This window comes from Oncorhynchus tshawytscha, linkage group LG18 (genome assembly GCF_018296145.1).
Source record: "Oncorhynchus tshawytscha isolate Ot180627B linkage group LG18, Otsh_v2.0, whole genome shotgun sequence".
NCBI classification, from domain to species: domain Eukaryota; kingdom Metazoa; phylum Chordata; class Actinopteri; order Salmoniformes; family Salmonidae; genus Oncorhynchus; species Oncorhynchus tshawytscha.
In genome coordinates, this window is record NC_056446.1 from 28,094,761 (window position 1) to 28,342,260 (window position 247,500).

The following is a 247,500-nucleotide window of genomic DNA, read 5'->3' on the forward strand; positions in this document are numbered from 1 at the left end:
TTTCATCCCTCTCTCTTCTCTCCCCAGTCCTCCAGTGGGACAGAGTCTTCATCCCTCTCTCCTTCTCTTCCCAGTCCTCCAGTGGGATAGATTTTTCATCCCTCTCTCTCTTCTCTTCCCAGTCCTCCAGTGGGATAGAGTTTTCATCCCTCTCTCTTCTCTTCCCAGTCCTCCAGTGGGATAGAGTTTTCATCCCTCTCTCCTTCTCTTCCCAGTCCTCCAGTGGGATAGAGTTTTCATCCCTCTCTCCTTCTCTCCCCAGTCCTCCAGTGGGATAGATTTTTCATCCCTATCTCTTCTCTCCCCAGTCCTCCAGTGGGATAGAGTTTTCATCCCTCTCTCTTCTCTTCCCAGTCCTCCAGTGGGATAGAGTTTTCATCCCTCTCTCCTTCTCTTCCCAGTCCTCCAGTGGGATAGAGTTTTCATCCCTCTCTCCTTCTCTTCCCAGTCCTCCAGTGGGATAGAGTTTTCATCCCTCTCTCCTTCTCTCCCCAGTCCTCCAGTGGGATAGAGTTTTCATCCCTCTCTCTTTCTCCCCAGTCCCCCAGTGGGATAGAGTTTTCATCCCTCTCTTCTCCCCAGTCCTCCAGTGGGATAGAGTTTTCATCCCTCTCTCTTCTCCCCAGTCCTCCAGTGGGATAGTTTTCATCCCTCTCTCTTCTCCCCAGTCCTCCAGTGGGATAGAGTTTTCATCCCTCTCTCCTTCTCTCCCCAGTCCTCCAGTGGGATAGATTTTTCATCCCTATCTCTTCTCTCCCCAGTCCTCCAGTGGGATAGTTTTCATCCCTCTCTCTTTCTCCCCAGTCCTCCAGTGGGATAGAGTTTTCATCCCTCTCTCTTCTCTCCCCAGTCCTCCAGTGGGATAGTTTTCATTTTCATCCCCAGTCCCCTCTTCTTCTCTTCTCCCCAGTCCTCCAGTGGGATAGAGTTCTCATCCCTCTCTCCTTCTCTCCCCAGTCCTCCAGTGGGATAGAGTTTTCAGCCCTCTCTCCTTCTCTCCCCAGTCCTCCAGTGGGTTAGAGTTTTCATCCCTCTCTCATCTCCCCAGTCCTCCAGTGGGATAGAGTTTTCATCCCTCTCTCTTCTCCCCAGTCCTCCAGTGGGATAGAGTTTTCATCCTTCTCTCCCCAGTGTTCCAGTGGGATAGAGTTTTCATCCCTCTCTCTTCTCCCCATTCCTCCAGTGGGATAGAGTTTTCATCACTCTCTCTTCTCCCCAGTCCTCCAGTGGGATAGAGTTTTCATCCCTCTCTCTTCTCCCCAGTCCTCCAGTGGGACAGTTTTCATCCCTCTCTCCTTCTCTCCCCAGTCCTCCAATGGGATAGAGTCTTCATCCCTCTCTCATTCTCTCCTCAGTCATCCAGTGGGATAGAGTCTTCATCCTTCTCTCCTTCTCTCTCCAGTCCTCCAGTGGGATAGAGGTTTCATCCTTCTCTCCTTCTCTCCCCAGTCCTCCAGTGGGATAGAGTTTTCATCCCTCTCTCTTCTCCCCAGTCCTCCAGTGGGATAGAGTTTTCATCCCTCTCTCTTCTCCCCAGTCCTCCAGTGGGATAGTTTTCATCCCTCTCTCTTCTCTTCCCGGTCCTCCAATGGGATAGAGTTCTCATCCCTCTCTCCTTCTCTCCCCAGTCCTCCAGTGGGATAGAGTTTTCATCCTCCTCTCCCCAGTCCTCCAGTGGGATAGAGTTTTCATCCCTCTCTCTTCTCCCCAGTCCTCCAGTGGGATAGAGTTTTCATCCCTCTCTCTTCTCCCCAGTCCTCCAGTGGGATAGAGTTTTCATCCCTCTCTCTTCTCCCCATTCCTCCAGTGGGATAGAGTTTTCATCACTCTCTCTTCTCTCCAGTCCTCCAGTGGGATAGAGTTTTCATCCCTCTCTCTTCTCCACAGTCCTCCAGTGGGATAGAGTCTTCATCCCTCTCTCCTTCTCTCCTCAGTTCACCAGTGGGATAGAGTTTTCATCCCTCTCTCCTTCTCTCCCCAGTTCTCCAGTGGGATATAGTTTTCATCCCTCTGTCTTCTCCCCAGTCCTCCAATGGGATAGAGTCTTCATCCCTCTCTCTTCTCTCCTCAGTCCTCCAGTGGGATAGAGTCTTCATCCTTCTCTCCTTCTCTCTCCAGTCCTCCAGTGGGATAGAGGTTTCATCCTTCTCTCCTTCTCTCCCCAGTCCTCCAGTGGGATAGAGTTTTCATCCCTCTCTCTTCTCCCCAGTCCCCCAGTGGGATAGAGTTTTCATCCCTCTCTCTTCTCCCCAGTCCTCCAGTGGGATAGAGTTTTCATCCCTCTCTCTTCTCCCCAGTCCTCCAGTGGGATAGAGTTTTCATCCCTCTGTCTTCTCCCCAGTCCTCCAGTGGGATAGAGTTTTCATCCCTCTCTCTTCTCTTCCCAGTCCTCCAGTGGGATAGATTTTTCATCCCTATCTCTTCTCTCCCCAGTCCTCCAGTGGGATAGAGTTTTCATCCCTCTCTCTTCTCTCCCCAGTCCTCCAGTGGGACAGAGTCCTCATCCCTCTCTCCTTCTCTTCCCAGTCCTCCAGTGGGATAGAGTTTTCATCCCTCTGTCTTCTCCCCAGTCCTCCAGTGGGATAGAGTTTTCATCCCTCTCTCTTCTCTTCCCAGACCTCCAGTGGGATAGAGTTTTCATCCCTCTCTCTTCTCTTCCCAGTCCTCCAGTGGGATAGAGTTTTCATCCCTCTCTCTTCTCTCCCCAGTCCTCCAGTGGGATAGAGTTTTCATCCCTCTGTACTCTCCCCAGTCCTCCAGTGGGATAGATTTTTCATCCCTATCTCTTCTCTCCCCAGTCCTCCAGTGGGATAGAGTTTTCATCCCTCTCTCTTCTCTCCCCAGTCCTCCAGTGGGACAGAGTCTTCATCCCTCTGTCCTTCTCTTCCCAGTCCTCCGGTGGAATAGAGTTTTCATCCCTCTCTCTTCTCTCCAGTCCTCCAGTGGGATATAGTTCTCATCCCTCTCTCCTTCTCTCCCTAGTCCTCCAGTGGGTTAGAGTTTTCATCCCTCTCGCTTCTCCCCAGTTCTCCAGTGGGATAGAGTTTTCATCCTTCTCTCCCCAGTCCCCCAGTGGGATAGAGTCTTCATCCCTCTCTCTTCTCTCCAGTCCTCCAGTGGGATAGAGTCTTCATCCCTCTCTCCTTTTCTCTCCAGTCCTCCAGTGGGATAGAGTCTTCATCCTTCTCTCCTTCTCTCTCCAGTCCTCCAGTGGGATAGAGTTTTCATCCTTCTCTCCTTCTCTCTCCAGTCCTCCAGTGGGATAGAGTTTTCATCCCTCTGTCTTCTCCCCAGTCCTCCAGTGGGATAGAGTTTTCATCATCTCTCTCTCTCTCCCCAGTCCTCCAGTGGGATAGAGTTTTCATCCCTCTCTCTTCTCCCCAGTCCTCCAGTGGGATAGAGTTTTCATCCCTCTGTCTTCTCCCCAGTCCTCCAGTGGGATAGAGTTTTCATCCTCTCTCTCTTCTCTTCCCAGTCCTCCAGTGGGATAGAGTTTTCATCCCTATCTCTTCTCTCCCCAGTCCTCCAGTGGGATAGAGTTTTCATCCCTCTCTCTCTCTCCCCAGTCCTCCAGTGGGACAGAGTTTTCATCCCTCTCTCCTTCTCTTCCCAGTCCTCCAGTGGGATAGAGTTTTCATCCCTCTGTCTTCTCCCCAGTCCTCCAGTGGGATAGAGTTTTCATCCCTCTCTCTTCTCTTCCCAGTCCTCCAGTGGGATAGAGTTTTCATCCCTCTCTTCTCTCTCCCCAGTCCTCCAGTGGGATAGAGTTTTCATCCCTCTCTCCTTCTCTTCCCAGTCCTCCAGTGGGGGATAGAGTTTTCATCCCTCTTCATCCTCATCCCTCTCTCTTCTCCCCAGTCCTCCAGTGGGATAGAGTTTTCATCCCTCTCTTCTCTCTCCAGTCCTCCAGTGGGATAGAGTTTTCATCCTTCTCTCCTTCTCTCTCCAGTCCTCCAGTGGGATAGAGTTTTCATCCCTCTGTCTTCTCCCCAGTCCTCCAGTGGGATAGAGTTTTCATCCCTCTGTCTTCTCCCCAGTCCTCCAGTGGGACAGAGTTTTCATCCCTCTCTCTTCTCCCCAGTCCCCCAGTGGGATAGAGTTTTCATCCCTCTCTCTTCTCCCCAGTCCTCCAGTGGGATAGAGTTTTCATCCCTCTCTCTTCTCCCCAGTCCTCCAGTGGGATAGAGTTTTCATCCCTCTGTCTTCTCCCCAGTCCTCCAGTGGGATAGAGTTTTCATCCCTCTCTCTTCTCTTCCCAGTCCTCCAGTGGGATAGAGTTCTCATCCCTCTCTCCTTCTCTCCCCAGTCCTCCAGTGGGATAGTTTTCATCCCTCTCTCTTCTCTTCCCGGTCCTCCAGTGGGATAGAGTTCTCATCCCTCTCTCCTTCTCTCCCCAGTCCTCCAGTGGGATAGAGTTTTCATCCCTATCTCTTCTCTCCCCAGTACTCCAGTGGGATAGAGTCTTCATCCCTCTCTCTTCTCTTCCCAGTCCTCCAGTGGGATATAGTTTTCATCCCTCTCTCCTTCTCTCCCCAGTTCTCCAGTGGGATAGAGTTTTCATCCCTCTGTCTTCTCCCCAGTCCTCCAGTGGGACACAGTTTTCATCCCTCTCTCTTCTCCCCAGTCCCCCAGTGGGATAGAGTTTTCATCCCTCTCTCTTCTCCCCAGTCCTCCAGTGGGATAGAGTTTTCATCCCTCTCTCTTCTCTCCAGTCCTCCAGTGGGATAGAGTTTTCATCCCTCTCTCTTCTCCCCAGTCCTCCAGTGGGATAGAGTCTTCATCCATCTCTCTTCTCCCCAGTTCTCCAGTGGGATAGAGTCTTCATCCCTCTCTCATTCTCTCCCCAGTCCTCCAGTGGGACAGTTTTCATCCCTCTCTCCTTCTCTCCCCAGTCCTCCAGTGGGATAGAGTCTTCATCCCTCTCTCATTCTCTCCTCAGTCCTCCAGAGGGATAGAGTTTTCATCCCTCTCTCTTCTCTCCCCAGTCCTCCAGTGGGATAGAGTCTTCATCCTTCTCTCCTTCTCTCTCCAGTCCTCCAGTGGGATAGAGTTTTCATCCCTCTCTCTTCTCTCCCCAGTCCTCCAGTGGGATAGAGTTTTCATCCCTCTGTATTCTCCCCAGTCCTCCAGTGGGACAGAGTTTTCATCCCTCTCTCTTCTCCCCAGTCCTCCAGTGGGATAGAGTTTTCATCCCTCTGTCTTCTCCCCAGTCCTCCAGTGGGATAGAGTTTTCATCCTCTCTCTTCTCTCCAGTCCTCCAGTGGGATAGAGTTTTCATCCCTCTCTCTTCTCCCCAGCCCTCCAGTGGGATAGAGTTTTCATCCATCTCTCTTCTCCCCAGTCCTCCAGTGGGATAGAGTCTTCATCCCTCTCTCATTCTCTCCCCAGTCCTCCAGTGGGACAGTTTTCATCCCTCTCTCCTTCTCTCCCCAGTCCTCCCGTGGGATAGAGTCTTCATCCCTCTCTCATTCTCTCCCCAGTCCTCCAGTGGGATAGAGTTTTCATCCCTCTGTCTTCTCCCCAGTCCTCCAGTGGGACACAGTTTTCATCCCTCTCTCTTCTCCCCAGTCCCCCAGTGGGATAGAGTTTTCATCCCTCTCTCTTCTCCCCAGTCCTCCAGTGGGATAGAGTTTTCATCCCTCTCTCTTCTCTCCAGTCCTCCAGTGGGATAGAGTCTTCATCCTTCTCTCCTTCTCTCTCCAGTCCTCCAGTGGGATAGAGTTTTCATCCCTCTCTCTTCTCTCCCCAGTCCTCCAGTGGGATAGAGTTTTCATCCCTCTGTCTTCTCCCCAGTCCTCCAGTGGGACAGAGTTTTCATCCCTCTCTCTTCTCCCCAGTCCTCCAGTGGGATAGAGTTTTCATCCCTCTGTCTTCTCCCCAGTCCTCCAGTGGGATAGAGTTTTCATCCCTCTCTCTTCTCCCCAGTCCTCCAGTGGGATAGAGTTTTCATCCCTCTCTCTTCTCCCCAGTCCTCCAGGGATAGAGTTTTCATCCCTCTCTCTTCTCCCCAGTCCTCCAGTGGGATAGAGTCTTCATCCATCTCTTCTCCCCAGTCCTCCAGTGGGATAGAGTTTTCATCCTCTCTCTTCTCCCCAGTCCTCCAGTGGGATAGAGTTTTCATCCCTCTCTCTTCTCTCCCCAGTCCTCCAGTGGGATAGAGTCTTCATCCCTCTCTCTTCTCTCCAGTCCTCCAGTGGGATATAGTTTTCATCCCTGTCTCTTCTCCCCAGTCCTCCAGTGGGATAGAGTTTTCATCCCTCTCTCTTCTCCCCAGTCCTCCAGTGAGATAGAGTCTTCATCCCTCTCTTCTCCCCAGTCCTCCAGTGGGATAGAGTTTTCATCCCTCTCTCTTCTCTCCAGTCCTCCAGTGGGATATAGTTTTCATCCCTGTCTCTTCTCCCCAGTCCTCCAGTGGGATAGAGTTTTCATCCCTCTCTCTTCTCCCCAGTCCTCCAGTGAGATAGAGTCTTCATCCCTCTTTCTCCCCAGTCCTCCAGTGGGATAGAGTTTTCATCCCTCTCTCTTCTCCCCAGTCTTCCAGTGGGATAGAGTTTCCATCCCCGTCTCTTCTCCCCAGTCCTCCAGTGGGATAGTCTTCATCCCTCTGTCTTCTCCCCAGTCCTCCAGTGGGATAGTCTTCATCCCTCTCTCTTCTCCCCAGTCCTCCAGTGGGATAGTCTTCATCCCTCTGTCTTCTCCCCAGTCCTCCAGTGGGATATAGTGTTCATCCCTCTCTCTTCTCCCCAGTCCTCCAGTGGGATAGAGTCTTCATCCCTCTCTCTTCTCCCCAGTCCTCCAGTGGGATAGAGTTTTCAACCCTCTCTCTTCTCCCCAGTTCTTTAATCGCCTCTTCACTCGGAATCACATTTAAATATCTCTTCTATTTCATCCCATAACTACTGTATCTTCCTCTCTAGCCTATAATGATCTAAAGTGCAGTCTGAGGCTAGCTTGCCCTGCCTGCCTGTCTCTTTTTACCAAACAGTTTACCCACATTTTGCAGAAAAATGTATTGAATGTACAGACAGCATAACTTTTTCACCACCACCGGCAATCAGAGTCTACCCACCTTTTTTTGAATCACTTCATAACAAGTCGATTCACACCTCTGGGCTTCTCTTTCAGTTTTATGACGGTTTCAATGCCAGCCTTGTTCCTAGGAAGGACAAAGGTACCCTCTAAGCCTCAGCCTTCAACACTAAAGTGCCCTCCAAGCTCATCAGTAAGCTCAGGGGCCTGGGTCTGAACCCCGCCCTGTCCAACTGGGTCCTAGACTAATTGTGGGCAACAACACCTCCACCATGCTGTTCCTCAAGACACGGACCCCACAGGGGTGTGTGCTCAGCCCCCTCCTGTACTCCTTGTTCACACATGACTGCATGGCTATGCATGTCTCCAACTCAACCATTAAGTTTGCTGACAACACAACACATGCCCCAATCCACATCGCCATGCCCCCATCCACATCACCATGCCCCCATCCACATAGCCATGCCCCCATCCACATCGCCACGCCCCCATCCACATCGCCATGCCCCCATCCACATCGCCACGCCCCCATCCACATAGCCATGCCCCCATCCACATCGCCACGCCCCCATCCACATAGCCATGCCCCCATCCACATCGTCATGCCCCCATCCACATCGCGAGGCCGCAGTGGAGTGGGTCAAAAGCTTAAAGTTCCTCGGGGTGCACATCACACAGGGTGGCTGAAGAAATTCAGCCTGGCCCCTAAGAACCTCACAGACTTCTACCATCGACAGCATTCTGTCGGGCTGTGTCACATTCTGGTATGGCAACTGCACTGCCTGCAACCGCAGGGCTCTCCAAAGGGTGGTGCGGTCAGCCCAACGCATCATCGGGGGCACACTACCTGCCCTCCAGGACATCTACAGCATCCGGTGTCACAGGAAGGCCGAGAAGATCATCAAAGACCTCAGACACCCAAGCCACGGCCTGTTCACCCCGGTACCATCTAGAAGGTGGCGACAGTACAGGTGCATCAAAGCTAGGACCAAGAGACAGCGTCTATCTCCTGGCCATCAGACTGTTAAACAGTCACCACTTGCCAGCCTCTGCCCAGTAACCTGCCCCTTAGAGACTGCTGCCCTATGTACAGTATATATACTGTATATATTATGTGCGTATTGATATTGTATTGCTAAATATTACGGCACTATTGGAGCTAGAAACTGTGATAACATCTGCAATCTGTTTACGGATTTGATTTGATTTCTGATCTACTTCGATGTGGCCCAAGTTAAGGAAAAAATGCATGTTTGGATTTGAATAGACCCACTCTCAAGAATATCTCCTTGGATTGGAGTGGGGCTGAGGTTCATTAATATTGGATCACTTCACTAAATCACTTCACTTCACTTTGATTGTGTATAAAAGGTATATTACCAGCAACTCTCAGTTAATTCCTGACAGACAGCCATAGCCCTGACCATTAGCCCACAGGTCATTTGGTGACATATTAATCGTAGGATTGTAATCCTACAACAATCTGACCTTTATTGACAAACTCCCCTTTGTTTTTGTGCCTGACTGTGAGATCTCTGTGAGATCATAGACTTATTTAAATCAGCTTGTCCTCCATCTCCTGTAATGCTGAAAAGCAGATGTAGCTCTTAGATCCTTAGACTCTTAGATTGTGACGTGGTTCATCTTTGCTGCTCTCCTTTAATTACGGCCCTCCCCTGGGACGCAGCCGGGTAGTTAAACAGAGAAATCAGCATTAAAGCAATTATTGGATCAGAATGAATACAATCCTGTCATCTGTAATCAGTAGGGGCGGATATGCCTGGGAGAAAAACAGACTCTCTCTGACTCTCTGTCTGTCCGTCAGAAGGCAGGGAGCTCAGAGGAACACGGGAGCCTACATTCAGGATTAACGATTCACATCTCTTTCATTCCTTTGTTACTAATTGAGGTAGAGAAAATTGAACAAAACAAAACGTTGAACAAGAAAAGTACCTTGATCCATAATATAGGTTACCCAGTTAGCCCCACAACAACCATTGGCCCACCTGTTGACCAGTAACATCTACCCTGCTGGTCTATATCAGTCATCACTAGTCACTGACACCATATTCAGTTCTCCTCTTCAGTTACAGAGTACCAGGAGTAACCAGGACATGTTCAGTATATCATTATGTAGGCCCACTCTGTTGGTTCTGTAGACGCCTACTGCAGCTCTCCCTATAGCTGCAGAGTGAGCTGGACCAGGAGTTCTCTTTGATGCTGTAGTTCTGTTGACACTGGTTGTATCTGGTTCTGTAGTACACCCATACTCGGTCCTCTCCTCTCCATATAGTAGCTACCCATAGACCAGTGGAGGCTGTTGAGGGGAGGACGGCTCATAATAATGGCTGGAATGGGGCAAATGGAATGACATGGAAACCATGTGCTTGATGTATTTGATACCATTACACTCATTCCGCTCCAGTCATTACCACGAGCCTGTTCTCCCCAATTAAGGTGCCACCAACCTCCTGTGCTATAGACCCATACCCTCTCCTCTCCATATAGCTACCTATAGACCCATACTCTGATCTCTCCTCTCCATATAGCTACCTATAGACCCATACTCTGATATCTCCTCTCCATATAGCTACCTATAGACCCATAGTATCTCTCCTCTCCATATAGATACCTATAGACCCATAGGATCTCTCCTCTCTACATAGCTACCGATAGACCCATACCCTCTCCTCTCCATATAACTACCTATAGACCCATACTCTGATCTCTCCTCTCCATATAGCTACCTATAGACCCATACCCTCTCCTCTCCATATAGCTACCTATAGACCCATACTCTGATCTCTCCTCTCTACATAGCTACCTATAGACCCATACTCTGATCTCTCCTCTCTACATAGCTACCTATAGACCCATACCCTCTCCTCTCCATATAGCTACATATAGACCCATACTCTGACCTCTCCTCTCTACATAGCTACCTATAGACCCATACTCTGATCTCTCCTCTCTACATAGCTACCTATAGACCCATACTCTGATCTCTCCTCTCTACATAGCTACCTATAGACCTATACTCTGATCTCTCCTCTCTACATAGCTACCTATAGACCCATACTATCTCTTCTCTACATAGCTACCTATAGACCCATACTCTGATCTCTCCTCTCTACATAGCTACCTATAGACCCATACTCTGATCTCTCCTCTCTACATAGCTACCTATAGACCCATACTCTGATCTCTCCTCTCTACATAGCTACCTATAGACCCATACTCTGATCTCTCCTCTCTACATAGCTACCTATAGACCCATACTCTGATCTCTCCTCTCTACATAGCTACCTATAGACCCATACTCTGATCTCTCCTCTCTACATAGCTACCTATAGACCCATACTCTGATCTCTCCTCTCTACATAGCTACCTATAGACCCATACTCTGATCTCTCCTCTCTACATAGCTACCTATAGACCCATACTATCTCTTCTCTACATAGCTACCTATAGACCCATACTCTGATCTCTCCTCTCCATATAGCTACAGAGTGAGCTGGACCAGGAGTACCAGGACAAGTTCAGACGGTTGCCTCTAGAGATCCAGGAGTTCGTCCATTACAGCAGCAAGGCCAAGCTTAGCGACGACAGTCCCCATGGCAACCTGTCTGTCTCCTCGACGACCGAGAGGCTCAACCACAAGTCACAGTCGGAGGACGATACAGAAGACTCGTCGGAAAGAGTGTTTGACACGCCCCTTTAGGACAAATCTGAAATGCCACCCTATTCCCTACTATTCCCTAGTGTAGTGCACTATAGGCTGCCATTTCAGACACATCCAGAGTGTGATATTAGAGTAGTGCACTATAGGCTGCCATTTCAGACACATCCAGAGTGTGATATTAGAGTAGTGCACTATAGGCTGCCATTTCAGACACATCCAGAGTGTGATATTAGAGTAGTGCACTATAGGCTGCCATTTCAGACACATCCAGAGTGTGATATTAGAGTAGTGCACTATAGGCTACCATTTCAGACACATCCAGAGTGTGATATTAGAGTAGTGCACTATAGGCTACCATTTCAGACACATCCAGAGTGTGATATTGTAGTGCTGCTACCATTTCAGACACACCAGTGTGATATTAGAGTAGTGCACTATAGGACCATTTCAGACACATCCAGAGTGTGATCTAGAGAGTGCACTATAGGCTACCATTTCAGACACATCCAGAGTGTGATATTAGAGTAGTGCACTATAGGCTACCATTTCAGACACATCCAGAGTGTGATATTAGAGTAGTGCACTATAGGCTACCATTTCAGACACATCCAGAGTGTGATATTAGAGTAGTGCACTATAGGCTACCATTTCAGACACATCCAGAGTGTGATATTAGAGTAGTGCACTATAGGCTACCATTTCAGACACATCCAGAGTGTGATATTAGAGTAGTGCACTATAGGCTGCCATTTCAGACACATCCAGAGTGTGATATTAGAGTAGTGCACTATAGGCTGCCATTTCAGACACATCCAGAGTGTGATATTAGAGTAGTGCACTATAGGCTACCATTTCAGACACATCCAGAGTGTGATATTAGAGTAGTGCACTATAGGCTGCCATTTCAGACACATCCAGAGTGTGATATTAGTGTAGTGCACTATAGGCTGCCATTTCAGACACATCCAGAGTGTGATATTAGAGTAGTGCACTATAGGCTGCCATTTCAGACACATCCAGAGTGTGATATTAGAGTAGTGCACTATCGGCTGCCATTTCAGACACATCCAGAGTGTGATATTAGTGTGATATTAGTGCACTATAGGCTGCCATTTCAGACACATCCAGAGTGTGATATTAGAGTAGTGGACTATAGGCTACCATTTCAGACACATCCAGAGTGTGATATTAGAGTAGTGCACTATAGGCTACCATTTCAGACACATCCAGAGTGTGATATTAGAGTAGTGGACTATAGGCTACCATTTCAGACACATCCAGAGTGTGATATTAGAGTAGTGCACTATAGGCTACCATTTCAGACACATCCAGAGTGTGATATTAGAGTAGTGCACTATAGGCTACCATTTCAGACACATCCAGAGTGTGATATTAGAGTAGTGCACTATAGGCTACCATTTCAGACACATTCAGAGTGTGATATTAGAGTAGTGCACTATAGGCTACCATTTCAGACACATCCAGAGTGTGATATTAGAGTAGTGCACTATAGGCTACCATTTCAGACACATCCAGAGTGTGATATTAGAGTAGTGCACTATAGGCTACCATTTCAGACACATCCAGAGTGTGATATTAGAGTAGTGCACTATAGGCTGCCATTTCAGACACATCCAGAGTGTGATATTAGAGTAGTGCACTATAGGCTATCATTTCAGACACATTCAGAGTGTGATATTAGAGTAGTGCACTATAGGCTACCATTTCAGACACATCCAGAGTGTGATATTAGAGTAGTGCACTATAGGCTACCATTTCAGACACATTCAGAGTGTGATATTAGAGTAGTGCACTATAGGCTACCATTTCAGACACATCCAGAGTGTGATATTAGAGTAGTGCACTATAGGCTACCATTTCAGACACATCCAGAGTGTGATATTAGAGTAGTGCACTATAGGCTACCATTTCAGACACATTCAGAGTGTGATATTAGAGTAGTGCACTATAGGCTACCATTTCAGACACATCCAGAGTGTGATATTAGAGTAGTGCACTATAGGCTACCATTTCAGACACATTCAGAGTGTGATATTAGAGTAGTGCACTATAGGCTACCATTTCAGACACATCCAGAGTGTGATATTAGAGTAGTGCACTATAGGCTACCATTTCAGACACATTCAGAGTGTGATATTAGAGTAGTGCACTATAGGCTACCATTTCAGACACATTCAGAGTGTGATATTAGAGTAGTGCACTATAGGCTACCATTTCAGACACATTCAGAGTGTGATATTAGAGTAGTGCACTATAGGCTACCATTTCAGACACATCCAGAGTGTGATATTAGAGTAGTGCACTATAGGCTACCATTTCAGACACATCCAGAGTGTGATATTAGAGTAGTGCACTATAGGCTACCATTTCAGACACATCCAGAGTGTGATATTAGAGTAGTGGACTATATGCTGCCATTTCAGACACATCCAGAGTGTGATATTAGAGTAGTGCACTATAGGCTACCATTTCAGACACATCCAGAGTGTGATATTAGAGTAGTGCACTATAGGCTACCATTTCAGACACATCCAGAGTGTGATATTAGAGTAGTGCACTATAGGCTACCATTTCAGACACATCCAGAGTGTGATATTAGAGTAGTGCACTATAGGCTGCCATTTCAGACACATCCAGAGTGTGATATTAGAGTAGTGCACTATAGGCTACCATTTCAGACACATCCAGAGTCTTTGAGACACCCGTTTAGAGACTAAACCCCTCCCTTTCCTCTGAATTGGACAGTTCTGGTTGGTCGTTCTGGCTCAAGGTGGAAATTGCCACTCTAAGCACAGATCTAGGAACAGATAACCCTGCGCTCAATCCTAACTTTAACCAGTAGGGGTTCAATCTGACCCTGGACCAGTAGTAGGGAGTACCTACTCTGTAGTTCTATTCAAATATGTAAATACTTGTTTTGTATTTGTGTTTTGTTGTTTTCCCCTGAAGCGGTGTGGATCTTTCAGTACAGGATATGGGTATTTTTGACTAGGCACTAACTATGCGCAGAAACAAAGTTACTTACTTGAACTATTGCACAGATAGAATACTATCTTTTTTTATGTTTTTAGTGTGTTCCTACTTTTTAAACAAGAAAAAGTATTAAGTGTTAGATTAGGTTCTCACAATGTTGACCAAGTGCAGGTCGGTCAATGGTGCCAATGTTTTGATTTCACTGTGCACTTAGATGGTAATTAATAGTATCATTATGACATTGGCACTGCAATGTGAAGTGTTTGCACTTCACATTGTCCCAAGTAAAGTAAAGGCATGGTAAATTGAACTTCTTGTCCAAACACTGTGGACACAATCTTTATTTAAAATGAAGAATCCCTCCTCGTATATTTTGCACTGAAGGCTTTCTACAGAACTAACTCTTCTATTCTCTTCTAACCCCCAAGCACTGAAGGCTTTCTGGTTTTATTTGGTCCTTTCAGAAGTAAGCCTACTCTATACTGTTTTTATCATGTTCTGACCTGGCCAAGATGTACTTCTTTTCTAGATTTCTTTTTTCATTTAAAAAAATATTTTTGACACCTTAGGTTATATATTGTTAAATTGTTTTTGGTTAATCCTGCCAGGGAGAGGTGGAGGGTGGAGAGGGGTGAGGGGTGGAAGGAGAGTGATGAGGATAAAGGGATGGAAGAAAGAGTAAATCTTGTTCTTTACCAATTGTACATGTTAGCAGAAAATACATAATATAAATGTAAAATTAACTCAAACTGAAACTGCAAAAAATGTTACTATGATGAGATTACATTGTTTGTACAGTACAAGTGATCAACTACAGGTGTTGATATGAGATGAAAAGCAACATGACTATATCACTGCCCCTTACCAATGACTGAAATTGTAAAACACACACACACACACACACACACACACACACACACACACACACACACACACTCACACACACACACACACACACACACACACACACTCACACACTCACACACACACACACACACACACACACACACACACACACACACACACACACACACACACACACACACACACACACACACACACACACACACACACACACACACACACACACACACACACACACACACACACACACACACACACACACACACACACACACACACACACACACACACACACACACACACACACACACACACACACACACACACACTTGACCCATTAACAGAAGACACTAAAATGATGTCCCAGCCCTTTCACCTGTTGGAGTGGTTACTACATTACATTTAGACCCTAGACAGTTTTTGATCACACGTCTACAGGCATACATGTCCCAACTGTTTATTCAATGGTTTTACTCCTTCTTTGGCAAGTAATTACTGCCTACGACAGCTACCACAGATAAAGTTTGCAACGTGGGAGTGGTAGATTTTAATTTCTAAATCAAACCATTGAAGGTCATTTCATGTCTGTGTAAAATATTGAGATCACCACCCTTTACGGGATCTTGAACACTATTGGTCCATACCTCTTTTGATATGTGATGTCATACTTAACTAAACTGTCAATCAAAGACCCATATGATGTTTTTTAATTTCCAATCTGTACAGTACCATACATACACCACATGTATCATGTCTGATATTGGAAAACTTATTTCAATTGATTAAAGGTCCAATGCAGCCGTTTTTATCTCAATATCAAATCAATTCTGGGTAACAATTGAATAGGTAACTGTAATTGTTTTAATAAAAATTGTCAACAAGAAACAAAAATGTATTATTAGCTAATTAGCTAAGTAATTTCTCAAGCAAGAATTTTGCTAGGACCTTCTGGGAGTGGTCTGAGTGGGGAGGGGAAAACTGACTAGCTGTTATTGGCAGAGAGTTGTGGAACTCTTTCTTGTTGGTCTATTAACTAATTTAACACCTGGTGATGTCACCAGGCAGACCAAAACTCCATCCCACTAAAAACGGCTCTTTAGTGCTGAGCGATTAACCAAGATTTTATTTTTGGTTATTAAACCACTGATTGACCAACATGGGTTCAATTGCTTGATTTGTATTTAGTAAATTATTTTATGAACCCAACGTGTCGTTTCTCTAGAGAGAAACCTGAGAAATCAAGTCAAGAGCTATGTGGGACGCAGCGAGAGGTTTCACTCTCACCAAAATCTGTCCAAGATAAACCCAATGCGTTTCGATGGGATTATTTTGGATTTGTATAAATAAAGGTTCATATTTTTATTTTTATTTTTAAAAACTTGTTGCCTGCCTTCCCGCCTTTGGGACAACGACTCCCATTGTTTGGGCATAGTCATGAGCATCTGGTCATTGTATACAGATCTCTGAACGGATACACTTTTACGCCTGCTATGTTAGGTTAGATACACACAGAACGCATAAGACAGCATGAGAGAGGAATGTGCATAACATAACAACGAGAGGGTCAGGGACAGTTTGTGAAAGTATAGCTTATCTACTTTTAAGAACTAATAAAATGATGTTGTCAGACAGCTCTGCAGCATACTATACTTAGGCAGGCTAGCTAAATAGGATGACTACAGACAGTACAGTATGGGGAGCACATAACGTTAGATGGCCTGTCTGGCTGACTGCTACTGCCTGAACTGAGATGATTACTTTAGGGAATTAAAAATAATAAAGTAATTCAATAAAAAACTAAGTAATATACACAACTGAATATTTTATTATGTCATAGTAATTTCCTATTATTCTGATGTTTGATGTGGATCTGACAGAGACAATGGAATATGTTCAATGCTTTGGCAATTGAATGTTCACTATTTTTGGTTTTAGAATTTCCATTAAAAAACTCTGAAGTCATTATTTCATAATACATTTCATGTTAAAAAAAGTAATGGAAACTGAAATCAAAAACCGTGATTATTTTTTTATAATGGAAACCGAACCAACCTCAAAAAGCACTAATCACTCAGCACTACAGCTGTTTCACTAAAAGGGCATTATCATAATTTTCACAATTTCACAGTATTATTCCAACCTCATAGTGTGGAAATATAAATGAAAGACAGAAAGATGTCGTTTTTGACTGCACTGGGCCTTGAATCATTTTAAAGTGAAGAATCACATTATAAAGTGTCAACAAGTACAACTTGGTTTCTATAAAGAAGATTGTTATTGATGTGGGAGTCCTGTGCCTTTTGAATTGGTTTGCCTTGTTTTGTTGTTGAATGTGTGAAATGCATCATTGTGTAAATTGCCATTTTATTATACAAAGCTGTCTGTTATTGAATAGACTGTGTGCACTTTTAGTACGGTAACACTACTGAGTAAAAAAACACTCGTGATAATGAACAGTATTTTGAGAAGTATCTCCTAAAAAAGACAACAATGCTAGACATGTATTTTTATTTTGTTGTGAACCACTTTAACAGTTTCTGTTCATCAACTTGTGTTTGCATTTTGTTGTAAATGTATGTATGTATGATGTAAAGGCAAAACATTGAAACGAAGATGACGGGGATGATGATGGTGGTGATGATGATGGTGGTGTTGATGATGGTGATGTGATGATGATGGTGATGATCGTAGTAGAGTAGTGTAAAGGTAATCTGCTTGTAATTAATAAATGTGGCTATAATTGTACATTGCTAAAGTGAGCACTTTTCTTTGTGTTGATTCGTAGTTGCTATGATAGATGTTATTTCCTCCAATGCAGTTTCACTTCCTCCACTGTCCCTGTCCCCTTACTGTGCTCAAATCAGTGGTCCTCTGATTGCAAACACAAGTGACTACCTGCTTGACAACGTGCAAACCAGTTGCGCCTCTGAAAATAATCTGATTCAAGTGGCGCTATTGGTGACATTTCAAGCTGTGGGGTGAGTTTACCCGGTATGATCTGCCTCTGTTACACAGAGTTATTCACATCCAGCCCGCAGTCCTGGATTATGGTGGGGGATGGGATGTATTTTTTAATGGTTTCTATGCAATACTGTGATGATGAGGACTCGTGTGCCTCTTCACATTTGATAAAATGATCACGTGTTCACGACAAAGACCTTACTCTTCATTTACAGAGGGGTGTTGATTCATGGTAATCCTCATATTCAATACATCAAGTTTACAGAAAAAAGACAGGGACAACAGTAAACCTACTTCACTCAATACACTGATGCATAGCCGTTCATTTATTTGCAAATGTTTTGTCAAAACCTTTTTGCCCGCGTTGGCACTGCAGACAGATATAACAGTCCACTAATACAGGACTATTAAAGGCCCAGTGCACTACTTATGTGAAGATTTTATTTTTTTATTGTTGATTTTCAGGGGGACCTGCAGCACCCTCAGCAACCCCTACTTTCCGCAGCTATGCACTGACGGGTTTCATTCACTGTTTTCTGCGGTTCTTCATTCACAGTAAGGCACAAAAAAACAGGATGAGGAAAGAGGTACAGAAAACAGGGACAGAAGAGAGGTGTGAATGGAACTAGGTAGTGTCACGTTCTGACCTTAGTTCTTTTCTTATGTCTTTGTTTTAGTATGGTCAGGGCGTGAGTTGGGTGGGTTGTCTATGTTCTTATTTCTATGATTTGGGATTTCTGTATTTGGCCTGGTATGGTTCTCAGTTAGAGGCAGCTGTCAATCGTTGTCCCTGATTGAGAACCATACTTAGGTAGCCTGGCTTCACTTCTGAGTTGTGGGTACTTATTTTCTGTTTAGTGTTTTTGTCTTTCACCTTACGGGACTGTTCGTTTGTTATTTATTGTTTTGTTCAGTGTTCTAGTACGTCCTTAAAGCTATGAACACTTACCACGCTGCGCATTGGTCCACCTCTCTTTCTCCCAACGACGAACGTTACAGGTAGGGAAGATGGAACAGTTGAAAGAGAATCATTCAAAGAAAAATCCACTCTAATCATTCTACCAGAGAAGCCTATTGCACAAATATTGATCAAAGCACAACCACATGTCCCCATCCACTTAGGCGGTGGGAGTACCCGTATAGGTGTGTGTGTGTGCGCGTGTCGCATGTGTGTGTGTAACGTGGATGTGTGTGTGTGTGACATAGATGTATGCCCCGTGCATGCTGGTGTGTGAGAGAGGCAGCGGGATTTCTATGGCCTACTTCCGATTATCATCTCCTAGGTAACAGTAACCCCTTTACATCCGAATAACAGGAACACATTAATTAACCCACGTCAATGAATCAACACATTATTAAAAACCTTTTAGACCAGGGATCCTAGTGAGCCGCAGATAGACATTGTACACAAACAATAGAATCAATTGAAATTACCATTGAACACCTATTGCTGACGGAACCTTTCATATTGATTACTCAGGTTCACACACCTGGTTTCCCAGGTAGAAATGAGTCATTGATTCACAGGAAAAAGGAAGACCGTTGTACACGGTGACTCTCCAGGACCAGAGCTGCCTACCTCTACCTTACACACCGAGGCGTATGGGAAAATTAGCTGCAAACATGTTGTTGTGAACCCTATTATGTCATCATGTACTATTAGTGTTTGTGTGTGCACGAAAAGGCAGACCATGAACTTCCAAGAATTTGACTAGCGTGGTCTGTAATGAGGTTAAATATAGGGTAGTCTATCAGTGCAAAACAGCAACAACACTTGTGATCACATTACTTTGGCACACTGCACTGTAATTACACTGACTGTCAAATTAAAATCAAATCAAATCACATGTGCCGAATACAACAGGTGTTGTACACCTTACAGTGAAATGCTTGTTTACAAGCCCTTAACCTAAAATGCTTTAAGGAGTTAAGAAAAAAATAGATAAGTAAAACAGAAAATAAAAGTAACAAATAATTCAACAGCAGCAGTAAAATAACAATAGCGAGGCTGTATACAGGGGGTACTGTTACAGAGTCAATGTGCTGGGGCACTGGTTAGTCGAAGTAATTGAGGTAATATGTACATATAGGTAAAGTTAAAGTGACTATGCATAGATAATAAAAAGAGAGTAGCAGCAGCGTAAAATAGGGGTCTGGGTAGCCCTTTGATTAGCTGTTCAGGAGTCTTATGGCTTGGGGGTAGAAGCTGTTGAGAAGCCTTTTGGACCTAGACTTGGCGCTCCGGTACCGCTTGCCTTGCAGTAGCAGAGAGAACAGTCTATGACTAGGGTGGCTGGAGTCTTTGACTAGGGCCTTCCTCTGACACCACCTGGTATAGAGGTTCTGGATGGCAGGAAGCTTGGCCCCAGTGATGTACTGGGCCATACGCACTACCCTATGTAGCACCTTGCGGTCAGAGGCCGAGCAGTGGCCACATCAGGCAGTGATGCAACCGTTCAGGATGCTCTCGATGGTGCAGCTGTAGTACCTTTTGAGGATCTGAGGACCCATGCCAAATATTTTCAGTCTCCTGAGGGGGAATAGGCTTTGTCGTGCCCTCTTCACAACTGTCTTAGTGTGTTTGGACCATGTTAGTTTGTTGGACACAAAGGAACTTGAAGCTATCAACCAGCTCCACTACAGCCCCGTCGATGAGAATGGGGGCGTGCTCGGTCCTGGCACGCCCTGGCCTTAGTTATCTTTGTTTTCTTTATTATTTTGGTTATGTCAGGGTGTGACATGGGGGATTTATGTGTTTTGTCTGGTCTAGGGGTTTTGTATGTTTATGGGGCTGTTTCCTTTCTAGGTAGTTTTATGTCTATGGTTGCCTGGATTGGTTCTCAATTAGAGGCAGCTGTCTATCATTGTCTCTGATTGGGAACCATATTTAGGCAGCCATATTCTGTGGGTACTTTGTGGTTGGTTGTCTTCTGTCTTTGTGTCTATGCACCAGATAGGACTGTTTTTTTTCTTCACATTTGTTGTTTTGTATTTTATAGTGTTCACGTTTATTGTCCTTATTAAACAAGTTGAACACTAACCACGCTGCATTTTCGTCCTCTTCTCCTTCAACGGAAGAAAACCGTTACAGGTCCTCCTTTTAGTAGTCCATAATAATTTCCTTTTTCTTGATCACGTTAAGGAGAGGTTGTTGTCCTGGCACCACACGGTTCTTAATTGACTTGCCAGTTGTATGTTATTCATGTTGTCGTTCAGCCATGACTCGGTGAAACATAAGATATTACAGTTTTTAATGTCCCGTTGGTAGAATATACGTGCTCGTAGCTTGTCTATTTTATTATCCAATGATTGTACGTTGGCTAATAGGACCGATGGTAAAGGCAGATTACCGACTCGTTGTCGGATCCTTACAAGGCACCCTGGTCTTCGTCCCCAATATCTACCTCTCTTTCTCCTGTGAATGATGGGGATGAGGGCCTTGTCAAGGGTCTGAAGTAAATCCTTCCCATCTGACTCGTTAAAGAAAAAGTATTCCTCCAGTACAGGGTGAGTAATCGCTGTCTTGATATCTAGAAGCTCTTTTCGGTCATAAGACACGGTGGCAGAAACATTATGTACCAAGTAAGTTAAAAATAACGCAAAACAACACACACAATAGCGCAATTGGTTAGGAGATCGTAAAATGGCAGCCATCTCCTCCGGCGCCATTATGTATCATGACTACATCCAAGCATTGTGATTTAATTTCAGAGGTAGACCATGCAAGTAATTTCCCACAGGTGTACAGACACCGCACACACACATACAAACACACGCACACACAGAGCGAAGCCTCAGAACATTTCAAAGTCCAGGAAGACACCTAAGGTCGTTTCTACACTTGACACTTAAATGTAACTTCTGCTATCAGAATACTAAGATCGCATTGAAAAGACAGGTCCTAGAAGTACAAAAGTCACTTCGTGGTCTGATTGTGTTCCGATCTGGCTGACCATTTCAGGAGCTTGTCAGGGATACATGTTTGCGGTTTTCCCAACAAAATGGTGTAGCCGGAGGACAGTTAGCTTCCGTCCTATGGAAGTGCGCCACCCTATGGGACTCCAAATCATGGCCGGTTGTGATACAGCCTGGATTCAAACCAGGGCGTCTGTTGTGACTCCTCAAGCACTGAGATGCAGTGCCTTAGACTGCTGCATTGTCCACCCAATCAAAGGATTGGATAATGAATCTAGTACTGAAAGCATAAGCCCTATTTAGCTAGCACTGCAGTGCATAAAATGTGGTGAGTAGTTGACTCAAAGCGAGAGAAAGACAATAGTGGAACAGTTTTCAACTAATTAATTTCTTAAAGAATGAAGGAGAAGCAAGAGAGATGATTTTGTCATTTTTTCACTTTCAATTTCACTTACTTAGCTAGCAAATGCAGTTGGCTAGTTTAGGTACTTAAACACCAGGCTCAAACAGAGGGATGCTATGTTAGCTAGTTGGTTATGACTATCCAACACAACACTGGAATTCTTCCAAGTCAAGGTATGCTTTTGGTTTCATTAATTTATTGCCACTGGGGCCCAGCGGTGTAACTGCTTACTGACTATACACTGTAATGTTACTGCATGATTGCAGCGGGTTTACTCATGCATTAGTTCTATTAGCTATGTTGACTAGATCATTACTTTAGCTAATATGGGGACAACAATGTGTGTTGCGGTTATGACATGGTTTGGCTTGGATTTTTTTTTGTTGCCTGGTCACTTACAGCTGATGTGTTGTTTGTTGAAGTCCACAAATGAAGGGAAATGGTGAGAGGAGGCGAGTGCATAGAGGCTAGAATGGATACAACGTGGCTGCTATGAAAGTAAACTGCATTTATGTGTGATCAGGGGTGTATCCATTCTGTCGATACTAGAAACTCTCATTTGCAACTGTTGGACTAATGATTACACCCTATATCAGCTAGATGCAGGCAACAGTGTGCAAGGCAGTATTGAATGTTGCACTGTCTGTCACCTAAAAAATTTCACTCGACCTGTGTGCGCCTACATTGTAAACTTCCATTCATAGGCTTCGCTAAATTGTAGCAAACTCATGATGGGTATAGGGAAAATATGAGTATCATGTACAGTAGTAGCCTAAACCTTTTGATGTTACAGTGAACTGGGTGAATGGAATATGAATGTGAGTCATACAATATGCTGTAATAGAAATAAGGCCATGCTCACGAGAAAAAAAATGGTCCTCCTGTCACGCCCTGGTCTTAGTATTTTGTGTTTTCTTTATTTATTTGGTCAGGCCAGGGTGTGACATGGGTTTATTTTGTGGTGTGTTTGTGTTTTGGGTTTTTTCGTAGGTTTTGGGATTGTGGCTTAGTGGGGTGTTCTAGCAAAGTCTATGGTTGCCTGAGGCGGTTCTCAATCAGAGGCAGGTGATTCTCGTTGTCTCTGATTGGGAACCATATTTAGGCAGCCATATTCTTTGAGTGTTTCGTGGGTGATTGTTCCTGTCTCAGTGTTTTGTATTCACCAGATAGGCTGTATAGGTTTTCACGGTCCGTTTATTGTTTTGTATTGTTAGTGTTTATTCTTCATTAAACATGTATCAAATTAACCACGCTGCATTTTGGTCCGACTCTCTTTCGACGGAAGAAAACCGTAACAGAATCACCCACCACAACAGGACCAAGCAGCGTGGTGACAGGCAGTGGCAGCAGGAGCTATGAAGTTTAGAGTATACGACTTGGGAGGAAATAGACAGGTGGGCGGTCGACCCAGAGAGAGTGCCGGAGCCCGCCTGGGATTCACTGGAGCAGTGCGAAAAGGGCTATAGGGGAATGGAGTCGAAGAGACAAGCATGGCGGCGCAGAAGGAAGCCCGAGAGTCAGCCCCAAAAATTTCTTGGGGGGCTCAGGGAGAGTGCGGCAGAGTCAGGGTTCAAACCTGAGCCAACTCCCCTGTTTATCGTGAGGAGCAGCGATCACAGGACTTCTGGACGTGGGAGGAGATATTGGACGGAAAAGGACCCTGGACACAGCCTGGAGAATATCGCCGCCCCAAAGAAGAACTGGAGGCGGCGAAAGCGGAAAGGCGCTGGTATGAAGAGGCAGCACGGCGACGCGGATGGAAGCCCGAGAGTCAGCCCCAAAAATGTATTGGGGGGGGGGGGCTCAGGGAGAGTGTGGCAGAGTCAGGGTTCAGACCTGAGCCAACTCCCCTTGTTTATCGTGAGGAGCCAAGGAGGAGACCAGAACCAGAGCCGGTGTTGGAGGTGAGTGAAGCAGAGACTGTGAAGGAGTTAATGGGGAAAGTGGAGGAGAGAGTTATGAGGGAGTTGCTAGGTTGGTGCTTTAGATACGGTATTCGCCCAACGGAGCGTGTCGGGATTTGATGGCACCTGGGTCAGCGCTCCATACTCGTCCTGAGGTGCGTGTTAGTCGGCTGGTGAAGAGTGTGCCAGCCTCACGCACTAGGCCTCCTGTGTACCTACCTAGCCTTGCACGTCCTGTGCCAGTCCTGCTCTCAGGCTCTCCAGTACACCTTCACGGTCCGGTCCATCCTGTGCCACCTTCACACACCAGTCCTCCGGTGGCAGCTCCCCGCACCAGGCTTCCTGTGCGTGTCCTTGGCCCAGTACCACCTGTGCCAGCACCACGCACCAGGCCTTCAGTGCGCCTCGCCTGTTCAGCGCTGCCAGAGCCTTTCTCCTCTCCAGCGCTGTCGGAGTCTCCCGCCTGTTTAGCGCTGCCAGAGCCTTCCTTCTCTCCAGCGCTGCCGGAGTCTCCTGCCTGTTCAGCGCAGCCAGAGCTGCTAATCTGCATGGAGAAGCCAGAGCTGCCAGTCTGCATGGAGCAGCCAGAGCTTCCAGTCTGCATGGAGCAGCCAGAGCTTCCAGTCTGCATGGAGCAACCAGAGCTGCCAGTCTGCATGGAGCTGCCAGTCTGCATGGAGCAGCCAGAGCTGCCAGTCTGCATGGAGCAGCCAGAGCTGCCAGTCTGCATGGAGCAGCCAGAGCTGCTAGTCTGCATGGAGCAGCCAGAGCTGCCAGTCTGCATGGAGCAGCCAGAGCTGCCAGTCTGCATGGAGCAGCCAGAGCTGCCAGTCTGCATGGAGCAGCCAGAGCTGCCAGTCTGCATGGAGCAGCCAGAGCTGCCAGTCTGCATGGAGCAGCCAGAGCTGCCAGTCTGCATGGAGCAGCCAGAGCTGCCTGTCTGCATGGAGCAGCTAGAGCCGCCATTCAGCCAGGATCTTCCAGATCCGCCAGTCAGCCAGGATCCGCCAGTCAGCCAGGATCTTCCAGATCCGCCATTCAGCCAGGATCCACCATTCAGCCAGGATCCGCCAGTCAGCCATGATCTTCCAGATCCGCCAGTCAGCCAGGATCCACCAGTCAGCCAGGATCTTCCAGATCCGCCAGTCAGCCAGGATCCGCCAGTCAGCCAGGATCTTCCAGATCCGCCAGTCAGCCAGGATCCGCCAGAGCTTACTACCTGCCTGAGTTTCCTCTCAGTACTGGGCTTCCTCTCGGTACTAGGCATCCTCTCAGTGCTGAGCTTCCCCTCAGTGCTGAGCTTCCCCTCAGTGCCGAGCTTCCCCTCAGTGCCGAGCTTCCCCTCAGTCCCGAGCTTCCCCTCAGTCCCGAGCTTCCCCTCAGTCCCGAGCTTCCCCTCAGTCCCGAGCTTCCCCTCAGTCCCGAGCTTCCCCTCAGTCCCGAGCTACCCCTCAGTCCCGAGCTTCCCCTCAGTCCCGAGCTTCCCCTCAGTCCCGAGCTTCTACCTCAGTCCCGAGCTGCCCCTCAGTCCTGTGGGGTCCTTGGTGAGGGTTATTAGGCCAAGGTCGGTGGCGAGGGTCGCCAATCAAAGGACGCGTTACAGGGGGACTAAGACTTGGTTGGAGTGGGGTCCAAATCCCGAGCCGGAGCCGCCACCGTGGACAGACGCCCACCCGGACCTTCCCCTATGGGTTTTAGTGTGCGGCCGGGAGTCCGCACCTTGGGGGGGGGGGGTTCTGTCACCCCTGGTCTTAGTATTTTGTGTTTTCTTTATTTATTTGGTCAGGCCAGGGTGTGACATGGGTTTATTTTGTGGTGTGTTTGTGTATTGGGGTTTTAGTAGGTATTGGGATTGTAGCTTAGTGGGGTGTTCTAGCAAAGTCTATGGTTGCCTGAGGCGGTTCTCAATCAGAGGCAGGTGATTCTCGTTGTCTCTGATTGGGAACCATATTTAGGCAGCCATATTCTTTGAGTGTTTCGTGGGTGATTGTTCCTGTCTCAGTGTTTTGTATTCACCAGATAGGCTGTATAGGTTTTCACGTTCCGTTTATTGTTTTGTATTGTTAGTGTTTATTCTTCATTAAACATGTATCGAATTAACCACGCTGCATTTTGGTCCGACTCTCTTTCGACGGAAGAAAACCGTAACACCTCCCTCATCTTAAACAGCACTGACCGCCACTGATATTTCACTGTGACCTGCTGCTGACTGTCAGGCAGTGAGGCAGGCTGTTGCTGAGCGAGTTGTGGGGATGGCCGTGTGTGTGTGTGTGTGTGTGTGTGTGTTGAGAGAGCACTACAGCTATAGGCTGAGTCATGTGAGCGAGAGGAGAGAGAGCAGCACGCGCGCATGTTGTGACAACTTTTTACCAATTGTAGTTAGGTTTTTCCATAAAACATATTAATACGCTACAACTGATGCACATCAAGAAATAATGGAGACAAAGTACTGGAAAACTGCTTTGGGCGAAATAGATCACATTACATGAATTCGCTTGGAGGTGGTTTAAACTGCATTCTAATGTAATCCTGAAGCTGGAAAACCAATTGAATAAACAGCCTATAACTTGTGTTTATTGTTGTTGTAGTCTTGTGTTATTAAGCAGTTATTAATGGACATGTTTAGTTCATTAAATTGGAAATGATCATAGCTCTATCGCAATTGCTGATCAGTTGTTAGAATGCATTAGATTGACGGTAACAGTAGTCAGATTAGGATACAGGTAAAAACAAATATGTTTAACACTAGCTGTTGTTGACAAGCATATTCAGTTATTTAGTTAATATTTATATTTAATTCAATGATTGAAATTATTATCCCATCCTGAGTAGCCTATTCCAACAGGTTATTGGGAAACACAAGCACTTCTTACCTCAATTACCTCACTATTCATGTTGGATAAATTAGTCTCTTAATTTGAACTAAGCAATTCTCTGCCTCTAACCCTATTACGGGGGCTGAGTCGCTGGCTTACTGGTGCTCTTCCATCCCGTCCCTAGGAGGGGTATGTCACTTGAGTGCGTTGAGTCACTGACGTGATCTTCCTGTCCGGGCTTGGCGCCCCGCTCGGGTTCGTGCCGTGGGGGAGATCTTTGTGGGCTATACTCAGCCTTGTCTCAGGGTAGTAGGTTGATGGTTTGAAGATATCCCTCTAGTGGTGTGGGGGCTGTGCTTTAGCAAAGTGGGTGGGGCTATATCCTCCCTGGTTGGCCCTGTCCCGGGGGTATTGTCGGACGGTGCCACAGTGTCTCCCGACCCCTCCTGTCTCAGCCTCCAATATTTATGCTGCTGTGTCAGGGGGCTAGGGTCAATCTGTTATGTCTGGAGTATTTCTCCTGTCTCATCTGGTGTCCTGTGTGAATTTAAGTATGCTCCCTCTAATTCTCTCCCTCTCCCTCCCTTCCCGGAGGACCTGAGCCTTGGGACCATGCCTCAGGACTACCTGGCCGGATGACTCCTTGTTGTCCCCAGTCCGCCAGGTCGTGCTTCTGCTCCAGTTTCAACTGTTCTGCCTGCGGCAATGAAAACCTGACCTGTTCACCCGACGTGCTGTTTTCAACACTCTCTCTCTCAACCGCACCTGCTGTCTCTAACTCTGAATGCTCGGCTATGAAAAGCCAACTGACATTTACTCCTCTGGTGCTGACCTGTTGCACCCTCAACAACCACTGTGATTATTATTATTATTTGACCTTGCTGGTCATCTATGAACGTTTGAGCATCTTGGCCATGCACCGGTTGTAATCTCTAGGTTTCTTCCTAGGGTCCTGTATTTCTAGGGAGTTTTTCTTAGCCACCGTGCTTCTACATCTGCATTGCTTGCTGTTTGGGGTTTTAGGCTGGGTTTCTGTACAGCACTTTGTGACATCGGCTGATGTAGATGATGTAAATAAATGTGATTGATTGATTTTGGGTGGGTTTTGAGTGGTCTTTGGGCCAGAAATGTTAACTTGTCCTGGCAACCCTGCTGGCTAGCTACAGAAGTTAGTTGGCTAGTTAGTTACAGTAGTTAGCTACTGGCATCAGTTGTTGTTTTGTTATTATCATATTTTACCTATTCCATTGCTTGCAGAATGCATATTGGCATTTGAATATAGTGCAGGAAAAGGGAATCCGGACACACTCTGGACACGGTAGACATATTTAAATGTAGGTGTAGACACATGACATGTTCGGTATCCCATAATCAGCACTCTATGATCAGAATACTAAAGCTGCATGAACTGTCAAGTCCAGACACGCCCTAATTAACTCTCTGCTGCGCTGGGCTGGAGGCGGAAGAGGCAGGCCATGGTTTTTAATATGATTCCAATCGTTATGTAAACAGTGACGCCTCTCCGCTCCCTCCACACACACACACAGAGAGTCCAAACTCCCAGGAATACCGACGGCCATCTGTCCATCTGCTGCAGGGACAAGAGGTGTCAGATAACTGTTTTTATATGAAACACACCAGGGCAGAGGACTGGACAGAATTTCTGGGAGAAGAAGGTGTGTGTGTGTGTGTACAGAAGAAGGTGTGTGTGTGTACACAGTATGTGTGCTTGCGTGCATGCATGTATAAGGTTAAGAGAGATTGTTGTGTATAATGACATGGAGCATTTCCTGCTGTCGCCAGTAAGGTCTGTGGAATGACAATTATAGTGTGCATGTGTGTTATAAGAACATCACACTCGAGGCCCATTACCACTGGACACTGGAATCAGTCACGTGACTAGACAGTTTCCTGGCACTTCGTCAATGTGTCAGCCATTTGAAGACCACTCTTATCTTTGTGTTGTTATACCACTCTAAGACATTACATAGAGGTTTGATTTAATGGAAGTGTACAGTAGTAACCCTGCTGTGGTTTACTAGAGCCTGTGTCTAGTGGGTCAGTCCTACTGTCACAGTCAGTTGTCCTGAGTGTGGCATCCAGATCACCCTGGGTAAGGTTAAGGTGATGGGATACAATTCAAATTACTACGTTTAGAGATTCATAAAATGATGAGGTCTGTGTTAATAAATTGAAGAGAATGAGGAAGTCTATGGATGTTCATTTTTCAGGTATAAAAGAGAGACACACACACACACACACACACACACACACACACACATAGGACAACAAAGCAATTATCAGTCGTCCTTGTGCTGTGTGGAATGCAGTTGCTGCCAAGGGCCAAACAATGTTTTGTTTTGCAATAACAAACGCACAAACCGGTAGCAGAAATTACACCACAGTAAGCTACTATCCATGCAGTTGTCACTGGTTCGGCTAACACATTCTCACAGCTATCTAGTCACGCTGCCCAAGCATTGAATTGACCCAATCACTCTGCACCTTAAAGGGATTCTCCGGTACTTTTGTGTACTTTTTAGCCAGTAGTTCTGAAAGTAGCGGCCTTGACCCAAAAGTGGTTCCCAAAAATTGTGTACAACATCACATATGTGCAGATATGTGCACCATGCCATTTCTATCGCTCTGCTGTGTAGGATTATTGCTATCTGCCATTCCAATGGCGAAGGGCTAATCTCATTAGCTGGAACTAGAATTGCTAGGGGGCTGGCCCACGTGGGGGGAAATGGTGCAGCACAGCTTCCAGAAGACAGACATAAAATGAATTCAACAATTAATACATTTCAGCTCACTTTCTAGAAACAAAGATAATGACTGTGCAAACTGTTCAAATTACCATATCCTTATTTTTCTATGGATTCATTCACACATAGACATCATCCTGACCAACTGGCCCTCCAAATACACCTCCGCTGTCTTCAACCAGGATCTCAGCGATCACTGCCTCATTGCCTGTATCCGCTACGGAGCCGCAGTCAAACGACCACCCCTCATCACTGTCAAACGCTCCCTAAAACACTTCTGCGAGCAGGCCTTTCTAATCGACCTGGCCCTGGTATCCTGGAAGGATATTGACCTTATCCCGTCAGTTGAGGATGCCTGGTCATTCTTTAAAAGTAACTTCCTCACCATTTTAGATGAGCATGCTCCGTTCAAAAAATGCAGAACTAAGAACAGATACAGTCCTTGGTTCACTCCAGACCTGACTGCCTTCGACCAGCACAAAAACATCCTGTGGCGGACTGCAATAGCATCGAATAGTCCCTGCGATATGCAACTGTTCAGGGAAGTCGGGAAGTCAGGAACCAATACACGCAGTCAGTCAGGAAAGCAAAGGCCAGCTTCTTCAGGCAGAAATTTGCATCCTGTAGCTCCAACTCCAAAACGTTTTGGGACACTGTAAAGTCCATGGAGAACAAGAGCACCTCCTCCCAGCTGCCCACTGCACTGAGGCTAGGTAACACGGTCACCACCGATAAATCCATGATTATCGAAAACTTCAACAAGCATTTCTCAACGGCTGGCCATGCCTTCCTCCTGGCTACTCCAACCTCGGCCAACAGCTCCGCCCCCCCGCAGCTACTCACCCAAGCCTCTCCAGCTTCTCCTTTACCCAAATCCAAATAGCAGATGTTCTGGAAGAGCTGCAAAACCTTGACCCGTACAAATCAGCTGGGCTTGACAATCTGGACCCTCTATTTCTGAAACTATCCGCCGCCATTGTCGCAACCCCTATTACCAGCCTGTTTAACTTCTCTTTCATATCGTCTGAGATCCCCAAGGATTGGAAAGCTGCCTCAGTCATCCCCCTCTTCAAAGGGGGAGACACCTTGGACCCAAACTGTTACAGACCTATATCCATCCTGGCCTGCCTTTCTAATGTCTTCGAAAGCCAAGTCAACAAACAGGTCACTGACCATCTCGAATCCCACTGTACCTTCTCCTCTGTGCAATCTGGTTTCCGAGCCGGTCAGGGGTGCACCTCAGCCACGCTCAAGGTACTAAACGATATCATAACCGCCATCGATAAAAGACAGTACTGTGCAGCCGTTTTCATCGACCTGGCCAAGGCTTTCGACTCTGTCAATCACCATATTCTTATCGGCAGACTCAGTAGCCTCGGTTTTTCTAATGACTACCTTGCCTGGTTCACCAACTACTTTGCAGATAGAGTTCAGTGTGTTAAATCGGAGTGCATGTTGTCCGGTCCTCTGGCAGTCTCTATGGGGGTGCCACAGGGTTCAATTCTCGGGCCGACTCTTTTCTCTGTATATATCAATGATGTTGCTCTTGCTGCGGGCGATTCCCTGATCCACCTCTACGCAGACGACACCATCCTGTATACTTCTGGCCCTTCCTTGGACACTGTGCTATCTAACCTCCAAACGAGCTTCAATGCCATACAACACTCCTTCGGTGGCCTCCAACTGCTCTTAAACGCTAGTAAAACCAAATGCATGCTTTTCAACTGTTCGCTGCCTGCACCCGCACGCCCGACTAGCATCACCACCCTGGATGGTTCCGACCTAGAATATGTGGACATCTATAAGTACCTAGGTGTCTGGCTAGACTGTAAACTCTCCTTCCAGACTCATATCAAATCTCCAATCTAAAATCAAATCTAGAGTCGGCTTTCTATTCCGCAACAAAGCCTCCTTCACTCACGCCGCCAAACTTACCCTAGTAAAACTGACTATCTTACCGATCCTCGACTTTGGCGATGTCATCTACAAAATAGCTTCCAATACTCTACTCAGCAAACTGGATGCAGTTTATCACAGTGCCATCCGTATTGTTACTAAAGCACCTTATACCACCCACCACTGCGACCTGTATGCTCTAGTCGGCTGGCCTTCGCTACATATTCGTCGCCAGACCCACTGGCTCCAGGTCATCTACAAGCCATGCTAGGTAAAGCTTCGCCTTATCTTAGTTCACTGGTCACGATGGCAACACCCACCCGTAGCACACGCTCCAGCAGGTGTATCTCACTGATCATCCCTAAAGCCAACACCTCATTTGGCCGCCTTTCGTTCCAGTTCTCTGCTGCCTGTGACTGGAACGAATTGCAAAAATCGCTGAAGTTGGAGACTTTTATCTCCCTCACCAACTTTAAACATCTGCTATCTGAGCAGCTAACCGATCGCTGCAGCTGTTCATAGTCTATCGGTAAATAGCCCACCCAATTTACCTACCTCATCCCCATACTGTTTATATTTATTTACTTTTCTGCTCTTTTGCACACCAGTATCTCTACCTGTACATGACCATCTGATCATTTATCACTCCAGTGTTAATCTGCAAAATGGTAATTATTCGCCTACCTCCTCATGCCTTTTGCACAAAATGTATATAGACTCTTTTTTTCTTATTTTTTTTCTACTGTGTTGTTGACTTGTTTATTGTTTACTCCATGTGTAACTCTGTGTTGTCTGCTCACACTGCTATGCTTTATCTTGGCCAGGTCACAGTTGTAAATGAGAACTTGTTCTCAACTAGCCTACCTGCTTAAATAAAGGTCAAATAAAAAAATAAAATAAATAAAAAACATTTTGTGGCAATAATAAGTATACATAATTGACATGTAAAACCTGAAGAGTGGGGCAGTCCTGCTCATTCTGTAGACGTGTTATTTCATGCAAAACAGAGTAAATGGCTGTTCAATACAGATTTACGCTGGCAATTAAACAAGCATATTGAAGGGGTAGGCTCATGGCTATATCATAATCTACATAATCTACATCACTTTTGGCTCTCAGAGTATAGGCTAACCATACTGAATGTTCATTTTTCACAGACATTTTTCACAGAAACAGTAATAACAATGGTCAGTGGTCTTTTTTGTATTTTGTTAAAAAGGTGGAGGGCCTCCTTTTTGCTTTCCTTTTGTAAGTGTTTTTCTCATTGAATAGTTTTGCAACATACAGCCTCAGGGTACAGTTATGAAGAGACGCACCTGCTATTCTTCTCGTCTTGACTTTTTATATAATGTGTCTGATATAGGGTCACAATATAGGGTGAATTCTGAATAAGTGGGACACTTTTTGAATTTCTGTCTTCTGTAACCTCTTTCAACATTATCCAACATATTAGCCCAACACATGGTACATTTCTGAAATCCTCAAGATGTTTCCTATTCACACAAAAAAAAAGCAAATGTTGATATAATATTTACAGGAGGCTTGACACACCCATTTGTGTCAAAACCATATTTTCAGTTCACGTTTGGTAGACTGGGACAGCAGGCTAGATAAACTGGACACCATTATTATAGTCCTAATTGTACTCCAATGACAATTCAATGATATTTTGTGTGATTAAGAAACATCTGAGGATTACAGAAATGGTTCATGTGTTGGGCTAATATGTTGGATAGATGTTCTTAACTGACTTGCCTAGTTAAATAAAGGTAAAATAAAAAAAATATGTTGGATAGATGTCTGAAGAGGTTACAGAAGACAGAAATGGATCATGTGTTGGGCTAATATGTTGGATAGATGTCTGAAGAGGTTACAGAAGACAGAAATGGATCATGTGTTGGGCTAATATGTTGGATAGATGTCTGAAGAGGTTACAGAAGACAGAAATGGATCATGTGTTGGGCTAATATGTTGGATAGATGTCTGAAGAGGTTACAGAAGACAGAAATGGATCATGTGTTGGATAGATGTCTGAAGAGGTTACAGAAGACAGAAATGGATCATGTGTTGGGCTAATATGTTGGATAGATGTCTGAAGAGGTTACAGAAGACAGAATGGATCATGTGTTGGGCTAATATGGATCATGTGTTGAAGGGCAGAAGACAGAAAATATGTTGGATAGATGTCTGAAGAGGTTACAGAAGACAGAAATGGATCATGTGTTGGGCTAATATGTTGGATAGATGTCTGAAGAGGTTACAGAAGACAGAAATGGATCATGTGTTGGATAGATGTCTGAAGAGGTTACAGAAGACAGAAATGGATCATGTGTTGGGCTAATATGTTGGATAGATGTCTGAAGAGGTTACAGAAGACAGAAATGGATCATGTGTTGGATAGATGTCTGAAGAGGTTACAGAAGACAGAAATGGATCATGTGTTGGGCTAATATGTTGGATAGATGTCTGAAGAGGTTACAGAAGACAGAAATGGGCTAATATGTTGGATAGATGTCTGAAGAGGTTACAGAAGACAGAAATGGATCATGTGTTGGATAGATGTCTGAAGAGGTTACAGAAGACAGAAATGGATCATGTGTTGGGCTAATATGTTGGATAGATGTCTGAAGAGGTTACAGAAGACAGAAATGGGCTAATATGTTGGATAGATGTCTGAAGAGGTTACAGAAGACAGAAATGGATCATGTGTTGGATAGATGTCTGAAGAGGTTACAGAAGACAGAAATGGATCATGTGTTGGGCTAATATGTTGGATAGATGTCTGAAGAGGTTACAGAAGACAGAAATGGGCTAATATGTTGGATAGATGTCTGAAGAGGTTACAGAAGACAGAAATGCAAAAATTCTGAATTGACTTAAATAAGAAAAAAGGAAGAGGATATAGTACTTCAATAACCAGATCCCTGCCTAACCTAAGTACAGGGGTCCCTAATGTAAACGGGACCTCTTTCATCCATTGGAATAGCCTTTAAGACTGTTCTGTCCTACTATAGCTAGCTATGGTTGGTAATTGCAGGACAACAACCAAACATGACTGAATGAAAAAATGTAAACATACTGTAATATTGGCAACTTTTAATGTAATTTGATGCACCAGTACCTAGTATGCACATTCACATCACAATGTGGCACTGTGCATTATTTATGACAGTTTTATAACCTTAACATCAAAACAGAAAACAAATCTGTCGCTGATTTTATCGTGTGCTTCCTGTTTGAAGCTTGCTCTGCCACCCTCTATGATGTCACACCAATTAGTTTATATGCTTTTGATCATGTTGTTTCTCTGCAGGGGCTTAGAAACAGTAGTTTAGATGTTCTCTTGTCAGACCAAGAAATAAACATGTCAGGATTAAGCTGTTTTATTGTCACATACGCCAAATAAGTTCAGTGAAATGTGTTGTTTTACAGGGTCAGCCACAGTAGTACTGCACTCCTGGAGCAAATTAGGGTTAAATTACTTGCTCAAGGGCACATTGACAGATGTTCACATAGTCGGCTCTGGTATTTGAACCAGCTACTTTTGGTTACTGGCCCAATCCTCTAAACGCTAGACTACCTGCCACCCGAAACTTACAGTTTGGGGTTTTAGGCTGGATTTCTGTATAAGCACTTTGTGACATCTGCTGATGTAAAACGGGCTTTATAAATACATTTGATTTGATCATTTGACTTGATCTAAGGTCTCAAGGAGAGGATCATTTAAGAGAGGGCTCTACTTAGGCTACTCAAGTATCAACATTTATACCAACATGACAAGGCCTCTCAAAAAAAAGCATTGCATTTGTGGGCTACTGTTATTGGGATGAGCACACACACACACACACACACACACACACACACACACACACACACACACACACACACACACACACACACACACACACACGCCGAATTGTAGTGTAACATAATATTCCTTTACAACCTGTCATTTGTCTGAGCCGCACACACACACATGCACGCACGTACACTAGTCGCATGCACGCGCACACACAAATCCCGAGAGTGGTTCCTTATAGGAAAGCATATGGCCATTCTCCACTGGATGGCGAGTGGTACAAGAGGAGCGGGCTCTTGGAAGGGAAGGATAAAGACAAGAGGGGAAGAGAGAGATATAGTTTGAGTGGAACAGAGAGAGGGCGGGAGATACAGCACAGCAGCTGTAAAAAGGAGAGAAAATCCCGGCGCAGCCTCTGCAAGCATCATTTCTCACATCGGATTTTATCTGTTCTCGTCGCAACCAATTTACGTAAGGGCATTTTCATATTTCTGTCATTTTGGCTGCAAGTGGGACTTTTGCAATGTTTTGCTAAGCACCACTTTTGTATGATTCGTTGATCTGGGTGTCTGGTAATTTACAGTATTGGAGAGATAAAAACGTTCCCTTGTTTTCATATTGGTGGTTGAAACCCGTGCGAATATTCCACTTCCAGAGTGGTCGTTCTGGTAATTAGATTGCAGAAACAGCGGCAAATCTTGTGGGTTATTTTCGAAACGGCCGTTCTTGGTTTGATGTAAAATAACATTATAGCTCGTGTACAAGCATGCACAACACGTGCATGGATGTCCTATCCATCCATTGCTTTCGTTTTTGTGAATTGGAACGTTAGCAGAAACGGTATATAGGCTAATCAAAGGTATGTATCCCCATTCATCTGTGGTGTATTGTTAGTCAGCTGGTTTGCAGCGTCAAAAACTTGACAAATGGAGGGGAATATCGGTATTTTCTTCTCCAAGATAGAGGCTTGCTAGCTGCTAGCTAACAGGACAGACAATAGCAGGGATACCCAGCTTGCTTGCCCATAAAAGTAGTCAGACTGGCATGCTTGCATGAGAGATGCACCACCTGCTAGGCTAGCTTTTACGCAAACCACTCTAAATGATTTGGGTTTAAACATATGGCAGCTACTAGCTAAGTTAGATAACAAACATACGAGTTATTGAACAATAGTTTGCTCAATTTATACACTATTCTGTAGAGCTATAGATCACAATTCATGCTAACGATGTCTGCTTGTCAGACAACTAGCTTGCTGACGTTAGCCAGTATTCTGATGTTTGGGGCTGTGTGTATGTGCAGTGTGCACTCATTTGCCATCCATGTTCCGCTTCTTCCATCACAACATAAAGTAAGAGAATCAAGAAATAACAATCAGCCAATGGCTACTCTTGCCGAGCTATACTGATTTCTGTTAGTATCAGACAGCTTTTTGAGATGCATTAACGTTAGTAGTGCATTTTCTGTTTTGATATTGAGAAAGGCATTTGTCCAAAGTATTTTTTTGTAAATAAATAGCAGTCGACATGTATGTTGATGGTAAGGGATAACAAGTGTACACAGGATACCTTGTTTTGGTTCAGTGGTGTTGTAGACGCACACCTGTGCGCGGAACTGACACCTGTTCCCGTGCACGCACGGAGCCAATGTCCTGTGTGTGAAGCGTGCGGTCATTGACAGGCAGCCGGACGTGTGTTTGAAGTGGTATTTAGCCGATTCTGATTATGGGGGGAGAGGGGGGATAGAGACACGTATGCCACGACTCGTTCGATATGCAATGAAGTGGCTGCTGTCTTAGATTCGACCAAGATATTCACCCTGGAAGCAAATGGCCGAATTGACCTTAAATGGAAAATGCAGTATGTTGCTGTTTGTCACTAGAACGAATTAAACACGTCAAAAAATGTCAGATTGATGAGAACGAAAAAACATTCCATCTGCTTATGTGTTGCATGCTTTTCATCAGACACATAGGATCTCAGGAGTCTATAATGACTAAAGAAAACACTTGTTTACTACAATTAAAACAGTACTGTATAACAGTAGGGGTATAGTAATAGCGACTTAAAACAATGTCTATAGATTTCTAACTCTAATGAAGTGTCTGTCTGTGTCCATTGACCGTTCTGCAGCTTCTGTCACTGCATGTCTGCTGTGTGTAGAAAGAGAGCCCTATCCAGGTTTATAGTATTGACACAGTGGCATAAGCACTTCGATTGCGATTAGAGAGACAAACATTGCCCTACCTACCTCCTTCGCACAAAAACCATTAGTGACCTTGGGACTATAAAGGTCTATGACATTTGGTAAAAAAGGAGTTATTCACATAGAGTTGCTCTTTAGTAAACCTTTATATGTGAGATATGTCAGATAATAAAACAAGTTTATTTACTCTGGAGAAAAAAAAATACAAATCTGAAAGTTGTATTTGCCATAACACCTTTTGGCTTGGTGCTATAAGGTTCATTCTGGAATACAATCTCATTGCTGGGTTGTCAATCAAAAATAATTGTTTGTAAGGTGATATATTTATTGAGTCATGAAAGAGGGAGACATTACAAAACGGTTCTGAGATTTGGGACTTGAAAAATACTCATTATCTCAAAACTATACACTGAGTGCTCTTTCCATGACATAGACTGACTAGGTCAATCCAGGTGAAAGTTATGATCCCTTATTGATGTCACTTGTTAAATCCATTTCAATCAGTGTAGATGAAGGGGCTGAGACAGGTTAAATAAGGATCTTTACACCTTGAGACAGTTGAGACATGGATTATGTATGTGTGCCATTCAGAAGGTGAATGGGCAAGACAAAAGATTGAAGTGCCTTTGAACGGGGTATGATAGTAGGTGCCAGGCGCACCGGTTTGATTGTGTCAAGAACTGCACAGTTTCCTGTGTGTATCAAGAATGGTCCACCACCCAAAGGACATCCAGCCAACTTGACACAACTGTGGGATGCATTGGAGTCAGCATGACCCATCATCCCTATGGAAAGCTTTCGACACCTTGTAGAGGCCATGCCCCAACGAATTGAGGCTGCTCTGAGGGCATAAGGTGGTGCAACTCAATATTAGGATGTTCCTAATATTTTTCACACCTAGTGTTCATTTTGCGGATAGAACCTTATAGTTCCAAGTCCTTGATTATTGACATAATAGGTTCCGGTCCTCATTTGTAATTACTTGAATAATTTTTTCCACCCATTTTTAGAAGAATGGCCATAACATAAGTTCTTTATGGTAAGAACAAATGAACACAGGTTTCTTAGAGCATGTTTAACGCCCTTAGGAGAGGCATTGCTGCTTTTGTCGTCTTCTATATCAGTACGAAAACCTGCATGGAAGGGGCATTTCTCTAAAATTACATAACTTACCACATGTTATTGGTAAATAGCAAGTAATTTACTGACTTTGGGTGTCAGAGACCAGAAAAATATATCAGTTTACTCATCCAGAGCTAAGCTTTAGCAACGTGGTTAGTTTTCCATGGGATAATATAGTGTATTTGTCATTTTAGGGAACTATCGCTTTAACATATGTGTTAAATCAAATGTGTAAATGTGTTTAACAAATGTGATGACATGATTAGAAATAAGGAAGGATATTCTCTTTATTTAATCATTACAAATCTGTACTTTTCTATTGACATTGAAATCATTTTAACATTGGGTGTCAGACAGGACCTTATGGTTGAACCCACATTGACATTTCAGAGCCATAAGGTTCTATCTGCGACTGCAACCCCCTCTGAACTTTAGGCTCCTTTAAGGTGAGGACTACAAAACAGGTCGGATACCTGAGATGTGAAACCTTTAATGCTCAATATCTCAGAACATTGCTTTGCTCAGATATAACCCTATAGGTCTCAAATGACCTTACCTGCATAGTTTAGAAGCCACCATAGCCTAAAGCTGATTCTGATGAAGAGAGTTGGGCTAAGAAGCTTAACGGCTGTGTTTTTTCGGGTCAGAGGGTATGGTTATTGTTATGAGGGGAAAGCTTATACTGATTCAGGGCGTTTGTTCGTTGGCCAAGGCTCAGATTATGCTGCTTGTGTAAAACCTGTCTGCGCCATATTGTACAAGTTGTTTGGAAAGGTGATATATTTGGCTGCTATTACACAATGCAGTGATTTTGTGATGAATATTGACTGTGTTGTGTTAATGGGATGGCTGATGCTTCATTGTGAATCAGGTCCCTGAAAAGGGAGACCGGTTTAGGCAGCTAAAAAGTGCTTGTTTTAATCTCAAATCTCCAAGGAGGAAATGGTATTTGTCTGACAGCAGCTGGCTGACAGTAGCTTGCTGCTGGTGCCTGGCTCAGAAATAAATAAATAAATGCTGAACCAAGGCAAGTGATGTGAAAAAAAGCAGAATAGATTTATTCCAGAATCCTAGACACAAAATAAACCAAATGCAATGCCGTGATAAAGTATAATGTTTAGGTGAGCTGTAAAACAGGAAATAGAGATTCTGGTGGACCTAAAAGCAGTCTCCGGCAGTTCCTTAGCTGATCACGTCTGAAATGACATTTAGCCAGACAGGCAAAACAAACAGATAGGATAGCTATGAGTCACACCGTTTACCCTGCTGCCTTCAAAACTAGAAGGATACTTCTGTGTGGCTCTGCATCTAGTGGTAGAGGACTCGTGTACGCACACACACACACACACACACACACACACACACACACACACACACACACACACACACACACACACACACACACGTATTGCATACTTTTCTTCAATATTGATTTGTTGCATATTTGTTAATCAGTAAATCAGTGATGTTGTTAAGGGTTCAAACATAGACGTTGGCTGGTCTTCAGACCTGCTGCAGGATGCTGTTTAGAGGAGGGAGTCCCCTAGCTCTGCTGTACTGGTCTGGCTGTGGAGATGTCAATCAGAAAACACACACATGATTGTTGTGTTTGGAGAAGCTGGCAGTGGTATCATGGTCATGACTGTGTCAGTGGTGGTTGTGTTTGTCTGTGTTTGGGTCTTCCCACGTGGGATTTTGACATTGACGAGGTAACCAACATCGTATGGAAGCAAATTCCTGGGGTAAAACAAGTGGGACTGGAAACAGCGACCTTGTATCTATCGGTCCAACACCTACCGTGATCATCCAGTGGAGTTGCAACGGGACAGACCCAGTCTGCTCTAGATCAGTCATCTGACTCCATATTTCCATCCTTTGTTTTGACTGAGGTATCATGTTTTCCTCCTGTCCTCTCTTCCTCTTCTCACACAACAGCTATGCTGCTTTGATCCATCTATCAGGGAGATGGACATATAAGGTCTGGGAAAGACAGGGTAGCCTAGTGCGCGCACACACACACACACATTTCTTGTTAACAAACTATAGTTTTGGCAAATCGGTTAGGACATCTACTTTGTACATGACACAAGTCATTTTTCCAACAATCCTTTACAGACAGATTATTTCAATTATTTCACTGCATCACAATTCCAGTGGGTCAGAAGTTTACATACACTAAGTTGACTGTGCCTTTAAACAGCTTGGAAAATTCCATAAAATGACGTCATTGCTTTAGAAGTTTCTGACATCATTTGAGTCAATTGGAGGTATACCTGTGGATGTATTTCAAGGCCTACCTTCAAACTCAGTGCCTCTTTTCTTTTGGGAAAATCAAAAGAAATCAGCCAAGACCTCAGAAAAAAAATTGTAGGCCTCCACAAGTCTGGTTCATCTTTGGGAGCAATTTCCAAACGCCTGAAGGTACCACGTTCATCTGTACAAACAATAGTACGCAAGTATAAACACCATGGGACCATGCAGCTGTCATACCGCTCAGGAAGGAGACACGTCTCCTAGAGATGAACCACTTTGGTGCAAAAAGTGCAAATCAATCCCAGAACAACCGTAAAGGACCGTGTGAAGATGCTGGAGGAAACAGGTGCAAAAGTATCTACGTCCACAGTAAAACGAAACCTATATCGACATAACCTGAAAGGCCGCTCAGCAAGGAAGAAGCCACTGCTCCAAAACCGCCATAAAAAGCCAGACTAGGGTTTGCAACTGCACATGGGGACAAAGATCGTACTTTTGGAGAAATGTCCTCTGGTCTGATGAAACAAAAATAGAACTGATTGGCCATAATGACCATCGTTATGTTTTGGAGGAAAAAGGGGTTGGCTTGCAAGCCGAAGAACACCATCCCAACCGTGAAGCACGGGGGTTGTAGCATCATGTTGTGGGGGTGCTTTGCTGCAGGAGGGACTGGTGCACTTCACAAAATAGATGGCATCATGGGGGAGGAAAATTATGTGGATATATTGAAGCAACATCTCAAGACATCAGTCAGGAAGTTAAAGCTTGGTCACAAATGGGTCTTCCAAATGTACAATGACCCCAAGCATACTTCCAAAGTTGTGGCAAAATGGCTTAATGACAACAAAGTCAAGGTATTGGAGTGGCCATCACAAAGCCCTGACCTCAATCCCATAGAAACGTTGTGGGCAGAACTGAAAATGCATGTGCAAGCAAGGAGGCCTACAAACCTGAGTCAGTTACACCAGCTCTGTCAGGAGGAATGGGCCAAAGTTCACCTAATTTATTGTGGAAGGCTACCCGAAACGTTAGACCCAAGTTAAACAATTGAAAGGCAATGCTACCAAATACTAATTGAGTGTATGTAAACTTCTGACCCACTGGGAATGTGATGAAAGAAATAAAAGCTGAAATAAAGCATTCTCTCTACTATTATTCTGACATTTCACATTCTTAAAATAAAGTGGTGATCCTAACTGACCTAAAACTGAATTTTTACTAGGATTAAATGTAAGGAATTGTGAAAAACTGAGTTTAAATGTATTTGGCTAAGGTGTATGTAAACTTCCGACTTCAACTGTATGTACATGCACATACACACACACACACACACACACTGAAAATTTGTTGAAAATAACAGACAGATCTGATTATCTATGACGAATAGTTCCATTGTTTGTTTAGACACATTATGATTCATAGCTTTCCGCTTTATTGTTATAGCTAACCAAAACAGGACTCTCTTCCCAAGCCTCCATTGTGGATATTATAATTTACTATGGTGTTTCCCTTGGCAGGGGAGAGGGGCCGCAGAGGTGTGTGTGTCTGTCTGTCTGTCTGTCTGTCTGCAGTCCATCTGTGAGGTTCATGTCCATAGGTTTAATGAGTTTCTTGATTTAAGGGGAGGCTCCTAATGTCCAGAGCTTTTGCCTCTGACTTGTTCTTAAAGGCCCAGTCCAGTCAAATACTAGATTTGCTTGTGTTTTATATACATTTCCACACCAGGAGGTTGGAATAATACTGTGAAAATATGACAATTATGATCATTTCCTTTTAGTGTAACAGCTGTTTTGAAAAGACCACCCGAAACCAGGCGTTAAATTAGTTGATTGACCAATAAGAAAGAGAGTTCCAAACATCTCTGCCGATAACAGCTAGTTTTCAGTTTTCCCCTCCACACTCAGACCACTCCCAAACAGTCCTAGCTAAATTATTGCTTGAGAAATTAATCTTTGTTAAGATTTTTTTTTAATTATTTGATATTGAGATAACAACGGCTGCATTGGGCCTTTAAATGTTCCCTCCTCTGTCCTCACAGGCCAAGATATGAGTTTCACCCACTGAAGTTACTTCATGTTGAACTGGTAAGTTGGAGAGTTATATTAGACTTAATACCTATTGGTGTTAACAGTGAAACCGATTGAAACCGGTTGTTGTGTATACTCTTAGTCTTTTCGGGGGTCTTTGTAGAACTTCCTCGGCTATTGCATATGAAACGAAACACACATCATGTTAAATCAAATCAAATCAAATCAAATCAAATTTTATTTGTCACATACACATGGTTAGCAGATGTTAATGCGAGTGTAGCGAAATGCTTGTGCTTCTAGTTCCGACAATGCAGTAATAACGAGCAAGTAATCTAACTAACAATTCCAAAAAAAACTACTGTCATACACAGTGTAAGGGGATAAAGAATATGTACATAAGGATATATGAATGAGTGATGGTACAGAGCAGCATAGGCAAGATACAGTAGATGATATCGAGTACAGTATATACATATGAGATAAGTATGTAAACCAAGTGGCATAGTTAAAGTGGCTAGTGATACATGTATTACATAAGGATGCAGTCGATGATATAGAGTACAGTATCAACGTATGCATATGAGATGAACAATGTAGGGTAAGTAACATTATATAAGGTAGCATTGTTTAAAGTGGCTAGTGATATATTTACATCATTTCCCATCGATTCCCATGATTAAAGTGGCTGGAGTAGAGTCAGTGTCATTGACAGTGTGTTGGCAGTAGCCACTCAATGTTAGTGGTGGCTGTTTAACAGTCTGATGGCCTTGAGATAGAAGCTGTTTTTCAGTCTCTCGGTCCCAGCTTTGATGCACCTGTACTGACCTCGCCTTCTGGATGGCAGCGGGGTGAACAGGCAGTGGCTCGGGTGGTTGATGTCCTTGATGATCTTTATGGCCTTCCTGTAGCATCGGGTGGTGTAGGTGTCCTGGAGGGCAGGTAGTTTGCCCCGGTGATGCGTTGTGCAGACCTCACTACCCTCTGGAGAGCCTTACGGTTGAGGGCGGTGCAGTTGCCATACCAGGCGGTGATACAGCCCGCCAGGATGCTCTCGATTGTGCATCTGTAGAAGTTTGTGAGTGCTTTTGGTGACAAGCCGAATTTCTTCAGCCTCCTGAGGTTGAAGAGGCGCTGCTGCGCCTTCCTCACGATGCTGTCTGTGTGAGTGGACCAATTCAGTTTGTCTGTGATGTGTATGCCGAGGAACTTAAAACTTGCTACCCTCTCCACTACTGTTCCATCGATGTGGATGGGGGTGTTCCCTCTGCTGTTTCCTGAAGTCCACAATCATCTCCTTAGTTTTGTTGACGTTGAGTGTGAGGTTATTTTCCTGACACCACACTCCGAGGGCCCTCACCTCCTCCCTGTAGGCCGTCTCGTCGTTGTTGGTAATCAAGCCTACCACTGTTGTGTCGTCCGCAAACTTGATGATTGAGTTGGAGGCGTGCATGGCCACGCAGTCGTGGGTGAACAGGGAGTACAGGAGAGGGCTCAGAACGCACCCTTGTGGGGCCCCAGTGTTGAGGATCAGCGGGGAGGAGATGTTGTTGCCTACCCTCACCACCTGGGGGCGGCCCGTCAGGAAGTCCAGTACCCAGTTGCACAGGGTGGGGTCGAGACCCAGGGTCTCGAGCTTGATGACGAGCTTGGAGGGTACTATGGTGTTGAATGCCGAGCTGTAGTCGATGAACAGCATTCTCACATAGGTATTCCTCTTGTCCAGATGGGTTAGGGCAGTGTGCAGTGTGGTTGAGATTGCATCGTCTGTGGACCTATTTGGGCGGTAAGCAAATTGGAGTGGGTCAAGGGTGTCAGGTAGGGTGGAGGTGATATGGTCCTTGACTAGTCTCTCAAAGCACTTCATGATGACGGATGTGAGTGCTACGGGCGGTAGTCGTTTAGCTCAGTTACCTTAGCTTTCTTGGGAACAGGAACAATGGTGGCCCTCTTGAAGCATGTGGGAACAGCAGACTGGTATAGGGATTGATTGAATATGTCCGTGAACACACCGGCCAGCTGGTCTGCGCATGCTCTGAGGGCGCGGCTGGGGATGCCGTCTGGGCCTGCAGCCTTGCGAGGGTTAACACGTTTAAATGTCTTACTCACTTCGGCTGCAGTGAAGGAGAGACCGCATGTTTCCGTTGCAGGCCGTGTCAGTGGCACTGTATTGTCCTCAAAGCGGGCAAAAAAGTTATTTAGTCTGCCTGGGAGCAAGACATCCTGGTCCGTGACTGGGCTGGGTTTCTTCCTGTAGTCCGTGATTGACTGTAGACCCTGCCACATACCTCTTGTGTCTGAGCCGTTGAATTGAGATTCTACTTTGTCTCTGTACTGGCGCTTAGCTTGTTTGATAGCCTTGCGGAGGGAATAGCTGCACTGTTTGTATTCAGCCATGTTACCAGACACCTTGCCCTGATTAAAAGCAGTGGTTCGTGCCTTCAGTTTCACACGAATGCTGTCATCAATCCACGGTTTCTGGTTAGGGAATGTTTTAATCGTTGCTATGGGAACGACATCTTCAACGCACGTTCTAATGAACTCGCACACCGTATCAGCGTATTCGTCAATGTTGTTGTCTGACGCAATACGAAACATCTCCCAGTCCACGTGATGGAAGCAGTCTTGGAGTGTGGAGTCAGCTTGGTCGGACCAGCGTTGGACAGACCTCAGCGTGGGAGCTTCTTGTTTTAGTTTCTGTCTGTAGGCAGGGATCAACAAAATGGAGTCGTGGTCAGCTTTTCCGAAAGGGGGCGGGGCAGGGCCTTATATGCGTCGCGGAAGTTAGAGTAACAATGATCCAGGGTCTTTCCACCCCTGGTTGCGCAATCGATATGCTGATAAAATTTAGGGAGTCTTGTTTTCAGATTAGCCTTGTTAAAATCCCCAGCTACAATGAATGCAGCCTCCGGATAAATCGTTTCCAGTTTGCAGAGAGTTAAATAAAGTTCGTTCAGAGCCATCGATGTGTCTGCTTGGGGGGATATATACGGCTGTGATTATAATCGAAGAGAATTCTCTTGGTAGATAATGCGGTCTACATTTGATTGTGAGGAATTCTAAATCAGGTGAACAGAAGGATTTGAGTTCCTGTATGTTTCTTTCATCACACCATGTCACGTTGGCCATAAGACATACGCCCCCGCCCCTCTTCTTACCAGAAAGATGTTTGTTTCTGTCGGCGCGATGCGTGGAGAAACCAGCTGGCTGCACCGCCCGGATTGCGTCTCTCCAGTTAGCCATGTTTCCGTGAAGCAGAGAACGTTACAGTCTCTGATGTCCCTCTGGAATGCTACCCTTGCTCGGATTTCATCAACCTTGTTGTCAAGAGACTGGACATTGGCAAGAAGAATGCTAGGGAGTGGTGCACGATGTGCCCGTCTCCGGAGTCTGACCAGAAGACCGCTTCGTTTCCCTCTTTTTCTGAGTCGTTTTTTTTTTTTGGTCGCTGCATGTGATCCACTCGGTTACACTGGTTGTAAGGCAGAACACAGGATCCGCGTCGCGAAAAACATATTCTTGGTCGTACTGATGGTGAGTTGACGCTGATCTTATATTCAGTAGTTCTTGTCGGCTGTATGTAAAGAAACCTAAGATGACCTGGGGTACTAGTGTAAGAAATAACACGTAAAAAAACAAAAAACTGCATAGTTTCCTAGGAACGCGAAGCGAGGCGGCCATCTCTGTCGGCGCGCCGTTTCTCTGAAGTGGAAATCATTTTTGGGGTTTCACTATCTATGCCTATTTTAAACTGAGTGGAAACAGGTACTGTTGTGTGTAAATCATTCACCATTTTTCTTCTTTATTTCAAGCCTATTTTAAACTGAGTGGACAATCATTTGTTCACTATCTATGCCTATTTTAAACTGAGTGGACAATCATTCACCATCCAAGCGTATTTTAAACTGAGTGGACAATCATTTGTTCACTATCTATGCCTATTTTAAACTGAGTGGACAATCATTCACCATCCAAGCCTATTTTAAACTGAGTGGACAATCATTTGTTCACTATCTATGCCTATTTTAAACTGAGTGGACAATCATTTGTTCACTATCTATGCCTATTTTAAACTGTGAGTGGACAGTCATTCACCATCCAAGCCTATTTTAAACTGTGGGTGGACAGTCTATCTAAGCTCAGTGCCATCTTCTCAAATCAAAATCAAACATTTGTCACAAGAGCAGACTCAGATGAGGAGACGGGGATGAAGTAACCAAGGTATTTATTGACACACGAGACGTGGGACTGGAGACAGGAACCAGAGTCAGAGCGGGCAGAACTGTACCTGAGAGAAAAACAGAGTCAGGCAAGGAAAACAGGCACAACAATGAGCCGAGGGGGTGGAGGAGCTGCTGCAGGAGGAGACAGGGGACTGGAGCAGACCGGTTTAATCAGGGATACATGGAAGGTAGGATGGATCCTGAGAGAGGCTGGGAGTTTCAGGCGCACGGCAGAGGGGTTAATGACCCGGTCAATTTCAAAGGGACCAATGAATCGGGGGCAAAGTTTCTTCGATGCTACCTTCAATGGCAGGTCCTTCGATGAGAGCCATACCTTTTGACCCTGGGTGTAGACTAGAGCAGAAGCCCGGCGACAGTTGGCTTGAGACTGGGTCCTGTCGGAAGCACGAAGAAGGGCAGCCTGGGCCTTACTCCAGGTACGGTGACAACGCCGCAGATGATCCTAGACTAGGGTTGAGTTATTGTAGGTTTTGGGGAAGCTCCGTATCTTATCTCTCTTCTGTGGTGCTCAGGGTGATTGTCATTTCTCTGGTTGTGGTCTGATGTGCTCAGCAGAGGGGTTGAGCAAGATTATTTACTTATGACTATGGTGTCTCATGTACACAAGTTCATTCGCTTTCCATCAGAGGACCTGTTAGAATCATGTACTAAAGAACAGCTGTTGAAGATCGCTGAACACTACAAGGTTAAACGATTGAAATGATTGAAATTCTGTTTCGTTGGAAGTGACTATGAATCGTTGGAAGTGACTATGAATCGTTGGAAGTGACTATGAATCGTTGGAAGTGACTATGAATCGTTGGAAGTGACTATGAATCGTTGGAAGTGACTATGAAACGTTGGGAGTTGTAAAAATTAAGAAGGACCCTGATGTTCTTTTCGTTGGAGTTTGTAGCTGTTGGTCTTTTGTGCCATGTTCCTGAATGTTTTTGACCACTGTTTGGGGTTGACTGAATGACGTGACCACTGTTTGGGGTTGCCATGTTCTCTTTCCTGTCTGTTCCCTCCTGGTCTTGTGTTCTTCTTTCCTCTTAAATATTGCTTCCTATGTGCAAAGGTTGCTGAGGTCTGGGGAGGAGGTTGGTTGGTGCAGGTGGAGGTGTGAACACATAACACCTCATCAATTTGGGACGCAGAGGCCTGTGTCAATTTGGGACGCAGAGGCCTGTGTCAATTTGGGACACAGAGGCCTGTGTCAATTTGGGACGCAGAGGCCTGTGTCAATTTGGGACGCAGAGGCCTGTGTCAATTTGGGATGCAGAGGCCTGTGTCAATTTGGGATGCAGAGGCCTGTGTCAATTTGGGATGCAGAGGCCTGTGTCAATTTGGGACGCAGAGGCCTGTGTCAATTTGGGACGCAGAGGCCTGTGTCAATTTGGGACGCAGGGGTTGGTATGTTGTTCGGGGTCCTTGTTGGTCCCCGGTTTTATGGGGGGGAATGTGACGACCCTCCCACTCTGTCTGCCGTATTATGTCTTTGTTCTTGTTTCCTTATTAGGATGCCGGTGGGCGGAGTTGAGAGGGTCGTCAGCTTCATGGGAAACACCTGGGCCAGGTGTCTCCCAGGATAAATAGACCTCTTCCACATTCATGGAGGAGACTCTCCATGCAGACACCTTTGTAGATTGTGTTGTGGTTCTTGGTGGCCTTTTGGTTGTTTGCTTTGGCACCTTTCAACACACTGCATTATCACATTCATGCATGCAAAACACTCACTTATACTACTGATTACTGATTACACACACCATTGTATATTTTCCTTAGTTGCTTTAGTTAATAAATATATATTTTGTTACTCCTTATCTCCACGTTGTCTCCCTTTGTTACGGGCTTTGAGCCGGTTCGTGACAGGGGGTTGGTAAGGTAACCCAGAGTACACTCGAAGGGTGACATACCTGACGAGGCGTTGATGAGGGTGTTGTGGGCATCTTCAACCCAGGGTAACTGAGCGCTCCAGGAGGAAGGGTTAGCAGAAGTCACGCAACGTAGGGCAGTCTCCATCTCTTGGTTGGCCCGTTTGGTCTGGGGGTGATATCCAGAAGAAAGACTGACATTGATACCAAGAGCTGAGCAGAAGGATCTCTGAACCTGGAAACTGGGGTCCTCTGTTGAAAACGATGTCAGATGTCAACATGCTTTGTAAACAACAGGTGAAATGTATATTTATAGGCCCTTCCCTACAATGTAGAGAGAAAGAAAATAGAGAAATAATATAAAAGTAAATCACGTAATAATAAAAGTACTAATAAATACACAATGAGTAATGATAACTTGGCTTGTGCAGGGGTACGAGGTAATTGTGGTAGATATGTACATTCACTATATATACAAAAGTATGACACCCCTTCAAATGAGTGGATTTTGTTATTTCAGCCACACCCGTTGCTGACAGGTGTATAAAATCGAGCACACAACCATGCAATCTCCATAGACAAACATTGGTAGTAGAATGGCCTTACTGAAGAGCTTGGTGACTTTCAACGTGGCACCGTCATAGGATGCCACCTTTACCAACAAGACAGTTTGTCAAATGTATGCCCTGTTAGAGCTACCCCGTTCAACTATAAATGCTGTTATTGTGAAGTGGAAATGTCTAGATGCATTAACAGCTCAGCTGCGGAGTGGTAGGCCACACAAGTTCACAGAACTGGACCACCGAGTGCTGAAGTGCGTAGCACATAAAAATGGTCTGTCCTCAGTTGCAACACTCACTACCGAGTTCCAAACTGCCTTTGGAAGCAGCGTCAGCACAATAACTGTTTGTCGGGAGCTTCATGAAATGCGCAATGCCAAGTGTCGGCAGGATGTGGTGTAGAGCTCGCCATCATTGGAAACACGTTCTCTGGAGTGATGAATCACGCTTTACCATCTGTCAGTCCGACGCACCAATCTGGGTTTGGTAGATGCCAGGAGAACACTACCTGCCTGAATGCATAGTGCCAACTGTAAAGGTTGGTGGAGGAGGAATAATGGTCTGGAGCTGTTTTTCATGGTTCAGGCCCCTTAGTTCCAGTGAAGGGAAATCTTAATGCTACAGCATACAATGACATTCTAGATGATTCTGTGCTTCCAACTTTGTGACAACAGTTTGGGGAAGGCACTTTTCCTGTTTCAACATGACAATGCTACTGTGCACAAAGCGAGGTCCATACATAAATGGTTTGTCGAGTTCGGTGTGGAAGAACTTGACAGACCTGCACAGAACCCTGACCTCAACCCCATCGAACACCTTTGGGATGAATTGGAATGCCGACTGCGAGTCAGGCCTAATCACCAAACATCAGTGGCCGACCTCACTAATGCTCTTGTGGCTGAATGGAAGCAAGTCCCCGCAGCAATGTTCCAACATCTAGTGGAAACCCTTCCCAGAAGAGTGGAGGCTGTTATGGCAGCAAAGGAGGGACAAACTCCATATCAATGCCCATGATTTTGGAATGAGAAGTTTGACGAGCAGGGGTCCACATACTTTTGGTCATACTATTTAATTAACTATTTTGCAGTCTAATGGCTTGGGGGTAGAAGCTGTTCAGGATCCTGTGGTTCCAGAACTGGTGCATTGGTACTGCTTACCGTGCGGTAGCAGAAAGAACAACAGTCTATGACTTGGTTTGCTAGAGTCTTTGACCATTTTTAGGGCCTTCCTCTGACACTGCCTGGTATAGAGGTCCTGGATCTGTAGCGCCTTTCTGTCAGATGCCAAGCAGTTGGCATACCAAGTGGTGATACAGCCAGTCAAGATGCTCTCAATGGTGCAGCTGTAGAACTTTTTGACGATCGGAGTGCCCATGCAAAACCTTTTCAGCCTCCTGAAGAGGGAAAGGCGTTGTCATGCCCTCTTCATGACTGTGTTGGTGTGTGCAGACCAGGATATATCCTTAGTGATGTGGATACCGAGGAACTTAAAGCTCTAGACCCACTCCACTACAGCCCTGTCGATATGAATGGGGGCATGTTCAGTCCACCATCAGCTCCTTTGTCTTGCTGAAGTTGAGGGAGAGGTTGTTGTCCTAGCACCATACTGCCAGGCCTCTGATCTCCTCCCTATAGGCTGTCTCATTGTCGTTGATGATCATCCCTACCACTGTTGTATCATTGGCAAACTTAATGATGGTGTTGGAGTCGTGAGTGGCCACGCAGTCGTGGGTGAACAGGGAGTATAGGAGGGGACTAAGCACACACCCCCGAGGAGCCCCCTGTTGAGGGTCAGTGTGGTGGATGTGTTGTTGCCTACCCTCAACACCTCCCTCTGCAACTGGATCCTAAACTTCCAGACTGGCTGCCCCCAGGTGGTGAGGGTAAGCAACAACACATCTGCCAGGCTGTCCCTCACCACCTGGGGGCGGCCCATCAGGAGGTTCAGGATCCAGTTGCAGTCCCAGAATCCTTAGCTTAATGATGGGCTTGGAGGGCATTTTGGTGTTGAATGCTGAGCTATATTCAATGAACAGCATTTTCACATAGGTGTTCCTCTTGTCTAGGTGGGAAAGGGCAGTGTGGAATGCAATAGAGATTGTGTTATCTGTGGATCCGTTGGAGCGGTATGTGAATTGCAGTGGGTCCAGGGTGTCTGGGATGATGGTGTTGATGTGAGCCATGACCAGCCTTTCAAAGCATTTCATGGCTACAGCTGTGAGTGCTGTGGGGTGATAGTCATTTAGACAGGTTACCATGGTGTTCTTGGACACAGTTACTATGGTGGTCTGCTTGAAACTTGTAATCCATTATAGTTTGCAAGCCTTGCCACATCCAACGATCATCAGAGCCGATGTATTAGGATTCGATCTTAGTCCTGTATTGATGCTTTTCTTGTTTGATCAGTCGGGCATAGTGTTTTTTCTACGCATCTGGTTTGGTGCCCGCTCGTTGAAAGCGTCAGCTCTGGCTTTTAGCTCAGTGCGGATGTTGTCTGTAATCCATAGCTTCTGTTTGGGATATGTACGTACAACCACTGTAGGGAAGACGTCGTCAATGCACTTATTAATGAAGCCTGACCACTTCTGTATTTAGCGTGTCACTGGTACTTCCTGTTTGAGTTTTTGCTTGTAAAGCAGCAATCAGGAGGATAGAGTAATGGTCAGATTTTCCAAATGGAGGGCGAGGGAGAGCTTTGTATGCGTTTCTGTGTGTGGAGTAAAGGTGATCTGCAGTTTTTTTGCCTCTAGTTGCACAAGTGACATGCTGGTAGAAATGAGGTAAAATGGATTTCAGATTCCCTGCGTTAAAATCACCGGCCACTAGTAGCGCCTCATCTGGATGAGAATTTTCTTTGTTGCTTATGGCCCTATACAGCTCATTGAGTGCAGTTCCAGTTCCAGCACCGGTTTGTGGTGGTAAATAGACAGAAACATAGTATGATCTACAGCTTATAATGAGGTATTCTAACTCAGGCGAGCAGAACCTCGAGATTTACTTAATACACCTCACCCCTCTTGAGCAACGCTGCCGTTCTGTTCGTCTGATGCAGAAAAAGAGAAAAAACAGCTAGATGTATATTATCCATGTCCTCCTTCAGCCACGACTCGAAGAGACATAGGATTTTAAAGTTCTTCAGGTCCCGTTGATAGGATAGTCTTGAACAGAGCTCGCCTAGTTTGTTCTCCAGTGATTGTACACTCGCCAATAGAACGGAAGGTAGAGGCAGTTTATGTACTCGCCGACGTAGTTTTGTCTGGGTGCCATACTAAGGAAATGCCCTCTATAACAGCATTGTCAGCAGTTAAATGCAACAACAAAACATTAATAAAAAGCTTCTTCTATTCATGTGGTTTTTGAACTCTATCATTTGTTTACAATCTTGATAGCTGTACTTTTAGTTTATTGGCCATTAGCCAATCAGCATTCTCAAATAACATGAATGCATCCAACTGGTATTTCTGACTTTACAACTGGTAAACTCCCACCTCCAACACGTTTACAATCGCAGCATTAAGAGAGAACTTGAGAGACCCAACATAACAATCCTGTCACAACATGCCAGGAACATTGTGAATGCTAAACATTGTGAATGGCATTTCATTTTCCTGCTGAACCCGAAACCGAACCAAACTGTGACCCCAAAACCGCAATATGTACCAAACCATGGTTTCAGTGAATCGTTACACCCCTAACATGTTCGCTACCGTTCAAAAGTTTGGGGTCACTTAGAAATGTTCTTGTTTTTGAAAGAAAAGCACATTTTTTGTCCATTTAAAATAACATCAAATTGATCAGAAATACAGTGTAGTCATTGTTAATGTTGTAAATGACTATTGTAGCTGGAAACGGCTGATTTTTAATGGAATATCTACTTAGGTGTACAGAGGCCCATTATCAACAACCATCACTCCAGTGTTCCAATGGAACATTGTGTTAGCTAATCTAAGTTTATCATTTTAAAAAGGCATCTGAGCTCAATTTCGAGTCTCATAGCAAAGGGTTTGAATACTTATGTAAATTAGGTATTTATTACCACAAATATTTTTAAATGTACTCCTAAATTTCTTTGTGTGCGCCTACGTTTTTCAACTTAGGTGAACACGTACTCCTTGTAAAAAAAAGTCACCATAGAGCCCTGTGTGTGTGTGTGTGTGTGTGTGTGTGTGTGTGTGTGTGTGTGTGTGTGTGACATAGAGAAAGAAAGATAGAGATGTCCCTCCAACAGATGTCTGGTGTTAACTCACATCAATATTGCTTCTTTTAATAAAATATTTGGCCAAATTATCTAGTCGCCTCAGCATCAGATGACATCCCCATAGCTGTGAAATTACCTCAGGTTGGAAGACACACACACAAACACACGTACACACACATTTGACTATCCTTGTGAGGACCAAACAATTTATTCCCATTCAAAATCTTATTTCTAAACCTAACCCCAACCCTTAACCTAACCCAAAACTTAACACCAAACCCTAACTCCTAAACCTAACACCTAATCCTGATTCTAACCCTAACCCTAAATTTAAGCCTAAAATAGCCTATTTCCTTATGGGGATCTGCAAAATTTCCCCACTTGTGCAAATGTTCCTTGTTTTACTGTCCTTATGAGAACATCTGGTCCCCACAAGGATAGTTAAACCAAACACACACACACACCTCTCCACTCACATTGGCTCTCCACCCGTGCCCCAATCCACTGTGGGAATCTGTACATGTGAAGGCAATTTGCAATTTCCAATTACTGTGGGAACCTTTGCTCCAGAACACAGAACATATCCTTTTCTCGTCTCTGTCCTCTTCAGGATAGCTATTATTACCCTCAATGAAATGACACTGACTCACTGAGAATGATGTTAAACATCACACAGTTTACTGTTACATAGCAACACACACACACACACACACACACACACACACAGCTCCTTACTGTACCAGGATTATGTCCCATTCTTAATAGGCCTAAATACTCAGACTGCTGCTAATATAGAGATTGTGTATCTCAGAAAGAGTTGAAAAGGGAACGAGGGCGAGTGAGGAAGATGTCTGTTAAAGTAAAGAAGCATTGTGGAAGTGGAAAGTCCGGGGAGAAGATAGTGGAGATGAATGGAGATAAGTAGAGGGAGGAAAATAGAGGAGAGGAGGGTTAAAACAACATTTCACTCTTAGTCTGAATGCTGCTCAAACACGACTGGCTGCCTCGAACAAGGCTTTTGTTTTCCGAAAATAACTTCTGGACATCAGGACTGCGATTACTCACCACGGACTGGCAGAATCCTTTTTTCCTTTAACGAATCCGACGAGCCCAGACAGACAGACAGAAACTATTTACAGTACCAGACAAAAGTTTAGACGCACTTACTCATTCCAGGGTTTTTCTTAATTTTTTTGCTATTTTCTACATTGTAGAATAATTGTGAAGTCATCACAACTATGAAATTATATTTATGGAATCATGAAAAAGTGTTTAACAAATCTAAATAGATTTTATATTTGAGATTCTTCAAAGTAGCCACCCTTTGCCTTGATGACAGCTTTGCACACTCTTGGCATTCTCTCAACCAGCTTCACCTGGAATGCTTTTCCAACTATCTTGAAGGAGTTCCCACATATGCTGAGCACTTGTTGGCTGCTTTTCCTTCACTCTGCGGTCCAACTCATCCCAAACCATCTCAATGGGGTTGAGGCCGGGTGATTGTGGAGGCCAGGTCATCCGATGCAGCACTCCATCACTCTCCTTCTTGGTCAAATTGGGCTAAAACAGCCTCGAGGTGTGTTTTGGGTCCTTGTCCTGTTGAAAAACAAATGCTAGTCCCACTAAGCCCAAACCAGATGGGATGGTGTATCGCTGCAGAATGCTGTGGTAGCCATGCTGGATAAGTGTGCCTTGAATTCTAAATAAATCACAGACAGTGTCACCAGGAAATCACACCCACACCGTCACACCTCCTCCTCCATTCTTCACTGTGGGAACCACACATGCAAAGATCATCCGTTCACCTACTCTGCATCTCACAAAGACACGGCGGTTGGAACCAAAATCTCTCATTTGGGCTCATCAGACCAAAGGACAGATTTCCACCGGTCTCATGTCCATTGCTCATGTTTCTTGGCCCAAGCAAGTCTCTTCTTCATATTGTTGTCTGTTACTTGAAGTCTGTGAAGCATTTATTTGGCTGCAATTTCCGAGGCTGGTAACGCTAATGAACTTATCCTCCGCAGCAGAGGTAACTTTGGGTCTTCCTTTCATGTGGTGGTCGTCATGAGAGCCTGAATGCGCTTGATGGTTTTTGCGATTACACTTGAAGAAACTTTAAAAGTTCTTGAAATGTTCCACACTGACTGACCTTCATGTCTTAAGTAATGACTTTCGTTCTCTTTGCTTATTTGAACTGTTCTTGCCATAATTGGGAATTGGTCTTTTACCAAATAGGGTTATCTTCTGTATACCACCCCTATCTTGTCACAACCCAACTGATTGGCTCAAATACATTAAGAAGGAAAGAAATTCCACAAGATACACCTGTTAATTGAAATGCATTCCAGGGGACTGCCTCATGAAGCTGGTTGATTTGTTTAACACTTTTTTGGTTACTACATGACTCCATATGTGTTTTCATAGCTTTTATGTCTTCCCCGTTATTCTACAATGTAGAAAATAGTTGGAATGAGAGGGTGTGTCCAAACATTCGATTGTTACTGTATATATATATATATATATATATATATATTACTTTTGACTGGTACTGTGTGTGTGTGTGATATATATATATATATATATACACACACACACACACACACTTAGGTTGGAGTCATTAACTCCATTGCTAACCTTTATTGCGCATTTTAAAACACTTCCTTCTTTCCCATTTTTGACAATCATCTACAGTTGAAGTCAGAAGTTTACATACACTTAGGTTGGAGTCATTAAAACTCATTTTTCAACCACTCCACAAATTTCATGTTAACAAACTACAGTTTTGGCAATTCGGTTAGGACATCTACTTTGTGCGTGACACAAGTAATTTTTCCAATAATTGTTTACAGACAGATTATTTCACTTATAATTCACTGTCCTAGCCAGGCTCCAGATCTCAACCCCATAGAAAATCTTTGGAGGGAGTTGAAAGTCCGTGTTTCCCAGCAACAGCCCCAAAACATCACTGCTCTAGAGGAGATCTGCATGGAGGAATGGGCCAAAATACCAGCAACAGTGTGTGAAAACCTCGTGAAGACTTACAGAAAACGTTTGACCTCTGTCATTGCCAACAAAGGGTATATAACAAAGTATTGAGATACATTTTTGTTATTGACCAAATACTTATTTTCCACCATAATTTGCAAATAAATTCATTAAAACTCCTACAATGTGATTTTCTTTTTTTTTCTCATTTTGTCTGTCATAGTTGAAGTGTACCTATGATAAATTACAGTCCTCTCTCATCTTTTTAAGTGGGAGAACTTGCACAATTGGTGGCGGACTAAATACTTTTTTGCCCCACTGTAGGCCTACCTTCAAACTCAAGCCTTTTTGCTTGACATCGTGGGAAAATCAAAAGAAACATTTCACATTCTTAAAATAAAATGGTGATCCTAACTGACCTAAGACAGAGCATTTTTACAAGGATTAAATGTCAGGAATTTTGAAACACTGAGTTTAAATGTATTTGGCTGAGGTGTATGTATGTATATATATACTGTATATGAAAAAACTAAATGTTCTATTAGCCTGTGGACTATCGATGCAGAAACAAACAGAACATGTAAACATACAAAAACTCAGTTGCTTGTTGTGACCCTGAGTCTACTGAGTTAGTATATTGGTGGAACTGAACCAAAGCCAGGCATATGTCAATGGCTTCCTGTGCTTATTTACTTGCTACTACTTCATTTAGGCCTGCTTTAACATGGATGCATGACATTCATATCATAACAAATGATAACATTAATATGCAAAGTTTACAAACATGCCATAAAACAATTTTTATTGACACGTATTCTATATATACAAAAGTATGTGGACACCCCTTGAAATTAGTGGCTATTTCTGCCACACCCATTGTTGACAGGTGTATAAAATCGAGCACACAGCCATGTAATCTCCATAGACAAACATTGGCAGTAGAATAGCCTTACTGATGAGCTCAGTGACTTTCAATGTGGCACAGTCAACGGATGCCACCTTTCCAACAAGTCAGTTCATCAAATTTCTGCCCTGCTAGAGTAAACTGTAAATGCTGTCATCGTGAAATGGAACCATCTGGGAGCAACAACGGCTCAACCGTGAAGTGGTAGGCCACACAAGCTCACAGAACGGGACCACCGAGTGCTGAAGCGCATAAAAATCATCTGTCCTAGGTTGCAACACATACTAGCATGTTCTAAACTGCCTCTGGAAGCAACGTCAGCACAATAACTGTTCGTCGGGTGCTTCATGAAATGGGTTTCCATAGCCGAGCAGCTGCACACAAGCCTAAGATCACCATGCGTAATGCCAAGCGTCAGCTGGGGTGTTGTAAAGCTCACCACCATTGGACTCCGGAGCAGTGGAAACACGTTCTCTGGAGTGACGAATCATGCTTCACCATCTGGCAGTCCAACGGATGCCAGGAGAACACTACCTGCCCCAATGCATGGTGACAACTGTAGAGTTCGATGGAGGAGGAATAATGGTCTAGGACAGTTTTTCATGGTTCGGGCTGTGGCAATAGTTTGGGGAAGGATCCTTTCCTGATTCAGCATGACAATGCCCCTGTGCACAAAGTGAGGTCCATACAAAAACGCTTTGTCGAGATCGATGTGGAAGAACTTGATTGGTCTGCTCAGATCTTTGACCTCAACCCCTTCAAACACCTTTGGGATGAATTGGAATGCCGACTGCGAGGCAGGCCTAATCGGCCAACATCAGTGCCCGTCCTCACTAATGCTCCTGAATGGAAGTCCCCACAGCAATGTTCCAACATCTAGTGGAAAGCCTTCCCAGAGGAGTGGAGGCTGTTATAGCAGCAAAGGGGGACCAACTCCATATGAATGCCCATAATTTTAGAATGAGATGTTTGATGAACATGTGTCCACATACTTTTGGCCATAGTGTATTTGACAAGGATAGTAGTGTGTTTTTTGTTCAGACTAGCAGAATAACGAGGCTGAGGAATATTAGCCCCAGTGTCAGCTACAGGATGGTCTGCTGCTGCCTCATTGGACTCTCTCCTGAGCCCACACACACACACACACACACACACACACACACACACACACACACACACACACACACACACACACACAGAGCAGAGATGCAGACACACACACACACACAGCAGAGATGCAGACACACATTACACACAGCAGTGTTTTCACACCGGGAGGGACACACACATACTGTATACTGACTGACACACACATGCTGTATACTGACTGACACACACATGCTGTATACTGAGTGACACACATACTGTATACTGAGTGACACATATATACTGTATACTGAGTGACACGTATACTGAGTGACACACATACTGTATACTGAGTGACACACATACTGTATACTGAGTGACACACATACTGTATACTGAGTGACACATATATACTGTATACTGAGTGACACGTATACTGAGTGACACACATACTGTATACTGAGTGACACACATACTGTATACTGAGTGACACACATACTGTATACTGAGTGACACACATACTGTATACTGAGTGACACATATATACTGTATACTGAGTGACACGTATACTGAGTGACACACATACTGTATACTGAGTGACACACATACTGTATACTGAGTGACACACGTATACTGTATACTGAGTGACACACATACTGTATACTGAGTGACACACATACTGTATACTGAGTGACACATGTATACTGAGTGACACACACATACTGTATACTGAGTGACACGTATACTGAGTGACACACATACTGTATACTGAGTGACACACATACTGTATACTGAGTGACACACGTATACTGTATACTGAGTGACACACATACTGTATACTGAGTGACACACATACTGTATACTGAGTGACACACGTATACTGTATACTGAGTGACACATGTATACTGAGTGACACACACATACTGTATACTGAGTGACACACTGGCAGCAGAGCAGTGTAATTAGAGGAAGAGGAGGAGGTTGTTTACTAAAGCAGAGGTTACCATGGACCCCTTCCTACAACACACACACACACACACACACACACACACACACACAAACATTCACCCACACACCAATTTACACGATGCATTCCCCAGCATTGGATCCACCCCCATGCAAATTAGCCAGAAAATGACCAAAACACAGCTTTTAAAAATCTCTGTCTCTGTGTTTATGTCTGTGTGCCTGTGTGCGTGACCGTGGTTACTAGTGGTGGTAGGTAGAAACAAGGTGGGTGGAGAGATGACGGAATGGAGTTATGTAAATGCTGAGCAATCAACACTTATAGCGTACTCCTTACCAATATTCTATTCTCAAAATACAATGAAGAGCATGCTGTGCACCAGGAGTGTTGGATAAAGTGTTACAAAACAGGTCCTTGTGATAGTAACCCCAGACCAGACCTAACTCCCTCCCTGCACACTAATGGTGCTACTAATTAGACTGTAGAGGGGCACTGTGTGTGTGTATGTATGTGTGTGTGTGTGTGTGTGTGTTATTAGACAGAGAGCCCCTGACCTCATTAACAGGCAGCCTTCCACCAGTTATTTAACCTTTATTCAACTAGGCAAGTCAGATAAGAACAAATTCTTATTTACAATGACGGCCTACCAGGGAACAGTGCCTTGTTCAGGGGCAGAACGACAGATTTTTACCTTGTCAGCTCAGGGATTCAATCCAGCAACCTTTCGGTTACTAGTCCAACACTCTAACCACTAGGCTACCTGCCGCCACATCTGCTCTATTCCTTTTATACTGGAGAACATCTCTCTAACAATCTATTCTCTATCGTTCTTTCTCTCTCTCTCTCTCTGCCTCTCTCTCTGCCTCTTCCTCTCTCTCTCTAAATCTCTCTCTGCCTCTCTCTCTGCCTCTCTCGTTCTCTCTCTCTCTGAATCTCTCTCTGCCTCTCTACCTCTCTCGTTCTCCCTCTGCCTCTCTCTGCCTCTCTCAATTCAATTCAAGGAGCTTTATTGGCATGGGAAACATATGGTAACATTGCCAAAGCAAGTGAAGTAGATAATATACAAAAGGGAAATAAACAATAAAAATGAACAATAAACATTGCACTCACACTCTCTCTGCCTCTCTCTGCCTCTATCTCTGCCTTTCCTCTCTCTCTTTGCCTTTCTCTCTGCTTCTCTCTCTCTGCCTCTATCTGCTTCTCTCTCTCTGCCTCTCTCTGCTTCTCTCTCTCCTCTCTCTCTGCCTCTCTCTGCTTCTCTCTCTCCTCTCTCTCTGCTTCTCTCTCTCTGCTTCTCTCTGCTTCTCTCTCTCTGCCTCTCTCTGCTTCTCTCTCTCTGCTTCTCTCTCTCCTCTCTCTCTGCTTCTCTCTCTCTGCTTCTCTCTCTCTGCCTCTCTCTGCTTCTCTCTCTCTGCCTCTATCTGCTTCTCTCTCTCCTCTCTCTCTGCCTCTCTCTGCTTCTCTCTCTCCTCTCTCTCTATTCTCTGTCTTCATCTGCATTCTCTATGACTTGTTAAGCAGACTATTGTAAATGTGTGTAGTGCTCTCCACAGAGAGGGTTGTGGCGCTGTGTGCAGGTCTATCTATTTCATTATGACTAGAATGGAGCTATAATGAATTGTTCTTACCCTGTCTGAGGAGTCTTACTGCACTCATAGTGATGGCCTGAACATTAGAAAGTCGTGCTGCGATGCCCTGCCACTATCAGAGGCCTAGATTGTGGGCTAAGAATGTACTGTATAATGTACCACTACATACTGTTCAGTTCACATAGCCTAATGTAGACCCTGCAGACACACACGTACAAACACACACATACGCACACACATACTTAAATATGCACATACACACACACACGCACATACACACAAACGCACATACACATACTCACATACTCACATATGCACATACACACACATACACATACTCACATACTCACATATACACACAAACGCACATACACATACTCACATACTCACATATGCACATACACACACATACACATACTCACATACTCACATATGCACATACACACACATACACACAAACGCACATACACATACTCACATACTCACATATGCACATACACACACATACACATACTCACATACTCACATATGCACATACACACACATACACACAAACGCACATACACATACTCACATACTCACATATGCACATACACACACATACACATACTCACATACTCACATATGCACATACACACACATACACACATACGCACACACATACTTAAATATGCACATACACACACACACGCACATACACACAAACGCACATACACATACTCACATACTCACATATGCACATACTCACATACACGCACATACACACAAACGCACATACACATACTCACATACTCACATATGCACATACTCACATACACGCACATACACACAAACGCACATACTCACATACTCACATATGCACATACACGCACATACACATACTCACATACACGCACATACACACAAACGCACATTCACATACTCACATATGCACATACACAAACACACACACACATACACGCATATACACGCACACACACACAGCACATACACACATACACCATTCACAGCTCCTAAGCACTTCTACATACTATGTATCAGTATGACATCTAGACGAGGTGTGTGTGTGTGTGTGTGTGTGTGTGTGTGTGTGTGTGTGTGTGTGCAAGCAAAACATTTTAGCGGCCCCCATCGTGACAACGAAAAGAAAAAATGTACGTTTGAAAGTTAATTTCCTGCAATTCTACACATTTTGTAATGGGGCGGAGGGAATATTTAGCATTAAAAAAAAACTCATTTCATGCAATTCTACCCGTTTTGCCATGGGGCAGAGAGAAAAATGTTCAGTTTTGCAGCAAAGTTACTGCAATTCTACACAATTTGCCATAGGGTGGAGGCAAATGTCTGCAGTTTTTATATGGTAACTGATGATCCATTTGAAAATAAAAGAGAGCCGCACACTCTAGGAGCTCAGATGCTAAAATTCAACCACCAACGTTTCGACAGCCAAGCTGTCCCCATCAGGGAATATCAATAACTGACGACCACGGTCGGTAATTCCACCATGTTTACTACAAGTTTAGATAGCTGGCCACTAGACTAACTTATGGAAAGGCGACCATCGCTCTCTCCCAGAAGCTTGGCTGGTGTGTAAAACCCGCAATTTCAGACAAACAAAAGGTGCAATGGGGCCGGACTAAAAAAGATGTTGCATAAAACTTCATTATTCGTATAATTTGTAGTTGTTTGTATTTTACCCCCTCGATCTCGTCTCATCACTGCAACTCTCCAACGGGCTCGGGAGAGGCGAAGGTGGAGTCATGCGTCCTCCGAAACATGAGCCGCCTAACCGCGCTCCTTAACACCCACCAGATTAACTCGGTAGCCAGCTGCACCACTGTGTCGGAGGAAACACAGTTCAACGGTCATCTGGGGTCAGCCTGCAGGCACCCGGCCCGCCACAAGGAGTCGCTAGAGCGCGGTGAGCCAAGTAAAGCCCCCCTGGCCAAACCCTCCCATAACCTGGACAACACTGGGACAATTGTGTGCCGTCCTATGGGACTCCCGAACGCAGCCGGTTGTGGCACAGCCCGGGATATGAACCCGGGACCGTAGTATTATTATTTTTAGTTTATCTTTGTATTATTTTTGCTGTCATGGGCTAATTGAGTGAGTGCTGATGCACAACCACATGTATTCTATTATTCTAACTCTCAACAGTAAGTTGAGATGCCGACTGAGCCCCCCCAAAAAAGATAATTACAATAAAACGATGTTTGTTTTATTGGTCTGCAGGCCTACAAAATGGGGCCCCATGCCGCCAGTTGCCCAACCTGTGATGTAGACCATTGTATTGGCGACACCATGATGTACATTACATCCATGATGCTAGATTACAACACTACACAGCCCCATTCACATGCCCCAAAGCCTTACCCCAGCCACTCACCATATACAGTAAGCTCATACTACACCATACAGTGCAATACGTGTGTCTGAGTAGTCTTTTCAATAGTTGTGCCTAGGAAGCATTGTTAATAGTAAGAGAGGCTGATGTCAATGTATCAGCTCTCTCGCCCCATCTCTCGCCCCATCTCGCGCCCCATCTCGCGCCCCATCTCGCGCCCCATCTCTCGCCCCTCTCTGCTCAATGATTACTGATCTGATCTGGCAGTGGAACTAATATGATGCTTGTATTTCTCCTGACCAGGAAAAAATATGTCTCAGGTTAGACCTATAGGCTACAGACTTTTCCTGATCAGGTCATGTGACCAGGAAATACTCTTGACCCTTGTAATACAGAAAGGAGAGAAGGTAATGAAGGGATGAGAGTCTTGAGAGACGGACTAACATCCTTATTATATCAGCTCTTACCCCATCAGTCACTACTCCCCTGCCCTCTTCACCCCATCACTCCTCCACAGTCTATCTTTAGAAGAGCAATATTCAATATGGTGGCCTACTGACCCCTCCATGACCTTCTCAGAACCCCAGCTGTCCTATGGGAGCTGGAGGGTGACGTACGGGGCGGGATATTCCCAGAACCATCCTCCAATAAGAACAAGGCGTTTGTATAAGGTCCCTTCAGAGCCGGCCTTACTGCGGGAGGATGGAAGGACTTGAGAAAAGTGTGTCCCTCTCTCTCCGTCAGTTTTTGAGTAGGAACCAATAGTCCCAGCAGGACGTTGCTGTCAGAACACGTCCTAATGTGACACATTCTGAGATGGAGATTGTCATTATCTGGAGACATGGGCCACTTCTCTCCTTTCTTGACAGACAGGCAGACAGACAGACAGACAACCTCTCCTCACCCCAGACAGACAGACAGACAGACAGACAGACAGACAACCTATCCTCACCCCAGACAGACAGACAGACAGACAGACAGACAGACAGACAGACAGACAGACAGACAGACAGACAGACAGACACACAGACACACAGACACACAGACACACAGACAGAGACTTCAGTCAAGGTAGTTTTATTGCTGTAACCCACAGCTCTATATTTCACAACTGAAGTCTGCAGCTATTTTACCGTCTGTCTGTCTGTGTCTGTCTGTCTGTCTGTACTGCAAGTGTGGCAAAGAGAACAGGAGGAGTGAAATGAATAGGCTGTTTGAAGTGTGAGAGAGAGAGAGAATGAAGGTGAGTGTATGTGCGTTTGCGTGTTGAGCTCACGTGTTGTGCAACCGTGTCTGCCGTTAGTCTCTTATTCCAGCCGACACCGGTTTCCCACGTAGATGTGGATGTGATTGATTTTAAAGCTGTGTCATGCCTGACTGATAATGTAAATCTCCCTCTAGCTACCAGTGTGTGTGTGTACGTGTGTGTGTGTTGGGATTGAGATTACCAACCTCTTATCTGCTAGACTGATCAACAGGAATCTGCTGCCTGCCTGACACTTCACCCCTCTGATGATGTTACCTGGAATAACACTGGCTGGGCCTAAAAATAAACCCACTGTTGTGATTGTGCCTGATGGAGAGAGTTCTCTGTCTGTAGTGAGATTGATGGAGAGAGTTCTCTGTCTGTAGAGAGATTGATGGAGAGAGTTCTCTGTCTGTAGTGAGATTGATGGAGAGAGTTCTCTGTCTGTAGAGAGATTGATGGAGAGAGTTCTCTGTCTGTAGTGAGATTGATGGAGAGAGTTCTCTGTCTGTAGTGAGATTGATGGAGAGAGTTCTCTGTCTGTAGTGAGATTGATGGAGAGTTCTCTGTCTGTAGTGAGATTGATGGAGAGAGTTCTCTGTCTGTAGAGAGATTGATGGAGAGAGTTCTCTGTCTGTAGAGAGAGTGATGGAGAGAGTTCTCTGTCTGTAGAGAGATTGATGGAGAGAGTTCTCTGTCTGTAGTGAGATTGATGGAGAGAGTTCTCTGTCTGTAGAGAGAGTGATGGAGAGAGTTCTCTGTCTGTAGAGAGATTGATGGAGAGAGTTCTCTGTCTGTAGTGAGATTGATGGAGAGAGTTCTCTGTCTGTAGAGAGATTGATGGAGAGAGTTCTCTGTCTGTAGAGAGATTGATGGAGAGAGTTGTCTGTCTGTAGAGAGATTGATGGAGAGAGTTCTCTGTCTGTAGTGAGATTGATGGAGAGAGTTCTCTGTCTGTAGAGAGATTGATGGAGAGAGTTCTCTGTCTGTAGAGAGATTGATGGAGAAAGTTCTCTGTCTGTAGTGAGATTGATGGAGAGAGTTCTCTGTCTGTAGAGAGATTGATGGAGAGAGTTCTCTGTCTGTAGAGAGATTGATGGAGAGAGTTCTCTGTCTGTAGTGAGATTGATGGAGAGAGTTGTCTGTCTGTAGTGAGATTGATGGAGAGAGTTCTCTGTCTGTAGTGAGATTGATGGAGAGAGTTCTCTGTCTGTAGTGAGATTGATGGAGAGAGTTGTCTGTCTGTAGAGAGATTGATGGAGAGAGTTCTCTGTCTGTAGTGAGATTGATGGAGAGAGTTCTCTGTCTGTAGTGAGATTGATGGAGAGATGTCCTGTGAAATGAGAGGAGGAGGAGGAGGATGGAACACTAGAGTTCTAACATGTTTAAGTTGGTGACTTGGCTTAGTCCATTTGATCTAACAGTCTAAATGCTGTCAGAGTTATCACAAAAACAGGGAGCTGATTTTCAATGCCATCTTTTCATAGAAGTCTTTCCATGACACTGATCCCCCCCTTCTTACACTCTCTCTCTAATCCCTCTTTCTCCCCCTCTATCTCACCATCCCCATGGTTTAGTACCATGTTCCCACCAAAACACTCACTGTCTAACATAAATATCAGTCTATTCATGACATGCCTAGATTGCCTGGCGGCTCAACAAACTGCTCTCCAACTAGAGAGGCCTGTGAAAGCCACTCTACTGAGTGGTACAGCTTGACGTGCCACACGGAGCTGTTTTGACGGGCTGTGGAGGAGGCCTGTGACTGGCCTGAGAGTGGCAGAGAGGAGAGATGGAGAGCAGAGGGGAAGAGAGGTGAAGTCAATTGCATACTGTTAAGGTAGAGATGCCCATTGAATAGGAAACAATTAACTCTGGGATGCACTCTCTTCCTCTCTCTCTCACTCGCCCCCCATCCCTCTCTACCCCTGTCGCTCTCTCTCCCTCTGCTAATCGGCAGATGTAGCGCTAGCTGTGTGATTTTCCAGCTCATTTCCAGCAGTCATTCCTGGTTAGGGAACATTTATGACCTTGCAGCTTGTTATTAAAAGTAGATTCTGCAGAAAGGCAGAGGGAGAGGTATGATTAAAATGTTCAGATGCAGTAATGAGTATTTCAGGATGTGTGAACTTAATCTCACTTCAGTGTTTTTCCCCTGGAGGCATTAGAGCCCTCCTCAATAATGAGATGTGTTATTACTGTAACTACTCTCTCTCTCTCTCTCTCTCTCCATACAGACCGTGGTCCAGTGCTGTCCTCAGCCCTCCACTGTGCCGCCTCCTCCCAGTTCAGAGCCCTTCCGTCTGTCCGGTAAGAACTATACTATAGATATAACTATGATATGCTATGCTGTCCTATAATATACTATACTATACCACTACTGTACTTGCTCCTACTATTCTTCACTTGTCAGTTATTACTACAGCTATACTCTACTCACTACTACTCACTACTACTCACTCAGAGCCTAAGATTTTCACTGTACCCTGCAATCACACCTGCAACCTCTGTACATGTGACTATTTAATACTCTGAATCTACTATTACTCGACTACTTAGTCACTACACTACTGCAACTGTACCCACTTACTACTCCAACTGTAGTAGTGTTTTGAGATTAGAAATAAACAGGAGATGTTTCAAGTAAACTTCCATTGTGCTACCAAGAGTTGTTTGTGAACATCTGCAGAAACCCACAGAGGTCAGGTAAACACTCAGTACTTGGTGAAAGGAGAGAAAGACATTGAGAATGGGATGAAATCAAACATGAGGCCTACTGGTGGAAAATCGTTCATTTTGCGTTTGATGCCCAGATATGGAAAAGGAGGAGGGACATCTTCATATATCACTTGATTTATATTAGTCAAACGAGATAAGAAGGAACATTGATTTATTAAACATCCAATCCCGTTGCTCTTTAAATTACGCTAATGTGATAGCAACATGAGAGAATATGGAACATACAAGCATAATTACCTATGCCAGCGGTTCCCAAACTTTTCAGTTTCGCTTTTGAGGACCACCATTTGTGGAGTCACAGAATTTTTTTAACATGAAATATGTTGGCTGTCAAATTTAGTCCATTTTAGCAGTGAATGTATCAAATTAAAGGCCTTGTACTAGAAAACGACCGAAAATCGTCTGGGCCGATATTTCGGTCCAATATTGGCCTTTTCTAGTCTATCGACTATCTCCCTTCTCTATCGGCTTTGCCGATAGTCCCTCTACATAGCAAAACTGCTGCTATGCCAGCCGCCACTTACCGCCTGAGCTACAAGCACTGCACAATGCAGAGGAATGTCTTGCAGGGAAAATCAACATCATTGCCCAGCAGCAAGTTAGCTCATTCTTCAACAGAAAGGTGCAGTATTGAGAAACAGATGAATGGACACAATTACCAAAATCAAACTCCTGTTGCAAATATTAGTTTAGTTTGATTCACTAATAATAAGACGTTGTGTCGTCGTGCCCGGACATGCATGCAATAAGCAAGCTAGCTAGCTAAGCAGATAGCTCTGTGACCTGTTAGCAAAGATTATGGTAATTAACCCATTCATCTGTGGTGTTAGCTAGCAGTATTAGCTACTCTGCTAGCTAGCTGGCTAGATAAACATGGTGCTAAGATATCATATAGGAGCTAATAGCCAACATAGCTAGCTAACATTAGCTGGTTATTATTTTTAACATTAACCATTTTTGGCAATGAGCCTTCTGACTTTCGGTGTAACAACAGAGTTCCTGTAAGGTTAGCTATTTACTGGTGTGGCTGCAGTCGTATCCGTAAATTGACAGGCGATAGTCGAATTACAGTTGAAGTCGGAAGTTTACATACACATTAGCCAAATACATTTAAACTCAGTTTTTCACAATTCCTGACATTTAATCCTAGTAGAAATTCCCTATTTTTTAGGTCAGTTAGGATCACCACTTAATTTTAAGAATGTGAAATGTCAGAATAATAGTAGAGAGAATGCTTTATTTCAGCTTTTATTTCACATTCACGGTGGGTCAGAAGTTAACATACACTCAATTAGTATTTGGTAGCATTGCCTTTAAATTGTTTAACTTGGGTCTAACGTTTCAGGTAGCCTTCCACAAACTTCCCTCAATAAGTTGGGTGAATTTTGGCCCATTCCTCCCGACAGAGCTGGAGTCAGGTTTGTAGGCCTCCATGATCGCACACGCTTTTTCAGTTCTGCCCACAAATGTTCTATAGGATTGAGGTCAGGGCTTTGTGATGGCCACTCCATTACCTTGACTTTGTTGTCCTTAAGCCATTTTGCCACAAATTTGGAATTATGCTTGAGGTCATTTTCCATTTGGAAGACACATTTGTGACCAAGCTTTAACTTTCTGACTGATGTCTTGAGATGTGCACCAGTCCCTCCTGCAGCAAAGCACCCCCACAACATGATGCTGCCACCCCCGTGCTTCACTGTTGGGATGGTGTTCTTCGGCTTGCAAGCTTCCCCTTTTTCCTCAAAACATAACGATGGTCATAATGGCCAAACAGTTCTATTTCTGTTTCATCAGACCAGAGGACATTTCTCCAAAAAGTACAATCTGTGTCCCCATGTGCAGTAGTAGTCTGGCTTTTTTATGGCGGTTTTGGAGCAGTGGCTTCTTCCTTGCCTAGCGGCCTTCCTTGCCTAGCGGCCTTTTATGTCGATATAGGACTCGTTTTACTGTGGATAGAGATACTTTTGTACCGGTTTCCTCCAACATCTTCACAAGGTCCTTTGCTGTTGTTCTGGGATTGATTTGCACTTTTCACACCAAAGTACTTTCTTCTCCAGGAGACAGAACTCGTCTCCTTCCTGAGCGGTATGACGGCTGCGTGGTCCTATGGAGTTTATACTTGTGTACTCTTGTTTGTACAGATGAAGGTGGTACCTTCAGGCATTTGGAAATTGCTCCCAAGGATGAACCAGACTTGTGGAGGTCTACAATGTTTTTTCTGAGGTCTTGGCTGATTTCTTTTGATTTTCCCATGACGTCAAGCAAAGAGGCACTGAGTGTGAATCTAGGCCTTGAAATACATCCACAGGTACACCTCCAATTGACTCAAATTATGTCAATTAGCTTATCAGAAGCTTCTAAAGCCATGACATCATTTTGGGAATTTTCCAAGCTGTTGAAAGGCACAGTCAACTTAGTGTATGTAAACTTCTGACCCACTGGAATTGTGATACAGTGAATCATAAATGAAATAATCTGTCTGTAAACAATTGTTGGAAAAATGACTTGTATAATGCACAAAGTAGATGTCCTAACCGACTTGCCAAAACTATAGTTTTTTAACAAGAAATGTGTGGAGTGGTTGAAAAACGAGTTTTAATAACTCCAACCTAAGTGTATGTAAACTTACCACTTCAACTGTAGATGATTGTCAAAAATGGGAAAGATGGAAGTGTTTTAAAATGCGTAATAAAGGTTAGCAATAGGTTTAGCAACCTAAGAATGATCCTGTAAGTTTGTGGACCAAGAATTCTTCAGATCAGCCTGTCTGAAATCTTCCCGTAGTTTGAGAAGTGAGGACGCACACATTTGTTCAGACAGAATGTGCATTGTCATTTCATATTTTCCTTGTGAGATATTATGCACATTTATGGCATTGTAGCAAATGTTATTGCCATTAAGCTAGTTCTCATAGTAGCAGTAGTGTAAATAGCAGCAAGTCATATAAGCGATGGAGAGAGATGTGAGGAGATGTGATAGGGAGTGGAGTTACAGGCTCGCTCTAATCAAACGTTGCAGTAGGATCAACTTACAACCCACCCATTTATTGATAGATAGCTGAACTAGCCACTTGAGTTGTTTCAAATTTTGTATTGGCAGCTGAGTTGTTTGGAGATGCGTTCTACCACTAACTATCCCGTTTAAGGGAAGACCCAGATGCAGACAGTGTTGAAGTAACAAAAGTTTATTACTATAACAGGGGCAGGCAAAACGGCAGGTCAAGGGCAGGCAGAGGTCATTAATCCAAAACAGAGTCCAAAGGTAGGCAGTCTCAGTGTCAGGACAGGTAGAATGGTCAAAACCGGGAAGACAAGAACAATAGAAAAAGACAGGAGGAAAGGGATAACCTTAGGTAAAAAAACGGTAGGCTTGACGGACAAAACGAACTGGCAACAGACAAACAGATAACACAGGTATAAATACACAGGGGATAATGAGGAGATGGGAGACACCTGGTGGGGGGTGGAGACAAGCACAAAGACAGGTGAAACAGATCAGGGTGTGACACTAACCGGTCCCGTTGATTACTATAAAGGGAAAAAGAACACTTAAACAAATACCTAACGATGCTATAATGTTAGTAAGAGAAGATAAGTTAAATAAGAAGGTGGTGAAATGCAAACTGTGCAAGATGGAATTAACCTACAGTGGCAGTACAGGTGCTGTGCTTAACCATCTGAAAGGGAGGCACCTATGCTTGGGCGGTATATCCTGTATATACCGTATACCGGGATATTTGGAAAAAGACACTGGATGGTTTTTCAATACCGTTAATAACTATTTCTTTGAGTATTTGTAGCTATTTTTGAAGTAAATACCAGCAGTCAACTTGTGCAATAAGTTAGGAGATAAAGAACATTGTGTTCTTCATTTAATCTGTCACATTATGTAGTTTACGGTAGTCCCCAGTCACGTGTCACGTGATGTTTGTTTACAAGCACACAACGACAAGAAACCGGAGCCTTGTGAGACACTCACTGTTGTGTAGCAAGAGCCAGGTAATCTAATTACAGTATGGAATTCACAACTAAATGCTGTGGCGGCAGGGTAGCCTAGTGGTTAGAGTGGTGGAATTGTAACTGAAAGGTTGCAAGTTCAAATCCCCGAGCTGACAAGGTAGAAATCTGTAGTTCTATACCTGAACAGGCAGTTAACCCACTAGGCCGTCATTAAAAATAAGATTTTTTTCTTGACTGACTTGCCTAGTTAAATAAATGTAAAATATCTTATAACTATTAAGTTATCTGTCTAAAATATGCTAAATCCTCTGCAGTTGTGCATTTAGAGGCTAGTTAGCTATCTAGCTAACTGTTTAGCTTCTTTCAAAATCAAGCATTCGCTTGGTAACAGCAGAATCCCCTCCTGGATCAAGAGCCTTGCTGGCTAATATTCATGTTGCTCGTGCAGCAAACTTTGAGTAGCATTTTTGAGTTACTTGTATACTTGTATTGTTTAGGTCAGACACTGTACAGAATGTTTGCAATACACTCATTAGCAGTTAGTTAGCGTTGTCTATGAGGATTCCTCATTACTTGTTAGCATTTTGTTAGCATTTTGTTATTAGTACTTTTTAAAGAAATACATGCAGTCAACTTGTGCACTAGGTAATAGATAATGCAGATTGCGTTCTTCATTTCCCCAATTAGATAATTTTTCATTATGAGGCTTTTTCATTATGAGGCTTTTTCATTATGAGGCTTACCGGGTTTGAGCCAGTCATATGTTTGTTTACAAAGAAGCACAATGAGTACAATGGGAGCTTTGTGAGGTGAGTCCCTCCTGCAGCACAACTTAAGTGAGGTGATGAAGTTATACTTGTTCGAAATTCACTTCTGTTTGCCAGCAAAAACAGTATCTTATAACTATTAAGTTAACTATCTAAGATGTTCCAAATAAATTCTCTCCAGCTGGGTTTTTGCTAACTTGCTAATGTTACAGTGGTTGCTCCACTAAAAGTTTTGCAATTGTGCTGTGGTACTTAGAGGTAATTTGTGGTTTAGTACGGTACCCTGCGTCACCACTTTATTGCTCCAGACCACCACAAGGGGGAGTTAGAGCACTGATTATGTTTTTGGGTCCTACTGTGTCTCTAACTGACAATGAATGGGGTACATAAACCTGAATAGAAACTGATAGTGTACGACTTCAGTATTACTTACTAAAACGATTGTTACACTAAGGTTTTTATTATTATATTTTGTTAGGATTATTTTGCTCTTACCTTAGTACTGTAGCCCCGACCGGGCATGTTAGTTTTTCTTGGAATAGAAACAACATAAAATGAATTAAGCAAGTACCAGTCAAATGTTTGGACACACCTACTCATTCCAGGGTTTTGCTTTATTTTAACATAGTAGAATAATAGTGAAGACATCGCATCTATGACATAACACACATGTAATCGGTTAAGAACAAATTCTTATATACAAGGACAGCCTACTCCTTCCTCCCCGTTGGGGAGTTGAACACCAGTCTCCCACGTGCCTGCATTCTCTAGTACAGCCACTATTGAAGGTGTTACGCAGAGTGGAACAGGGACACTCAAGAGCAGACTCAGATGAGGAGACTGGGATGAAGTAACCAAGGTATTTATTGAAACACAGGGGGAAGATGGAGTGCAGGCCAGGGGAAGCTCGGGCCGGTTGCAGAAAACCAGGTGCTGAGGTTTGAGCGAGAGGGGTTGGGACAGGGTAAGCATGCATCCAAGGGAGCAGTAGAGTGAGGAATCCAGGGCAGAGTAGCAGGATGACAAGATGTGGGACTGGAGACAGGGACCAGAGTCAGAGCGGGCAGAACTGTAGCGGAGAGGAAAACTGTCAGGCAAAGAAAACTGGAACAACGGGATAACAGGCTCTAGATAGTAACAAACGGCTAGAAACGTAGACTGACTGAGCAGAGATTATGATCTGGCAGTGTGGAATTGCCAGGACTGAGTATTTGTAGAGGTATTGATTATGGAACAGGTTGCAGCTGGTGGGGATCTGCTCTGACTCCAGCACACCTGTTTCCGCCCACACAATCACACACATAGAGCGAGAGGGAGAGAGCACTGGGGGAGTGGCGGCAGGTCAAGGAGACACATGATGAGCAGTAGAGGGCGTGGCAGGAGCAGATGTAACAGAAGGCTATCAAATGCTTCTCAAAGATGCCCTCTGGTGGTCAAGCTAGTACTAACTAGCATTAATGGTAAAAGTGGTTCACACTTAAATAACGTGCCATAGAATTCTGCGGCACCATGCAAGCTGCGCCGCAGTATGCTGCAACTTTTAAAGGACCAACCACTGTAGCTAAGTGGCTAAAGTTAGCTTGCAAGATCAAGCTTCTTGGTAACAGCAGCAGAGACAATACCCTCCTTGATTAATATCCCTGGTGCCTAATATTTGTTGTGTGCGTTCTGCAAACAGTGTTTTGAGATGCATAACGCTTACATAACTTTTGAGCTGGGTTGTCTGTCCAAGTAGTAAATGAGCATTTACTTGTTAGCATTCTGATAAGTGATGTTTTTGGGGCTTTTTTTTACTTAAAAAAAAAAAAAATGTGCCCCTTGTGTGCACTACCGGTAATACCGTGTATCCCGGGATGGCACAGGCACGGTATGGAAATCTGGATAGGGCCCAACTCTAGAGGGACCCTGAGACCCAAGTCACCTGCTGGCAGGCCCCCAACAACAGACAGACAGGATCTTCACACGAAAGCAGTGCGATAAGGGACGGAGTGAGAAAATCACAGTGCTGATTACAGACATGATTGTAGTTGATATGCAGCCATTATCAATGGTAGAGGATGTTGGCTTCAATGCCCCAATGGCATATCTAGAACCCGACTACAAGATGCCATGTCGGAAAACCGTGACGGCCCGGATGGAGAAATTGTACAATGATTGTTCTGCAGGTACGAAGCGCGAGCTCTCAAACACCCCATACGTTGCGTTAACAAAAGATTGTTGGACGTCTAGGAACACCAACACGCTGTCATACATTACTGCAACGATCCATCACATTGATGAGACATGTACTGACCACTTAGAACATGGAGGAGAGGCACACATCAGAGAACCTAAAAACAGCTTTAACTGTTATCATTGCTGAGAGGGTGGGGTACAGCAGGAAGGTGGGTAGTGATGACTGGCTGTCTGCTAGCGGTCATACGCAGGACTATCTGCATTGGGAATTCACTCGTCATTTTATGAGTTTTTCTTGTCATTCAAATATATATATATATATATATATATATATATATTTTTATTTTTATTTTTTATATTTGTCACATTCCGAGTGTGTGTGTGTGTGTGTGTGTAGAAACTCCCTAGTGTGACAGGGGTCTCTATTAATACACTGGGATCCCAGTCGGTCTGAACACTGCTACCAGGAGACCAACTCGTTGTGTGTGTGTGTGTGTGTGTGAGACGGACTCAGCCAATCAGTCCCTTCGGGTGGATGCGGTGGCTGCAGGGAGAGCTATTACAGGCCAACAGGTTACTATGGAGACCAGTGGCGTCATAGAGGAGCAACGTCTGTAGACGAGGCTTGTTTGTCAAGAAAGGTTTTTATCTCTGTTCCCTCCATTTCATTTCATTGTCCTCTCTCTTTATCTCTGTCTTTATCTCTCTTTTATCGCTCTCTTGTATCTCTCTCTCCGCATGTCTAGCGCTTTATTATCCCTCTCTTTATATATGTCTCTTTTTATCTCTTCTGTGAGACAAAATGTAAAAACAATACCTAGAAATGTAATAATAAAGGTTTTTTATTCAGGCAGTGTTTGCTGAAGTGGAGCTCACATTTCTATTAACATGTAGGTCATGTTTGTCATTCCTGTAGTTCTTATCAAATACAGTGTAGGTAATGGTGATCAGTATGGTAGCATTTGGCTGACATTAGTAAAAGACGCTGATAGTAATGGTGCTTAAATTCCACTCACATTTAGCCACCAGTGGATCACCATTGATCACATACCACTAGGTTATCTGCCAAGAAATCTAGGATCTGATCTATATAACAACTGCTTTAGTTAGTTATGTGTATAACTACCATTTGATCTGTCTACAACATAATAAACCCGCACAACAGACACTAACCAGAAGCTTCGCTCGGGGTCAGTCTCCCCCTGTGGACAGCCCTCATTCTGGGGAAGCATTTAACCCCAGCCCCATGTCCCTATCTCCTCCTCTCCCCTTGCCTCACCCCTGTCCCCTCCCCCCCTCTCTTCATCTGTCTCGCCTTATGTCCATGTTTTAGTTCAGAAGCTGGAAAATATGCTGTATTCTCCTGGCTGGTAAGGATCAGCAAGGCACAAATGTCCTCTTTTATACCTACTTATTTGGAAAGGGAGAATTCTGAAGTTTCGTGGAGTTTTCCCTGGAGCGAGAGAGCTCCCTCTCTCTCTCTCAATTCTCTCTTGCTGTCTTTCAAACAGACACAACTACACATCCTCTCTCTCTCTCTGAGGGGGTCATGCTGAAACTGGAAGCAAAGGGGGAGAGAGAGAGAGGGAAGGGAGAGGGAGAGAAAAGGAATGGGACAGACCTGCAGCAGTCCGTAGCACATCTGTCTGTCCAATTGCGTAGTCCACTAATGACTGCCATGGGGCAGCAGGGTAAGTATATCTAGGGGATAATGAAGTTCTCATTTGGAATCCAGGCTGGACCCAGCCTTCACTGTTTCTACTGGGGCTGGGAGGTCAATTGCCCATTGTATGTGTGTGTGCGTGTGTGCATGTGTGTGTGTGTGTGTGTGTGTGTGTGTGTGTGTCTTTGTGCGTGCGTGTGTGTCTTCGTGCATGCGTGCACTTGTTCTGTGGGATTTTGACCATGTTTGGGCAGGCCTGGTTGAGGAGAACCCAGAGATGAGTGTGTGTGTGTGAGTGTGTGTGTGTGTGTGTGTGTGTACCGGTATGAGCTGAACTCTAGCCCTCCTTATCTGGTCTAAATGAAAGACAGAACGTTTCCGCTACATGACACACACACACAGCTCAGAATGATGCAACAGGGTAACATGGAAACAAAGTTACATGGAAACAAAGTTGCATCAAAGCAAAGTTACATTATACCATGGTAACAACATTCTAACAATAGGCCACCTACGTATTTTCATAATTCAGACTACATATCCCATGATGCTTCCCACTGTCCCTCTATAATATGACGACCACTGGGGAGTGAAGCTCCCAAATGGAGACATCCTCTCATGCAGTTGTGTTTGCATCTCTACTCATTTACATTTGAGTAATTTAGCGGACGCATTTCTCCAACTAGAGCAACTAGGGTTAAGTGCCTTTCCAGCGACCTTTCGGTTACTGGCCCAACGCTCTTAACCACCAGGCTACCTGCCGTCCACTCTGGACTGTTACTCTAGTCCAGTGCTTCTCAATTATTTTATGTTACGCCCCCTAGGAAGAAGTAAACAAGTACACCTCTGCATAACATTATATCCTTATTAATATTAACATTAAGAAAAAGAAAAAGGAAAGAAATATAGATCAACTTACAACAAATAATAACTTTATTAACATTGTTTTTTAGTCTGTAACAGAAAAGACTTAAAGTGCATACATTTTCCTGAAATTAAAAGAAAACTTCAAACTTATTTAAACTGTCATTTTTTTTGACCATTTGATACTGAAAAATATAATTAAATATAATCAATAAATAATAATAAATTCAAATTGATCAGCAACATTAATTAACTCAGGAGCACAATATATGAAACACTTTGACCTATAAAACAAAAATGAATAAAACAATTTGTGCTGATTATTTTTAAATCAAAATGAGGAAGTCAGGATTAATGGCTACAATGAGCACGTTTTGCAGAGCACAGCTTTCCGAAGAGGGTTTTGAAGCATGATACTGCAACTCTCAGCTCCTGCTCAATGTTTAGCTGGGACCTGTACTTGGTCTTCAGTGCAGCAACATCAGAGAAGCCAGTCTCACAAAGATAAGATGTTGCAAAAGGAAGAAGAATGCCCATGGCCCTCTTCCCTAAGAGTGGATACTGCCTCTCTACACTCAGCCAGAATTCACCCAGTGTCTGTGATGTGAACCTCAGTCTCAATGTGGAGTCAGATGTCATATCAATGAACTGGTCCTCCTCTGCAGAGCTGAAACTAGTTGTAGCTGGTGTGTTGAAACGATCTCTCACCCAGTCATATTGGGAACTGTTTTCAGGGAAGTAGTTTTAAAGAATCCCATCAGTGATGAAATATGCTCCTTAATATATGGAATCACTGAGGTGGCATCATAGTCAGTAGTGTCATAGTCAGTAGTGTCTCGAATTAATCAGTATTTCCTTCATCAAGTCGCCTGCCCCACATTGCAATCTTTCGAGTGAAAGAGCTGATCTTGTCTGTGACCTTAGGGATGTGTTTATTTTTCCCTTGAAGCTGTAGATTTAGTTCATTTAGCTTTCCAAATATGTCACTCAGGTAGGCCAGTTTTGCCAGGAAGTTCTCATCACTACACTTTTCTGCGAGGTCATACTTGTGCTCCTGCTCCGAAAACATTCTTATCTGCTCTCTGAGCTCAAAAACTCTGGACAAGACTTTTCCTCGACAACCACCGTGCTTCACTGTGAAACAGCACAGCTTGATGTTCAGCTCCCATCTCCTCACAGATAACAGAGAAGACTCTTGTTTTTAGTGTTCTGGTCTTTATAAAATTGACTACACCTACAATGTCAGTCATAACCTCACTTCATTCAGAGGAAAGGTGCCTTGATGCCAGTGCTTCTCTGTGTATAACACAGTGTGTCCACTCAGCATTAGGTCAGGCCTTCTTAATGAGTGCCCAAAGTCCTTTTCTCATCCCTGCCATGGTCTGTGCACCATCACTGCAAACACCAATGCAGTTCTCCCACTTTAGCCCATTCTCAGTCAGGAAGCAGTCCAGCATTTTGAATAGCTCTTCAGCTGTGGCTCTGTCTCTGACATATTTACAAAAAAGTAGATCCTCATACAGGGAGTTTGTCATGTCAAAACGTACGTAAGCGATAAACTAACAGTCTTTGTTGCTGTTAGTTGCTTCATCGAACTGTAAGGCAAAACATTTGTCTTTGAGTTTATCTACCAGTTGTTCTTTTAGATCGATAGCAATGTCATTTAAACGTCTGGCGACAGTGTCATTGGACAGAGGGATAGTTTTTATTTTTGCAGCACTTGCGTCATCCAGCAGGACAGAGACCATGTCTAATGCTGCAGGCAGTATCAGCTCCACTGCTATGGAGTGGGGTTGTTGCACTGAGCAATTTGGTTCGCCACCTTATATGATGCTAACAGTGCTCGCTGGTTTACTGAAGTAGCATTCACAAAGCGGGACGATTGTTGGCAATATTCGGCACGTTTTTGCTGAAAAACCTCAAGCGGCTTATCAGCATGATTGGGGTGTAATGTCTTTAAGTGACGCCTTCATTTATTTGGCTTCATGCTGTCCGCTGCCAACATTTTAGACACAGTAAACATACCGGTCTTTCCTCGTAGTCGCACTGAAGCCAAGTGTCACAGTGAAGCCAAGCGCTACATACGCTTCGTCATATTTCCTCGTCTCCCACCGTAGTCACAGTGAAGCCAAGCGCTACATACGCTTCGTCATATTTCCTCGTCTCCCACCGTAGTCACAGTGAAGCCAAGCGCTACATACGCTTCATCATATCTCCTCGTCTCCCACCGTAGTCACAGTGAAGCCAAGCGCTACATAAGCTTCATCATATCTCCTCGTCTCCCACCGTAGTCACAGTGAAGCCAAGCACTACATAAGCTTCATCATATCTCCTCGTCACCCACCGTAGTCACAGTGAAGCCAAGCGCTACATACGCTTCGTCATATTTCCTCGTCTCCCACCGTAGTCACAGTGAAGCCAAGCGCTACATACGCTTCATCATATCTCCTCGTCTCCCACCGTAGTCACAGTGAAGCCAAGCACTACATACGCTTCATCATATCTCCTATTCTCCCACCGTAGTCACAGTGAAGCCAAGCGCTACATACGCTTCATCATATTTCCTATTCTCCCACCGTAGTCACAGTGAAGCCAAGCGCTACATACGCTTCATCATATCTCCTCGTCTCCCACCGTAGTCACAGTGAAGCCAAGCACTACATACGCTTCATCATATCTCCTATTCTCCCACCGTAGTCACAGTGAAGCCAAGCGCTACATACGCTTCATCATATCTCCTCGTCTCCCACCGTAGTCACAGTGAAGCCAAGCACTACATACGCTTCATCATATCTCCTATTCTCCCACCGTAGTCACAGTGAAGCCAAGCGCTACATACGCTTCATCATATCTCCTATTCTCCCACCGTAGTCACAGTGAAGCCAAGCGCTACATACGCTTCATCATATTTCCTATTCTCCCACCGTAGTCACAGTGAAGCCAAGCGCTACATACGCTTCATCATATTTCCTATTCTCCCACCGTAGTCACAGTGAAGCCAAGCGCTACATACGCTTCATCATATTTCCTATTCTCCCACCGTAGTCACAGTGAAGCCAAGCGCTACATACGCTTCATCATATCTCCTCGTCTCCCACCGTAGTCACAGTGAAGCCAAGCACTACATACGCTTCATCATATCTCCTATTCTCCCACCGTAGTCACAGTGAAGCCAAGCACTACATACGTTTCATCATATCTCCTATTCTCCCACCGTAGTCACAGTGAAGCCAAGCGCTACATACGCTTCATCATATCTCCTCTTCTCCCACCGTAGTCACAGTGAAGCCAAGCACTACATACGCTTCGTCATATCTCCTATTCTCCCACCGTAGTCACAGTGAAGCCAAGCGCTACATACGCTTCGTCATCTCTCCTCGTCTCCCACCGTAGTCACAGTGAAGCCAAGCGCTACATACGCTTCGTCATATCTCCTCGTCTCCCACCGTAGTCACAGGGAAGCCAAGCACTACATACGCTTCGTCATATCTCCTATTCTCCCACCGTAGTCACAGTGAAGCCAAGCGCTACATACGCTTCGTCATCTCTCCTCGTCTCCCACCGTAGTCACAGTGAAGCCAAGCGCTACATACGTTTCATCATATCTCCTATTCTCCCACCGTAGTCACAGTGAAGCCAAGCACTACATACGCTTCGTCATATCTCCTATTCTCCCACCGTAGTCACAGTGAAGCCAAGCGCTACATACGCTTCGTCATCTCTCCTCGTCTCCCACCGTAGTCACAGTGAAGCCAAGCGCTACATACGCTTTATCATATCTCCTATTCTCCCACCGTAGTCACAGTGAAGCCAAGCACTACATACGCTTCGTCATATCTCCTATTCTCCCACCGTAGTCACAGTGAAGCCAAGCGCTACATACGCTTCGTCATCTCTCCTCGTCTCCCACCGTAGTCACAGTGAAGCCAAGCGCTACATACGCTTCCTCATATCTCCTATTCTCCCACCGTAGTCACAGTGAAGCCAAGCGCTACATACGCTTCCTCATATTTCCTCGTCTCCCACCGTAGTCACGGTGAAGCCAAGCACTACATACGCTTCCTCATATCTCCTCGTCTCCCACCGTAGTCACAGTGAAGCCAAGCACTACATACGCTTCGTCATATCTCCTATTCTCCCACCGTAGTCACAGTGAAGCCAAGCACTACATACGCTTCCTCATATTTCCTCGTCTCCCACCGTAGTCACAGTGAAGCCAAGCACTACATACGCTTCGTCATATCTCCTCGTCTCCCACCGTAGTCACGGTGAAGCCAAGCGCTACATACGCTTCGTCATATCTCCTATTCTCCCACCGTAGTCACAGTGAAGCCAAGCACTACATACGCTTCATCATATCTCCTCGTCTCCCACCGTAGTCACGGTGAAGCCAAGCACTACATACGCTTCATCATATTTCCTATTCTCCCACCGTAGTCACAGTGAAGCCAAGCACTACATACGCTTCATCATATCTCCTCGTCTCCCACCGTAGTCACAGTGAAGCCAAGCACTACATACGCTTCATCATATCTCCTCGTCTCCCACCGTAGTCACGGTGAAGCCAAGCACTACATACGCTTCATCATATTTCCTATTCTCCCACCGTAGTCACAGTGAAGCCAAGCACTACATACGCTTCATCATATCTCCTCGTCTCCCACCGTAGTCACAGTGAAGCCAAGCGCTACATACGCTTCCTCATATTTCCTCGTCTTAGGTTTCGGGAGACTTACGTTTGTCTCATTATCTCCGTCTTTCTTTTCATCCCTGTTAAATATTTTTCCATGGTGTCTGTTAAGGGTTTGTTATCTGCACTTCATATCTCCTGCTCTGTGCTGTGTGTTCTTGTTCGGTGCAAAAAAAAACTACTCCCTGCGGCAAAAAAAAACATGTTCCCCGGGGTCACACGCGCCTCCCCCCCTGGCATCGCTCTGAGCCCCCCAGCCAAATCCCCCGAGCCCCCCTTTGAGAAGGACTGCTCTAGTCTAAGGGTTTACAGGCATTCCCCAGACATCTCTCCTCTAACATCATTAGGTACAATGTCAGCATTCAACCCCAAAATAACAATTATTGTGATTTGTTTTCGATTAAAATTGTTTGAAAAAAATGGCTCTTAGCAAAGAACAATTTCTCATGCAAGAATTTTCTTAAGACTGTCTGGGACTGGTCTGAGTGAGGGACCAAATTGGACGAGCCTAAAGGGAGGGATATGTAACCTGAAAACTAGCTGTTATTGTCAGACAGGTTTGAAACCGAACCTGGTCAATTTTTTGTCAGGCTGGACTAAGTTGTAGCATTTTCTGTCACTGTTAATCATGTTAGACTGTGGCACTGCGTGAGTCATTGAAAAGTGGAGTTTCCGTTAGGGAAGGAGGTCACACAGGGTTAAGTGAGCTAATGCAATAGATTGACATCTCTCCATCTCAATCTCACTCGCTCTCTCTCTCCCTTCTTTCGTTTCATTGGATACATTATGCACAGGGAACTCCCTGTGCTTTAGCTCTTTAAACATCACACACACACCGCAGACTTCTGATACACAGATAGCCCAGGGGGAACTCTCCTCCCAGGCTGAATGTCCTTTGGGTGGTGGACCATTCTTGGTACACACTCCCAGACAGTCCTAGGAAAGTATTGCTTGAGAAATTGCTCATAGCTAAGAAGCATTTACTTATTTATTTTTAACAATTTTTAATGAAAACAATCACAGTAAGGTACTTAATTGTAGTGGTGTAAAGTACTTTAGTAAAAATACTTTAAAGTACTACTTAAGTTGTTTTTTGGGGTATCTGTACTTTACTTTACTATTTATATTTTTGACAGCTTTTACTTTTACTTCACTACGTTCCTAAAGAAAATATTGTACTTTTTACTCCATACATTTTCCCTGACAACCCAAAGTACTTGTTACATTCTGAATGCTTAGCAGGACAGGGAAATGACACACTTATGAAGAGAACACGTGTTCAACCCTACTCCGTATGGTCTGGGGGACTAACTAACTAACACAAATGTCTGAGTTTTGGAGTGTGCCCCTGGCTATCCAAATACTTTTAGAGTAGTTTTACTCAAGTAGTATTTTATTGGGTGATTTTCACTTTTACTTGAATAACTTTCAATTTAAGGTATCTATACTTTTACTCAAGTATGACAATTTGGTACTTTTTCTACCACTGCTTAATTGTTACCCAGAAATGGTTTAATATTGAGAGAAAATGGCTGCATTGGACCTTTGTTTAACCTCAGTTTGCTAGGCTGAAAATGAACTGCTATATACAGTAGGGCAAAAAAGTATTTAGTCAGCCACCAATTGTGCAGGTTCTCCCACTTAAAAAGATGAGAGAGGCCTGTAATTTTCATCAAAGGTACACTTCAAATATAACAGACAAAATGAGAAAAAAAATCCAGAAAATGACATTGTAGGATTTTTAATAAATTTATTTGCAAATTATGGTGGACAATAAGTATTTGTTCACCTACAAACAAGTGAGATTTATGGCTCTCACAGACCTGTAACTTCTTCTTTAAGAGGCTCCTCTGTCCTCCACTCGTTACCTGTATTAATGGCACCTGTTTGAACTTGTTATCAGTATAAAAGACACCTGTCCACAACCTCAAACAGTCACACTCCAAACTCCACTAGGGCCAAGACCAAGAGCTGTCAAAGGACACCAGAAACAAAATTGTAGACCTGCACCAGGCTGGGAAGACTGAATCTGCAATAGGTAAGCAGCTTGGTTTGAATAAATCAACTGTGGGAGCAATTATTAGGAAATGGAAGACATACAAGACCACTGATAATCTCCCTCGATCTGGGACTCCACGCAAGATCTCACCCCGTGGGGTCAAAATTATCACAAGAACGGTGAGCAAAAATCCCAGAACCACATGGGGGGACCTAGTGAATGACCTGCAGAGAGCTGGGACCAAAGTAACAAAGCCTACCATCAGTAACACACTACGCCGCCAGGGACTCAAATTCTCCAGTGCCAGACGTGTCCCCCTGCTTAAGCCAGTACATGTCCAGGCCCGTCTGAAGTTTGCTAGAGAGCATTTGGATGATCCAGAAGAAGATTGGGAGAATATCATATGGTCAGATGAAACCAGAATATAACTTTTTGGTAAAAACTCAACGCGTCGTGTTTGGAGGACAATGAATGCTGAGTTGCATCCAAAGAAAACCATACCCACTGTGAAGCATGGGGGTGGAAACATCATGCTTTGGGGCTGTTTTTCTGCAAAGGGACCAGGACGACTGATCCGTGTAAAGGAAAGAATGAATGGGGCCATGTATCGTGAGATTTTGAGTGAAAACCTCCTTCCATCAGCAAGGGCATTGAAGATGAAACGTGGCTGGGTCTTTCAGCATGACAATGATCCCAAACACACCGCCCGGGCAACGAAGGAGTGACTTCGTAAGAAGCATTTCAAGGTCCTGGAGTGGCCTAGCCAGTCTCCAGATCTCAACCCCATAGAAAATCTTCGGATGGAGTTGAAAGTCTGTGTTGCCCAGCAACAGCCCCAAAACATCACTGCTCTAGAGGAGATCTGCATGGAGGAATGGGTCAAAATACCAGCAACAGTGTGTGAAAACCTTGTGAAGACTTACAGAAAACGTTTGACCTCTGCCATTGCCAACAAAGGGTATATAACAAAGTATTGAGAAACTTTTGTTATTGACCAAATACTTATTTTCCACCATAATTTGCAAATAAATTAAGAAAAAATCCTACACTTCCTCAACTTCCACCTGACTGTGCTGCTGCTCCAGTTTCAACTGTTCTGCCTTATTATTATTCGACCATGCTGGTCATTTATGAACATTTGAACATCTTGGCCATGTTCTGTTATAATCTCCACCCGGCACAGCCAGAAGAGGACTGGCCACCCCACATAGCCTGGTTCCTCTCTAGGTTTCTTCCTAGGTTTTGGCCTTTCTAGGGAGTTTTTCCTAGCCACCGTGCTTCTACACCTGCATTGCTTGCTGTTTGGGGTTTTAGGCTGGGTTTCTGTACAGCACTTTGAGATATCAGCTGATGTATGAAGGGCTATATAAATAAATTTGATTTGATTTGATTTACAATGTGATTTTCTGGATTTTTTTCCCCTCATTTTGTCTATTATAGTTGAAGTGTACCTATGATGAACATTAAGTGGGAGAACTTGCACAATTGGTGGCTGACTAAATACTTTTTTGCCCCACTGTATACTGTATATAGATACAGAGAGAGAGAGGGAGGAGGCAGGGAGATGTGAAGGTAATGTCCACAGTCTTTATGAGTTCATCTGCTTCCTTTGTCTCCTGAGTCTACTGTCAGATATCCTGTGTGTCTGAGTCAGCAGCAGTATGGTCACAATGGTCAGTGTGTGCGATGTAGTTTCCATCACAAAATGATTGAATCAAACTGCGTGATTCTTAGCTACACTATATAAGGAAAAGGTTGAAATTCTAAAGGCGCCCACATACTAGGTTGGGTTTGCTTCTAGCAGAACTCGTCTATGAGAAGCAAACGTCTGTGCATCGCATACTGCCTTAAAAGAACTTGGCTTGAAAAACAACAATATTACTGTTTGTCCATCTTGAGACGCTTCAGCATCAACATAGCCGGTATACACTTCCTCAAAATAGTCAGAATGAATCTAAGATAAATCAAGAAATCATTAATTTTGACATCTAACTAGGATGTTTGTTGCAGTATTTCGCAAGGGAAAAAATGTGCATGAAAACGAGTTGTCTGGTTGAATGACAACAAACACTTCATTGAAGAATCCCGTCCATAGTTCCTACTCCTTCTAGGAGTTGTACTGTAGCACTGTTGACCCATCACCGACGAAGGGGTGTAGACTTCGGCTACCAAACTTCGACATGCCTCAAGAAAATGAAAAGCATGCGCAAACAGCCAGAAAAAAATCCCGCCGAACACAAAAACAAACAAAAACAACAAAATGTTTTCATAATATACAGTGCCTTGCGAAAGTATTCGGCCCCCTTGAACTTTGCGACCTTTTGCCACATTTCAGGCTTCAAACATAAAGATATAAAACTGTATTTTTTTGTGAAGAATCAACAACAAGTGGGACACAATCATGAAGTGGAACGACATTTATTGGATATTTCAAACTTTTTTAACAAATCAAAAACTGAAAAATTGGGCGTGCAAAATTATTCAGCCCCCTTAAGTTAATACTTTGTAGCGCCACCTTTTGCTGCGATTACAGCTGTAAGTCGCTTGGGGTATGTCTCTATCAGTTTTGCACATCGAGAGACCGAATTTTTTTCCCATTCCTCCTTGCAAAACAGCTCGAGCTCAGTGAGGTTGGATGGAGAGCATTTGTGAACAGTAGTTTTCAGTTCTTTCCACAGATTCTCGATTGGATTCAGGTCTGGACTTTGACTTGGCCATTCTAACACCTGGATATGTTTATTTTTGAACCATTCCATTGTAGATTTTGCTTTATGTTTTGGATCATTGTCTTGTTGGAAGACAAATCTCCGTCCCAGTCTCAGGTCTTTTGCAGACTCCATCAGGTTTTCTTCACGAATGGTCCTGTATTTGGCTCCATCCATCTTCCCATCAATTTTAACCATCTTCCCTGTCCCTGCTGAAGAAAAGCAGGCCCAAACCATGATGCTGCCACCACCATGTTTGACAGTGGGGATGGTTTGTTCAGGGTGATGAGCCGTGTTGCTTTTACGCCAAACATAACGTTTTGCATTGTTGCCAAAAAGTTCAATTTTGGTTTCATCTGACCAGAGCACCTTCTTCCACATGTTTGGTGTGTCTCCCAGGTGGCTTGTGGCAAACTTTAAACAACACTTTTTATGGATATCTTTAAGAAATGGCTTTCTTCTTGCCACTCTTCAATAAAGGCCAGATTTGTGCAATATATGACTGATTGTTGTCCTATGGACAGAGTCTCCCACCTCAGCTGTAGATCTCTGCAGTTCATCCAGAGTGATCATGGGCCTCTTGGCTGCATCTCTGATCAGTCTTCTCCTTGTATGAGCTGAAAGTTTAGAGGGACGGCCAGGTCTTGGTAGATTTGCAGTGGTCTGATACTCCTTCCATTTCAATATTATCGCTTGCACAGTGCTCCTTGGGATGTTTAAAGCTTGGGAAATCTTTTTGTATCCAAATCCGGCTTTAAACTTCTTCACAACAGTATCTCGGACCTGCCTGGTGTGTTCCTTGTTCTTCATGATGCTCTCTGTGCTTTTAACGGACCTCTGAGACTATCACAGTGCAGGTGCATTTATACGGAGACTTGATTACACACAGGTGGATTGTATTTATCATCATTAGTCATTTAGGTCAACATTGGATCATTCAGAGATCCTCACTGAACTTCTGGAGAGAGTTTGCTGCACTGAAAGTAAAGGGGCTGAATAATTTTGCACGCCCAATTTTTCAGTTTTTGATTTGTTAAAAAAGTTTGAAATATCCAATAAATGTCGTTCCACTTCATGATTGTGTCCCACTTGTTGTTGATTCTTCACAAAAAAATACAGTTTTATATCTTTATGTTTGAAGCCTGAAATGTGGCAAAAGGTCGCAAAGTTCAAGGGGTCCGAATACTTTCGCAAGGCACTGTATGCGCAAACTGTTTTGACTGGGAAACATGCGACAGGCTTAAGACTGAAGAAGTGATACATTTCTTGCTCCTATCGTTTCTAAATCTAATATCTTTCCTACTGTGGCCTCTGTATCCTCTGTAGATAGAATGGGCCTTGTGTAAAGCCGATCATATTAGCTCTGTATCATAGTCCTGTACTACACTAGCTCCTTTCTCCAGTCCCCTGTAAGCCAGAGCTCTGAAGGGGATCCTCTCTCACACACACACACACACACACACACACACACACACAGAGAGAGAGAGCCCAGAGAGGGAGAGCCTGAGGGATCAGAGAAACCTCAGATGACACTCAGACACACAGAAGAGAGGAGCTGAAATGTGGAGTAATTGATGTGAGCTAAATTTTAACAGCTCACCTCTTCCTCCTCCCACTCTTCTCATCTCCTCTTCTCCCCCTCCACCCCTCCTTTCTCCTCCTCTCCCTCCCCTCCCTGCTCTTCTGTTTGACTTGCATAAGCATCAAAAGCAGGCCTACCATAGCTCATCTGACCTGTTTCTCTCTATATGCCACATGGATCTTAGGTCACCCAGGCATTGACCTAAGTTCAAATTCGGGTTTGCTAGGGCCTTGGGGATGGCGGATGGGCCACGTGGGTCACATGTTAAAATCCAGTGCTAGGCAATCTATTTTATTTTGTAGTTTTAACCCTATCCCAAACCTTAACCCTTACCTTAACCATTCATAACCCTATCCCAAACCTTAACCCTTACCCTAACCATTCATAACCCTATCCCAAACCTTAACCCTTACCCTAACCATTCATAACCCTATCCCAAACCTGAACCCTTATGTTAACCATTCATAACCCTATCCCAAACCTTAACCCTTACCCTAACCATTCATAACCCTATCCCAAACCTTAACCCTTACCTTAACCATTCATAACCCTATCCCAAACCTTAACCCTTACCTTAACCATTCATAACCCTATCCCAAACCCTAACCCTTACCTTAACCATTCAGAATGAATGCCTAAACTTAACCTTCTAAATGTGATATTTATGGACAAACTTCTGATTCTAAATTGAGACTGTGAGAGTTTGTGGAGAGAAGGTTAGGATTTGATCCTAAATCTGTGCCTAGGTGTCTTACAGAACAGGTTGGATTGGTCTCAATAACGTTAAGGGGCACGAGTTAAACACAAACACTCCATCTACACACACACACACACACCAGATCTTCATCCTATAGATAAAGTGTGTGTTTACTCTTCTTAATTGGACTCAGCCTCTCTTGTATACTCTTTTGTTAAGTGGCTAAACGACATACAGAACCGGATGCCACACACACACACACGTTGGTACTGAGACATTGATTTTGTGGTTATTTCTGTTGATTGCACAGACAATCAGTTGTTATGGGAGCCATAAAACTAGTGTATCACACTGCAAGCCTCTCTCCCGTTGTTTCCTGCTGAATTAATGGCCACTTACGGCCTAAGTAAACACTGACACTTTATGGTAACATCTTTCCTGATTTCCAGGGATATTGTTATGATACAGTAGGCAAATATTAACCCTAGCCATAATGTGATTCTGTCTGATCTCATTTATTATAATGTATTTTATATACTGTAGCCCCTGTCCACTCCACCTATTAGTCTACTCCACCAATTAGTCTACTCCACCAATTAGTCTACTCCACCTGTTAGTCTACTCCACCTGTTAGTCTACTCCACCTGTTAGCCTACTCCACCTGTTAGCCTACTCTACCTGTTAGTCTACTCCACCTATTAGTTTACTCCACCTATTAGTCTACTCCATCAAGCAATCCACTCCATCTATTAGTCTACTCCATCAAGCGGTCCACTCCACCTATTAGTCCACTCCACCTATTAGTCCACTCCACCTATTAGTATACTCCATCTAGTAGTCCACTCCATCTATTAGTATACTCCACCTATTAGCCTACTCCACCCATTAGTCCACTCTACCTATTAGTCCACCACCTATTAGTCTACTCCATCTATTAGTCTACTCCATCAAGTAGTCCACTCCATATATTAGTATACTCCACCAATTAGTCTACTCCATCAATTAGTCCACTCCATCTATTAGTCTACTCCACCTATTAGTCCACTCCAGCTATTAGTTTACTCCACCTATTAGTCCACTCCACCTATTAGTCCACTCCACCTATTAGTTTACTCCACCTATTAGCCTACTCCATCTATTAGTCCACTCCACCTATGAGTCTACTCCACCTGTTAGTCTACTCCACCTATTAGTCTACTCCACCTATTAGTCTAATCCACCTATTAGTCTACTCCACCTGTTAGTCCACTCCACCTATTACTCTACTCCACCTATTACTCTACTCCACCTATTACTCTACTCCACCTATTACTCTACTCCACCTATTAGTCCACTCCACCTATTAGTTTACTCCACCTATTAGTCCACTCCACCTATTAGTCTACTCCATCTATTAGTCTACTCAATCAAGTAGTCCACTCCATCTATTAGTCTACTCCACCTATTAGTCTACTCCACCTATTAGTCCACTCCACCTATTAGTCCACTCCACCTATTAGTCTACTCCACCTGTTAGTCCACTCCACCTGTTAGTCTACTGCACCTGTTAGTCTACTCCACCTATTAGTCTAATCCACGTAATAGTCCACTCCACCTATTAGTCTACTCCACCTGTTAGTCCACTCCACCTATTACTCTACTCCATCTATCAGTCCACTCCATCTATCAGTCCACTCCATCTATCAGTCCACTCCAACTATCAGTCCACTCCACCTATTAGTCCACTCCATCTATCAGTCCACTCCATCTATCAGTGCGCTCCATCTATCAGTGCGCTCCATCTATTAGTCCGCTCCACCTATCAGTCCACTCCACCTATTAGTCCACTCCACCTATTAGTCTACTCCACCTATTAGTCTACTCCACCTATTAGTCTACTCCATCTATTAGTCCACTCCATCTATCAGTCCACTCCATCTAATAATCCGCTCTAGGGTTGCACATTTTGGGGAATATTCAGAGGTGGACACTTTCCGTGGGAATTAACAGAAATATATGCTAATTGTTATTAGTACCATTTAAATGTAGATGTTTTTTGCATTGGATATATTTACCATATCATATGGAGACAGAAACATAAACATTTTACCTTATCATAAGTAGACATAATTTCAAATCATTACAACCTTCCAAAATAAAAAAAGATGTTTACGAATTGAACTTTAATTTAAACGAGTTGACTCTTTACGTGGGATGATTTCACTGAACAACAAAAGAAATGGAATGTTGAATGATCCCCAATGATCCATCGCGTCTCTCAAAAACGTTTTACATCAGCGGTTTATTTTAAATAATCATTAACATTCCACCCATGAGGCCAATAGAGGGTGATTTGGTCAATTGACTGCAGGAAAGGGATACCTTTTAATTCCGTCATTTTAATTCCTTTTTCCGTTGATTAGATATCCCCTAACTTTTTCTGTTGATTAGATATCTCCTAACTTTTTCTGTTGATTAGATATCTCCTAACTTTTTCTGTTGATTAGATATCTCCTAACTTTTTCCGTTGATTAGATATCTCCTAACTTTTTCTGTTGATTAGATATCTCCTAACATTTTCTGTTGATTAGATATCTCCTAACATTTTCCGTTGATTAGATATCTCCTCTAACTTTTTCCACACACACGGAACGAGCCTCTATGACTGTAGCCTATTGCTGCTTTGATGACTCATGATTGGCCAACAACAAGCTACACTCGCAACACTCCACTCTCGTGAAAAGCAAGAGCAGCAGCATAAATGATCAAATCTCTCTCTCTCTCTCTACTACAGCAGTCCCGTTCTGATCTGTAGGGGCCATTCCGGACAGTTAAAATGACATATACCCGAGACCCGTGAGTTATTATTTTGTATATTGGTTTTTATTAGATTGATTTAATGGATCAGATTAATTGGCATTATGCCAGAAATGTTAGTGGGAAAGGATCAGAATTGGGCTGCCTGTGTAAACGCAGCCTTAGGATGATGAGGCCTGAACAGTGTACCATAGTAACGGGGACTAGCATATGTCAACACAAAGCAATAACACTTCAAATAGAATAGATCTACTGTGCATAAAGACACTAGGGTCAGGGGTTTATTACAGGGTTAAGGATCAGGGTTAGGAGGGGTCACAGTTCCCGCTGTGTCGAGGACAGAAATGATCAGAATCAGAATCAGACCTGGGTTCAAATACTATTCAAAATCTTTAAAATACTTGTGCGACTGTCATATTGGTCCATTCCGCCAGGCAAGCGCAATGAAGCCCAGCTGAAATGATTTCAAATAGTATTTGAACCCAGGTCTCGTTGTATTTAGACCTCTAGTGATGGATTGGAACTGTCAGGTGCTGGTTAGAGTGAAACTCTTTTGTCTACATAGTAGACCAAATCTTTTACTTTCAATCTCATTCATTTATTCTTTCTGTTCCTTCTGTTCATCGGCCTTGTCTGTTCTATTCCCGTCTTCTATTCCAGGGGGTCACCACCACCTTGATTCGTTTGGCAGTTTCCTAAGATGCTACCGAATACTTTATGATTATAAAATACCCTGTCATCTTTTTCTGGTACCTTGTGTCCTCACTTTATGACTTGCTGCAAACTGACCATTAGGCTAAGTAAAGGTGCAGAAGAAAATATCAGAGTGAAAAGGAGACAACACAGACCTCAGATGTAATGTCAATGGTTAGATTGGCTAAGGTTTCGGTCAGTGATGACCTTGGTCAGACTCAGAGCATCTGATTGAAGAGAAGCTCAAACCTTTACAGCGTGAAGGTGTTACTTATGTTATTCTTCCTCTGGCAGGTATAAGGTGTCCCCTTCCTAATTCCCCATGCCACCCCTGTGTGGGAGTGCTCCTCACCAGTCAGGTCTGGCAGGTATAAGGTGTCCCCTTCCTAATTCCCCATGCCACCCCTGTGTGGGAGTGCTCCTCACCAGTCAGGTCTGGCAGGTATGAGGTGTCCCCTTCCTAATTCCCCATGCCACCCCTGTGTGGGAGTGCTCCTCACCAGTCAGGTCTGGCAGGTATGAGGTGTCCCCTTCCTAATTCCCCATGCCACCCCTGTGTGGGAGTGCTCCTCACCAGTCAGGTCTGGCAGGTATGAGGTGTCCCCTTCCTAATTCCCCCATGCCACCCCTGTGTGGGAGTGCTCCTCACCAGTCAGGTCTGGCAGGTATGAGGTGTCCCTTTCCTAATTCCCCATGCCACCCCTGTGTGGGAGTGCTCCTCACCAGTCAGGTCAGGCAGGTATAAGGTGTCCCCTTCCTAATTCCCCATGCCACCCCTGTGTGGGAGTGCTCCTCACCAGTCAGGTCTGGCAGGTATGAGGTGTCCCCTTCCTAATTCCCCATGCCACCCCTGTGTGGGAGTGCTCCTCACCAGTCAGGTCTGGCAGGTATGAGGTGTCCCCTTCCTAATTCCCCATGCCACCCCTGTGTGGGAGTGCTCCTCACCAGTCAGGTCTGGCAGGTATGAGGTGTCCCTTTCCTAATCCCCCATGCCACCCCTGTGTGGGAGTGCTCCTCACCAGTCAGGTCTGGCAGGTATGAGGTGTCCCCTTCCTAATTCCCCCATGCCACCCCTGTGTGGGAGTGCTCCTCACCAGTCAGGTCTGGCAGGTATGAGGTGTCCCCTTCCTAATTCCCCATGCTACCCCTGTGTGGGAGTGCTCCTCACCAGTCAGGTCTGGCAGGTATGAGGTGTCCCCTTCCTAATTCCCCCATGCCACCCCTGTGTGGGAGTGCTCCTCACCAGTCAGGTCTGGCAGGTATGAGGTGTCCCCTTCCTAATTCCCCATGCCACCCCTGTGTGGGAGTGCTCCTCACCAGTCAGGTCTGGCAGGTATGAGGTGTCCCCTTCCTAATTCCCCATGCCACCCCTGTGTGGGAGTGCTCCTCACCAGTCAGGTCTGGCAGGTATGAGGTGTCCCCTTCCTAATTCCCCATGCCACCCCTGTGTGGGAGTGCTCCTCACCAGTCAGGTCTGGCAGGTATGAGGTGTCCCCTTCCTAATTCCCCCATGCCACCCCTGTGTGGGAGTGCTCCTCACCAGTCAGGTCTGGCAGGTATAAGGTGTCCCCTTCCTAATTCCCCATGCCACCCCTGTGTGGGAGTGCTCCTCACCAGTCAGGTCTGGCAGGTATGAGGTGTCCCCTTCCTAATTCCCCATGCCACCCCTGTGTGGGAGTGCTCCTCACCAGTCAGGTCTGGCAGGTATGAGGTGTCCCCTTCCTAATTCCCCCATGCCACCCCTGTGTGGGAGTGCTCCTCACCAGTCAGGTCTGGCAGGTATAAGGTGTCCCCTTCCTAATTCCCCCATGCCACCCCTGTGTGGGAGTGCTCCTCACCAGTCAGGTCTGGCAGGTATAAGGTGTCCCCTTCCTAATTCCCCCATGCCACCCCTGTGTGGGAGTGCTCCTCACCAGTCAGGTCTGGCAGGTATAAGGTGTCCCCTTCCTAATTCCCCATGCCACCCCTGTGTGGGAGTGCTCCTCACCAGTCAGGTCTGGCAGGTATGAGGTGTCCCCTTCCTAATTCCCCATGCCACCCCTGTGTGGGAGTGCTCCTCACCAGTCAGGTCTGGCAGGTATGAGGTGTCCCCTTCCTAATTCCCCATGCCACCCCTGTGTGGGAGTGCTCCTCACCAGTCAGGTCTGGCAGGTATAAGGTGTCCCCTTCCTAATTCCCCATGCCACCCCTGTGTGGGAGTGCTCCTCACCAGTCAGGTCTGGCAGGTATAAGGTGTCCCCTTCCTAATTCCCCATGCCACCCCTGTGTGGGAGTGCTCCTCACCAGTCAGGTCTGGCAGGTATGAGGTGTCCCCTTCCTAATTCCCCATGCCACCCCTGTGTGGGAGTGCTCCTCACCAGTCAGGTCTGGCAGGTATGAGGTGTCCCCTTCCTAATTCCCCCATGCCACCCCTGTGTGGGAGTGCTCCTCACCAGTCAGGTCTGGCAGGTATGAGGTGTCCCCTTCCTAATTCCCCATGCCACCCCTGTGTGGGAGTGCTCCTCACCAGTCAGGTCTGGCAGGTATGAGGTGTCCCCTTCCTAATTCCCCCATGCCACCCCTGTGTGGGAGTGCTCCTCACCAGTCAGGTCTGGCAGGTATGAGGTGTCCCCTTCCTAATTCCCCCATGCCACCCCTGTGTGGGAGTGCTCCTCACCAGTCAGGTCTGGCAGGTATGAGGTGTCCCCTTCCTAATTCCCCCATGCCACCCCTGTGTGGGAGTGCTCCTCACCAGTCAGGTCTGGCAGGTATGAGGTGTCCCCTTCCTAATTCCCCATGCCACCCCTGTGTGGGAGTGCTCCTCACCTCTGTGTGGCAGCTATACCCGTGATACCTCTGTGTTGGAGCGCTCCTCACTAGTTAGGTCAGGCTGGTGTGAGGTGTCCCTGCTGCCGTCCTCGTGCCATCCCTGTGCCGGCATCTCTGAACTCTAGGATACCTGCGGTTCCAGGTAGCCTCGTGTGTTGGTTTGGTTATTCCCTCCTAGTCAGGACAGGACCTTGTTTCCATGTTCCCCTGCCACCCCAGTGCTGCAGTGCCCCATTGGCTCCTCACCAGGCACTTCATTTGGGTTTATGAGGTGAGGGAGCGTTCCGATGGGTGTTACCCTAGCAGCCATATTAGACTATGCCTAGCGACAGGGGAGCCCCCAGCCTGGGGGACACAGAGTTATCTAACATAATTATCTCACTGTCAAGAGTTCACCAAGCAGGGGTCACCAGGGGTTGGCATTGCCAGGACGCTCTGTTCTGCAGCTCACGTGTTCAGGAGAAGAACATGTGTATGGATGGTGGAGAATGTTGTTATGGAGTGAAGGATTTAGTAATGGAATAGACTGCCGTTGACAGAAGTAATACTGAAAGCCCAGCCACAATATTGGATATTTAGGATTGTTTTGAAATATTGCAGTATTTTCAATGGCATATTCTGTATTTTTTGCTATTTTCCGATAGATATTTGTCTATATTCCTTGATGAATATTCAGTCTTGACAGCACTGCCTTTCAACAGATCTCAACTGGAAGAATACATCTGCCAATGCAGTCCCCTGGTTGGACATCACAGATGGTAGAGGGATGTGTTTGATGGGCCTGGCCCACCTGTCACGTTCTGACCTTAGTTCCTTTGTTTTTGTCTTTGTTTTAGTATAGTCAAGGTGTGAGTTGGGGGGGGCAGTCTATGTTCTTTTTTTTATGATTTGGGATTTCTGTGTTTGGCCTGGTATGGTTCTCAATCAGAGGCAGCTGTCAATCGTTGTCCCTGATTGAGAACCATACTTAGGCAGCCTGTTTTCACCCTTGAGTTGTGGGTGATTATTTTCTGTTCTGTGTATTCACCAGGACTGTTTCGGTTCGTTCGTTGGCGCTTTATTGTTTTGTTTCAGTGTTCAATTGTTTTATTAAATCAATATGCACACTTACCACGCTGCGCATTGGTACTCACCTTCTATCACCAACAATGGCTGTTACACCACCAGTATACAGATTTGTTTTTATTTTTTATTTAACTAGACAAGTCAGTTAAGAACAAATTCTTATTTACAATGATGACCTACCAAAAGGCAAAAGGCCTCCTGCAGGGATGGGGGCTGGGATTAAATGTTTTTAAATAAAATAGGACAAAACACATCCCCACAAGAGACACCACAACACTACATAAAGAGAGACCTAAGACAACAACATAGCATGGCAGCAACACAACATGGCAGCAGGCCAATATGGTACCAGCATAAAACATGGGACAAAAATGATTGGGCGCAGACAACAGCACAAAGGGCAAGAAGATAGAGACAACATTACATCACACAGCCACAACTGTCAGTAAGAGTGTCCATGATTGAGTCTTTGAATGAAGAGATTGAGATAAAACTGTCCAGTTTGAGTGTTTGTTGCAGCCTGTTCCAGTCACTAGCTGCAGCGAACTGAAAAGAGGAGCGACTCGGGCATGTGTGTGCTTTGGGGACCTTCAACAGAATGTGACTGGCACATTACCACAGTAGATATCTCAGATAGGGGGGAGTGAGGCCTAAGAGGGTTTTACAAATAAGCATCAACCAGTGGGTCTTGCAACAGGTATACAGAGATGACCAGTTTACAGAGGAGTATAGAGTGCAGTGATGTGTCCTATAAGGAGCATTGGTGCCAAATCTGATGGCCGAATGGTAAAGAACATATTGCCGCTCGAGAGCACCCATACCTGCCGATCTATAAATTACATCTCCGTAATCTAGCATGGGTAGGATGGTCAAATAAATCAGGGTTAGTTTGTCCCCACACCACTTCCAGTAGCATCTGGTCTCCCACCCAGGGACTGACCAGGACCAACCCTGCTTAGCTTCAGAGGCAAGCCAGCATTGGGATGTAGGGTGGTATGCTGCTACTACCACACACCTACCACCTACTACCACATAACTACTACCTACTACCACACACCTACTACGTTCTTGTGAGGACAAGAGTGTGGGGAATACATAAAACATTGCATTTGAGAAGCACTTGCACTCCCCTTACTGTATTACCTCACACTGCCCCTCCCCCATTCACTGAACCTTCTTCCAACCAGGACAATGTCAACAATAGAGAAAAAACTAGATATACACAAAGTAAACATTTTACTTCAGAATTCTCAGCTATCTATATGTGAATCATAATCATTTAGCAGATAAATTACCTAAAACTATGCAAGGTAGATGTCAATTCTTCGTGGATAGCTAGCCAGCTAACAATTATTTGTGGCTATCTTGCTAGGTAACAGTAGTAGCTAGCCAGTTAGCCCTATTGACTTACCATGGGCTTGCCATTTACTCACACTATTGGGTATTGTAGGCAGGTAAACATGAACACTGCATGTATTTATTAACGTATCAAGATTAAATATTGTCGTCAGGCAGCATGAAATGTGTATAGCTAACATTTCATTTCGAAGTCAGCAGCTGTGTTCGAATACCCATACTAACATACTGTATACTACATACTTAATGAGAATATACTACATACCATTAGATCATTTTTGTATGCTGTAAGCCAACGTTTTCCTTTCAGTTGAGTGTACTAGAGCTTCGCCTGTCTACCGAAAGTTGATGCTGTTGCTATGCAACCTCTTGCTAGCTTTTTAACATAACAAATTACTAGCTAGACATTTTACAACTTATGTTGTGTTCTTAAATACAATCTGGAGTACCAGAGAGCGCTCAGAGTGAGCTCTGGGCATTTGTAAATTCAGTGCGTTGTCAGATTGTCCGTTCATAAATTCACAAGTTCGCTCTCGGAGCGTTTAGAGCCACACTGGACGCTCTGGCCGAGGAGGAGGGTTGATCCGAGCGTCCTGACCTCAGCGGCAGTCAAGCACCTGAGCTAACTAGCTAACGTTGGCTAGCTTGCTAACTACTTCCAGACACAAATGAGAGAACACCTCACTCTGATCATTTTACTTGCTCTAGCAGAGCTGGTTAGGCAGTTTTCATGTTATCCATAGCGTTGGTGACTAACTGTGCTGTTGGCAACAATTGAAGTACTCTTTTTTGCCAATGTTTAGTAACCCCGGCCATATATTCAACGGGTGTTGTGCCTTCGTAAAACCATCAGTTATTCTGCGCTCTGGTACTCAGACGAGAGGGCTCTGAAATCGGAGTAGATAGCCAGAGCGAATTTACGAAAGCACCAGAATGTCCATTGAGAACCTACAACGAGTATACCACTTAGCTAAACTAAGAAGTACGGGATTAATCAGGCCAATAAACGTTCGGTAGTTACTTAGACAGCATATAGTTAATATACTGGTAATTTTGAGCTAACATAACCGGTACATACTGCTGTAATGATATGCTATGTGGTTCATAAGGATAGTGTAGCTAACAAACTGTCAGCCAACATAACGTGTAATGTAACTTATTTGAAAAGTCATTACTTTATTACATTTGCTCAACATTTTCTTAACATTTGTCATAATTAGTTAAAGCAATGAATTTGTATCCGCTCTCGTTGGGCTTCGGCTACATATTTTCTGCCATTTTCTTCAAATCTGAAAACAATGTGAATCCACGCCCATTTTATGAAGAAATGCCTTATGGGCCCTAAAAGCATGGAAATAGTGTCGACTTCTTGTATAAATCGTATTTTGGCGAATGTAGTACGACATCCGGGAACTTTTGGCATACTAACTATATCCATACTATGACCAATAAGCATACTAATTACCCAATTTCCGTCACAAATTTGCATGCTCGGAGTACGGTAGTAATAATTTTGAGAAACACCCCATGTCTACAGTTTGGCAATTGAATCAAACTCGTGTTGCTGTATTTCAGAAGAGGTAGAGGGTGTTTTGATGCACAGTGTGTTGCTATGGTCTCAGATCTGTGTACCTGACATCAAACACAGAACACGAAGGCATGCACACACACACACACAGAGCCACTCGCCTCTCCCAAATTCTGTCATGCTCAGCTGACTCTCTCTGTCTCTCCCCCCTTCTTTCATCTCCCTCGTTCTGTCGCTCTCCCATTCTTTCTCATCAACATCCAGCTTCCTTCCCTCTCCCTACTAGAGAGAATAAATTACTCTGTCATTATTCTGTGATCTGTATCTGTTCCGTGGCCTCAACACACACGTGCGCACGCACGCACGCACACTCTCGCTCACGCACGCACGCACTCACACACACGCACGCACCCTCGTACACACAGTCATTACTCACATCAACTGTATCCTTTTCTAAGCACACAGCACTTCTCATGGAAATACACTCAACATGCACACACTTTTATTGAGACACATTATGGTGCCTTCGAAAAGTATTCAGACCCCTTGACTTTTTCCACATTTTGTTACATTATAGCCTTACTCTAAAATTGATTAAATGAAACATTTTCCTCAGTAAGGATTCAGACCCTTTGCTATGAGACTCGAAATTTAGCTCAGGTACATCCGGTTTCAATTGATCATCCTAGAGATGTTTCGACAACTTGATTGGAGTCCACCTGTGGTAAATTCAATTGATTGGACCTGATATGGAAAGGCACACACTTGTCTATATAAGGTCCCACAGTTGACAGTGCATGTCAGATCAAAAATCAGGTCAAAGGAATTGTCCGTAGAGCTCCGAGACAGCATTGTGTCAAGGCACAGATCTGGGGAAGGGTACCAAACAATGTCTGCAGTATTGAAGGTCCCCAAGAACACAGTGGCTTCCATCATTCTTAAATGGAAGAAGTTTGGAACCACCAAGACTCTTCCTAGAGCTGGCTGCCCGGCCAAACTGAGCAATCGGGGGAGAAGGGTCTTGGTCAGGGAGGTGACCAAGAACCCGATGGTCACTATGACAGAGCTCTTGAGTTCCTCTGTGGAAATGCTGGAACCTTCCAGAAGGACAACCATCTCTGCAGCACTACACCAACCTGGCCTTTATGGTAGAGTAACCAGACAGAAGTCACTCCTCAGTAAAAGACATGACAGAGCCCACTTGCAGTTTGCCAAAAGGCGCATAAAGACTCTCAGATCATGAGAAACAAGATTCTCTGGTCTGATGAAACCAAAATTGAACTCTTTGGCCTGAATGCCAAGTGTCACGTCTGGAGAAAACCTGCCACCATCCCTACGGTGAACCATGGTGGTGGCATCATGCTGTGGGGATGTTTTTCAGCTGCAGTGACTGGGAGAATAGTCAGGGTCGAGGCAAAGATGAACAGAGCAAAGTACAGATATATCCTTGATGAAAACCTGCTCCAGAGCGCTCAGGACCTCAGACTGGGGCGAAGGTTCACCTTCCAACAGGACAATGACCCTAAGCACACAGCCAAGACAATGCAGGAGTGGCTTCGGGGGCAAGTCTCTGAATGTCCTTGGGTGGCCCAGCCAGAGCCCGGACTTGAACCCGATTGAACTTCTCTGGAGAGACCTGAAAATAGCTGTGCACAAAGTTCCCCATCCAACCTGACAGAGCTTGAGAGGATCTGCAGAGTAGAATGGGAGAAACTCCCCAAATACAGGTGTGCCAAGCTTGTAGCGTCATACCCAAGAAGACACCATACTGTAGTCACTGCCAAAGGGGCTTCAACAAAGGGTCTGAATACTTATGGAAATGTGATTTTTCAGCTTTTCTTTGTGCAATTTATTATTTTTAAATCCATTTTAGAATAAAGCTGTAACGTAACATAATGTGGAAAAAGTCAAGAGGTCTAGATACTTTCCGAATGCACTGTACATATCCTACATACCTCAGCCCTTCTGAAAAATCATAGTTGACAGTTAGTGTGCTGTCTGATCCAGATATAACCCTCCTTACTGATGCAGTTATAGACATGTTACAAATTATTAATTCATAGATGGGAAGAGTTCAATGTGTTAGAGGGCAACACTGCACACACACACACACTGTACACCGACAGAGAGGGAGAGGCCCCTAGGGACAAGTAAATTCATTCACATGTCAAGTTCATTTGCAGGTCTATTCTTTTGTCTTAGTATCTCACCGCACACACACTCTCACACTCACAAGGACAACCTGACACGTTCAGGTTTGATGTCATTCGTGGCTATTTCTGTGAGCTGTTATTGCTAATAATAAAATGCATTGTCTCGTGACAGGTGCAGTAAAACAATACGTGTTCATTCTAAGTGGTAACAGTCTGCTTGGTGGGATGGACTGGTTATGCCTACATCCTGTTTTTCCCAGCACTACATAGAAAGGCTATTTGGTGGTGCACATATTATATTTCTTGGAACATCTCAGGTTAAGACACCTGCAAGAGGCCAACCTGCCTTTACATAGTGTTTCTTTCACTCCCACTCCCCCTCTCTCTCTTTCCTCTTTCTCCCCCCCCTCTCTCTCTTTCCTCTTTCCCCTCCTCTCTCTCTCTCGACAGGTGTAAGCAGCTATGACTAAGTCCTATGAGTTTAACTGGCAGAAGCACCTGCCTGGCTTCATGCAGGAAGGAGCCTCATTCGACAGGTTTGACGAGGTAAGAAACAAACTCAAACTACCAACATTTTGGCAAACACTGAGTGCCAACTGCCAACCTGTCCTCCAACCAACTTGACATTAATCATTATATTACATTATACAATGGGTGAGTCTAATCCTGGATGCTGATTGGTTAAAACAGCATTCCAGCCGGTGTCTATTCCACAAGTTACCACCGGCTAAAGCTATGATGTTGAAATGCCTATTCACTCTGTTCCATCTGACTGCTCAATCCTCTGTCTCATCAGCCCAGCCAGGCAGTTTATGAACTTGATCTCCACTATAAAAAACATTTAGACATTATCTCCCATTTCTTTTAGACTAACATTATCTCCCATTTCTTTTAGACTAGACTAGCATTTGGTTTCAACAGCGGAGATTTTTTATAAACCTTGCTGTCTGCATCTCCGACAAAATGAAACAAATCTCCAGCTGTCAGACAGCTTTTCTCAGCCAGTCGAAATCATGAATCAGCTGGCATCCTTTTTCTGAATGTATACAAAGAAATGTCAATAGAAAACAGGTATCACAAAACACAATGCAGCTAGTTTGCAGTCTTTCCAGCTTCAGTTTGTGTAAGGTTCTGTATATATTTTCTTAGTCAACCTTGTGGTCTGTTTCTTTGTGCTCTTGAATGTAGCCTTGTTTCTTTGTGTTCTTGAACGTAGCCCTGTCTTTCATTTTTGTTCATTGATTTCACCTGTGTTAGGTACTCACCTGGTCTCATCAGCTCCTTATTTAGTTCAGTTCATTCTATTTGTGCCGTTGAGGTATTGTTCATTTTCACTCTACTAAGCCTTTTCCTAGCTTGTTTGTGAGAAGCAGTTATATCCTTCAGTCCTAGTTTTGATTCACCTACCTGTGCATGACCATTGCCTGCCGGTGACCACGATTCCTACCTTCAGCGAAGGTGAAATTAACACCTGCTGCACTCTCCCAGAGTATTCATTACAGTTTGAAGTGATTGTGTTAGCTGTGGTGTTGGCTGGCTCCTCTGAACAAGTGTCCTGACCAGAGCACATTTTCTATGCCAGGTGAAATCGTGTATCATTAGCTCATTGTTATGGATTTATCCAAATGTCACTAGAAAACCGCTTAAACAAACGCAAATGCAGCTACATGGCTGTTATTCTGTCTGCACTGTTTGAGGTGACTGTAAGTTAGCCGTAGTTGGCTAGCTAGCAAGCAAGGGATAAGAATGTTGCGAAACAGTATGGCAATGGAACATTTTGAACAAGCGCCTCCATAGATTCAGAACAAAAAGACTTAACGTCTGGGTCTCTGGCAACTGAACCGACCAGCTGGCTTGAGTAGCAACCTTAGATTTGTGTCGGGACTATATCTCATGGAAGGATGACATAGTATGAGTAAATTCATGAAAAAAAAAAAATCTGAAAGAAAATGTAAATCATTATTTGAATATGTTGGTAACCCGTTATATAAAAGTGAATAATGCCCCCGAAGCCGGTGTTTGGAGGATATATTGGCACGGTTTGCCGGCCCTCGACTTTGTCTGGGCCTACAGTAACAACACCCATGCCATATCATCAACACTGGCTTCTCAGGCATTATCACTTAAATAAAACACACTGCCATTTCTATCCTAACTAGAATGTCATTATCTCTGAGTTTTGGGTGTCAACATGGCGCCCATTAGAATTAGTGCATCTCAAACAAGGTTAGCCTGAAACTCGATCTATGGCCTGTAGCTCTGTGTCTTTGTGCAGCAGTGACACAACTAATCCTACCCTAATGACGGTCCTCTCGCTGGACATGAAGACACAAACACACACATGTAGGGGCTGTCTCCTTTATGGCATTTAGAAATCATTGCGTTATTCAGGGCACACACGTCCACACACACAAAGACGTACACACACACCATCATTTCCGTTAGTCGGTAATAGCCAGCATCAGACAAGATACATCAGATAAGACATCAGAGAAGAAGAAATCCCAATGCAAAATAATGATTTTTAGCCTCTTCATTGATGGAAAAAACAGTCGGTGTAAATACATTTGACTGGTCATGCTTATATGTTCATTTGCATAATTTAGTGGAATTAAATTGCCGCCTGTGTACAGTATATTTGTTATGTATCTTATTTATCACACGTGTTATTTATACAGATACAGAGCCTTTAATTGGAAAATTTGTCAGACAGTGCAAGAGCTGCTTCTGTAGCATCTTGTGGTGCTTTCAAGACGTCTGGGAACTCTGGAAAATACGAGGTCAAATCATGACCTCGCCAGGTCGCAGTTGTAAATGAGAACTTTTCCTCAACTAGCCTACCTGGTTAAATAAAGGTGTCCTCAACTAGCCTACCTGGTTAAATAAAGGTGTCCTCAACTAGCCTACCTGGTTAAATAAAGGTGTTCTCAACTAGCCTACCTGGTTAAATAAAGGTGTCCTCAACTAGCCTACCTGGTTAAATAAAGGTGTTCTCAACTAGCCTACCTGGTTAAATAAAGGTGTTCTCAACTAGCCTACCTGGTTAAATAAAGGTGTTCTCAACTAGCCTACCTGGTTAAATAAAGGTGAAATACATTTTTTAAATGATGTCAGTGATCTTCAGTTCGGAAAGTCAGAGCTCTACAAAGAGGCCTTAGTTCCCGAGTTGGAATTCCGAGTTGGATGACCGTTCAAAATCATTTTTCCTTGTTCCTAGTTTTCTTGAACGCACTGACGTCGGTAGTTGGAGATTTCCAAGTTCCCAGTTGTTTTGAACGCGGCATCAAATGTCAATGGAAGGCAGGCTTCATCAGCGCGTCACACACCACTGCAGAATCCAGTATGGATTCTGAAAACATATACTTAAATTGTTAGAAACCTGAATGTTTTAATACATATGAGACTTCAAATGAGCCTATTAGATCTATCTTTCAGCATTTCTAATGGATATTTTCATGGCTGTCACATGAAACCGCTCGCATGTGCAGTACCCCTTTAACACTGGTGTTGTCCTGCTAATTGCATTATGGAAGGAACATTCACACGTCGCCTACTGCCTTGTGTGCATTGCTGCGGTTATAACGTGAATCAACGTTCTGATCTGTTGCATCAGCCTCATTGCTTTTTAACAGGTTTTTTTATGTATCCTGGGCCTGCTGGTTGTATGATTTTGGGATCTATCATCCCACAACTGTCCCAGAGTCTGTTTGGAATAGGCTATTTCTTTCTCGACAAGCTGCCCAATAGAATATGTAGCCTAAACATTTCTACTATAGTAAATTGACATAGTGCTGGTGATTTTGCTGTTCATTAGTCATCTTGTTGGCTGAGGAAAAGTACATGTGGACAGTTATTCTAACATGTTCAAAGTGAACATCAGAATTCAGTAAGGAAAACCACACATCGCTGCATCCTCGACTTGCATGTTCTGTTAATATGCATGACAATATTTTAAATGTGATTTCTGTCATTCTGAGCACCGTGGGTGGACGCCCTAATCAGGTCTCAAACACGATGCATATGGGTCTGTTACATTTCTCACATGTCCTGAAACCCTGATACACTCACACATAAGTAGGGCTATCTCCTTTATGGTACAATACTTCATGGTGTTAGTCATTAGAAATAAAGGCACAGCCAGATACCGCATTGATCCACCACATTAACCAACTTTGTCATGGCGACCAAAAGTCAGATAGTCTGTTGTGAGTGTGTGTCAGTCTGTTGTGAGTGTGTGTCAGTCTGCTGTGAGTGTGTGTGTTAGTCTGCTGTGAGTGTGTGTGTGTCAGTCTGTTGTGAGTGTGTGTGTTAGCCTGCTGTGAGTGTGTGTTAGTCTGCTGTGAGTGTGTGTGTGTCAGTCTGCTGTGAGTGTGTGTGTGTCAGTCTGCTGTGAGTGTGTGTGTGTCAGTCTGCTGTGAGTGTGTGTGTGTCAGTCTGCTGTGTGAGTGTGTCAGTCTGTTGTGAGTGTGTGTGTCAGTCTGCTGTGTGTGTGTGTCAGTCTGCTGTGAGTGTGTGTGTGTCAGTCTGCTGTGTGAGTGTGTCAGTCTGTTGTGAGTGTGTGTGTCAGTCTGCTGTGAGTGTGTGTCAGTCTGCTGTGAGTGTGTGTCAGTCTGCTGTGAGAGTGTGTGTCAGTCTGCTGTGAGTGTGTGTGTCAGTCTGCTGTGAGTGTGTGTGTTAGTCTGCTGTGAGTGTGTGTGTCAGTCTGCTGTGAGTGTGTGTGTCAGTCTGCTGTGAGAGTGTGTTAGTCTGCTGTGAGTGTGTGTGTCAGTCTGCTGTGAGTGTGTGTGTCAGTCTGCTGTGAGTGTGTGTGTCAGTCTGCTGTGAGTGTGTGTGTCAGTCTGCTGTGAGTGTGTGTGTCAGTCTGCTGTGAGTGTGTGTGTCAGTCTGCTGTGAGTGTGAGTCAGTCTGCTGTGAGTGTGTGTCAGTCTGCTGTGAGTGTGTGTCAGTCTGCTGTGAGTGTGTGTCAGTCTGCTGTGAGTGTGTGTCAGTCTGCTGTGAGTGTGTGTGTCAGTCTGCTGTGAGTGTGTGTTAGTCTGCTGTGAGTGTGTGTGTCAGTCTGCTGTGAGTGTGTGTGTCAGTCTGCTGTGAGTGTGTGTGTCAGTCTGCTGTGAGTGTGTGTGTCAGTCTGCTGTGAGTGTGTGTCAGTCTGCTGTGAGTGTGTGTGTCAGTCTGCTGTGAGTGTGTGTTAGTCTGCTGTGAGTGTGTGTGTCAGTCTGCTGTGAGTGTGTGTGTCAGTCTGCTGTGAGTGTGTGTGTCAGTCTGCTGTGAGTGTGTGTGTCAGTCTGCTGTGAGTGTGTGTGTCAGTCTGCTGTGAGTGTGTGTGTCAGTCTGCTGTGAGTGTGAGTCAGTCTGCTGTGAGTGTGTGTCAGTCTGCTGTGAGTGTGTGTCAGTCTGCTGTGAGTGTGTGTCAGTCTGCTGTGAGTGTGTGTCAGTCTGCTGTGAGTGTGTGTCAGTCTGCTGTGAGTGTGTGTCAGTCTGCTGTGTGAGTGTGTGTCAGTCTGCTGTGTGAGTGTGTTAGTCTGCTGTGAGTGTGTGTGTCATTCTACTGTGAGTGTGTGTGTCAGTCTGCTGTGTGTGTGTGTTAGTCTGCTGTGAGTGTGTGTCAGTCTGCTGTGAGTGTGTGTTAGTCTGCTGTGAGTGTGTGTCAGTCTGCTGTGAGTGTGTGTCAGTCTGCTGTGAGTGTGTGTGTCAGTCTGCTGTGAGTGTGAGTCAGTCTGCTGTGAGTGTGTGTCAGTCTGCTGTGAGAGTGTGTTAGTCTGCTGTGAGTGAGTGTCAGTCTGCTGTGAGAGTGTGTGTCAGTCTGCTGTGAGTGTGTGTGTCATTCTACTGTGAGTGTGTGTGTCAGTCTGCTGTGTGAGTGTGTTAGTCTGCTGTGAGTGTGTGTCAGTCTGCTGTGAGTGTGTGTCAGTCTGCTGTGAGTGTGTGTGTCAGTCTGCTGTGAGTGTGTGTCAGTCTGCTGTGAGTGTGTGTCAGTCTGCTGTGAGTGTGTGTCAGTCTGCTGTGAGTGTGTGTGTCAGTCTGCTGTGAGTGTGTGTGTTAGTCTGCTGTGAGTGTGTGTGTCAGTCTGCTGTGAGTGTGTGTGTCAGTCTGCTGTGAGAGTGTGTTAGTCTGCTGTGAGTGTGTGTGTCAGTCTGCTGTGAGTGTGTGTGTCAGTCTGCTGTGAGTGTGTGTGTCAGTCTGCTGTGAGTGTGTGTGTCAGTCTGCTGTGAGTGTGTGTGTCAGTCTGCTGTGAGTGTGTGTGTCAGTCTGCTGTGAGTGTGAGTCAGTCTGCTGTGAGTGTGTGTCAGTCTGCTGTGAGTGTGTGTCAGTCTGCTGTGAGTGTGTGTCAGTCTGCTGTGAGTGTGTGTCAGTCTGCTGTGAGTGTGTGTGTCAGTCTGCTGTGAGTGTGTGTTAGTCTGCTGTGAGTGTGTGTGTCAGTCTGCTGTGAGTGTGTGTGTCAGTCTGCTGTGAGTGTGTGTGTCAGTCTGCTGTGAGTGTGTGTGTCAGTCTGCTGTGAGTGTGTGTCAGTCTGCTGTGAGTGTGTGTGTCAGTCTGCTGTGAGTGTGTGTTAGTCTGCTGTGAGTGTGTGTGTCAGTCTGCTGTGAGTGTGTGTGTCAGTCTGCTGTGAGTGTGTGTGTCAGTCTGCTGTGAGTGTGTGTGTCAGTCTGCTGTGAGTGTGTGTGTCAGTCTGCTGTGAGTGTGTGTGTCAGTCTGCTGTGAGTGTGAGTCAGTCTGCTGTGAGTGTGTGTCAGTCTGCTGTGAGTGTGTGTCAGTCTGCTGTGAGTGTGTGTCAGTCTGCTGTGAGTGTGTGTCAGTCTGCTGTGAGTGTGTGTCAGTCTGCTGTGAGTGTGTGTCAGTCTGCTGTGTGAGTGTGAGTCAGTCTGCTGTGTGAGTGTGTTAGTCTGCTGTGAGTGTGTGTGTCATTCTACTGTGAGTGTGTGTGTCAGTCTGCTGTGTGTGTGTGTTAGTCTGCTGTGAGTGTGTGTCAGTCTGCTGTGAGTGTGTGTTAGTCTGCTGTGAGTGTGTGTCAGTCTGCTGTGAGTGTGTGTCAGTCTGCTGTGAGTGTGTGTGTCAGTCTGCTGTGAGTGTGAGTCAGTCTGCTGTGAGTGTGTGTCAGTCTGCTGTGAGAGTGTGTCAGTCTGCTGTGAGTGTGTGTGTCATTCTACTGTGAGTGTGTCAGTCTGCTGTGAGTGTGTGTGTCATTCTACTGTGAGTGTGTCAGTCTGCTGTGAGTGAGTGTCAGTCTGCTGTGAGAGTGTGTCAGTCTGCTGTGAGTGTGTGTCAGTCTGCTGTGAGTGAGTGTCAGTCTGCTGTGAGTGTGTGTTAGTCTGCTGTGAGTGTGTGTTAGTCTGCTGTGAGTGTGTGTTAGTCTGCTGTGAGTGTGTGTTAGTCTGCTGTGAGTGTGTGTTAGTCTGCTGTGAGTGTGTGTTAGTCTGCTGTGAGTGTGTGTTAGTCTGCTGTGAGTGTGTGTTAGTCTGCTGTGAGTGTCACACACAGCACACTCCCTCACCATGTCCTCCCGCCCATGTTTCCCCTCTCTTACTCAATCAGGCCAGTTTGCTGGGGGATGGCAGATCTAGGACTGGATGTACCACACACACAGACACACACCAAGATAAGGATCAGTAATCCCTTAAATGTAGTCTTCAGTGAGGGGGATCCCTCCATGGATAAACACAGAGGGAAAACAACGAGTCTTTTAACTAGGACAGCCTGGTTACTTTGGAATTGATTCCTTTGTGTATTAACTTAGTGTGTATTTGTGTGGCGCTGCTAGTTATGTGGCCTCTACCCTGCTAGGACTCACCAGAGACTGGGTGGGTGGAGAGCTTTGGTGAATCTCTGCCAAGCTTCTGGTGAATCTAGTACACAAACTGTTCATTGACACATTTTTGACATCTTGATTAAAGTTTGCTAGGAGAGGTTAAAAAGGGAGAACATGGTTGTCTGATTTTAGCCTCTGAAACATTTAATGAATACCCACTGGGAAAAGACGTCAGATTACCATCCAATTTTGGTTGATATTTGAGTTTACTTGTCAACCAACATATATCCACCTTGAAATAAACCACAGAGCTAGCTTGGCATGGCTAACTATGGGTGGTTGCTGGTAGGCTACAAGTGTAGAATAGCAATAGAATGACATGAGCCTAGTGAGCAACACTACTGATCTGTGTGTTTGTGGCTAGTGTTATGAGAAGTAGATCATTTATCAGGGGCTTGTTTTACTTCTCAGATAGAAAATAGTAGCAAGCAACTGTCCATGGTGGCCCTGGTTGACTGGCTTGTCTCTCTTTACATACCGTCTGTAATCACAGTTAACAAAAGAGATCATTAGCCAGGTTTTGAAAAGACCAAACCTCAACTCTTTGTTTAGAAAACAATGATCAACCCTGTTATGATTAAAAAACAGCATAATTCTAGACAAGCTGGAGGTCTCCCGTGGAGTTGGCTGTAAGTGTGTGTGTGTGTTGATAATAGCTGTTGCGCAGGCTGATAGGCTAATAGAAGGCCTGCAGGAGACGACTGTGTTGATTAACATGGCAGACGTGCCTCGCCGACACACAGACACACACATGCTTAAATATGCTAATCAGGAAGGATTCTTCCAGTCTGCTCTCAGCTCACAGAACCCCCACAGAGCAACAGATGGTGAAGAAGGGCAGTGTGTGTGTGTGTGTGTGTGTGTGTGACCTTCATTTAACTAGGCAAGTCTTATTTACAATGACAGCCTACCCCGGCCAAACCGAATGATGCTGGGCCAATTCTGCGCTGCCCTATGGGACTCCCAATCAAGGCCGGATGTGATACAGCCTGGATTTGAACCAGGGACTGTAGTGACGCCTCTTGCATTGAGATGCAGTGCCTTAGACCACTGCGTCCATGTGTGTGTTAACTGTACTAGAATGATTAAAAGGCCGCTAAAATATGTAAGATTGCTATCGTTTATCGGGTTTTTTGGCAAGGAAAATATTGGATATTGGTATCGGCCCCAATTTTTTTTTTACTGCAGTGGGTTAAATCAGGGTCACAGAGGGATTCTGGTAGTTTTTACCATGTCAGATATAGAGTTGAAATGTATTACATTTGGCATCTGTTTGACATAGAAACACCAGATTTTCGTTTTTAAAATAATAATCTTTATTAATTATGAAAAATATGAATAACATTCCACCCATGAGGCCAAAGAGGGCGCTTTGGTCATTGACTGCTACACAGCCCTTTTCTCTGTCTTCCAAATATTGATCGATTGTATCTCTCTATGTATCATCTAATTTCCTCAGATGATGTAAGAAGACCAGGTGTGTGACGTGCACGGGGATCTCTCTCATTGACTGACGACCAAAATTACTTTAGGTCAAAGGTCAATTTGGAGACTCTTAGTCTGGTGGTGTTGAGTCATCCCTCTGTCCTTAGGGACATGTTCGTGTGGGTGCGTGTGTCCTTTGGGACTTCCCTTCCCATTAGACATCAATAAATCAGTAATACTAATGATGACAGAAGGATGTACTGGGAAACATTTCCTGCAACCCATCACCGGTCTGCTGCCGGCTGATGCTCTAATAGGTTTAGGCACTTTAGGAACATCTCTGTGTTTGTGTGTTGGCTCAAACACCAGACGTCTCTCCATCTCCCACACTCCGTCTCTCCATCTCCCACTCTCCCACACTCCGTCTCTCCATCTCCCACACTCCGTCTCTCCATCTCCCACTCTCCCACACTCCGTCTCTCCATCTCCCACTCTCCCACACTCCGTCTCTCCATCTCCCACACTCCGTCTCTCCATCTCCCACACTCCATCTCTCCATCTCCCACACTCCGTCTCTCCATCTCCCACACTCCGTCCCTCCATCTCCCACACTCCGTCTCTCCATCTCCCACACTCGGTCTCTCCATCTCCCACACTCGGTCTCTCCATCTCCCACACTCGGTCTCTCCATCTCCCACTCTCCCATGCTCCGTCTCTCCATCTCCCACACTCCGTCTCTCCATCTCCCTCACTCCGTCTCTCCATCTCCCTCACTCCGTCTCTCCATCTCCCATTCTCCCTCACTCCGTCTCTCCATCTCCCACACTCCGTCTCTCCATCTCCCATTCTCCCACACTCGGTCTCTCCATCTCCCACTCTCCCATGCTCCGTCTCTCCATCTCCCATGCTCCGTCTCTCCATCTCCCACACTCTGTCTCTACATCTCCGACACTCCGTCTCTCCATCTCCCACTCTCCCACACTCCGTCTCTCCATCTCCCATTCTCCCACACTCCGCCTCTCCATCTCCCACACTCCGTCTCTCCATCTACCACACTCCGTCTCTCCATCTCCCACTCTCCCTCACTCCGTCTCTCCATCTCCCTCACTCCCACACTCCGTCTCTCCATCTCCCACACTCCGCCTCTCCATCTCCCACACTCCGTCTCTCCATCTACCACACTCCGTCTCTCCATCTCCCACTCTCCCTCACTCCGTCTCTCCATCTCCCTCACTCCCACACTCCATCTCTCACTCTCCCACACTCCGTCTCTCCATCTCCCACTCTCCCACACTCGGTCTCTCCATCTCCCATTCTCCCACACTCCGTCTCTCCATCTCCCTCACTCCCACACTCCGCCTCTCCATCTCCCATTCTCCCACACTCGGTCTCTCCATCTCCCACTCTCCCCCATCTCCATCTCCCACACTCCGTCTCTCCATCTCCCACACTCCGTCTCTCCATCTCCCATTCTCCCACACTCGGTCTCTCCATCTCCCACTCTCCCATGCTCCGTCTCTCCATCTCCCATGCTCCGTCTCTCCATCTCCCACACTCTGTCTCTACATCTCCGACACTCCGTCTCTCCATCTCCCACACTCCGTCTCTCCATCTCCCACTCTCCCACACTCCGTCTCTCCATCTCCCACACTCCGTCTCTCCATCTCCCACACTCCGTCTCTCCATCTCCCATTCTCCCACACTCGGTCTCTCCATCTCCCACTCTCCCATGCTCCGTCTCTCCATCTCCCACGCTCCGTCTCTCCATCTCCCACACTCTGTCTCTACATCTCCGACCTCCGTCTCTCCATCTCCCACACTCCGTCTCTCCATCTCTCCCACTCTCCCATCTCCGTCTCTCCATCTCCCACACTCTCCCGTCTCTCCATCTCCCACACTCCGTCTCTCCATCTCCCATGCTCCGTCTCTCCACTCGGTCTCTCCATCTCCCACACTCCGTCTCTCCATCTCCCACACTCCGTCTCTCCATCTCCCACACTCCGTCTCTCCATCTCCCACACTCCGTCTCTCCATCTCCCACCTCCGTCTCTCTCCATCTCCCACACTCCGTCTCTCCATCTCCCCACTCCGTCTCTCCATCTCCCTCCCATGCTCCGTCTCTCCATCTCCCGTCTCTCCATCTCCCACACTCCTGTCTCTCCATCTCCCCTCCTCCGTCTCTCCATCTCCCCCTCCATCTCCGTCTCTCCATCTCCCTCACTCCGTCTCTCCATCTCCCATTCTCCCTCACTCCGTCTCTCCATCTCCCACACTCCATCTCTCCATCTCCCCATTCTCTCCCACTCGGTCTCTCCATCTCCCACTCTCCCATGCTCCGTCTCTCCATCTCCCATGCTCCGTCTCTCCATCTCCCACACTCTGTCTCTACATCTCCGACACTCCGTCTCTCCATCTCCCACTCTCCCACACTCCGTCTCTCCATCTCCCACTCTCCCACAGTCCGTCTCTCCATCTCCCATCTCCCACTCCGTCTCTCCACCTCCCACACTCCATCTCTCACTCTCCCACACCCCGTCTCTCCATCTCCCATTCTCCCACACTTGGTCTCTCCATCTCCCACTCTCCCCCACTCCATCTCATCCCACCCTGTCTCTCCATCTCCCATTCTCCCACACTCCGCCTCTCCATCTCCCACACTCCGTCTCCATCTACCACACTCCGTCTCTCCATCTCCCCTCCGTCTCTCCATCTCCCTCCGTCTCTCCATCTCCGTCTCTCCATCTCCCTCACTCCCACACACCTCTCTCCATCTCCCACACTCCGTCTCCCTCTCCACACTCGGTCTCTCCATCTCTCCCATTCTCCCACACTCGGTCTCTCCATCTCCCACTCTCCCATGCTCCGTCTCTCCATCTCCCATGCTCCGTCTCTCCATCTCCCATGCTCCGTCTCTCCATCTCCCACACTCTGTCTCTCCATCTCCGACCTCCGTCTCTCCATCTCCACTCTCCCAGGTCTCTCCATCTCCGTCTCTCCATCTCCCACTCTCTCCACAGTCCGTCTCTCCATCTCCCACACTCCGTCTCTCCTCCATCTCTCCACTCTCCCCATCTCTCTCCATCTCCCATTCACTCCCGTCTCTCCATCTCCCACTTCTCTCCATCTCCCTTGGTCTCTCCATCTCCCACCTCCGTCTCTCCATCTCCCCACTCCGTCTCTCCATCTCCCACTCTCCCACAGTCCGTCTCTCCATCTCCCACACTCCGTCTCTCCATCCATTCTCCCATCGGTCTCTCCCATCTCCCACTCCGTCTCTCCATCTCCCACTCTCTCCATCTCCCCACTCCGTCTCTCCATCTCCCATGCTCCGTCTCTCCATCCATCTCCCTCACTCCGTCTCTCCATCTCCCCACACTCTGTCTCTACATCTCCCACACTCCGTCTCTCCATCTCCCATTCTCCCACACTCCGTCTCTCCATCTCTCCCCATGCTCCGTCTCTCCATCTCTCCATCTCCACTCCGTCTCTCCACATCTGTCTCTCCATCTCCCATTCTCCCACACTTCCGTCTCTCCATCTCCCGTCTCTCCATCTCCCACACTCCGTCTCTCCATCTCCCACACTCCGTCTCCCATCTCCCACACTCCGTCTCTCCATCTCCCACTCTCTCCCCATCTCCCACACCGTCTCTCCATCTCCCCATCTCCCACACTCCGTCTCTCCATCTCCCACACTCCGTCTCTCCATCTCCCTCACTCCGTCTCTCCATCTCCCTCACTCCGTCTCTCCATCTCCCATCTCCCTCACTCCGTCTCTCCATCTCCCACACTCCATCTCTCCATCTCCCATTCTCCCACACTCGGTCTCTCCATCTCCCACTCTCCCATGCTCTGTCTCTCCATCTCCCATGCTCCGTCTCTCCATCTCCCACACTCTGTCTCTACATCTCCGACACTCCGTCTCTCCATCTCCCACTCTCCCACACTCCGTCTCTCCATCTCCCACTCTCCCACAGTCCGTCTCTCCATCTCCCACACTCCGTCTCTCCACCTCCCACACTCCATCTCTCACTCTCCCACACCCCGTCTCTCCATCTCCCATTCTCCCACACTTGGTCTCTCCATCTCCCACTCTCCCCCACTCCATCTCCCACACTCCGTCTCTCCATCTCCCATTCTCCCACACTCCGCCTCTCCATCTCCCACACTCCGTCTCTCCATCTACCACACTCCGTCTCTCCATCTCCCACTCTCCCTCTCCGTCTCTCCATCTCCCTCCATCTCCCCACACCGTCTCTCCATCTCCCACACTCCGTCTCTCCATCTCCCATTCTCCCACACTCGGTCTCTCCATCTCCCACTCTCCCATGCTCCGTCTCTCCATCTCCCATGCTCCGTCTCTCCATCTCCCATCTGCTCCGTCTCTCCATCTCCCACACTCTGTCTCTCCATCTCTCCACACTCCGTCTCTCCATCTCCCACTCTCCCCTCTCCGTCTCTCCTCTCCACTCTCTCCGTCTCCCACACTCCTCCTCTCCATCTCCCACTCTCCCCACTCCGTCTCTCCATCTCCCTCTCCACTCTCCATCTCCCACACTCCGTCTCTCCATCTCCCACACTCCGTCTCTCCATCTCCCATTCTCCCACACTCGGTCTCTCCATCTCCCACTCTCCCATGCTCCGTCTCTCCATCTCCCATGCTCCGTCTCTCCATCTCCCACACTCTGTCTCAATATCTCCGACACTCCGTCTCTCCATCTCCCACTCTCCCACACTCCGTCTCTCCATCTCCCACTCTCCCACACTCCGTCTCTCCATCTCCCACAGTCCGTCTCTCCATCTCCCACACTCCGTCTCTCCATCTCCCACACTCCATCTCTCACTCTCCCACACCCCGTCTCTCCATCTCCCATTCTCCCACACTTGGTCTCTCCATCTCCCACTCTTCCCCACTCCGTCTCTCCATCTCCCTCACTCCCACACTCCGCCTCTCCATCTCCCACACTCTGTCTCTCCATCTCCCATTCTCCCACACTCGGTCTCTCCATCTCCCACTCTCCCCATCTCCATCTCTCCACACTCCGTCTCTCCATCTCCCACACTCTGTCTCTCCATCTCCCACACACCCCGTCTCTCCATCTCCCTCTCCCACCTCCGTCTCTCCATCTCCCATCTCTCCTCCGTCTCCATCTCCATCTCCCACACTCCGTCTCCTCCCCACTCTCTCCTCACACTCCGTCTCTCCATCTCCCACACTCCGTCTCTCCATCTCCATCTCTCCATCTCCCACACTCGGTCTCTCCATCTCCCACTCTCTCCACTCACCCACACCCCGTCTCTCCATCTCCATCTCCCCACTTGGTCTCTCCATCTCTCTCCCCCCCTCTCCATCTCCCACACTCGGTCTCTCTCCATCTCCACACTCCGTCTCTCCATCTCCACACTCCGTCTCTCCACTCTCCCACACTCCGTCTCTCCATCTCCCTCTCTCCCACACCTCCGTCTCTCCATCTCCCACACTCCGTCTCTCCACCTCCCACACTCCATCTCTCACTCTCCCACACCCCGTCTCTCCATCTCCCATTCTCCCACACTTGGTCTCTCCATCTCCCACTCTCCCCCACTCCATCTCCCACACCCTGTCTCTCCATCTCCCATTCTCCCACACTCCGCCTCTCCATCTCCCACACTCCGTCTCTCCATCTACCACACTCCGTCTCTCCATCTCCCACTCTCCCTCACTCCGTCTCTCCATCTCCCTCACTCCCACACACCGTCTCTCCATCTCCCACACTCCGTCTCTCCATCTCCCATTCTCCCACACTCGGTCTCTCCATCTCCCACTCTCCCATGCTCCGTCTCTCCATCTCCCATGCTCCGTCTCTCCATCTCCCATGCTCCGTCTCTCCATCTCCCACACTCTGTCTCTACATCTCCGACACTCCGTCTCTCCATCTCCCACTCTCCCACACTCCGTCTCTCCATCTCCCACTCTCCCACACTCCGTCTCTCCATCTCCCACAGTCCGTCTCTCCATCTCCCACACTCCGTCTCTCCATCTCCCACACTCCATCTCTCACTCTCCCACATCCCGTCTCTCCATCTCCCATTCTCCCACACTTGGTCTCTCCATCTCCGACACTCCGTCTCTCCATCTCCCACACTCCGTCTCTCCATCTCCCACTCTCCCATACTCCCCCACTCCATCTCCCACACTCCGTCTCTCCATCTCCCACACTCCGTCTCTCCATCTCCCACACTCCATCTCTCCATCTCCCACACTCCGTCTCTCCATCTCCCACACTCCGTCTCTCCATCTCCCACACTCCGTCTCTCCATCTCCCACACTCCGTCTCTCCATCTCCCACACTCCGTCTCCCCATCTCCCACACTCCGTCTCTCCATCTCCCACTCTCCCATGCTCCGTCTCTCCATCTCCCACACTCCGTCTCTCCATCTCCCTCACTCCGTCTCTCCATCTCCCTCACTCCGTCTCTCCATCTCCCTCACTCCGTCTCTCCATCTCCCACACTCCATCTCTCCATCTCCCATTCTCCCACACTCGGTCTCTCCATCTCCCACTCTCCCATGCTCCGTCTCTCCATCTCCCATGCTCCGTCTCTCCATCTCCCACACTCTGTCTCTACATCTCCGACACTCCGTCTCTCCATCTCCCACTCTCCCACACTCCGTCTCTCCATCTCCCACTCTCCCACAGTCCGTCTCTCCATCTCCCACACTCCGTCTCTCCACCTCCCACACTCCATCTCTCACTCTCCCACACCCCGTCTCTCCATCTCCCATTCTCCCACACTTGGTCTCTCCATCTCCCACTCTCCCCCACTCCGTCTCCCATCTCCCTCTCTCCATCTCCCATTCTCCCCCTCCGCCTCTCCATCTCATCCACACTCCGTCTCTCCATCTCCCATTCTCCGTCTCTCCATCTCCCCTCTCCCCATCTCCGTCTCTCCATCTCCCTCCATCTCCCACACTCCGTCTCTCCATCTCCCACACTCCGTCTCTCCATCTCCCATTCTCCCACACTCGGTCTCTCCATCTCCCACTCTCCCATGCTCCGTCTCTCCATCTCCCATGCTCCGTCTCTCCATCTCCCATGCTCCGTCTCTCCATCTCCCACACTCTGTCTCTACATCTCCGACACTCCGTCTCTCCATCTCCCACTCTCCCACACTCCGTCTCTCCATCTCCCACTCTCCCACACTCCGTCTCCCACACTCCGTCTCTCCATCTCCCACTCTCCGTCTCTCCATCTCCCATTCTCCCACACTCGGTCTCTCCATCTCCCACTCTCCCATGCTCCGTCTCTCCATCTCCCATGCTCCGTCTCTCTCTCCATCTCCCCATCTGTCTCAATATCTCCCACACTCCGTCTCTCCATCTCTCTCCCACACTCCGTCTCTCCATCTCCCACTCTCCCACACTCCGTCTCTCCATCTCCCACAGTCCGTCTCTCCATCTCCCACACTCCGTCTCTCCATCTCCCACACTCCATCTCTCACTCTCCCACACCCCGTCTCTCCATCTCCCATTCTCCCACACTTGGTCTCTCCATCTCCCACTCTTCCCCACTCCATCTCCCACACTCCGTCTCTCCATCTCCCACTCTCCCTCACTCCGTCTCTCCATCTCCCTCACTCCCACACTCCGCCTCTCCATCTCCCACACTCTGTCTCTCCATCTCCCATTCTCCCACACTCGGTCTCCATCTCCCACTCTCCCCCACTCCATCTCCCACACTCCGTCTCTCCATCTCCCCATCTCTGTCTCTCCATCTCCCACACTCCGTCTCTCCATCTCCCACTCTCCCACACTCCGTCTCTCCATCTCCCACTCTCCCACACTCCGTCTCTCCATCTCCCACTCTCCCACACTCCGTCTCTCCATCTCCCACAGTCCATCTCTCCATCTCCCACACTCCGTCTCTCCATCTCCCACACTCCATCTCTCACTCACCCACACCCCGTCTCTCCATCTCCCATTCTCCCACACTTGGTCTCTCCATCTCCCACTCTCCCCCACTCCATCTCCCACACTCCGTCTCTCCATCTCCCACACTCCGTCTCTCCATCTCCCACTCTCCCACACTCGGTCTCTCCATCTCCCATTCTCCCACACTCCGTCTCTCCATCTACCACACCCCGTCTCTCCATCTCCCTCTCTCCCTCACTCTGTCTCTCCATCTCCCTCACTCCCACACTCCGTCTCTCCATCTCCCACACTCCGTCTCTCCATCTCCCATTCTCCCACACTCGGTCTCTCCATCTCCCACTCTCCCCCACTCCATCTCCCACACTCCGTCTCTCCATCTCCCACACTCCGTCTCTCCATCTCCCACACTCTGTCTCTCCATCTCCCACACTCCGTCTCTCCATCTCCCACTCTCCCACACTCCGTCTCTCCATCTCCCACACTCCCATGCTCCGTATGGACTGAGTCCACACACACACACACACACACACACACACACACACACACACACACACACACACACACACACACACACACACACACACACACACACACAGACAGCTGCCAGTGACTCAGGCAGCTAATGGAAAGCAAACCTCAGATCCACACAGTTGTGTGTATCAGACCATGGGATCTGATTGTTCTGTGTGTTAATGTTGGCTGCTTACTCAATCAATCATGCCAGAGACTAGCAGATAGTTGAGTCATTCCACATTAAGCCATAACCATTATTGTGATTGGTTTGACAGGCGTTTATAGTGGTTTTATTTATGGTGGCTTTAATATAGTATCAAGTTATGGGCAAGGGAGGTTTGATATAACCCTTGTTTGTTTTTACATTTACAGATGCTGGATGACTGACTCCTGTAGGGAACGCTGTGGTTCCCCAGGTGTGCTCTTAGCAGTCCTGTTTGTGTTTACATTTACAGATGCTGGATGACTGACTCCTGTAGGGAACGCTGTGGTTCCCCAGGTGTGCTCTTAGCAGTTCTGTTTGTGTTTACATTTACAGATGCTGGATGACTGACTCTGAGGAGGGAAGCTGTCCAGTCAAAACCCAGGTGTTCAACAAACACACACACTTAGCAGTCCTGTTTGTGTTTACATTTACAGATGCTGGATGACTGACTCCTGTAGGGAACGCTGTGGTTCCCCAGGTGTGCTCTTAGCAGTCCTGTTTGTATGTCGGTGCGTGTGTGTATGTGTGTTATTTATTTTTAAAGAGCGTGGTGATGAATGGGGAACTCAGAGGAGGGAGCCATGCTCCAGTCAAAACCAACACACACAAATTCAACAAACACACACACTTAGCAGATCTCCACTACGCACTGAGAGAGGAATGTAAAGTTATGAAAGAAGGGAGTCTGACAACCAGGGGTCTCCTTCTCTTCTTTCTCCAGACAAATATATGACTCCCACCTGCACTCTCTACCCCTGTCTCCATCCAAGGTGTGTGTGTGTGTGTGTGTGTGTGTGTGTGTGTGTGTGTGTGTGTGTGTGTGTGTGTGTGTGTGTGTGTGTGTGTCTGTCTGTCTGTCTGTCTGTCTGTCTGTCTGTCTGTGTGTGTGCGTAGGTGTCTACACCGACTTTTTTCACTGGTGGCAATGGTTTGATAAAAATTTCTTCTGATAATAATGACCTGACCTGTCCCATAATGTACCTAGATTCCGTACAGAACCAGGCTAGTAATGACTAGCCATCATTTAAATTAGCTTGCCCTTGCAGGGCTTGACATTCAGGTAAATGTGCCAGAAGGAAAGGAATACTAGTCCGGTTAAGCGGATGCATCATTTAAAAGTTCTATTTCATTTGCGGACTGAGCAAGTAGCCTATAGACTCTACTCTCCGTACACATAGAATTGTGTTGATTGTTTGGAGGGACAATAGGTAAACATGCCAAAATGAACACAGCATATATTTATTAACGTATCAAGATAAAATATTGTCGTCATGCAACATGTGAGATGTGAATAGGAAACATTTCAAACCAAAGTCAGCGTGTATTTTCTCTCGCTTCAGCTCAAATGATTTTTTACGTGGTTGCGGCATGTTTCTATGTATACTTTCTGTTGAAGCATCGATGCATCATTTAAACCGAGTACTCATTCTACTCCGACCTTCCCTTGTTCCAATGTGAACGATAGTATGCATTTTGGACTCTACTCCGACCCTCCCTTGTTCCAATGTGAATGATAGTATGCATTTTGGACTATACTCCGACCCTCCCTTGTTCCAATGTGAACGATAGTATGCATTTTGGACTCTACTCCGACCCTCCCTTGTTCCAATGTGAATGATAGTATGCATTTTGGACTCTACTCCGACCTTCCCTTGTTCCAATGTGAATGATAGTATGCATTTTGGACTCTACTCCGACCTTCCCTTGTTCCAATGTGAATGATAGTATGCATTTTGGACTATACTCCGACCTTCCCTTGTTCCAATGTGAATGATAGTATGCATTTTGGACTCTACTCCGACCCTCCCTTGTTCCAATGTGAATGATAGTATGCATTTTGACTCTACTCCGACCTTCCCTTGTTCCAATGTGAATGATAGTATGCATTTTGGACTCTGCCGACCCTCCCTTGTTCCAATGTGAATGATAGTATGCATTTTGGACTCTACTCCGACCTTCCCTTGTTCCAATGTGAATGATAGTATGCATTTTGGACTCTACTCCGACCCTCCCTTGTTCCAATGTGAACGATAGTATGCATTTTGGACTCTACTCCGACCCTCCCTTGTTCCAATGTGAACGATAGTATGCATTTTGGACTCTATCCGACCCTCCCTTGTTCCAATGTGAATGATAGTATGCATTTTGGACTCTACCCCGACCTTCCCTTGTTCCAATGTGAATGATAGTATGCATTTTGGACTCTACTCCGACCCTCCCTTGTTCCAATGTGAATGATAGTATGCATTTTGGACTCTACTCCCGACCTTCCCTTGTTCCAATGTGAATGATAGTATGCATTTTGGACTCTACTCCGACCCTCCCTTGTTCCAATGTGAATGATAGTATGCATTTTGGACTCTACTCCGACCCTCCCTTGTTCCAATGTGAATGATAGTATGCATTTTGGACTCTACTCCGACCTTCCCTTGTTCCAATGTGAATGATAGTATGCATTTTGGACTCTACTCCGACCCTCCCTTGTTCCAATGTGAATGATAGTATGCATTTTGGACTCTACTCCGACCTTCCCTTGTTCCAATGTGAATGATAGTATGCATTTTGGACTCTACTCCGACCCTCCCTTGTTCCAATGTGAATGATAGTATGCATTTTGGACTCTACTCCGACCTTCCCTTGTTCCAATGTGAATGATAGTATGCATTTTGGACTCTACTCCGACCTTCCCTTGTTCCAATGTGAATGATAGTATGCATTTTGGACTCTACTCCGACCTTCCCTTGTTCCAATGTGAATGATAGTATGCATTTTGGACTCTACTCCGACCTTCCCTTGTTCCAATGTGAATGATAGTATGCATTTTGGACTCTACTCCGACCTTCCCTTGTTCCAATGTGAATGATAGTATGCATGACCTTCCCTTGTTCCAATGTGAATGATAGTATGCATTTTGGACTCTACTCCGACCTTCCCTTGTTCCAATGTGAATGATAGTATGCATTTTGGACTATACTCCGACCTTCCCTTGTTCCAATGTGAATGATAGTATGCATTTTGGACTATACTCCGACCTTCCCTTGTTCCAATGTGAATGATAGTATGCATTTTGGACTCTACTCCGACCCTCCCTTGTTCCAATGTGAATGATAGTATGCATTTTGGACTCTACTCCGACCTTCCCTTGTTCCAATGTGAATGATAGTATGCATTTTGGACTCTACTCCGACCCTCCCTTGTTCCAATGTGAATGATAGTATGCATTTTGGACTCTACTCCGACCTTCCCTTGTTCCAATGTGAATGATAGTATGCATTTTGGACTCTACTCCGACCCTCCCTTGTTCCAATGTGAATGATAGTATGCATTTTGGACTCTACTCCGACCCTCCCTTGTTCCAATGTGAACGATAGTATGCATTTTGGACTCTACTCCGACCTTCCCTTGTTCCAATGTGAACGATAGTATGCATTTTGGACTCTACTCCGACCCTCCCTTGTTCCAATGTGAATGATAGTATGCATTTTGGACTCTACTCCGACCCTCCCTTGTTCCAATGTGAACGATAGTATGCATTTTGGACTCTACTCCGACCTTCCCTTGTTCCAATGTGAACGATAGTATGCATTTTGGACTCTACTCCGACCCTCCCTTGTTCCAATGTGAACGATAGTATGCATTTTGGACTCTACTCCGACCCTCCCTTGTTCCAATGTGAATGATAGTATGCATTTTGGACTCTACCCCGACCTTCCCTTGTTCCAATGTGAATGATAGTATGCATTTTGGACTCTACTCCGACCCTCCCTTGTTCCAATGTGAATGATAGTATGCATTTTGGACTCTACTCCGATCTTCCCTTGTTCCAATGTGAATGATAGTATGCATTTTGACTCTTCCACCCTCCCTTGTTCCAATGTGAATGATAGTATGCATTTTGGACTCTACTCCGACCTTCCCTTGTTCCAATGTGAATGATAGTATGCATTTTGGACTCTACTCCGACCTTCCCTTGTTCCAATGTGAATGATAGTATGCATTTTGGACTCTACTCCGACCTTCCCTTGTTCCAATGTGAATGATAGTATGCATTTTGGACTCTACTCCGACCTTCCCTTGTTCCAATGTGAATGATAGTATGCATTTTGGACTCTACTCCGACCTTCCCTTGTTCCAATGTGAATGATAGTATGCATTTTGGACTCTACTCCGACCTTCCCTTGTTCCAATGTGAATGATAGTATGCATTTTGGACTCTACTCCGACCTTCCCTTGTTCCAATGTGAATGATAGTATGCATTTTGGACTCTACTCCGACCTTCCCTTGTTCCAATGTGAATGATAGTATGCATTTTGGACTCTACTCCGACCTTCCCTTGTTCCAATGTGAATGATAGTATGCATTTTGGACTCTACTCCGACCTTCCCTTGTTCCAATGTGAATGATAGTATGCATTTTGGACTCTACTCCGACCTTCCCTTGTTCCAATGTGAATGATAGTATGCATTTTGGACTCTACTCCGACCCTCCCTTGTTCCAATGTGAATGATAGTATGCATTTTGGACTCTACTCCGACCCTCCCTTGTTCCAATGTGAACGATAGTATGCATTTTGGACTCTACTCCGACCCTCCCTTGTTCCAATGTGAATGATAGTATGCATTTTGGACTCTACTCCGACCTTCCCTTGTTCCAATGTGAATGATAGTATGCATTTTGGACTCTACTCCGACCCTCCCTTGTTCCAATGTGAATGATAGTATGCATTTTGGACTCTACTCCGACCCTCCCTTGTTCCAATGTGAATGATAGTATGCATTTTGGACTCTACTCCGACCCTCCCTTGTTCCAATGTGAATGATAGTATGCATTTTGGACTCTACTGACCTTCCCTTGTTCCAATGTGAATGATAGTATGCATTTTGGACTCTACTCCGACCCTCCCTTGTTCCAATGTGAATGATAGTATGCATTTTGGACTCTACTCCGACCTTCCCTTGTTCCAATGTGAATGATAGTATGCATTTTGGACTCTACTCCGACCCTCCCTTGTTCCAATGTGAATGATAGTATGCATTTTGGACTCTACTCCGACCTTCCCTTGTTCCAATGTGAATGATAGTATGCATTTTGGACTCTAGTATCCGACCCTCCCTTGTTCCAATGTGAATGATAGTATGCATTTTGGACTCTACTCCGACCCTCCCTTGTTCCAATGTGAATGATAGTATGCATTTTGGACTCTACTCCGACCCTCCCTTGTTCCAATGTGAACGATAGTATGCATTTTGGACTCTACTCCGACCCTCCCTTGTTCCAATGTGAATGATAGTATGCATTTTGGACTATACTCCGACCCTCCCTTGTTCCAATGTGAATGATAGTATGCATTTTGGACTCTACTCCGACCCTCCCTTGTTCCAATGTGAATGATAGTATGCATTTTGGACTCTACTCCGACCTTCCCTTGTTCCAATGTGAATGATAGTATGCATTTTGGACTATACTCCGACCTTCCCTTGTTCCAATGTGAATGATAGTATGCATTTTGGACTATACTCCGACCCTCCCTTGTTTGAACGATAGTATGCATTTTGGACTCTACTCCGACCTTCCCTTGTTCCAATGTGAATGATAGTATGCATTTTGGACTCTACTCCGACCCTCCCTTGTTCCAATGTGAATGATAGTATGCATTTTGGACTCTACTCCGACCCTCCCTTGTTCCAATGTGAACGATAGTATGCATTTTGGACTCTACTCCGACCCTCCCTTGTTCCAATGTGAATGATAGTATGCATTTTGGACTATACTCCGACCTTCCCTTGTTCCAATGTGAATGATAGTATGCATTTTGGACTATACTCCGACCTTCCCTTGTTCCAATGTGAATGATAGTATGCATTTTGGACTATACTCCGACCCTCCCTTGTTCCAATGTGAACGATAGTATGCATTTTGGACTCTACTCCAACCTTCCCTTGTTCCAATGTGAATGATAGTATGCATTTTGGACTCTACTCCGACCTTCCCTTGTTCCAATGTGAATGATAGTATGCATTTTGGACTCTACTCCGACCTTCCCTTGTTCCAATGTGAATGATAGTATGCATTTTGGACTCTACTCCGACCTTCCCTTGTTCCAATGTGAATGATAGTATGCATTTTGGACTCTACTCCGACCTTCCCTTGTTCCAATGTGAATGATAGTATGCATTTTGGACTCTACTCCGACCTTCCCTTGTTCCAATGTGAATGATAGTATGCATTTTGGACTCTACTCCGACCTTCCCTTGTTCCAATGTGAATGATAGTATGCATTTTGGACTCTACTCCGACCCTTCCCTTGTTCCAATGTGAATGATAGTATGCATTTTGGACTATACTCCGACCTTCCCTTGTTCCAATGTGAATGATAGTATGCATTTTGGACTATACTCCGACCCTCCCTTGTTCCAATGTGAACGATAGTATGCATTTTGGACTCTACTCCGACCTTCCCTTGTTCCAATGTGAATGATAGTATGCATTTTGGACTCTACTCCGACCCTCCCTTGTTCCAATGTGAATGATAGTATGCATTTTGGACTCTACTCCGACCCTCCCTTGTTCCAATGTGAATGATAGTATGCCTTCCCCTTGTTCCAATGTGAATGATAGTATGCATTTTGGACTCTACTCCGACCCTCCCTTGTTCCAATGTGAATGATAGTATGCATTTTGGACTCTACTCCGACCCTCCCTTGTTCCAATGTGAACGATAGTATGCATTTTGGACTCTACTCCGACCCTCCCTTGTTCCAATGTGAATGATAGTATGCATTTTGGACTCTACTCCGACCTTCCCTTGTTCCAATGTGAATGATAGTATGCATTTTGGACTCTACTCCGACCTCCCTTGTTCCAATGTGAATGATAGTATGCATTTTGGACTCTACTCCGACCTTCCCTTGTTCCAATGTGAATGATAGTATGCAACCTTCCCTTGTTCCAATGTGAATGATAGTATGCATTTTGGACTCTACTCCGACCTTCCCTTGTTCCAATGTGAATGATAGTATGCATTTTGGACTATACTCCGACCCTCCCTTGTTCCAATGTGAATGATAGTATGCATTTTGGACTCTACTCCGACCTTCCCTTGTTCCAATGTGAATGATAGTATGCATTTTGGACTCTACTCCGACCCTCCCTTGTTCCAATGTGAATGATAGTATGCATTTTGGACTCTACTCCGACCTTCCCTTGTTCCAATGTGAATGATAGTATGCATTTTGGACTATACTCCGACCCTCCCTTGTTCCAATGTGAACGATAGTATGCATTTTGGACTCTACTCCGACCCTCCCTTGTTCCAATGTGAATGGGAACAAGGGAGGGGGAGGTGGAGGGAGGGGGAGGGGGAGTGTATGCGTTTGGGAGTAGGGACAGAGTGTTCCTACTACAATATTCCTTAAAAGCCATTTTAGGTTCATTAGGAGTAGAAGACAGCCAGGTTACCTCTTAACAGGAAGGAGAGCCCAGCATGATATTGTAGGTACTAGCTATGACAGACATCTTTACAAGTTGAGTACAAGGAAAGGTCAGTTTACACAGCAAGGTGCACAACACAGATGGAAGAACAGGTGAAGGGTCGGTTTGAATTGCATTCTTGGTGGTTTCCAACTTCTCTAAATGTCAGGACTGTTAATTATTAGTCTGGGATTAGGTGACAATGGATCTGGGTGAATTTAACAGCCATATTTGCTCAGAGTAAGGGAGTTAGCGCTATTTTTGGTGTCGAACAGCACATGTACTGTAGGATTTACATAATCTCACTGAAACACCACATCCTGCTGTGTGTGTGTGTGTGTGTGTGTGTGTGTGTGTGTGTGTTGCTCACTGTTTGCTTTAGCTCCAGATATAGTTGAGACTGCAACTACCTTCTACTATGTCTGTCTTTCTCTCTCTCCTACTCTGTCTTTCTCTCACCTACTCTGTCTTTCTCTCTCCTACTCTGTCTTTCTCTCACCTACTCTGTCTTTCTCTCTCCTACTCTATCTTTCTCTCACCTACTCTGTCTTTCTCTCTCCTACTCTATCTTTCTCTCACCTACTCTGTCTTTCTCTCTCCTACTCTGTCTTTCTCTTACACACACATGGGCGCTCACTTAGAATGTGGCAAATAAATGGATGGAAATGTACTACTGGAATGTAATCCAAGTGACTTTGCTATTACTCTGTCGCCAGCCCACACCTACTTACTCCCCCTTTCTCTTTCTTTCTTTCTTTCTTTCTTTCTTTCTTTCTTTCTTTCTTTCTTTCTTTCTTTCTTTCTTTCTTTCTTTCTTTCTTTCTTTCTTTCTTTCTCTCTCTCTTTCTCTCTCTCTCTCTCTCTCTTTCTCTTTCTCTCTCTCTCTCTTTCATATATACACACACTCAGACACACACACACACAGATTGCCTTTAGTTGTGAGCATGTGTTTCAGACTGATATTGGACAGAGTGACCTGAAACAAGCCTGGCTATTTGACTAATAACAGTTTCAGGGATTTCAAACTGGGTGGTTTACCACATTAAGTACACTGTAAATAAAGCACAGCTCTAACTATTAAGTTAGGTGTTTTAATTAGTTGGTTGGGAACTATTTTGGTATTTCTCAAAGTAAATATAACTTCAGACTCTTCCGTCTCCAATGTCACATAAAGTCACAGTAAACATGTAAGAGGAAGTGTGATACTATTAGCCAGGATAATTGCTATTTTATTATATGTCCAGCAGACCAGTGAGTGTTGCTTGCTACGTTAATCAGGGTTATGTTCTGTCACCAAGGTAACGGTTGGTTGTTGTGTGGTACACATTCAACACTTCCTGATATTCACATTCCTGTGTTTTTGTTTGTTTTAATGCTAGGTCCTCCTGTCCAGCACTCAGAGGCTGTAGGTGTGTGTGTGTTTTGTGTGTGTGTGTGTGTGTGTGTTTTCCTTGTGTATGTGTCTCCTCGCCTACGTGTGTGTGTGTTATTTCTTTACAAATGAATTATGGATGCTGTTTATCTTGTTCCATAAGCCATGTGTGCTAGCTAGGTAATGGAGGGTGTGTAATGTCCTTGGATGTCAAATAAAAACCTCTGATTGATGAGGCTGCTCTCTTATTAAAATGCTTCTGTCTTCTCGCAGGACCCATTTCTGTTTGAGCCCAACTGTCTGGTAAAAGTGGACGAGTTTGGCTTCTTCATCACGTGGAAGAGCGACGGAAAGGTACAGTCTCTCAACCAGAGCTGTGAATATAAACGTCTCTGGTCTCAACCTCTCACTCAATGCAGAGCCCTGTCTCAGTGTTCTGAGTGTATTCAGAGAGAGAAAGACAGTGGAATAGAATGGAGTTTATTCAGAGAGAGAAAGAAGGACAGTGGAATAGAATGGAGTTTATTCAGAGACAGAAAGACAGTGGAATAGAATGGAGTTTATTCAGAGAGAGAAAGAAGGACAGTGGAATAGAATGGAGTTTATTCAGAGAAAGAAGGACAGTGGTATAGAATGGAGTTTATTTAGAGAGAGAAGGACAGTGGAATAGAATGGAGTTTATTCAGAGAGAGAAAGAAAGAAAGTGGAATAGAATGGAGTTTATTCAGAGAGAACGAAAGAAAGTGGAATGGAGTTTATTCAGAGAGAAAGAAAGAAAGTGGAATAGAATGGAGTTTATTCAGAGAGAGAAAGAAGGACAGTGGAATAGAATGGAGTTTATTCAGAGAGAAAAAGAAGAACAGTGGTATAGAATGATGTTTATTCAGAGAGAAAATGACAGTGGAATAGAATGGAGTTTATTCAGAGAGAGAAAGAAAGAAAGTGGAATAGAATGGAGTTTATTCAGAGAGAGAAAGAAAGACAGTGGAATAGAATGGAGTTTATTCAGAGAGAGAAAGAAAGACAGTGGAATAGAATGGAGTTTATTCAGAGAGAGAAAGACAGTGGAATAGAATGGAGTTTATTCAGAGAGAGAAAGAAAGACAGTGGAATAGAATGGAGTTTATTCAGAGAGAGAAAGAAGGACAGTGGAATAGAATGGAGTTTATTCAGAGAGAGAAGGACAGTGGAATAGAATGTAGTTTATACAGAGAGAGAAAGACAGTGGAATAGAATGGAGTTTATTCAGAGAGAGAAAGAAAGACAGTGGAATAGAATGGAGTTTATTCAGAGAGAGAAAGAAAGACAGTGGAATAGAATGGAGTTTATTCAGAGAGAGAAAGAAAGAAAGTGGAATGGAATGGAGTTTATTCAGAGAGAGAAAGAAGGACAGTGGAATAGAATGGAGTTTATTCAGAGAGAGAAAGAAAGAAAGTGGAATAGAATGGAGTTTATTCAGAGAAAGACAGTGGAATAGAATGGAGTTTATTCAGAGAGAGAAAGAAGGACAGTGGAATAGAATGGAGTTTATTCAGAGACAGAAAGACAGTGGAATAGAATGGAGTTTATTCAGAGAGAGAAAGAAGGACAGTGGAATAGAATGGAGTTTATTCAGAGAGAGAAGGACAGTGGTATAGAATGGAGTTTATTCAGAGAGAGAAAGAAAGAAAGTGCAATAGAATGGAGTTTATTCAGAGAGAAAGAAAGAAAGTGGAATGGAGTTTATTCAGAGAGAGAAAGACAGTGGAATAGAATGGAGTTTATTCAGAGAGAGAAAGAAGGACAGTGGTAGAGAATGGAGTTTATTCAGAGAGAGAAGGACAGTGGAATAGAATGGAGTTTATTCAGAGAGAGAAAGACAGTGGAATAGAATGGAGTTTATTCAGAGAGAGAAAGACAGTGGAATAGAATGGAGTTTATTCAGAGAGAGAAAGACAGTGGTATAGAATGGAGTTTATTCAGAGAGAGAAGGACAGTGGAATAGAATGGAGTTTATTCAGAGAGAGAAGGACAGTGGTATAGAATGGAGTTTATTCAGAGTGAGAAAGAAAGACAGTGGTATAGAATGGAGTTCATTCAGAGAGAGAAAGAAGGACAGTGGTATAGAATGGAGTTTATTCAGAGAGAGAAAGAAAGACAGTGGTATAGAATGGAGTTTATTCAGAGAGAGAGAAAAGACTGGTATAGAATGGAGTTTATTCAGAGAGAGAAAGACAGTGGTATAGAATGGAGTTTATTCAGAGAGAGAAAAACAGTTGTATAGAATGGAGTTTATTCAGAGAGAGAAGAAAGACAGTGGTATAGAATGGAGTTTATTCAGAGATATAAAGAAAGACAGTGGAATAGAATGGAGTTTATTCAGGGAGAGAAAGAAAGAAAGTGGAATAGAATGGAGTTTATTCAGAGAGAGAAAGAAAGAAAGTGGAATAGAATGGAGTTTATTCAGAGAGAGAAAGAAGGACAGTGGAATAGAATGGAGTTTATTCAGAGAGAGAAAGAAATAAAGTGGAATAGAATGGAGTTTATTCAGAGAGAGAAAGACAGTGGAATAGAATGGAGTTTATTCAGAGAGAGAAAGAAAGACAGTGGAATAGAATGGAGTTTATTCAGAGAGAGAAAGAAGGACAGTGGTATAGAATGGAGTTTATTCAGAGAGAGAAGTACAGTGGAATAGAATGGAGTTTATACAGAGAGAGAAAGACAGTGGAATATAATGGAGTTTATTCAGAGAGAGAAAGACAGTGGAATAGAATGGAGTTTATTCAGAGAGAGAAAGACAGTGGAATAGAATGGAGTTTATTCAGAGATATAAAGAAAGACAGTGGAATAGAATGGAGTTTATTCAGGAGAGAAAGAAAGATAGTGGAATAGAATGGAGTTTATTCAGAGAGAGAAAGAAAGAAAGTGGAATGGAATGGAGTTTATTCAGAGAGAGAAAGAAAGACAGTGGAATAGAATGGAGTTTATTCAGAGAGAAAAAGAAGGACAGTGGAACAGAATGGAGTTTATTCAGAGAGAGAAAGAAAGACAGTGGAATAGAATGGAGTTTATTCAGAGAGAAAAAGAAGGACAGTGGAATAGAATGGAGTTTATTCAGAGAGAGAAGGACAGTGGAATAGAATGGAGTTTATACAGAGAGAGAAAGACAGTGGAATATAATGGAGTTTATTCAGAGAGAGAAAGACAGTGGAATAGAATGGAGTTTATTCAGAGAGAGAAAGACAGTGGAATAGAATGGAGTTTATTCAGAGATATAAAGAAAGACAGTGGAATAGAATGGAGTTTATTCAGGGAGAGAAAGAAAGATAGTGGAATAGAATGGAGTTTATTCAGAGAGAGAAAGAAAGAAAGTGGAATGGAATGGAGTTTATTCAGAGAGAGAAAGAAGGACAGTGGAATAGAATGGAGTTTATTCAGAGAGAGAAAGACAGTGGAATAGAATGGAGTTTATTCAGAGAGAGAAAGAAGGACAGTGGAACAGAATGGAGTTTATTCAGAGATAGAAAGAAGGACAGTGGTATAGAATGGAATTTATTTAGAGAGAGAAGGACAGTGGAATAGAATGGAGTTTATTCAGAGAGAGAAAGAAAGAAAGTGGAATAGAATGGAGTTTATTCAGAGAGAGAAAGAAAGAACGTGGAATGGAGTTTATTCAGAGAGAAAGAAAGAAAGTGGAATAGAATGGAGTTTATTCAGAGAGAGAAAGAAAGACAGTGGAATAGAATGGAGTTTATTCAGAGAGAAAAAGAAGAACAGTGGTATAGAATGCCGTTTATTCAGAGAGAAAAAGACAGTGGAATAGAATGGAATTTATTCAGAGAGAGAAAGAAAGAAAGTGGAATAGAATGGAGTTTATACAGAGAGAGAAAGACAGTGGAATAGAATGGAGTTTATTCAGAGAGAGAACAAAAGACAGTGGAATAGAATGGAGTTTATTCAGAGAGAGAACAAAAGACAGTGGTATAGAATGGAGTTTATTCAGAGAGAGAAAGACAGTTGTATAGAATGGAGTTTATTCAGAGAGAGAACGAAAGACAGTGGTATAGAATGGAGTTCATTCAGAGAGAGAAAGAAAGACAGTGGTATAGAATGGAGTTTATTCAGAGAGAGAACGAAAGACAGTGGTATAGAATGGAGTTCATTCAGAGAGAGAAAGAAAGACAGTGGTATAGAATGGAGTTCATTCAGAGAGAGAAAGAAAGACAGTGGTATAGAATGGAGTTTATTCAGAGAGAGAAAGACAGTGGTATAGAATGGAGTTTATTCAGAGAGAGAAAGACAGTTGTATAGAATGGAGTTTATTCAGAGAGAGAACGAAAGACAGTGGTATAGAATGGAGTTCATTCAGAGAGAGAAAGAAAGACAGTGGAATAGAATGGAGTTTATTCAGGGAGAGAAAGAAAGATAGTGGAATAGAATGGAGTTCATTCAGAGAGAGAAAGAAAGACAGTGGTATAGAATGGAGTTTATTCAGAGAGAAAAAGAAGGACAGTGGAATAGAATGGAGTTTATTCAGAGAGAAAAAGACAGTGGAATAGAATGGAGTTTATTCAGAGAGACAGAAAGACAGTGGAATAGAATGGAGTTTATTCAGAGAGAGAAAGAAAGACAGTGGAATAGAATGGAGTTTATTCAGAGAGAAAAAGAAGGACAGTGGAACAGAATGGGGTTTATTCAGAGAGAAAAAGACAGTGGAATAGAATGGAGTTTATTCAGAGAGAGAAAGACAGTGGAATATAATGGAGTTTATTCAGAGAGAGAAAGACAGTGGAATAGAATGGAGTTTATTCAGAGAGAGAAAGACAGTGGAATAGAATGGAGTTTATTCAGAGATATAAAGAAAGACAGTGGAATAGAATGGAGTTTATTCAGAGAGAGAAAGAAAGAAAGTGGAATAGAATGGAGTTTATTCAGAGAGAGAAAGAAAGACAGTGGAATAGAATGGAGTTTATTCAGAGAGAGAAAGAAGGACAGTGGAATAGAATGGAGTTTATTCAGAGAGAGAAAGAAAGAAAGTGGAATAGAATGGAGTTTATTCAGAGAGAGAAAGAAAGACAGTGGAATAGAATGGAGTTTATTCAGAGAGAGAAAGAAGGACAGTGGTATAGAATGGAGTTTATTCAGAGAGAGAAGGACAGTGGAATAGAATGTAGTTTATACAGAGAGAGAAAGACAGTGGAATAGAATGGAGTTTATTCAGAGATATAAAGAAAGACAGTGGAATAGAATGGAGTTTATTCAGAGAGAGAAAGACAGTGGAATAGAATGGAGTTTATTCAGAGATATAAAGAAAGACAGTGCAATAGAATGGAGTTTATTCAGAGAGAGAAAGAAAGAAAGTGGAATGGAGTTTATTCAGAGAGAGAAAGAAAGAAAGTGGAATGGAATGGAGTTTATTCAGAGAGAGAAAGAAAGACAGTGGAATAGAATGGAGTTTATTCAGAGAGAAAAAGAAGGACAGTGGAACAGAATGGAGTTTATTCAGAGAGAGAAAGAAAGACAGTGGAATAGAATGGAGTTTATTCAGAGAGAAAAAGAAGGACAGTGGAATAGAATGGAGTTTATTCAGAGAGAGAAGGACAGTGGAATAGAATGTAGTTTATACAGAGAGAGAAAGACAGTGGAATATAATGGAGTTTATTCAGAGAGAGAAAGACAGTGGAATAGAATGGAGTTTATTCAGAGAGAGAAAGACAGTGGAATAGAATGGAGTTTATTCAGAGATATAAAGAAAGACAGTGGAATAGAATGGAGTTTATTCAGAGAGAGAAAGAAAGACAGTGGAATAGAATGGAGTTTATTCAGAGAGAAAAAGAAGGACAGTGGAACAGAATGGAGTTTATTCAGAGAGAGAAAGAAAGACAGTGGAATAGAATGGAGTTTATTCAGAGAGAGAAAGAAGGACAGTGGAACAGAATGGAGTTTATTCAGAGAGAAAAAGACAGTGGAATAGAATGGAGTTTATTCAGAGAGAGAAAGAAAGAAAGTGGAATAGAATGGAGTTTATTCAGAGAGAGAAAGACAGTGGAATAGAATGGAGTTTATTCAGAGAGAGAAAGAAGGACAGTGGAACAGAATGGAGTTTATTCAGAGATAGAAAGAAGGACAGTGGTATAGAATGGAATTTATTTAGAGAGAGAAGGACAGTGGAATAGAATGGAGTTTATTCAGAGAGAGAAAGAAAGAAAGTGGAATAGAATGGAGTTTATTCAGAGAGAGAAAGAAAGAAAGTGGAATGGAGTTTATTCAGAGAGAGAAAGAAAGAAAGTGGAATGGAATGGAGTTTATTCAGAGAGAGAAAGAAAGACAGTGGAATAGAATGGAGTTTATTCAGAGAGAAAAAGAAGGACAGTGGTATAGAATGGAGTTTATTCAGAGAGAAAGAAAGACAGTGGAATAGAATGGAGTTTATTCAGAGAGAGAAAGAAGGACAGTGGTATAGAATGGAGTTTATTCAGAGAGAGAAGGACAGTGGAATAGAATGTAGTTTATACAGAGAGAGAAAGACAGTGGAATAGAATGGAGTTTATTCAGAGATATAAAGAAAGACAGTGGAATAGAATGGAGTTTATTCAGGGAGAGAAAGAAAGATAGTGGAATAGAATGGAGTTTATTCAGAGAGAGAAAGAAAGACAGTGGAATAGAATGGAGTTTATTCAGAGAGAGAACGAAAGACAGTGGTATAGAATGGAGTTTATTCAGAGAGAGAAAGACAGTGGTATAGAATGGAGTTTATTCAGAGAGAGAAAGAAAGAAAGTGGAATAGAATGGAGTTTATTCAGAGAGAGAAAGAAAGGAAGTGGAATAGAATGGAGTTTATTCAGAGAGAGAAAGAAGGACAGTGGAATAGAATGGAGTTTATTCAGAGAGAGAAATAAATAAAGTGGAATAGAATGGAGTTTATTCAGAGAGAGAAAGAAAGACAGTGGAATAGAATGGAGTTTATTCAGAGAGAGAAAGAAAGACAGTGGAATAGAATGGAGTTTATTCAGAGAGAGAAGGACAGTGGAATAGAATGGAGTTTATTCAGAGAGAGAAGGACAGTGGAATAGAATGGAGTTTATTCAGAGAAAGAAAGACAGTGGTATAGAATGGAGTTTATTCAGAGAGAGAACAAAAGACAGTGGAATAGAATGGAGTTTATTCAGAGAAAGAAAGACAGTGGAACAGAATGGAGTTTATTCAGAGAGAGAACAAAAGACAGTGGTATAGAATGGAGTTTATTCAGAGAAAGAAAGACAGTGGAATAGAATGGAGTTTATTCAGAGAAAGAAAGACAGTGGAACAGAATGGAGTTTATTCAGAGAGAGAACAAAAGACAGTGGAATAGAATGGAGTTTATTCAGAGAGAGAAAGACAGTGGAATAGAATGGAGTTTATTCAGAGAGAGAAAGACAGTGGAATAGAATGGAGTTTATTCAGAGATATAAAGAAAGACAGTGGAATAGAATGGAGTTTATTCAGAGAGAGAAGGACAGTGGAATAGAATGGAGTTTATTCAGAGAGAGAAAGACAGTGGAATAGAATGGAGTTTATTCAGAGAGAGAAAGACAGTGGTATAGAATGGAGTTTATTCAGAGATATAAAGAAAGACAGTGGAATAGAATGGAGTTTATTCAGGGAGAGAAAGAAAGATAGTGGAATAGAATGGAGTTTATTCAGAGAGAGAAAGAAAGACAGTGGTATAGAATGGAGTTTATTCAGAGAGAGAAAGACAGTGGTATAGAATGGAGTTTATTCAGAGAGAGAAAGAAAGAAAGTGGAATAGAATGGAGTTTATTCAGAGAGAGAAAGAAAGGAAGTGGAATAGAATGGAGTTTATTCAGAGAGAGAAAGAAGGACAGTGGAATAGAATGGAGTTTATTCAGAGAGAGAAGGACAGTGGAATAGAATGGAGTTTATTCAGAGAGAGAAAGAAAGACAGTGGAATAGAATGGAGTTTATTCAGAGAGAGAAAGAAAGACAGTGGTATAGAATGGAGTTTATTCAGAGAGAGAAGGACAGTGGTATAGAATGGAGTTTATTCAGAGAGAGAAGGACAGTGGAATAGAATGGAGTTTATTCAGAGAAAGAAAGACAGTGGTATAGAATGGAGTTTATTCAGAGAGAGAACAAAAGACAGTGGAATAGAATGGAGTTTATTCAGAGAAAGAAAGACAATGGAATAGAATGGAGTTTATTCAGAGAGAGAAGAAAGACAGTGGTATAGAATGGAGTTTATTCAGAGAGAGAAAGACAGTGGAATAGAATGGAGTTTATTCAGAGAGAGAACGAAAGACAGTGGTATAGAATGGAGTTTATTCAGAGAGAGAAAGACAGTGGTATAGAATGGAGTTTATTCAGAGAGAGAAAGAAAGACAGTGGAATAGAATGGAGTTTATTCAGAGAGAGAAAGAAGGACAGTGGTATAGAATGGAGTTTATTCAGAGAGAGAAAGAAGGACAGTGGAATAGAATGGAGTTTATTCAGAGAGAGAAAGACAGTGGAATAGAATGGAGTTTATTCAGAGAGAGAAAGAAGGACAGTGGAAGAGAATGGAGTTTATTCAGAGAGAGAAGGACAGTGGAATAGAATGGAGTTTATTCAGAGAGAGAAAGAAGGACAGTGGTATAGAATGGAGTTTATTCAGAGAGAGAAAGAAAGACAGTGGAATAGAATGGAGTTTATTCAGAGAGAGAAAGACAGTGGAATAGAATGGAGTTTATTCAGAGAGAGAAAGACAGTGGTATAGAATGGAGTTTATTCAGAGAGAGAAAGACAGTGGTATAGAATGGAGTTTATTCAGAGAGAGAAGGACAGTGGTATAGAATGGAGTTTATTCAGAGAGAGAAAGACAGTGGAATAGAATGGAGTTTATTCAGAGAGAGAAAGACAGTGGTATAGAATGGAGTTTATTCAGAGAGAGAAAGACAGTGGAATAGAATGGAGTTTATTCAGAGAAAGAAAGACAGTGGAACAGAATGGAGTTTATTCAGAGAGAGAACAAAAGACAGTGGAATAGAATGGAGTTTATTCAGAGAGAGAACAAAAGACAGTGGTATAGAATGGAGTTTATTCAGAGAGAGAACAAAAGACAGTGGTATAGAATGGAGTTCATTCAGAGAGAGAAAGAAAGACAGTGGTATAGAATGGAGTTTATTCAGAGAGAGAACGAAAGACAGTGGTATAGAATGGAGTTCATTCAGAGAGAGAAAGAAAGACAGTGGTATAGAATGGAGTTCATTCAGAGAGAGAAAGAAAGACAGTGGTATAGAATGGAGTTTATTCAGAGAGAGAAAGAAAGACGTATAGAATGGAGCCATTAGAGGGCTGTGTGAAATGAACCCTCCCTATAGAGGAGATATAGGCCCATATCTTCACTAACAGTTATCCTCGTTAACTACAGCATTTATCACCACTTATAAGGCAGTGGTAGCCTATACCCTACTCCTGGCGAGTTAGATACTGGGTGTGCAGGCTTTTGTTCTAGCCCTGCTCTAGCACACCTGAGTCTTCCAATTAGGAGGGTTGGCTACTGATGGTTTAAGGTAATGCTGGTTGGAGAGGAAGCCCATTGTTATCCATCACACCATTGTGATTTAGCCATTGTGTATGAGGACAGCAATGTATAATATTACTGTATCTCTCTAAGGTACTGTATTTATCCATGCTACGTAGGTTGTGTCCTTGAGAACAGACATGTCTTGTCACTAGCTGTAGACAAAATGTCTATGGGACTTCTGGAAGTGACAGTCAGGTTGCTACAGTAATCAGACAAAGCTAGGGGAGGTGGGGTCGGAGTATGTCTGTTTTATTTGGCATTGACGAGATCTCTATTTTTTTCTCTCTCTCTCTCTCTCCCTCCATCTGTTTCTCTCTCTACAGGAGGGCCAGGTTCTAGAATGTTCTCTGATCAACAGTATTCGAGTCGGAGCCGTTCCAAGGGTGAGATTATGGAAACACAATTTCACCCCTTTCTATCCCTCCCTCTATCCCACCCTCCCTCCCTCTATCCCACCCTCCCTCCATCTCCCACCCTCCCTCCCTCTATCCGACCCTCCCACCCACCCTCCCTCCCTCTATCCCACCCTCCCTCCCTCCCTCTATCCCACCCTCCCTCCCTCCCTCTATCCCATCCCTCCCTCCCTCTATCCCACCCTCCCACCCTCTCACCCACCCACCCTCCCCTATCCCACCTTCCCTCCCTCTATCCCACCCCTCCCTCCTTCTATCCCATCCTCCCTCCCTCTATCCCATCCTCCCTCCCTCTATCCCACCCTCCCTCCCTCTATCCCACCCACCCTCCCTCCCTCTATCCCACCCCCTCTCCCACCCACCCTCCCTCCCTCTATCCCACCCTCCCTCCCTCTATCCCACCCTCCCTCCCTCTATCCCATCCACCCTCCCTCCCTCTATCCCATCCTCCCTCCCTCTATCCCATCCATCCTCCCTCCCTCTATCCCACCCTCCCTCCCTCTATCCCACCCTCCCTCCCCTCTCTCCCATCCATCCTCCCTCCCTCTATCCCACCCTCCCTCCCTCTATCCCATCCACCCTCCCTCTATCCCACCCTCCCTCCCTCTCTCCCATCCACCCTCCCTCCCTCTATCCCACCCTCCCTCCCTCTATCCCATCCTCCCTCCCTCTATCCCACCCTCCCTCCCTCTATCCCATCCTCCCTCCCTCTATCCCACCCACCCTCCACCCCCCTCCCTCTATCCCATCCTCCCTCCCTCTATCCCACCCTCCCTCCCTCTCCCATCCCATCCCTCCCTCCCTCTATCCCACCCACCCTCCCTCCCTCAATCCCACCCTCCCTCCCTCCCTCCCATCCATCCTCCCTCCCTCTATCCCACCCTCCCTCCCTCTATCCCACCCTCCCTCCCTCCCTCTATCCCACCCTCCCTCCCTCTATCCCATCCTCCCTCTCTCTATCCCATCCACCCTCCCTCCTCTATCCCACCCTCCCTCCCTCTCTCCCATCCATCCTCCCTCCCTCTATCCCACCCTCCCTCCCTCTATCCCACCCTCCCTCCCTCTCTCCCATCCATCCTCCCTCCCTCTATCCCACCCTCCCTCCCCTCTATCCCATCCCTCCCTCCCTCCCTCTATCCCACCCTCCCTCCCTCTCTCCCATCCATCCTCCCTCCCTCTATCCCTCCCTCTGTCCCTCTATCCCTCCCTCCGTCCCTCTATCCCACCCTCCCCCCCTCCGTCCCTCTATCCACCCTCCCTCCCTCTATCCCACCCTCTGTCCATCCCTCTTTCAAACAACCTTCATGCCTTCCCACCCGCTCTTTTTTTACTCTCTACCTCTCCGTCTTTCTCTCCATCTCCTCGACCTTACGACCCTACCATTCCAGCGTGAGGGCCAAGTCATAATAGGGGTGACTGTGACGTCACTAAGGGCAGCGGTACTTGAAGTGGCCAAGGCAACAGAACAGAGTTAGTCTGTTGAGTCACTGTTCCCTCCACCGTTAATACACTATTGATCAGTAGTAGTAGTGAATGCTGAAGGAAATGTTGGTGAAATATAGGTTACTGCTGCTCGTTGCCCTTCAGATCCTAGACCAAGTACATCTACATTCAGCAACATTAAATATTGAATACTTTAATGTTTACAACCCTCCAGGTTTCTAGCTGTATCTAAAGCCTGTTATTTGACCTTGGATGATGTTTCTTACCTGGGAGGGATACTGTAACAATTCCTCTAGAATATAGTTAGTTGACTCGATAAAAATTGATTTCCAACAGACAAAATGCTATTCAGTACTCTTGGATTGAAAGCTGTGTATGTCAATGTCTAGGCTGTTATGTTTTACTGAAAGACCTTTCTGCTTTCTGTAACCAGAAAGGATTTGTTGAAGATAGAGCCAACATTAACCACAGAGTATTCTTTTCATGAACATCAGGACTGAACACAGCAACACAGGCACGCACACACACACACACACACACGCACACGCACGCACGCACGCACGCACGCACGCACGCACACACACACACACACACACACACACACACACACACACACACACACACACACACACACACAGCTATTCACCTCCATTAAATATTGACTGCCTCAGTAATTCCGTGGTCGTATCCTGCTGTAGTGTAATATTTGGCATCAAGTGGGCAACATGAATTATGGAAGGACCCAGGGTCCTGAGGGAGTTCTTATACAGATGCCTGACTATAATTAAGGTGTCTTTCTCTGAAACGTCTGAGAATAAACCCATTGCACAGCTCCGAACAAATACTCAAACATCTTTAAGAAATCACACCGGTGTGTATTGTTGACAGAACGGAAGGTGCTCTAGGTGTGAGACAGTGTGTGTGTGCATGCGTCTGTTCATGGAGTACGTGTGTGTGTGTGGTGTGTGTAAGGCCGTGTCCCTCCCTGTGTGTATGGTAAGGGGACGTGTTCTTCTTGGTAAACAACAGACAAAGAGCCACTTATCTCATGGCTGATCTCTGTTGGACTCCTAACTGAATTACACAATCACACTGAACTATTGGTGCTAAATCAAAGAACCCAGAAAAAATAATCACATTGATGATAATTGTCTTTATTAGCATTAATAAACAGAAGCTGGCCTTGCAGAATGAACCGTCTGTTGTTATCCAGTTGATTCAGTCACACGACAGATGTTCTGCTTGTACTAGATAGTTCAAAAAGGGGAATGAATCGTCTGTTGTTATCCAGTTGATTCAGTCACACGACAGATGTTCTGCTTGTACTAGCTAGTTCAAAAAGGGGAATCCTCAATTACTCCCTATTACATTGAAAAATGGATTTTCCAGATAAAATGGTTAATCAATGGAATGATAATGTTTTGTAAAGATTTGATGAGACTCTCCCTCTCTCTCTCTCTGTAGGACCCTAAGATCCTGTCGTTGTTTGAGGCAGCGGGGAAGAAGGAGGAGGAGCTGGAGGGATGTGTCATCTGTGTTTGCAGCGGCACCGACCTCGTCAACCTGTCCTTCATGTACATGGTGGCTGACAGCCCAGACACTGCTAGGGTATACACAATGCTAATACAACATTCATACAACATTAATATAACATTACACATATTACTGATCTGGTCAACCTGTCCTTTGTGTACATGGTGGCTGACAGCCCAGACACTGCTAGGGTATACACAATGCTAATACAACATTCATACAACATTAATATAACATTACACATATTACTGATCTGGTCAACCTGTCCTTTGTGTACATGGTGGCTGACAGCCCCAGACACTGCTAGGGTATACACAATGCTAATACAACATTCATACAACATTAATATAACATTACACATATTACTGATCTGGTCAACCAGGCCTGACACAGCTATGGTAAATACACATTACCAGACAATGCTAGGGTAAGGCAAACACACAGGCTTGTGTCATGAACAGTGCTTGTGCCCAAAGAAATAGGGATTTTCTCCAATGCTGGAAGGGTGGCCTTGAGTGAAAAGGTTTGGGAACACCTGTGTTCCATCTCATCTGGCCCCAGGGGTGGAGTGGCTGAGGAGAAATACCTCTCTACCTCTCTCTCATCTCATCTCGCTCTCTACCTCTCTCTCTCACTCTCTCACTCTCACTCTCTCTCTCACTCTCTCTCACACTCTCTCTCACACTCTGAGCCATCTTAGAACACATCTTTCTCTCTCTCTCTCATCAAGCCCTTACAGGAGTCTGGTTAAACATTGCCCTCTAGTGGCGACAGGGAAAACTGTTGCTAGCCAGCCAGAAGACACATTTATTTTGTGATTACTGAAGAAGCCAACAGATGATATATCAGTGAACTGATGATGATGACTTGTTTGATGTAGTTGTTTTAGTTTGATTCATCATAAGACATGTTGATAGCGAAAACATGAGAGAAAGAGAGATAAAGACAGAGTGATGAAGACAGAGAGATGAAGACAGAGTGATGAAGACAGAGAGATGAAGACGGAGAGATGGAGAGAGCGAGTGAGTGGAAATGGTTAAAAGGGTGTCAGCACTGTAGAAGGCGGAATGCCAAATCATTAATAATAAACTACCTAGAGTGGCCTTCATCAGCCGAGCTTGAAGGTCACACACAGATACACACACACACATGTTCATTCATGCTACCTCATTCTCTTGCTATCTCATATACAGACACACATGTACACACACACCATCTCACACTCTCAGCGGGCTAGTTTCCTTAAGCAGTAGACCTGGAAAGCTGACACAGTTATTCTCATCAACATAACCTGGGAACAATACACACACACACACACGTATCCAACCTCTCCACAACACATTCCCGCCCTTAGACATACACAATCAAACATGCGCGCGCATGCACGTACACACACACACACACACCTTGGATGGAGTGCAGGTGAGAGTCATATATTTGTCTGGAGAAAGAAGAGAAGGAGACCCCTGGTCACAGACAGGGTGGCTGTGTGCCTGCATCGGGCTGTTTAGCTGTGGCTGCTCAGAGATGTAAACAGATACATTGTGAGAGAGGAGAGAACACACATAAACACAGAGAAAAAGATATGCTGTGAGTAAACAAACGGCCAGAGAAGTGTGTGTGTGTGTGTGTGAACCCTTTTGTTTGTTTGTTTTCAGAAGTGGACAGAGGGTTTGAGGTCAGTGATCCACAACTTCAGAGCCAATAACGTCTGTCCTATGACCTGCCTCAAGAAACAGTGAGTATACACACACAAACACACACACACAGTAGTGAACACACACATTAGTAAACACACACACACACACAGTAGTGAACACACACACATTAGTAAACACACACACATTAGTAAACACACACACAAACACAGTAGTAAATGCACACACACACAGACAAACACACACACACACATTCATACAACATTACACACACAGACACAGATACACACACACACACCTCAACCACGTCCGTCCTATGTTCTGCTTCAGGGAACACACACACCTCAACATGTGTTGTGTCCTATTTTTCAGTTGGATGAGGATGTGCTTTCTGACCAATGTGAACGGCAAGATCCCAGTGAGAACGTGAGAGACAGTAACAACATTTATCAGCAGTCATTTGATTGGTGAACTTTGTGATGACAGCTGACTCTCTCCTCTCTGGTTCAGCATCACACGGACGTTTGCATCTGGGAAAACAGAGAAAGGAATCTTTCAGGCTCTGAAGGAACTGGGTCTGCCTAGTGGAAAGGTAACGTGGACGTGTGTGTGCTTGCGTGTGTTCATGGCGTGTTTGTCTGATGTTGTTTATGGTAACTTGCTGTCGTCGGATCTATCATTTAACTAAACACTGAGTATACCAAACATTAGGAACACCTTCCTAATATTGATTTACACCCACCCTTCTCAATTCGTCGGGGCAGGGACTCTACAAGGTGTCGAAAGCGTTCCACAGGGATGCTGGCCCATGTTGACTCCAATGCTTCCCAATGCTTTTTTAGTTGTGTCAAGTTGGCTGGAAGTCCTTTGGGTGGTGGACCATTGTTGATACACACAGGAAACTGTTGAGCATAAACAATTCTGACACTACTACCATACCCCGTTCAAAAGCACTTCAATCTTTTGTCTTGCCCATTCACCCTCTGAATGACACACATACACAATCCATGTCTCAATTGTCTCAAGGCTTAAAAATCTTTCTTTAACCTGTCTCCTCCCCTTCATCTACACTGATTGAAGTGGATTTAACAAGTGACATCAATAAGGGATCACAGCTTTCACCTGGATTCACCTGGTCAGTCTGTCATGGAAAGAGCAGGCGTTCATAATGTTTTGTACACTCAGTGTATAACGTTATCTCCCTCAGAGCGAGGAGATAGAAGACTCAGCCTTCCCCTTTGACATCTTCTATGCCCTGACTCAGAAGATCTGCCCTCGTACTGACATCCAGGAACTCTTCAACAAAATGTGAGTTGTCACTAGCTCTACTCCCCAGACCTCTTTTACTGTACTCTCTACCCTCAATAGCTACTCTGTTCTCCTTCAGCCTACTATAGAAAGCTAACTGCACCCTCAATACTAGTCACATCTAAGTGTGCAGTCAGTGTAGGAGTAACAAGGTCTGAAATCACACAACCCAATTAAGGATGTCTTTTCATCCAGTTTTGCTCACTGGGAAGACATTTACAGTACAATATATACAACATTGTATTGCTATGTATTTTTCCCGGTTGTGATTCTGATAGTAATGAGATATTTAGTAATGGCCGTTTGTTCAACTGTTGTGTTGATAGCTGTAGTGTAGACACTGTATGTGAATGAGGGAGTAGAAGAAGAGTGAGAGAGAACGTGTTGTAAGTATGTTGGTGTTTGGTTGAGAGATCAACATTTATTAAACAGTCTGCAGCTTCTCTACTAATAAACTCTGGGAAACCTAACCCGCTTAAACAGTGACACATTAACACGTTTGTTTTAAACTAACTCAACAGTATGTAAATGTTTGACCTGGTGTGATTTTAACATGTTACAGAAATGTTGATATAAAAATGTAACATGGGAGTGTTCTTCAGTCCCTTTAGAAAAACCTTCTGCTTTCTAGTCACTGACTGACTGGCTGAGAGGGTTTTTAAGAAACATAACATTTTGTTTTTCTAATGAATTCCTTTGCAGCAATGGGGACAAAAGTGATTTTTTAAACGTAGACCAGTTAGTCAGCTTTCTGAATGAAGTAAGCTCTTTATCATTCATTAACTTCTCTGTGTGACTGCTTGACCCCTACCCTCTCACCTGACATGGGGTAGAAGTTGCTCTTAGGCAATGATATAGGATCCGTTTCAGATGACCCTCCTCAAATCCTTAAAGGAACATTTCACCATTTGCGACTTCATATTCGTCATCTCCAGCACCTCCCCGTCATCAACGTGTGAAAATGGCATGTTTCTATGTTCTGTAAAAATGATGTCATTGGAAACACAAATCTTCCTATATATTTGTCACTGTAAACATAGAAACACAAATCTTCCTATATATTTGTCACTGTAAACATAGAAACACAAATCTTCCTATATATTTGTCACTGTAAACATAGAAACACAAATCTTCCTATATATTTGTCACTGTAAACATAGAAACACACCATTTTCACATATGTTGTGGTGGTGCTGGAGATGATGAATATGAAGTTGAAAAATGGGGAACAATTGGGAGATACAATGCAAAACTGATCTTAGATCAGTGTCTGTAGGGGTAACTTCATCCTGCCCCTCTCAGCTGCTTTCCCCCATCCCTGACCTATACTGAACAAAAATATAAACGCAACATGTAAAGTGTTGGTCCCATGTTTCACGAGCTAAAATATTAAGCACAAAAAGCTTTACTTCGGCTCAAATGTTGAGCACAAATTTGTTAACATCCCTGTTAGTGAGCATTCCTCCTTTGCCAAGAAATTCCATCCACCTGACAGGTGTGGCATATCAAGAAGTCGATTAATGTGCCACTCTAAAATGTGCAGTTTTGTCACACAACACAATGCCGCAGATTTATCAAGTTTTGAGGGAGCGTGAAATTGGCATGCTGACTGCAGGAATGTCCAATAGAGCTGTTTCCGGAGAATTTAATGTTAATTTCTCCACCATAAGCTGCCTCCAACATCATTTTAGAGAATTTGTCAGTACGCCCCACTAGCCTCACCACAGACCACGTGTAACCATGCCGGCCCAGGAACTCCACATCCGGTTTCTTCACCTGCTGGATGGTCAGAGACCAGCCACCCAGACAGCTGATGAAACTGAGGAGTATTTCTGTCTGTAATAAAGCCCTTCTGATTGGCTGGGCCTGGCTCCCCAATTTCAGCCAATTGAAATTAATTCATTAGGCCCTAATCTATTTCACATGACTGGGCAGGGCCACAGCTATACTGTAGGCCCTCCCACTTGGGATCCAGGCCCACCCATGGCTGTGGCCCTGCCCAGTCATGTGAAATAGATTAGGGCCTTATGAATTTATATCAATTGACTGATTTACTCAGTAAAATTGTTGAAATTGTTGCATGTTACGTTTATATATTTGTTCCGTATATTTCTCCCCAGCCCCGCCTACTTGTGACTGATTGTGTAACCATGGCAACCTGGGGAGGGAGGGGCTTTCTGTTTGGCCATTTTGTCTGGTTTCTGTCTACTTGCTGACTGCCTGCCTTCAAGTTTCACATTTTTTATTGCCACGTGCACTAGCACAGTGAAATGCATTTCTTGCTTTCTCTTTCCCAACAACACAGTGATCAATATTGGTATCCTATTCACTTTCTTTTGTGCTAGTGGCCTCTGCTTTGGCTGAAAACGTACCTGCTTCTACTTCTATCTACTGTGTGTGAGGCTTTTTCTCTGTGTGCAATGCTGAAGTGAATCCCCATTAGTACAAAGGCTGTGAATGCTACCTGCTATAGTGGCAAGTGGTGTTATGATCCCTGCTGATGTGTGAATCTCTACCCTCTCTGCTTGTGAGACCACACGCGTTCCCTACCTTTGGCTAATACACACCTCCAATACCCACCCCATTGCAGTAGCTCTGTACCAGTAATTGTAGCATTTTGGTTTTCATTTGAACACCCACAAATGAAAGATGTGTTTGTACGGGAGTTAGTACTATATACATTGTCACTGTATCAGTCTAAACTGTTACTCACTGTTGTTTGTCAGCTGTGTGTGTGTTTAGTCTCTTGTTATAATGGTCCCAATCCTAACCTGACTGATGTGTGTAGCAGAGGTGCATGATGAGTAGCCTAACGCTAGCTTGAGACATGAAAGCTGCCGTTAGCTCCAGGAGTTCATTCCTAGGCATTGGTTCAGCAGGCTAAAATAGTCTTGTGCTACCTAGACAAAAACCGAGTTCAAACTCAGTTGGTCACATGACTTGTGCATGTAAAGTTTCTTGAAAGTTTTGCCAAAAGCATACATTAGTGTCCATGGTGGATTTACACAAAGGCTTAAGTTACACAATTCTCAAGTTAGGAATGGGACATATTTCCTTAGTGTGCAGTGACATGCATGTGTACAGTATGTGCTTGTGAGTGAGACGGTGTTGTGTATCATTGCTTTCTCCAGAATCAGCGCGACCCGCGGCTAAACGAGATCCTGTTCCCCTTCTACGACCCGAAACGAGCCATGCAGATCATCGAGAAGTACGAGAGAGACCCAGACCTCAAGAAGAAAGGTGAGAGAGATGGATGTAGAGAGAGACCCAGACCTCAAGAAGAAAGGTGAGAGAGATGGATGTAGAGAGAGACCCAGACCTCAAGAAGAAAGGTGAGAGAGATGGATGTAGAGAGAGACCCAGACCTCAAGAAGAAAGGTGAGAGAGATGGATGTAGAGAGAGACCCAGACCTCAAGAAGAAAGGTGAGAGAGATGGATGTAGAGAGAGACCCAGACCTCAAGAAGAAAGGTGAGAGAGATGGATGTAGAGAGAGACCCAGACCTCAAGAAGAAAGGTGAGAGAGATGGATGTAGAGAGAGACCCAGACCTCAAGAAGAAAGGTGAGAGAGATGGATGTAGAGAGAGACCCAGACCTCAAGAAGAAAGGTGAGAGAGATGGATGTAGAGAGAGACCCAGACCTCAAGAAGAAAGGTGAGAGAGATGGATGTAGAGAGAGACCCAGACCTCAAGAAGAAAGGTGAGAGAGATGGATGTAGAGAGAGACCCAGACCTCAAGAAGAAAGGTGAGAGAGATGGATGTAGAGAGAGATGCAGATGTGAAGAAGAACGATGGGAGTGGATGGAGAAGAGGAGAAAAAGTGAGGATTCTCCAAAGCAAAATGGAATAACTAATCTATGCCTGTTCTGATAAAACCTTTTAGGCATTTAGACTCGGGGGATGCCTTGCTTGGCCACGCCCTCCTTCCTTGCTCCTGCCCTGCCTCTTCCACCAATGCATTTGTTTTTATGGACAGAAAAGAGCAGAAGCTCTGAGCTGTCTGATCAGGCCCATTGTCTATTGTCGTCAACCACAAAAACTTGTCCTGTCTACCCTACCTGCACTCACCTGTTCTGTCTACCCTACCTGCACTCACCTGTTCTGTCTACCCTACCTGCACTCACCTGTTCTGTCTACCCTACCTGCACTCACCTGTTCTGTCTACCCTACCTGCACTCACCTGTTCTGTCTAGTCTGCCTTATTAATTGCTGTTGTCATGTTCTCTTGCATAATTTAACAAGAGTGGCAATAGCAGGATACCCTTGGATTAACAATTACACCTATCTAAACATACTTTACATCGTTTGTGAGATCAGACATAATATCACTATAATCCGAGTGTTAATTTTCAAAAGTTGCTTTCAATTCAGCGCATCTAATTTATAAACATTTCAACTGTATTAAATTATTACTTTTTTTAATTGCATAAAAAATGAACACCCATCTTTCTTCTCTTTCTGGTGATCTAAGTGTCTAGACGGTGTGATAAATCCCAGACGAAGATATAATGGAAAAACAATAAATGTGTTCGAATACCCATACTAACATACAGCTTCGCCTGTCTACCGGAAGTTGATGCTGTTGCTATGCAACAACAAAAGACTAGCGAAACACTTTACGATTTCAGATGTGTTCGTAAATTCAATCTGGAGTACCAGAGCATTGTCAGATTGTCCATTCGTAAATTCAATCTGGAGTACCAGAGCATTGCCAGATTGTCCATTCGTAAATTCAATCTGGAGTACCAGAGCATTGTCAGATTGTCCATTTGTAAATTCAATCTGGAGTACCAGAGCATTGTCAGATTGTCCATTCGTAAATTCAATCTGGAGTACCAGAGTATTGTCAGATTGTCCATTCGTAAATTCAATCTGGAGTACCAGAGCATTGTCAGATTGTCCATTCGTAAATTCAATCTGGAGTACCAGAGTATTGTCAGATTGTCCATTCGTAAATTCAATCTGGAGTACCAGAGTATTGTCAGATTGTCCATTCGTAAATTCAATCTGGAGTACCAGAGCATTGTCAGATTGTCCATTCGTAAATTCAATCTGGAGTACCAGAGTATTGTCAGATTGTACATTCGTAAATTCAATCTGGAGTACCAGAGTATTGTCAGATTGTTCATTCGTAAATTCAGAGCGTTTCGCTCTAGGACACTCTGGCCGAGGAGGAGGGTTGATCCGAGCGTTCTGGCCTCAACGGCAGTCAAGCACCCGGGCTAACTGGCTAACTATTTCCAGACACAAATGAGAGAATAACTCACTAACGCCATTTACTCTCCCAATCAGAGCTGGTTAGGCAGTTTTCATGTTATCCAGAGCGTTGGTGACTGTAACTGTGTTGCTGGCAACAATTGAGTTACTCTTTTTTTGCCAATGTTTAGTAACCCCGGCCATATATTCAACGGGTGTTGTGCATTCGTAAAACCATCAGTTATTCTGCGCTCTGGTACTCAGACGAGAGGGCTCTGAAATCGGAGTAGATGGGCAGAATTAACCATGTCTATTGAGAACTCACAACCACTACACCACTTAGCTAAGAATGACGTGAATAATCAAATCAATTAATATTGGGTAGTTAGTTAGATAGCATATAGTTAATATACTGCCTGCCAAGTTCCATGTATTAGTAGCCAACTAATGTTAGGATGGTAACTAGCTAACATACCGGTACATATTGTAATGCATTACAGTAAAATGAAAGCAATTCATCCATCCAGATTTAAGTGACAAGGGGATTTTTCACCCCTCAAACACAGGAAATAGATGGCTGAAAAAGACAGATCTTCAGCTGGTTCAGGTCATTTATGTCACATTTAGCAGACCCCCTTACACACTCTCCATCTCCCCCTCCTCCTCTCCCCCAGGCCGTATGTCCAGCGATGGCTTCTGCAGGTACCTGATGTCAGATGAGAATGCCCCGGTGTTCCTGGACTGTCTGGAGCTGTACCAGGACATGGAACAGCCGCTGGCCCACTACTTCATCGCCTCCTCCCACAACACCTACCTGACCGGGAGGCAGTTTGGAGGAAAGTCCTCTGTGGAGATGTACAGACAGGTTCTGCTCTCCGGCTGCAGGTAGGTAGGGGAGGGTGGGGGCGGGGGGGTTGTGTGTGTGTGTTTATATACAGTATGTAAACTGTTTTGTATGTGTATGATGTCAGGTGTGTAGAACTGGACTGCTGGGATGGAAAAGGAGAAGACCAGGAGCCTATCATCACTCATGGCAAGGCCATGTGTACTGACATCCTCTTTAAGGTACACACACACTCACACACACACAAAACACTCTTTTACTCATTCAGATTTGTCTGATCATTCACACAACTTTTGTATAAATTACATATGTTAAGTCTACCCTCTTGTGTTCATGAATTGATACGGCATCTAATTGAGACCTGCAGATCCATTTGAATTTACTGTTATTGATCAGACACAGATCAGAGACTTATAGCAAGTGATATATAATGGATTCAATGTGATATATAATGGATTCAATGTGATATATAATGGATTCAATGTGATATATAATGGATTCAATGTGATATATAATGGATTCAATGTGATATATAATGGATTCAATGTGATATATAATGGATTCAATGTGATATATAACGGTTCTAACATCTAACATCAATCCCCATGTTGTTGTTTACCCCCTCAAACAGGATGTGATCTCAGCCATCAGAGAAACAGCCTTTGTGACATCTGAGTATCCTGTGATCCTGTCATTTGAAAACCACTGCAGGTAGAATTTCTAGTGCTGAGCGATTAGTGCTTTTTGAGGTTGGTTTGGTTTCGGTTCGATTATGAAAAAATAATAACGGTTATTTGGGTTGAAGGCTGTAACAACACAGAATAAAACAAGTAATACATGTCCCATGATGGTAGACAAGCCCATTACTGCTTATTACTTATTAACCATCATTTATTCACATGACCTTACTTTAATGAAACATTTTAGTTGTGCATATTACATTAGTTTAATTTAATGACGTTGTTATTTCATGTCATCATCTCATCTCTATGGAGCTTCTGCCTATGCTGTCTGACAAAATCACTATTTTGTAGTTCAAAGTAAATAAGGCATACATCTATGATGGTATATTCAGGTAGAGATACCTCATGAAGCAACAGCTTCTCTGTATATCCATTGTGCGTTCTTCAGTCTCTTCTAGATAAACATTGCGCATTGACTTCACAGAAAAAACGGAATTAAATGGGATTCAAATAATTGAACCGACATCAGCCAATTAGTTGTTTAAAAATGATGAACTGAAATGTCAGCTAATCACAGCACTAAGGATTTCACAATGATCCAGAATGTTTATAAACATATTATACATGACAATATTATTTATTCCATTATGTCCGATTGAATTACATGTAACAGTGTAACTATTATGAATTTGTAATATAATGACAATTTTTTTTGGGGGGGGGGAAATGGAACTAACACTCACACTTTTCTTACAAGCTCTGACTTTGCTGATAACTACAGTAACAGTCAAATGTTTGGACACGCCGACTAATTCCAGTGGTTTTCTTTAGTTTTACTATTTTCTACATTGTAGAATAAGAGTGAAGACATCAAAACTATGAAATAACACATATGGAATCATGAAGCCACCAAATAGATTTGATATTTGAGATTCTTCAAAGTAGCCACCCTTTGCCTTGATGACTGTTTTGCACACTCTTGGCATTCTCTCAACCAGCTTCATGACGTAGTCACCTGGAATGCATTTCAATTAACAGGTGTGCCTTCTTAAAAGTTAATTTGTGGAATATCTTTCCTTCTTAATGCGTTTGAGACAATCAGTTGTGTTGTGACAAGGTAGGGTGGTATAGAGAAGATAGCCATATTTGGTAAAAGACCAAGTCCATATTATGGCAAGAACAGCTCAAATAAGCAAAGAGAAACAACAGTCCATCATTACTTTAAGACATGAAGGTCAGTCAATACGGAAAATGTCAAGAACTTTGAACGTTTCTTCAAGTGCAGTCGCAAAAACCATCAAGCGCTATGATGAAGCTGGCTTTCATGAGGACCGCGACAGGAAAAGAATACCCAGAGTTACCTCTGCCGCAGAGAATAAGTTCATTAGAGTTACAAGCCTCAGAAATCGGCAATTAACTGCACCTCAGATTGCACAAGTAACAGACACATCTCAATATCAACTGTTCAGAGGAGACTGTGTGAAATCAGGCCTTCATGGTCAAATTGCTACAAAGAAACCACTACTAAAGGACACCAATTATTAGAAGAGTCTTGCTTGTGCCAACACCAGAAATGGACATGAGATCGGTTGAAATGTGTCCTTTGGTCTGGAGTCCATATTGGAGATTTTTGGTTCCAACCGCCGTGTCTTTGTGAGACGCGGTGTGGGTGAACAGATGATCTCCTCATGTGTATTTCCCACCGTAAAGCACGGAGGAGGAGGTGTTATGGTGTGGGGGTGCTTTGCTGGTGACATTGTCTGTGATTTATTTAGAATTCAAGGCACACTTAACCAGCTTGTCTACCAAAGCATTCTGCAGTGATACACCATCCCTTCTGGTTTTCGCTTAGTGGAATAATAGGACAATGGACAATGACCAAAAACAAACCTCCAGGCTGTGTAAGGGCTATTTGACAAATTGAGATGGTTTGGGATGAGTTCGACCGCAGAGTGAAGGAAAAGCAGCCAACAAGTGCTCAGCATATGTGGGAACTCCTTCAAGACCGTTGGAAAAGCATTCCAGGTGAAGCTGGTTGAGGGAATGCCAAGTGTGTGGAACGCTGTCATCAAGGCAATATATTTTTATTTGTTTAACACTTTTTAGTCACTATATGATTCCATATCTGTTATTTTGTAGTTTTGATGTCTTCACTATTATTCTACAATGTAGAAAATAGTAAAATAAAGAAAAACTCTTCAATGAGTAGGTGTGTCCAAACTTTTGACTGGTTTGATCCTGTGTGTTTTAGTAAACCCCAGCAGTACAAGATGGCTCGGTACTGTGAGGAGATCTTTGGAGACTACCTACTGAGGCATCCTCTCGAGGGATACACTGTGAGCCATCTACCTGCTACCACACTATACCTGTCTTTCTCCTTTCTACGGTGTCTATCTGTACCGTGTCAGATAGTTCATCATGGTTGAACATAATAAACGATATGTACAATACTGTAAATGTCTCCTTCCATTTTGTAAAAAAGGAACGTTTGTTGTTGTTGCCAGGTTGAAGCGGGTCGTCCCTTGCCTTCTCCCATCGACCTCAAACGCAAAATCCTCATCAAAAACAAACGCTTGAAACCTGAGGTGGAACAGAGTACGTATACAGTGACCGTCAACTTTATGCAAGAATAGTTTTGTATCTGCAGTTACAGATGTTGCTACTGCTGGACTGTTCTCTCACTCTGTATGATGGCTTTGTTGACTACACTATGTTGACTTGTGTTGTTGTTGTTCTACAGAGCAGTTAGAGTCCTTTAAGAAGCACATGGAGGCTGGAGAGACCAACACACCAGCTATCTTACTGGGAGCAGAGACAGAGGAAGATGTGGAGAATGGTGAGCGTGTGTGTGTGTGTGTGTGTGTGTGTGTGTGTGTGTGTGTGTGTACACGAGGGTTCTTCTTTTCCTTCTTGTTCTGGTGTGTAGTCACTTTGGAGACTGAGATATTCACGCACTTTGTATCAGTTCACTAGAGGATGTGTGTGTCTTTGTGACCATGTGTGTGTGTTGGAAGGGTAACTGTGTGCGTTGGAGGGTAACTGTGTGTGTTGGAGGGTAACTGTGTGTGTTGGAAGGGTAACTGTGTGCGTTGGAGGGTAACTGTGTGTGTTGGAGGGTAACTGTGTGTTGGAGGGTAACTGTGTGTGTTGGAGGGTAACTGTGTGTGTTGGAGGGTAACTGTGTGTTGGAGGGTAACTGTGTGTGTTGGAGGGTAACTGTGTGTGTTGGAGGGTAACTGTGTGCGTTGGAGGGTAACTGTGTGCGTTGGAGGGTAACTGTGTGCGTTGGAGGGTAACTGTGTGCGTTGGAGGGTAACTGTGTGTGTTGGAGGGTAACTGTGTGCGTTGGAGGGTAACTGTGTGTGTTGGAAGGGTAACTGTGTGCGTTGGAGGGTAACTGTGTGTGTTGGAGGGTAACTGTGTGTGTTGGAGGGTAACTGTGTGTTGGAGGGTAACTGTGTGTGTTGGAGGGTAACTGTGTGTTGGAGGGTAACTGTGTGTTGGAGGGTAACTGTGTGCATTGGAGGGTAACTGTGTGCGTTGGAGGGTAACTGTGTGCGTTGGAGGGTAACTGTGTGCGTTGGAGGGTAACTGTGTGCGTTGGAGGGTAACTGTGTGTGTTGGAGGGTAACTGTGTGTGTTGGATAGTAACTGTGTGTGTTGGAGGGTTGGAGGGTAACTGTGTGTGTTGGAGGGTAACTGTGTGCGTTGGAGGGTAACTGTGTGCGTTGGAGGGTAACTGTGTGCGTTGGAGGGTAACTGTGTGCGTTGGAGGGTAACTGTGTGCGTTGGAGGGTAACTGTGTGCGTTGGAGGGTAACTGTGTGCGTTGGAGGGTAACTGTGTGTTGGAGGGTAACTGTGTGCGTTGGAGGGTAACTGTGTGCTGTTGGAGGGTAACTGTGTGCGTTGGAGGGTAACTGTGTGTGTTGGAGGGTAACTGTGTGTTGGAGGGTAACTGTGTGCGTTGGAGGGTAACTGTGTGCGTTGGAGGGTAACTGTGTGCGTTGGAGGGTAACTGTGTGTGTTGGAGGGTAACTGTGTGTGTTGGAGGGTAACTGTGTGTGTTGGAGGGTAACTGTGTGTGTTGGAGGGTAACTGTGTGTGTTGGAGGGTAACTATGTGCGTTGGAGGGTAACTGTGTGCGTTGGAGGTAACTGTGTGCGTTGGAGGGTAACTGTCTGTGTTGGAGGGTAACTGTGTGCGTTGGAGGGTAACTGTGTGCGTTGGAGGGTAACTGTGTGCGTTGGAGGGTAACTATGTGCGTTGGAGGGTAACTGTGTGTGTTGGAGGGTAACTGTGTGTGTAGCTCTAGGTGATGTGAAGGAGGTGAACCCTGACTTGAAGATCAGTACATCAGAGGAGCCTAGTGAAGACAACAGCCTCAGCACCAGTGTCAGTGTGAAGAAAGAAGGAGAGGAGAGGGACAACAGCATCAAAAAGGTATACATTTTCAGAATGGAATTTGTGTTTTTAGGTAAGACTTGGGCTTTATTTGATCAAACCTAAGTTGAACATGATTTGGAAAGGCCCACACATGTCTATATAAGGTCCCACAATTGACAGTGCATGTCAGAGTGAAAACCAAGCCATGAGGTCGAAGGAGTTGTCACTAGAACTCTGAGACAGGATTGTGACAAGGCACAGATCTGGGGAAGGGTACCAAAAAATTCCTGCAGCATTGAAGATCCCCAAGAACACAGTGGCTTTCACCATTCTTAAATGGAAGATGTTTGGAACCATCAAGACTCTTCCTAGAGCTGGCCACCTGGCCAAACTGAGCAATTGGGGGAGAAGGGCCTTGTTCAGGGAGGTGACCAAGAACCTGATGGGAGAACCTTCCAGAAGGACAACCACCCCTGCAGCATTCCACCAATCAGGCCTTTATGGTAGAGTTCCCAGACAGCAGCCACTTCTCAGTAAAAGGCACATGACAGCCTGCTTGGAGTTTGCCAAAATGCACCTAAAGGCCTTGGACCGTGAGAAACAAGATTCTCTGGTCTGATGAAACCAAGATTAAACTCTTTGGCCTGAATACCAAATGTCACATCTGGAGGAAACATGGCACCATCCCAACGTGGTGGCAGCATCATGCTGTGGAAGGGACTGGGAGACTCGTCCGGATCGATGGAAAGATGAACGGAGTAAAGTACAGAGAGATCCTTGATGAAAACCTGCTCAGGACCTCAGACTGGGGCAAATGTTCACCTTCCAACAGGTCAACGACCCTAAGCACATAGCCAAGACAACGCAGGACTGGCTTTGGGACAAGTCAACAATTGAATCCATTTTAGAATAAGTCTGTAACGTAACAATGTGGAAAAAGTCAAGGAGTCTGAATACTTTCCAAATGCATTGTAAACGGGTGACCTGCTGTTTCATCCGATCAGCATCCAGGACCCAAACTACCCCGTTTATAATGAACTATTGTTGTGTGTTCAGGTTGTGGAGGAGGATCCAACAGAGATGTCTGAGGCCACAGAAGCTACAGACACCACAGACATCTCAGAGGCTTCTGAGGATAACAACATCAAGAAGGTATGGGAGTTGGTTCAGCTGCTCTTTCTCTCTTTACTGGTCACAAACTATCCTTTTCTCTCCCTACTGTTGAGTGTGTTTTTCTCTAAGCTCTAGCCAGTGTAAAGCTCTTTCTCTGGTCATTTATATATTGATAATGAGAGTGTTCCTAACTGACTTGGATGTGCTTTATAACTACTGTATCTCTGTGTGTATAGTGTGGAGACTGGAAGACAACAGAGATGTGTGAGTGTAAAACAACAGTGTGTTTTCTGCTCCTGTGTAGACTGGCGAGACGACGGATGACGAGGAGGCTCTGATAGCCTCGTACACATATGTAGGAGCCACCACCAACATCCACCCCTACCTCTCTGCCATGGTCAACTACGCACAGCCAGTCAAGTTCCAGAGCTTCGACGTCGCAGAAGGTAATATTCAACAGTAATGCTAAATGAACTGATTGAGTGAGTGTTAAGTTACGGTGATTGTTAAACTTCTAGAACTTGTACTGCCAAATGAAGCTGGTTCAGATGATTTAGTTACTTGAGCTGTCATGGTGCAACATCAAAGTTGTGGGTTGTAATGGTACACTTCTAGATGTGTCAGTTACATTAGTCAGATGCGCTCTCTCTTCTCTCTTTTATTCTTTCTTTCTTTCTCTCTCTCTCTCTCTCTCTCTCTCTTCCTCTTTCTTATTCTCTCTCTCCCATTTTAACTCTACTGTCTCTTCTCTCCCCAGAGAGGAACATCCACCACAACATGTCGTCATTTAATGAGTCAGTGGGTCTGGGTTATCTAAAGACCAACGCCATCGAGTTTGTCAAGTATCCTTTGGTCGAGTGTCCACACTCACACAGCATGTAAATGCACACAGACAACATAGACACGATAAACACAGTAATTCATGACCTGTGAAGTAGTCAAGATGAGTCCATAGTCCTTTATGTTACTTTTCTTCTTAATGAATTACGGCATCAAAAGTGACTGACTCCCTAGATTTTCTAGACGGCAACAGAACCAATATCCATAGTGAGTCCCTTGGACCTTTTTATCCATGCCATACTTAGTGCAAAACCACGCCCACGGGTAACCTAGCAACATTCAAAGCCGAGCTGATTGGTCAAGAGTTCGGACGTTCCCTGTGACAAAGTAAATGTGTGTGAGAGAGGAAGAATGCTAGAGAGGGAATCCCCTCAGAGTGACATCATTTGAGTGATTTGGCATCATTTGAGTGATTTGGAGGTGTACCTGTGGATGTATTTCAGGGCCTACCTTCAAACTCAGTGCCTCTTTGCTTGACATCATGGGAAAATCTAAAAATTGTAGACCTCCACAAGTCTGGTTCATCCTTGGGAGCAATTTCCAAACACCTGAAGGTACCACGTTCATCTGTACAAACAATAGTACGCTAGTATAAACCCCATTGGACCACGCAGCTGTCATACCGCTCACGAAGGCGATGCTTTCTGTTTCCTAGAGATGAACGTACTTTGGTGCGAAAAGTGCAAATCAATCCCAGAACAACAGCAAAGGACCTTGTGAAGATGCTGGAGGAAACATGTACAAAAGTATCTATACCCACAGTAAAACAAGTCCTATATCAACATAACCTGAAAGGCCGCTCAGCTAGGAAGACGCCACTGCTCCAAAACCGCCATAAAAAAACAGACTACGGTTTACAACTGCACATGGGGACAAAGATCGTACTTTTTGGAGAAATGTCCTCTGGTCTGATGAAACAGAAATAGAACTGTTTGGCCATAATGACCATCGTTATGTTTTGAGGAAAAAGGGGGAGGCTTGCAAGCCGAAGAACACCATCCCAACCGTGAAGCACTGGGTGGCAGCATCATGTTGTGGGGGTGCTTTGCTGCAGGAGGGACTGGTGCACTTCACAAAATAGATGGCAACATGAGGAAGGAAAATGATGTGGATATATTGAAGCAACATCTCAAGACATCAGTCAGGAAGTTAAAGCTTGGTCGCAAATGGGTCTTTCAAATGGAAATTGACCCCAAGCATATTTCCAAAGTTGTGGCAAAATGGCTTAAGGACAACAAAGTCAAGGTATAGGAGTGGCCATCACAAAGCCCTGACCTCAATCCTATAGAACATTTGTGGGCAGAACGGAAAAAGTGTGTGCGAGCAAGGAGGCCTACAAACCTGACTCCGTTACACCATCTCTGTCAGGAGGAATGGGCCAAAATTCACCCAACTTATTGTGGGAAGCTTGTGGAAGGCTACCGGAAACGTTTGACCCAATTTAAATAATTTAAAGGCAATGCTACCAAATACTAATTGTGTATGTAAAGTGTATGTAAACTTCTGACCCACTGGGAATGTGATGAAAGAAATAAAGCCTGAAATAAATCATTCTCTCTACTATTATTCTGACATTTCACATTCTTAAAATTAAGTGGTGATCATAACTGGGCGGCAGGGTAGCCTAGTGGTTAGAGCGTTGGACTAGTAACCGGAAGGTTGCAAGTTCAAACCCCCGAGCTGACAAGGTACAAATCTGTCGTTCTGCCCCTGAACAGGCAGTTAACCCACTGTTCCTAGGCCGTCATTGAAAATAAGAATTTGTTCTTAACTGACTTGCCTAGTTAAATAAAGGTAAAAATAACTGACCTAAGACAGAGATTTTTTACTAGGATTAAATGTCAGGAATTGTGAAAAACTGATTTTTCTGACTTCAACTGTAGCAGTACACTTGATACAGGACCAGTCAGAAGTTTGGACACACCTACTTTCAAGGGTTTTTCTTTATTATTATACATTGTAGAATAACTATGTGGATGTAGTTACCAAAAAAGTGGTAAACAATTCAAAATATATTTATATTTGAGATTCTTCAAAGTAGCCACCCTATGCCTTGATGAAAGCGTTGCACACTTGGCATTCTCTCAACCATCTTCACCTGGAATGCTTTTTCAACCGTCTTGAAGGAGTTCCCACATATGCTGAGCACTTATTGGCTGCTTTTGCTTCACTCTGCGGTCCAACTCATCCCAAACTATCTCAACTGGTACTGTAATTCACAGATGACTCACCTCCAAAAACAATGCAACTATCCATGAAGTCGATGCTATTCATCTGGTCAGTCATGCTGACTGCAATCACTCACTAAAAAGCTACATAGTTTAATGCAACTTTATATTCAGATTTGGGAAAATACCAAAAAGGTATTGGTGGCAATGTTTTGTTTTGGTGGTGATTAGAGGTCGACCGATTATGATTTTCGACACCGATACCGATTATTGGAGGACCAAAAAAGCCGATACCGATTAATCGGCCGATTTTTATTTATTTATTTGTAATAATGACAATTACAACAATTCTGAATGAACACTTATTTCAACTTAATACAATACATCAATAAAGTCAATTTAGCCTCAAGTAAATAATGAAACATGTTAAATTTGGTTTAAATAATGCAAAAACAAAGTGTTGGAGAAAGTAAAAGTGCAATATTTGCTATGTAAGAAAGCTAACGTTTAAGTTCCTTGCTCAGAACATGAGAACATATGAAAGCTGGTGGTTCCTTTTAACATGAGTCTTCAATATTCCCAGGTAAGAAGTTTTAGGTTGTAGTTACTATAGGAATTATAGGACTATTTCCCTCTATACCATTTGGATTTCATTAACCTTTGACTATTGGATGTTCTTATAGGCACTTTAGTATTGCCAGTGTAACAGTATAGCTTCCGTCCCTCTCCTCGCTCCTCCTTTCGAACCAGCAACACAACGACAACAGCCACCATCGAAGCAACCCATGCAAGGGGAACACTACTAGAAGGCTCAGAGCGAGTGACGTTTGAAACGCTGTTAGCAGTCTTCATTTCACAAAAGCACAAAGGTGCTGTTTGAATGAATGTTTACGTGCCTGCTTCTGCCAACCGCTCAGTCAGATACTTAGATACTTGTAGGCTAAGTCAGTTATTAGATAATATCTAGTTGTAGTTAACTAGTGATTATGATTGATTGTTTTTAAGTTTAATGCTAGCTAGCAACTTACCTTGGCTTACTGCATTTGCGTAACGGCAGTCTTCTTGTGGAGTGCAACGAGAGAGAGGCAGGTCGTTATTGTGTTGGACGAGTTAGCTGTAAGGTTGCAAGTTTGGATCCCCCGAGCTGACAAGGTGAAAATCTGTCCTTCTACCCCTGAACAGGCAGTTAACCCACCCTTCCTAGGACGTCATTGAACATATGAATGTGTTCTTAACTGACTTGCCTAGTTAAATAAAGGTATAAAAAAAAGAAATTGGGCAAATCGGCGCCCAAAAATACATATTTTCGATTGTTATGAAAACTTGAAATCGTCCCTAATTAATCGGCCATTCCGATTAATCGGTCGACCTCTAGTGGTGATTCTGTCTCTTGGGTTCTCCCTTCTCTCGTGCGCCTCTACTTCTCAAAAAGGGAACAATTGAACTCTGAATGTTGCTAGGTTTCTAGTAGGCGCAGTTTTGCACCAAGTTTGGCGTGGAAAAAAGCACGCCCCCTGGACCAGAATTGACCGAGTTGCAACAGTTGTAACTTTGCAGTTTTAGGTCACCCAGATATGAGCCCATGATAGGGCTGGACTCTGCTGGATACTAGATGTTGTTTGTTTACAGTATCCATCTGTGGAAAACTGCCCTAGTTCCTCTGGGAGAGATCGAAGTGCCTTTGGAATGGGGAACACACACACATTCCAGTGGGAATGCAGGACACAAGCTGTTCCCTTCTAAAAATAGGTCTGCGGCCCGTTCGACTCGCTACACAAACACAGACAAACACACCACTGTTTCAACTTCCAGACCTCAGGTGCTGTACCATGTAATCCTACTGATCAAACATCATACCTACATACACCACACACATGCACGCATAGACACACACAACTTCCACATGTATGTACACACGAACAGGCGCACACACACACCCTTTCCCTCCCTCTGTCCCTGTGTTAAGTCCTGAATGTTGGCGTCCAGCTACAACAAGCGTCAGATGAGTCGGATCTATCCTAAAGGAGGCAGGGTGGACTCCAGTAATTACATGCCTCAGATCTTCTGGAACGCAGGCTGCCAGATGGTCTCCCTTAACTACCAGACCCCAGGTACTGTACTGTACTGGAACATGTTAATCAAACTGCACATACAGGCTCATACATAGATTCACATGACACACACACCTCACGTAGCACTATACCACTGTTTCTCTGTAACTCTCCCGTCTGAGGGTTGAGGGATTGAACACACACATACCTCACGTAGCACTATACCACTGTTTCTCTGTAACTCTCCCATCTGAGGGTTGAGGGATTGAACACACACACACCTCACGTAGCACTATACCACTGTTTCTCTGTAACTCTCCCGTCTGAGGGTTGAGGGATTGAACACACACACACCTCACGTAGCACTATACCACTGTTTCTCTGTAACTCTCCCGTCTGAGGGTTGAGGGATTGAACACACACACACCTCACGTAGCACTATACCACTGTTTCTCTGTAACTCTCCCGTCTGAGGGTTGAGGGATTGAACACACACACGTGCAATTATAGATTCACATGCGACACACACACACACACACACACACACATGGAAAGATTCACATGCGACACACACCACACAAACATATGGATGGATTCACATGCGACACACATACACTAATAGATTCACATGCGACACACATACACTAATAGATTCACATGCAACACACATACACTAATAGATTCACATGCGACACACATACACTAATAGATTCACATGCGACACACACACACACACACACTAATAGATTCACATGCGACACACACACACACACACACACACACACACACACATGGAAAGATTCACATGCGACACACATACACTAATAGATTCACATGCGACACACACACACACTAATAGATTCACATGCGACACACACACACACACACACTAATAGATTCACATGCGACACACACACACACACACTAATAGATTCACATGCGACACACATACACTAATAGATTCACATGCGACACACACACACTAATAGATTCACATGCGACACACACACACACTAATAGATTCACATGCACACACACACATACACTAATAGATTCACATGCACACACACACACACACTAATAGATTCACATGCGACACACACACACACACACTAATAGATTCACATGCGACACACATACACTAATAGATTCACATGCACACACACACACTAATAGATTCACATGCGACACACACACACACTAATAGATTCACATGCGACACACACATACACTAATAGATTCACATGCGACACACACACACACTAATAGATTCACATGCGACACACACACACACTAATAGATTCACATGCGACACACACACACACACACTAATAGATTCACATGCGACACACACACACACACACTAATAGATTCACATGCGACACACACACACGATTCACACACACACACACACTAATAGATTCACATGCGACACACACATACACTAATAGATTCACATGCGACACACACACACACTAATAGATTCACATGCGACACACACACACACACACTAATAGATTCACATAGATTCGACACACACACACACACACTAATAGATTCACATGACACACACACACACTAATAGACACACACACACACACACACACTAATAGATTCACATGCGACACACACACACTAATAGATTCACATGCGACACACACATACACTAATAGATTCACATGCGATTCACACACACACACACTAATAGATTCACATGCGACACACACACACACTAATAGATTCACATGCGACACACACACACACTAATAGATTCACATGCGACACACACACACACACACTAATAGATTCACATGCGATTCACACACACACACACACTAATAGATTCACATGCGACACACACACACTAATAGATTCACATGCGACACACACACACACTAATAGATTCACACACACTAATAGATTCACACACACACACACACACTAATAGATTCACATGCGACACACACACACACTAATAGATTCACATGCGACACACACACACACACTAATAGATTCACATGCGACACACACACACACTAATAGATTCACATGCGACACACACACACACTAATAGATTCACATGCGACACACACATACACTAATAGATTCACACACGACACACACATACACTAATAGATTCACATGCGACACACACACACACTAATAGATTCACATGCGACACACACACACACTAATAGATTCACATGCGACACACACACACACTAATAGATTCACATGACGACACACACATACACTAATAGATTCACATAGATTCACGACACACACACACACTAATAGATTCACATGCGACACACACACACACACTAATAGATTCACATGCGACACACACACACACTAATAGATTCACAGATTCACACTAATAGACACACACATACACTAATAGATTCACATGCGACACACACACACACACACTAATAGATTCACATGCGACACACACACACACACACTAATAGATTCACATGCGACACACACACATACACACTAATAGATTCACATGCGACACACATACACACTAATAGATTCACATGACACGACACACACACACATACACTAATAGATTCACATGCGACACACACATACACTAATAGATTCACATGCGACACACACATACACTAATAGATTCACATGCGACACACACACACACTAATAGATTCACATGCGACACACATACACACTAATAGATTCACATGCGACACACATACAGACTACTTATTATGTGCTTCCTATTCATGATGAGTCATGTTACCCCCTACAGCACACATGCTCTCACAGACACTCTCTCTTCCTGTTTCTCTCTCTATATCTCTCTCTTCCTTTCTTTCTTTCTCTCTATCTCTCTCTCTCACTCTTCCTGTCAATTTCAATTTAAGGAGCTGTATTGCAATGGGAAACATGTGTTTACATTACCAAAGCAAGTGAAATAGACAATAAAAAACTAAACAGTAAACATGACACTCACATAATTTCCAAAAGGATAAAGGCATTTCAAATGTCATATTATGTTGTAACAGTGGCTCTCTCGCTCTCTTCATCTGTCACACACACACTGTGAACCCTGTAGTCAGCAGATGCTGCCCCATGTCTGAGGGTGATGGGGTTGGAACACATGTCTCTGTGAGTGGGCATGTGTAGGGCTGGAGGGGGTGAGGGTCGGGGGAAAGAGAGATAGAGGAGAAGATGTCAGTAAGGTGGATGATTCCCTTTTCTCTTCTCTCCCTCTGGGTTGAGCACAGCAACACTGCAGAATATGACTCTTGAATTTTTGAAGAAATCAACATGTCACAAATTAATTTAATCAACCAGAAAAATGTAATCTGTGTGTGTATGTCTATATCTGTTGGCATAATGTGTGTGTACGCTTCAAGAAGAGTGTGTGTGCATGTGACTGTGTGTGTGTCTATGATTTCCATTGTAATAACACCTATTCGGACTCTCTCTTGTCTCAGATCTGGCCATGCAGTTGAACCAGGGAAAGTATGAGTACAACGGATCCTGTGGGTTAGTGCTACTGCTCCTTTCTCTTCTCTCCATCCCCCTCCTTACATCCCTTTGTCTGCCCCTTCCTTTCCGAAAGCTCAACAATTAAAGCGTTTCACATCTCATAAGTGGTTGCCGGGGGGCTCACTCTGCCACTATCTCATTGATGGGGCTCCCCTCCTTTTATCATCTCTCTCTCCCGCTATCATGCGCTATCTCTCTCCTTTCTCTCTCTCTCCCCTATCTCTCCTTTCTCCCCCAATCTTCCTCTGTCCTGGGGCTTTCACTACTAAAGTCAGATAGTTCATATGGGAGGAGATCAGTAATGACAGTAACACCCCTACCTCCTAATGCTCTTCTAATGTGACTTTCACCCTTAACTAATGTCACACCCACACACACACACACACACACACACACACACACACACACACACACACACACACACACACACACACACACACACACATAGCCAGGTCTCTCCTAATGCACTTCTAATGTGACTTTCACCCTTAACTAATGTCACACACACACACACACACACACACACACAGGTCTCTCCTAATGCGTCTCCTGTCCTAACTCAGCTGGCACACACACAGGTCTCTCCTAATGTCTCCTGTCCTAACTCAGCTGGCACACACACAGGTCTCTCCTAATGCACCTCCTGTCCTAACTCAGCTGGCACACACACAGGTCTCTCCTAAGGTCTCCTGTCCTAACTCAGCTGTCCTAACTCAGCTGGCACACACACAGGTCTCTCCCTCCTGTCCTAACTCAGCTGGCACACACACAGGTCTCTCCTAATGCGTCTCCTGTCCTAACTCAGCTGGCACGCACACACACACACACTAATGCGTCTCCTGTCCTAACTCAGCTGGCACACACACAGGTCTCTCCTAATGCGTCTCCTGTCCTAACTCAGCTGGCACGCACACACACACACAGGTCTCTCCTAATGCGTCTCCTGTCCTAACTCAGCTGGCACACACACAGGTCTCTCCTAATGCGTCTCCTGTCCTAACTCAGCTGGCACACACACAGGTCTCTCCTAATGCGTTTCCTGTCCTAACTCAGCTGGCACGCACACAGGTCTCTCCTAATGCGCCTCCTGTCCTAACTCAGCACACACACACAGGTCTCTCCTAATGCACCTCCTGTCCTAACTCAGCTGGCACACACACAGGTCTCTCCTAATGCGTCTCCTGTCCTAACTCAGCTGGCACGCACACACACACACAGGTCTCTCCTAATGCGTTTCCTGTCCTAACTCAGCTGGCACACACACAGGTCTCTCCTAATGCGTCTCCTGTCCTAACTCAGCTGGCACGTCCTAACAGCTGGCACACACACAGGTCTCTCCTAACCTAACAGGTCTCTCCTAATGCGTCTCCTGTCCTAACTCAGCTGGCACACACACAGGTCTCTCCTAATGCGTCTCCTGTCCTAACTCAGCTGGCACGCACAGGTCTCTCTAATGCGTCTCCTGTCCTAACACACAGGTCTCTCCTAATGGTCTCCTGTCCACGTCTCCTGTCCTAACTCAGCTGGCACACACACAGGTCTCTCCTAATGCGTCTCCTGTCCTAACTCAGCTGGCACGCACACACACACACAGGTCTCTCCTAATGCGTCTCCTGTCCTAACTCAGCTGGCACACACAGGTCTCTCCTAATGCGTCTCCTGTCCTAACTCAGCTCAGTCTCTCCTAATGCGCCTCCTGTCCTAACTCAGCTGGCACACACACAGGTCTCTCCTAACACACAGGTCTCTCCTAATGCGTCTCCTGTCCTAACTCAGCTGGCACACACACAGGTCTCTCCTAATGCGCCTCCTGTCCTAACTCAGCTGGCACACACACAGGTCTCTCCTAATGGTCTCTGTCCTAAGCTGGAACACACACAGGTCTCTCCTAATGCGTTTCCTGGCACACACACAGGTCTCTCCTAATGCGTCTCCTGTCCTAACTCAGCTGGCACACACACAGGTCTCTCCTAATGCGTCTCCTGTCCTAACTCAGCTGGCACACACACACAGGTCTCTCCTAATGCGCCTCCTGTCCTAACTCAGCTGGCACACACACAGGTCTCTCCTAATGCGTCTCCTGTCCTAACTTAGCTGGAACACACACAGGGTAGAATCACAATCATTGTCATCATCATTTGGATTCAAGCTAATTTACTGTAACAGTGTGAGCAGGAATATAAATTATCTAGCACTAATTATGCTTTTTGTATTGATACCACCACCAATCCATTTATCTTGATATGGAAAATAGTTATGCACCATCTCTACAACACGATTTAGATGTAATTGTTAAAAGAGCTGAAAACACTGTATAACACATGTATAAACACTATACTAGCACATCACAGAACGTGTTTAGAGCGGCAAACAGCAGTAGAAACAATAACAAAACAAACTCCCCTGTTTCGGTACAAAGCTGAGGGATGGGGAGAAATATAACCACTCTCAAATTCACAGACACAGCTGTGGATGCAAGGACTGACCATCCATGATATGAAAATGATAGTTTTAACCAGGCTATACAGGGTTTGTTTAAATTTACTTTGTTTACAAACAATGGAGTAAAACAAGCTTATATTTTGGGTTCTGATGGAGTATGTCAGTTGAACTAAGCTCATGAGGCATTTATAAAAATCTTCAAAAATCAATGGGTAAATATCATTAATGTATAAGTCCAAAAATGGATGTAGCAACTGCAGATTCCCCCTTTAAACATAGAGTTAGATTTTTTGGGGGGCCCTACTGGGCCACCGTCCCTTCTTTCTCTTCCCAGGTATCTGTTGAAGCCAGACTTCATGCGTCGCTCAGACAGGATGTTTGACCCCTTCTCAGAGACACCTGTGGACGGGGTTATTGCTGCTACCTGCAGTGTACAGGTACGAGGTCAGGAGTTCAAAGTTCACAGCACAGAGAGGGAGATGGAGGTAGATGTTTTTTTTTGTAGTGTATCTGCATATGATCACCGTATTAATAAGAAACCAAGAGAGAAAAGCAATACAGTTGAAGTTGGAAGTTTACATACACTTAGGTTGGAGTCATTAAAACTCGTTTTTCAACCACTCCACACATTTCTTGTTAACAAACTATAGTTTTGGTAAGTCGGTTAGGACATCTACTTTGTGCATGATGCAAGTAATTTTTCTAACAATTGTTTACAAACAGGTTATTTCACTTATAATTCACTGTATCACAATTCCAGTGGGTCAGAAGTTTACATACACTAAGTTGACTGTGCCTTTAAACAGCTTGGAAAATTCCAGAAAATGATGTCATGGCTTTCGAAGCTTCTGATAGGCTAATTGACATCATTTGAGTCAATTGGAGGTGTAGCTGTGGATGTATTTCAAGGCCTACCTTCAAACTTAGTGCCTCTTTGCTTGACATCATGGGAAAATCAAAAGAAATCCGCCAAGACCTCAAAAATGTTTTTGTAGACCTCCGCAAGTCTGGTTCATCCTTGGGAGCAATTTCCAAACGCCTGAAGGTACCACGTTCATCTGTACAAACAATAGTACACAAGTATAAACACCATGGGACCACACAGCCGTCATACCGCTCAAGAAGGAGACAAGTTCTGTCTCCTAGAGATGAACGTACTTTGGTGAGAAAAGTTCAGATCAATCCCAGAACAACAGCAAAGGACCTTGTGAATATGTTGGAGGAAACAGGTACAAAAGTATCTATATCCACAGTAAAATGAGTCCTATATCGACATAACCTGAAAGGCTGCTCAGCAAGGAAAAGCCACTGCTTCAAACTCGCCATAAAAAAGCCAGACTACAGTTTGCAACTGCATATGGGGACAAAGATCGTACTTTTTGGAGAAATGTCCTCTGGTCTGATGAAACACAAATAGAACTGTTTGGCCATAATGACCATCATTATGTTTGGAGGAAAACGGGGGAGGCTTGCAAGCTGAAGAACACCATCCCAACCGTGAAGCACGGGGGTGGCAGAATCATGTTGTGGGGATGCTTTGCTGCAGGAGGGACAGGTGCACTTCACAAAATAGATGGTATCATGAGGATGGAAAATGATGTGGATATATTGAAGCAACATCTCAAGACATCAGTCAGGAAGTTAAAGCTTGGGCGCAAACGGGTCTTCCAAATGGACAATGACCCCAAACATACTTCCAAAGTTGTGGAAAAATGGCTTAAGGACAACAAAGTCAAGGTAATGGAGTGGCCATCACAAAGTCCTGACCTCAATCCTATAGAACATTTGTGGGCAGAACTGAAAAGGCGTGTGTGAGCAAGGAGGCCTACAAACCTGACTCAGACCAGCTCTGTCAGGCGGAATGGGCCAGAAATTCACCCAACTTATTGTGGGAAGCTTGTGGAAGGCTACCCGAAACATTTGAACCAAGTTAAACTATTTAAATGCAATGCTACCGAATACTAATTGAGTGTATGTAAACTTCTGACCCCCTGGGAATGTGATGAAAGAAATAAAAGCTGAAATAAATCATTCTCTCTACTATTATTCTGACATTCTTTCAATAAAGTGGTGATCCTAACTGACCTAAGACAATGATTTTTTTACTCTGATTAAATGTCAGGAATTGTGAAAAACTGATTTTAAATGTATTTGGCTATGGTGTATGTAAACTTCCGACTTCAACTGTACATGTGCTGAGAAGATGGGAAACCTGAAGCTCACTTGTGTGAAGTTTACTATTTTACAACTTAATGTTAGATGGTTCCTCACCCTGAAAGTAGTCTATAGGCCAGGACAGGATGTACATCTGTGGTCCAGTTTTCTTTAAACAGCCATTACAAACCTCAGCTAACTTTAGCCACCGCTAGCTAAAAATCCATGTCAGTGATGTGAGCATATTACAAAAAATGATGTCCAATCATTTGGCCATTTTCAAAAAAGTTGTATTATATTGTATTTAATTGTTGTTTGACTGGATGTGTATGTTCTCAGGTGTTTTCTGGTCAGTTCCTGTCTGATAAGAAGATTGGGACCTACGTAGAGGTGGACATGTATGGGTTGCCCACGGATACCATCCGCAAAGAGTTCCGCACCCGCATGGTGATGAACAACGGCCTGAACCCCGCCTACAACGAAGAACCTTTCGTCTTCAGGAAGGTACAGAGGAGAGGAGAGAGGGAGGGATGGAAGGAGGAGAGGACATAGATGTAGATGGGAGGGAGGAGGAGAGAGGGATGGGATAGTATATGATATGAAGGGAATAGGAGGAGATGGGAGTAGGAGAGAGGAATGGAAGAGCGGGAGAGGTATTAGACAGGAGAGACTGGAGAAATGGCTGAATGTAGAGAAGAAGACAGGAGAAGAAAATGTAGAAGGGGAGAACACTAGAAAGGTATAGGAAATGGAATAGAAAAGAATGGAAGGGAAATGGAACAGTTCATACAATGCTGCATTGGTTGTTTACTGGTAGGTATTGGAGTTTAACAGCTTAGGGAGTAGCAAAGGGAGGGAGGGGTGAGTTGGAGGGGATTGGGAGGGAATTGATGTCCCTGTGGTACTTAGAACTACTCAGTGTGTCTGCAGAGAAAGAGAGGAGAGGAGAGGAGAGGAGAGGAGAGGAGAGGAGAGGGAGAGGAGAGGAGAGGAGGGGAGAGGAGAGGAGAGGAGGAGAAGGCATAGAGGGAAGAGCTGAGAGGAGAGGAGAGGAGAGAAGGAGAGGAGAGGAGAGGGAGAGAGAGGAGAGGAGAGGGGAGAAGGCATGGAGGGAAGAGCGGAGAGGAGAGGGGGAGAAGGCATGGAGGGAAGAGCGGAGAGGAGAGGGGGAGAAGGCATGGAGGGAAGAGCGGAGAGGAGAGGGGGAGAAGGCATGGAGGGAAGAGCGGAGAGGAGAGGGAGAGAAGGCATTGGGGGAAGAGCGGAGAGGAGAGGGGGAGAAGGCATGGAGGGAAGAGCGGAGAGGAGAGGGGAAGAAGGCATGGAGGGAAGAGCGGAGAGGAGAGGAGAGGGGGAGAAGGCATAGAGGGAAGAGCAGAGAGGAGAGGAGAGGGGGAGAAGGCATAGAGGGAAGAGCGGAGAGGAGAGGGGGAGAAGGCATGGAGGGAAGAGAGAAAGGGGATAACTGATGTATAGCATGAGAGAGAGAAGGCAAGACAAAGAGAGAAAAAAGAGAGCAAATAGAGGAAGAGAAGATTAGAGACAGAATGGGGATGAGAGGAAGAGAAGATTAGAGACAGAATGGGGATGAGAGGAAGAGAAGAAAGGATTAGGTTGAAGGATAGAACCAGAGAGAAAGAGTACAATATCTGGAGATAGCGAAGAAACCAAGGGAGAATAAAGGAGAGGGGTAGAGTAGAAAGGTAGAAAATAAAAGGAGAGATGTGGAGAGGGGGAAGGACCTTGAGAACAAATAGAAAAAGAGGAGATGGGGGAGAGAGAATGGAAAGAGAAGGAGGGATGTGGGGCAGAGACTGGGTGTGTGTGGGGAGGGGGGGTGTGTGTGTGTGACTCCAGCTCCAACACACATCATCAGTCACAGCCTGCTGCCTCAGTGCTGCTGGACACGCGCACACACACACACACACACAGACACACACACACACACACACACACACACACTGACATCAGGAGGGCCATCTCACACTGTGCTGCTGGACACACACACAGACTGCCACACCGTGGCAGAAGACTGGCAGAGTTGCAAGTTGAACTTATACACAGACATTCACACATTTAGACATGCATGCATACACAGCTGTCTGGACTTCCATCGCACGTGCGGACACACACACAGACACACACACACACACACACACACACACACACACAGACACATACATACAGCTCCATTCCCTGGACACACAAACATACGTAATGCACACACGCACACACACACACACACACAAAGCTCCTCTCCCTGGATGTGTGAATGTGTGCTTGCTGATGAGTTAATGGTTCTGTAATGGCCTTGTATATGGGCTAATGTTCGAAACAGATAGTGGAGAGCCTAGCTACAGTCTATTATCATCACTGCTGGGTATATGCTACTGTCATCACTGCTGGGTATATGCTATTATCATCACTGCTGGGTATATGCTACTGTCATCACTGCTGTGTATATGCTACTGTCATCACTGCTGGGTATATGCTATTATCATCACTGCTGGGTATATGCTATTATCATCACTGCTGTGTATATGCTACTGTCATCACTGCTGGGTATATGCTACTGTCATCACTGCTGGGTATATGCTACTGTCATCACTGCGGTGTATATGCTACTGTCATCACTGCTGGGTATATGCTACTGTCATCACTGCTGGGTATATGCTATTATCATCACTGCTGGGTATATGCTACTGTCATCACTGCTGGGTATATGCTACTGTCATCACTGCTGGGTATATGCTACTGTCATCACTGCTGGGTATATGCTACTGTCATCACTGCTGTGTATATGCTACTGTCATCACTGCTGGGTATATGCTACTGTCATCACTGCTGGGTATATGCTACTGTCATCACTGCTGGGTATATGCTACTGTCATCACTGCTGGGTATATGCTACTGTCATCACTGCTGGGTATATGCTACTGTCATCACTGCTGGGTATATGCTATTATCATCACTGCTGTGTATATGCTACTGTCATCACTGCTGGGTATATGCTACTGTCATCACTGCTGTGTATATGCTATTATCATCACTGCTGGGTATATGCTATTATCATCACTGCTGGGTATATGCTACTGTCATCACTGCTGTGTATATGCTATTATCATCACTGCTGTGTATATGCTACTGTCATCACTGCTGGGTATATGTCATATGCTGGGTATATGCTGTCATCACTGCTGGGTATATGTATATGCTACTGTCATCACTGCTGTGTATATGCTACTGTCATCACTGCTGGGTATATGCTACTGTCATCACTGCTGGGTATATGCTATTATCATCACTGCTGGGTGTATATGCTACTGTCATCACTGCTGGGTATATGGTCATCACTGCTGGGTATATGCTATTATCATCACTGCTGGGTATATGCTACTGTCATCACTGCTGGGTATATGCTACTGTCATCACTGCTGGGTATATGCTATTATCATCACTGCTGGGTATATGCTACTGTCATCACTGCTGGGTATATGCTACTGTCATCACTGCTGGGTATATGCTATTATCATCACTGCTGGGTATATGCTACTGTCATCACTGCTGGGTATATGCTACTGTCATCACTGCTGGGTATATGCTATTATCATCACTGCTGGGTATATGCTACTGTCATCACTGCTGTGTATATGCTATTATCATCACTGCTGGGTATATGCTATTATCATCACTGCTGGGTATATGCTACTGTCATCACTGCTGGGTCATCATGCTATTATCATCACTGCTGGGTATATGCACTGTCATCACTGCTGGGTATATGCTACTGTCATCACTGCTGGGTATATGCTACTGTCATCACTGCTGGGTCATATGCGGTGTATATGCTATTATCATCACTGCTGGGTATATGCTACTGTCATCACTGCTGGTGTATATGCTACTGTCATCACTGCTGGGTATATGCTATTATCATCACTGCTGGGTATATGTCATACTGTCATCACTGCTGGGTATATGCTATTATCATCACTGCTGGGTATATGCTACTGTCATCACTGCTGGGTATATGCTACTGTCATCACTGCTGGGTATATGCTACTGTCATCACTGCTGGGTATATGCTACTGTCATCACTGCTGGGTATATGCTACTATCATCACTGCTGGGTATATGCTATCATCACTGCTGGGTATATGCTACTGTCATCACTGCTGGGTATATGCTACTGTCATCACTGCTGGGTATATGCTACTGTCATCACTGCTGGGTATATGCTACTGTCATCACTGCTGGGTATATGCTATTATCATCACTGCTGGGTATATGCTACTGTCATCACTGCTGGGTATATGCTACTGTCATCACTGCTGGGTATATGCTATTGTCATCACTGCTGGGTATATGCTATTATCATCACTGCTGGGTATATGCTACTATTGTCATCACTGCTGGGTATATGCTACTGTCATCACTGCTGGGTATATGCTACTGTCATCACTGCTGGGTATATGCTACTGTCATCACTGCTGGGCATATGCTACTGTCATCACTGCTGGGTATATGCTACTGTCATCACTGCTGGGTATATGCTATTATCATCACTGCTGTGTATATGCTACTGTCATCACTGCTGGGTATATGCTACTGTCATCACTGCTGTGTATATGCTACTGTCATCACTGCTCTGTGATAACATGTTCTACCTTACAAACTGACTCATTCTAGTGAAAAGGGTATGAATCTTAACTCTGTTTCCTATTTCTCTCTCTGTCTTTCGCTCTCATCCCTCTCTTTCTCTATCTTTCTCACTCTCTGTCCCTCCCTCCCTCTCTCTCTCACAGGTGATTCTGCCAGACCTGGCTGTGCTGCGTCTAGCTGTGTATGATGACAATAATAAGCTGATAGGTCAGAGGATTCTACCATTGGAGGGTCTACAGGCAGGATACAGACACATCTCTTTACGCAACGAAGGGAACAAGCCTCTGTCTTTACCCACCGTTTTCTGTAACATAGTACTTAAGACCTACGTACCCGAAGGCTTCGGAGGTGAGGAGACACACTGACACACCCACACACTCGCCACACACACTCGCTCCCTTGCAAATACACAGTTGTACTTTCTCTTCAGAATTGTAGGTTAGGGGCAGCAGAGGCCGTGTGTGTGTGTGTGTGTGTGTGTGTGTGTGTGTGTGTGTGTGTGTGTGTGTGTGTGTGTGTGAGAACCCCTATTGGTCTACAGATGTGTGCTACTGAACTCTACATTATTCACTCATAAACACTTGAGTTTGGAGACTAGGGTTGCAACATTTTGGGGAATGTTCGGAGGTGGAAACTTTCTGTGGGAATTAACGGGAATATATGGGAATTAACGAAAAAATATGCAAATTAATATTAATTTAAATGTAGATGTTTTTTGCATTGGATATGTTTACCATATCATACGGAGACAGACACATAAACCTTTTATCTCATCATAAGTAGACATAATTGCAAATGATTAAATCCTTCCAATATAAATTTTAAAAACAATTTAGTTACGAATTGAACTTTAATTAAATGAGTTGACTCTTCACATGGGATGATTTCACTGAACAACAAAATAAATGGAATATGGAAGGATCCCCAATGATACATCACATCACATCTGTAAAATGATAGTCTAGAAACTAAAGCTTTGGTTGTCTTCCTCTCAGGCTTCCATGTCTTCTCCCTGGGCCTCCTCAATGTCCACCTCTTGAACATCAGACTCTGAGGCCTCATCTTCACTGTCACTTTCCAACCTTGTTGAGGATGGCTCATTGTCAGGCTCTAAAAGCCTCAGATTTGCCTGAATGGCCACCAATTTTTCAACCCTTGTACTGGTCAGCCTGTTGCGTGCTTTGGTGTGTGTGTTCCCAAACCAGTTGCGCTCTGAGGCGGATGATGTTGGCGGGATTTAGAGGATGATGGAGGCAACAGGGGGAAGAGCCTCAGATCCACAGAGTCCCTTAAACCAGGTGGCTGATGAGATATGTTGACACGACTGCAATATTACATCTCTATCCCAAAGCCCTTGCTTGGAAGTGTACTTCGCCAGACTGCCAAGAACCTTGCCCTCATCCAGGCCACACTATAGGCCTTGTTGATCTCTGCACCAGATAGGATGCTCTTGCCAGCATACTTAGGGTCCAGCATGTATGCTGTGGCATGTATGGGCTTCAGGCAGAAGTCTTCACGCTTTTTGATGTATCTCAGAACTGCAGTTTCCTCTGCTTGGAGCAACAGTTAGTGGGCAGGGCACTACGGATTTCTTCTCTTACATCTGCAAGCAAAGTCTGAACATCAGACAGGATTTCATTGTCTCTCTCAATCAATGCAATGGCTACTGCTATAGCTTTCAGGAGTTTCAGGCTGCCCACCACTCTCTCCCAAAATACATCATCCAGGATTATCCTCTTGATGGGGCTATCCATATCAGCAGACTGTGATATGGCCATATCTTGGAGAGACTCCTTCCCCTCCAGGAGACTGTCAAACATGATGACAACACCACCCCAACAGGTGTTGCTGGGCAGCTTCAATGTGGTGCTCTTATTCTTCTCACTTTGCTTGGTGAGGTAGATTGCTGCTATAACTTGATGACCCTTCACATACCTAACCATTTCCTTGGCTCTCTTGTTGAGTGTATCCATTGTTTTCAGTGCCATGATGTCCTTGAGGAGCAGATTCAATACATGAGCAGCCCAGCCAATGGGTGTGATGTGAGGGTAGGACTCCACTTTAGACCAAGCAGCCTTCATGTTCACATTGTCTGTCACCAGTGCTAATACATTCTGTGGTCCAAGGTCATTGATGACTGCCTTCAGCTCATCTGCAATGTAGAGACCGGTGTGTCCTTTGTCCATTGTGTATGTACTCTTGTAGAATACTGGTTGAGGGGTGGAGATTATGTAGTTCATTATTCCTTGCCCACGAACATTCGACCACCCATCAGAGATTATTGCAATACAGTCTGCTTTGCTTGACCTTCACTTGAACTCTGCATCCAGCAAATGAGTAGATAAAGCATGTCTGGTTGGAGGGGTGTATGCTGGGCGGATAACATTCAGAAATCTCTTCCAATACACATTGCCTGTGAGCATCAGACGTGAACCAGTTGCATACACAGCTCGAGCAAGAGCATTTCTCTGACAACATTCCTCCGTGGAGTAAAAAAAAAAGCATCTGAATCCAGGAGGACCATGAGCTATCGATAAGGTGTCTGATTCATAATTTTCACTTGTGTCAGAGGTTGCTTGTTGTGAGCGCAGAAGGAACTTTTTGCACTTGACCAGATGATTCTGCATCTTTGTTGCGTTCTTCACATATGATTTGGCACAGTATTTGCAAATGTACACAGCTTGTCCTTCTACATTAGCTGCAGTGAAATGTCTCCACACATCAGATAGTGCCCGTGGCATTTTCCTCTAAAGATTAGAAAACAATTTGTTAAAAAAATAATAATTCTATGTACAGATGAATAGTTAAGCAGTTAAACCATTTAAAATGAAACATGTATGGAAACAGGTGAATTAACACTCCTCAGTTAGCAGGCTCAAGCAAGCTAAAACCCACACGGTAGCAAAAACTAACTAGCAAAAATTGTTAACAAGTTAGAAATTATTTAAACACACTTTGCTGTAGGCTACTATTTACTAGTTAACAAAAAATAATGTATGTCATTTAAAATATATTCACCTCACCCAGTATTGTAATCTAAACTTATCAGAAAGCATGTAGTCCTTGGCTCAGACAGTGTAGTAGTGTGGGCTCAATAGCATCTCATTAGTGTGCAAGATCTTGAGAATCAGCTGTACATGTAATGGAAGAATGCACTGTGCATGCAGAGGGTTGCAATTCCATTGAATTGGGGATAGTTTAACCAAAATATGCCACAAGACGTAGAATTGTCTTTTGTGTATCCCACAAAAAAGGTTCATTGTTATAAGCTAAGTTTTTTTGATGAATTTTAGCAAAATTCCTGGGCTTAACTGCCCTAGGAAAGATTTCGGAAATATTCTGGAAATGCATCTGAAAGTTTCCTACCCTTTGCAACCCTAGTGGAGACCTTATTAGTCTATACGGTGTGTGTGTGAAGAGCTGGGAACATGTGCTTGCGTTGTCCCTTTCTCAGCTGGTCTTTTGTCTTTCTCTTTCATACCACACACACACACACACACGTACACACACACGCACGCACACACACACACACACACACACACCGGCCAATTTACATATCCGTTCAATTAATTCATAGTAGATACTGAAGTGGATGCAGAAGGCTCTGGGGAGAGGGAAGGAGATGAGAGGGAGGACAGAAGAGGAGAGAAGAGAAGGAGGTGAATAGAGGAGAATTTGAAGAGAGGAGAGGTAGAGAAGAGAAGAAGAAAGAGGGAGATTAATTATTATATCTATTCATTTTTGTGGGTGCTTATATTTGTCCTATTTCACACATGAACACGTGTGTATTAATACGCATGTATGAATTGTAAATGTGTTTACATCCCACTCTCCCTGGGACACCCTCGGGGGAGTGGGTCATGGCCAGGTTCCGAAGAGGATGAGAAGAGACAGTTAACAAACTATCCCTTCTTCCTTCCGTCCCTCCGTTCAGGGTGTGCTGCCCTACAGTGTATTCTACATCAGAAGTAATGACACAGAGCAAATGAGGATGGTAGCAGAGCTAGTGTAATAGCCACTTATAGAGAGACACAGGCATGGAGATACACAACATATTTGACTAGTCCTTAAGCCAAGCCAAGGCAATCATTATGATGATAACCCATAAGCAGTGTTGAAAGTTTCAAATCCAAATAATGGGAGCATCATTCTCTGTCTTTTGCAGGAGGCTTTCATATTATCTACTCAAATATATACAGATGTAGGATTTTAATTTGATCACCCTGTTGCAGGAGAATTGCAATGCAGGAAATGTAGAACTTGTAGTGTATTTCAGATTTAAAGTATTTTTAATTTCCAATTTGAAATTTCAGACTTGATTTTTCCATATAAAATATTTATCAACTCATATAAAAAGTCCATGAATTATAATCTAGATAATAATTCATATTTCCTGTTGCTGCAGGGTTATTTTCCTACTGTGAGAAACTGGCTCAAATTAAGATCCTACATATGTACCTGCTTAATTTCATTCAACAGAATGTTGCCACTGCAGTAGAACGTTGTCATCTTTGCTTGTCTTTCTGTATAATGACTGTGTTTAGACTGCAAATAACGATGGAACCTCAAGTACATCAAATATGACAATACATTACATTGAAGTTCCAACACTCCATTCCCGTCCAGTTCAGTGTATTGATTCATCTCCTGTCTTCTCTCTAGCCATTGTGGACGCCCTGTCAGACCCCAAAAAGTTCCTGTCCATAGCAGAGAAAAGAGCGGACCAGATGAGAGCTCTGGGGATTGAAACGGTACATGTAACATACTGTATGTGTTGTAGCCAACTGGTCTATTGTGTGTTGTGTGTTGGAGAATTGGCATTCTCTCAACCAACTTCTCCTGGAATGGTTTTCCAACAGTCTTGAAGGAGTTCCCACATATGCTCAGCACTTGTTGGCTGCTTTTCCTTCACTTTGTGGCCCGACTCATCCCAAACCATCTCAATTTGGTTGAGGTCAGGGGATTGTGGAGGCCAGGTCATCTGATGTAGCACTCCATCACTCTCCGTCAAATAGCCCTTACACAGCCTGGAGGTGTGTTTTGGGTCATTGTCCTGTTGAAAAACAAACTATAGCCCCACTAAGCCTAAACCAGATAGAATGATGTATCGCTGCAGAATGCTGTGGTTGCCATGCTTGTTAAGTGTGCCAAGAATTCTAAATAAATCACAGACAGTGTCACCAGCAAAGCACCCCCACACCATAACACCTCCTCCTCCATGCTTTATGGTGGGAAATACACACAAGGAGATCATTCGTTCCACCACACCGCGTCTCACAAAGACACGGCGGTTGGAACCAAAAATCTCCAATTTGGACTCCAGACCAAAGGACAAATTTCCACCTGTCTAATGTCCTTTGCTCATGTTTCTTGGCCCAAGCAAATCTCTTCTTATTATTGGTGTCCTTTAGTAGTGGTTTCTTTGCAGCAATTAGATCATGAAGGCCTGTTTCACACAGTCTCCTCTGAACAATTGATGTTGAGAGATGTCTGTTACTTGAACTCTGTGAAGCATTTATCCTCTGCATGTCACGGCCTGAACTTAGAGAGCTGTTTTATTTCTCAATTTGGTTAGGTCAGAGTGTGATTTGGGGTGGGCATTCTATGTTGTTTGTTTCTATGTTTTGGCCGGGTATGGTTCTCAAACAGGGACAGCTGTCTATCGTTGTCTCTGATTGGGAATCATACTTAGGCAGCCTTTTTTTCTTTTGGTGGTTGTGGGTAGTTGTCTTCGTTAATGCATGTGTAGCCTTACGGAGTTAAACGTTTGTTTTGTTGGCAACATTGCAAAATAAATGAACATGTACACTCACCACGCTGCACCTTGGTCCTGACATTTCGACGAGCGTGACAGACCTACCCTACCCTTATGTGAAAACGTAATTGCCCCCTAAACCTAATAACTGGTTGTGCCACCGTCAGCAGCAACAACTGCAATCAAGCGTTTGTGATAACTGGCATTGAGTCTTTCACGTCGCTGTGGAGGAATTTTGTCCCACTCTTCTTTGCAGAATTGTTTTAATTCAGCCACATTGGAGGGTTTTCGAGCATGAACCGCCTTAAGGTCACGCCACAGCATCTCAATCGGATTCAAGTCCGGACTTTGACTAGGCCACTCCAAAACCTTTATTTAGTTTCTTTTAAGCCATTCAGAGGTGGACTTGCTGGTGTGTTTTGGATCATTGTCCTGCTGCAGAACCCAAGCGTGCTTCAGCTTGAGGTTCAGGAATTTTTGTTAGAGAGCAGAATTCATGGTTCCATCAATCACAGCAAGTCGTCCAGGTCCTGAAGCAGCAAAGCAGCCCCAGACCATCTCACTACCACCACCATATTTGACTGTTGGTATGATGTTCTGTTTCTGAAACTCTGTGTTACTTTTACCCCAGATATAATGTGACGCACACCTTCCAAAAGTTAAACTTTTGTCTCGTCAATCCACAGAATATTTCCCCTAAAGTCTTGGGGATCAGCAAGATGTTTTTTGCCAAAATTGAGAAGAGTGATTTCTTGATTCAACAGGCCTGGCAGTAATCAGGCCTGGGTGTGGCTAGTGAAATTGAACTCAGCTTTCCAAAAAATGTGATTAACCACAGTAAATTCATGATTTAACAAGGTGGGGGGGCAATTACTTTGTCACATAGGGCCATGAAGGTTTGGATAGCTTTTTTCCCTTAATAAATATAATTGTCACTTGAAAACTGCATTTTGTGTTTACTTGGCTTATCTTTGTGTAATAGTAAAATTTGTTTGATGATCTGAAACATTTAAGTGTGACAAATGTGCAGGAAAATAAGAAATCAGGTAGGGGCAAATAGTTTTTCACAGCACTGTATGTCCATGTAGGTAGGGGTAAAGGTGACGAGGCAATCAGGGTAGATAATAAACAGAGTAGCAGCAGCATATGTAGTGTGTGTGTTTTGTGGGTGTGTGTTTTGTGGGTGTGTGTTTTATGGGCGTGTGTTTTGTGGGTGTGTGTTTTATGGGTGTGAGGGTATGTAGTGTGTGTGTGGTTGTGTTGTTCTCATCACAGTATAGGATAAGGTTGAAGATGAGTTGCTTTGGCTACTCGTTTAGTAGTCTTAGTAGCTATCTACACTCTTAGAAAAAAAGATTCCAAAATGGTTCTTCGGCTGTCCTTTTTGGTTCTAGGTAGAACCATTTTGGGTTCTTCAAAGAGTTCTCCTATGGTGACAGCTTAAGAACTGTTTTAGGTTCTAAATACAATTTTTTTTTTGTCCCTGAGTAATAAATTGTGCTTTGGGATGGGTAGGAGAAAAACAAAAATCACTGTCCCTCCATCTTTATGGAAATGCAGTAATGATTGAAAAGTGCGTGAGAAAGATTTCTGTCCATAGACCTGAAACGCCCTCCTGTCTTCCTGTCTCTCTTTCTCTGTCTTTCTCTCTTCTCTCCCTCTCTCCAGAGCGACATAGCAGATGTGCCAAATGAGAGTTCGAAGAACGACAAGAAAGGGAAGGTAAACGCCAACGTGAAGACCAACTTGACGCCACAGATCAGCTCAGACCCGGCTCAGTCTTCTACTTCTGCCCAGAACAACACCACTGACACCAAGAAGGGTACGACACACACTCACACACACTAACACACACAGACCAGCTCAGACCCGGCTCAGTCTTCTACTTCTGCCCAGAACAACACCACTGACACCAAGAAGGGTACGACACACACACACTCACACACACTCACACACACAGACCAGTTCAGAGCTGGTCTAGACCTCTACAGTACATCACACACCTCACTCACATTGACACAATTGAGCTGTTTTTCCATTTCTGTCTTTGTAGATATAAATGCACTGGTGCCTCATGTGAATATTGATGACTTGAAACAGATGAAGGTGAGGCATAGGTTACCGTTACCCTGATTGTTACTACTGGCCCCTAATATCTGACCCCTACCACCTATATCCTGCTGATACTACTGACCCCTAATATCTGACCCCTACCACCTATATCCTGCTGACCCCTGATATCTGACCCCTACCACCTATATCCTGCTGATACTGCTGACCCCTGATATCTGACCCCTACCACCTATATCCTGCTCATACCACTGACCCCTAATATCTGACCCCTACCATCTATATACTGCTGACCCCTGATATCTAACCCTTACCACCTATATCCTGCTGATACTGCTGACCCCTGATATCTGACCCCTACCACCTATATCCTGCTGATACAGCTGACCCCTAATATCTGACCCCTACCATCTATATACTGCTGACCCCTGATATCTGACCCCTACCACCTATATCCTGCTGATACCACTGACCCCTAATATCTGACCCCTACCATCTATATACTGCTGACCCCCTGATATCTGATATCTAACCCTTACCACCTATATCCTGCTGATACTGCTGACCCCTGATATCTGACCCCTACCACCTATATCCTGCTGATACAGCTGACCCCTGATATCTGACCCCTACCATCTACCACCTATATCCTGCTGATACAGCTGACCCCTGATATCTGACCCCTACCATCTCTATCCTGCTGATACTGCTGACCCCTGATATCTGACCCCTACCACCTATATCCTGACCCCTACCACCTATATCCTGCTGATTCAGCTGACCCCTGATATCTGACCCCTACCATCTATATACTGCTGACCCCTGATATCTGACCCCTACCACCTATATCCTGCTGATTCAGCTGACCCCTGATATTTGACCCCTACCATCTAGTTTACTCCTAACTAGAACCTTAACAGTTCCCCTATTCCCTATTATAGCTTTATTATCTGGTAAATGTATTCACCAACATCATAAAACATGATCATGTTTTTATATAATTTGTTTATTTATCAGTATCAATAATATTTAACATCAGTCAGATGTTTCCTGTAGCACAAACAGAGGGTTGGTGCAGCACTGACATTCCTCAAACAGGCTTTGTCTAGTGTCTTTGAGCTTGCTGTCCTTCGTGAATTAAATCTGTTTTCAGTAATCTGTCTTTCCTCTCGCCAGACGTACCTTAAACTGATTAAAAAGCAGCAGAAAGAGCTGAACTTTTTAAAGAAGAAACACGCAAAGGTGGGTTGATGTTTTAGACTGCTCGTACAGGTCCCAGAGCTGACACAGTACAGATCATTCATCCTGATGTCCACACACTGGAGGTCTCTCCTTTCATCATTCAGTGTTGTCTGAGCCCCACACACACACACACAAACACACACACACACTCTTGAGTGCATCCTGTAACCTAAGGTGTTTGTCTTTGATCTCACCAGAGAGTGGACAGACAGAAATTAGACTTGCTAAGATGACCCCCCCCCACCACACACCACACACACACACACACACACACACATGCATACACGCAAGCACACGGACACACACACTCACAGTAGCTAGACTTCAGTCACTAACACCATATCCTTATGAAATCCCTTCTTACGTAACAACCTGTTTGTATACTAAAGAGAGGATCTCTTGTAGGGTTGACCATAGTAACCTCCTGCTCTCTTTCCCTGTTGCATAACAGTTATGACAGTCAGCCAGATGTGTCCACTAGCCAGGGGTTGAACCATTTCCACTCATGTTTTGTTAGTGTAAGTTCTCAGCTATATGGTCTGGCTGTAATGGTAAATGACTTGTTTAGGACCAAGCTATCTTAAGCTGTCTCTATCTCTGCAATAGTATCTCACTGTAAAGCAGTTGTGACTTGGTATCCTCAGTAATATGTTGTGTTCTGTTTCAGGACCGCACCATCATGCAGAAGTGCCACTGCACCCAGGTGGACAAGATGATTTCTCAGCACGACAAGGAGAAGCTGACACAGGACAAACTGCTGGAGAAGGCCATCAAGAAACGAGGGTAAATATCAGGACATGTAGATCATTCATTCAAGCAAATAGTCAATCAATCAATTATGACATGTTGAAATAAACATTCAACATGAACATGTATTATCGTATACCTGGCATCTGGACACAGCCATTGGGTGTATAAAATGAATGTTCGTCCTGTCTCCACCTAGCTAAGAAATACCTTTCTGTCGCCCCACAGAGAAAACAACTGCCTGGAGTTGAAGAAGGAGACTGAGAGTAATGTGGAGAAACTGAACACTGACCACAAAGCTAAGGTAACCTTCAGTTCACAGTCACCGCCCCTCTGTCATCAGAAGGAGATAGATTGTCTTTGTCAAACTGAATTCTAAGAGTAGAAACGGGGACTCCTGCAGTTGAATAGCATTACAGCAGCTCAGCACATTAAGGAGTGGTTAGTGATGATATAGTGTTTGATGTTTAAGTGTGTAGTGTGTATGCTGTGCCCTTCAGGTGAAGAACAACAAATCTCAGCACACTAATGAGTGGTCTGAGATGATATACAGTTTAGTGTAGTGTAATATTGTGTATCCTGTGCCCTTCAGGTGAAGGACATTACAGCCCAGCACACTAAGGAGTGGTCAGAGATGATCAACTCCCACAGCAGTGTAGAGCAGGATATGAAGGACATCCACGTGGTCCAGCAGTGTGAACAGCTCAAGAAACTACTGAGTGGAGTCCAGGAACAACAGACTCTTTCGCTCAAATTGATTCACGAACGGTGAGAGAGAGAGAGATGCACACACATACATTAGGTCAGGGCTCTCTAACCCTGTTCCTGGAGAGATACCCTCCTTTACGTTTTCACCTAGGTTGGGCCAAGCTGGAGGGTAGTGCTCCAGAAAAGCTACAGGAGAGTAGCTCTCCAGAAAAGCTACAGGAGGGTAGCTCTCCAGAAAAGCTACAGGAGGGTAGCTCTCCAGAAAAGCTACAGGAGGGCAGCTCTCCAGAAAAGCTACAGGAGGGTAGCTCTCCAGAAAAGCTACAGGAGGGCAGCTCTCCAGAAAAGCTACAGGAGGGTAGCTCTCCAGAAAAGCTACAGGAGGGTAGCTCTCCAGAAAAGCTACAGGAGGGTAGCTCTCCAGAAAAGCCATGGGAGGGTTGGAGAGCCATGGAGTAGGGTTGGAGAGCCATGGAGTAGGGTTGGAGAGCCATGGAGTAGGGTTGGAGAGCCATGGAGTAGGGTTGGAGAGCCATGGAGTAGGGTTGGAGAGCCATGGAGTAGGGTTGGAGAGCCATGGAGTAGACCCTACAGCTCAAACTTAAAGAGGAACTGACAAAACAGCTGACCATACAGCTCAAACTGAAAATCCAGAGTTATTCCTTGGGACATGATGTGTACTATAGTTCTGATGTCTCTGAATGAGGTCCCTAGGACAACAGATACAGTCTAACCATCTTGGCTACTGTGAGCTGTGGGTTTGTCCTGCCAGGTATATGTGACTTGATGAGGTTTCTTACCAGGCTGTTTTTTTGTCCCCTCCCCTCAGGCAGAGCAAGGAGATGCGGGCCAACCAGGCCAAGACCTCCATGGAGAACAGCAAGGCCATCAGCCAGGACAAGACCATCAAAAACAAGGCAGAGAGGGAGAGGTGGGTCACACTGCCCCGCTCGCTAATCACCAACTGACTTTGACTGCATGGAGAACATGGGTTATGTCAGGATGTATATACCCTGAGTATATCAAATATTAGGAATACTTTCCATGACAAAGACTGACCAGGTGAGTCCAGGTGAAAGCTATGATCCCTTATTGATGTCACTTGTTAAATCCACTTCAATTAGTGTAGATGAAGGGGAGGAGACAGGTTACAGAAGGATTTTTAAGCCTTGAGAGAATTTAGACATGGATAGTGTGTGTGCTATTCAGAGGATGAATGGGCAAGACAAAATATTCAAGTGCCAGGCACACCGGTTTGTTTCAAGAACCGCAACGCTGCTGAGTTTTTCACGTTACATAGTTCCCAGTGAATTACGAGTGGTCCACCACCCAAAGGACATCCATCCAACTTGTCACAACTGTGGGAAGCATTGGTGTCAACATGGGCCAGCATCCCTGTGGAACGCTTTCGACACCTTGTAGAGTCCATGCCCCGACAAATTGAGGCTGTTCTGAGGGCAGAATGGGGGGGTGTACCTCAATACGAGAAAGGTGTTGTTAATGTTTGGTGTACTCGGTGTAGACTACAGTATTTAGGTCCCCTATGAACTCCCCTTAAACTGTGTCTGTACTCGTATAATCTTAGAATCTCTTCCTTCTCGTTCTCTTCACAGGAGAGTTAGAGAGTTGAACAGCAGCAACACCAAAAAGTTCCTGGAAGAAAGGAAAAGGGTTGGTGTTCTATCTTCTACTAATTCTAGTGCTGTGACGCTATTGAGGTGAATCAACTAGCGCCTTAGCCTTGAAATGGTTTGCTTAGCTGATACATTCGGTGTTAAATTAAATGACTATTTCTCCTCCCTCCATATTTCTCCTCTCTCTTTCTCCTCCATATTTCTCCTCCCTCCATCTTTCTCCCCTCTCTTTCTCCCCTCTCTTTCTCCTCCATATTTCTCCTCCCTCCATCTTTCTCCCCTCTTTCTTTCTCCTCCATATTTCTCCTCCCTCCATCTTTCTCCCTCTCTTTCTCCTCCATATTTCTCCTCCCTCCATCTTTCTCCCCTCTTTCTCCTCCATATTTCTCCTCCCTCCATCTTTCTCCCCTCTCTTTCTCCTCCATATTTCTCCTCCCTCCATCTTTCTCCCCTCTCTTTCTCCTCCATATTTCTCCTCCCTCTATCCCTTGCTCCATCGCTAGTTGGCTATGAAGCACCAGAAGGAGATGGAGACGCTGGAGAAGTCTCAGAAAGAACAGCTAGAGAAACTGGACAAGTTCAATGAGCAGGTAGCTAACCGCGGATCAAGGATCAGATTACCACACAAACCATAGCTGTATTGTTTGTCATCATTTTTCACAGCCAGTACATACATGTATGTTCTTTCTCATCCCTATGATTTGCTTGTTTTTGCACCACAGCTTTTGAAATCACATCATGCCAGTAAACAGTGTCAAGGTAGGTGCTTCCATCCAAGACTTTGTTATGAAACCACATGGAAACCTTTTAATATACAGCACTCAGGGTGTCAGCAGTCAGTCCTGTCTACATGAGTCATCGATCATTATGATGAGTCATAGGAGTATTACAGGGACCCAGGAGACCCTCTACTGCTGTTTCACTGAGAGTCTTCCTGACAGTATGCTGCAACACTGGGACAGGGCGGAGGAGTTAGTTTGGGCTGGCATAGTTTAGGTAGTTGTACTGTTACTGTAGTTTAAATAAATAAATGGCTGTACTGATGCAGTAGAATTATGCCTCTGGTGGAAGTGTGTTTGGATTCTTGTGTGGAAGTGTGTTTGGATTCTTGTGTAGGGAGGTGTGTGGGGTGTGTAGGGAGGTTCTTTCTTGTGTAGGGAGGTGTGTGGGGATTCTTGTGTAGGGAGGTGTGTGGGGATTCTTGTGTAGGGAGGTGTGTGGGGATTCTTGTGTAGGGAGGTGTGTGGGGATTCTTGTGTAGGGAGGTGTGTGGGGTGTGTAGGGAGGTGTGTGGGGATTCTTGTGTAGGGAGGTGTGTGGGGATTCTTGTGTAGGGAGGTGTGTGGGGATTCTTGTGTAGGGAGGTGTGTGGGGATTCTTGTAGGGAGGTGTGTGGGGATTCTTGTGTAGGGATTCTTGGTGTGTGTGGGGATTCTTGTGTAGGGAGGTGTGTGGGGATTCTTGTGTAGGGAGGTGTGTGGGGATTCTTGTGTAGGGAGGTGTGTGGGGATTCTTGTGTAGGGAGGTGTGTGTGTAGGGAGGTGGGATTCTTGTGTAGGGAGGTGTGTGGGGAGGGAGGTGTGTGGGGGTAGGGAGGTGTGTGGGGATTCTTGTGTAGGGGTGTGTGTGGGGATTCTTCTGGATTCTTGTGTAGGGAGGTGTGGGGATTCTTGTGTGTGGGATTCTTGCGTAGGGAGGTGTGTGGGGATTCTGTGTAGGGAGGTGTGTGTGGATTCTTGTGTAGGGAGGTGGTGGGGATTCTTGTGTAGGTGTGTGGGGATTCTTCTTGTGTAGGGAGGTGTGTGGGGATTCTGTGTAGGGAGGTGTGTGTGGATTCTTGCGTAGGGAGGTGTGTGGGATTCTTGCGTAGGGAGGTGTGTGGATTCTTGTGTAGGGAGTGTGTGTGGATTCTTGCGTAGGGAGGTTGTGGGGATTGCGTGGGGATTCTTGTGTAGGGAGGTGTGTGTGGATTGTGGGAGGATTCTTGCGTAGGGAGGTGTGTGGGGATTCTTGTGTAGGGAGGTGTGTGGGGATTCTTCTGTGGGGAGGGAGGGAGGTGTGTGGGGATTCTTGTGTAGGGAGGTGTGTGTGGAGGTGTGTGGGGATTCTTCGTAGGGAGGTGTGTGTGGATTCTTGTGTAGGGAGGTGTGTGTGGATTCTTGTGTAGGGAGGTGTGTGTGGATTCTTGTGTAGGGAGGTGTGTGTGGATTCTTGCGTAGGGAGGTGTGTGTGGATTCTTGCGTAGGGAGGTGTGTGTGGATTCTTGTGTAGGGAGGTGTGTGTGTACCGTTTGTGTAACAGTGTGGTTGTTGGTTCCCTCTAGGCCAAAGACATCCAGCAGATGGTGAAGCTGGAGGAGGAGATGGACCGCAGACCAGCCACAGTGGTTTAACCACTCCCACCAACTGAGACACACACACATATACACTGCCCAGACCAGCCACATTAGTTTAACCACTTCCACCAACTGAGACAGACACACACACACTCTGCCCAGACCAGCCACAGTGGTCTGAACACCCCCACCAACACCTAAGACACACACAAACACCCACACAGGCACCGAATGCTCCCTCAAACAACTGTCGCAGAGACCCAGAAACACTCACACACCCCACTACACACACCCCACTCACACACCACACTACACACACCCCACTACACACACCCCACTACACACACCCCCTAGATCCCCCGTTTCATTTCCTCACCTTGCAATATTGTCATAGCTCATATCCTCTATCCCTCTAAATCTCCCTCAGCAATGAACCACACCCACACACAGTCAGTCCCCCCCTCCAACTCCCCTGTGCTGTGGAGCCATTGGTGCAGACCGGTGATTGACAGTAAGATGAGCGAATGCTGTTTGAAGGTGGGTGGGACATCCAAAACATTGAGAGACACATCCCACCTTCACCGTTCCATTTCTCCACCACTCTACTACACCCGGATCTGCTTTTTATAATCCTCCATCCATCTTTTTAATCTGTTTTTAATGGAAGCAATGTTTGCAGATATCAATAGTCACTGTACACATACACAAAGACACTGATACACACAATCGTTATCACGTCTGTTCTTTCGGTTGTCATGACGGCTTAAATCATGTTTTCTGTTCAAAGTCTTGTAATACTTTTATTTTGTATTTTTAATGGTACCAGGTATCAATAACAGGACCAGAATATGGAGGGGGAAAATACGGATGTATTAGTTATACATTTTATGTCAGCACAAAATATGTAAATAATGCTGTATGCTACACAAGAGTTGAAGTAATGTCCTGAGCACTTTATATGTGGTAGGCATAATGTGGTAGGCTATCATAACCCAAGTGATAGATTTCTCTGTTTTGATGTGAATGTAAACTGAAAAAGGACAAAACGTCAGATGAGCGCTGTTCGGAGAAAACTAAGCCCAACGTCAGGTAGTCCTAAACACTGCAGCTTGTCCTTCACGCATAGTTTTGTTTTATCAAGGGATATCTACGAATTTTTCTCAACTAAAAAAATATACAAAAGGCTAAACCAGAGACTGATTTTGATTCTTTCACACCGACAGAAGTGTATATAGGGAGTGTGGATGTGTAGACCAGTGTTCTTTCACTGGCCTGTCTTGTATGACACTGTGTTAGATTCAGAAATAACCAGTTAATGTATTGTATGTGTCAAATGGCATAAAGAGGACAATCATTATTATTATTTTTATTTTTTTAAATTTAACATTCATTTTGACATGGAGATATATATTTATATACAGTGCATTTGGAAAGTATTCAGGCCCCCTTCCCTTTTTCCACATTGTTACGTTACAGCGTTATTCTAAAATGGATTAAATAAAAAATAACAAAGCAAAATAATCTTATTTAAGTATTCAGACCCTTTGCTATGACACTTGAAATTGATCTCAGGTGCATCTTGTTTCCATTGATCATCCTTGAGACGTTTCTACAACTTGATTGGAGACCACCTGTGGTAAATTCAATTGATTGGACATGATTTGGAAAGGCACGCACCTGTCTATATAAGGTCCCACAGTTGACAGGGCATGTCAGAGTGAAAACCAAGCCATGAGGTTCAAGGAATTGTCCGTAGAGCTCCAAGACAGGATTGTGTCGAGGCACAGATCTGGGGAAGGGTACCAAAACATGTCTGCAGCATTGAAGGTCCCAAAGAACACAGTGGCCTCCATCATCAGCATCATCCATCAGCACTCCACCAATCAGGCCTTTATGGTAGAGATGCCAGGCGGAAGCCACTCCTCAGTAAAAGGCACATAACAGCCCACTTGGAGTTTGCCAAAAGGCACCTAAAGGACTCTCAGACCATGAGAAGCAAGATTCTCTGGTCTGATGAAACCAAGATTGAACTATTTGGCCTGAATGCCAAGCGTCACCACTGTAGAAAATCTGGCACCATCCCTACTGTGAAGCATGGTGGTGGCAGCATCATGCTGTGGGGATGTTTTTCAGCAGCAGGGACTGGGAGACTAGCCAGGATTGAGGGAAAGATGAACGGAGCAAAGTACAGAGAGATTCTTGATGAAAACATGCTCCAGGGGACACAGGACCTCAGGCTGGGGTAAAGGTTCACCTTCCAACAGGACAAAACCCCTAAGCACACAGCCAAGACAACGCAGGAAGTCTCTGAATGTACTTGAGTGGCCCAGCCAGAGCCCGGACTTGAACCCGATTGAACATCTCTGGAGAGACCTGAAAATAGCTGTGCAGCGATGCTCCCCATCCAACCTGACATAGCTTAAGAGGATCTGCAGAGAAGAATGTGAGAAATTACCCAAATACAGGTGTGCCAACCTTGTAGCGTCATACCCAAGAAGCCTCGAGGCTGTAATCGCTGCCGAAGGTGATTCAACAAAGTACTGAGTAAATGGTCTGAAAACTTTTTATTTTTAATACATTTGCAAAAAAATAAAATCAACTTGTTTTTGCTTTGTCATTATGGAGTATTGTGTGTAGATTGATGAGGGGGGAAATGATTTAATCAATTTTAGAATAGGGCTGTAACGTAACTAAATGTGGAAAAGTCAAGGGGTCTGAATACTTTCCAAATGCACTACATGTCAAAAGTTTGGACACAGCTACTCATTCCAGAGTTATTCTTTATTTTCCACAATCACCTGACCTCAACCGGATTGAGATAGTTTGGGATGAGTTGGACTGCAGAGTGAAGGAAAAGCAGTCAACAAGTACTCAGCATATGTGGGAACTCCTTCAAGACTGTTGGAAAAGCATTCCAGGTGAAGCTGGTTGAGAGAATGCCAAGAGTGTGCAGAGCTGTCAAGGCAAAGGGTGGCAATTTGAAGAATCTCAAATATAAAGTATATTTTGATTTGTTTAACACTGTTTTGGTTACTACATGATTCCATATGTGTTGTTTCATAGTTTTGATGTCTTCACTATTATTCTACAATGTAGAAAATAGTAAAAAATAAAGAAAAACCCTTGAATGAGTAGGTGTGTCAAAACTGTTGACTGGTACTGTATATATAGTCATCTTGTTCATAAATTCTAATGCAAATCCATTTTCAACAATACATACAGTACATTGAGTTTTCATACAGATGTAGAATCTTAATGTGAGCCAGTTTGCTACATTTTTTTCATAAGGGAAAATCAAGTCTGAAATTTCAAAGTGGAAATTACAAACTTCAGAAGCTTTTTCAAATTCACTACACATTTTACATTTCCTGCATTGCACGAAATATCTCCTGCAACAGGGTGATCAAATTAAGATCCTACATCTGTAGACCCTTGAGAACTAGTTTGTTGTTGTTTCTGGATTTTAGAGACAGCAGGGATAGATTTTACCAGGGGTTGATAGCTCTCGGGTCTCAGCTATGATGCATTGGCATTAGAATGAAGTTGCCCCTAACCTCTGATCTGGGGTCAGATATAATTTCATCCCATTGATGATCAAGGTTAGATTTGGGGGTAGGGTAATCTGATTTTAGATCTGTGGTTATGGGTAGTTTAACTTCTACCTGCAATACTGTATGAAAGTGACGCAGAATTACGTCATACTTCCGGGGTCAGTCCCCTAAATCCTTTGAATGGGCTTTACGATTATGTCATGAAATTCAGGAAAACGCACTCATTTAAGATATATATCAAAATTTAGTTTTGTTTTTGGATGAATTTACTTCTACCAGATCCCTTTTATGAAGTTTTCGCACTGAAGACCATTGCGCTACGCATTTGCCCATTGAAAACCATTGCGCTACGCATTTGCCCATTGAAAACCATTGCGCTATGTATTTGCCCATTGAAAACCATTGCGCTATGCATTTGCCCATTGAAAACCATTGCGCTATGTATTTGCCCATTGAAAACCATTGCGCTATGCATTTGCCCATTGAAAACCATTGCGCTACGCATTTGCCCATTGAAAACCATTCCAACAACTTTAAAAAGTTCTAAAACTACAATGCTACTTGCCGCGACACTTTCATAGGCTATGACTATGGAACGCCGTTTGGGTCTTTGCGTATCAAAAAATATACACGTCAAATAACACCGTTTAATTGTAGAATGTTGTGTTGGACCGCAACTTCTGTGGTAGTTAGCTAGCTTTAGCTTGGTACCTAGCTAGCACCGATACAACCAGCCTGAAAACAATGACCAGTAGAAACTGCAGTTATTTTCCTTATTCTTAGAACTTATTTCGGAATCCGTGTGAGTAAGTATTAGCTAGGTAGCCTCTTGTTGTTCGCCTATTGAAATTGAACTTCAGTTCATGAAAATAAATAGTTAGCCAGCTACTAAACCCTGTTGCCCAAAGCTAACGGTATAAGCAGCCAGCTAGCTTCATTAGGCTCGACGGTACCGGGATATGTTGTGAAACTAGCCACAATAAGGATTAGGCACAATATTTTTTTAATTTGCGATTTGCCTTCAAAATAAAAGTACCTATTTGAACGTGTTGCAGAAGGTGACAATGGGTGGAATCATGCCATATTTAGAATAGATAATGTTAATAAACAAGGTTGGATTATGAAGCAATGAAATGGGATATATGTCTACTCTGTGACACCCACAGAACACTACTGTGAAGAGTTTAAGAAAATATTAGCATTGTAGCTTGGGACTGTGAAATCACCTCCCCTGTCAGCCCATTGTGTGTATTGACATTCATATTGCAGTGTATAGCTTTACCTAAGGATTGGGGCTCAATGAAGTATCAGTTTTCTCAATACCCAAGATATTAATTCCCAATGACCTCCTCAGAGTTATCAAACTCAAACATACACACAGTATTGTTTTTCTTCTGGAATGGTGTCCCAATACACATGGGTTGACAATAAATATGGCTCAATTCACAGTTGTTTCAGAGTCCCACAATAAGATAATTTTTTTTAACCTTTATTTTACTAGGCAAGTCCGTTAAGAACAAATTCTTATTTTCAATGAAGGCCTAGGAACAGTGGGTCTGTTCAGCCTGTTCAGGGGCAGAACGACAGATTTTGTACCTTGTCAGCTTGGGGGGTTTGAACTTGCAACCTTCCGGCTACTAGTCCAACACTCTAACCACTAGGCTACCCTGCCGATGCTAATGTTCTCTGGGTGTCAAATTATTGTCCTTTGTTGATTTTATACAACATTCCAACCTCGTTTACCATGATCTATTCAATTATGGCATAATTCTACTATTTGTATTAATTTGCATCACTGTCAATTACATACTTTTATTTTGAAGGCTAACAGCAAAGTCCACTATTGTGGCTAATCCTTATTGTGTCTAGCTTCACATAGATGGGTCCGAACACCATTAATCAAATAAGAAGTGTCTTATAAATTAGGGTTATTTTAGATGATGACACCAAGCTATATAGTTAGCTATATAGATACTGAAACAGATTACATCATTTTGCTATGTTTTTGGGGAAGAACGTTGTTTGCATCCATGAGCTAGCTAGCTTTTTTTATGACCATCACTGTAGGTGCGCGAGACAAGTTTACCAGCATCATGGTATGGGTATTGATGAATCATTGTGACATATGAAATACGAGTGATAGTGTAATCAATGTATGAACGCGTTAAATTATAATATGACGTGCAGTCATATTCAGGTCATGATTGGTCAAAAAGCTTATTTGATGTGTATCTTTTTTTGACACGCAAAGACCCAAACGGCGTTCCATATATGACGGTGTTGGACAGGTGCACGTTTTAGTTAGAGAGATGCATTGTGGGATTGTTTTTATAAAGAAATCATGGCTACTGTAGTTTGTGTGTACATACAGACAGACAACTGTGTGGTCAGGTGTATACTGCATGGCATTGCACTCACAAAGATCGACCAAAACAGACAATGCATACACCTGAGTGACAACAACCGCTTCTTTTAAACTTTATTTCTGCTGTTGAATTCTGCTGTTGTTCACCCAAATGGTCTACAGAGAATATTATATATATTGGAATGTATGTAGGTAATAACCTAAATGTGTTCACTGGTGACCCTGGTCAATCAATGGCTGGGAAATACAATTATCAACCACTGGGTTCCTTTCTTACTGTTTCTTTCTTCTTTTCTGTTTCAAATCCTCTTTCTCACACTCTCTCTCTCTCTCTAGCACCTCACACGATAAACAAATGAATGCTCCTACCACATATCTTGTGCAGAATTACACGTTTTTTTTTCAAAGTGCTTTTAAATTGTATTCCATTGCTTTCAAATGGGCCTCTCAAAGTCTGCTAGGACATTTACATTATTTTACAAATGATAAATCCCAAAATAAGGGGTTATTTATATAAAGGTATATAAATAAATATACAAATAATATATATATATATATTATATAATAAATATAGTGTGTAGTTTAAGACTATATTGTGTTTGTTAGAGCTTTTGCACTAGTTGAATGTTTCTGTTATGTGTGACTGTAACTTTTGCTCTCTAGTTTGTTGACAAAGCAGATTATGTTTGCAGAATAATTTCGCTTTTCGATTTGTATATCCTCTTTTTAGCTTGTCGAAGTACGGATCATCATGTTAGTGTTTTTGTATTTATATCGTACTGTCGAGCTTCTAGCAATGAAAATACTGTTGTTGCCCTGCTCCCTTAATACTGTTTTCTAGTATGTGTACCAATAAACTATACAGGTGTAAAATGGAACCTGTACTTTATTTGCTAGCCTATGGGGATACCTTAAAGGTGCAGTCTGTTGGTTGTTTATTTACAGTACATCTGAATAATGTTGTGTCAACCATTTTTTGGGGGGTTGTGGTCTTTGCTAGTTACTTGCCTGCACCGAACACAGACAAAGATGAATAGGTAGAATTTATCTACTTTTTTCCTTATTTAAGGGTGGTTTGAGTCAGGTTAATTGTGTTTATTCTTCCTCTCGCTGCCACAAGCACATTTAATTTTTGCCACCAAACTCTGTACAGGCCTTGAATTCAGGCTAATTTACTAAAGTGGGCGTGTATTTGCAGATTTCAGTCAACAGGTGGAGTATTCAAAAGTATAAGAACTCTGTTTCCTTTTTCACAGTGCGAAACTCTCCCAGGAATATCTCTGTGAATGTAAACAGTGATATGTTGTAAAATGGTAAAACATACAAAAAATATATTGGTTCTTGCTTCATGAAATGAGGACAACCGAAGATGAATCGTCATGTCATTGAAGGCTGAAAGGGGCTGGAGGGAAGCCCACGCTCCTTTCCCTTCGAGGCCCAATGAAGCCATTTATACAGTACCATTCAAAAGTTTGGACACAGCTAATCATTCAAGGGTATTTCTTTATTTGTACTATTTTCTACATTGTAGAATAATAGTGAAGACATCAAAACTATGACAACACATACAGTATGGAATCATGTAGTAACCAAAAAAGTGTTAAACAAATCCCATTTCATTACGTTTTTCTCTGTGAACTCGAGTAGGTGTGTCCAAACTTTTGACTGGTACTGTATATCAATAGCAAATCATTTCTGGGTAACAATTAAATAACTTACTGTAATAATAGATTTCCATTAAAATTATCAAAAATAGCTTTTAGCAACAACAAAATACTATTTCTCAAGCTAAAATGTTGTTGGACTGTCTGTGATTGGTCTGAGTGGAGAGAGGAAAACTGAAAACTAGTTGTTATTGGAAGAGAGGTTTGGAACTCACTTTGTTATTGGTCTGTTAACCTATTTACTGCAGTGTGATGTCACCATGGAAAGCTGAAACTCCCGCACATGCAAACCTGCTTGTTAGAAGGTCCTTTGTAGATTGTATTTTCAACCTGCAACTCTGAGGAAATACAGTTGAAGTCAGAAGTTTTCATACACCTTAGCCAAATACATTTAAAATCAGTTTTTCACAATTCCTGACATTTAATCCTAGTAAAAATTCCCTGTCTTAGGTCAGTTAGGATCACCACTTTATTTTAAGAATGTGAAATGTCAGAATAATAGTAGAGAGAATGATTTATTTCAGCTTTTATTTATTTCATCACATTCCCAGTGGGTCAGAAGTTTACATACACTCAATTAATATTTGGTAGCATTGCCTTTAAATTGTTTAACTTGGGTCAAACATTTCGGGTAGCCTTCCACAAGCTTCCCACAATAAATTGGGTGGATTTTGTCTCATTCCTCCTGACAGAGATGGTGTAACTGAGTCAGGTTTGTAGGCCTTCTTGCTCGCACACACTTTTTCAGTTCTGCCCACAAATGTTCTATAGGATTGAGGTCAGGGCTTTGTGATGGCCTCTCCAATGCCTTGACTTTGTTGTCCTTAAGCAATTTTGCCACAACTTTGGAAGTATGCTTGGGGTCATTGTCCATTTGAAAGACCCATTTGCAACCAAGCTTTAACTTCCTGACTGATGTCTTGAGATGTTGCTTCAATATATCCACATAATTTTTCCTACCTCATGATGCCATCTATTTTGTGAAGTGCACCAGTCCCTCCTGCAGCAAAGCACCCACACAACATGATGCTGCCACCCCGTGCTTCACGGTTGGGATGGTGTTCTTCAGCTTGCAAGCCTCCCCCTTTTTCCTCCAAACATAACAATGGTCATTATGGCCAAACAGTTCTATTTTTGTTTCATCAGACCAGAGGACATTTCTCCAAAAAGTACAATCTTTGTCCCCATGTGCAGTTGCAAACCAGAGTCTGGCTTTTTTTATGGCGGTTTTGGAGCAGTGGCGTCTTCCTAGCTGACATGCCTTTCAGGTTATGTTGATATAGGACTCGTTTTACTGTGGATATAGATACTTTTGTACCTGTTTCCTCCAGTATCTTCACAAGGTCCTTTGCTGTTTTTCTGGGATTGATTTGCACTTTTTGCACCGAAGTACGTTCATCTCTAGGAAACAGAACGCATCTCCTTCCTGAGCGGTATGACGGCTGCGTGGTCCCATGGTGTTTATACTTGCGTACTATTGTTTGTACAGATGAACGTGGTACCTTCAGGTGTTTGGAAATTGATCCCAAGGATGAACCAGACTTGTGGAGGTTTACAATTTTTAGATTTTCCCATGATGTCAAGCAAAGAGGCACTGAGTTTGAAGGTAGGCCTTGAAATACATCCACAGGTACACCTCCAAATGAAATGATGCCAATTAGCCTATCAGAAGCTTATAAAGCCATGATATCATTTTCTGAAAATTTTCAAGCTGTTTAAAGGCACAGTCAGCTTAGTGTATGTAAAATTCTGACCCACTTGAATTGTGATACAGTGAATTATAAGTGAAATAATCTGTTTGTAAACAATTGTTGGAACAATTAAATGTGTCATGCACAAGGTAGATATCCTAACTGACTTGCCAAAACTATAGTTTGTTAGCAAGAAATGTGTGGAGTGGTTGAAAAACTAGTTTTAATGACTCCAACCTAAGTGTATGTAAACTTCCGACTTCAACTGTAACACTGGAAAAAAAATGTCACACAGTGTTAGTTTTATCATTTTTTGTACAATATGATACAGAACAGAGTAAAAACTGAATTTCGACTGCAATGAACCCTGGCAGGCATGAGCTGTAGGCTACTGTTCTGTTTGTTGCAATAATCACATTCAATAAGAGCTCAATTAATTCAGTCCCTCAGACCCCTACACACAAACAGGCGGTGCAGCCTCTGAAGCACCTTATCACAATTAGGCTATTAGTGATTCCATTAGAAAGCTGAAAAAGTATGATAATGATGTTAGCGTTGTCCTGGCAACTCCATGGCTTTTCGTGACTATAAAACAGCTTTGAGGGGCGGTATGTTTTTTGCGGTGTGCATCAGGTTGGGAGAGAGATTACACCAAACCTGCTCCTGGACAGATACTGCTTCGTGTCTAACATACATAAAACCGTTATTCTATCAATTAAGTCATCATGTTGAAACTTCCGGAAAAGTCCAGCAGCCAAACAGGCACCAGAATCCTCCTCGAGGCCATGTCGAACGATAAGGTCCACCTGGCGAGGTTCATTCTCGACGCACTGGATGGGAAAATCATCGACTCCAAAACGGAGGGCGCGCAGACCCCTCTCATCTCATCTGTTCTGCTACCCGAATGTCAGACCAGGTCCAAATTCATAGAGATGCTTCTCCATAGGGGCGCCAGCGTCAATTGTCAAGACGAGAGCGGCCGCACTGCGCTCAGTTACGCATGTGAAAAAGGTTACCTTGACGCGGTGAAGATTTTGGTTAGAAACAACGCAGATCCAGAGATGGTTGACGCGTGGGGGAACACTGCGCTGATGTACGCGGCAGTGGCTGGTCACTCAGCGGTCGTTGCGTTCTTAGTGAGAGCCTTCAAGAGACTGGGGCTTCAAATAGACCGACAGAATAACGTTGGTAACTCGGCAGTGGAGGTAGCAAAGTTTCTCGGCCACACAGACTGTTTTTATGCTCTTACCAGTAACTCAAAGAAAACCCGTGAAAATGACGTTGGAGGTCAGAAAGATGGTCATTCCCACGTCAGCTCGGATTGTAACGTAAATGAGGAGAAGTTGGAGAGAAAGTTATTGGATCCCATTAAGACACCAGATGTTCTCCAGGCCTGTCCCCAAAGCAACAGCTTGACAGCAGTGGACGGGACATGGCTCCTGAGGCGTTCGGCTCGCAGAAGAAATTCTTTGATCTTAAAGAGTCGATTACAGTCAATGGATTCCATTGAGGAGTTTGAGAGAGAGATTGACATCCCCACATTCCCACAGGAGCTGGTTTTCTCGGGTGTTCTCACCCCCAAACCCCCTCCTCGATCTAACAACCTCCAGACCTGCCCGAACCCGAAAACAATCTCAGTCATCACCAAACTTGGGGAAAAGTTCACCAGCTCCGACAATCACCTGCCTCCTCTTACCAGAGGATCTGAGCATCTAAATCACATGTCAGTTCTATATTCGCCCCGGCCGGCCAAAACCAACCTCAAAACCACCAAAAGCTGCGTGTCAATATCTGCGCCAATAGCCTCTTCGTCCTCTCGTCTTGGTGTCCTACTAACTCCTATCACAGGCAACAAAGGCAAAGACGAATGGGATCATGTCAAACTGAAAACAGGACCTGCCTTTAGTGTGAGGAGATTTGACGACAGCTACTACCAGAAAAGGTGCAGTTTGCCCACAAGCATCCTCAGTCCTGCACCTCCTGACCGTTCGAAAATGCCTTTACACAAAACCAAAACTATGTGGAGAAACGTTTCACCGACGGCCAACACCGAAATTCCAGATTTTACACCACCTGTCACCAGCTCCTCAACGACGTTCACGGTATTGGGCAACAAACTGTTTCGGAGGTTTACATTCCCCGCGTTTAAACAGAGCGGGAAGGAGGCGCAGGGGGGCGCGTGTGGAGGAGATCCCGCCTCATGTTCACCGCGAGGAATGCCGCGTTCAGAGACGTTCCCGCTGAGCACAAGACACCCGCAGGTGGGTAGCAAGCCCAGCATTGACAGTATCAGTGCAGTGAAATGCGAGTTTGACTTCAATTTTAAAACGGCCCATTCCTCTTAAACAGTATTTCTCTGAGGATCATGCGTAATAGCCAAATGTCCTTTTGGAGAGTTGCGGTGTGTGAAGGCTTTTTCCCCCACTTCTTTTACTCCAACACTACTAACACATTTTATTAAACTTGCCTAATTGTGATTCTAGATTGAGGACTATAGGAGATGAGTTGAATCAGGTGTGTTAGTTCTGCCTTGGGCTGGAACAAATACCTGTACACACTAGTGTTGGGAAGGGGGCGGGACAAACGCAAAGGCATATCCACCCGGAAGCCTCATGCAGCACAAATAGGATTCCTGTGCTACTGTAAATATGATGTACATTTACTTTGAAGAACAAAAGCCATCACTTTCATAGCTACTCATATCAGTTGTGAAATATCAATACTATACATGTCATTTCTTTAAATTGTTTTCATGGATTGCATTTCTATTTCAGTTACATTCTTGAATTGTGAAATATTAAGATGAATTAATAAATCATCGTTGGTATTTCTAAATGGAAAGTGTTTGTGTTCTTTGGAGGAGGAAAGTGTGTGTGTGTGTTTCCTCAATGTCAAGCTTCTTGGTAAATTATGAAATCTTCATATAACCTTGACGTTAGAATACTGGGTCATTCTGGAAAGTCTACTGAGAAAGCATACATTTATAAAGCATCACATTTATACTGCGCTATAGTTATTTCATGTATTATGTATTGCCGACAGAACACTATGTTTGTGGAAGCAATGTGAAGGAGGGGGGGGGGGGTAGAGGTGACACGAGTATAGAGGTGTCAGCGCTGAAACGGTTGACAGACAGTTTTGACCCGATCAGCTATTATTTTCTGAGTGCTTGGCATACACTGGCAATGTCCGCTATTGCCAAATTACAAGAGATACAACATCATCTGACACATCACACATATTCATTCGTGCCGTGTGTTTATTAACATTTAAAATCATTAGAATCATAGACACACAAAAGTCAAGGGTGTGTATTTAAGCTGTAGTATGCACGATGTCTATGACAAAGGTGTGAGAGAGCGGACACGCACACACGCACTGCCCAGTGTTCTCAAGACTGAGTTCACACTCCGTTGTGTGTGCGGGAGAGCACGTCGCCAGACTGCCATCCACGCGCACACACACCACATCAACTGCAACCTGCCCAGAAGGAGAGAAGAGGTGGTAGCACACACCTCAGCTGCAATCACAGAGATGGAAACAGCAGCATTGCGGGACTGACTAGCTGTGGTTGCTGCTGCGAAGCTTTTTGAAGGAAACTAACTTCGACAGAGAAAATTAACTTCACGCAGAGCGTCGTTTCCGGCTCCTTGTCTGTCTTAGTATGTGCAGGGGAAACTCTGCTTCGCCGCCGGTGACGCTCACCAAAAGCTCTCTCATCGTCTGAATTTAGAGAGAGCTGTACAATGCGTTCAGATAGCAGTTAACGAAACAGCCGTGAAAATTTAATACGCAGCAAACCAGATGCGAACTCTCACATTCACCTGGAGATTTGCTGCATTCGCGATGATCGTGACTACGAGACACTGAGCAGCTGTATCCCTCCTCTCTCTTTCTCCCTCCCGCTCTCTCTTTTGTCTTTTTCTCTCTCTCGCTCTCTCTTTGCGGGTTCACTCCAAGGCTACCAGCCATTTAGCCATTTCAGCAGTGCAATGGAGCAGCTCAGATTCAGCACCTTGGACACCGCTGGAGTTCTACTGTGTTTGTTCGGTAAGCTGTGTGTGTGTGTGTGTGTATGTGTGTGGCATACGATATTTTGGTCGTGACTACACGCTGCAACCTGCGTGTCTCTTTGTCTTTGTCTTTGTGTGTGTGTGTGTGTGTGTGTGTGTGTTTTATACGACATTTCGGTCGTGACTGCACACTGCAGCCTGCGTGTCTGTCTGTCTGTCTGTCTTTGTGTGTGTGTGTGTGTGTGTGTGTGTGTGCGTAGAGGCACAGCCACCTGTTTTGACGTCAGTGCGGTGAAAAGCGCTTTATGAGAAAGAGAGTCACGTGCTTGTCATTATTAGAGCATTAGACTCACCGGTATGGGCGTCCCTATGTGCTGCCCATGTCGCTAAGGCATGCAGGGGACGAGTAACTCACTCACTTGAGATCGAAGAGGTATCTTACAACCGTGTCATGTAGCTGTGTATTGTTTTACATCCGAGTGGGCAAATATACCCAAGAGAAGATTCGCTAAATGATCGGCCGTTGTCTTTTGGGAGAAGATAAGTCCCTTTGAGCCTAATCTTTGAGTTTTTGGGCACACTGGGTTTGCTGATCATGCATGTTTGCATGTCAAGCACTGATTATTCAGTCTGCAACATCATTGACAGTAAAACCCATTCTTTCCAACCATCATTGACTGAAAATAAAGTAGTTCATTATTCCATTTTCTATAGATTCTATTTTATTCTGTTCCATCTGCTGATCTCACATGTTAATAAATCCTCTTAAGGATCGTACACTTTTTTTCAATTTTCGGATAAAATGCCACCCAAATCTAACTGCCTGTAGCTCTGGACCTGAAGCAAGGATATGCATATTCTTGATACCATTTGAAAGGAAACACTGAAGTTTGTGGAAATGTGAAATGAATGTAGGAGAATATAACACATTAGATCTGGTAAAAGATAACGCACAGAAAAAAACTTGTTTAAAAAATAATAATTATACCATCAACTTTGAAGTGCAAGAGAAAGGCCATAATGTATTATTCCAGCCCAGGCGCAATTTAGATTTTGGCCACTAGATGGGAGCAGTTTGCGCGCACAGTTTTAGACTCATCCAATGAACCATTGTATTTCTGTTCAATATGTTGTATCAAGACTGCCCAAATGTGCCTAATTGGTTTATTAATCACTTTTTAAGTTCATAACTGTGCACTCTCCTCAAACAACAGCATGGTATTATTTCACTGTAATAGCTACTGTAAATTGGACAGTGCAGTTAGATTAACAATAATATAATATTTCTGCCAATATCAGATATGTCCATGTCCTGGGAAATATTCTTGTTACTTACAACCTCATGCTAATCGCATTAGCCTACCTTAGCTCAACCGTCCGTGGGGGACCCACCAATCATGTAGAAGTTTTTAAGCATATTCATTGGAATATAGTTGGCGCTAGAAAACATATAAACTGTTATTGATTTGCCACTCTATTCCCACTGTACTCTACACTGCTGACATGACTATATTTCCCTGTGTTCAGCGATCCTGGTCCGGTTTACGGTCACCTCCGAGCAGGAGGGAGAGAACCTCTCCGGTCTGTCCACCAACCCGGATAAAGACATATTCGTGGTCCGAGAGAACGGGACCACCTGCCTCATGGTCGAGTTCGCTGTCCGCTTCACGGTCCCCTTCGATGTCCTCGCGCTCAACGGAATAGATGTAAGACACGACTCCGACCTGTCAGACTTCATCTGTCTATCAACTTGAACTGACAGTGACACACTGTCCCATTTCTGTATGTAACAATTTGCTCTCATTCAGACACAAGGACACCCATGCCACGGTATTACGCACTTTGGCCTGTGCGTAAAATGATGTGCAGATCTTTTGGAAACACTGTACTGGGCTGTAGCAACAGCGTACCAGTGTGAAACAATTCATAGAAGAGTAGTCTACTGAGAATAAAACAAGTGTCTGATCGACACAATGAATCATATACGACTGAATGATCTGTTCTGTGCTTTGCAGCTTATCACGGAGAATGCGTATCTGGCTCTGCCTCGCGGGGCAGACATAGAGGGGAAATGCGGGAGCCAGGACGCCCATATACACATCTCGTGGAATGATAACGCCTACACACTCCGCATCTACTTCGTCAAGGTTTGTCCGCTAATATGCAATAGTCAGTGGGCAAGCGGAGGCGATTTACAATGACCCAAAATCCTTAAGTGCGTTTACCCCCTGTGGAATTCTTGTAAGAATCTGTTTGGGTAACATCGCCTACACATAACAGCCAGGCATACTGTTCTGCTGCTGGTGACGATATGGTAAAAAAATAATATTGGAAAGCAGGGAATGACGGTGTGTGTGTGTGTGTGTGTGTGTGTGTGTGTGTGTGTTGCAGGAAATCAGTGGCAAGGGACGTGTGTGGAAAATTAGCAAGGTGCAGTTCGTTTATGACACCTCGGAGAAAACGCATTTCCTCAACCCATACAACCGTGAGTAGCAATTGTAACCCACTCAGCAATTTCTGTTTGTTTTGCGGTATGGTTTCATTGAAAAAATTATTTCACATTTGTACTAAACCGATACAATAAAGAAAGACAATTCACATGGGCCTTTGGATATTTCCAAATTGCATTTGTATTTTTTCAATTTTCTTTCTACAAAACATTATTTATTATTATTATTATTATGTTCCTTCTGAATATTTCTTTGGTCACTTCTGATTTATTGCAGTCATTTCGATTAGATATATTATAAACTCATTCATTTAATAGCCATCATGACTTATTGAGAATCATGACTTATTGAGAAGCATTGATTATAAATTAAATTAAATTCACTAATATAGGCTACATTCACATAGCCTACCCTGACCGCACCATTTTTGGATTCAATATTAATCCACATTTAAAACTCATGATGGGACAGGCTGGAGTGAAGTTGATAACGGAGTTATTGAAAGCAAACATTGCATTTCTTTCTGGATTTTCATCGATTTTCATCGAAGCACGTTTTGATTATACTATAGGTGGCCCTTTTTTTCTGTACACGCTATTGGTGTGTCTATCGCAGTGTCCGTTTTATGTGTTTGTAAAAACACTGAGATTCCTATAACACTTGTACATAGAGGTTTAAACTTAAGAGGTTTTAACATTTCAATACTTATTCCTAAATCTTTCACAAATATTTGCTGAATAGGCTATATAGACTTTTATTTTGATATTGTGTAGCCTATAGGCCTACACATTTCTTTAACCAACTGCTATTAAAGACATGTTCTTGTGTTTCTCTGTATGAAATGCATGCTTGTGTGTGTGTTTGTACCTACCTACTCATGTAATATGTCTCCTCATGTACTGTATCCTCCTATTTCTTCTCTCTATACAGCTGGGAAGCACACAGCCAGCACCCACCATTTGTCAGCGTTAGAGACCCCTGCTGGCCGCTCATATGTCTGCGAGGCTAAGCAGACACTCACCCTCATCTCCAGTGACCACCAGAAGGGAGTGACTGTTGCCATAAGTGACGTCCAGATCCAGCCCTTCGACATCAACTCAGATTTCATGTTCAGTGAAGGTACAGACTCTAATCTTAACTAACTGTAGTTTAACTAACTGTAATTCGAACTCTAACGTCATACAGCCATGTTCAGTGAAGGTACAGACTCTAACCCTAACGTCATACAGCCATGTTCAGTGAAGGTACAGACTGTAACCCTAACGTCATACAGCCATGTTCAGTGAAGGTACAGACTCTAACCCTAACGTCATACAGCCATGTTCAGTGAAGGTACAGACTGTAACCCTAACGTCATACAGCCATGTTCAGTGAAGGTACAGACTCTAACCCTAACGTCATACAGCCATGTTCAGTGAAGGTACAGACTCTAACCCTAACGTCATACAGCCATGTTCAGTGAAGGTACAGACTCTAACCCTAACGTCATACAGCCATGTTCAGTGAAGGTACAGACTCTAACCCTAACGTCATACAGCCATGTTCAGTGAAGGTACAGACTCTAACCCTAACGTCATACAGCCATGTTCAGTGAAGGTACAGACTCTAACCCTAACGTCATACAGCCATGTTCAGTGAAGGTACAGACTGTAACCCTAACGTCATACAGCCATGTTCAGTGAAGGTACAGACTCTAACCCTAACGTCATACAGCCATGTTCAGTGAAGGTACAGACTCTAACCCTAACGTCATACAGCCATGTTCAGTGATGATACAAATAGAACAACAACCTACAGTAGTACTCCCCTCAATTTCCAAATGTTTTACACATCTCAAATGTATATCCCAGTATCAAAAAGTTTGTCATCTTGAGGAGAGATCTGACACTAGTGATGATGATGGTGATGACGGTTTGCCGTAAAGTAGTATTGGAGAAGTTATCTCACAACCCCTACAAACTGCACTCTCCCTGCTCCCTTCATCTCCCTCTCCCTCACCCTTCTCTCTCTCTGGGGGCTGGGGGATGTTACTGCTTATTGAAGAGCAGAGCTGCAGAGAGGGATGGAGGGAGGATGAAAGAGAGGAAAGAGAGTAGAGGAGAAAGCGAGAGAGGTCATTAGGACTTTATTGCTGTAGTTATATCCCTGTCCTCAATGCAGACTTTAGACTTTAGTTCTATAGTTCTGTCATGACTCTCTTCTGGGTGAGGATCAGAGGCGCCAGATCAGCTTGGCACATGGCAGGACAGATAGCTCAACAGGACAGATAGCTCAGATAACTTAACGCCGGTTGTAAACTTTCTCTCTCGCACTGCAGTACGGAGAAGTTAAAAATGCTTTAGTTACAACAGAGACTTTGCCAAAACTTCAAACATCAAACAATGAACATTGGGGCAATATATTTCAATATCCAAATGTTGGGAATTATGACAGATATAATATGGAAAATGTATGTATATTTTGTGATATCATTAAAATGATCAGAAAGACTGTATTACAAGAATACTGTAACCCTGAAAGTGTACACGTCCTAGTGATCAGGTTTGCTTCTAAATGTTGTATAAAATAAATTATTACGTATAAGAATAATTTTGAAAAGATAGAAATATGATTTTAGCCTTCTAAATGAAATAATGGCTTTTCATATAAACCTGGGCCAAGTCCGTAACCACGCCCATGTGAGCACAGACGTTGTGTCAACATGATGGAACCACCTTTCCGACCAGAGGGCGTAAAAGGACTCGCGGAAGAATTAACATATTAGACCAAGCAGGTGGATGGTGTAAGCTGGACGTCACAAAATGCTTAAAACTACAAGACCAGAAAATGTTAAGACCCTCTGAAACTCTTGACAATTAAATAAGTTGAAGAAGTTGAAGTCTAAGTGTTATTGTTTATTAGTTTACTCCGATTGGGGGAAGGTTTGGTTTGCGGGGAATAATAAAGGTATATTCTAAAAAAAAGTATGTATGTCTATATAGGTATGTGTATGTATATATGTGCGTATGAACAGTGGGCTCCAAAATGACTGGCACCCCTGACTGGCAATGCACAAACAATGCTTAAAAAAATATAAACAATATAATTATAGAGATAAACTCAAAATACCAACGTGAGAAATACTGTACTTTATTAATGTTTCAATGGAACCAACCAAAATCAATGTCCTCCAAATAAAGGTTTCACAATTAATGGCAACCTTAAAGATTATTGTAAATAGCATCTACCAAAATTAAACCACAAATTAAATTCCAATTATTTAAGTTTATCTGTCTTAAGGAACTATATTGAGCCATTACATCATTTCCTGTTTGACTAGGATATAAAAATAAGGTAACACACATGCAATATCCCACTGTCATCCAACACCATGAAGAAAACAGAAGAACTATCAGTTCAAAAGGGACAGATGGTCGTAGACCTTCATAAATCTGCTAATGGCTACAAGAAAATCCACAAACGATTGAGCACTGTCAGGGCAATTATTAGAAAATTCTAAAGATATAGAACAGTAGAAAACCTCACGGGTAGAGGACACAAATGCATTCTGCCCCCCAGGATAGGGAGGAGGATGGTGAGAGAAGCAACTAAATCCCCAAGAATCACTGTGAAAGAATTGCAGGCCTTTGTGGCATCTTGGGGTCACCAGGTTTCAAAAAGCACCATCAGACGCCACCACATCCACAGGCTCTTTGGAAGGGTTGCCAGAAGAAAGCCCTTTCTGACCCAAAGACACAGACACAAGTGCTTGGAGTTTGCCAAACGTCATTTAAATTATGACTGGAAGAAGGTGCTCTGGTCAGATGAGGCCAAATTGAACGTTTTGGTCAGATACAGCATCGGCATGTTTGGCGTCGAAACAGAGATGCATACAAGGAGAGGCACCTCATACCCACGGTGAAATATGGTGGTGGGTCAGTGATGTTTTGGGGCTGTTTTAATTCCAGAGGTCCAGGGGCACTGGTTAAGATTGATGGCATAATGAATTCTACCAAGTATCAGGCAATTTTGGCTGACAATCTGGTTGCCTCTGCCAGAAGGCTGTGACTTGGCCGTAGGTGGACTTTCCAACAAGACAATGACCCAAAACATACCTCAAGATCCACACAGAAATGGTTCTGTGATAACAAAATCAATGTTCTGCCATGGCCATGTCAGTCGCCGGACCTCAATCCAATCAAAAACCTGTGGACTGAGTTGAAGAGGCCAGTTGAGGAGCGCAAACCCAAGAATGTGAAGGATCTTGAAAGGATCTGCTTAAAGGAATGATCCAAAATCCCTCCAAATGTATTCCTTAACCTTGACAAACATTACAGGAAAAGACTCCATGCTGTTATCCTTGCCAGAGGTGGTTGCACTAAGTACTAAATGAGGAGTGCCAATAATTATGAAACCTTGATTTTGGTTAAATTTATTTTGTATTAAATAATTGAATGATTTTGGTTGGTTCCATTGAAACATTAATAAAGTACAGTATTTCTCACGTTGGTATTTTGAGTTTCTCTATAATTATATTGTTTATATTTTTTAAAGTATTGTTTGTGCAGTGCCAGTAAATTTGGAGCCCACTGTATATGGATATATATATTTAGCCTAAAAAATATATGGGGGGTTGGAAATGATGCAGACAATTACATTGATGGAAGCAACAATCTTTCCGCAATATTAAGCTGATCCAATCCTTTAGAAAAAAAATAATAATAATAAGTTGAAGACTAGACCAATACATACCCAGTCTGCAGCTGGTATGTAAAGTAGTCTAGGACAATTGACCAAGACGAGAGGGAAGAACAGATCTCTCTCACCATCACAGGTACCTCTGAGGTATCTATGTATAACAAACAGAGGGAAGTACAGATCCCTGTGAACACTGCATGGTACACCTCTGATGTATCCATTCTAACGAACACTCAGCGACAAAGAAGCCTACAACTAAGGACATTGTGACCTCTGGTGGACAACCAGAGACTTACATCGAACTACTTGCCGTAGACGGATAGAGTGATTTCAACAGAAAGACGTCAGAGAAAGACATCTACACTTAAATATATGTTTCACTTCTAATCCGAATGAGCAATTGTTAGGGTGCTAAATATTCATATTTGCGGTGAGCGTAGTTTCCAAATGTATGTACGATAAGTCCACTCTCTTTGTCTCTCCTGCTCTTTATCTTTCCCCACCCCTTTCCATTGTGTAATACGTCGTCATATCGGGTTAGTCCACTAGGGACTTTTCATGTGCATTATGTTAGTAATCGATAACCTATACCGTGTGTGTTTCTGTGTTTCTGTGTGATTATTTAGTTAGTTAGTTAGTAAATAAATAGTTAAGCCAATTTGTGTATTGCTGATTCATCACTTAGGCTAGTGTTCTTGCGGATTAAGATATTTGTGACATTCAGAATGAGACTGATATGAGAAAATAATTGAATGATGACTGGTATGATATTGATATATTCTTGAGTTAATTTGGGAAACGATAACTCATTAAATAAACTTTTCCCGTGGTGCCCCAAATTACTAAGGAATCAATTGTTTCATAATGTATTTAATCAAGTAATAATTTAACTTTGGAGGTAATTATTAGATGAATAGCAGTCATCACATTAATGATAGTCACGTCACAACAATTCTATACTGTGACCTCTAAAGGCGATCATGCTTCTCTCTCTGGACGGCAGTAAACGACACTGTTTTTTGCTACAGTACCCTTCAACTATAGTGTTTATTAACCCGTGGTACACAGAAGCTTTTCATCTGGCACATATTAACCTTTGACACATTCTGTAAGATCTGCTAACCACCAGAGAGCAGTCCACCAATGATGACGTAAACAATCGAAGCTTTTCATCTGGCACATATTAACCTTTGACACATTCCGTAAGATCTGCTAACCACCAGAGAGCAGTCCACCAATGATGACGTAAACAATCGAAGCTTTTCATCTGGCACATATTAACCTTTGACACATTCCGTAAGATCTGCTAACCACCAGAGAGCAGTCCACCAATGATGACGTAAACAATCGAAGCTTTTCATCTGGCACATATTAACCTTTGACACATTCTGTAAGATCTGCTAACCACCAGAGAGCAGTCCACCAATGATGACGTAAACAATCAAAGCTTTTCATCTGGCACATATTAACCTTTGACACATTCCGTAAGATCTGCTAACCACCAGAGAGCAGTCCACCAATGATGACGTAAACAATCGAAGCTTTTCATCTGGCACATATTAACCTTTGACACATTCTGTAAGATCTGCTAACCACCAGAGAGCAGTCCACCAATGATGATGTAAACAATCGAGTAAATACATCCTATGATCCAGGAAATAATTTACAGTACATGTAAAAATACAGATCACTTAGCTAATATGAACAAAATTATTTTAAGGCCCTGACTGTTATGGCCCTGATTGCCCTTAAATGTGACTCTTTCTAATTTAGAGACCAGTGAGACTCTGTTTCTGGGACAATTTGACCTCATATTATTAAATGTTGACATTTGACCTGTTATTAATCAGTGATGTCACGTTAACGCTCTCTCGTAGAGGAGAACCTTCTCACTGTGGGGATGGGAAAAAATTAAGGGATGTGACTGACCAGAAAACCCATGTTTAATTTCCCAGTTAGTTAAAGATTAGGTTGAGATTAAGGTTAAGGTTAGGGTTTAGAGTTTACAGTTTAGAGTTTAGGGTTGCAGGCCAGTCATGTAGCTTTAGTTGCACATGTGTGGATAGAACTAGAACTGTGTGTGTGTGTGTGTCTGTGTGTGTGTGTGTGTGTGTGTGTGTGTGTGTGTGTGTGTGTGTGTGTGTGTGTGTGTGTGTGTGTGTGTGTGTGTGTGTGTGTGTGTGTGTGTGTGTGTGTGTGTGTGTGTGTGTGTGTGTAGGGGTAGGTAGCGTGTGTTTGAATGCTCTTTTGAGCTTATTTGACACATGAACACATCAGTAACAGTTGATTTAATGCAAGGCATTGCATGGCAACAGACAGACAAAAACATACACAAACACACACACACACTCCCCTTACACTGTGTATGACAGTAGTTTTTTTTTTTTTGGAATTGTTAGTTAGATTACTTGCTCATTATTACTGCATTGTCGGAACTAGAAGCACAAGCACTACACTCGCATTAACATCTGCTAACCATGTGTATGTGACACAGTTCTAATCTATTCACACATGAATGTGTTGTGTGTGTGTGTGCGTGTGTGTGTGTGTGTGTCTACCTGCAGCCTATAAGTGCATCACGGACCAGAGGGAACAGCTGGAGGAGACTCTTCCTCTGATCCTGGGCTTCATCCTGGGCCTCATCATCGTCATCACACTGTCCGTCTACCACTTCCACCTTAAACTGACCGCTGCCACTCAGTCTCAGCTGCCTTGCGACCGATCCATGTACAACAACATGTAAGGAACTGGACATTTAAACAGCCACTGTACCACAAATCTCCCTGGTCAAGAGGAATATGTAAGAAATCAGATATTATCATCACAATAGTACAACTCCATGTTCAAGGTAATAGGACATTGAAACAAGCACAACGTGATGTTCAAGGTAATAGGACATTGAAACAAGCACAACGTGATGTTCAAGGTAATAGGACATTGAAACAAGCACAACTCCATGTTCAAGGTAATAGGACATTGAAACAAGCACAATGTGATGTTCAAGGTAATAGGACATTGAAACAAGCACAATGTGATGTTCAAGACATTACAACCACTATACTATAAAATCAAGACAACATGACCACTCTCCATTCAAGGATTGGACATTAGAACAACAATCATTGACTACAATTATAACCGCAACGCTCCTGCCTCTCCAAAGTCAAACCAACGTGACTTCCCCTGCTCTGAACTTCACCATATATTGGAGAGTATGCCAGAACTTGATGGAGGCCTAACTTGCAATATGGCTAACTTGAGATATGCTTTTGAGTAAAACCATGCATTGAAGTCAATTGGAGACTTGCGCAACATTTGATTTACGCACAGAGATTTTTCAGTTAGCATTCCACCCATAGATGGTGTTCTGTTGTTTGTGTCCATAAATGGTGGTTATGTGGAGAAGCCTGCAGTTTGTCATTCCCCATCCCCTGTCTCTCTCTGTCTTTCCTGTGAACACGCTCCAAAACAAGTTGTGAAAGTGGAGAGTGTTGTGCTGTGTGCAGGTGTTTCAACGACCTTCAGAAATCATGAAAAATAAAGAATTGCAGGCAGTGTATTTACTTTGGTTTGATGGATCCTTTTCCAGATCCCATTTTATGGAATTATATCAAGAAAAAATATGAAATATGTAAATAAAACAAATAAAACATGTTCTGTAAAAAACTTGCAAAGAAATTACGTAATAATTTATCTTCAATCAGAATGTCAGAAGAACAAAGTGTATCATTGTGAAAGAAATGTGCGATATTTAAGCTTTAAAAATAATAAATGTACAATATTTTCAGAAAGAACTATGCTGATGCAAACTTTAATGTTCACTGAAATAAATTTCCTAGGAGATGTCCTAAACCTGCGTAGCTCTGTTTTTCATGTTGTTTTGTATATGCCCATATAAAACTGGTTAGCTATACTTTTGGACAACTTTTGTGTTTTTTATTTTACCAGGTAAGTTGACTGAGAAGCCATTCTAATTTACAGCAACAACCTGGGGAATAGTTACAAGAGAGAGGGGAGGATGAATGAGCCAATTGTAAACTGGGGATGATTAGGTGACCATGATGGTATGAGGGATAGCTTGGGAATTTAGCCAGGACACCGGGGTTAACACCCCTACTCTTACGATAAGTGTCATGGGATCTTTTAGTGACCACAGAGAGTCAGGACACCCGTTTAATGTCCCATCTGAAAGACGGCAACCTACACAGGGCAATGTCCCCAATCACTGCCCTGGGGCATTGGGAAAGGGTGCCTCCTACTGGCCCTCCAACTTTAATTTTCTCTGATTGTTGGATAAGTATGCATGTTGTAAAATATATTTCAGTGGCCTGTTCTTCAAGCTTCAGTAGCCCTGTGTTACAGAACATGAAAACAAAACATGGAATATTGTCACACTAAAAGGACTTAAAATCTGAAAGAGATGGGTTACATTCATAATATTAATTGAAGTCCCAACCATGAGTCTTCCACGGGAGCGGTTGACAGCTGCGACTGAGCCCGGGTGATCAATGCTCCTGTCGGGCGTGGCATGGCCCAGTCATCAAGGCGAAGATGGGGTATTAATCTTGACGTATGACTCTGGGCCTTCAGAGGAAACGCGATATGAGTAAGTCAAATTGAAAATAAATGGAGCATCTGTGACATCCACACCTCCTTGTTTGAACACCACAGACATCATCATGAATCATGTCACCGCTGACACAATTCATCAAACTCAGAGCCCTTACCTGGTGTTCATTTCGCTCTGAAGTCCCATACATCTATCCTTGGTTTGACACTTTGCACAGACTGAATGAATGAAATTTTTATGAATGAATGAAATTTTATATTCGTGTCAAATCAGCAGCTGGCAACCCATCCCATGAGATTAATTGACACATAAACAACAAACATTACAATAATAATTATTATTCTGGTGTTCTTTGCAGTGCGCTTTGCATGAAGAGTGAAATAATAAAATAAAAATCAATAAGTAACAAATAGTAAATAAGGTTATCCAAACAATAATTTTAAATACAGAAAAATTCAACAGAAGGCATTTGAACCCAGTCTGGCACAAAGAGAAATACTTATTTCCCTCATTAAAATGCAAATCAATTTATAACATTTTTGACATGCATTTTTCTGTATTTTGTTGTTGTTCTTCTGTCTCTCACTGTTAAAATAAACCTACCAGTAAAATTATAGACGGATCATTTCCTTGTCAGTGGGAAAACGTACAAAATCAGCAGGGGAACCAATGCTTTTTTCCCTCACTGTAAAAATCTGTCGTTCTGTCTGAGCAAGGCAGTTAACCCACTGTTCCCTGGGCGCCGAAGACGTGGATGTCGATTATGGGAGGCCCCGCAACTCTCTGATTCAGAGGGGTTGGGTTAAATGTGGAAGACACATTTCAGTTGAATGCATTCAGTTGTACAACTGACTAGGTCTCCCCCTTTCTCTCTGTGGAATGAGTTTGACACATGTGCTTTAGTTGTTTTAACTACAGAGGCAAGGCTATTGTTGCTACACCAGAGTCCGCTGAAGTGTCCCGCTAAACGTTATTAGGCCAACACTGAAGAATGTTTTGGGTCATATTCAATTTAAAATCCATGGTTTGGTGTTATCAGGGATGTACATAAAACATAATTCTTGTTCATCTGTAGTGTGGGCAAAGTGGGATGTAGCCTAAACAGCAAGCAACTAGCGGCGATAGGAGATTTCAGCAACATGGACAGCGATGAATTGGGAACCTTGAGATCTGACATTCAGAACCACAGGACAGTGGACAGTAATGCAGCTACACAGGAAGCAATACGCCTGCAGGGCAAGACTCCCACACCAAAATCCATATTTCACTTCAAATATAAACCTTTAGAATTGTGAATTGTGGGGATTAAATATGCAAGTATTTGAAATGAATTGAACTATTCTTGATTCTACTGTATAGGTCTACATGCAGGAATGTATATTTGAATTCATTCACCCTGTAAATGTCTGATTGTGTGTTTAAATGCCCTCAAATTGACCCTGGGTTTGTACAGGTGAGAGTGTGGAGAAACATGCTTCGCTTGTCAATGTTTTGATTAGCTTTTTTAATCAAAACCAGTTCCACTGATAACAAACATGCAATATCACTGTACAAGCAACACCATGGATAGTAGTACCCATTCAAGTCCCCCAATAGTAGTCAAGGATAAGCCAGCTCACACACACAAACACACACACTCTCAAGCACACACATGTTCATATTTACATATCACAGTGAATGATGGGTAAAAACGATATGGGGTTACACTGTTCTCTAGTCCAATCAGAACTGAGAATCAGATTGCGGCACATCAGATTGCGGCACAGTCCGTGTGTGTGTGTGTGTGTGTGTGTGTGTGTGTGTGTGTGTGTGTGTGTGTGTGTGTGTGTGTGTGTGTGTGTGTGTGTGTGTGTGTGTGTGTGTGTGTGTGTGTGGTAAGATAAGAAACAGATAACAGCCAAGTTGTGTGAGAGTGGAAAATAAAACCTTTTATCACCGTGTTTGTCAGACTGAGAAGCTCAGATATTGCTGTAGGAGTCTTGTATGTGTGCCCTTTGAATTCATAGGAGTGTGATGATGGGTAAAGAAAATGGCTCTGTTTCAAATAAACTCTTCCTGCCAATCCATTCAAACAGTGCTACGTGTGATTTGTGTTAAATTACATTGTCAAAAGATGAATACATTGGTGATGATAGATACGTTTGGGGTATTGCTTGTATGATATAACCAATATCACTGTCTGTCTGGCTGTTGATATTTATAAATGTAAATCAAAAAGAAAGGCCACACTACCAAAAAATAAACCTTCAATTCAAAAAAATAAATACAAACTTTAAAACAGCATACAACATTCTGGCATTACGCGTTTTTACAAACTCAATGGAGATTCTCTCTACAAATGTGGGATAATAAATATATTCAGGTTTATTTTTTGTAACAGTTAAGAGTTGGTTTATTTGAGATATCTCTTAAATTCTTAATCAAAAATGTATTATTATTATAAACAGTAAGAAAGATCTTCGCAGAAACTCTGATTTATATGTAATACCGACCATATCCCAATAGTTACTACACAATAAAATACTGCAAATTATCAAAACTGTACAGAAAAACTGTCTCTAAAATACATTTTCACTATTAGTGTGAGACGAGAGAAGTGAAGAGTGCGATGTTTAATTCCACCAATAGGAGAACAGCCTGTCTTCCAGTCAGACTAAGACACACCAATACCGCTCCCACTATGACATCACCAAACGCTGCTTCCTGATTGTTCTGAGATCGACTGCTCATATCCGGGGCGGTTGGCATGTCTCATGGGTCCCTCAACATGGCGGCCAGCCAGGCAGTCTCAGCCAATCACCTCACACCATCTACGCTCTAGTCAATGGTTACTACAGTATAACCCTACAGACAAGAAGAGAGGAAACTGCACCTGGACCACCCACCCTACAAATCTCTACTGGTCTAACAGCCTAGAGAATCCAAAGAGTTCAAACCAAGAGGCTAATCTTCTTTGCATTTGGCTCCAGGACAGGCAGCAAGTCGGCCACAGAAGACTGAGACTCCTACAGTATATTTCCCTATACTTCAGTGTTGAACTTTATATAGTGTTTCTCAAAATAGTGGATATCACATTTTTCTTTAATCTTTTCTTTGTAAACAATTCCTCAAGCTAAACTACTGCACGGTTACAGGTGTGAACATTTGTTTTAGTGGCGTAGTCTCTCAGGTCAGGTGTGTGTTTGTTTGGCAAGATGTGGAGCGCCGCCCTGGTGGCGGGAGGTCAGGTCAGCGGTGGCGGTAGTGCCTCATTAGGGGGACGATGCAGGATGGGGGACCCGACAGCTTGAGGAAGGGGTGCTGGAGCAGCTCCTGGGCTGTGGCTCGCTGAGACGGCTCTCTAACCAACATCAGGCCCAGGAAAGCCCTCAGCACCGACGATACCTGACAGAGAGAGAGGGAACACATGACTCATTGTTTGACTTGGGGGATAACTGACATGAATCCACATTTCTGTAAATGTGCCAATTCAGTCATGAAATAGATTAGCCCTACTGACCTTGTGTGACTCCTTTAGCCGTGGGGGCAGGTTGTCTCGTATCCTCCTCATGGCCTGTAGAGGGGGTTCGTTAAAGTACGGGGGTTCCCCATCGATCATCTCTATCACCATGATGCCCAACGACCAGATATCCACCTAGCAGGCAGCGTGAATGCTATTGTTATATACAACAATAAACTTTTTAATGTGATACTTGTCAATGTGTGTCCTTACCTCCGTGCCGTAGGGTAACCGTGAGATGACCTCTGGTGCCATCCAGTAGGGCGTGCCCACCAGAGACTTCCTCTTGGGCACCTCTTTGGACACTTGGGCACAGAAGCCAAAGTCTGACAGCTTGATCTGTGGGAACAGAACATATTTGGTTGATCATCTGTGTGATCTATGGGAATTTTCTGAACACTTTTGTACATGGGGACATATACATGACAGATTTTTATCTTCATTGATTTTACATTTTGGATGTGTGCTTCCTTTTTATCAGAAAACATTTTTGGGTTTGAATATTAACTTTATTCTCTAAATGTTCTACTATTTAACTTCTGTCCATGTAATAATTATAAGGGAAACTGGGGTTGAATAGGTTTCATATAAGCCACTCTTCTATTATCCCTTAATTAGCCAACCATCCATCACGTTCCAGCAGCTCGTTAAGAGGCATTAGGCAGGCTTTAATTAATAGGTACTGGGTGCTAATTGATTATGAATTGTTTCTCCTCTCCTCTCCTCTCTCTCCAGTCCTGCAGTCAGAGGCACTTGAGGAGATCGTACTGTACTGCATCACTGGCAGTAGCCCAGAAATAGCGAGCCATGTACTGTAACACAGAGGTCAGTGTGAGGGTGTAGGGCAGTGTTTTCATGCAACATTGTGTCATTTGACATCATGTCCGTTACTGGTTGTCATGGTAACACTATTAGGCTTTAGTTGTATCACAATAGGTAGTGGACACAACCCACCACTGAAGCCAACATTTGGAGTCCTACAATGATACAAGGCCAGTTAGTTCTGTACATGATTAAATAAGTTAGTCCAGAATCCATGTGGTCTTACCCGTCCATCGCTGGTCAGGAGGATAGAATCACTCTTGATGTCTCTGTGGATGACTCCCTGTATGTGGAGGTACGATAGAGCCCTCAACACCAACACACACACTGTGGCTATCTGCTCCTCATTCATCCTGAAACACACACACACACACACACACACAGGTTAGGATGGCGGTAGGAGACGGCACACACACACACGGGTTAGGATGGAGGTAGGAGACGACACACACGGGTTAGGATGGCGGTAGGAGACGACACACACACACACACACGGGTTAGGATGGCGGTAGGAGACGACACACACACACACACGGGTTAGGATGGCGGTAGGAGACGACACACACACACACACACACACACACACGGGTTAGGATGGAGGTAGGAGACGACACACACACACACGGGTTAGGATGGCGGTAGGAGACGACACACACACACACGGGTTAGGATGGCGGTAGGAGACGACACACACGGGTTAGGATGGCGGTAGGAGACGACACACACACACATACACGGGTTAGGATGGCGGTAGGAGACGACACACACACACATACACGGGTTAGGATGGCGGTAAGAGACGACACACACATACACGGGTTAGGATGGAGGTAGGAGACGACACACACACACACGGGTTAGGATGGCGGTAAGAGACGACACACACATACACGGGTTAGGATGGCGGTAAGAGACGACACACACACACACGGGTTAGGATGGCGGTAGAGACGACACACACATACACGGGTTAGGATGGCGGTAGGAGACGACACACACATACACGGGTTAGGATGGTAGGAGACGACACACACATACACGGGTTAGGATGGCGGTAGGAGACGACACACACATACACGGGTTAGGATGGCGGTAGGAGACGACACACACATACACGGGTTAGGATGGCGGTGGACACACACATACACGGGTTAGGATGGCGGTAGGAGACGACACACACATACACGGGTTAGGATGGCGGTAAGAGACGACACACACATACACGGGTTAGGATGGCGGTAGGAGACGACACACTGGTTAGGATGGCGGTAGGAGAGACACACACACACACACGGGTTAGGATGGCGGTAGGAGACGACACACACACACACGGGTTAGGATGGCGGTAGGAGACGACACACACATACACGGGTTAGGATGGCGGTAGGAGACGACACACTGGTTAGGATGGCGGTAGGAGACGACACACACACACATGGGTTAGGATGGTGGTAGGAGACGACACACACACACGGGTTAGGATGGTGGTAGGAGACGACACACACACACACGGGTTAGGATGGTGGTAGGAGAGACACACACACACACGGGTTAGGATGGCGGTAGGAGATGACACACACACAGGTTAGGGTGGAGGTAGGAGACGACACACACGGGTTAGGATGGTGGTAGGAGACGACACACACGGGTTAGGATGGTGGTAGGAGACGACACACAGGGTAGGATGGTGGTAGGAGACGACACACACACATACACAGGTTAGGATGGTGGTAGGAGACGACACACACACACGGGGTAGGATGGTGTTAGGAGACGACACACACACACACACACAGGGTAGAATGGTGGTAGGAGACGACAAAACACACACGGGTTAGGATGGCGGTAGGAGACAACACACACACACTATTGCAATTGTGTTTCTCCTCAACGTTCCTATGAAAAAGCTAATTATACTAGGAAGAATGGAACATCGTAGGAGCATGAAATTCATGCCGATAACTGTGTAGTGTTTTCTGTGTGTGTGTGGTCCCATATGGACTGGGGGGTAAACTATTCATCTGGCTGAACTCCACAGAACATTAACATGAAGCTCCAGCTGGTGTGAACCTCCCCATCACACACACACACACACACACACACACACACACACACACACACACACACACACACACACACACACACACACACACACACATCCCCTCCAGCACTGTCTTCACTATCCTGTCTCACTCCACAGGAATCAATTGTCTTGCCATTTGCTTACAACAAGGAACAACTCTCAACACACACGCAAACGCACACACAAAGACACCCCTCCCATGGTAGATCGCACCAGGTTTTATTGTCACACATATATGCATTGAGAATTACAATAGATAAATGAGGCTTCAGGGAATGGAAAAACAATCTAGAGAATGGGAGATTGATGTGTAGACAAAGGAGATTGAATGCTTCCCACACACATACACACAAACGCCCAAAACAAAAGATTACCACGATAGTAAATTATTTCAAACAGAGAATAAAAAATTAAGTTTTTTGTTTAATGAAAGATGCCAAGGGCATCACACCCATACCCACACACACACACACACACACACAAACAGTAGTTTCATCAGCTGAGTCTGGGTAAAGTACAGGCCAGCCACTATACAGCCTCCTGAGGATAATTTACATTTGCAGCTAATTGAAATGGCTGTGGAACATGAACACGACACACAAAGAGAGGCCAATCTGGAACTGGTACACTGTGTGTGTTGGCAGACACCAAGAGGGAGCGGTGTGTGTGTGTGTGTGTGTGTGTGTGCGTGCGTGCGTGTGTGTTCTATTCAGCTCTCCACATTGAACAGTAATTTAGGCAACAAAAGAGCCGACTGAATTAGATTTGTATATATTCTGATTGCAAAAGTGTGGACTTTTTTCTACATCTCATGACTTCACGCCGACAGGGACGCCACTGACACAACCGTGTTAATATCACCTGTCACGGCGCCACACAATACTGACACACGCCCTGACACACGCCCTGAAACACTCCACACAATACTGACACACGCCCTGACACACGCCCTGATACACGCCCTGAAACACTCCACACAATGTTGACACGCCCTGAAACATGCCCTAAAACACTCCACACAATACTGGCACACGCCCTGACACACGTCCTGAAACACGTCCTGACACGCCACACAAATGACTATAATTAAAAGACCAAGGACACACCGTGTGCTAATCGAAACGACGAGGTGTTGAGAAGAAGACAACCGAGGAGAGAGAGAGATAAAAGTTTGAGATGAATAACTAAAACCCATGAAACCAGATCTGATAGGGGTTGTTGTGGATCTGATTTGTTTATTCACTTCCCGAGATTAATTAGTGGGACAACAATTCAAATGCTATTTTTTCAGACAGTGAATTGAAGACTCATGTTAGCTAATTGGGAGAGAGGCAAATGGACTTTAGTGGCAGATCATTGGTTACCTCGTGTGAGTGACAATGTCCGTCAGGGCCCCGCCCTCCAGGAACTCCATAACGACCCAGAGCTCGTCTCCGACCAGGTAGCTGTTGTACATGTCAACCACGTTCTCATGGTGATAGTCCCTCATGATCACCACCTAGAAACAAAACAACAAACACAGGTTACATCATAGGCAGCCAATATATCAAGTGACAAAACAGACCTAGCTGTGCACCAGAAGTTTCCCAAAAAGTAACAATATTTATTTAAGAGGTAAATATTATATATTTTTTAACAGGGGTAAAAAGTGTGCTAAAAGTAGACAATATTAAAAGGTTTTAAAATGAAATAAAAAAACTTTCAAGGAAACAGACAGCATGGCTACCTGCTCTACACAGCCTCCCCCTACCTGAGTACCAAACGATCAACAACAGGTGTGGCCAATCAATTGAAAATGTCAGCCACCAACCCTCCAGAATAGAGTGTGATTGGCAGATCTTTTTACTGAGTGGACATGATTATGAATCATGCAATTAAACTGGGCCTGAGTAGAACAGTGAAACATACAACATTCAAATAAAAAAACAGTTTGGACGATTAATGGTGTCCATACCAGTGAAGATGTCATCCTCAAGTAGATAGGAATTCTAGCTCGAATCGCGTCGCAAATGGTCCGCCATTTTACCTAGGAGCAGCTCTGATAAGCTAGCTCAAACCTGCTAGTTTCACACTGGTGTAGATTGCTTGCCTGATGTCCTAGAAGAAAACTAAAAACATCTACTTGAAGGTAAGTCTATTATTTATGTCTACATCACATCAATACTTTACAGTTAAAAAGGCAAGTTTCATTCCTCCATACAGGTTTTTAGCTAAAGTAACTAGCTAGCATAGGTTTTCATCCTACATTTGTAGCTAACTATCAGAAGGTGACATTGTATTACAGTGTTAAGAAATAACGTGTATAATTTTTGGAAACAATAGGCATTGACAAAGTTGATGAAAATACAGCCATGCATGTTAGAAGGAAATTGAAGAAAGCTAGGGACTGGGCTAACACTGCTAAGCTAACTAGCTAACAAAAGCCCAGTTTGCCTAGCCTTCATGTTCAGTTTTACCAAGTTATCTTCCCATCTATTGATGGATTGGTAACTGGCCACTGATGAAGCTTGCAAGCAAAAGTATTCTCCTGATGTAGGCTACAGTGCCCTCCATAAGTATTGGACACAGATCAAAGTTGTTATTTTTGCAATAAGCTACTCCCAAAAATTTGATTGAAGATTACTTTTGAATGAATTATTTGGGGGTATTTGTAAGCATATTATTTCCTTAAAAATGTACATGTATTTTTTTATTGGTTCAATTTGACACCTAACATCAAATCTAGGTTGAATTTAAATGTCAATGTCTGCAATATATGATGAAATGAATGATGGAATTGATTGAAGAGTTATTTTATAGAATAGCAGGTAGCCTATGTCACAAATGAACTAAATAAATGGCTCTGCAATCTTTTTAGAAGCATAATGAAATGGGATTATTACCTTGGGGTGCTAAAAGGATAACATCAAGCTTCAATACACACACACACTATTACTAGTCATTGATGTGGGTGCATAAATGTGTAAGGACAAGATACTTCATGTTTTGGTTCGACGTCAACACCTTGTTAACATACTGGAAGTCATTCAACCCACTTCATTCAAACAAAGCCTTCCCTCACTGGCTTCAGAACAAAAATACTGTGTCTGACTACTGAGTAGTAACGGCTCCACAGTGTTGCTACATAGCAGGCAGCAATGGTACAGTAGAGTAGAGCTAAAAGGCTTGCCACACTTCTTTCAAAATAATGTCAGCTTGTTGCCTTGGCAACATCTAAATGAGCTTCACTAACACACTGCTCTGATCAACACATCTGAGGTCCAGAAAAGCCTCTCTGTGAGGTAGCCTAATATGGGGGCTAAAAACTAGCTTTATAGTTTTACTCTTGCACGTCTAATTGAAATGGTGACTAATTAAACGTATAGGTTTACACTATCTTACCTAAATCTTTCAGTCTATTAAAGTTTTAAAAAATACAGTACCACAATGGTTTGGTCTCCAAGGAGACAAACCCACGACCCCCTAACCCTTAACTTCTCACCTCATTGAAGAGCAGTTCTCTCCTCTGCTGTTTCCTCAAGTCCATCTTCTTGACGGCCACCTGCTTGCCACTGTGCTTCTCGCTGGCAATGCACACGATGCCCGTCGAGCCCTCGCCAATCTTAATGAAACTGTCCAAGTACTCCCTGGGGTCACCTGGGGTCAAAGATGGGCAGATCAGAGGCTGATCAATGTTTGCTGCCCCCAGAAAGATATATATGAAGCTTCTGTTCATTATCTACAAACTAGCAGAATAACTTACTGTATATTTTAACTGATTTGGGTTGTACTTGTGTTTCTTTCTTAGGCTTCTCTGTGATTACCTGGGTTGACGACGAGCTGCAGGGCGGCCCTGAACTGTTCGTGGGAGACCCTGGAGGGCTGGGCGTCTGAACTGGAGCCCCAGGAAGGAGGGGGGTAGGCCCCCAGGGGAATGTAGAGGGACGATGGCTGGGAATATGCCCCCTGTAAGAGGGAGGGAGGAGAGATCCGGTTGATGACTCTACTGCACTGTCGGTGGTGATCTTTGCAGTTACACATGTTTCTCTGAGAGTCATACGTAATTGTAGATCATAATAGTTTTAGGTCATAAACAAGATATAATCCTATTTTAGGACACATACGCATGCACACAAACGTACGCACACGGTAGACCCACCTGTGGGGTGTATGGCGGGCTGGGCTGTGAGGGTGGGTGGTGGTAGGGGGAGGGTTTGTAGTGGTGGAACACAGGGGGGTACTGGAGGTGTCCGGGGGGATAGCCAGAGGGCTTGTTGTGACTCTGAGGTAGTTTGAGGGGACCGCGGGGGTACGTGTCAGACCCTGGGACCTGGGGACTCCCGTCTCGTGACTGCCGGTCGTAATCACCCTGCGAGAGATGGAAGACAGACAGAGACCGTGTTGGAAAGACAGCTAATACCCTGAAAACATAAGCTAGATAAGCTAATATTACAATAATACTCTAATTAATACTCTAATAAGCTCATAAGATGACAGCCGGCTCAAAACTGTGATTTGTTTTGACATATAAGTTTGGACATATAAAGAGTGTATGTGAAAACTATTTACAAGGTGCATACTTTCAGTTTTTCTGAACTCACTTCTCTCATGGATAAGAGGGAAGCTACCCAGTGCTGGTGCATGTGCAGATCAAATACACCACTGGAACGCTGATTAAGCTGTTTACATGTTCTAATAATTAGAAAGATTGCTCAGAAAAGCAGCTGTTTTAAAGTAGACTGATTTATAGCTATGAAACGTCCCTGGTTGTACAGGGCTGAGATATATAATATCTAGACTAATAATCTATCTAGTGAAGACAAGCTGCCTCCAGCACTGAGGAGATGATGCTCTGACTGTCAGAGTCAATTAAATTACCTCCACCACTCCCCCCGAATACTCCCCCTCCCCCTGAACACATGTTCCCCCGATCACACACTCCCCCACAAACTCACACACTCCCCCACAAACTCACACACACCCCCACAAACACACACACTCCCCACAAACACACACTCCCCCACAAACGCACACACTCCCCCACGAACACACACTCCCCCACAAACACACACTCCCCCACAAACACACACTCCCCCACAAACACACACTCCCCCACAAACGCACACACTCCCCCACGAACACACACTCCCCACAAACACACACACTCCCCACAAACACACACTCCCCCCACGAACACACACTCCCCCACAAACACACACACTCTCCCACAAACACACACTCCCCCGATCACACACTCCCCATCACACACTCTCCCACAAACACACACACTCTCCCACGAACACACAAACTCCCCACGAACACACACTCCCCCACAAACACACACACTCCCCCGATCACACACTCCCCCATCACACACTCTCCCACAAAACACACACTCCCCCCGATCACACACTCCCCCATCACACACTCTCCCACAAACACACACACTCCCCCACGAACACACACACTCCCCACAAACACACACACTCCCCCACGAACACACACACTCCCCCACGAACACACACACTCCCCCACGAACACACACACTCCCCACGAACACACACACTCCCCCACGAACACACACACTCCCCCACGAACACACACACTCCCCACGAACACACACACTCCCCCACGAACACACACACTCCCCACGAACACACACACTCCCCCACGAACACACACACTCCCCCACGAACACACACACTCCCCCCCACGAACACACACTCCCCCACGAACACACACACTCCCCACGAACACACACACTCCCCCACGAACACACACACTCCTCCACGAACACTCCCCACGAACACACAAACTCCCCCACGAACACACACTCCCCCACAAACACACACACTCCCCCGATCACACACTCCCCCATCACACACTCTCCCACAAACACACACACTCCCCCGATCACACTCTCCCACAAACACACACACTCCCCCCCGATCACACACTCCCCCATCACACACTCTCCCACAACACACACACTCCCCCACGAACACACACACTCCCCACGAACACACACACTCCCCCACGAACACACACACTCCTCCACGAACACTCCCCCACGAACACACACACTCCCCCACGAACACGTACACTTCCCGCAAGCACACACTCCCCCTGAACACACACTCCGACAAGACAAGAGTAGTCTCCTAATGAAAACCTGACAACAAGGAAGAGGCGGGGCAGGAAGGAGGGAAACCTTGAAATGTAGAATCTCTCTCTCTCTCACACACACACACTCCTCCAGCCACACACACACACTCCTCCACCTACGCACTCATCCTCCACCTACACACACACTCCTCCACCTACACACACACACACTCTTCCACCTACACATACACACAGAGTAGGAGGAGGGCTGGGTAGATGCCGGTATAATGATGCAGAGTGGACTTGTTTAAATAATGACTATAAGGAGGGCTGTGCACCTCATTGTCTGCAGGAGGGATGGATGACTCTCCAGGTACCCTATCATTGGCAGGCCCCGGCGGCTGGCTGTCAGCCAAGGGTCTCCTGATCCATGTTAGTTAAATGCGTATTAATCTGAATTTGGCAAGGTAATCAACAACCCAACTGAACTGGGAAATTTAATTCTGTGCTGGAACATCGTTGGGCCGTTTTTATGCGGAGGCTGCAGAAAGGAGAAAGTGCCGCAACATCAATTTGCCGCTGCTGCTCCGGAGGAGGAGTGGTGTGTGTGTGTGTGTGTGTGTGTGTGTGTAAGTCCCCGTGCTGTCTACTGTTATACCCCCACCGGCTCACAACAAAAAGGGGGATTTTGTTCAATGACTGAATTCAAAGAGAAAAATACAGCAGAGAAGAGAGGCAGAGAGAGAGAGAGAAGAGAGGTGGGGAGAGAGAGAGAAGAGAGGTGGGGAGAGAGAGGTGGGGAGAGGTGGGGAGAGAGAGAGAAGAGAGGTGGGGAGAGAGAGAGAGGGAGAGAGAGAGAAGAGAGGCGTGGGGAGAGAGGGAGAGAGAGAGAGAGAGAGAGAAGAGAGGGAGAGAGAGAGAGAGAGAGAGAGAGAAGAGAGGCAGAGAGAGAGAGAGAGAGAGAGAGAGAGAAGAGAGGCGGAGAGAGAGAGAGAGAGAGAGAAGAGAGGCGGAGAGAGAGAGAGAGAGAAGAGAGGCGGGGGGGAGAGAGAGAGAGAGAGAGAGAAGAGAGGCGGGGAGAGAGAGAGAAGAGAGGCGGGGGAGGGAGAGGAGAGGTGGGGAGAGAGAGAGAGAAGAGAGGCGGGGAGAGAGAGAGAGAAGAGAGGCGGGGAGAGAGAGAGAGAGAGAGGCGGGGGGAGAGAGAGAGAGAAGAGAGGCGGGGGGGGGAGAGAGAGAGAAGAGAGGCGGGGGGGAGAGAGAGAGAAGAGAGGCGGGGGGGAGAGAGAGAGAAGAGAGGCGGGGGGAGAGAGAGAGAGAAGAGAGGCGGGGGGGAGAGAGAGAGAGAAGAGAGGCGGGGAGAGAGAGAGAGAAGAGAGGCGGGGGAGAGAGAGAGAGAAGAGAGGCGGGGGAGAGAGAGAAGAGAGGCGGGGGGGAGAGAGAGAGAGAAGAGAGGCGGGAGAGAGAGAGAGAGAAGAGAGGCGGGGAGGGAGAGGGAGAGGAGAGGCAGGGAGGGAGAGGGGAGGTGGGGAGAGAGAGAGAGAGAGAGAAGAGAGGCAGAGAGAGAAGAGAGGCGGAGAGAGAGAGAGAGAGAGAGAGAGAAGAGGCGGGGAGAGAGAGGGAGAGGGAGAGGAGAGGCGGGGAGAGAGAGAGAAGAGAGGCGGGGAGGGAGAGGGAGAGGAGAGGTGGGAAGAGAGGCGGGGAGAGAGAGAGAAGAGAGGCGGGGAGAGAGAGAGAGAAGAGAGGCGGGGAGGGAGAGAGAGAGAAGAGAAGAGAGGCGGGGAGAGAGAGAGAGAGAAGAGAGGCGGGGAGAGAGAGAGAGAGAAGAGAGGCGGAGAGAGAGAAGAGAGGCGGAGAGAGAGAGAGAGAAGAGAGGCGGGGAGGGAGAGGGAGAGGAGAGGCAGGGAGGGAGAGAGGGGAGGTGGGGAGAGAGAGATAGAGAGAAGAGAGGCGGAGAGAGAGAGAGAGAGAGAGAAGAGAGGCGGAGAGAGAGAGAGAGAGAGAAGAGAGGCGGGGGAGAGAGAGGGAGAGGGAGAAGAGAGGCGGGGAGAGAGAGAAGAGAGGCGGGGAGGGAGAGGGAGAGGAGAGGCGGGGGGAGAGAGAGAGAGAAGAGAGGCGGGGAGAGAGAGAGAAGAGAGGCGGGGAGAGAGAGAGAGAGAGAGGCGGGGAGAGAGAGAGAAGAGAGGCGGGGGAGAGAGAGAGAGAAGAGAGGCGGGGAGAGAGAGAGAGAGAGAGAAGAGAGGCGGGGAGAGAGAGAGAGAGAGAGAGAGAAGAGAGGCGGGGAGAGAGAAGAGAGGCGGGGAGAGAGAGAGAAGAGAGGCGGGGAGAGAGAGAGAAGAGAGGCGAGAGAGAGAGAGAGAGAGAGAGAGAAGAGGCGGGGAGAGAGAGAGAGAGAGAGAGAAGAGAGGCGGGGAGAGAAGAGAGGCGAGAGAGGGAGAGAGGGAGAGGAGAGGGGGAGAGAGAGAGGGAGAGGAGAGGCGGAGAGAGAGAGGGAGAGGAGAGGCGGAGAGAGAGAGGGAGAGGAGAGGCGGGGAGAGAGAGGGAGAGGAGAGGCGGGAAGAGAGAGAGAAGATAGGCGGGGAAAGAGAGAGACGAGAGGCGGGGAGAGAGAGGGAGAGGGAGAGGACAGAGAAGAGAGGCGGGGCAGGGAGAGAAGAGAAGCGGGGGGAGAGACGGAGAGGAGAGGCAGGAAGAGAGAGAGAGAAGAGAGGCGGAGAGAGAGAGAGAGAGAAGAGAGGCGGGGGGAGAGAGAAGAGAGGCGGGGAGAGAGAGGGAGAGGGAGAGGAGAGGAGAGGGGGGAGAGAGAGGGAGAGGGAGAGGGAGAGGGAGAGGCGGGGAGAGAGAGGGAGAGGAGAGGCGGGGAGAGAGAGGGAGAGGAGAGGCGGGAAGAGAGAGAGGGAGAGGAGAGGCGGAAAGAGAGAGGGAGAGGAGAGGCGGAAAGAGAGAAAGAGAGAAGAGAGGCGGGGAGAGAGAGAGAGAAGAGAGGCGGGGAGAGAGAGAGAAGAGAGGCGGGGAGAGAGAGAGAGAGAGAGAGAAGAGAGGCGGGGAGAGAGAGAGAGAGAGAGAAGAGAGGCGGGGAGAGAGAGGGAGAGGAGAGGTGGGGAGAGAGAGGGAGAGGGAGAGGAGAGGCGGGGGAGAGGGAGAGGGAGAGGAGAGGGGGGAGAGAGAGGGAGAGGGAGAGGAGAGGCGGGGAGAGAGAGGGAGAGGGAGAGGAGAGGCGGGGAGAGAGAAGAGAGGCGGAGAGGTAGAGAGAGAAGAGAGGCGGGAGAGGGAGAGGAGAGGCGGGGAGAGAGAGGGAGAGAGAGTTGGGAAGAGAGAAAGAGAGAAGAGGCGGAGAGAGAGAGAGAGAGAGGCGGGGGGAGAGAGAGAAGAGAGGCGGGGAGGGAGAGGGAGAGGAGAGGCGGGGAGAGAGAGGGAGAGGGAGAGGAGAGGCGGGGAGAGAGAGGGAGAGGAGAGGCGGGGGAGAGAGAGAGGGAGAGGGAGAGGAGAGGCGGGGAGAGGGAGAGGAGAGGCGGGAGAGAGAGGGAGAGGGAGAGAGAGAGGCGGGGAGAGAGAGAGAGAGAGAAGAGAGGCGGGGAGGGAGAGGGAGAGAGAGGTGGGAGAGAGAGAGAGAGAGAAGAGAGGCGGGGAGAGAGAGAGAGAAGAGAGGCGGGGAGAGAGAGAGAGAGAAGAGAGGCGGGGAGAGAGAGAGAGAAGAGAGGCGGGGAGAGAGAGAGAGAAGAGAGGCGGGGAGAGAGAGAGAGAGAGAGAGGCGGGGAGGGAGAGGGAGAGGAGAGGCAGGGAGGGAGAGGGGAGGTGGGGAGAGAGAGAGAGAGAGAGAGAGAAGAGAGGTGGGGAGAGACAGAGAGAGAGAAGAGAGGCGGAGAGAGAGAGAGAGAGAGAAGAGAGGCGGGAGAGAGAGAGAGAGAGAAGAGAGGCGGGGGAGGAGGAGAGAAGAGAGAGAGAGAAGAGAGGCGGGGGAGAGAGAGAGAAGAGAGGCGGGGAGAGAAGAGAGGCGAGAGAGAGAGAGAGAGAGAGAGAGAAGAGAGGCAGAGAGAGAGAGAGAGAGAGAGAGAGAGAGAGAGAGAAGAGGCGGGGAGAGAGAGAGAGAGAGAGAAGAGAGGCGGGGAGAGAGAGAGAGGCGGGGAGAGAGAGAGGCGGGGAGAGGCGGAGAGAGAGAGGGAGAGGAGAGGCGGGGAGAGAGAGGGAGAGGAGAGGCGGGAAGAGAGAGAGAAGATAGGCGGGGAAAGAGAGAGAAGAGAGGTGGGGAGAGAGAGGGAGAGGGAGAGGACAGAGAAGAGAGGCGGGGCAGGGAGAGAAGAGAAGCGGGGGAGAGAGACGGAGAGGAGAGGCAGGAAGAGAGAGAGAGAAGAGAGGCGGAGAGAGAGAGAGAGAAGAGAGGCGGGGGGGAGAGAGAGAAGAGAGGCGGGGAGGGAGAGGGAGAGGAGAGGAGAGGCGGGGAGAGAGAGGGAGAGGAGAGGCGGGAGAGAGAGAGCGGGAGAGGAGAGCCGGGAAGAGAGAAAGAGAGAAGAGAGGCGGGGAGAGAGAGAGAGAGAAGAGAGGCGGGGAGAGAGAGAGAGAGAAGAGAGGCGGGGAGAGAGAGAAGAGAGGCAGAGAGAGAGAGAAGAGAGGCAGAGAGAGAGAGAAGAGAGGCAGAGAGAGAGAAGAGAGGCAGAGAGAGAGAGAAGAGAGGCAGAGAGAGAGAGAGAAGAGAGGCAGAGAGAGAGAGAGAAGAGAGGCAGAGAGAGAGAAGAGAGGGCGGGGGGAGAGAGAGAGAGAAGAGAGGCGGGGGGAGAGAGAGAGAAGAGAGGCGGGGAGAGAGAGAGAGAGAGAGAGGCGGGGGGAGAGAGAGAGAGAGAAGAGAGGCGGGGAGAGAGAGAGAGAGAAGAGAGGCGGGGAGAGAGAGAGAGAAGAGAGGCGGGGAGAGAGAGAGAGAAGAGAGGCGGGGGGGAGAGAGAGAAGAGAGGCGGGGAGAGAGAGAAGAGAGGCGGGGAGAGAGAGAGAAGAGAGGCGGGGAGAGAGAGAGAAGAGAGGCGGGGAGAGAGAGAGAAGAGAGGCGGGGAGAGAGAGAGAAGAGAGGCGGGTTACAAAGTCCAAGAGGCAGGAAGAATGATGGTTCTTAAGCTTCCAGATCACTTACAACAAACACACTACTTTTTTCGATATTTTTTCTACTGATGTTTGTAATCTACACGCGACATGACACATCCTGTGACTGTTTTCCACATACTCTCCAACATCTCCTACTTCTTCAGATGGAACTAAATAGTGAGTCATGTAGTGAATTTTGTTTAAATTCTAGGATGTGTGTAAAGTGTGACCAGATATAGAACCTGTCAAGCCCAATCACAGCCAAGTTATTTGTAACAAAAAAACACATTGTAAATGACTGTTTCTGGTTCCAGTTGTATGTGCAATATTTTCCCAGACAGCGTGTTTACTGAGGCGTTGGAGGTTAAGTGGATTTCATAAGGGCATCCTGGGGTTTGCATCAGCATATGCAGTACTACTGTAACACCAGATGTACAGTCTACTACAGCTAGTCTCCTCTCCTCAGCGGATACAGAGCACAAATGTATGTATATATATGATACATTTGACTGATCCTTCTGCTCTGCACAGTTCAATGAAAGGTCATTGTTTCAGCACTGGGATGACAGCCTGTCATTCACCTTCAGATTATCACACAGGCGTTTGCATGGCAGGGTCAACAAAGGATACATAAACTGGGATCAAAAATCGCCCCTGACATTTTTAATATACTGTATAATTTCTTCCCTCGAGGCCCCCATTATTAGTGAGATAATGATCATTTTGAGAAAGAAAAACCCTAAACAAGTTAGACAGGCCCACTGGGATGAAAATGGACCAGCCTATATGTAATTTGCCCAAAACGTCAGTCCACCCATGACACACATACTCTAACAGTGTTCTCGTATCCTGCGTTTGGAGAGCGACGGTGTGCACACTTTTGTTTCAGCCCAGCACTAACAAACCTAATTTAACAAATCAATAAAAAACTAAAAGCAAAGCCCTGCATACATACATTATTGCAGCTCTCCAGGACCAGGACTGGGAGAAGTGAAGAACGTTGCTGTTGAATGTGGATTATTATGGCATCTCCATTGGGTCTCGGCCTGAATGTCACTTTTACATATCTCCATATGTACTGTGCCACTCCACTGTTGCATAACTGAAGCTGATATAGGGGACTGCAGTTGCAGAGCGGTATTTGCTTGGGCCTGGTACGCTTCACACAGACACGCATGCTCTCTAGATGTTATCAGGACGTTGTCTTTTCTTCTAGAACACTAAATAAATGAATGAACCCCTTTGTTTTCCATTTACTTAGAAACAGACTGCTGATTATAATTCCTCTCCATGCAGCTCTTCTCCAGGAACATGTTTGTCTGCAGTATATCTGTAGTTCACAGGTCAAAGAGTAAGGAGCTCAAAGGAAGACTTCTCTCGCCACCGGCCCAAGATCCCAACCACCAGACCACCAACCCTCCAAGATCCCAACCGCCAGACCACCAACCCTCCAAGATCCCAACCGCCAGACCACCAACCCTCCAAGATCCCAACCGCCAGACCACCAACCCCTCCAAGATCCCAACCGCCAGACCACCAACCCTCCAAGATCCCAACCGCCAGACCACCAACCCTCCAAGATCCCAACCACCAGACCACCAACCAAGAACCCTCCAAGATCCCAACCGCCAGACCACCAACCCTCCAAGATCCCAACCGCCAGACCACCAACCCTCCAAGATCCCAACCGCCAGACCACCAACCCTCCAAGATCCCAACCGCCAGACCACCAACCCTCTAAGATCCCAACCGCCAGACCACCAACCCTCCAAGATCCCAACCACCAGACCACCAACCCTCCAAGATCCATGAACAGTTCCAGGAGAGCTGCCCCGCAACCATCTGAAAAAAACAGTGTTATTCAAACTAACTTTATGGGGGGGTTATTTTTACTTATTTTTTTTACTTTTATCTTTGACCGTCATTCCATCCCCCACCCAGCAACTCCACTCCCACTTGACACCAGTTCCACATCCCAACCCTCAGCTTCCCTCAGCCCATCCCATCTATCTCTGCTGGCCACCTACAGCCCATCCCATCTATCTCTGCTGGCCACCCTCAGCCCATCCCATCTATCTCTGCTGGCCACCCTCAGCCCATCCCATCTATCTCTGCTGGCCACCCTCAGCCCATCCCATCTATCTCTGCTGGCCACCCTCAGCCCATCCCATCTATCTCTGCTGGCCACCCTCAGCCCATCCCATCTATCTCTGCTGGCCACCCTCAGCCCATCCCATCTATCTCTGCTGGCCATCCTCAGCCCATCCCATCTATCTCTGCTGGCCACCCTCAGCCCATCCCATCTATCTCTGCTGGCCACCCTCAGCCCATCCCATCTATCTCTGCTGGCCACCCTCAGCCCATCCCATCTATCTCTGCTGGCCACCCTCAGCCCATCCCATCTATCTCTGCTGGCCACCCTCAGCCCATCCCATCTATCTCTGCTGGCCACCCTCAGCCCATCCCATCTATCTCTGCTGGCCACCCTCAGCCCATCCCATCTATCTCTGCTGGCCACCCTCAGCCCATCCCATCTATCTCTGCTGGCCCAGTCTTCGGATTTATACTCAACATATATCTTTCAACTATGCTGTGATGTTTAACGTACAATTTCAATCTATCTAATCGAATAGAATCCACAGATTGTGAGTTGCAGGTAAATATTTTTACTAAGAATATTAGTATATTAGTAATTTACTAAACAGGTCTCTCCAAACCTCCCAACAATGCTATTTATACGGTAAATGTTAGATGAATGTTATACTTTTTCAGCCATTCCGGAACCTGGGACCAGAAACAGGCTACCTGAGGGCAATACCAGAACAAAATGGTATATTGATTCTGTATCCTCTCAACAAAATATGCAGAGCTGCGATGATTTTATGCCCCAAATATTCAACATTTTGTTGGTGGCAAGAATTCTCTTCAATAATTTTAACTGAAAAGCACGAAGTCTTGAATCTTGTGTTGTTTTATGTCAAATGAAAAACTATCTCAGTCCCCCTCTCTCCCTCCGTACCTCTCTTCCTCTGTCCTCCCCATCCCTCACTCTCAGCTGAACTGTGGTATCAGACTGATGGACAGTTTATCTCTTCTTCCTCTGCCCCCTCTCCTCCATTTCTCCCCCTCCTTCCCTCTGCCTCCCCTCCTCCATTTCTCCCCCTCCTTCCGTCTGCCTCCCCTCCTCCATTTCTCCCCCTCCTTCCCTCTCCTCCCACCCCCTCCTCCATTTCTCCCCCTCCTTCCCTCTCCTCCCACCCTCTCCTCCATTTCTCCCCCTCCTTCCGTCTGCCTCCCCTCCTCCATTTCTCCCCCTCCTTCCCTCTCCTCCCACCCCCTCCTCCATTTCCTCCTCCTTCCTCTCCTCCCACCCTTCCCCATTCCTCCCCCTCCCCCTCTGCCCCTCCATTTCTCCCCTCCTTCCGTCTGCCTCCCCTCCCCACCCTCCCACCTCCTCCATTTCTCCCCCTCCTTCCCTCTCCTCCCCCCCCTCCATTTCTCCCCCTCCTTCCTCTCCTCCCACCCCTCCTCCATTTCTCCCCCTCCTTCCTCTGCCCCTCCATTTCTCCCCCTCCTTCCGTCTGCCTCCCCTCCTCCATTTCTCCCCCTCCTTCCCTCTCCTCCCACCCCCTCCTCCATTTCTCCCCTCCTCCATTTCTCCCCCTCCTTCCCTCTCCTCCCACCCTCTCCTCCATTTCTCCCCCTCCTTCCCTCTGCCCCTCCATTTCTCCCCCTCCTTCCGTCTGCCTCCCCTCCTCCATTTCTCCCCCTCCTTCCCTCTCCTCCCCCCCCTCCTCCATTTCTCCCCTCCTCTGAACTGTGTTATCGTAGCGTGTAGAGTTAATTGAATCTCGTGTGGATCCCGTAAAGGTAATTCTGTGTCTTAGCAGAGCCTTCCTCCGCTGGGGAACAGTAGATTAACTACTGAAACTAGATCCATCACACAGATAGAGGAGAGATAAATGTGTTGGAACTTACACACAGCACTGCCACACACACTTACCCCACCAGACATACCACAAGGTGTCTTTTCACAGTCCCCATGTCCAGAACAAATGATAGGAAACCTACATTATTATACAGAGCCATGAGTGCATGAAACTCCCTTCTGTATGGTCTGTACTGTCTGTATTGTCTGTATTGTTTGTAATGTCTTATGTGTCAGACCCCGGTAAGACTAGCTGTCTCCATTGGTGTCGGCTAATGGGGATTGCAACAAATCAAACCTATCAGTTTAGTAAGTACTTCATAGGGAAATGCTGCCTATTACTTATCACCTGATCCAAATGATTACCAAAACAAGATGATTTATTATGTTGATAATAGTAGAAAATAACAGTGCTAACATGTTGCCCTTGGTGTCATACCTTGGCATTCATATTTTCCAACACATGGAAATATACACACCAGCCCAGACGTACCTTGGCCATGGCCTGTGAGTTGGTGAGTGTCTCTGAGAGGCGTGGGTAGGTGTAGGAGTTGTAGGGGTGTGTCTGAGGGGGACTCTTAAAGACCCCGCTGGCTCTGTAGGGCACGTTGGGCTCCTGGAGGCCAGACCCCGACCTGGAGCGCTGTCTGATGGCCGGCGTGGGGCTGTTCTGCCTCACATACGACGACTTGGGCCTCTTCTCGTACTCATCTCTGGACACGCCGCTGTAGCTCCACTCGCTGTCCGGGTAGTTGATTTGCTCGCTGTGCAGCGAGGTGCGGGACGGCGTCCCCACCATTGACGCGTCCCGGTAGTCCTGACTGGACGAGCCACCTACAGACGCCCGGTAGTATCCCCCTGTCGTGGACCCGGCAGACCCCCCTGCGCTGCCCACCCCGGACCCAGATCCCACCTCGTCGGCCGAGCGCGCCCCCGCCACCTTGCTCTCCAGGTAGGTGTGGTAGTCCGGAGGCAGCTTGGCGTAATCGGCCTTCTGAGGCATGGCGTCTGGGTAGAAGGGGACGCGGGTGGCGTGGGTGAGGTGGCCGTTCTGTTTGGGGAAGCGGTAGTGTCTCCCCACGGCCCAGTCCCCATCTGGAGCAAAGCCTTTACCATCCTTCCTGTAGGGCTCCAGAGAGAAGTCCCTACTGGGGGTGTCCAGGTCACAGGAGTATCGGGAGTAATAGTGGCTGAAGCCGTTCTCCTCGTTGGGGTGGGGGTGGTGGGAGGCGGGTTTGGGGGCCCCAGCCTGGTGGGAGCCCGTAGGGCTTTCTTTACGTAGGGAGTTGGAACGTGTCACAGATATGCTGTCGAACTCCTCCAGGAGACCATTGATGGACGCATCCTTCGGGGGACGGTTCCCTCGAACTATGGTCTGTGGAACAGACAGTAAACACACAGTTAATTTACTGTAGCTACAGGGAGGGCACCATAGAAATATAATGGAATGGGAAGGTCCATTCTAGTCATTCTATTTCTATAGAAGGAACTACCTACCCATGCACTGTAGATGGATAACATGTAACCATGATGACACACTCCTGTCTTCAAATGAATATATCTGTACTATCAATGGAAACATCAATCATACTTTTTCCATTGAGTAATTTTCCATTGAGGTGCTGTGTTGCAGGTTAGCATTTTTCATCATGAATCTTGTTCCGGAGGCAGCTCTGCAGAGTGGTCACTAGCTGGCACAGCCACAAAGTCATCAAATCTGATTTTAACCCTAACCTTAACAACACTGCTAACCCTAATGCTTAACCTTACACTCTTAGAAAAAAAGGGTTCCAAAAGACTTCTGTGGCTGTCCCCATAGGAGAACCCTTTTTGGTTCCAGGTAGAACCATTTTTGATTCCAAGTAAAAGCCAAATAACCCTTTTTAAATAACCCTGTGTAACCTTATTAAATTAATACAACAAAGCACATTTTTACAATTTTGACTTTTGAAGGTGAAATCACTGAGTTCTGCCTCCAGGACAAGACTCATGACAATAAACATGAACCTGCTGCTGGGTATAACATTGATGTTATAAAATTAAAACCAGAGAGAAGTGAATACCTCGGTCTACCCCCTGTCAGTGTGACTTCTTTAATACAACCCCCTGTCAGTGTGACTTCTTTAATACAACCCCCTGTCAGTGTGACTTCTTTAATACAACCCCCTGTCAGTGTGACTTCTTTAATACAACCCCCTGTCAGTGTGACTTCTTTAATACAACCCCCTGTCAGTGTGACTTCTTTAATACAACCCCTGTCAGTGTGACTTCTTTAATACAACCCCCTGTCAGTGTGACTTCTTTAATACAACCCCCTGTCAGTGTGACTTCTTTAATACAACCCCCTGTCAGTGTGACTTCTTTAATACAACCCCCTGTCAGTGTGACTTCTTTAATACAACCCCTGTGTGACTTCTTTAATGCTCCCCCTGTCAGTGGGACTCACAATCACAACCCCAGTCATGTGATTCAGCCTGTGACTTCTTTAATACAACCAGGGACTGTAGTGAAACCCCTCTGGACACCCTGGGCCAATTATGCTCCACCCTATGGGACTCACAATCACAGCCAGATGTGATTCAGCCTGGATTTGTACCAGGGACTGTAGTGAAGCCTCTGGCACTGAGTTGCGCCACTCGGGAGCCCTAAAATACAGCCCCCTGTCGGTGTGAGTTCTTTAATACAGCCCCCTGTCGGTGTGAGTTCTTTAAGACAGCCCCCTGTCTGTGTGAGTTCTTTAAGACAGCCCCCTGTCTGTGTGAGTTCTTTAAGACAGCCCCTGTCTGTGTGAGTTCTTTAAGACAGCCCCCTGTCTGTGTGAGTTCTTTAAGACAGCCCCCTGTCTGTGTGAGTTCTTTAAGACAGCCCCCTGTCGGTGTGAGTTCTTTAAGACAGCCCCCTGTCGGTGTGAGTTCTTTAATACAGCCCCCTGTCGGTGTGAGTTCTTTAAGACAGCCCCCTTGTCGGTTCTTTATTATACAGCTGGATGGTTGAAAAGAGCTACTCTGAAATGTGAGAAGAGGAGAAAGCTGAGGTATACTGAGAGAGACTAGGTTATGTCCCATTTCTTTCCCAAAAGACAAGCTTCAATATCGGTGGGAGGAACTGGTCAGGGCACATCATTAACCTGATATTGGGTGCACTGCACTTACACCCCGCTTTTACACAGGCATGCACACACACACAGTCACACACACACACACACACACACACACACACACACAGTCACACACACACACAGTCATACACACACACAGTCATACACACACACACACACACACACACACACAGTCATACACACACACACAGTCATACACACACACACACAGTCATACACACACACAGTCATATACACACACAGTCATTCACACACAGTCATGCACACACACAGTCATGCACACACACAGTCATACACACACACAGTCATGCACACACACAGTCATGCACACACACAGTCATACACACAGTCACACAGTCATGCACACACACAGTCATACACACACAGTCATACACACAGTCACACAGTCATACACACACAGTCACACACACAGTCACACACACACACAGTCATACACACACAGTCATACACACACACAGTCACACACACACACACACAGTCATACACACACACACACACACACACAGTCATCACACACACATACACACACAGTCATACACACACAGTCATACACACACACACAGTCATACACACACACAGTCATACACACACACACAGTCATACACACACAGTCATACACACACAGTCACAGGCATACACACACACAGTCACACACACACACAGTCATACACACACAGTCATGCACACACACACACACACAGTCATGCACACACACAGTCATACACACACACAGTCATACACACACACAGTCATACACACACAGTCATACACACACAGTCATACACACACAGTCATACACACACAGTCATACACACACAGTCATACACACACAGTCAGTCACAGTCATACACACACAGTCATACACACACAGTCATACACACACACAGTCATGCACACACACAGTCATACACACACACAGTCATACACACACACAGTCATACACACACAGTCATACACACACAGTCATACACACACAGTCATACACGTACAGGCATACACACACACAGTCACATACACACACAGTCATACACACACACAGTCACACACACAGTCATGCACACACACAGTCATGCACACACACAGTCATGCACACACACAGTCATGCACACACACAGTCACGCACACACACAGTCATACACACACACCACAGTCATACACACACACAGTCATACACACACACAGTCATACACACACAGTCACACACACACACAGTCATGCACACACACAGTCAGCACACACAAACACACAGTCATACACACACACACAGTCATACACACACACAGTCATACACAGTCATACACACACACACAGTCATACACACACAGTCATACACACACACACAGTCATACACACACACAGTAATACACACACACACAGTCATACACACACACACAGTCATGCACACACAGGCATGCACACACACAGTCATGCACACACACAGTCATGCACACACACAGTCACGCACACACACAGTCACACACACAGTCATACACACACACACACAGTCATGCACACACACAGTCATACACACACAGTCATGCACACACACAGTCACACACACACAGTCATACACACACACAGTCACACACACACAGTCATACACACACACACACACACACAGTCATACACACACACACACACACACAGGCATACACACACAGGCATACACACACAGTCATACACACACACAGTCATCATGCACACACACAGTCATACACACACACAGTCATACACACACACAGTCATACACACAGTCACACACACACAGTCATACACACACACACAGTCATACACACACAGTCATACACACACACAGTCATACACACACAGTCATGCACACACACAGTCATCACACACACACAGTCATACACACACACAGTCATACACACACAGGCATGCACACACACAGTCATACACACACACACACACACAGTCATCATACACACACAGTCATACACACACAGTCATACACACACAGTCATACACACACAGTCATACACACACACAGTCACACACACACAGTCATACACACACACAGTCACACACACACACAGTCATACACACACACACACAGTCATACACACACACACACACACACAGGCATAAACACACACAGTCATACACACACACAGTCATACACACACACAGTCATACACACAGTCGTACACGCACAGTCGTACACGCACAGGCATACACACACACAGTCATACACGCACAGGCATACACACACAGTCATATACACGCACAGTCATACACACACAGTCATACACCCACACAGTCATACACACACACAGTCACACACACACAGTCATACACACAGTCATACACACACAGTCACACACACAGTCATACACACACACACACACAGTCATACACACACACAGTCAGGCATGCACACACACAGTCATACACACACACAGTCATACACACACACAGTCATACACACACAGTCATACACACAGTCATACACACACAGTCATACACACACAGTCATACACACACACAGTCACACACACACAGTCATACACACACACACACACAGTCATACACACACAGTCATACACACACACACAGTCATACACACAGGCATGCACACACACAGTCATGCACACACACAGTCATGCACACACACAGTCATGCACACACACAGTCATACACACACACAGGCATACACACACAGACACACACACACAGTCATACACACACACAGTCATACACACACAGTCATACACACACACAGTCACACACACACACACACACACACACACAGTCATACACACACACAGTCATACACACACACAGTCATACACACACACAGTCATACACACACACAGCATGCACACACACACACACAGTCATACACACACACAGTCATACACACACACAGTCATACACACACACACACAGTCATACACACACAGTCATACACACACAGTCACACACACAGTCATACACACAGCCAGCACACACACAGCCATGCACACACACAGGCATGCACACACACAGGCATGCACACACACAGGCATACACACACACAGTCATACACACACACAGTCATACACACACACAGTCACACACACACAGTCATACACAGTCATACACACACACAGTCATACACACACACACAGTCATGCACACACACAGTCATGCACACACACAGTCATACACACACAGGCACGCACACACACAGGCATACACACACACAGTCATACACACACACAGTTATACACACACAGTCATACACACACACAGTCATACACACACACAGTCATACACACACACACAGCCATGCACACACACAGCCATGCACACACACAGCCATGCACACACACAGCCATGCCATGCACACACACAGCCATACACACACACAGCCATGCACACACACAGGCATACACACACACAGTCATACACACACACACTCATACACACACACAGTCATGCACACACAGTCATGCACACACACAGTCATGCACACACAGTCATACACACACAGTCATACACACACAGGCATGCACACACACAGTCATACACACACACAGGCATGCACACACACAGTCATACACACACACAGTCATACACACACACAGTCATACACACACACAGTCATACACACACGCACCAACACCAACTGCTGCTTAAAACTCCTAATGCAGCTGAAACAACAGCAGCATTGCTCATTCCCCCGCTACCCACGATAAGCTCTTTACATGGCTGCATCCTGAGTCAGAGAGGCGTTGGGGGTGTGTGTGCAAAGCAGATATCCCTGAGGGGAATCTAAGCACTGTGTGTCTCTGCCTCCAGAGGATCAACATAAAAATGTTCTTTCTGTCCTGTCTGTCTGGTCTGGTCTGTCCTGTCTGGTCTGGTCTGGTCTGTCCTGTCTGGTCTGGTCTGGTCTGTCTGGTCTGTCCTGCCTGGTCTGGTCTGTCCTGTCTGGTCTGTCCTGGTCTGGTCTGGTCTGGTCTGTCCTGGTCTTGTCTTGTCTTGTCTTGTCCTGTCTGGTCTGTCCTGTCCTGTCTTGTCTGGTCTGTCCTGGTCTGGTCTGGTCTGGTCTGGTCGGCTGGCTGGCTGGCTGGCTGGCTTGCTTGCTTTAATCTATGGATTTCACATGACTGGGCAGGGGCGCTGCCACGGGTGGGCCTGGCTCCCCAGTGGGTGGGCCTATGTCCTGCCAGGCCCACCCATGGCATCGCCCCTGCCCAGTCATGTGAAATCCATAGATTAAAGCAAGCAAGCAGCCAATCAGAATGAGTTTTTCCCCACAAAATAGCTTTATTACAGACAGAAACACACCTCAGCACTACCCCCCTGGGCTGGCGTGGTTACACGTGGTCTGCAGTTGTGAGGCCGGGTTGGACATACTGCCAAATTGTCTAAAATGATGTTGTGGGGAGTTTATGATAGAGAAATGAACATTCAATTGACTGGCAACACCTCTGGTGGACATTCCTGCAGTCACCATGCCAATTGCATGCTCCCTCAAAACTTGAGACATCGTGTTGTGTGACAAAACAATACCAATACCAAAACAATACCAAAACCCAATAGAAATACAAAAAATCCTAGACAAGTCAAAACACCCATACCACCCTCGTCACACCCTGACCGAACCAAAATAATAAAGAAAACAAAGATAACTAAGGTTAGGGCGTGACACATTGCTCTTGACGATCCACAGGGTTTTGCATGTTTTTCTGTTCAAGCCCAGTGCCACCACACCTGATTCTACTACTCAGCTGTTCATCGAGACCTCAGCTGTTCATCGAGACCTCAGCTGTTCATCGGAACCATGAATAGTAGAATCAGGTGTGGTAGAACTGGGCTTGAACAAAAAAGGCTGCATAAACTTGTAGCTTGTCAAGAGCAATTGTGGTCATCCCTGAATTGTCTTTAAAAAGTATCTCTGATGAATGTACATTTGGTTGTACATTTTATATTTAGTGATAACTCACTTTTGTTAACAGGTAATGTAGTACTAGGCCTTTCTTCAGTAAACTTTAAGGTACATCTTTACGTACTGTAAATAGTTAATGGGTACATGTGGATTATTTGTGTATTTTCCAGGAGCTTGCTTGATTGTCTTAAGAGAGATCATGGATATTTTTCCAGTTTACTCCATATTGGTTTAAATGGGTTTCTGGTTTTTCACTTCCCTGTGGAAAATCCACTGTTAATATGAAATAAATACTAACAACTGCATTATTTCTGTTGCCTTTTTTTCCACTTAACTTTTTATGGCTGCAAGGGCAGTATTGAGTAGCTTGGATGAAAAGGTGCCCATTGTAAACGGCCAGCTCCTCAGTCTCAGTTGCTAATATATGCATATTATTATTTTTATTGGATAGAAAACACTCTGAAGTTTCTAAAACTGTTTGAATTATGTCTGTGAGTATAACAGAACTCATATAGCAGGCAAAAATCAGAGAAATTCCACTTCCTGTTTTTTTTCTGGGGGTGGCAGATCTACAGCGAGATATGGATGAGTTTTCACTTCCTACGCCTTCCACTAGATGTCAACAGTCAATAGAACTTTGTCTGATGACTCTAATGTGAAGGGGGGTCGAAAGGGACAGGAAATAGTCACCACTGCCACGAGTTGACCATGCATTCACTATGCGCGTTCACAGGGGAAGCACCTGCGTTCCACTGGTCATCTGAAGTCATTCTAATTCTCCGGTTGGAACGTTATTCAAGATATATGTAAACAACATTCTAAAGATTGATTCAGTACATCGTTTGACATGTTTCAAATGACTGTTACAGAACCTTTGGACATTTCGTCACGTTATAGTGGACGCGCTTTGTGACTTTGGAATTGTTTACCAAACGCGCTAACCAAAGTAGCTAATTGGACATAAATAACGGACATTTTCAAACAAATCAAGCATTTATTGTGGACCTGGGATTCCTAGGACTGCATTCTGATGAAGTTCATCAAAGGTAAGGAAACATTTATCTTGTATTTTCTGGGTTCTGTTGACTCCAACATGGCGGCTAATTTGGCTTCTGTTCTGAGCGCCGTCTCAAATTATTGCATGTGTTGCTTTTTCCGTAAACTTAAAAAAAAAATCTGACACAGAGGTTGCATTAAGGAGAGGTATATCTATAATTCCATGTGTATAACTTGTATTATCATCTACATTTATGATGAGTATTTCTGTTGAAACGATGTGGCTATGCAAAATCACTTGATGTTTTTGGAACTAGTGAATCTAAATAGCCAATGTAAACTCAGATTTTTTTATATAAATATTAACTTTATCAAACAAAACATGCATGTACAGTGCCTTGCGAAAGTATTCGGCCCCCTTGAACTTTGCGACCTTTTGCCACATTTCAGGCTTCAAACATAAAGATATAAAACTGTATTTTTTTGTGAAGAAGCAACAACAAGTGGGACACAATCATGAAGTGGAATGACATTTATTGGATATTTCAAACTTTTTTAACAAATCAAAAACTGAAAAATTGGGCGTGCAAAATTATTCAGCACCTTTACTTTCAGTGCAGCAAACTCTCTCCAGAAGTTCAGTGAGGATCTCTGAATGATCCAATGTTGACCTAAATGACTAATGATGATAAATACAATCCACCTGTGTGTAATCAAGTCTCCGTATTAATGCACCTGCACTGTGATAGTCTCAGAGGTCCGTTAAAAGCGCAGAGAGCATCATGAAGAACAAGGAACACACCAGGCAGGTCCGAGATACTGTTGTGAAGAAGTTTAAAGCCGGATTTGGATACAAAAAGATTTCCCAAGCTTTAAACATCCCAAGGAACACTGTGCAAGCGATAATATTGAAATGGAAGGAGTATCAGACCACTGCAAATCTACCAAGACCTGGCCGTCCCTCTAAACTTTCAGCTCATACAAGGAGAAGACTGATCAGAGATGCAGCCAAGAGGCCCATGATCACTCTGGATGAACTGCAGAGATCTACAGCTGAGGTGGGAGACTCTGTCCATAGGACAACAATCAGTCGTATATTGCACAAATCTGGCCTTTTATGGAAGAGTGGCAAGAAGAAAGCCATTTCTTAAAGATGTCCATAAAAAGTGTCGTTTAACGTTTGCCACAAGCCACCTGGGAGACACACCAAACATGTGGAAGAAGGTGCTCTGGTCAGATGAAACCAAAATTGAACTTTTTGGCAACAATGCAAAACGTTATGTTTGGCGTAAAGGCAACACAGCTCATCACCCTGAACACAACATCCCCACTGTCAAACATGGTGGTGGCAGCATCATGGTTTGGGCCTGCTTTTCTTCAGCAGGGACAGGGAAGATAGTTAAAATTGATGGGAAGATGGATGGAGCCAAATACAGGACCATTCTGGAAGAAAACCTGATGGAGTCTGCAAAAGACCTGAGACTGGGACGGAGATTTGTCTTCCAACAAGACAATGATCCAAAACGTAAAGCAAAATCTACAATGGAATGGTTCAAAAATAAACATATCCAGGTGTTAGAATGGCCAAGTTAAAGTCCAGACCTGTATCCAATCGAGAATCTGTGGAAAGAACTGAAAACTGCTGTTCACAAATGCTCTCCATCCAACCTCACTGAGCTCGAGCTGTTTTGCAAGAAGGAATGGGAAAAAATATCAGTCTCTCGATGTGCAAAACTGATAGAGACATACCCCAAGCAACTTACAGCTGTAATCGCAGCAAAAGGTGGCGCTACAAAGTATTAACTTAAGGGGGCTGAATAATTTTGCACGCCCAATTTTTCAGTTTTTGATTTGTTAAAAAAGTTTGAAATATCCAATAAATGTCGTTCCACTTCATGATTGTGTCCCACTTGTTGTTGATTCTTCACAAAAAAATACAGTTTTATATCTTTATGTTTGAAGCCTGAAATGTGGCAAAAGGTCGCAAAGTTCAAGGGGGCCGAATACTTTCGCAAGGCACTGTATTGTGTAACATGAAGTCCTATGAGTGTCATCTGTTGAAGAGAATTCAAGGTTAGTGATTCATTTTATCTTTATTTCTGCTTTTTGTGAATGCTATATTTCGCTGGAAAATGGCTGTGCTTATTGTGGTTTGGTGGAGACCTAACATAGTTTGTAGTGCTTTCGCTAAAAAGCCTATTTGAAATCAGACACTTTGGTGGGATTAACAGCAAGATTACCTTTAAAATGATATGAGACACATGTATGTTTTAGGAATTGTAATTATGAGATTTCTGTGGTTTGAATTTGGCGCCCTCTATTTTCACTGGTAATTGTCATATCGATCCCGGTATTGGGATTGCAGCCATATTAACTTTTACTACCGTTATGCTGTATTAGAATGTTGTATAATAATGTGGCATATGCCTTCCGGTGTAAGAAATGTGGAAATTAAAAACAAAAAAACAACGTTTTAGGTGAGAATAGGCGTTAGTCTAAAGCTGAAAAAGAAAGGAAATTCAGGGGCACCACAATGCCTACTTCACCCATTCTCTACCAAGGTTCTCCAGCACACAGCTTTGACCTACTACTGTAGCTATGAAGTATGTTACGTACGCCTCTTGGGGGAGGGAACCTTAACACCCCGCTATATCTCAACTTCCCGTGGAGTGTAAAATGTATGTGATCGTAGGTGCGGGGGAAGGACGACAGAGACAAAGAAAAATAATGTTTACAGGAATTTATTATCCCTAACACACAGTACCAATACCAACATTGCTCCTGTAGTAGGTCAAAGCTGTGTGCTGAAAAACCTTGATAGAGTACAGGTGGAATAGGCATTGTGGTGCTTATGTGAATTTCGTCTCTTTTTCAGCTTCAGACCAATGCCTACTTCTCACTTAAAACATGTGTGTATATGTGTGTATACTTCTGTTGAAGTCGGAAGTTAACATACACCTTAGCCAAATACATTTAAACTCAGTTTTTCACAATTCCTGACATTTAATCCTAGTAAAAAATCCCAGTTTTAGGTCAGTTAGGATCACCACTTTATTTTAAGAATGTGAAATGTCAGAATAGTATAGAGAATGATTTATTTCAGCTTTTATTTCTTTCATCACATTCCCAGTGGGTCAGAAGTTTACATACACTTTACATACACAATTAGTATTTGGTAGCATTGACTTTATATGGTTTAAATTGGGTCAAATATTTCAGATAGCCTTCCACAAGCTTCCCACAATAAGTTGGGTGGATTTTGGCCCATTCCTCCTGACAGAGCTGGTGTAACTGAGTCAGGTTTGTAGGCCTCCTTGCTCGCACATGCTTTTTCAGTTCTGCCCAGAAATGTTCTATAGGACTTTGGGCTTTGTGATGGCCACTCCAATACCTTTGACTTTGTTGTCCTTAAGCCATTTTGCCAAAGCTTTGGAAGTATGCTTGGGGTCGGTGTCCATTTGGAAGACCCATTTGCGACCAAGCTTTAACATCCTGACTGATGTCTTGAGATTTGGCTTCAATATATCCACATAATTTTCCTGCCTCATGATGCCATCTATTTTGTGAACTGCCCCTCCCTCCAATCCCTCCTGCAGCAAAAAAAACACAACATGATGCTGCCACCCCTGTGCTTCATGGTTGGGATGGTATTTTTCAGCTTGCAAGCCTCCCACTTTTTCCTCCAAACATAATGATGGTCATTATAGCCAAACAGTTCTATTTTTGTTTCATCAGACCAGAGGACATTTCTCCAAAAAGTACAATCTTTGTCCCCATGTGCAGTTACAAACCGTAGTCTGGCTTTTTTATGGCGGTTTTGGAGCAGTGGCTTCTTCCTTGTTGAGGGGCCTTTCAGGTTATGTCGATATATAGGACTCGTTTTACTGTGGATATCGATACTTTTGTACCGGTTTCCTCCAGCATCTTCACAAGGTCCTTTGCTGTTGGTCTGGGATTGATTTGCACTTTTCGCACCAAAGTACGTTCATCTCTATGAGACAGAACG

The 247,500-nt window shown here is 44.7% G+C and overlaps 4 protein-coding genes across 11 annotated transcripts in view; 3 read left to right on the forward strand and 1 right to left on the reverse strand.

Annotated features, from left to right (window-relative positions):
• The window catches only part of LOC112251520 (1-phosphatidylinositol 4,5-bisphosphate phosphodiesterase beta-1-like), a 281,755-nt gene extending 270,901 nt beyond the window's left edge, over positions 1–10,854 (forward strand). Inside the window, exon 33 of one of the 2 annotated variants that reach the window (XM_042300899.1) lies at positions 10,532–10,854. In XM_042300899.1, the coding sequence (XP_042156833.1) occupies positions 10,532–10,750 (219 nt within the window). In that variant the 3' untranslated portion in view covers positions 10,751–10,854. The remainder of the gene's footprint in view (positions 1–10,531) is intronic. The other variant, XM_042300898.1, reaches the window with a different exon arrangement.
• A 24,455-nt stretch (positions 10,855–35,309) lies between these two features.
• LOC112217984 (1-phosphatidylinositol 4,5-bisphosphate phosphodiesterase beta-4-like) lies at positions 35,310–189,195 on the forward strand. 3 transcript variants are annotated; one of them, XM_042300900.1, is made up of 40 exons: positions 35,311–35,498; positions 42,646–42,691; positions 66,853–66,925; positions 101,305–101,400; positions 127,828–127,908; positions 137,419–137,478; positions 140,416–140,559; positions 142,143–142,222; positions 142,515–142,568; positions 142,653–142,734; positions 143,350–143,450; positions 144,153–144,210; positions 146,582–146,690; positions 149,322–149,532; positions 149,619–149,712; positions 150,123–150,202; positions 152,426–152,510; positions 152,679–152,769; positions 152,915–153,010; positions 154,482–154,615; positions 155,615–155,710; positions 155,976–156,117; positions 156,429–156,513; positions 160,666–160,790; positions 164,198–164,249; positions 167,029–167,131; positions 169,188–169,352; positions 173,654–173,858; positions 178,173–178,261; positions 180,934–181,087; positions 181,319–181,371; positions 182,512–182,577; positions 183,245–183,360; positions 183,553–183,628; positions 183,917–184,092; positions 184,862–184,963; positions 185,646–185,703; positions 186,170–186,256; positions 186,389–186,425; positions 187,990–189,195. In XM_042300900.1, the coding sequence occupies exons 4-40, from the start codon at positions 101,317–101,319 to the stop codon at positions 188,073–188,075; spliced, it is 3,717 nt and encodes a 1,238-aa protein (XP_042156834.1). In that variant the 5' UTR covers positions 35,311–35,498; positions 42,646–42,691; positions 66,853–66,925; positions 101,305–101,316; the 3' UTR covers positions 188,076–189,195. The 3 variants fall into 3 exon arrangements, with proteins under 3 accessions (XP_042156835.1, XP_042156834.1, XP_042156836.1); XM_042300901.1 differs by lacking the exon at positions 186,389–186,425 and having other exon boundaries at positions 35,310–35,498; XM_042300902.1 differs by lacking the exons at positions 35,311–35,498; positions 42,646–42,691; positions 66,853–66,925; ... (2 more) ...; positions 137,419–137,478; positions 140,416–140,559 and adding an exon at positions 140,647–140,675.
• An 11,487-nt stretch (positions 189,196–200,682) lies between these two features.
• Positions 200,683–212,264, forward strand: LOC112217820 (lysosome-associated membrane glycoprotein 5). Of its 2 annotated transcripts, XR_002948515.2 has the most exons (7): positions 200,683–201,322; positions 202,813–202,991; positions 203,301–203,432; positions 203,677–203,770; positions 204,666–204,854; positions 210,977–211,260; positions 211,300–212,264. XR_002948515.2 is itself a non-coding variant. In XM_024378375.2 (6 exons), exons 1-6 carry the CDS (start codon positions 201,265–201,267, stop codon positions 211,153–211,155), a joined length of 831 nt encoding a protein of 276 aa, XP_024234143.1. In that variant the 5' UTR covers positions 200,684–201,264; the 3' UTR covers positions 211,156–212,264. The 2 variants fall into 2 exon arrangements, 1 of the variants encoding a protein (XP_024234143.1); XM_024378375.2 differs by having other exon boundaries at positions 200,684–201,322; positions 210,977–212,264.
• Positions 212,265–214,426: 2,162 nt separating this feature from the next.
• The window catches only part of LOC112217822 (serine/threonine-protein kinase PAK 5-like), a 161,190-nt gene continuing 128,116 nt past the window's right edge, over positions 214,427–247,500 (reverse strand). For 3 of the 4 annotated variants that reach the window (XM_024378377.2, XM_024378378.2, XM_024378376.2), the window contains exons 3-11: positions 234,959–235,840; positions 223,525–223,734; positions 223,190–223,331; positions 222,868–223,022; positions 220,751–220,884; positions 217,530–217,656; positions 216,695–216,820; positions 216,482–216,616; positions 214,428–216,366 (exon numbers count right to left, since the gene is read on the reverse strand). In XM_024378377.2, the coding sequence (XP_024234145.2) occupies positions 216,211–216,366; positions 216,482–216,616; positions 216,695–216,820; positions 217,530–217,656; positions 220,751–220,884; positions 222,868–223,022; positions 223,190–223,331; positions 223,525–223,734; positions 234,959–235,840 (2,067 nt within the window). In that variant the 3' untranslated portion in view covers positions 214,428–216,210. Of the gene's footprint in view, positions 216,367–216,481; positions 216,617–216,694; positions 216,821–217,529; positions 217,657–220,750; positions 220,885–222,867; positions 223,023–223,189; positions 223,332–223,524; positions 223,735–234,958; positions 235,841–247,500 lie in introns of all 4 variants that reach the window. The other variant, XM_042300903.1, reaches the window with a different exon arrangement.

What these genes read in the sequence shown, in the direction of transcription:
- LOC112217820 (XM_024378375.2), top strand. Translation starts at nt 201,265, where the DNA reads ATGGAGCAGCTCAGATTCAGCACCTTGGACACCGCTGGAGTTCTACTG. An exon ending in TCGCGCTCAACGGAATAGAT is followed by an intron (nt 202,992 to 203,300) that starts GTAAGACACGAC and finishes TGTGCTTTGCAG; the next exon opens with CTTATCACGGAGAATGCGTA. An exon ending in TCCGCATCTACTTCGTCAAG is followed by an intron (nt 203,433 to 203,676) that starts GTTTGTCCGCTA and finishes TGTGTGTTGCAG; the next exon opens with GAAATCAGTGGCAAGGGACG.
- LOC112217984 (XM_042300900.1), top strand. Translation starts at nt 101,317, where the DNA reads ATGACTAAGTCCTATGAGTTTAACTGGCAGAAGCACCTGCCTGGCTTC. An exon ending in AGAGGAAGATGTGGAGAATG is followed by an intron (nt 153,011 to 154,481) that starts GTGAGCGTGTGT and finishes CTGTGTGTGTAG; the next exon opens with CTCTAGGTGATGTGAAGGAG. An exon ending in CGTACCCGAAGGCTTCGGAG is followed by an intron (nt 173,859 to 178,172) that starts GTGAGGAGACAC and finishes TCTTCTCTCTAG; the next exon opens with CCATTGTGGACGCCCTGTCA.